General features: G+C 42.1%; 4 protein-coding genes, 4 non-coding genes and 1 pseudogene across 15 annotated transcripts; 8 read left to right on the top strand and 1 right to left on the bottom strand.

The window, feature by feature from the left end:
• The first annotated feature begins 122,324 nt into the window (after positions 1-122,324).
• On the top strand, positions 122,325-133,815 carry LOC118776083 (annotated as a pseudogene).
• A 5,057-nt stretch (positions 133,816-138,872) lies between these two features.
• On the top strand, positions 138,873-168,603 carry ulk1a (unc-51 like autophagy activating kinase 1a). Of its 4 annotated transcripts, none has more exons than XM_036526498.1 (28): positions 138,873-139,504; positions 140,046-140,138; positions 140,251-140,292; positions 145,869-145,901; positions 146,754-146,790; positions 149,975-150,148; positions 151,570-151,643; positions 151,886-151,987; positions 154,025-154,083; positions 155,599-155,681; positions 155,900-155,950; positions 156,363-156,451; positions 156,920-157,076; positions 157,484-157,544; positions 157,777-157,866; positions 159,541-159,663; positions 160,239-160,387; positions 161,516-161,590; positions 162,106-162,362; positions 162,880-163,073; positions 164,214-164,329; positions 164,708-164,833; positions 164,962-165,149; positions 165,373-165,551; positions 165,879-165,997; positions 166,294-166,451; positions 167,377-167,512; positions 167,905-168,603. In XM_036526498.1, the coding sequence occupies exons 1-28, from the start codon at positions 139,415-139,417 to the stop codon at positions 167,958-167,960; spliced, it is 3,111 nt and encodes a 1,036-aa protein (XP_036382391.1). In that variant the 5' UTR covers positions 138,873-139,414; the 3' UTR covers positions 167,961-168,603. The 4 variants fall into 4 exon arrangements, with proteins under 4 accessions (XP_036382391.1, XP_036382389.1, XP_036382390.1 ...); XM_036526496.1 differs by having other exon boundaries at positions 159,538-159,663; XM_036526497.1 differs by having other exon boundaries at positions 156,917-157,076.
• Positions 168,604-172,531: 3,928 nt separating this feature from the next.
• On the top strand, positions 172,532-175,446 carry LOC118776284 (tRNA pseudouridine synthase A-like). Of its 2 annotated transcripts, none has more exons than XM_036526500.1 (6): positions 172,532-172,557; positions 173,165-173,403; positions 173,599-173,736; positions 173,935-174,037; positions 174,158-174,858; positions 175,270-175,446. In XM_036526500.1, the coding sequence occupies exons 2-6, from the start codon at positions 173,203-173,205 to the stop codon at positions 175,300-175,302; spliced, it is 1,176 nt and encodes a 391-aa protein (XP_036382393.1). In that variant the 5' UTR covers positions 172,532-172,557; positions 173,165-173,202; the 3' UTR covers positions 175,303-175,446. The 2 variants fall into 2 exon arrangements, with proteins under 2 accessions (XP_036382393.1, XP_036382392.1); XM_036526499.1 differs by having other exon boundaries at positions 172,532-172,673.
• Positions 175,447-176,790: 1,344 nt separating this feature from the next.
• ep400 (E1A binding protein p400) lies at positions 176,791-210,077 on the top strand. Of its 4 annotated transcripts, XM_036526490.1 has the most exons (54): positions 176,791-176,955; positions 178,024-179,396; positions 179,792-179,905; positions 180,190-180,274; positions 180,585-180,704; positions 183,111-183,508; positions 183,775-184,074; positions 184,452-184,637; positions 185,059-185,199; positions 185,290-185,368; positions 185,910-185,968; positions 186,126-186,180; positions 186,309-186,398; positions 186,724-186,831; positions 186,978-187,171; positions 187,292-187,469; positions 187,567-187,703; positions 188,200-188,369; positions 188,569-188,743; positions 189,559-189,695; positions 190,341-190,527; positions 190,979-191,148; positions 191,296-191,471; positions 193,781-194,092; positions 195,582-195,740; positions 196,069-196,221; positions 196,694-196,791; positions 197,048-197,352; positions 197,739-197,941; positions 198,041-198,210; positions 198,744-198,940; positions 199,310-199,421; positions 199,884-200,153; positions 200,290-200,367; positions 200,654-200,788; positions 200,914-200,958; positions 201,064-201,217; positions 201,627-201,862; positions 202,673-202,846; positions 203,018-203,065; positions 203,165-203,301; positions 203,466-203,522; positions 203,640-203,718; positions 204,108-204,296; positions 204,856-204,901; positions 204,996-205,102; positions 205,564-205,765; positions 206,139-206,266; positions 207,110-207,391; positions 207,736-207,910; positions 208,008-208,156; positions 208,698-208,856; positions 209,028-209,105; positions 209,467-210,077. In XM_036526490.1, the coding sequence occupies exons 2-54, from the start codon at positions 178,056-178,058 to the stop codon at positions 209,776-209,778; spliced, it is 9,549 nt and encodes a 3,182-aa protein (XP_036382383.1). In that variant the 5' UTR covers positions 176,791-176,955; positions 178,024-178,055; the 3' UTR covers positions 209,779-210,077. The 4 variants fall into 4 exon arrangements, with proteins under 4 accessions (XP_036382383.1, XP_036382385.1, XP_036382386.1 ...); XM_036526492.1 differs by lacking the exon at positions 180,585-180,704; XM_036526493.1 differs by lacking the exon at positions 193,781-194,092.
• Positions 190,035-190,166, top strand: LOC118777302. Its single transcript, XR_005004948.1, has one exon. It is a non-coding gene; the product is annotated as a small nucleolar RNA SNORA49 (small nucleolar RNA).
• On the top strand, positions 198,252-198,382 carry LOC118777305. The gene has a single exon (XR_005004950.1). It is a non-coding gene; the product is annotated as a small nucleolar RNA SNORA49 (small nucleolar RNA).
• LOC118777304 lies at positions 199,542-199,673 on the top strand. Its single transcript, XR_005004949.1, has one exon. It is a non-coding gene; the product is annotated as a small nucleolar RNA SNORA49 (small nucleolar RNA).
• Positions 210,078-215,646: 5,569 nt separating the features above from the next.
• LOC118776861 (matrix metalloproteinase-17-like) lies at positions 215,647-248,732 on the bottom strand. Its single transcript, XM_036527466.1, has 10 exons — positions 248,700-248,732; positions 230,273-230,405; positions 229,909-230,044; positions 224,676-224,962; positions 221,710-221,886; positions 220,317-220,416; positions 219,579-219,661; positions 217,983-218,135; positions 216,551-216,808; positions 215,647-216,001 (listed from the first exon to the last, which is right to left on the bottom strand). Exons 1-10 carry the CDS (start codon positions 248,706-248,708, stop codon positions 215,679-215,681), a joined length of 1,659 nt encoding a protein of 552 aa, XP_036383359.1. The 5' UTR covers positions 248,709-248,732; the 3' UTR covers positions 215,647-215,678.
• trnah-gug lies at positions 234,883-234,954 on the top strand. The gene has a single exon. It is a non-coding gene; the product is annotated as a tRNA-His (tRNA).
• Positions 248,733-270,932: the final 22,200 nt, after the last annotated feature.

The following is a 270,932-nucleotide window of genomic DNA, read 5'->3' as shown; positions in this document are numbered from 1 at the left end:
TTATATTATATACTTGTAGATAGATTGAGGGATTTTTTCCATTTTGATATTAAGTGGCTCTAACCTTGCCTCTCTAGATGACTTGCCATTATTTCTAAGTGTTAGATCTATTCAAAATAAGTGTTGATTTGGGTCTGGCTTTTGGAGTGGTACTTGTTCTTTTTCCATATTGAACAGTACTGAGCACCTTTGACAATACGTAAATTCTTTGTAGAACAGTTATGTATGTGCTAAATTTTATTCATTAGCTTATAAAATCCAGTACTGAATATTGAATCGCCGTGTAATTAAGTCTTTTCAAAGGTAAGGAATTAGAATGTAGATGTATTTATGAACAGGGTCAAAAGAAAGTCTCAGCAAATAAATACATGAATTCATTAAATTGAATAAGTTAAGAAACATACATTCTTCCTACTGTGGCTCTGAATATAATGTATTTCATCTGGGTTGACACCCTGGGTTGATGTAATCTGAATGTTATGAAGTAGTCTTTAGGTTTTCCCTCAAGTACTGCTGTTCTACAATATCTGGAAGTCAGTATTCCCTGGAGGTTACTCATTGTTAGATTGGAAATAAAAGGAAAGCAAAATAATGTACAACCAGCTGAATTTCTTCAGACTTTTCAGAATTCAGAACTCAGAACTCTTCAGAACTCTTCAGAATTTCAGAATTTTATGCTCTTATTGCAACATATAATTTTTAATTTTAATTTTTAAAATATTTTTTTTTTCTTGTGTGTGTGTGTGTGTGTGTGTATTCCTGTGCATCACTATGTGTGCTCAATTTGTAAAAACCATGCTAACCATGCATTAAATGCTACTTTAATTATGCACTGTAATTATGTAAACCCTGAATCTGATGAGTTGTGATGTTTAGGTAGAATCTGGATTTGTAATCTCCATTTGAGATCTTGGTTTTTAATATGAGGAAAAAATGAACAAACTGTCCAAGGAGAGGCGATTATTACAGAACAATTAAAGGATGAAAGCATTAGAGGTGCATTCCCCCATAGATGCCAAAACAATTTTTTGAAATCTGATGCCTAGTGAGTGAAATTGTTGGTAGGTTTATCACTAGCTGTCCCTGAGCTCAACATCAAAGCAAATCTACTGCATGCTTGTGTCCACAGGGTTGTTACTGTCAGGTTTAAGATAAATTGATGCATGGAGCATCTTTTTGTCTGCAGGTGTCAAATAAAAAAGAAACACAAAACACTGCTAAGACTATCTGCCCTGTATAAACAAAATTAATATACAAGACACAAGAAGTTCTTCAGGGCCACACTTGCCATTCTTGTTCTAATCCATGGCTGCTAATCCCTCTAACATAATAGCCATTGCCAGGATCATGTTTCATTTCAGTTTCGCTCACAAGCACAATTACCATACTGATGTGCCCCCACCCCCCCTCTCTCTCACATGGTTAAAGGATAAACAGATCTCCTGCATATACAGAGAGCAATGATTTAGAGGGTGTGTCCAGGAGAGGATTCACATTCAAAGCTGTGTCAGGATGGCCCAGGAAGACAGGATCTATGACCAACACGGTGGGAAACAAAATCATCCTCTGTAATCCCCAACAGCCAATTTCGTTTTCCATATATTTCACAAACAACTATGCTAGCAACTCTTTGGCACCAAGTAAATTAAACACACCTACCTGTTTTGTTAGTGATGCAAATTGATGTGAATCTGCCCTGGTAGTTTTTATGGTTTGTGTAATGTGTTTGTGTTGTGATATTTTAGATGTGTTAAGATGCTACAATTATACGACATCTTTTCCTGAAGCATCCATTGAATATTGTAAGCAATTTCCTTTTCAAGTGAAATGCAAATTACAGTTATATATGCAGTATTATTCACAATAGTTGATTCTGCTACATTTTAGGCTATTCTTATTTATTTAAGCATTGAATGCTATCAGCAAGATGTAAGGCAAACAGTTACTGTGGTCTGCCTCCCCTATTAACTGGATAGAAATGAGTGAATGCATCACATTTTAAATTTTAATTGTAATACAGATCATGTTTCTGCAAGAAAAAGTTGAAACTATTATGTTGATTTGAAATGAGTGAAAGTTTAAGCAAATGATATTCAGTATCATGAAAACTTTGCTCATTCAGCTGTAGCACTATTGTACCAGAGAATTATCCCAGCAGGTTGTTGAGTTCTCTGATTTATTTAACTGCATGGCATGAAATTAATTTACAAAATTACAGTCAGTACATTTTTTTTTCATCTGTGAGATTTCTCAGAAAGTACAAAATGTAAGATAGGTGCATTTAATTTTTGGCAATACCTGGGTGCCTATTATCTTGGGTACTTTCAACTGATTCACAGTGTTTTGCTGTACAAAATGTTCAGTGACAATTCTGTTATTTATTTTATTGCTCTTCTTTAATTGATTTCAAATCAAGCTAAAAACCATAGACCAGCTGAAATGCTGAATGGTTACAGCGTTGATGCCTTCTTTAATGTGCAGTCAGAGTAAATAATTTGGCATAATTTGAAATCATCTTCAAATAACTGAACTGTTGTACAACATGTCTAAGCTCCTTCCAAAGACACTATAAGTGCCAACTTGGCACCTTTGTGTGCTCATGAGACAATGCAAATGGATGGGAATTCAACACTAAATGTTAAGAAGTATGAAGAATTCAGGCTTTATGTTACTGGGTTGAAGGAACTGTCTTTGTTTAAGACAGTCCTTATAGCATGAAGTAACCTTCTGTTGCAAACTTGCTAAAGCTGAGCTGGTCTTGGCCTGATTCACTTCTTGTGAGTGGTGTTACTGGGCCAGTAGGCAGGCATGCTCTTCCAACCCAGTTTTAGGGCACATGATGATTTGTTCCTGTACAAAAACATTGAAAGGTGACACTATTCATATACGTGCATCATAGCAGGAAGCCAGATTTACTAAGCACAGGTCATTTTTGTACATTCATAGGGGTCTATGGGGTGTGTCTCATTGATGCATTTCATCTACTGTCTGTACCTACATGTTTCAGACCTCAAAGAGAATGCAATATCACGTCCATAGAAATTAAAAGTGTTCAGAATTTTATTGCTACTTCTGCAGGAGGAGTGTCAGTCAGTGTCATAACATGGGACTGTGTGAAAGTGGGATACTCAGTGTTAAATCACACTAACGGTGGTCAGCAACGTCAAGAAAAAAGGGCAGGGCAGGGCAGGGCAGGGCAGGGCAGGGCAGGGCAGGGCAGGGCAGGGCAGGGCAGGGCAGGGTGGGGCGGGGACTAGCTCCCGCTACTGAGCAGACTTGCAGACAAGACTTATTTCTGTCTAAGGGCCTAACTCCTTCCTCCAGGCCTTGCAAAGAGAATGTTTTATAGATCCTTGTCTCAGAGGTTACCGCCGAATGGAGCATACCAACTTGCAGAGAGGTAAATTGCTGTGTCGACATCGCACATTTAAATTCGCCACAACATAACATTACATAACACGTCGCAATAAATAAATCCATACAGATGATACATGGACTGAGATCTCATCATCAATGTGTAAAGTACTGCGCCGCAAGGTGCGTTGGTTGCCTGACATAGCTTGTCATCTATAATTGGAGCACGCGCACGAGACTTTCCATTGCACCTTTCCTTGCAATGGCACCTTAGATTCGTTGTGGACACTTCTAGGTAAGTTACCTGCTTCCACGGTTACTGTGTAAATCCAGGTTCATAAAATGTGCAGAGTGAAAATCGTTACGAATTCCAGATCCACATTCTTATCGACGGATTGCACCAACCGACGCGATCTAAAGGGACGTACCCTTTCCCTTTACATGCGCCAAAGCCGGCATTTCACGGTTATAGGAAATGTTCACAGTGGTTCGGCAACCGTCACCTAGAATGTACAATAGTGCTGTTAATTGGAACGCAACAGAAACCCCTAGGACCTTTTATATTCTTTCTCCCACATTTTGTCAAAGTGAACAGTTCGGTTAATATAAGATGCTAAAATAAAAGCTGGTGCTAAAATGCGATGCCCGCGCTAAGCTGCTTCGTCTCGCACGTTGGCATTAAGACTGGAGTGCAAACATTGGTTGAATTCTGGAAGGAGGCCATCACCCAAAAAAGGTAAAAGAACACTAAGTTTTCACGTGTGTTATCACTGAAATGTATCATAAATTTTATGTAGTGAGTTATATTCGCATAAAAATGGTGTATAATGTTAAAGAGAACGTGGGCACATTGATAATTAGCTGAAGTGTTCTTGAACCTGTCCTTCACTCAGTAGTGACCTCTTGTCTTTCATGAAGTCCCACAGCACAATTGAGAGAGTGCTGGAGAACATAATGAGTACCTGTACTTTAAAAAAAAAAGACTGAAACTCCTAAAAGGTGTTAGGTGAAACTCTTAAAAGGCATAGGTGACCACACAGCCAGCTCTGAAAATCCACCATGCCACTTGGTCTTAAACAGACACTGAAAGCTGTCTCCTTCAATTCTACTTGTCAACAGCTGACCAAGACTCTACAGATAGGCTTTAACCACTGAGCCAGTCAGAGAGTAAGTGTGCAGCATGATGACCATTTAAGTGTCTGTGTGAAGTAAACACTGTACCAGAAAAGGTACAGGCAGCATTTGCAATCCAGAAGTGAAGGGGAGCAAATGGGAACTGTTCAAGATTTGCAGGGCTTACTCAAATAAAAACAGCAGAAAATGGTTAGGTCTAAATATTCAAATACAAACGACAGAAAATAGACAGGTTGGAAGGTTAAATTACACTGTTTAATGAAGGCCTTTCCCAGCTAATTACAGACAGACCTCTAACATCATTTTGCCTTCTTTGCTAACACTGCTATGTCAGTTGCTTACAGAGTGGGAAATATGGACAGTTTAACCTAAGCGTCTTTACCTGGGGTTGTGAAGATGAAAACAAAAACAAAAAAGTGTTTTTATTTTTTTCTCCTGACTCGTGGTTTCAGAAAAGCCCTGTCGATCCTCTGTACCCTGGCACATCTTGGACTCTAAATATTGGTAATTAGTCCCCCAAAATAGCCGGTTTTGGCTAGTCAGTGGCTGTTAGGTTGGTTGGTGTGTGCAGGGCTTAATCTGTACCCTCTGTGTTGAAGGACCCAGCCTGGCTCAGCTACCACACCCCCCCCACCTGACTCTGCAGCTTGCAAAAGATTGTTTAGCTCAGCTGGGTCCATTTCTCTTCCCTGCCGTGAAAATATTCTCTTTGCGAATTTTCAAAATCAATGGTTGCTATAGCCAAACAAGCAGCTTTTTTTTTTTTGTTACACAACGGTGGGGCTCACACAGGAGTGACAATTTTAGCACAGAAGTGCTTCCCATAGGACATTATTTTATGTAGAAGTGAGATGCTAATACATTAAAGCCTTTTTTTACTTTGTGATTTAACTTTTGATCACATATTCCCTTTAGTTGTTAAGGATAAATGTATCTGCTCAGAGGAGGTAATAGAAACCAAGTTTTCCTCTAAAAGTTAATCAATTTTTTAAAATAGCCCACCTTTTTCTTGCTCCATAATTAAAGATGTGTAAATATAAAACAGCATTGCATGTGCTTACAGCTGTCATTTTGGCTTTCCAGCTGTAGTTGAGTGCCATACATCAAACAACCTAAAATCCCCCCTGTCCAGTTCAAGTTGGCCCACAGAAGCAGGGCGTCTGTTTGAAAAATATCAGGGCAAAAACAGATTTCAACTGAACTGATCCTTTGTCTGGCTCTGATTGGATGTTAACAGCATTATGACATGAATTTATACCTGGCTTCAAATCTGCTTGTGGAGAGCTTGTCCTGTTGGGGCATTAACATGTTTTCCATAAAGCCGTATTTTCTCTCCAGCAGTTTGTGTGTCATTGTGCAGTTGTACTTATGAGAGCCATGGCTGATGAGTGTTTGAGGGCATCTTGAGTCTCCTCTCCCCGCTCTGTGTCAGACTGCATCTTATTGATGAGCCTCCGGATGAGAGCTGCATTCAATGGAGCATCACGCTAACACAGACAAGCCAGACAAAGATGCAATAAGGCAACAGTGTGTTCAAGACTAGGATGAGATAATGAGCGCTATCAACGTCTGTCAGAAAGCGAGCTCTTGCAGAGAGGGCAGTGGAGAAGGAACATTGATGCATATAACTGACATGCCACAACAGTACATGCTAACATGCTAACTGCAGCTTGGTTATTTTATTGTTACTGTGCTGATGGCTAGAGGAGAGAATCAATATTCTCTGAGCACCAGTGCCTCATCTCTCTCGTCCTGCAGGTCTCCTGTAAAATCCTGGCTATCCTGCTGGATTTCCTCTTCCTGGTGATGCTGGTCCAGGGGCTGTACCTGTACAGAATGGTCATCAAGGTGTACAGCTCCAAGGGCAGCAAGTACTTCTGCTACTGCAGGATTGGGTAGGGTAAGCTCTGCCCTTCACACAAGGTCTTGTGGACCTTACTTTTGCTGTTGCTCTGAAACTTCTGGAATCAATCTGCATGCAGCTGTTTATGAGCACCATTATAATTTGTATAAAGACTTGATTATTATGGTTCCTCCACATGGGAAAAAATCAATTTAGCATTCTTGGGTATTTTCCAATAATTTGGAGTAACCTGAGAATGGATTCTCATGGTACTGAACAACAAAGCATGGTACAGGTAGGCGGTTTACCACTAAAAAAAAGTTTTTCTTTTATGGATCACATTAGTGAACTAAAAATATGTTTCTGAAATGTTTTTAGGAATGGTTTCTTGTATACAGCTCTAATTCCTCAACACCACAAAGCTGATTTTCAAAGCAGAGGAGCCTCTATTTCTGAGCTATTCTGAAACCCCAAGGGCATTACGCCCTAATCCACTGTGAAATGTGCATTACGTATGTGGCTTGTGTAGCTCTCAGCTGGACCCATCTCCATGCACAAGGAGTCACGAGATCCAGTGAGTCCTAAAAAGCACCACAGGACTTTGTTGCGTTTCAGTATGGGGGGAAAAAGAAAAGGAAATGCTCTCTGGGCATTTTGTAATATGGGAGAGACTGCCGCAGGCCACTGAAACAGGCCAGTTTAAACGTATCATCTCCTTTATGCTCTCCACCCCCTGTCCCCTGTTTCAGACCTGACTCTGTTTAAGTGACGATGAAGCGCTTGCAAGGTCTTCGTTTTCCTCACAGGCTCATATTTTACTATTCTTTGCTCTTTCTTTTCTAGTCTTTCATTTTGCCGCTCTGTGGCTTGTTGTTTTGTCAACCTTAGAATGATGATAAATGAAATACCTGAGTACTTACTAGTAATTGCAGTTGCCTGTAAAAGTCTAGGAACTGTGATCTCCCAAAAAAAATGTAGATGAAATCAATCAACCCCGACACTCACACTTGAAAATTGTTTTATACAATGACCAACTTGAGTCAACAGACATAATTGCTGGGTTAAGGTGTGGCTTTCATTTCATTTCCATACAAAGTACCTGGGTATAACAATCACTTTCCCCCGTTTCATTAAAAAGCAGAGAGCCCGTCTAGCAGGGGACATGAATAGCTTCCGCCTGCACTTAAATGAGTATTCTCTCTTTTTCATTTCCATGTTGGTGACAAATGCTGTGAACACCCAGCCTCAATCACGGTCTGTCTATTGTACATCAGTGTTGTGCTGGGTTTATATACCCCTTTTCTTCACAATGATTTTTCATTTTCCTGTGGAATTAAATTGCATTTTTTATTTGTTTAGCAGACAACCCTTATCCAAAGAAACTTAGAAGCATTGCAGTTTTACCTCTTACATGTTGAGGCACCGACCAAGCAGAATGTCACAGGTGCAGCAGCATGTCCCAAAGAGGATGCAAACCCACAATCTGCCTCTGGTCTTGAGAATGAGACTGAAGTAGCTGTATCTAACTGCTGCTAAAATTCTGTTAAAAAGTCTAGAATTCTGCTGGAATTCATGTTGATGGCAGTATTACGCATTGTACTGTTTGTGATTATCTGTGTGCTGCGATATGCATGTTTACGGATTGAGTGAAGGCGACTCTGTTCTCTGCTAAGAATCTCCTTGAATCATGTGCTAAAATGGGTGGGAGAGTTTTAAACGACTGTGGATGATCATTTGAAGCTTTGTCGTAAAGTCTGAATACTATAAAGGTGCATCCACCATAAAAACAGTTGAAAATGTATCTCATGTTTTGCTTTATTTTAGCATTTCAAATGCTTGCACACAGTATTAATCCATGGGGCGTAAATAGCCTGTTTCTGTTTACAAGTATGTGAATAACGTATTTGAAAGAAAAGGTCAAAAGACAGTTCACCTCTTCTTCCCAGTCTCTCATTGACACAATTACACAAATATTAAAAGTTGCACTAAAGCACTAATGGTGTGTTCCTGGTTTAGCCCTCATATGTGAAAATAGGCTGTATCTTGCAGCATGATAATTTAGTAGATTTTGTTTAGGCTAACATAATACATTGTTCATTCTGGTTTTTTTTCCTTTCATTTCAGTAATCCAAATATAATCCAAATTATCATGGAGTTGCTGTTAGCTGCTGAAGTAGATTTTCTTGGGAGGTTTCTAAAGGCAGATGTGGATGTCGGGTTGAAGTAGCTGTTGAAGCTCTTTGTGAGAGAGGAAGAAGGTGTGAAGGAGTAGTACCTGTGTGTCAGAGTGAAGTCGCAGGTCAGAATCAATTTATTTCTTTATTTCACACACCTTTTCAGTAGTGCAGCCCACCACCGTAAGTTTTGGCCGCGGTGTGAATCGCATTGGTGTCCAGTGCTTCATGTAACCTTGTGCTGGAGAGTCCTGTGGCACCTGTGTTGTGAGGTCTGGGTAACACCGCTTTCTTCTCTTGGTCCCTGTGCTGGCCTGTTGTGTGTGAGCTATGGTGTCTCCCCTGCTTTTTAATCTGAGAGGAGCCATCCATCTGGAGGAACTCCAACCATAACATACGAATGTTATTGCCAGAGAACATGACTATTAGCTATCTGTATTCTTAACTTAAATTCAATCTCTACAATTTCTGACTTGTTTAGAATATCAGTGAGTAATTATCAACATCCTTGAAAGAGTGTTGCTAAAGACAAAACATCCATTGCTAGCACAGGAATGCAGACACTCCCAGAACCACCACCTCCCAATCAAAACTTCCTGGACATGAGGGCATGGATGGATAGAAACACCACAGGATCTGAAAATCTGGTCAGCATATATAACTTTGTAGCTTATAGGATACCATGAACTGAATCACATTGAATAGCACTGTAATTCAAAATGCTGCCTGCACCATGTCATACCGCTTTGTTAGGCAATCCAAACTCTGCTTCTTAACCACTGTGCCACAGTTCAGTTCCATATATTTCCCGTGTTTCATATTTTCAACACATTTCTTTGAGAACAAATGCATTAGTTCCATTTTGTACATCCTATGATAGCCCATGTTAATATGCTGTCCGGCTATAGGGTCTGTCATATCCTTGGCAGTCTGCTTTTCAACAGGCCTCTTATAGTTTTTGATAGGTTCTCTTGTTTGAAGGGAATGTAGATTTCTGAAAGCAGCAACTGCAACAGCAGCAACGGATTCCTGTTGCAGTGTTAGCACTGGAATGCACTATCACTGATTGTTCTTAACTTCTTCATACTCCTCCTCTCTTTAGCTTATAAATCAAGGCTCTGCGCTTTCTTAACAGCGGAATGTGAAATTGCTTTTCCACTGCCATATCTTCTGTGTTTTCAGCCTTGATACATCCTTTTGATGTAGTGTGAATGTTACCATAGAGACAGAATGTGGAGGGGGGGGGCATAAGTAAGAAAGATTCACACATTTTATATTATTGTCTTTGTGTCCTTGTAGTTTACCATATCCATCTTTCTTTTGCCACTCTTCACAATGGGCATTTGACTGTAATACTATTGCCGGCAATAAATTCTGTAGAATGTTTGCTGAATTTTATGGGCAAGTTTGTAAACCTTACCTAAATGTGAAGGAGATGTCTGATTGTCACAGTTTACCCAGAAGCCTGAGAGCAATGAGAAGCAGAGGGAGGCGCAATATACAGCCCTGCATGTGCCGGTGCTGACTGTGAGACCAGAGGAGGCCTGGACTGCCCAAGTGTGGCTAAAACTGACTGTTCGACTGTTCAGTCACCAGCCAGGGCTTCACTGCACTTTTGCTGATGTGCATTTAAGTTCCCTTCAGATGGAAATCGATAGCTGGCAGCCAGAGCAAACCTCTGGCCATCAGCCTGTTCTTCACTAATGCTACAGTTCCGTGTGTGCTGACTCTTCTGATGACGGATACCTACGGTATACCTACGGAGAACCTGGCCCCGTCCATGATAAACTAGGAATCCATGGCTATTTCTGATAAGATGTGCCATGAGCGTTGCCTCTTTCAGAGTTAAATTTGTTTCTGAATAATGGCATGTGGTTGTCAATATGGACATTTATTTGTTACTTGTGATATTACTCTTGTGGTATTCCAAATGCTATCTAACCAGTAAGCTGCTATTTTACAGATGTGTTTTATTGATTGTTTCTTACACAGCAGTGACCAAAATTAAAGACATTGCATATAAAAAAAAAGCACTTGTTTTGCTTCAGAACATCAAGCAGATTGTGGTTAGTCTGAATACGAGCTAAGCGTACGATTTCCTAATGAAAATGTACACTGGCATTCCGTGTGAAGAAAGCAAGCTGTATGCAGGGAGACTGAGAGGAACAAGAATGTCTGATTCGTGGGAATGCAGATGGAACCAATGTTCCTGGTGTCTGAAATGTTCAATTCAAATTCAAGTCTCAGCGGCAGATAAAGCATGGGCTACAGTACGTGCCTCTTGCCCTACAGGAGAAATGAATGCTTTTGGGTTACAGGTGAAGCAAATGAATGTGGTATCTGTTCAGGCAATGCGGGTCTGAGGGATCCAGCTGCCTGCAAAGCCTATGTGTATTTGTCAGAGGCCCCCTTCTCCCATTTTAAAATAAAACGCCAAGCTTTAGGCTTTTTAATCTGTTTTGCATCACTTATTCTGCCAGCTCTGAAGTATCTGCTTATTCATATCCCTGTCACAGCAGAGGTAAGTAAACAGTAACATGTAATCAAACGAAACAGGCCGCAGATGAAAGCCGTTGATTGTTTTTGGTGATTTATTTTTGGTTACAGATAACAGAATGTATATTCATCTCCAGAATTTAAAAGGGAATTTCAAAAGGCAATCCGCATTCAGCCCGCTTTTCTATGGAAATGGTGCCACAGCCAATAACGCTTTTTCTTCGTGTTATGTGCTTTATGTCGAGGATAGACAATGCTCCAAATCTGATGTTTTATTTTCCTTTTCTCATTAGCCGGGGCAGCTTATATTGCTGGGGACTGCACTGAATTCAAGGAATTCACCTTTGTATCCATTTGAGGAAGCAATTACCTCTGTCCAATGAAACATACAGATGTTGATTTAATGCAGTTTACACAGTGTCTCATAGATTATAAAGAAAGGAAGGTAAGGCTGATGCATGATGGGGAAAAAAGGATCAGCTGAGCATTATGGTTTGAGCTGGCTCAACACACTTTGTTGGGCTGATGCCATGATGTCATGGGCACAGTTAATCACGCAGATGATGTTAATTAAAGCTAGGCTTAGTTGGTGCATTCACTTCTATTGATTGTTGTCAATGTTTGGCAGCCATGGAACTCTTTTTTTTTTTTTTTCTTAATTCACTAGGTGTCATAATAACAGTAAAATTCTTCAGGCCAAATTTTCATGATGGAGATGTGCATTAATGCAGAGGCTTTTCAGTTTATAGTATACTCGGTATATGAAGAGAACAGTCACAGAAAAAAGAAGCAGATTTATCTTATTTTGCAAAACTCCCCTAGTCACATTTTTCACAGTCTCTTCAATGATAGTAAACTGGATTAAGCCTGATAGTTAAGCTGCATTTGACAAGCTGCAAAAAACTAAAAAAAAAAAAAAAAATCAACCTGGCTCAGTAACCATTTGCTCCACGATAACAAAACAGTCTGCAGTTAGAGTACATAACTGCACGTGAATATAAATGCACACAGGTATATATTATGATACCTATGTGTGTGCATCAAAAGAGGAATTAGGTGTTCTTTTGCCAGGGCCAGTAATGCTATAGTATGGGTTGTCAAGAAGGCCCCTGTGCAAGTTTAAATGTGGATATTAGGTGGTATGGAGGGCTTTGGTGTTTGACTGTGTGCGTGCGTGTGTGTGCGCGCGCGCATGCGTAATTGCATACACCATCATAAACATGCATATGGAGTTCATAGCTCTCCTGTCCTTTCTACATTGGAATTAATCAAGGGTAATGCTTGTCTGGCTCTCGATTAAGTCTCTCCTCAAACCCACTGAAAAGGAAATGACTGCCTTCTTCTGACATTTTGATTTTGATCATGCTGCAGTGCAGATTACAGGCTTGGGTTAGCCTGTTCTTTAGTACTGTGAAAATCAATGAAAGCAAAGGTGAACAGTGCTTGCTGAGGTAAAATATAGGAACACGCAGCGGGGCTTGCCTTCTGGAGTGTCCTTCTAGTCGCTGGCCAAATGAACACTCTGTTTTTTGTTATTATTTGTTTTAGTAACACTGCACAACAGTAATTTGGTCATAACTGTGTCCTTTTATTCTGTGTGTCTCCATGTGTCCATGACTTCATTTCATTCAAACAAAATTGTAATGCTCAGTCAATTTCCCATGCTGCACTTCCAGGAAAAAAATAAACACACAAATGGCACTTTGCCATTTCCCAAATTTCATAAATATCGCATCAACACCTTTCATAGCAGTTAATTTGTATGTCATTATATTCTTTACTTTACTGGCATCTCAGGTCCCAGTGAACACAAACAAATCTGACACGCTACAATGTGCTGGATTAATGCTTTGGCATACAAGGATAAGACAGCTGTTACATATAGGTAGGGAATATGGACAAGGGGCATGGGTTAAACAAGCACAAACACAGTGCAGAGATCAGCGGCCGTGGCTGAACCCGCTGATAAATTTACAGGGTGGGCACTACACCAGGCACTCTGCCAGGCCTCAGGTGGCAGTTATACAAGTACAGAAAGGGCCATTCCATCCGGCCCAAAATACCACTGTGCCCTGAATATTCACAAACATGTCCTACATTGTTATTGCCATGACTATGTTACCCTTTCTTGTTGGGAAAAGTACTAGTTTGAGCAATAATTGGAAAATCTGTCTTAAAATGTCTTCTTTCACTGGGACAGAGGGTCTGTGAATTTGTCTGGGGACTTTTTTGCTATCCTATGGAAATGTCCATGAGAGTTTTACTATAGCTACTTTCACTATACTACTATATATACTAGTTTTACTACATATTTAGTCAAGGTTGCATTTGACTTTGGGGAAACTTGTTAACATTTCTTAAATCAACATCTCAAAAGATTTTTAATTGTAGGGCTAAACTCAGCATGCTAGCCATTTGTAAAATATGTGTATATCAGAAACTCATTAAATGCATATTTTTTCTGCAGTGGTTATCCAATCTTTATATTTAGCTGAGTCTTCAAAAAAAGATTAAGACAACATGCAATATACTATGTGAAATAATGGTTTGTACACGTCTGTGGTCTAACTTTGTCTCTTAAAAAGATTATTTCTTTTCCATCCCATTGTCTTCCCGGCTCTGAACACCAGTTGTGTTATCTTGTGTTGTGTGATCATGCTTAAAATGAGTTGTGTTATGGACAGTAATGGGCTGTATAACTCTTCTCAAAAAATGAATGGATCGTATTAAGATGGGGAAATTCTTTTGAAGTTCTATTGGAACCTCTGAGAATAACAGTCATGTAGTTATTTGGATTAATTTTGATAAAAATGAACAAATGATTTGCAGCATCAAAGGGGACTGTTTAAAAACTAAATGAGCAAGAAGTACCTAATCTGCATGTTTGACACCCCTGTAATTATTCTATGATTAAATTAAAGGTTCAACAATTAAAGTTATTGTTATTAGAATTATTCTTACACTTTCTAAGTTAACTGTTTCAATTTCAGCCATTAAACACAAAGAATGAATAATTTGCATACACTCATAAGACTCAAAAGAATCTAATAAATAGCACGGTGTCAATTTCAAATATTAGTGAAAATGCAAACTGTCAAACTGTCAATGCTCATCAATTTTCCTCTCTCACTGGATTAATAACCTCAGTTGGAAACTTTGGCACCGGAGCGTGGTGATTCTTAGCATTGCGCATTGCAGCTTCTCTTTACTGTAAATATCTCACACCCAAATAACTACTTGTGTAAACAGCCAAAATTACACAGTCCTCCCTTTCGCTCCCTCCACTGTGATTTGACTAGATACAAGCAAGATTCACTGTCATTCTGTCTCCCCCTCTGCTCACGGGCAGTCAGGTCACAGGAGTTCATTACATTTATTGACTGTGTATGCTGACACCCTCATCCAAGGAACCTTATACTTTGTATATTATCTAATTCAAATGAGTGGCTTTTTACGACAGCAGTTTTAGTGCCTTGTTCAAGGGTTGTACAGAAGCACTCTGCCTGAGATATGAACCTGCAAGCACTCTGGTTGCAAGCCTAGTTTCCTAACCACTGCTACATTCTGCTGTCAGACACTAAATGAGCCATTGACCAAGGGCTGTGTGGCATCTCTATGCCCGACTGTCATGCAAGGTAGAAAAACACTGGAGTGATCTGTCTTCATTTTAATACTGCAACCAAAACACAAATTATTGGTTGATAAATTAATGGCCAGAGTTTACTTTCACTGTCAGTATCAAGTCCATAGCAAGACATGATATATAATCACACACATACATACAGTGCCAGTCAAAATACCCGTGATTAAGATAATTGGAAACATGCATTCGAAGACATTCAAAGATTCATTATGATCTGAACGCTAATGCTTAAATTCTTGAAATTTGTTTCTTAGACAAATATACATAGTGAAGTTGATGCCTATGCATGAATTTCTTCCAAAAAAAGTATTTCATTTTAAAAATATGTCTTGGCTATAGTGAAGAATCTAAAATATAAGAGATCTAATTTGTTCATAACACTTTTCCGTCACTGCATAGCTCCATTTGTGTTGTTTCATAGTTTTGATATCTTTACTATTCTAAAATGTGGAAAATGGTAAAAATAAAGTGTGTCCAAACTTTTGACTGGTGGTGTATATCACAAATGTTCCTTATAGCCTTAGTGCCTAATTTGTGGTGGTGTTTGGAGTGTGGTAAACAGAACTAATATTTGTGAAGCTGTAATATAAACATTTACTGTAAACATAACTGTCAAAAACACATCCCAAAATTATTTACAATACAACATATTTTTATATTGATTATATAAAGACTACCTGGTAAACGTTTTATACCAACATGAACATTCACAGTGAAAGTCAGTCATTTTGAAATGCAACTGTTTTTATCCTGTACAAAGCACCAGATATTCTGCTCAGTTTCATCTAATGAGCCTTATTAACTAAGCCTAATGATGTGATTTATTGGTCTCCCTATTTCATTATATAACATGGAAAATAATTTTTGAAAATAAATCTTAAAGGTCACAATTATAGTGATACACTCTAACTGTGGCTGCTGTGCAACGCAGGAGGGTTTTTTTGCAGGATTGATTTTTTTTTTTGGATTTAACAATTTTTAATGTTTCATGTTAATACATGTTTATGTTTAATGTTTCATCTCTAACATATTTGATGTTTAATATTTAAATGACCTGGGAGTCCTGAGAGGTGGTGTTTATGAGACCCCTGAGGAGTCTGCTGTATATCAGACACCCTGAATTAGTTAGGTCCAGGTTTGTTATGTTTTGGGTTTTATCGACTAATGAGAACGCCACAGTATCGATCTACAGAACTCCACTGCTTGTCGGTTGTTTTTTGGGAGGGGGGAGCAGGTCCCTTGTTCATGTTGTTTCTTACACATTCCTAAGCATGTTTATGTTGCTCATCTCATTGTCTGGTGAGATAGGCAGAGAGTACAGAGTTGTGGATAGTGGAGCAACCCCATGAATGTTTCAGTGGTCTAAAGAGTATGTGAATGCTGTACTGAGTACACTTTTGGAATGCCATACAGATTCCTTCCAGGTTTGGTAGATTTCAACTGCTTGATTTCTCAAAATTGGTAAATAAATAAATTTAATATTGCAATTGTGTTGCTACTATTGTTTTTCCCCTCCCCTGTCTTTGAACCTGAATCTGAGAAAAGATGATGTTGTGCTTGAGACTTTTTCAAGCCACACATACCAATACCTTGCTGACATGGTAACTGACTTTCCTGCTCATTAGTTTATGATGGACAGGTTGAGGGATTCTGGGATTTGGTCAGAATAGACCATGTTATATTTCAGCACTGCCTTCTGTAAACAATGGTGGAGACACAAAGGCCGCAGTTGGATGACAGCTGATTGCATTACGACAATTAGTGGTGCTAACTGGAGTTGAGTCGATCCGCAACCTGGTGAATTAGGCACTCGGGGAGAGAGAGGGCAGGCTTAAACAGCTGCGGCATCGTACCGCCTCCCGCTCACCCTCTCCTAATGTGTCACTTGTTATTCAGTCCGTGGTTAAGAGCCCATGCACAGGCCCCCTGAAAAGATTAAAATGAAGCGACTAATCTTGTCACAGGTCTGCAGTTGCAGAGGGGGCCCCAAAGTCAAGGAGGAGTAACTCGGACAAATGTGAGGTGACTACATGTCATGTGGTGTCACTGATGTGCTGTGAGGTTCTCTTACTTCCTCCCCACTCACCCACACACACTCTTTCCTGTGTCAAATAAGGTCACAGTAATTGTTTTTTAGCATAAATATTTCATCTCGAATTTCAACTTCTGGGGGAAGTGTCCTTTAATCCTCCTTGAATTTTCCCTTGTGTGTTTTATAGATTGGGTATCTGTGATGAGATGGTTGCTGGTATCTCTGCACAGACTTCACAAGGGTTGCAGAATATACATTACTTTGGAGCTTTGGTTGACACAAATAAAACGTGTACATGTAACCTCCATCGCTGCCTACTGGAAATGAGTACTAATAGATTTCAATAAATAAAACCAACCTTTCCATTTCTCTGTCTTTGCAAGGGATGAGTCATGCATACCTCAAGGGTAGGTTGTCTTCTCATCACCATCCACAGCTTAAGGTTAAGTTATATCTTCCGTTTAGCTTTCAGGCTACATGACTCTAGCCCAACACCCTGAACTGCACTTCCTGCCAAGATTATACCTATTGTACAACTTGTATCCACCATGAGCCATACTCATAGACTCAATGCAAGTACGCATTACAAAAAAATCTGAATCTGATACGGTAAAGTAAACTAGTCTGCTTAATTTGTATGCTGTTGGTGTCTCCCATCCCGGTTATGTTTGTGTATACTCTTGGCTTATTACCTGGTACTTGTGATCTTGACACCTATGTTTCCTGCTACTGCTGTGAAATATGTTGTAACATCTGTTCCTACAGAGCTGCTCTAAGCAATGTGCCTTTCACTTCCTCTTCCTGCGTTTAACAGTATGCATGGAATAGAATAATTACTATTTTTGGTGACCTACCTACTTACCTGAAAAAGTGCTAGGGGCTCTTCTGTAGAAAATTAAAAGTAGTTAATAGCCATATTATGACCATGGGGACCTAGGAATAAATTTTAATCACCATGACTAATGAAAACCAAAATGTGTTTGTATTGGAAAAAAGCACTTGAAGTTAATCATGAATCAAAGTTAAGGAAAAATGTTGTTGTCTCTGGGTCTAAATGAGGTATTTTGGTTATTGTACTGAAAAGAGTGGCAGGTGTGTTTAATTGGAAATTAAAATTGAGGACAAACATTGTTTGACTCTGGGCCTAAATGAATGCAGGGAAAACATGAGTCCTGACACCTGGTCCCGATGACCACTGAAAAAGTAGAGCACGGCTTTCTGAACCAAAATCATGTGTGTGCTCAAGTTTAAAAGGAAAAACTGCATCTTTCAGAGGTCTGGTAAAAGTTGCTCGGACTGAAGGAGCGTGCAAAGAATTGCATGCATCCGTCAGATTTAATCTTTAATGTGCATAGAGAATGGAAGTCCGACGAAAAGTGGGCCATGTGTCTGGCTGGTTTTAACATGTTTTTTTGTTCCTCCCTTGAAACATTTGAGCCCATCAGAGCTTCTTCAACAGCCTCTGTCTGGATTCTCACAAAGACTTTATGTCTCAGAGCTTGTTTGATCGTTGGAGCTTAAGGTTTTAAGCTTAAAGGCCAAGCAACAAATATGCATCCAAAAGAGGATGCAAAGAACAGAAATCTCATACTGCCAATGGCTGTTTTCTCTACTCTTTACAGCCAAGAGCAGATTAACGAAACATTTAAAATTGTAAAATTCAGGCCACTTGATTCCAACAACAATTAAATTTGACTTGGTCAGGAAAAAAATGGTCAGGAACATTTTACAGGAGCATTCCTATTTCTTTGATGATCAATGCACAGTCGTTCTGTTTGGTGAAATCTTGAAAATGTCATACATCTTGTAAAATAGCATTATTAGCATAGATGTAATCGCAGAGTATACATGTATCTCTTGCTATATAATTGTTTTCCATAAAGAGGAAAAATAGTGTAAATGAACTTGCATTGAGGGAGGGAGGGAGAGAAGGCAGGTAGGTAGGCAGGCAGGCAAATCCACCATCCATTATACAGGACCTGGCCAGCATGAGAAAGAACTAAGGTGTTTAAATAAGCTCTCTGACACATTGCGTATTTCCAGATAAATTGGACTAAACACACTGAAACATTAATCATTAACTCAAATATTTGCATGTGTTATCAGGGAGTTGTAAAAATAAACACTAACTTATCAAACTTATTAGTCAATCATTGTATCATTTCTTGTTTTGCAATATGCATTCAAAATAGCCGATTTGCATATCTGATTTACCAAGGTCATTAAGTTAAAATTAAATGAACAGTGACAGATGCAACCAGAAATGTTGCAGCTATATGCTTACTGTAAGGTAAGATTAACATCAACCTCTGAATGTGATGTAACCATCTTGATGTGAATATAGTGCAGTCCACATCTCCAACACATCTTTATGCAATCAGAGCTTAAATCAATTCAAGCACTTGTGCTCTGACCAGTTTGTTCATATAAAGTATATCTGACTTGTTACTTTTGTGCATTCAAAATGTGAGCTCGAGTTATAATGATTATCAGATGAGCAAGTGGACATGCTGTTAGTGTTCCTTTCGTCTCGTTTTGATGACAAGATGATAACCCTTCCAAAGACAAACTCTTCATTTCTTTCCTTCTTATCATTTTCCTCAGGTTCAAATGCTGTCCAACACCAAGCCGTAATTTCTTGTAAACGTGTGTAGAAACATGCATGAGAGATGATTCATTGTGGACGCGCTGAAAGAATTGCTGAAGAGCCCAGCAGACCAATGCAGGTTCCATACTGATGAGTTGCTGTAGCAGAATGCTCCAGATATGTATTTACAAGTGAAGTAGGGCTTGAGGGCAGTTCTTGATTGTGGTCAGGTTGTGATGTATGAACGCTGTAAGCATCTGTTCAAATGCAGCAAGTTTAGACTGTCACGTCTCCTTCTGCTGCCACCGTGCAATACAAAGATGAGCTGAAGAGTATTCGTCATGTTGCAGTTGTCTATTTTTCACTAAAAAGGGAGGAAATACCCATTTCTCATGAAGCAAATAAATTATTGAGAATGTGTTTGTCAGCGTTGTGTTAGAATTGATACTTAATTGACTGTTGACACATTTCAAAGAGTCAAACAGCAGCTATGTGGGGACAGATACTTCATACAGTAACTAGGCTATTTCCAGAAACTAGTTTTGTGCATTTGACTATACAGTTACTCTAAAAATTTAAGTTTTCTTAAGACAACACAGCCTGCATACAATACTTTGCTCGAAACAAAAAAACTTTGCTCAAGACTAATAAAAATCATATACCAACTGATACTGACACAAAAGGCTGTAATTCTGTGAGTGATTTGCTTATTATTTTATGTTGTGGTGTGCTGCAGTCTAACCCACGAAGATAGCGAGTCATCACTGACTGTCACATAACTAGACAGCTAGCTAGCTAAAAACGTCAACTCTGTAAGCCATTTTGTCATAACAAAGAAGTATTAGCAGCCTTAGTTGAGTGACATCAAGCATCACGGCAGTAACGTAAAAAAAGTTTTACACTAAAGAAGGAATTGGCTTCTTTTCTTTTTTTATCTTCTTTATCATTCATCAAAATTTCCTGCTCAGTGTGTTTGCAGATGCCACCTGGCAGTCATTTTGTACAATAAAAGCAGCTCACTGGGAAAATCCATTACCATGAAGCCTAATTTGAATGCCACTGCATGATGGTGCCGCAATCGCATGAAGTGCAGCAAAGTAAACTTCTGCATCTGCACATACGCAATACGAAGGTCCTGTATTTACCTTTGGAAAGGTGTGCCTCAGAAGTTTCTGATTTCCAGTGGTCTGCAAAGATTATCTGGAAAAAAAAGATGGTAGAACTTGTAGCCAGTCTCATCAAGTGATGCAACTTGGTTAAGAGGTTATGGTCAAACCTTCATTGCGCTGTGAACTTTTTCTGACCTCAAAGTTTCTATGACTTCTGGTGCACACACACACACACACACACACACATACATTTCCAGCAGCACCTTTGACATCACAACATTTCTCGGCCTCGATTTTCAAAATTTCCCACTCTCACCGGTGAAATGCAGCTCGCAAGCTCACTCGGTCGAGCTGATTCATTCTCTTTGACGAATACTCTACGTGGAGCTGTGGAAGCAGAGGGCAGCCTTCACAGCGTGATGCTTATGTGCTTATGTTAATCCATATTTCTAAATTTCACCTGGTTCATAGCTGCCTGAACCACAGTCACAGTAAAAGCAGGTTATAGCTGCATGAAATAGAGGCGTGGGCATTTCTGTTCTGATGAAAGAGCAGTTTTGACAGCCCTCGGAGGGTGGCATACTTGAACTATTGTAACTCAACTGCCTGCATTGGCAACAGCGCCGTTGGCAGTAAATGAACTGCATTGTTACCTTTTCATAAGGGAGGAAGGGCGATGCAGCACCAAAGTGAGTCATGATTTCAGTGTGTCAGGTGTTCTTTGCCTTGCAGAGTTCCTGAGGGCTCTATTTTTTTCTTTGTTTTTGGCATCATTTGATTTTTATTCCCTCATCCCACCAACATTTAACTGTAAACAAACTATTTCACTGTCAATTCTTCTCAGTTTTAGAGAAATAAAACTCTAAAGCAGTTTTGCCTAAAGCAGTCTTGATATATCGTGTAGACAGGGACCGGGCTAAATCGGAATAAAAGAAATACATCTTCCATCCACTATTGCATAATTCTTGGCAAAGTTGTAGGCCTATATTAAGTTGGCAATTTGCCTAAGAATTAACACTGTCATTAAATGATACAATTCTCTGTTGTAAAATAAGTACTGTATAATTGCCTCCTTCAGTGTTAAATCAATTTTTGTCCTGATGGACCATTACATGTTGTATTTTATCTTCAGCTGGGCCCAGACTTTAAATCTGACTGATCTTTTTAGTGAATACTGACCGAGATTTTACATTACTTGGCATAGATAGTCAACATCTTTCAAACCCATGCCAAACATACTTAATTATTACAATACTTTACATTGCACTTATATATATACTTATATAATCTTAGAGTATCAGCCAAACCATACTTGACCTACTAGACCTTATCCAACATATCCAGTCATGGCTGTCCTAAATGAACTGTACTTGTACTGTATGAATGTTATGTTACCAATTGTAATACTCTACAGCAGTTTAAATATACACTATTACTTCGTTTTAACCCTTTCGCGCGTACGGTCACACCGGTGTGATTAGCCATTTTGCGCATATGCTAAAACTGGTGCAATTAGAACACTAAATTGGAGAAATTCTAGCTAATTTTAGCTTTAGGAAACAGCAATTTAACTCTAAAAATATAGCAAATGCTAACTGAAATCTATAAGAAACTTAATAACACAAATGAAAACATAACATACCATATAAGGTAACATGCGCGCTACATACCATAACAAATAAGTTACATGCGAAAGGGTTGAAACGAAATTTGCCGTTCAGCACATCTGCGTTTGCCACGCCTTTCAGTAATTCAGCCAGGTAAATATCCGCGTTGGAATTACGGAAGTTGCAGTCAAACTTGATAATATGATTAATTTGCGTTAAAACATTAACATGTTAAAGTTTCGCGATTGATCGCGAACGAGCGTTAACACATTAATGTTGACAGCCCTAATATACACATATATTTATGTGTATGCCTACACACCACATAAGTCTTTCCTTACCAAACTAGTCTAGCTGTGCCATTCCATCTCCCATATACCAACTACCGCATCCCGTACAATATATTATATATCATCATGTTTCAAAGTAATGCTATTCTGTATGAACTTAGTGAAACATGCTAACATGAAAACAAAGTTTAACTACAAAATTTCAATTCTCATGCTGTGTTACCTTGTTATCAGTGGGGGATACATTTACTCATATGTTTTGCATTGGATAAGTGATCTCATTAGCACTGCATACTATGGAAAGCTATGAGACCAAAATGCTAAAAAAAGACATTTGGGGGGGAATATAACAATGGAACACAATCATAGGGACAGTTGGTTAAATGATCATAAGTGAGTGAACCAAGAAATCCGGGTGTAAATTGGTTAAAATAAATAACGAAATCATAAATCTTAGACAAACTGTTGAGTTTGTGCAAGCATGAAAACAGCCTGCAGCATCATTTAGCTTGAGCTGAAAGGAGTATAACTCTGCCCAGCAGAAGATAAAGATAAGTGGAAGTCTTTAAGAGTGAATAACAGAAGTAATGCATTCCCATTGACATTTTGTGGGCCTTTGTCGCACAAGTCGTTCCTCTAGAGGCACTTCTAAGAAAGCACTATAAAACAAAACGTACCGATAGTAAATATAGCCATAGCTCAAAATTCCCCTGAACAAAGCGGCATTAATCTGTAATTGCTCATGTTGATTGTAGCGGTTGCAAACAGCCTGCTTCTCGGTGGATTTTATTTCAGAACTGTGAGTGAGAATAGGACTCAATAGACCAATCTTACCTCTCAAATCTCCCTCTCTCTCTCTCTCTCTTTCTCATTGTTTCATTTGCATTATTATGCTTTAAAGTTTAAGTGGGTATTTGCAAAAGAAAGTGATGCCATGTGCTTTGAAGTGACACAGCTACGCCTGATCAGTAACATTTGCTGCTGTTTGTCATGGAGACTTTCAATAGCTATTATAACTTAGAATGCTGGAATGTAACTAGATAAACAGCACATTTGGCAGTACTTTTATTCAAATAAGTGTGGACTAACTCAAATATGATGAGTCTTTGAATTAAAAAAGAAAAAGGTCAATGAAACTATTTGTTGAAATTAATTATACACTTGAGCGTTACTGTTTCTGCCTTTTCCACAGTTCAGCTGTGGATTCAGAGAAGAAATGTGCTTACTTCTGCCTGTCCCAGTCTTGCCTCATTAGTCTACTGTAGTTCTACACTTGGGATTCATCCACACTCAGGTATACCAGGTGTACAGCCGGTGGAGGTCACTCTATTGTAGAGGTTTCTGAAATATGAGATATGAAATTGCAGTTCATTAAAATTGTGATATCAATTTGATATCAATTTTGCATTGTTCATAACAAAGTTTCATAGAAATTTGACAGGTTTGACAATATTCTTGTTCTTCAACCTGATGACTATGATTACATGCTTACATGAAGCACGGTAGGGTATATACTGTATGTAATGTATGACTCGGGCATGATACGTTCGGATTATTGTTTTTGATGAGAAAATTACTGCATGCGTTATTATTATAATACACCATGTCATGGTTAGGGGCACATTTACCTTGCATGGTGCATTCCATCACAGATCATGTTTCCTCATAAAAGGACAGTGATCAAGTTTTTTTGTTCTAAAGATAGATCGATGGATAGATGGACCATGTTGCCATAGCAACTCTAAGGTAACCAATGGAAATGCCTGCTTGAAGGAGCAGAAACTTACAAACCTATCCCTGGTACTAAAATGTTTTTTTAAGAATAAATTAGATTAGTCTTTTCTCTCAAAATGGCTTTGTAGCAAAAATAATAAAGATGCATAGGCTGTGTTTTTGTGTTCCAATTTTACTTTGTGAGTCTTTGCTAAAAAGAGAGATAATTGAGTTTTTACATGCATCAAATGGAAAATAAAGTGCGGTGCAGCAGGATCTGCTCATGATGCAAACATGGTGAAAGAAAGCAAAATGTATAAGCGAAACCACCAAACCTAAAGTTGGAAAAATAGTACATGAAATACCTTTGATTGACTTTGTTTCTGTGTGCTTTTTGAAATGGAAAGAAAAAAAAACAACCCCTAGCTTTCATCAACAGTACTTTGCTACAGCTTCAAAAAGATTGCATTATGCAAACTGGTCCAACATCAAGGCAACTGTAAATCAGATTAAGTTGTCTGCACTAAATCAGCTGACATTACCAGCAAACCGCTCAATAGGCTTGATTAAAATATACACCATCTAATGCGGTTGCATCCTTCTACCGAGTCTATGCAACAGTAAGCTCCTCTGCAGTATTTTAATATTGAAGCTAGCAACTCTGCCAACATAAAGAAGAAATAGTTGTCAAAACTGGCTGATTTAGTGCATACTTCTGCTGGACTCAAAGTTAAAGCTTACCTTTCCGCTGGAGTGGGGATATAAATTAGCACTACTCGAAAATCTCAGCGGTGGATGGGGAGAGACATGTTGGGAAAGGTTTGAGAAAATTAAAATGTGAAATGAACCATTGTTATTATACTATTTCAATTGCTTTCCAGTCACTGTGATGGTAACATGTTGTCAAAAGCAGGTTCTTTCTGTGTGGTGTACATTAAATGTATTTTTACTCTAAGATAATTTTAATATTTTTAAATATTTTAAACAGATGTTTTAGGCAGATATATAGGTGCGTCTTTTGATACTACTAATTACCCACACAGACTCATATGTACACAGTGATGCGGTCTTTGGTGAAAATATTAAAATATATCAGGCAGTATATCATACTGTCACTAGACCAGAACTGTTTCCAGAGAAGTAGAAGGAGTTTCTTTTCACTAAATGGGTCGCCATGGCCATCTTTGTGACGTGCATTAAATAAACATTTACTATGAATTAATAGACTGGTCTTCCAATATAGAAATGCTCTCAACATTGCTAATATGTCATTTGAAATTCATTTAAACAGAGATCATAGTTTCTATGTATTGTAATATACTGATTATGCAGTGATACAGCCATCCTAAGAATTTTCCTTGTTCATACAGTGCTTACTGTAGTATACTCCCAGGTGCCGTTGTGTTCATTGATCTACAGGGGTGTGGTTTGCATTGGATTAATTAATGTAGGAATTCTGTTAAGGATGTAGCTGTGCAGTATCCTCACTCAAGGAATCATATTTTTGCAATCATTGTTTACTTTATCAACATGAGAATATGGTTTCAACGGATGTGAAAAAAATATGTTTGTCTAAAGCTCTTCCTTAGAAATGTTCCAATAAGCCTCCTCTGTAGAGTTCAATAATATTTAGGCGGCAGTGTGGCATAGTGGTAGGGATCAGGGCCTGTAACCTGAAAGGTTGCTGGTTCAATTCCCTGCTGGGGCAGTGTTGCTGTACCCCTGAGCAATGTACTTAACCCATAATTGTCTTGTTAGATATCCAGATGTATACATGGATAACATGTCAGAACTGTAACCGATGTAAGTTGCTCTGCGTAAGTGTCTACTAAATGAAAATAATGTAAATAATGTAAATGCAATTGTAAGTTCCATAACATGTCACACAGTTGCCACAATGAGTCCGGTCAACTTGTGCTAAGTTTCTGTAAACAGCCCCATATAGATTTCATGGACTGACCTTGATCTCCACTCACACCACTGTAATACCCCTCCTTTTCAGCAACCAAAACAGACCAGGGTGGGTGTGTGGAAGCAGATTGTCAGGCCTCAGGGACTGCCAGCTTTGGCTTTGGCTGCACTGGTGACGGATTATGGCCTCTGCTGCAGTTGGTCCTTTTGAGGGCCCGGTGAATGACAAATCAAGCAGGGTTCAACATAGTCCACCTGCTCTTCAGATTATTCCAGATAATTTTGTGTGTGTGTGTGCCTGTGTGTGTGTTTGTGGAAGCAGGAGAATTCAATCAGTCCTTTGACAGGGTGGCAGCTGTTCATGTTATTAATGAAACCACCGTCCTGAGGAAGATTGAATGCGTATCCGCATGCAAATGAACTAACAGAAATGTCCGAAACACTGCTAGTGAAAAGATAATGTATTTTTCTGTCTTGGTATTTGTACAGAGTTTTGTATGAGGTGGAGACTGCAATAGTCTTGCTGAAATTGTCCTAATTTTTTGATATGAGTTGATTTTTTTTTAAAAGCACAATTTCTGGATGATCACTTGTTATAATTTCTATTTATGGATATGTGTATGCAGAAAGAAATTAATTGTATGGATGGTGGCCATTGAGTAAACGTTTTTAGCTTCAAATTGTGTAATTGACCATTAGTGTCTGAATGCAATATTCCCAACTGATTTGTTGCACAAGCACTACTTCATCTCATTTGTCAGAACTTTTATTGTGCATGCTGGTGAAGACATTTTGGTGATATCAAACATGGTGTAAATGAAGGCACACAAAGACAGGAACCTGTCCTGTTAAAACAACATCTTTTTGCCACTGGTATGCTAGAGGCTGGACTGCTGAAATGGAGTGTAGTTAAGGAGCTCACCACACTGCTGACTCCCACTCCCTACTCACAACTGGCTGTATAAAAAGTTGATGATGTGAATCCCAAGTTATACGTGCCAGAGCTTGTGTTGGTTGTTAGTAGGGACTCGCAGCACTTCTCCCCTCTTCCTCTCAGTCCCTCTAAGTCATAGCCTGCAGAAACAAAAGCAAAAATAGTAAACTTCCTGCCACCCCCTGGATTTTAGACTTGCCACACAAACTTCACTTTCCCAAGAGGGATGTGATGATGTATTAACCCTGATCGCTTATGGTAAGACAATTGCCTTATGCTATGTTTCTGTGACAGCTTTGACAAGTAAAAACCACTTCAGCTATTGTTATAAGCATGATCCTATGGGGGTGGGTAAGAAAGAATGTAACGAATGTATGAAACGAAAGAATGTAATATAGTTCTATAATAGAGAATGTAAAATTGTGGGGATGACAGAATCCCAGTTTGTATGTCCTTTTTTCATCTCAAACATTTTTAAAGTGGACCATTCTGGTAATATTTACCCAGCTATCTCCCACTGGCAGAAAAATAATAATCATATCAATGTCCAATGGATGATATTAGCTGACCTACAGGAGTGAGTTAGAGGTTGGTGGCCACAGATAATTGTCTAAAGCTCATTTGCCTTTGACATATGTCTGTATAAGTGCAAAAACAGAAGAGATGACATTTGATACATGCGCTGCTGGAGCAGACAATACAGACCTTTTCAGCAAAAAAGAGGAGTACTTCCTCTAGGAAGTACATGTGGCACATGCCTGTATATCGGTTCCAGGGTGCTGAACTGTCGAAAAATGCTTTGGTGGTTTGGAAATTAAAAATGCTGTATCCCTTCACAGCAATGATATGCCTTTGATGGAGAAAGTTGAAGATTTTTACAAAGGATCCTGGTTTACACACGACTGAGCCCGTGGAAGCATCAATATATTGTGACCAGTCAAAGTCAGCTCCTGAGGTGCCTGGAAGAAGACTTGAAACAGAATTACTGCTTGCTCAATTCTGCAGAAAATTATGGGTTTGTGTTTCAAGAGGCTGTCGAAGGATTTCACTAAGACAATTTTCAGGAAAAGTCTATTAAGACTGATAACTTAAGCACTTGTCCACAACGCATGAAAATCTCAAGGATGTAACTGCATGGACCGTGACAAAAGTCCTTCAATTGAAACATCTCTTCAATGCCAAAGCAGCATGCCAGTACAAAGATTGAAAACTGCAAAGAACTGAAAGCCATCCTTAACTTTCATCAGTAAGACTTTGGTGTCTGTGCAAAAATAAATAAATAAATAAAAATGGCAAAAACTCCTTGCTGTTACTTTGAAGGAAATATTTTTTAGCTGCATGAGGTGTTTTTGAAGACAACATTACTCTAACTCCTTATCACATCTATTCATGAGCAAAAGAACAGACAATGTGAATTCAATGCATCTGATAACCGCATACTCTGGTAAACCTTCAAGTCTTTTCATGTGGATGCTGATTAGCTCACAAGCATCAGCAGCTGTCAGATTATTTGGATAAGCAACCTACTGTCTCACCCTTTCAGCTGTTATATAGAATCCAAGGGAATTAGTACAAAATTCATATTAGAAATCTGTGGAGAGAAAAGCGAAGAGTTTGACTTCAGATGGCGATTTTCAGAAGAGTAGAATGAAAGCAACCCCATAACTGCATAATCTATGAAAAATTCGTTGTGGTGTTTTTTTTTTTATTGATGATCAAACCTTACTGACTGTTGTCATAATCACCACATTGTTTACCTATGTCTCTGCTGCTGATATCTCTGTTCATTTTCAAGGAACCGCTGCTGGTTTTGAGTGTTTAGCACAATAAATCATTGAGAAATGAGAAACGCCCACAGAGATGAGGGTCAACTGTTTATTACAGCATATGAGACAAGACGACAATGCATGAAAATACTAATGCAACGAGTATGTGGTGAAGCTCACTGCAGTAGCCCTGGAGCAAACTGCCATTAGCTATTATAACTCATGAAGAATGCACATTCATGGTTCCCCTCTGCCCTGATCTGTCTTCTGTCTAGGCTGTTCCTGTTTGCATTTGTTGTGTACTGCCATGGCTTGCCCACACCACTCGTGTACAATCTATATGGTAATGCTATTGTAGCTAATAAATGTCTACAGACCATCCAATAAATATGATCCCAGTGAGTTCATTTACCAACACCGGTGGAATTTTATCCATGGCTGACAATGCAGAAAGAGGGATATTTTATTAATGTGTATGCTCTCCCTTGGAGATTGGATATATTTGTAACACCATATAAGTTTAAGTTAAGCAAAGCAAAAGTCTTAAGACAATATATAAAATCATACTAAGTTACAGGCACTTCCCTTTTTTTGGACTTTGGCCCAGTTTGATTTTAGGAAAGGAAGCATTTTGAGGATGTGGCAGAAACGTTGTCTGAATTTATTAAGGACCTGAAACATGCGACATCCTCAAACAACTCTAATAAATATTTTAAAGGATGCTGTGAAAATGTGCTGTACCGGCTCTGTCATTTGGTGTCGGCTTTCGGGCGACAGAACAGCATGAGCAATAAAAGGCAATAAAGATTTATTATTTGCAAGCCCCTCAAAGGGTATTTGTGACAAGTGAAACCAAGCAGTGGATGTCTGCAGGAACAGGACATGTCCAAATAAAAAAAATGACAAGGAGACAAGTATTCATGGTGGTGGAAAGGAGATTAAAGATAGCTATGTGTCACTGAGACACTGGTCACGAAAGGATTGAAAAGTTTTACCTCAATACAAATACTGATACATTGTAAAAAAAGAAGTCTGAAGCATTCTTCTTGAAAACCACTTCTTGTACTAAAGTGCTTAAAAGTATGTATCTAAAGAAAATACTACGTGTAGAAAATACTACAATACAGTATCATCTAAAAAATTTGAGTGTCAAAGGTAACCGCCCTACTCTGACCCGTCAAAAGCTTTTACACCAAGTTCTGTACATTTAGCTATCTAGGTACAGTGTTACTGTACCATGTACTCCCTGTACAATGCAAAATGAAGACCTCCTAGGATACAGTTTGTTCTTATTAGGGGTTTCTTGCTTTGTGAATACACTGGTGAACAGTGAGTTCACTGAGGGGAGAGAGTAACAGGTTGAAAAGGTATCAGAGGGGAGTTTCATTTATGTAATTTAGTGTGACAAAAATGACATGAAGTGTTTTTGTTTTTTACTTAAAAAGTCCTGCATTATTAATTTCCAGCAGTATTTAATGGTTAACAAATCCAATAAACCTGATGTTCTTGCAAAAATATTTTGATACAACACTTATATGAAACAAATCTGCATATGCTCTTGTTGTGGTTCCAGGAATATTGTTCATTGTCTTAACAATTAAGCTAAGAAGTATGCAAAGAGAAGATACTGTAAAACATTGTTTGGCTGGTTCTTAATTGTTTATTAAATTTCAGTTCGATCGTCTTCTGAAAGTGTCACTGTAATTACGCAATGCAAATAAGCAACATAAACCGGTGCTGTTTTGTGACAGTGGTTAGAAAAACTCTGCAGACTGTCGAGGGGCAATGATGCAGTGGCCTGCAGGGTTAAGGTTACGTCAACATTCCACTTTTGCCTCTTTGTAACAGTTTACCAGCATGTTGTGGCGGTGGTTTGGCCCAAAGTTCCATTTTACACAGTTGTATTTTTGCCCTGTTTGTCCAAATAACTGCCATCATGTTGTGGGCTAGGATGATGTCATAACCTCACCGTTTGCCGTCGGTGTGGACTGAGTCACTGAGGGTGCGCAGAGTAATACAGTGAATACACAGCAGACCCCCTGTTGTCAGGGACCCAGCTGTGCAGCACAGTGAAAACAAGCCTACAGGAAAAAAAGTCAATGCATTGTCTGAGATGACTACAGGAAATGTGAGGGGAGACTGTAGGTGAGTCATGCTGTTTCTGAGCGCAGAGGTGGAACTGTGCATCACTTTTCAAGAAAATACGGCCAGCAGAAAGTAGTTTACTTCCTGCTAGAGCACAACAATTGCAGGCTCTATGCTCCTGTTACGAAGCTTGTGCACATACAGTGATCCTCTTTTCAGAAGAAGTTAGATCTAATCACATTAATAACTTAAAACTCAAGCCTTTGTTGTTTGTTAAAGGAAAGAACTCAGCTGTGAAATCATCTCTACCCATCTTTTAAACATTCTGGTGCTCTTTACAGCATGGACCACGGTATTTTTAATGGTTGCAACGTGTCGTGACTTTGGTTCCACGCTTCATTGGAGAAGTCTCTTAAAGCACTGCGTCCCCATCATTGCAGGACATTAGAGGTCATGCTTCTGCGTCGTCATCAAGGAAAAGTGCCGCCCACCAGTCAACAAGCACTACTCCCTATACTCTGGCTCCCAGAGGGCTTTTATAGAGTTGTATTCAAAACTGGTGCTGTAAGGGTTAAAGCATTGGTATATGCATATGTGTGGCTCTGCATACAAGCTGTTGGTGTAACACGAGGTTCCCTTTCATAATAGATTGTTTAAAATTGCAAACTGAACAAAATGCCACCAGGAGGAAGAACAGTGTTTTGGCATCTATCAACCTGCTGGTAATAGGCTTTACATGTAGGCTACAGCGGAGGAACCAGACGACAGGCCATTTAAAATCCCTTATTATAATATTGATGATGATGATCATCGGCATAAACCACATTAATTCCCCCTTACCGCGATGACCAGCGCTATTATTCTTCAAGGTGCGATCCCATTTCCATCCGTCTCGCATTGCTTACCATGAATGATTTCCAGGGAGACACAATTAATGCGGGACCTGCCTTGCTGATGAATAACTTAACCCAGAGGGGGGAAAAAAAGAGAAGACACTCTCTGCACCAGGAGAAAGAACTCGCCTTCTGAAAGAAAAAAAAGAAGAGGTGACCAGAACTGTTAGTTCGCTTCCTTATTCATGTGTATCTGTGGGACCAGCGTGTACGTGCAGGTGAGTGACAGAATTTCATCAGTCAAAAGCACTTCGCCTCAGGCACGGTTTCCCTCTGCCTAAAGAACAGTAGACATTTTGTGTGAATGATTCCAACCTGCTAAAGATGAATTGACATCTCTGAGACCTCTCTGGTTTGGAAACGTCAGAAAACCAGTGAAACAATGATGAAGTTGGAGGAGTGGTGGGTTGTTCGAAGTGAATAAAATCTAGAAAGTGGTTTTGAGGCTGATATAGAAGTGTTCCAGCATCTAAGTACTAAATGTCTTTAATGTGCTAAAATGATAACACGCCTTGATGAAAGGAAAGAGCACCTGTCAAAGCATGTAGAGCTTGTAATTTTATGTCCTTCATTTCATATTTTCATATTGAAAATCCTTCATTTTGGTGCTTCTCGAAAAATCAACACTCCCCACACAAAGAAAGTATATTCAGAATAGTTTTTAGAGAAAATATTTTTAGATCAATAAATATATTAAAAATATGTAAATTACTGTCATTTTGGCATATTGCATTATATTTGCATTGTGTTAATGTACTTTAAATTTTAATTTAAATTTAAATTTTCAATATATTCTTTGGCTTAACATATTTCTCTGTATATTACAATGTATTTAATCTTCATATGGGACACTTGTTTTCAGATTTCAATGAATTCCAATGATAGTTAAAATTTTAAGCAACATCCATTAATTAATGGTTTAGTTACGTTTTGCAGCATTTTTAATGACAAATGAACTGATCTCATTCCAGTGTGTTAGCAAACATTTTGGCTATTCCATGGAAAAGGCAGAACAACATAATGTGAACTAAAGTGCTTAAAATATGTTCATACTTACGTAAGCTATAAAATATATTAATAACTGTGTACCTCTACCACTCTTATAAGCAGTCCAAGCCGTTCCTTAAATTAAATGTTTTCTTCTGAGTAGCATAGGCAATAATCTCCCCAATGTTACACCCAAATCTCTCCATAAATATTTCAAGTACCCTTTTCACAGACAGACGGTCGGAGGGAGGTAATGATGGCAAAGGTGATGCAGAGTATCAGCGAGACTTGGCCATTTGTGTCTTAACATTCTTAACTGTTTCATTTAAAATGAAAATTTGCTCCTCCTTGTCACAGATCAATGGCTTAATGAGACTGGTGGAAATATGCCTCAGATGGCCTCTAGCTCTTTTGCACTCATTTAAAAAAGAGCTAGGGTTAGACATTTTTACAGTTCAATTGTTTTTTTTCCCCCCAACCCTTGACTGTGGCTATATTTCCATTTTCCATTGACACCACAGCATTTTTCTGGAGGGGAAAAAGTCTCCCATCATCAAAAAGTGATTGATTTTTTTTTTTGCTACAAACCAGATTAATCTTGAACTCAGCCGAAATGACAAAAGTCACCTCCAAACCAGCCAAGCCAGGAGAAAATTACATTTGGAATAATGTTCCTTTTGTGTTTCTTCATTTACATGCAGATTTGACAATTCACACAAAAACAAGAGACACAGAGTGCCACGCTTTTCATGTGTTCAGCAGGAGAAAACACTGGGACCACGGGGCGAATTTGTGCTCTCTCTCTACTAACCATGTGAAATTGAATTGTCACTGATTCTCAACTGTAAGTCACATTTGAACATAAATAGGTTGACATTTATCTCTGGTTTACAATATATTAAATATGTAATAGTCACCTTTTCAGCTCATTATTACAAATTCAATACAATTATTTCATTTGTAATGTTTGGTGCATATTTGCAAAAATATTTTCACGTGTAATAACATGTTATTACACATCAATTAGCATGTTACTCATTCTGTTGTGTAAAACAGTTCCCTTTTTGTAAATTTGTTGTTTTAAAAATCTGTATTGCATTCCTCATTTAGAAAATGTATTCAACAGGTCTACAGAGGTCCTGAACACAGAAACCTACCTATGAGGGTGGTGAACACAAGGGAAGCACTCCACAGTATAACTGATAGTAGGAGCCTCATTCAAGGGCATATACTGCACGCCTCACTGCATACCACAAATCCAGGCCAAGAGACTCCACCATCTGTGGGCATGTATCTAATGAGAGAGGCTGATTGGGAATTTGTTCCTTTCTGAATATTTCATGTTTTTCATTTGAATCGGCCAGATAGAATATTTGATTACCCACAATTATACCCATAGATGGAGGCTGGAGAATAAATGTGGAAGTATCTTTTCCCCAACCATTAATTTTCCACAATCAACAGTCTGTCTTTGAGTCTAAACATACTGAATATGGGCGAAAACACAGAAAACAAGGTCAGGTTTGTGCTAAACAGATGCATGTTGTCATATTTTTGTCTTTACTTACAGATTTATCTTTGTTCTAGAGCAGATAAAAATGTACAGCTTTAAGAGTGAAACAATGATTGTTCAGTTCCTGTAATCAAAAAAAGGCCAAGGGTACAGAAAAAAACATCCTGATTATTCTTATTATCCATATTATTCTTAGTCATTAGTGGGACTGCCATCTCCCAGAGGGCTGCAATGGGTTTTTTTTCATTCAGTTGGTAAGTTTATCATTTACCTAATTAGTTGAATCCATGTATAATAACTCATTCTAAAGCATGTGACATGCTCTGATTTCTTACACACTGTACAGGTCTGCTTCATGGATTCTGTTAGCCAGTAATTACCGTTTTTTGCCTGGTAAAATTCATAAAAACTGATAAATGAAAAACTTGCCAGTCAAAATGTCCGGTAATAATGTTCATACAAAACTTAGCTATAACGAAGGCTATCCCTAAACAGGACATTTGTGTTTTAAGTGCTTATTTACGAGTTCAGTGAGCTGTACCCCGACTGTGCTAAAATTACCTGTGTTCTGCCCGTGTCAAGCGTGCCAGCAGAGAGGGGCTTCTCTGCAGAATCGAATTAAGACGGCACTGCGAAGTCGTGTCAGAGTGACGCGGCTTATGTGCATCGCAAGCTACAAAGACACATCGGACACGTTTCATTTCAAGTCGGCAGCAGAGGCCGCAATGAAAAAAAGGAGAAAATAAAATGTTACCTGGTAGCCTATAGGCTAAATTTGATGCCATGTAGGCCTAGCCTTTTTTTAAACAGGCTACAGATGTTACAGGTTACAGATGTTTTGTAATAGCCTACATTTTAGCAGCTAATGTTGAGGTTTTGCTCAATCGTTACTGGCTGTTTTGCTTAATTGTTACTGTTCATTAGATAGTCAAACTGATTTTAGGTTGTTGTCATTCTTTCGTCAACCTAGGTGTACATTATATTTGCATTTATAACATAGACTGTTATTGAAACATGACGGGTAAGTTTCAGATTTGTCCGGTAAAATAAATTCTTTCCAGACATCGGACTGGCAAGAAAAAATCCTAGCAAAAACCCTGGTCTGCTTGTACATTTTTCAGTCTGTGTTATACAGCTTTGATCTTGGTGGCACAGTGGACAGGCTGAGACTGCCAGGTGCACATTTCCAGGGCACCCATCACATCATGGGTTGAACATCTGCCAAGTGTCTAAGCCATAATCACTTTATTAATCTTTCTAACATAATTTAATGTGATCAGATGATTAGATTGACCAGAACCAAACACTGTGATACTTGGTGGCAAATCATGAGGATGGATTTCATCCAATGTGTAGGAAGTCAGTGCTAGGAGGTCAGGTTGATATATGGAGCCATACTGGTACAACAAGAGCTTTCTAATTAAGATGGTATGGTTAATGAAGATGGGCATCAGCTGGGATGCAATATAAAAAAAAAATGAATGAAGAAGAGGGAAGGAGAGTTATTGAATTGATTCCCACCAAAAAAAAAAAAAACGTTCCGTAAAGGCGTTTAAAATCAGACCTACTGTACCATGAATGCACAAGTCTGACAGGCATTCATCAGTTCTGCGGAGCGTGAAATTGTGACGCTTGCTGAATGTGTCATAGCCAGGGCAAGGGACGAAAATGAATGAGTCCAATGAATAAAAAGATGCTTTAGGAGGGATGTCTTAGGAGCTTGTGTTTCATCAAGCTCCTTTTGATTAACAACTTTAAAAAAAACAACCGTTTCAAATGGAAACAAAAGGGAAATTCCTTTTTCAAATCTCCTGGCAAGAGACTTGGCTCAATTTGGCTGCTCACCGAGGGAATTGATTCCCGTTAATTTGGAAGATCAGAGGGAGGGCTGGAAACTGTCACAAGAGGTGTGGGGAGCTGACTGTCAGAGCATTCGTCTAAGTGTCAGAGAATGGCAAATCTTTTAAAGCCTTTTTTACTGGACTATTGATTTCTGCCTCTCTGTGTGCTTCTCTCCAAGGATTTGTAGTTTTAATCATCAACACTCCATATAATCCCCACCAGTTTCCATGTGACTGGCGTCATGAAACCTATAAACCTGGGAAGTCAAGCGATTGTGTGGTGAAAAGATATTTCTCTCCATCATCCTCATCAGTTGCTTGCCTGGCGTTGCATTTCCTTCCAAGGCCCTCCAGATCTATAGATCTAGAGCTTATATTGTACTCTATACTGTGTTCGGGTACCAGGGTAAATGGTGAATTATACAGTTCTGGTGGATGAGATGTTGTGTTGTGAGGATGGGGGATGCAGGAACAGAGTAAGCTATTGCAGTGCCTCAGCCGCTGTTTGCTTTCCTGAAGATTATGAGTGTTTCAGGACCCTGGACAGCGGTGCCAACTCACAGACAGAGCACAAACTGAACACCTAGGTGTTGCTCATCGGCTTTTTGAAGCTGAGCATGGAGTTTCATGCCCTAGTGCCTAGTGTCACTGTGTGGGTGATTTCCTGGACCAGCTGGTGGACTTTTGCTGCTGTTGTTATTCAGACTGTTTTGTGGTGTTCTTGTTGCCTCCACTCCAGACAGAGCAAAGAAAAAAAAACCCCAACAGCCATTAAAGAGGTCACTGGTAATACTTTTTTATTGCCATTGGTCATTGCCCTGCACAGTGGCTGTACACTGAGCACACTGTAGAAATGTCAGGGTGGCGTGGGGAGGGCTCTGTCCTTGATGCAGAGCAAAAGTTTTACATCCATTTCTTACTCATGCATCATCAAAGTATTTTATAATGTTTATATAAAAAATGTCATATTTGCTATGGACAATACACCAAACACTGATATCAGTTACAAGACTAAGCCACAAAACTGTGTGACAGATGATTTATTAGATGTAGGTGAAGGCCCATGTAATGAGGTGTTGACTTTACATTGAGATTAACAGGTTAATACAGGGAGCATATGAGTGCTTGCATTTAGTATTAGCCAGTTTATTCATGACTGCACATTGATAAAGATAACTTTTTGATAAAATGCTTATAACCTGCATTACAACATCCACTTACAGCAATATGTATTTTCATTCATTCTGTGTACCTTTGTACAGAACTATATTGTTAAGAGAAAGCATATATTTGAAGTATAAACAATTGTTTTGCATGCTGGAAAACAATGTTTTTAGCCATTTTTAATACTGAAAGTGGAAGAGAGTTTTATCAATCTTTAATGAAGTTTTGACTTGTGGAGAATGTCTTCAGCTCAGATTAAATTGTTACAAGAACCTGGCATGAATTGGGAACACTGGGAAGACTTCTCCCAAGTGTTAACCTTTAGCAAAAAGCCTCTTTAGATTTAGATGAAGACATCTCTACAACGTCAGTGGGGTTGAGAGAGGAGACGAGGAAGGAAAGGGAGGATGAGAAGATGAGAAGAATGAAAAGTAACACACAATGTAATAAAATCAAAATACTGCACATCTTCTTCAAGACTGTCAGAGCTGTCAAACTAAGAGTGAGATATCCTTCAGAGAGTCTAGCTTCGGTGAGTCTGCTTTGCATCTAGCTTCAGTTAGACTGTGGCTGCAGATGAATTAGGTCTTTCTTCTTTCCCTTGCATATCTGGTGGGGCTCCACTATTGTGAAAGAGGTTTAGAGGAGTGACATGACCAATATTCCATGTCCCACGGATGCACTGTGTTAGTACATACTCGCAGTCATGTTTCCAAAGCTTTCAGCTGTTACACTGGAAACATCACTACATCCCGCAACATCAAGCCACTGTCATTATATGAGACATCAGCCAAGAACTGAAAAAAGTACTAAAAGTGTGTGCTTTGAAAGACATCAAGGAAAGATATAAATGTTTTCATTATTATCTTTTTGCAACAGAGCCACTTGTCTTTGAGGCATGAGGGCCATTCACATTCAGGTTTTGGGTGTTCATTACAGCGCAGCACTGGCACCATTTGCTAGCCAGAGGTTGCCTTGATTGCTTGCTGTTGTCCCATCTTTAAGACTTAAAAATCCAGGGCAGCCCAGACTGTTAGGTCCTTAATGAAATCAAGGGTGGAAAGGTAATTATTGCAATTTGCTGTACTTACAGGGAAAGCGATTTTGTCAGAGGAGAGGGATATGAGGTTGTGAGGAGGTTGCAAAATGCATGGAACCGCCTCGTAATGCATTTTGATCTAGGATTTCAATTGAACCCCTTTAATGAATAAGACAAGGGTATGCCATCACAGCTCATCTCTTGGCACGCTAGAATCGTTTCAGTTGTCTTTCAAAAATGCCCTTACACATTTCCTTCCTTGATGTTCTGCACTGGAGATCAAACTGAAGATGCATGGCCATTCAATTATTTACACAGGTCTGTTGACGTCCATAAGAAGTTAGTCATGTTGCTCTGAGGTTGTGTTGTGATGAGTTTGAATCTGAATTACTGAATTACTGAATTACGACAGTGAATGTTTGACATGATTTGACATGAGCGAGGAATGTAAATGGGTTTGGAAAATGTACTCTTATGTCTTGTAATTCAGTGCACACATTTGATCTCATACACATCCTTCACCTTGATTCATCCCAAGCCTTGAATTGAATCTAATCAGCTGTGAATAATTATATGCCTGTTTATTCATGTTGGTTTCATTATCTTTATATTTGCTGCTAAGAATGTTTTAATTTCATTTTTATTATTTTTATTCCAGTACCTCAGTAAACTCTGTAAACAGATGTCTTCAGGTTCCTGATAGAATGAGTAAGCCACTTTTTGGGTGGGGAGAAAAAAATAATTCTGCAAATTTCTCTGCATATGATCTTAATGCAAGTAACTCTTACACTGAGCAGAGGGTTATTTTTATAATCTACGTGCTGCACTCGTATTAGGGTTTTTTTTTTGTGGATGAATAAACCCAATGCTACAACAAAAGTGTTAAATCAAAGGGATGACTTTCATTTGACATTTCAGTTGCCACAGTGATGTGCACAATGTGTCAAGCCCCACATAGTGTTAAAGCCATGATGCAGCATTGCTTCTCAGAGCTCTACATGCCTGTTTTATCCAGAATTCTGCCAAATACCTGTTTCAGGGATGCTATGCCACATAGCACACAGCATTCATTGGAGGCTGTTCCTTTGTGGCACACCCTCTGAGTTAGGGAAGGACCACAATGCCCACTGAGGTGAAGAGTTTTGGAAACCGTGTGAGGTTTATTCTTTTTTTGCATAATTCAGGACTCCCATCTGTGATTTTTCACATTACTACAACCTTCTACTCTTGTTGGTCTATTGAAATGATGAAAAAAAAAAAACATTTGGCTGATATATAGTCCTTTACACATTCAAAATCAATCTTTTCTTTTGCTTTTTTTTTTGGCAGAGCATTCTATGACACAGAAATTGGGCTCCTGTATAGCGCCTTGCATTGTTGGAATGTCTGAATCACCGCTCTCAGCTCTCCGCAGCTCCCTTTCAAGATCCTCGAGTCCCACCGATACGCTCGCTGGACGTCCTTGCTGAAATTGCAGAGAGATTATTGTTATGGCACAAAGAGATGCACAATGAAAGGCAGCGTGGTCACATGGACGAGAGGCGGTGGAGTCCAGCAGCCGTGGCTCCCACTGAAAGAGATTTCATGCAGACTGTTGAATCTCAACAGGATCCTCCTGTCTGTTTATCTTCCTCTCTTTTCCGTTGGTCTTTAAATCACAGCGTTCCGGAATGAAAGAGCTCACCCCATTCCGGAACGCTGGGTCCCGCTCAGACCGCTCTCTCTCAACTGGCCGGCATTTAATTAGCTTCTCACCGTTGGTGACTTTTTTTTTTTTCCCCCAGGCCACTCCTCCTTTTTCCTGGAATGAATAGATGCTAGTGCACAACTGGCCAGACCAGTAAATAGCGAATTCAGTCTTGCAGTGGAGGGGATTGTTTATTTTGCAGGGTGTGAGAGGGTTGTGCAGTAGTGTTTGGAGGTGAGACATCTCCCTCTGTCCCCAGCATTTAAGGCAGTATAATGAGAGCTACCTCATGCTGGAAAAGAACACTACACAATGCTTCTAATAAATGTAAGGGTCACTTCCCAGAAGTGGTTCAGTTTGCTTGGAGATCATCCAAACTGAACGGTGTAAACAGTTTGTTTGAGAAGTAATAAGACCTGCATTTATTTGCTCTGGACAAATGTTTAGTGGATCCAGCACAACAGTCCCCTGTGTCTGCTCCCCATCTGGGCTACCAAGATGGATATGTCTGCTTATTTTCAAATAAGGACCAAGCAGATTAAAGTGGGATCACTGGATTAAAGTAGTGCAATATGAAGTTGGAACTAGGGAATTAAGTAATGTTTTTTTCCGTAGAATAAACATTTACAGACAAAGGCATGAATTTATTTCAGCTTTTATTTATGTTGTTACTTACCAGATTTCACTTTGTGGCCAAAGAAGGAAGAGAGTTTTCTGTGGCAGTAAATCTTATCAGTGTATTACCAGTAGGAGAGATAGCAGCAGTGACAGATATATTGCTTATGGTTTTTCTGCATTTGTAAATGTATCAATATTTTAGATTACACTCAAGACAGGATAAATTCTCTGTTTTTTTAAAGCAGGTGGCTGTTTTGGTCAGAGTTTGACTGGTTGGATGAACAAAACTGATAATCAACTAAGGAGTGATATTTTTAGAGATCCATCAAAAAATTCAAATCTCTCCACAGCAATGATGGAGTCTTGATTGCTTTTCAGTTTAAAGTTTTTTTTTTTTTTTTTTGTAAGTCAATAAATCACATCATGAGACAGCAGATGCCATGTTGTATTTACACCATAAACAAGATGATAGGTCCTAATTAAATCTCACACCGTATATCTCATTGACAGGATGGCTGAGTTTGGATCATAGCCTCCTAACTCTTGTTTGTTCACTTGCATGATGGTATCGTCTTGGGGGTGACTGGGACACAAACGCGGACCACGGGATTTTCAGGTTCCAGGCATTTATAGAAATCAGCAGGCAGTTCGTATGACCAGGGACAGCAGCAAAAGCATGCATACAAGGGCAAACACTGGATCCTTTATTCTTAATGCAAAAAATTCCATTAACTCCAAATAGCAGTTTTCAGTGTTACAGTGTATGCGTTATGTGGAAGAGAGAACATGAGATAGAAGGTAACACCAGATAAAATGTAAATACTGTTAAACTGCTGTTAGATTTTGAAATCATTTTTCATATCTTTATTTTTAGCTGCATAACTATGTTGCAGCACCCTATTAGGGATGTTTCTTTCTGTCAGAAATCTCACCTCTTCTTGGCCCTTCCTTGCAGTGTTTCCAGAGAAATGATTAAACTGACAAAAGTGAAAAGTCAAAAAAAGTGTTTCTTTCTCCAGCGATTTTATCTTCAAAAATAAGCACAGGTAGCTGACTGGTCTGTCATGTAATACAATACAATAAAGCACATTTTCTTAAACTTTTTTTTTTCATTAAATATTTAATTTCAGTGTATTCAGTGTGGCCTCACAAATACAGTAATTACATTGATCTGCCTTTCACAGCACAAACTGGTGGTAAATGCTGATTCTATTGACATGTACTGAAAAAATATGCATATACACACAAAAATCCATACACTTGAAAACCACATACACATGAAGGCTTTATTTACATTGGCATTTGAGCAAGTATAGAAAACAAAAAGAAAAACAAAAATACTTGTGCCAGAAATCTCCCATGTTTTCTTTTGTTTTTTCAATATCATTTATTTTCATTTTGTCATCCTTTCTTCAGGTATGGAGTTTTATTTGAACACAAGCACATAATTACCATTTTTTCACGCTGGGTAATTATACGACCATGCACACTTCACAATAAATGATGTCATAGAATGCAATATTTGCAAGGGCTTTAACTCAGGCATGCCAAGAGAAGAAGGGAGAAAAATCTATTGATGCTACTCTGACCTTTGAGGAAGCAGATTTGCAAACCTTGCAAAGCATTTTAAATAAACTGCTCTCTTCTGAAGCTCTTGTAAACTCATCATTGCTTAGTTTTCTTACTTTGAAGGCTTGAAACGTTTGTATTTAAAATATCTTTAACCTCTTGAAAATGTTCTGCTGCTGAGCAGATATGGTTTCTTTCTAATCTTTTCCAGCATTTGGGACTGGCTTTGATGATATTAATAAATCCCCCTACCCCCCTTCTTTTTCTGATATGTATTTTATTGGAGTTTAGCTTACATTGCATTCATTTAGCAGATCCTTTTATCCAGTGACTTGCAGCACAACAGAACAGAAGTGTCTCCATTCAAGTTCAATGAGCAGCAGTGTCAGACCAGGCTAACAGCACTCCCGGACTAGTGATTTGAGCATAACACTATTCAAGCCCTACCACAAGATGACTTGTGCAACCTGACTAGACAAGGGAAGCCAGCTATACTACCATATGTCAGTCATTAGATCACAGAATCCAGAGCATCATCATACTACGTGTAAAATAAATGGCGAGTAATACAAGTAGCAGGTGTTAGGGGGTGGGGACTGAGGAACCGAGATGCAGTCTGACATGTAACATTTAATCACCTGCATACCGACATGTATACAATGGTGAAGGATGGACCAATTGACTGAGCTATTCTGAGCTAACAAGCCTGCAGATGTGATGGATCCCTTGACCATGGATGTCAGACATGAAGAAAGCATAAGTGCATAGCATATGAAAAGCTCATGCAAAGCTTGAGCTGAAAAGCATATGAAAGCTCAACATTGTTTAGATGAGTGGCAGAAAGAAAAGCAAGGGAAAAAAAAAACAGAAAAAGTTTGACAAGCAGTGTTTTAGTTGATTGTTTTCATTTGCCAACCTTGAACATTGTTTGGATACGTTTTCATTTTAATGTTTTTTTGGCTCATCATGGGTCAATCTGAATGTGATTTAAAATCAGCTTTTCCATTCTCTCTACAGGAAGCAATAAATTATTACAAAGTAAACCATGAAAGGTTATAACCATGAAATTTCTGCTTCCTTTCTGTCAAAATAATTTCAACAGTAGAAGTAGAAGTCTTAATTTGAGTCTTTACATCACAAGAAGTATTCTGATTGCCCCGGAGAACATAAAGCAATAAAAAACCCATTCATGAAAGATATTTGACGAAAGTGACTAACATGAAGAGGGCCTTCGTGTAGTTTTTTTTTGTAGTTTGCCCTACCATTCCATATAATATGGAAGAACTCCCTATCTGCAATGAATCACCACTGACCCAACAGATGACTCATGGTAAATTTGTGGTAATTTGATTACATGGTGAATAAGCACCCTGTAGTTTTTGGACATCAAAGGTCATGACATGGCCATTTCTGTCCAGCACATGACCTTGACTTTCACAAGTGAAAAGTTTAAATATCCACAAATTACAACAGGACGTGCATTTTCACTGAGAGTACATTCGGATACATTTCATTTTCTTACAGAACAGAATGACTCAGGATGAGCACAGAATACCAAGATTCTAAATAGGATTACACTCAACGTGTTCCGTGGGTTGAGCCTAATCATGAGTGATCAAAGTGTCTCCCCTTTCAGTGCAGCATTTGGATATGAACTGGCATCTCGCATTTTGACTTTGAAAATACATTCCCCATTTTTAAATACAGCTTGAAAAAAAAAAGAATCTGTGAACATATGCAACTGGGATTTCAGATCCTACTGTCTTTACTGCACTGTAATGATAAAAATGTGTTACAGGCCAATAAGACAGACAGTCAATAAGACAGACAGATGGACACACAGACATAGAGCAAAAGCAACACTCCTGGAGCAAAGGGAAAAGAATACATGAATAATCACTCTTCTATAGACTATTCTATTATTCCATACTCAAAAATGTCCTGAGGCATAGCTTGTCATCTTAGCGCATTGCTTGAATTGTACAGATTGACAGTTGACTTACATTTCTGAGAGATGTGTATAACATAGTTCTGCAGCACCAGAAGCAGCGAGCAGCTCAGGGACTTTGGGTTGCCATCACTTTACAAATCCAGTAGCTCTACAGAAACCATTTACAGTTAGAGGAGAAAGTTACAAAATGAAAATAACTCCTAAAGACAGACAACAGTGATACTGCAGAATTAAAACTCAGGCTCCACTATAGGCATGCAGCAGGAGAATATGCTTGTAAAAGCACTTACTTTGTTGTTTGTGGTAAATACTATTAATAATACTTTCGCTGACAAAGTCACATCATTGCAATGTTTCTATAATGTTTTGATGTTTTGCGTAGCTGCAGTGTCACAGTGACATTGATAGAACGTTATTTGATGGCTGGGACTCGTCTGTGGATGACTTGTGTTTGCCCTCTGTTTGATTTTTTTTTTTTCCTCGTGTCCCCATTTTTACTTCTTCTTCAGTCCTCTGTTCTCTGGCAAAGTGAATTGGACAATTAATCAAATCCTCTGGTAATTAAAAATATGCCCTCCCTTGTACTTTCCGATATTCGACTTAATTATAACTTTACTGTCCCAACAAACTGGGCTCTCCCCATGCATTTAAAATAGGCTGCTCATTGCAGATAACTTCATGTTTGTTTGTTTGGACTTGAGTCCAAACAAAGCACGAGAAGGGTCCTACCCTTCTCAAATTTTAATAAACTGCTCATGGAAAAGATGACACCCAGGAAATATTGAGATTTATGTCCTTAATGCACACCAGTTGAAATACTGGCTAGTAAATCTGTAACTTCATATTTTATCTTCTAAAAAAATGACCCATTTAAAACTGTATTATGTCAGTACTGTCAGCCTCCCCAGGTCAACATGACTACATGATCAGTTTTAATACACACTTCCTGTCATTGATGGTGGTCAGCCTGCTGGTTTTGCTTAATGAGGTTTCTGGTATGTAATGTATGTCAGAAAAAGTTTTTTTTTCCCTCTGTCTCCTGTTTCTTTTTCATATACCACCACTTGCAAAGAAAGCAAGAAACAACAGCTGAAAATGCCATAAATGTATTTATTTTTACCTCTTTTCAGTGGGGACTGTGATTAAATTGCGTTCTTGATTATTAATCCATCAATGATTCAAAGTGCATCTCTTCACTGCGGGGAGTATGTGAAAAAGAAAAATAGATGCGTTTTGTCTAAATAAAAGCGGCAGAGTGGGGTGGGGGGGTGGGGGGGTAATTTCAAGGGAGAGGAGAGGAGAGGCATAACGAGAGAAATCTGCAAAATCTGTCTACAATGAATAACAGCTGTGTGTGACATACTGAAAGACTGCTATCGTACTGAAAGATGAGCTAACTGTTCACACTAAAAGACAGATTGACTGTATATCTGTACAAGAGTCTTCCTTGCTGTATATCTGGAAAAAAAAAAACAACTGTACCTTTTGTGCAAACTTCATTCTGTAATTGCAAACCGTGGTGCCCCGATTCAGGTGTAAAGCCTTGCATTTTTGGCTGATTTGCCTGGTAGCTCAGTGTAAGGAACAGAGCGGCTGCCCTAACCTTATTCAGTGAAAGAGGAAAACAGGTGTAGTGTGCAGACGAAGGGGTTTAAATTGAAATACCCAACAAACTATCAATGTACACCAGTAATGCCTCAGCGACCTGTATGGTTTCTAAAACTGTCAGTAAGAAAGACAGCTTTTGCTTTTATGAGACTTGGCCCGGAGTGGCACTGCTCAGTTCTCAAGCTAATACATGCACCGTGGAGGCAATTGCTATTGCAGCATTGCCAAAGGCAAATCTACAGCAGAGGACAATTTAATTAAGGGAGTGTTTCACTCAGGCTGAAACTTTAAATGTACAGTAACTTTAGAGTGGACTATAAAGACAGTTGCACACAGAGAGTTGTAAAATTCAGAATACTCTCTGCTTTCCTACGCATGGCATTTCTGCTTTTACACAAAGTTATATGTCCCAAAAGCTTCTAATTACATAATTTGAATTCTGATTTACTTTAGAGTATTGCAAAATCAAGTTTTCAATTATGAAATATCCTCAATCTTGACGTAGGGCCATAGCTAATGATATGGTTTTCCTTGCTAACGCACAATCATAGTAGATACAATTACCCTGAATTACGATGATTATGATGCTCACGATGATTGCCTATAATTTTGATCTATATGATTATGGCTTTGAATGCAATTTGCAGAAAATGGAATTATACATGTGGAGTGTCATACATTTGATTAAAACTATTACATGAGGAGGTCTTGGGTGGAAAAAAAATGCAGCTGAATGATTCTCACTCACCAATTTCAGGCAGAGACGCAACTGCAGGACAGACATCAGAGCTCTGCAGAGGAGCTGCATGTTTATTTAAACCCTTGTATCCCGTGGGATATCCAGACTGGTTCACACCAGCTACATCAGCTGTATGAAGATAAAACTCAGCATTCTTCTGGAAACAAAAAGCTGGAAGTCTTTCAGAGTTTCCTACCCAAAACATTTTATGCAGGGTTTTCTTCAGCAGCAGGGCTATCGGAAAATGTGATCTCTGTATATCTACATAAAATGTCCTTTGCACAAAAGAGGCAGCATGGGACTTTTGCAACTGACCTATAATAAGTGGAAGACCTTAACATTTCTCTTATGAAACCGATCATACTTTCATCAGTGCTGCATGAGTGCCTTTCCAACATTTTAAGTGAACTTATGTGAAATGGGGATTGCTGGTCTCACTGGTTTTGAAGTAATTACTATGTTGTCTATGATGGCACAACATTGTGAAAATTTTGAAAGTGTAACCAAAAGACGTACACTTTGTGATCCCTTGTGGATAATGTTTTTCAGCCTATTGTCTAAATAGCAGAATCGTAGCACAGTGGAAAGGGGCAGGGCTTGTAACCAAAACATTTCCGCTTCGATTCCCTGTTTGGGCACTGCCACTGTACCCTTGGGCAAGGTGATTAACCTAGAATGGCCTCAGTAAATATCCAGCTGTGTAAATGGATAATGTAAAAATTGTAAGCTATGTCAGTCACTCTGAATAAGATATCAGCTAAATGACAATAGTGTAATTAACACTGTGCTGATTTGCATTAAAGCCATTCTTTTGGACGCTCTTTTTGTATCTATGTCACTAGTACAGAGTATCCCTCTCCAAAATATTGAGTCTAATTTGGATGGCACAGTTTTGCTGAATTTTTAAATTAAAATGACAGATTTGGACCAAGGCACACTGTGGGTACAATTTTCATGTGGAATCCAATTCAGTCACTGAAGATCAGAGCTTTTTAAGATGACTAAATCAACAACACTAGCTTCAGTCAAAGCCTGCTGTTTTTAAAGGCTTCTTCAATTTGTATGTGTTGTGCCACATTGTATAATCAGATATCATTTTCAAAGCTGAAATTAATTGCAAACATTTTTATGTGTTTTATTTTTCCATTTAAGAAACCCTTTACTGTGGAGAGGGCTTTTATTGTGGAGGTGAAGACTGATGATTCAGTTAAATTAGATTTCATCCATTTACTAAAATTAATATATTGAACCGGTTGTGGCAGTGCTTAAGAAGGATCTAGGGATCTAGGGGAACCAAGAACCATTTTTCTTCTCCAAACATAAATGTGAAATCTGTTTACTGATTTTAATAGGGCAACAACATTTAGTACGCCATCTTTACAAGATTCCACAGTACTAGCTGTCCGTGCTCCAATATCAAACTGTTTAAATGTACGCCATGAAAGGGGTGTGGAATCTCAGGACTTCACAGTGAAGGATGCTCTTCAGGTGTAGGGTCATGTTGCTGAGGTGTGCATTGCTTGGCTTACCGTTTTGTCCAGCCCTGCTTTATACCCCTGAAGTGAGGAATGGAACAACAGGAAAAGGTAACGGTATAGAAAATTGAGTGAGACATGGAATATGGAATTATGTACAGGAGATATCCTGCCATTCAGAAGGATATGTGCTTACCATATTTCTATACAAAAAAACAATGTAATCGTGTAATCAGTAAGCATTTGAAATGTACATTCATCTACATAGAAGCATGAAATATCCAAAGAAATGCCAGACGATGTGGGCTGTGATGCTCCGAGTTCTAGGAACCTAGGGCAACAATTCAGGACAGAAAGTGCAATGCGGTTCGAATATTTGAAAAGATGATTCACAAATCTGCAACTTGCAAAGCCTGAGAAGGGAGCTCGTCTCTCCCTCGCAAGTCAGAACGAGTATGAGACTGAAGGGGGAGAGACAGGACCTTAACAAGCTGTAACCACCAATCCCTCCATCATAGCCCCTGCCTTTTTCCTCTGGTTTCTCTTCCTACTCCTCTGACGCTAATTCAGTTCTAATTAATTAAAGTGCCTAAATCCTTCCAGCCTGAAAATAATTAAAATAAGGAAGGGGGAGATTTGTTGTATCAAAATCTGAGAATAGCATCTTTTCTCTTATGAAAAAAATTTGAGAAATATAATAAAACAAATATCCAGTGACATGACCTCATTTGTACTGAATGAAATCATTTCTGCAGAGAGAGGCTTTTTCTTTCATCATTACACCTTCAGCAGCAATGAAGTTGCACTGCAATAAACAGTCATTTATAAACAGTGAAGTTCAGCAAACTGAAGCCTCATCATCTTAATAAATTGCATATTAACATGTTTGTTTATCAATTATTGGACAATTTCCCCTGCAAATGTAGGTTCATTAATATGCCTTCCAGTGCTTCATCATTTCTTGTTTAAATTGAAGAGATAAGACCAGAGCCATTAAAAATGAAATGACACATTTTACCCTTAAACAAAGTCGGGGTCAACCTTCAAAGAGATGAAACTTAGAACCAAAGTTTCTTTAAAATAAGATGAGCAGCAGAAAAATGCAGCGTTGCTCCACCTGAAATGTATTTGCTAACAGCATATGGGGTGCATACATCAGATCCCTGCCATAACATATGGCTGGATTATATTAAAATGTTCCACAGAGCTGCTCTCAGTGGCTGTCTAAGGATTCATGCACCATTGTGTCTATCAGCATTGTGAAATATGTCTGTCAGAGAGGACCGTCCACCGTCCTCAAACTATCAGATGAATTATGACAGTGGCAAGAAATGTGGAGATTTTCTGCTGTTGTCCTGAGGATTGTCTAGACAATGCTGACCTGCCTGGTTCTGATTTTATCTCCATTGTAAAATCATACAACTAAACCAGGTGTTTTCAGACCCCTGAGGACCTCCTGCATATGCTGGGTTTTGTCACAGGCAAATCCCTTGATCAATTAACATTGTTCTTCCATAATTCTTTCCATAAACTTATTTGAATACAACACAGGTTTGGGTTGTTGCCATTTGCCTTGTCTTTGAAATCTTTATTTTCCACAAATGCAGTTAGTACTTCATTTAATCAATTACAAAATGTAACCTATGTCTTAAGGAATCAGTTGCCATAGAGCATATTACAGACTCGTCAAAAGTTCTCAAACTGAAATATGTTCTTCATAGCATGCTTAGCAATTTCTGATATAGTGTGGTCTTAAGAGGCTAAATCATCCTTTATTGCATCCTCCTACACTTTAAGTTAAGAATAATTAACAGCTTGTTACAATTAATTGGTTGCAATAGTTGGAACAAAAACCAGCATACACAGGGGGTCCCACGGACCGAGCTTGAGAATCCCTGATCTAAATTAAGAGAAATAAAATAAAAGAGGCCAGGTGGATTTAAACACTGAAACAGTAATAATATTTCAATTAATTGGCGCAATAAAGATGACTGAATCAAGAACTGTTTTTTTAGTGCTCTAAATTTTTGAGCAGACACTGTAAACATCAAGACAGAGCAAAATGCGATCCTTCTGGGACTGAAATAATCAACATACATAGAAAACGAACAACTTAATTTTGCTTTGATGTCTTCATGCCATTGTTCTTTGGGAAGCAATTAGGAGAATCACATATGAATATTTCAATACTGGAACAAGCTTTGTTATCACATTCCCGATACAATCAGATTTTCAAAGCCTTTCTACTGTCTTTTTTTTAAATAATCATGCCCAAATGGTGACAAACTACATATCCTGACAAAAACAAAAACTGCGTGAAAATAACTTCACAGGCAGAGGGAAAAAAAATGAAAAAATAAAACAATTTCAAGGGAAGGTGTTTTCTACTGTCTGTGTAAGTACTGCTTTGATATCAAATGATTCATAGGTCTGAATTACTTTCAAATCTATACCCAACCATCTTGGTCAGGGGGTACACATCCTCACAAACAACAAACGTTGGTTGTCTGCTGTTTTCCGGGAGAACAAGCATCATTTTTTGGTTTAGTGATCGCACTGCTGTTTGCTTTCTTGCCTGCTGTACCTGCATCTAAACTGAGGCAAAATTGACTATACTATATCATGTCACGAAGGGAGAGCATCAATCTGTGTAGTCTGTAGATTTAACGTCTGATATGACAAGACCGGCTGCGGTTTCATACGCACTTTGTTCTGATTTGCAATGCAACTTTATAGTCCATGTAGAACTTCACAGGCAGAGAAGATTGGGTTTATTTCATGGTTGACTGATTTGCACTGTGTTGTTGAGTTTGTGTTTGTTTGCTCAACTTGCTTTCTGTCTTCTACCCCCTCTCTCCAGAGGGTCCAGGCAAGCTAGAACTCTATCTGGACAAGGCTGCCTGGCCTGCCGGGACAGAATTTATCAACAAGCTGGGGAAATGGAGTCCAAAAAAGCTGAATAATTACAAAACATGGATGCTTCATTGAGTACAAAAAGAGGTTTGAAGCTGGAGTGTTGCATTAACCCTAAGTGACACATATGGATTGTTCTGTGGTGCTTGCAGTCAGTGATTATTTTTTTCCTGAATTAGTGGACTTCATTTTCAAGTACCTCAGATGTACGGGTTGGCACAATCTTGTTATATGTTATTAAAATGAGCTGTTCCCAGTAACAACCTCAACACAGAATAGAGCAAGTTCAGAGAGAGAGACATTGAGACCTTGTTGGAGATTTCAGCTGGATAGCTATTGAAGAGAGATTTGATAACATGGTAATGCCAAACGAAATGCCCTCCAACTAAATTCTTTCCAGAAGAATGATCTAACATATTTATCTATCTGGCTTTTCACGTAATGGATTCATAGCCATTTGAACTGCTTCACAAGCAAGATGCATTTATTTTTTTCTAGATAAATTATGGAAGAAAAAAAAAGATTATCAAGTGTATAGGCAAGTTCTCTGGCTTCTCCATTGCTTGCTGATGGCCAACCACACATACACACACACACACACGAAGATCTAAGTAATGGAATATAGCCAGAGGTATCAGTTGTTATAAATGAATCATCAATGATTGAGCCTTCTCTCAATAATATATGCCTTGAGTTTCTTTTTTGCATACAGATGTTGTCTTGGAATATGGCGTCTTTTCAAATGTATAATAATAAAACATATGATCCTAATCATGCACACTGAGACACAGTATAGTTTGGTCCTGCTCATCAAAAGCCAGTGAGTGAAAGTATGAACTGTCATGTGTCAAAGAAAGCTGCTGGCTGTGTTTTGGGTGAATTTTTTTCATTCATTAATCACAAAGAGAATAAAATAGTGTTTTGTGGGCACTGTGACGTACAGAGTGCATTTTAAACTGAATGTTGCACAAAAAAAATCATGAATAAAACATTTATTCCTTCTTGCTCTGTACATTGATATTGGTCCTTATTGAACCCTATCTTTCCTGTAAATGCCTGTCTCTCCTGTAAATTCAGTGCATAATCTCAAGGTTAAACATTTCCGACAGTCTCTGAAGTCTTTTCGCTGTTCCACTGACAGCGCGGTTCCGGTACCTCTAGCTGGTGTAAATGAGGTCAAACAAGCCAGGCAGGACAAAATAGGGATGAATTTATGGCCGCTGTCCTTTTATGATGGTCAGTAAACTATGTGGCCATTTCATTTTTGTTCCATTGGGTTTATTGAAGCTTTTGTCTTTCCCATCTGGCCATCATGCTGAGAGAAAGCAGTAGGAGCACACGTTCTGATTTGTGGATCTGCGCTACCAGTGGGACAGTCACTCACAGGAATTAATATCACTTTTTATTTCTCTTTCTCTGCAGTGCATGTGAGATTCTCCACAACCATCAGTCTGTGTCATTGTTGTAATACAATGTGATGAGCAAGGGGAAAAAATGTATCGTTGCTCTGACTGCAGATGCCTGCATTGCCTTCAGCAGCTGATTAATGTTCCAGTGTATTCAATGTGCATAGGGAAGGTTAAGGTGGCTTGTAGCACTCCTGAGGAGTTATCAGAAAAAGCATCAATTATTTACAGCTAGAAAAGTTGGATTTTAGAAAGGAAAAGCTCAATGTAGCAACAGCTTTTCTTCTGGAGCCATTAAATATTTAACTTTTGCAGTGACTTGTGACTTTCATCATTGCTGCCTTTGTGTCATCTGAAACAAGAGGTCAGTTCTTACTTTGAGGGGTTCAATGCACTTTACATTGATCAGACCATGGACAACTTAAAATGTAAAGTGCTATCATATAATTACCCAGTCCAATGTGTATAGATGTCATATCTCCTCATTCACGCCTTGAGTCTGACTGTACTTAGCAGAGCTGATCATGTGCAGCCATTCTCATAGTCACTTGCAGTAAGTACTTTTCATGCAAGTATATCACTTCTCCCAGTTAGCTCATTAATTTGGCTTTGGATTTTCTTATTTGAGTGTATTGTAGTTTCAACAATGTATGAAATTCCTTTGGACAGGAAAATTAGGCCATATATTACTCTCATCCATTTCCTCTGGCAAATGGTGTTAAATATTTTTCGCAGCACTTGAAATGAACCTGAAATTTTCATCAAACGGGCGTACAGTGTTTCCGCTGTTCATTGTGTTAAGCGGTGGTCCTCGTTGCGGGGGGTTACATAGGTTATTTCCATGTCGGTATAAATAGTACTGATCATATCAGCACATAAATTTTCCTCTTCTCTTGGCCTGGGAGACCTGCTCCTACATGTGACCTGGCAGGTTCCAAACAGGTTCAGAATCAGAGATAGTAAGTTATAAGTAAAAAGTATTACCTGTACATCCATGCAGCAGTTCTGTATCACAAGTCACATCTATCAGACGATTCAGTATGAACCACCTGACATGTATGCTCACTAAACGATGATCTGATATTTTGAGCAGGTTATGCATGATTTATCTTTGTAAGATTAAATATACATACATGTATGATTGGCAGGTACCCTTAAAGAGAGAATTATAGAGCGGCATTTAAAGAACATTATTCTTTTTACAATATAATGCGATATATATCGCATTATATTATACACATTATATTGTATGATGCAATATAATACAATATAATGTGAATATAACATGCTGTAGCATCATAAGGTTTATTAGTGATTTTCAAAGAGCTTTCAGCCATCTGTTATTTTTAAAGAAGCATTTTCATCACATAATTACAAGACACCCACAGACACCATTAATGTTTTAAACAATAATTACGTAAATAATATATAACATAAGTATGCATCAACAAAGTGTAAAATATTTGCAAGCAGTGCCATAATGTTAATGGTTACATTTGACGTCCTGCTAAGTTTGCTAACCACTTTGTTTTGTTAATGTTTTCTGCTAATAAGGAGGTTACCCACATGAATGGAATGATACAGATGAGCTGTGGGTGATCAGCACTTCTATTATTATTAAGAATCATAGTATTCACTCTGTAACAGTCTACAGGATTGCATTCATCGCCATATGAAAGGGAGAAGCTTATAGACAGAGTTCATAATGGAAAGAATGGTGAAAAATTTCAAGTCTGTATATTTGATCACATTTGATTTCAGCTGGTTTTTTGGTATCCAGCTGACAGACCATTTCCTCTGCTGTTGCGCAAGTTAAATTTTCACGACTGCAAAATACCAATGTCTGTATTTGGCAGATATATTCGGTTTCATTTCGAACCTAGCAAGTACATCACCATCATGCGAACAATCACAACAATGCACACCCTGTCATGTATTATTGCTTTAGTAGAGAATATGTACAATACAGAATGCCACAGGTGTCACATGTTTCTCAGCATGTGTTTGTATAGGTATGTTTACATAAAAAATATATTCCTTTGTCGATCTTTATTTTTGTCTGTGTGTGTGTGTGTGTGTGTGTGCACATGCATTCAGTGGGTATATGGTATATTTTCAGCGTCCTTGTGCATTCCATGATCAACCTCTTTATTTCAGAAATACAAAAGCACCAGGAGTCACAGGTAGTAATACATTGCCTCGTACATAAAAGTACAATTACACACACATTCATAATATTAATGCTGTAGTCTTTCCTTTTCACAGCTAGAAGAAAAATGCATTGATTGAAGTCCGGGGCTGATTGCTTTGATTGTCTGAGAACAAAAAAAAAATCTTGTCATTTAACCTCCATTTAAACTCCAAAAACGCACTGTACCCAAAAGTGTGAAATGTTATCAATCACAGATTGATATATCCCTGCTGGAGCTGGGGACAGACATTTGATTGTGAACAAAGGTGGAACACTGGGAGGTGTTCTCGTACAGAAGAGGCCATTAGTAACATCAGCTTGATACAGACTTTTCTGTTGTTCTTGGTTTTTGATTTGACCCACCCCACAGCCATCAATTGTTCAATTGCTGTTTTATCTGTAATTGTTAACAAGGTTAACAAGGTTTTCTCTGCTACGGACAATCATTAAAATGCAGGCGGTTTGCAGGGTGTTGGGGGAAGTCTGAAAGCGCTTAATCATGATGTAGCAGATGGTGCTGGCCCTTGAATGGAGGAAAATGATGTGAGATACATGCAAATGGGAAGCAGAGTTTTTGGTGTTTTGAACAGCTGTACCTAACTGTGTACACTCAGAAATTATGATCATGCATGAAAGAGATAAAATATTTATCCACCGAATCTGAAGTGGGGATTTCAGAAACAGTGGGATTTCAGCGTGAATTTTATGGAATGACTCTCCAGCATGAAGCCTCAAAGACCAGCCTCTGTTTCAAACACACTTACCACTTACCATTTTATGTAGGCACAGAAGAAAGAATTGAGTGTTACATTATTCCTACATGTGAATGAGAATCATTGTGTTCCTCTGTTGATAACATATGCTATTGGTAATTTTACAACTTAAGAGTACTGTTTGTGAATAAAAATGACAGTTTGATAGAGATGGGAAGAATACAATTTGAGCATTCAAACCCCTTATGAGGTTGCTGTGCTACCCCTGAGTGTCGTACAAAAACCTCATTTGATCAGTCAGGAAGGTGGGAAGGGATACAGCTGTAAACAGATTGGGAATATCAAACACCTACATGCACAAGTTAAACAGTGTTGACTGGGAAAACTAAAAGGCTTGAATGATAAGAATTTCATTTCAAGGGAGTTTGACTGGAGAGCACTGTATTGTTTAAAATCAGATCATTTGTAATCTCTAGCGGTTCAATGCTTTATTGATGATTTCTGCACAAACAAGAATGGATAATTTGCATCTGGTGTATGCAGAATTCAAGGTTTTATTGGAAAAGTTCATCTGATTTGTTGAAAGTGCCAACTAGTTTTAAAAGTAAGCAACTTGACCTTGTATTTTTCTAAAAAAAAAAAAAATTCATCAGTTAGAAATCAAGTAACACAATGCACAATCCATCTTGTAGAGTCAGTTTTCGTTTCACAATTAGTCTTAGATAATTTGTGCTTATCAGTTTGAAAAATATTGGCAAATCAATTGCAATATTTAATTTAATATAAAATATTTAATATAAAAATACAATAAATATAAAATATTTAATATATAAATATTATATATATATATATATATATATATATAAAATATTTAATATAAAAATACAATATCAAAATACAATATCAGCTGTCTCACAGTATAGTATATTTGTTTAAAAAAACCTCCTAATATCAGAGGAAAATGCTATGGGTTTGCCAAGGGATGAGTCCAGAGCGCAGTCAGAATCTGAACTTGTTGTTTTTAAGTTCCCTGATTGGGCCGTACTCCATTGCCTGTAGCAGTTTTCTCATACAAGACATAAAAGCTGCCTTTATTTGGCATATGATTTTTATTTGCGAAATCATCTCCTATGTCTCTTCTATGTCTCTGTTTCACGGGGCTGGAGCATGCTCTACTGTGGCCGCATGCTTGTCTCATACACTAAGTTAGGTCCTGTTCTGGGATTTTCAGCTCCTGTGCTGCTGTGTATCCCTCTTCTGATCATGCTTAGACTTCTAGTTGGCCAACATTTGGATTACAGAATTTACTACTGTTGTTCTGGGTGAAAAGGCTGTTTAAACACCAGGTCTGAAAACAGCTTTCATTTAAAGTTCTTTGTGAAGCACATGGGTAAATCACTAGTGCTAACAGACACCGGATTGAGTCAATGAAGAGATCAAAATTAAGTCAGACAAAACAAAAATATCTGTCCTCACATACCGTTGCTTAGAGAAACTCAGGTGGTGTAGTATAGTCTCTGTTGGCTCTCGCATCTGCCACCATTAGCCACAGATTGATCAGAGCACAACAACCTGGCACCGGGTGTGCTTCTGCTGGTCAATCTCCTCCCCTTTCTTCCCACCCAAAGCAGCTCTCTAATCAGAGTCCATAATTTCTGTTGATTACAGTAATAACAGCAATCCCATTCACCTGATGGTCTCAGTGTTAGCCTCTATGGAACATCATCTTGCAAAGCCATTAAAAGCTGTCAATGCCGATTGCAAACAAATCAAAGGAGTGTGACCCCTCCCAGCTTTTAACTTCAAAGCCATTAACTGGCTTGCCCCAGTATACTTACATGCAGGGATGTTGAAATGGGCTACATTTCTCTTCAGGTATTTCAGAGAAAACCTATTTAGGTATGAGGAAAGGTGATGTAAGAAGTACAAGCAGTTAGCACAGTGGTTAAGGAGCAGGACTGAACGACTGAAAGGTTGCTGGTTCGATTCCCTGCTGGGGCACTGCTGTTGTATCCTTCGGCAAGGTACTTAACCCACAATTACCTCAGTAAATATCCACCTGTGTAAATGGATAACATTGTAAAAAGAAGTGTAACTTACGTAAGGCGCTCTGGGTAATAGCGTCTGCTAAATAATAATAATGTGATGTAATACATGTGAATGCTGTGGTACTGAATATATCTGACCCATAAATTCAGACACTGTTAATTACAGGGCAGTTTGGAGTGTTCACGAAAGACATACATATGTATCAACCAAATATTTGAAGGACATTAGACATATTTTCTTGTCTGTCCATCAAATGTCCTGCTTTTCAAAATGCAGTACTGTACATTGTTCAGAATAATCAGGGGAATCACATCCTTCCCCATAAATCCATGTTCTCTCATTCATTATGTAAGCCTTGCTACATGTTGAATTAGTTTTCCAAAGGTCGGAATTGCTTCCTGGGAAGAAAAAAGAAAGGAGTGAAACTTTTAAACGAAATGCTACCAGTACCAGTCATGGAGTCACCATGTGATGGAGTCACCCTATGGTGGAGCGGAATGCACTGGATGAGCCAATCGGCACACTGAAGCGTACTGAATTTGACAGAGGATTAGTTCAGCGCTTGGGGGCGTTTACATTCAGTTATTCTGTAGGTGTTTGTTAAAGACAGCCTGGATGGCTTCCCACGCTGCTGTAATGTTTCCCTACACATGCTAATCATTTTCAGTTTTGTGGCTTATAGAAAACATGGGGGCACCTCAAAGCATTTGGGGCCGTCTGAGCAGTGACTCAGAGAAACTATTTTAGAACTGTGAACCAGTGCATATGGTGCACTGACAAGACTTGTTTAAAATGATTCCTCTGTTTGTGAACTGCGCGTAACTAATCACCATGCCATTACTTGCTTGCATAAACATTTGCATTCAGATTCATATCACTAGCATGGCAAACCTTTAAAGCTTGACTTTGAAACTTCATTCCAATTTTCTCAGGATTTTTCATGTCATACTTTGTGGCCTTTGAGGATCTGTCTTACAGTTTTATCATTTTGAACTCATCTTCCTTCACTGCTGTTTTTTGTGTCCTCTGTAGCAGCAATTAGCCTTTAATGGCTTCTTCGTCTATTCCTATGACACAGTTCCTTTATAAACATTGTGACCCCACTCTTTATTCTAGCTTTTGACATCTCACTTTGTATTACTTTGTTACTACCAAGGCCTTATCTTGTAAACTGTTAGAGACAGAAAAAAAAGAAAGCTGGAAATAAGAAAATCTACAAAGGTGACCAGAGAGGCAACAGAGAAGAGAGAGAAGAGAGAGTGTCAAGAGAAAAAAATCAAGACAATGTTCAAGCAAGGTTGTGTGAAAATATGCCAAGACACTAATGAGTCAAGAGAAAAAAATCAAGACAGTGTTCAAGCAAGGTTGTGTGAAAATATGCCAAGATACCAATTTATACCTTTCTAGCCTTAGCCAGCCAGTGACTTTGAATGTAATGGAATTTCAAAAGAAACTGTTTATCACTTAGCTACTGCCACACTACCTGCCACGTAATGAAAATGATTAAGTCATTATGGCAAATATTGTATTCTTCCCATCTTTGAACTTCAGAACATGGTCCCGTTTTAGAAACAGAGGAAGATCTCATGTACACAGGAACATTTCCCCAAGTAAACTCAATAACTCTGAGAATTTTTTTATGTTTTATTTTTATGCTGGAGAAATTCAGTTACGGTTTCCTGAAGGCTGCAAAAAGCTGGTATAAAATTGCCTCAAGTATCTAAAGAATACCTGATATCTTTCTCTTCCTTTAGTTTCCAAAAGGGACAAATCCAATGGGACAACTATACGCTGGTGCAGTTATGCTATCTCTCTGATCCGAGCTGTCTGATACACCAGCTGAGGAAACCTGCGTGTAATCACAATCAGATCTGTGCTGTGCGCAGCCAACAAGATGCAGAAGTCTGCCTCATACATCCCAGCAGTTTGTGTCAACATTATTTATTATTCCCACCCATATCTCTCTAAATGAGATGCAATTTCAGATGGCCCAATCTGATTTCTAGTTGTGCCATCTGTTTTGGGAGGGTTGTTTTGACTTTCAAATATAATTTTCCAGTGCCCGAACAGGGAGACAAGGTTTGCGAGACAAGGTATTGTAGAGATTACACAATACGGCACGAGAGAGGGTAGCTGGTAATGTTGGAGTAACATGCCATGCGCGTTTGTGGAAAATTGATTGTGATCAGGCCCATGCTGTGCATTTTATATAAACATACTTTTATAACTACATGCAACAACAGCAGCGCAATGGTATTATTGGCGCTTTTGTGGTATTCAGGTTTTACAGCTATAAACTGTATCTTTCAGCATCATTTGTCTCTCTATATATATTTATATAGAGAGTTAAAAGAGATATTTCATCACTCTTTTAACACAAAACAATACACAAATGACGAGTGCAACTTCATTTGGCAACTGATGCAAATTATTGGACAAGGCATTGTTATCACCTGGAGATTGATAGCTTTCTACTTTTCATTCCAGCTCTGATCTTAAACTGGAGTCATTGATTGGATAGAAACTTGACCTCAGCTTTTTTTTTCCAGGTTACTGTTGAATGGGCTCTGTAAAACATACAGGACCATAGTTACACTTTTCTAGGGACTGTCAGCTAAGTTTACCCAAATCCACTGTGTAAATATTCAGGTATGAAGAAAAGATATGAGGGCATGTTTGTATTTTTGTTGAGTATTTTAAAAATGGGCACAAAAATTGTTGACAGTTTTACACGCTAATGCTTCAGATGTCACCTTTACATTCAATACAGTAATCAATATGTTGAAAAAATAATGCCATTGTATTGGTTGCCTGACTGCACAGGCTGAGAATTCAGTGGCATGCGGTATATACCTAGAACATCTGCTTCTTTAATGAGAGCCATCAGGATACACAGCTGCTATGCCATGGATTTGGAATATGGAGGTTTTATGCCATGCATTCAGAATATGGAGAATTGTATAACCTTTTCCCATACAAAAAACAGATATATTGAAATGAATATATTAATCCATAAAATGATAATATGTAATTGCCATTTTGGTATATCACAATACATCTGCTTTGAATTAATATATTTTAAATGCATTTGCAATATATTTTTGGGCTGAACAACATATTTCAGTATAATAGATTTCAATTAATAATACATTACAATAAATTTTCTTCTGGTATGAGTTAAGAAAACACTAAAGTAAAAAGCCACAAGTTGATAATGCCTGCAGATGTTAATGGAGATTGATAATATCCATAAATTGGTAGAAAACTCTCATATAAATGCTCTAATCCTGATTTAGATGAGAACTTGGATAAAAGGAATCACTAGATCTATACAGTCTATGGAACTAAGGACAGCTGTTTGGCAGCTTGCTGGAAGTCTCAACTAAATTGTATCAATTGTTAGTTAAACACTGTTTAAGCATCAGACACTCAGAGCTAAATCTTGTCAGTGGCAAAATTCAACCTTATCTCAATTCTCACAAAGAAGGAAGTGTGATTTATGGGATTGTCATCACAGAATGCAACATTTTTTACAGGATGTTTGAATTCTCTTCTTATAGCCTTTTTTCTGTTTTGACAATTTTGATCACATTTTGACCACTTATGCCATTTGCTGCTGCATGATATTTGGATCAGGTTAGCAATGTGATACAACTCTGCCAATCGGAAGCAGGTTCCATTCCTTTTTTTTTTTTTTTTCAAAAATAAATTTCAATTTGTAAAACATTTTTGGATCTCAACTGGAAAAAGTACACTTTAAAATATATGTTTGTCTAAAAAGCATGTTGGTGATTGTATTGTACTACTTTTGTTACACTTGAGTTATTGCCGCCTTCAGTCTAAATCATATTCTGCTGCTGGGAATTCATACACTGTTTACTGAACATTTTGCCTTAGTGTCCCAACTTGTGACTATTTAAAAGCACAATTGATCTTCCACTCAAAACACCAACTTGATGACATAACGATTCAACGAATGCATGTCGCAATGTTGATGTAGCGTTGGGATCTTGGATCCCAAGCAAAAAGTGCTTCCACTAGCGCCTCTGTCCAGCTTATGCTCTGTTAAAACCAAGTGGAATTTGGGATAAATGATTCAGGAGGCTGGTGGCAGTTGGGAGGATATTTGAGCTGGCACATTGTGCAGGCAGTGTATCCCCTTTTGACTCCATCAGCAGAATGTCTAACATCCGCTGTGTTTTCTTATTTGCGCCTCTGTGCGCAGCCGCCATCTTGGTGGTAGACTGAGTAACTACTGTGAAGGAGAGTTGAAGGGCACGGAAAAACAGCTCCACGTGTATGTGGGAATATTACTGACTGTGGATGGGAAAGCAGTGTGAGATGAGAAATGAGTTTTGGTTCAACAAACTTTCTGCCAAGTTGTGATATTTTTAGAGTTTGATTTCACAGCTGTGGGACAGAAATTGATGGTGAGGTATGAGAAGGAGGGATTTAGCTATGAAATGGAGTGAAAAAAAGGTCAGAGAAAAAATGTACGTCATGCCTCGGTACTTTGATGGTAACTACTAAAAACATGGAGTACAATGAGAAAAAATCCTCAGACTAAGCAACTTAATACTGCTAAAGCTTCACTGTGTTCATTTATCATTACTGAGAGCTTTTACATTTTTTTTCAAATGCTTAATGAGCCTGTGTTTCATGTTAAAGAAAAAGAGTAAAATCTAATTTTACATGTTATATTAAATGTTATGTTTGAACATACTGTGAAACTATCAAGGGTGCTCTTATAGAGGGGGATTACTTCATGCACCATTGACGACGTCCCTTCCCAGCCCAGAATGGCAACAAATCGAGCAGATCTGGGTTCAAAAGCCCCTCAGTAAGAATGTTTTAAAGTGGTACAAAATCCTATAATAATTGTGAATTGCCTTCTTCTGCAGTTTTTTTTTCCCATCTCAGGGTCTCTCTATCGGCAGCAACAAAGAATATGGTTTTCTGCATTGCCTGTTGTCAGCACCCCATTGGCCAAAGAAGTCATGTGACCTTTTAACACATATCCATAATAGCAGGCCCTACTGACAGGGATCATCTTTAGTGGGAGTGGAAGAATCAAACACATTTAGGACAGTTACAAACACACAATTAAAGGACAAACAAATGGGAAATGCATGTCATCACATGTCAAGTGATTGAAGAAGGAGAAGCTGTGAAGAACCACAAGATTATTGACATTAATCAAGTCCGGTGTGAATAGTATTTACCGCCAAAGGTGTTTCTTTTTCCACTGAATTGATTAATAAGGACTAAGTGATGAATCTCCCAGTGCATTCAAGTCAACATCCAAGGCACTGGCGCTAAACAATCCTGTCACATGAGGATGTCCCAGAGATTGAGTGAGGTTAGGTGAAAGTCATTTGTGCCGGGAACACTTCAGCTGTGACAACGGCACCTCTCTCTCTCTCTCTCTCTCTCTCTCTCTCTCTCTCTCTCTCTCTCTCTCTCTCTCTCTCTCTCTCTCTCTCTCTCTCTCTCTCTCTGTCTCTGCAGGAGGTTCATGTGAGCCAGGGCAAGTGAGACGCTTAATAAAACATCAGGGCGATCGTGTAAGCTGTCAGATGCAATGTGGAGAGGCATGGCGAGGGGCATCGAGCTGTCAGTGTGCTAATCAGCCGCCATGAGCCATACTCACTCTGCTACTCCTCAGGGACGTTAAGAGACACGCTCCCCTCCTATACTTATCTACTTTATTTGACTATTATCTTGCCAGGAGTGCCAATAATGAACTCTTTCCCCGTTAACAGTGACAGTAGAGACTCAAGGAAGGATGGTTAGGAATGGTGGCAGGAATCCTGCTCTGCTCTTTTGATAGGGGTCACATGATCATAACTTATCATAGTGAGACAAGATCTTGGTATCACGCTGCATTCCAAAAACTCCCATTGCCTAGCAACACAACACCCTACAGCAAGTTGGTTTTCCAAGGAGGTCTCCCACCTAAGTACTAACCAGGCCTAGCGCTACTTAGCTTCAGTCATTTGGCATGAGACAACTATAGTGTGCTGCATCAGCTGTGTTCTACAGCTCTCTCCATTAAATGATGCATGCCATATATGGAATAGCAATTGGAACCATAGTACCAACAAACACTGACAAGCATGACAAAGGTCTTATTTCTTGCCTGTGATTAATGACAAATAAAAAATAACGATGTGTTTTTGACTATGTAAAGTCATAAGCTTACCTGTCGTAATTGTGACAAAGTTAGCACCAGATAATGCACAGGGTCCAATAATGAAAAGACTGGACATCTTATAAACTGCTGGTGAATTTTGGCAGACGTGGTGAAAAAAGGTCCTTGAAGGATATGATGCCTTCAAGTAGGGGCTCATTTATTTGGGAAGATGGACATTTTAAATAATGAGCATTCTGAGTAATGGAGGACATGTCAGGGGAAAGTCACTGACTGCAGCATAGCCTCTTCTGCATTGGCTAATCTGCCAATGAGCCTGATAAAACATATATCGTCTTTCTGACCTTTACGACAAATACCGACTGGTCTGAATCACTTAATCACCACTTTGCAATTTGATTAATTATAGATGAAATGTCAGCCTTAGATCAATCCAATGTTCTACACAAATTCCTTACTCCACCCCCAAGGGTGAATACAGAGAGGCTGGGTGATTAAAATTCAAATTAAATAAATAAAAATATAATGTCATTGGAAGACGTTCACTGTAATTAATGCTTGATGATAGTTAATACTAAAACAAATTATTGTAGAAAAGGAAAATGGGCAATCATTTCAAGATGAAATGATGAAATAACAGATTTTTAAACCAGAGCTCCATGAGCAGTCTCTGCCAGGTAAGATCCAGACTAGTTCAGTATATATATTGTGACCACTATCTGGAGCAGGCCAGAGTCAATGTGATTAGCAATAGAGAGATAACTGTCCTTGCACAACAGAAGAGACAGGCAAGGTGACAGAAGTCCGCTAATTACTCTGTTTGCAATCCCTTCACGGTATCTGTTTAGTTTGAAAAACATGTCCCTTCCAGTCCCTTCCGATGCAAAATATTACCCTCTGAAAACAAAAGGAGCAGAGTTCTGAGCAGAAGGTTCTGGAACACAAGGGCATCTACTTCACACTAGACCCCGGCTGTGGTGTTAAGTTATGAGCTTCTACAGCCAACTGAGGAAAGGTCGGAGCTGCTGTGTGAAAACAGTGCCCAGACATGCTTGTTTTACTCCATCAGAAACACATTTTATGCTGCCACAATGCTAGAACTTGACTGCACAGACACACTCCAGGTTCCTGGAATCATAGAGGGTTTGACACAGCATGGAAATCTCCATTCCCTGGCACACTTCAGCACGCTCCCCAACATCAGCTCCGTCTTTTGATGAATTCTTAAACACGAAAGCCCCCCAGAGCCAAATAAACAACCATTTTATACTCTTTATGCTGTCAAAAGGTGTTTATATATTCCGAGGAGAGAACATGATAGCTCCGCATCCATGCCTGCAACCACATTGAATCCCTATTAAGCGGAGAGTAGTTTATGACACTTGCAAAAAATGTCTGGGAGTCTGGAGGTATTTGACAAAATTCAGGACAAGGCTATCCATCAAACTCGCTGTGGTATTGACAAAGCTGCAGGTCCCTGGCCTTTATCTCTGCGCAGCCCTCAAAGTCATTCTTCATTACGGGCGACAGTGCAGACGTGCAAATGCTGGCAACGAGGGAAATTGTGTTTTCTGAAGTTTCAGGTAATAAATAAAAAAACTCATGCACACCAAGCATGAAACTTCCTTCTGCAGGAGACACGTTGGCATTGAAAAAGTGAGTGGGGGGGGTCATGTTAATGTCACTGTCCAGTGCCAAGCGTGGCTGTTCAAAGATTAATGATTATTTGCTTCAGCTTAAAAAACAGTTCCCCAACAGTTCTGTGTGCTTCACACAGAAGCACACAGTGTGGCGTGAAGTACAAGTGGAGATGAGAGTGAAAGGGAGTTATAACTGGTTCTTTAACAATGGATTTGGAGAATTTCATACTTTTTAAAGGAGAATGAATTGCCTGCACAATGCTTTACGAGGGTGCACAGCCAAAGGATGCTTTTTGTAGTGCCATCTTGTCTTGCCTTCTAATGTGTTCACCCGCCACCCCCACATCCAACCCCCACCCACCCTCCTTGAAGCACCACATCAAATTTTAATTCCATTTCTGACTGGTGGGCGGTGGTCGGTTTAAACATAGAGATGGAGGGTTGCCACCTCACAGAAAGTTCTGGTAGCTAAAACAGAAACTTTATAGGCCTCCGGCTCTTTGGATTTAGCAGGGAGGTGAAGTGGAAGGTGGAGGTAAGGGTGGAGATTCTTGCAGTGCTTCGCCTTGTTATATACACTGAGTCTGTGCATAATATGCTTTGTCATCTATGGCCCTCTGCTACTGATCAGAAACCTATTTAATTTGGCAAAGTAGTCCAAAAAGCACAAGAGAAGGCTCTCAAAGACTTCACAAAAGTGGCATGAATGAAGAATTGGGAAATGTCTCAAATCTTCAACAAGCAGACTACAAGGGGTTAATATGCATATTTCATTACAGCGCTAGAAGCATTCTCTCTACAAACCTGTGGGTTGTGGTGCAGTGTTGTTATTTATTAATAAAAGCGATAGGGTGGGTTACTCGGTGGAAGAACATTAAAGAAGTATGCTGCAATATACCTCCTAGGTCTTCTGACACATTCCCTGAGGAACTCATTTGAAAGTCTCCCTCTCTCTTCCATACAAGTCTGCTATGCATATGGGTATGGTCTTTTATGGCAAAGGCTTTACTTTCATGCAGTTGCCACACTTTCATCTCACAGTAGGCTTTAACATGCGTGTAACTGCATCAGAGGAAACATACCACATCTATCTGATTAAAACAACAGCCCCTGATTGCTTGTGCTTGGTGCTGTGTTGTGGAGTCATTCAGCTAAGTATGTTGTTGGCATTCCTTAAGTGTTGTGGTATTCAGCCGGAGGGATCAGGCCTAAGGAAGTGTAGGCCTGGCGCACTGATCTCACCAGCAGTTCTCATGGTGAGGTTTTGATGGCATCTTTCACATCTTTCAGTTGCAAAACTATTTCAGCATGTGCAATTTTTTAAGCATCTTGGATAAATGATTAATTCATTTTTCACATAAGGGGGTGTGGTAAGGGAAGCTGAATGCTAATGAGAAGGAGTGGAAGTGGCTTGCTTCTATATATTGACTTGGAAGTTGCCATTATACTGTGTTCATGATATACTGTAATTTATTAATAAGAGGCTGTTGTTATTAAGGGTTCAAGCCATTGTTCAAAGGCCATAGCTCTGGCAGATTTGCTAAAGGTTATGGGAGAGAGGTTTGTTCTTATGCTGGTTGTCTTCTTCTTTTTCTCCTTCTTCATCTTATCATTATTATTAATAACATTATTATCATTATTATTATCATCATTGTTATTTTTGATCAGTGTGACAACAGTTTATTTCATTATGATTTGTTCCCCTTCATGATTTAACCACCCCAAATTGAGATAACCACTAGGGACCAATAGAGGGCCTTTAAACCAACCTACTTTTGAAATTAAATTCCACACAGGCCATAATGTGCCAAGGGCTAGATTCCTATAGTGAGGATGTGTAATGAAAAGAGACAGAAAGGAATATTTTCTTGAAATCTTATTTCTGCAAGGGGGAAGACCAACATTGATGGGTTCGCTTTGAACTATGGGTAAGGAGTACCAGCAGTCGTGCACAACTGTAACTTGATGGCTTCATTTTACACGACTCGGAAAGGTCAGCAGTGAGAATTCATAGTCATCGTCTAGAAGTCAAATCTGAAAATGTCCTTGGGATGAGTTTGCAATACTGGAAGACAATGAAAGATAAAAGTGTCTAGGATTAAGGCATAATCCTGTGAATAACTGCCATCATTCTCTTAATAAACTGCTAAAGACCCTTGACACAGAGAGGACGCTGACATCATTTACCCTTTGGCACAGAGATCTGAAGTTTGTCCCTTGGCCCAAAGAGCCAAGTCTCTCAGTTGAACTCTCTGTTGCTTCTGTTCATTTGGGGTATCAGTTTTGTTCTACTAGTATCCCTTTTTTTCTTCCATGAAATGTTGTAGGTTCTATAATTTCATTGTGTGTGACTCTTTGTTTACATAGCCCATCTTGCGATTGCACCACAATGACATGTTTGGCCTCTGCTGTATATTGATTTGTAGTGCCATTCTGTGTAATCTAACCCAGAATTAATGTCCAACAATATGCTGCGTATCTCTCCATCAGCTCCCTCACTCTGAGCCTTAGGAAGGGGCCCTGGTTTTGAGACCATATGCAGCTTGATAGGATTTGCTGTACAGAGGTAAATTACTCTGCGGCGATCACTGTAAAAACCAAAAGGCTTCTGCAAAACTCCCATAGCCTGGGCCTTTTATGAAATTGCATTGACGTTTGATCTTTCTCGCCCCTCTCGCAGTTTCAGAAATTAGTGGTTTTTGCCATGTCTCATGCCCAGCCATATCATGTGCATCATATCACAGTGAAATCATTCCACACTGCACCATTGCCTTTTAGACACTCCAGTCCCAGAGAGAGATGCAATGCATGTTACAGCATAATTCATTCAAGACATTATACACTGCATGCACATGGAAAATGTTTGCGCCAGTAATATATACTAGAACTTGCACTGACCTGTGTTTTAGAAAGTATCTGCTATGAATGAGTACCCCTGACAGTCAAGTTTTCATGATATATTCATCTACTCTTGTTCTTTCTTTCTTTACCTTTTGTTTTTGATTGATTTGTTCATTGATTTGTTGATTTGTTCAATTTAAATCTAAGAGTTTGCCTCTGTGAGAGAGTACGCATGGACAGTTTTAATTTCAGTTAAGCAGCCAAATTAAACAAATATTTAGAATGACTGTCTTTGGAAATATTTGATTTTCATAGTAAATGTCAAGTTTTAAATCTGAATTTAGAAATGTTTTTATAGTATATCAATATGTTTCTGAGTAATACAGTATTATTCGGGGGAGAGGTCCTGTTTTCATATTTATATGTTTTTTTTTTTCTCATGAGAGAAATATTATGAATTGCAACAGTCTGTGCCAATTGCTTCTGGAAGCAATGAGTGTGACAAATCAGAGAAGTCCCTCATGAACTCATCCAGGATAATAATGGAACAGATGTTTTGACTTTGCAAACCGATCTCCCCCACTGCTAGCAACAGCATGCCTGTCTCATCTGTGAGAAATTCACCACACACTGCAAGTGGATTTCTCATTGAGGTTCTACTGGCACATTCCTTTGTTGGGCCTGATAACATCTGTGGACACAATTGCTGCTGTTGAGGCCGTATCTGGGATTTGAATCACAGTGGTGTCTTTGTCACTGTAATAAAGCAGTCCGACATGAAAATGTCTTGCTTGATCTGCTGGGTTCCCAATGCGGAAGCAGAGTGAACATTTCCATCTTGTTTCTTTGACAACCACTCTGCGGTTGTCTCTGCATTAGCCCTGACACTCTGATGAAGTGAAATCATCCCTCCACCCATTTCATTGCATACAGGTTAAGTATCTGGTTTTTGTAACTCTAAGGATGCAACTGGGGCTTTCTTTTTTTTTAAATTTTGAAATGCCCAATAATTTTACTCCCCATTTTAGATATAGATTGAGAATGTTCAGTTGTGTCATGAAGCCACCCATCGCTGCAACCCCCTACTTAACAATCTGGGGAGGGCACAAATAAGCATGTGTTCTCCTCCAAAACATGTTATTCCAAGTGCGCCACTTAGTACACCACAGTCCCCATGCCGAGCTTGTGCAGACATGAGTTAAAGCAAAACACATCATGCACAGCTTTATTCAGGCAAACCCCGGGCACTCTGACTGACCTTTGGGGGTCGCTAACGAGCAACAGGATGGACAAATGTCTGGCCAACCTGCCCATCCCTCTTTCCCAGCAGGAACAAAGCTAATATGTTCTGGAGCTATAGGCTTCCGGTTGTCATCGGCCTGAGACACGGCTGGAATCAAACCTGGCCTGTACGGCTCAGCCTGCATTTGAAATAAGTGCATTTTACCATCTGAGCCACGCAGGGCCTAAGTGGGGCTTTCTCAATAAAGGACTAGGTAGCTAATATAAAATGCTCCAGCAATCCTCTATCTGTATACAGTTTCCCCATCACATGAGAAACAAAATGAGTACGTAAAGTGCTGCAGAAAGTGTTAGTTATGTAATGGCAAATTTCAAAAGAATAAATACTGTAATATTCATAGGGGTAGGTCTTGAGTAGGAACATGTGTAATTGTGTAGTCACATGCATCTCCTCCACAGTTTCCATTATCTCAAACTGTATGACTTCAAGCACATTCATGGATCATTGGGTAAATGTATAAATTTATTTATTCAGACAAATGGTATAAGATATGCTGTATAGCAAGGATGAATCATCCTGATTCTGTACAGCACATCCGCTTGATGTGTCTTTCCTTCAAATCAAAATGTCTGTTCATTTTGCTCTGTCAGATGTGTTCCTTGTTTGCCTGGGTGCAATAGCCTTTGCTAATGCAAGTAGTATGATTTATTTGTTTAGGATACTTTGAAGAACTGCCTTTGTTGATGCCTTCAGAAAAATATATTATTATATATATTATATATTAAAATATATATAGCAGTGGCGGCATAGAAATTCTGGTGGGCCACCAATTAGCTTGTCAAGCCTATTAGTGACAACTGTGAGCCTCAACCTTGCTAGTTTGACACAGTGATGAAACACTGTTATCTGTGTGTGTTCAGTCTCAAGCATTATGTAACTGAGACTTTTGCCAACTGGAAGAGGTCATTTTTATTATTCAGCCAAGCTCCCAACAAAATTAAAAGAGATCGAGGCAATGCGTGTATCCAGGTCATTTTCTTAATAAGTACAGAAACGATATCTTAATAGTCTGTCTCAGCGGTGATGGTTTTCATCCTTGTGATGTCCACCGTGTCATTTTTTAGCACCGCATACCTGTCATCATTGGGAGGATTTGCCTTTCATTATTATCGAGTGAAAGTCCAGACAGAACATTTTTTGCCTGAGGTAGATACTTTGAAAACAGAGTGGGTGGTGTGCTGGCATGCACCCTATTCCTTTTTTGTGTGATAATGTATCCCACACAGTGTGTCAGCTGTCTCAACAGTGCGATCATTTTCATCTTTTCTAAGTAGGAGTACCTGTCCAGACTGAACCCGCGCAGGATTTGGGAAGTGATAGAGTGTAACTAGCTAGCTTCATTCGTCATTAGAGCCCCCGACAGAATGAAGTTTAAGTTAAAATTAATGACGTGAGGTATTGTGTAATTAATGCAAAGTTCTTATTGCTATTCGTTATAGATTTAGACTAGACCCAATATACTGTAACTAGGGAGTATTCTTCAACTTAATTTTGGAATTGAGTTCTCAAATGCTGATTAAAGAGTTCAGATAGTGTTCTCAGGGACAAATGTGTGAATAGTCTCATCAATAATGTCTCATCAATAATGCTCTACATTATATTCCTCATAAAAATGTACTGGCAAATATAAGTGAAGCTGTGGCAAAGTCGAATGTGTGTTGCTTCTGTTTGCTTCTGATGCTGAACGTGTCAGATGTGATGGATGCCTTATTCATGGGTAATTGATTAATGAGCCACAGTACATTTTAATGAGGCAATTTTCTTATTCAAATTGTAAAGGCATGTCACATTTAATTATTTTGACATGATAATTCTCTGGGCCAGATTCGCTCAAATTAAATACAACTGCTGGGTGCGAAATTCGTCTGACTGAGAGATGCAGGCACTGTCAGAAACAAATTAATTCTCAATTCACCAAAGGTTTTAATGGAAAGCAGGTAATTATACAGTTAACCAGCAGTATTACAGATGGTCACAGTTAACCGAGACAACAATCCTTATTTAGTAAAACTGTCACATGATAAAAAAGGGACAAAGAATTGAATACTATTCAGGTAACGATTTCAGTGTCACCTTGTAAGTGGTGCAAGGAAAAAACACCTCTGCTCATGAGGTGAGTGTGTGCCTTCGAGCACTAAGGTGGCCTAGTAAACAATGAATGTAATATAATGGAAAATGGCAATTTATTGACGTAAAGAATGCACTCAACAATCTGTCGAACCAAGAGAAGGTGTTTACCTGACAGCCAGTATTCCCTGCAGCCCATTCAGCTGAGCTGTGTCTCAAGATAAGGCTGTCATAAACTGATCCAGGATACTTGGCTGAAAGAATATTAATATAGTCAATTACAGCAACATAAAAACATTAAAATGCTCCTGTTTTACTCTTTCAGTATCTTTACTGTCTTGCAGAATTAATTGTCTCTTTTGCTGTTGTACCCCATCTTGAGAAATTCCAGACACCAAAGTCACCCCAGCATTTACTACATTGCTGTCAGGTAATGAGTCCTTTGGGTGGAGGCCCGGGTTTTTCTTTAATTTCCTTCAACTAAATGATTATACATCCAATTTATCTGTTCACAATGTCTCTTGTTTCCGTAATAGCGTGCTGTAGTTAAAGAGAGAATTTTGTCCCATTTACATTTTAAAAAGTCACTATGTCTTAATCCAACCGATGGCAGCTTTTCAAATTCTTAAAATGTTCATGTGTGATTCATACCCAATTAGCACAGGTTTTAATTACCATGACAGGATAAGTACTGAACCTGGTTTATAGACTCCTCTCTTCATTTCAGTGTGTGCACCCCAGAAACGGACACGCATGTCAAATATTTCAGATGCAGCAATGCTAAAGAGGCAAGGTGTCACTACCCCCGTAGAGTGCTGTTTGCAGGATGTTCTGTACCCTGTGTGGGCCCAGCTTTAAAGTGTCTATTCCTTGGTTCAGTTGACATCTCCAGATGCCTCCCACATCTCCACTTGTTTCTTTACAGAGAGGGTTTTTTTTTTCGTCTTCTTCAGTTCTCCTCTCAGGATGGCCTGTGTTGAGCAGCTGTGCATTTGCTGTATCGCAGTATTTCATACTTTTTAAATGCTTTTTCCCTTTTTATCACCTTTAATGTTTGAATTGCTAATTGCATATTAGGCTAATTGCTCACTATTTGCAGCCTCTGCAGTTGCGCAGGAGGCTAAATGCACTATTAATGCCAGTCTTGGATAAGCTCACATGCCAGCAATGCACTGTTTTGCACACTGCTAGTCTCACAGTGCACCAGGGGAGCTAACAGCAAATGGAGAGTAGGTGCATCTCTTTTGTCATCTGTGCAACTCATGGGTGCCAGACAAGTTCGTAGAGGGTGCTAATGAACAATGCATTGAAGGCACCCTGGCATAACAAGCCAAGTTGTGTTCCACTGCTGTATTTTTATTTATTTATTTTTTTTGACTAATGACACAACCTCAACTCCAACCTGCCATGTCTTGGGCTACAGGACTCAGCCTGTGCTCAGAAGAAAATTCCAACAGAAGCCAAGCTGTTCTGCTATCTCTCCTGTGTAATAATAATGTAATTTACTTGGTTTGATCTATGATGTTTCATGGGGGTATTTCTATTACGTAATAATTAGCTATACCTTTAGCAAGCCAAAACTTTAACTAGAATTAAAGAGTGTAAGCACAAGAAAGTACAGTTATGCATATTCACATAGTTGCTTAACCAGCATAATTAAAAAGTTTTGGTTATCATTGACATTAATCTTGGAGTAGGCATTAAGTCGAGAATAAATTTTTGAAAGATGGATAGGTAATGGTTATGATTATGAGCTGGGTTTGAAGTTTAGATGTCCTCAGATGATCGGATGCCTTGCAGTTACCATGCAAACTCTTTCCACATTAATATCTTTGTAATAAGATAATGACACCCAGGAGTTGCATACTGATTACAATGTCAAAATAAAAATTGCTAGCTTAATGTAAAGTGTTACCTACTCCGAGGCAACTGACAGCGTTACATGCACACCGTTATTTTCAAAATAAGTGCTTTTCCCCACAGGCTAGTGGCATACATTTATCTCTGACTGACAAGAGCAACAGAGATGTTTGCCATTATTATCTATTAGTGGAGGCTTGTACAACATTATAAACCCATTACAGGGCATATTGCTCATTAGGGTAGTTTCAGAGTAAATCAGCCCACTGCACAGTTTTAATGCAATAGAAATGATCAGTCAGTTTGGTAATTTTATTAAACAAAATAATGGAGAGAAACATCATTAAGAGCTGAATACTTATGAATTCATTTGTTCAAGTACTGTTAGTGGTCTATATGTATGCCCGTTAAGACTCAAGAACTCACCAAAGCTAATGAAGTTAAGCTTAACAGAAAGAGTATGTTGATTTTAATGCTTTCTTTTAAAGAAACTTTATGGCTGTTTTTTTTTTTACTCCTGCAAACAGAATAAGTTCAAAGACATGAACTCGCCCACCTTAAAAAATTGACTGAACTTCTGAGTAAATTTTTTGGGGAAATGTACTGCAGATGAAAACTGTTTGAAGCCTAGTTTTAATATCAGTGGGAGCAAATAACAGGCATGCATCCACATCTTCAAAGACCTCAGTTTTCTAGGACTGTGGCCTAAGAGATGGGGCTTGGATGTCTCACGCTTCACCAATGCCTTGTGATTGCTAGGAAGGTCTGGGGGGATGGTTTTGCAATGGATCCTCCAGGACTTGTTCTCCTCCTGATTAACTGATGCTTTTTTATGTGTACCCTTATGTTAGCATTTTCATTATTTTTCAGGGGTCTCTCAGCCATCTTTTGGCAGGGTCAGCGAACAATTTTCCAGTATTTTTTCCCAATTTGCATGGGTTTTTCTTTTTTTTTTCCTTCTCCCTCTGGAAAATCCACTGTGCTGCTGGTATAGTACTTTCTGACAATCCGAATTGTAAAAATGCACTATCACAAATAAACTTCACTGACTCTTTGTCTTCCTTGCAGAAGTCTATCTCCCACTTGCAGGGTAGAACATACTCACCTTTCCCTTTCATTCATATTGTAGTTTGATGCAGTTTTGAAGTTCAGTGTCCCTCTGCCATCCTACAGTGAGGATGGCAATAAAGACTAGGGGGGGGGGGGGGTGACACACAAATTATGGGGTTTGTTTTTCCCAAATTTAAGGGGTGCGTGGTCACCACTGGACAGGCAAGGGTTTTAAAGCGGGGGCATCTAATTGAAGTGTTGTAACGTTTCAATATTGTATCAGTTGGCACCTCCCCTATCCCCCTATTCTAGAAGCAGTGCTATATCTTTTTTTTTGTAGTAATAAGTTGCTGCTATCGTTAGGAAACCATAGGCGACTTTATTGTTTTCTGCAACCTGCACAACCCAACAGTTAGCCTGTCACAACAGGAAATGAATGTTCGCTGGTGGCAATCTGCTGTCCTTGACTCTTTCTTCCATGTCTGGGCCCAAGCAAAGCTCAGAGGCCGCACACACTACAATATATACAGCAAGCTGAGGTTCAGGCCTCTTATGAATAGCTGGGTTTCTTTCCAATGTTGATTGGATAATGCCTCAGTGAGTATTTTATCCATTAATGTCCTCCTCTTTGGACTCTCTATATTGCTGGAACGTATCCAGTGACATTTCAACTCAATCATACCCAGTGGCATTTGAACTCCATCTGCTGTAAACAAGCTGTTGGCTGGAAAGAGAGAAATGCCTTATTGTGACACATTGACAGAATCAGCTGTCACCTTGAGAGAAAATAACCTTTTTTTCCACCAAACAGGTGTGCTTTTTAGAGTATGTTTGATTGTAGTGTTCATGTTCTTTGTCACACTGAGATTCAAGGATGATTTCACCTGATGTCTCTGAATTGACCATAAATCAAAAGTGGTATTACCTTCACAGTATTTATGGGTATGTTGTGAGTTGCTGCATTTACAGTTGCGATAAGTCCTCAAAACTTCGGTCTGTTCTTCTCCAATCTCATTTAGAAGTATCTCTTCTTGAATCCCCTTTGTCTGAGTGGGTTTCATGAAAAGTGGAGTGCTAGTGGCCTGCTCAGCTCTTGAGCTGATTCACTTGATTCAGTTTTGTTCTTTCAAGGCAATCAGTTCATCCTCTTCATTGAGCTCGCTTCACCCACCAAACACAATGTGGCTCAGCAGCTTAGTGAATCAAAAAACCACAGCTAAATTAGCTTTTCAGCTCACTCAAACTTATGAAACTCAGTAAAAACACATGTATAATTAATACTACACTTAATAATAAATTCACTTTTACTTCTTCTATGAGCAGCTTCTACCCTGATAATGGTATTGTCCGGCAGGATTAATGACTTCTTTGAGAGCTTAACACTGAAATCAGGGAAATTCCTACAACTGAAACAGTTGAGTCAGGGTTTCTCTTCTAAGCCTGCCTAATCCTGCCCCAGCCTTGCAACAGGAAGCAGTTTTGTCTTGTGAAGATAGGAGCAACACAATAGCTTTTTAACACACAAAATACACACAAGAACAGAATGAAAGAAATCCCAGGTGATTTTTGCTGGACAGTTCTTCTTGGTTCTTTGGGGTTCTTTAGCGCAAGCAAGAAAGCGGCTTTATTCATTGCTTCAGTTCTAAGACTTTAAAAGAAAAGCCAAATGGTGTCCTTGTCATGTTTCTGTGGAACATTTGCCGTTGTAATGCACTGCATCTGTCTGAAGCATTCTGAATGACTTGGTGGGGAAAAAAAATCATCAGTCCATTGTCAGCTGGTGTGCATTTGAACATAATTCGACATGGGATTTTCAGTACTTGTGCATGAGAAAACTCTTAACTCTTATTTGCTTGCATTGTCTCTACATATCTGTTGTGATGGTGTGTAGGTAAGCAATATTGAAGATGGATCACAGAGGAACCGGAGCTGAGGTGTGCTCCCTGCTTCCCTCTTTCTCTCATAGGCAGAAGTCTTCCTCGCCCTTACAGAGTTTCAAGGGGTTTTTTCTTTCTTTGTTAGAGTTCCCCATTAATGATTTCAGATGTGCCCCTAGTACTTACTCCAGCTTTAGTAAGCCTGTAATCGCTGGTGGAAATGATTAAGTATGCTTTTTTTTTCTGATGCTGATCCAAGTCCATTGCATGTAAAGATCTACTGTTTTTTTTTTTTTATGTGAGCACTAAATTAGAGATTAGTCCCCTTTGTAATGAGCAAACAGGCAGTAAGCCACATTTCCAATGACAACATTGCTGTAAATAACAATGTGATACTACATACCCAGTACGCTGCATAAAAATGCCTCACCTTTGAACTTGAGTGGATGCAGCTGCATACAAAATTCTTCTTTCATGTTATCATAGCTAAGACAAAGAATGTTACGCTACTTTGCTTTATTTGGTTGGATCCTGGCAATGAGTTCCTTTAATACAATGCACTGAGATGTTCTTTTTCTTGATTCACTCTAATATGCCTTCTTAAACATCACTATTTCAAATATTGTTCTGGCATACCATATCTACACATCTCAAGCCAAATGATTAATTTACACATCAAACACTGGGTTTGTAACATGGCATGAAGCCAGAGAAGTCTGCTTTATTCATTTATTTATTTATTTTAAGATCTGGGTAGAATGTCAACGTATAAGTCTATAAAAATATGAGTGCATCTGAGCAGGGGTTGGGGCAGAAATCTCAAACCACTTATAATTGTTCAGTGTCATCCATTTTTCCACTGTGTAGCCTGAGGAGACAGCAGCCAGCACTGTGGTTACAAAAGCCAGGGTTTTGATACCCTCTGGTCTTCTCTGGCAGCCTCAGCATTTGGCTCTGGCCTTCCAAAAGATGGCTGTTGGTGCCTCAGTGGAGAACAGAAATACACGCCTGGCCGGGCTGATGAAGGAGAGACTTTTCGCCTCATGTACAGGTGAAGCCTCACCTATCAATCATTTATTACATCTCTGTTCAATTCAAATTAAAGTGATGGGGAAGGATTTGGCCACATTCTGCCAAACCTCCCTTTCAGTACTAGCCTATTACCTATAATTTATGCATTAATATATTCCTTTCATGACTTCTTTGCACTTTGAATGTTCATCTCAGGTGTTTGCACGCCCAGTAGTGGCTGGAGCGGCTGTCCACGCGGCTTTTAAAAGATCTGGAGCCAGTACAAGATCTAGTGATTTATTACTCATTTATGCTGAGCTACTCAAATAAGAAATCAGTTGGTGTCCACTCACCTACGCTGCTTGGCTCCCTGCATAGAGCTCCTTGCTGAGCAGTTGACAGATGGAGTTTATTACTCACTTTATTTCCACTTCCATTATTTGCACCTTGAGATTCATCCCTGTGAGATACCTTAGGGTTCTGGGCCCTCACAGCACCTCAGCATTTTACAGGTCAGTCTACGTAAGCAAAACTTTAATTCAAGATGTGTCTAGTTTTTATCTTTACTTCATTATTCATTAAATATATGCAGAAAAAGAATATGTTGTACTACACTCTAGTATGAAATGACAAAAAGCAACAATTTCTACAATCTAATTTTTTTAGCTTGTTTAAAATATATTGGGAAACTTCCGAAGCAATCAAACAGAAAATGTGAGTACTGTAGTCAGTAGTAGCAGAAATCCATAAATCTTCACACAGAAATATGGAAGGCCGTTAAATACACAGCTTGGATGGAAATCAAGTTATTCATGCTATTGTTAACTTGGAATATCATCTGGTGCCTACATGAGATGCACAGATGACTCGTAATATCATGTGAACTTATAAAAGGCATTGTTGTGTTATGATGTTGCAGTATATTGAATATCAAGATGATAAACTGATTTCATAATAATAATTAAAAATTATGGTGTCATAACAACCTTACCAAATTCCCATATCAGTGTATATGCATTCTGTTCTATATCTGTCTGGATCTCCACTGCTAGGCAATGAGAATTTCACTGGGGTGCTGCCAGCACACTGCACATGTAAAGGAACTCTAATGTAAGTGTGTGATCTCTCTGCCACCACTCAAACAAGAGGCTGCCTTTTAAAACACTCAAACTTCAACTTCAAATGCCAGTGGGGCAAATCGTTTACAACCTTTTCTCACAATTTCTCCACCATCTCCAATCCTCTTCAGGGTTCCCAGGTCTGATACAGCCTACCACAGTGCACGTGTCTACCTCCGTCACTGCAAGTATTTTGTCTTTTTTTGTTTGTGTTTTGAAATGATGGAGGTGACACACTGATTCTAATTACAGGATACGAAAGGGAATGTGTTGTGCCCAATTCCGTCAATGTCCCGTCTGAAAATTATGGTCATTGATGTGGCATAACCAATCAATTACATTACCTATGAAGGTTTTTGGGCACTCCAAGAAAATAAATAAATAAATAAATATAAAAGTAATTTCACTCAAAATTTTGCATGCTAAACACTAGGTCTGGCAGTATAATTCATAGGCATCCATTTGACTTAATACAAAATCCTGGATATTTTTAGTCAGTTTGGGAATAGTCCCTTAAAAGGTTTTGTGATGCACATCGGTGCTATTAAGTCTCCACTAAGTGCAGTCCAATTGCATTTTATCCATTTGGTTCAGCATTACTTGCTCTGCGTGTGAGATTTGAGCACTGCCCTTTCTGAGATGTCACTGCGTAAGGAGTTTTTGCAATTTTATTTATTTATTTTTTTTGCTCATGTCATTAATGCTTTTCTTAGTCCTGTGGTGAGAGCTTGCCACTGCGTATTACTTTTTAGTTCTAATCACGGCAAGCACATGCGTGAACTACCAGCGCGTATTACATGTTACAGTGTTAAAGAAAGCACAGTCTAAGCAAAAAATCACTTGTTATGCATAAATTACATGCGTAACATATATTACACATGTAAAGTCTAGATGCATGCCATCAGGTTGACCTAGAAAACACACCATTAAACAAATTTATTTTATCTCATCTGTTTTCATCATATGGTGCAATGACAAACGACTGTGTAGCACTACAAATGGCCGTCTTTGTCAAAACACGTGAGAAGTGTTGCATTTGGAATGGAAACTGACACTTCAATGCAGCAATAGCAGTAAAACGTAATGTCGATGTCAATTCAAACTATTTGACACCAAATACTGAAGCCAAAGGCACTGCCAGAGAGAGAGACGTGAAAGCTTTACCTCGTACCGCGGCTACACCCGGAACCAGCACCCAGCCTTGAGTATGGTCATCCATTATTCAATCTCACACACAATCAAGCAGGTAATTACAGGCAGCTGCCGCTAATCAAAGTGGAATATAAGGTGCAGTGAATGTGACAGAAATGAACATAATGGAATACAATTCACGCTGTTACATATGTAAAAACTTGTTTTTGCCAACTTGCATTCTCTACCAGATGACAGACGACACAGATATTTATTGTTGTGCAACTACACTGAATAAGGTTTTTGAAGAACTTTGAACTGCTTTTTACTATTTTGCAGCCTCAGTTCTGTCAGCCAAAGCTCATTTTAAATGCTGTGTAGTCACTGAACAGGACGAACAAATAGAATGTATTAACTTACAAGTACCTGGGATTCTTGATAGATGGACGTTTCACTTTAAACCTCCATATAGATGGATCTGTAAAAAAAAAATGTAGGCTTAAGTTGAGTTTAATTTTTAAAACAAGTCATTATTGTCTTTTGAGGTGAGAACTAGGCTTGTCTCTGCTACCTTCCTGTCTATTTTAGATAATGGAGATATTTTATCCATGCCTCTGGGATGTCATTATGTATGCCGGACACTGTGCACGATGGGGGGCTGAGGTTACAAACTCCAAACCTCTCATCCACCACTGTACCCTCTATATGAGAGCAGTCTGGCCTTCAATATCTCTGTGTAGACTAATTCTTTGGAACATATTGTTGGTATTTCTATTGAACATACAGAGACAGCTCCCATCTTTACTGTATAGCAGGTTGTCTAGCAGGTTAACAACAACTACCGCCAATGTTCACAAGCCTGTATACTTCTGACTTCATCCCAGACCAGTACAGAGCTGGGAAAATAGCATCCCAATTCTCTGCCCCTTCCACGTGGAAAGAGATTCAGAAAGATGTGAATTTACAGGAACTTGTCTCTGTCTGAATGGGAGAGAAAAGGGTTAAAATATGGCTGAAAATGAAATGGGAATCTGTAAATTTTATGACCCTGGGTGGCACCACACCTGTCATGAGCATCATGACTTGTAAATGTATAAATATATAAATGTGTAAACTGATGTTTTCTTTTAAAGTGTAATACCTTGTATTTTATGTTGTAAATGTGCCATTGTACAAATTTACATGTGCTGCTTTTTTGTCAGGTTTCTCTTGGAAAAATGTTTTTAATCTCATTGAGACTAGCCTGATAAAATAAGAGCAAAATAAAAAACATCATATTCTTTCCTCTAAATAGATTGGGTTTTTTATGGTTTCCTTGATTGCTATGCCATGTGCAGTAAATCTGTGTAATGTTTAACTCCCCATTCGTGTATGCTGGGGTGGTCACCACTGTATGCATCCTTGCAATTCAGGGTCCAGTGGTTAAATAAATGGATTTTAAGTCTTAAAAATTCTTCCTGGGAATCCAAAATGAGTGTCACAGTTTTAGTACTCAGAATGTGATTGAGAGAGTTAAAATTGTTCAGATGTGATCATGGCAGCAGGCATTATGGTTGGTTTAATGGTAAAACAGCAGTTATCCAATTATTCTAGAGAGATGTTATCCTAGAGATGTTGGAGGCAGTAGGATAGATTAGTGCTGCCTGAAAAAGAATAAGAAGGGGAGAAGAAAAACATACGGATTTGACATGATGGCTGCTGTGTGTGTTCCTTGTGCTTAAGGGAGGTAAAACTGTTTAAAAAGAATCCCACGTTCCCCCCAAGATTTGTTTTTATAACATACAGTCTAGCGTGCAACCAAAACGCCGATTATTACAATTGCAATCATCAAATAGTAGACTAATGCTGAGTGATGCACAGGTAGGAAGGAATGCTCTGCTGGACTGTGGCACAGAGAAAATAAAACAAAGAAAATATAGAGAAAAAAAGGTTAGAGCAGCAGTGTGATATTTCATGGCTTGGGAAATAGACTTGTGACTTGAAGGTTGCAGGTGAGAGTACAGGATGTCGCACCCTTGAGCAAGGTAGCTTAGCAGAGGGCTGGTGTAAATCGATAATTTCATACAGTAAGAAACCCTTACTGCCCGCACCTGTCCCATGGGCGCTGCAAGGCCCATGTATTTGACAGAAAGTCCCATAACAACTTCTTTAAATGGTAGGAATGTTCCAAGCCTCAGGTGAAGGGCACAGCTTAAATACAGCAACACAATGCAGCCTTTGAGGAGACACAGCAAATATGTCTTTTACAAGCTGTAAGTCTATATTTTGTCACTGTCTTTCCACAATTATTGTTTTTTTTTTTTTTTTTTTTACGAAAACATAGCAGGCCAAAATATATAAGGCCAAAATTCAGCTGAACTTTTGTCCTTTGACTCATTTCATTGCTCTCAAGACCACAGCAGCTTTCATGTTGGCTAAAAGTTCTGGCTTGCAATTGTTTTTAATGCAATATTTGTTTTTCACTTTTTGTTCAAGGGACAGTCCACCCAGCAGAACTTGTTTAAAATAATCGTTGGAAAGGTAGTACTAAATCAAGTCATTATCTCTATTAGTCTACGTGTATATATAGGCTTTCTACTTCTTGGTTATAAAGGAAAAAGTGCTTGACGCTTTTACATAACTACTTTAGGGGTTATGAAGTGTCAGATAGCCACTAGCTATCCACTCCCTTTCACTGTGTTCATGAGTTTGGGACACAAGCTACTTTTTACAGACCTATATGGAGCTGAGCTGGACTGAGATTTTATTGCTGTTGTCTTGTAGACAGGCGATAAGAGATTTATTGCATGATTGTTTCAGTCAGCAGATGGATGTTTTTCTTTATGGTCGGGTCAGGTTATTAAACCATTTAGAATCCTGTTCCAGCACTGTTCCATTATTGCTAAGGAATAATGCTTCTGGAAAGCAAAAGTATTTTCACCGAACAAATTACTTTTTGTATTTTAATAAATGCCATTTAAAGGATGCCTATGGCAGTACTGACATGTTTTAAAGTGATATATCATGCCTAATCATCTTGCTGAGATAAGAATGTCCCTAAGGACAGGTACCTCCGTTTTATATTAATAAATTCAAAAGCAAGCAAAGAACAATGCAGGTGCTTTAGATCTCAGTATGAAGTTTTATCATTCCACATGGAAGACAGTAAAGACAGTTAGTGCTTTTAGACGAGCATCTTACAGCATCATTTGTCAGGTAGCGTGACAGATATGCTGTTTTATATGACTGGTGTTTAGGGAATTGTAGTTGGGATATCTAACTCTTACATTATCTGCTCAGATAACAGCATCAGCTGCAAGACTGGCTCAAAGACTTGATTGATATAGTCACAAATTTTGTGTGCTGTGAACAATTTATGTTTTCTGTATATGTATTTATAGGAAAGTGTTACTATTTTTCACTTGTGTTCCTGTGTTGACAAACCTGTATTGCTCTGTGATTATTGTAAATTCAGTTTTTAAGAGGTTTGTATACCTTTATGTATTCCATACTGAAACTCATAACCCACCTGCACAATTTTCATAATTTTCTTGTCAATGACACATGTCTGATTATTTTACATAATAACTCAGATATCGCTAATGTTAAGTTTCCTAAGACTTTATGGTTCACAATGAAAGATAGAGGTCTGTTTATTTGAATGCTCAGTTTTTCTTACATACCACCGTCTTTTTATTTATTTCTGTGTTTGTCTTGCTGACAAAAGGTTCTCATTTCCTGCATATTTTCATTCAGTCATCTCTTGAGGTCTCAGGCAGTTTTTGTCATAAATAATATATATACGGGACAGCAGTGTAGCATAGTGGTTACGGAGCAGGACTCCTAACTGAAAGGTTGCCGGTTCAATTCCCACTGGGACACTGCTGCTGTGCCCTTGGGCAAGGTACTTAACCCACAGTTGCCTCAGTAAATATCCAGCTGTATAAATGGATAACATTGTAAAGAGTTGTAACCTATGTAAGTTGCTCTGGGTAAGAGTATCTGCTAAATAATGTAATGTAAATATACCAAAAAAAAAAGATCTGCTGTCAAGTCAATTTCAGTCCAGAATTCAAAATAACATTACCTGTGGGGCTAAATATGACTGTTATTTTAGAACGATTAATTTACAAGAATTTGTTTTTTTGTTTATTTGCTTTTGTTTGCCATTGATGGACACCCATCTGCAAACCCTATATCTACTTTTCACCACGCCAGTGCAAGATTATTCTGTGGCCAGAACCCATTAATGTTTCATGGCTGGTTATCACTCAGCATAAACTGCGGTGGAAACTGGGAACCGGGCTTGCAAGCCTGGTTCTGGCATGAGAGTGGAAAAGGGTATAAGTGGTGTAACCCACAGCTTGGTTTCAGAATATCAAACTCAAGAACAAGAGAGTCCTGGGGTTTTCAACCTGTTCACACAAAAGACAGATGATAAAACCAATCTGAAAAGGATGGGTTTCCTGAAGAGAGCTTGGAAAATTGCTACTGTTAGGATTTTATGGGATAATACAGATGTGACAGACTTTACAGACTCTTTCAAATGCAAATAAGAATTTGGGGCGTTTGATGTTAGGCATCTTGCCTCGCTCTTTTAGTCACATTGTCAGGTCTCTCTCATGTGTCCCCAGCCTGGTGACACCTATCCCTCCTTTTCCACAGGAGGCTGTGACCAATTAACTACTCAGCCAGATGGCCTCCTGCACACCCCTGTCAGAGCCCATTCTTATCATACACACCATTGAAGACTTTGAACAGTGAAGCTCTTAAAACCTGCCACTCCTTTGACCGCCTTACCACCTCAAAAGGAAGTGACACTTTCAGTACCTATGCACAAATTTGTCATCTATGCATATCATGTATACAGTTTGGTTTCTATGGCAACACTGCAGACAGGTTATTCAGTAGACCGATGAGAAAGTAAAAAGGCCCAATCTGTTTTGACTGTCATCATGTGTAACTACTCATAAATTATTTATACTTCTATCAGTTTTATTGCAAGCATATTTGTTTCCCTGTGCTGTGCCTTTGAAGTACGTTTTGACAATCCCAGTGGGAAAGGCAATGTACAAAATTAATTTGATTGATTGATAGATAGATTTTGAATGTTCTAGGCTGCTTTCACTTACACCTCAATGAATCTCTGGCAGTTTCAGCATTTGCTTTCAATGTATATATGCAAATTAGCACCATTTTCTTAATTAGCTGTGTTCATTTAATTAATTAAAAATAGGGCAAAGCTCCTTTCTCTGCTGTAGGTGGCATACTGGCCTGTAGCATGCATGCAATGTTACTGCACATGAACTCGGAGAGGAAGGAAATATCTAAGAGAGGTTTGGTTATGTTTTCAATAATGTTTTCTTTTTCTTTTGATCACTCACTACGCTTTAGCTGATGTGGAGATGGGGGGTTTTATTTAGTCAACTAAACAGGGGAGATTAGATAGCTGGTTAGTGGGGAACACTGCTATTCTTACCACACGATCTTCAATGACCACATATAATCAGGACCTCTGTATAACTCAATTTTTTAAGGTTTTTTTTTCATTTGCAGTAATGGACTTATTACAAGACCTATTCTGAGGATCATGCATGTAATTTTCTCCACTCTGATGAAGTAAGTCTTTGACTGACCTGCAAGGTGCTAGATAATGGCTCTGAGTCCCTTTGATTTGGGCTATAGGGGTAGTAGAGTGTATTTTGTCTCTTCATAGGTGACCCTGTGCAGTGCCACTTTGTAGAACAGAGGAGGGCTGAGAAGTGCATCTCAGTGAAGCTTAATGCAGAAAGATCAATCTGCTTCTGCCATAAAGACGGAAGTGTTTGGTCAAGGTAAGGATCAGAGATCGTAACCCAAAGGTTCTCAGTTCCAATCCCTGGTAGGCCACTGCTGTTGAATCCATGGGCAAAGTTCTTAACCCAAATTGTCTAGAAAGATATCAAGCTGTTTAAATGGACAGCAAAGGAAAATTTCTATGCAGTGCAAATTGCTCTGGATTAGAGAGTCTGCTAAGCCAATATAATGTAATGCATTTGAAACTTAGCCCTGGTAACACTCCCATCATAGAGCCCACTAGCCATTGTGTTGGTTTTAGTTTCATTCTGTAAAGAGATATTGCTGCCTGTGTCAATGCCAAGCAGGTTAGATTCAGCTATGCAGTATCATAATTCAGAAATGCAGCTGGCATCTTTCAGCAAAAGTAAATCCATCATTCATCTTGACATCCTTTTGGGAAAACAATAGCAGAATGTATAAGCTTTCTTCAACAGAATGATTCATTTTAACAGATCATATGCTGATTTGCTAAACACAGAAATTAAAAGTGAATAACTCTTATTCCTGGCATCACTTTCTTTTATGTATGACAAATTGTCTGTACCATGAGACCGACCTCAGTAGGGGAAGTATGGAATATTACATGTACATCCATATAGCCTATAGTATTAATAGAATATCGCAATAATATCACATTTATGTAATATAAAACATGAATAAAAGTTAGTATATTGGAGTGACTGGTTATGTGTATAAGGACAGATGACTTGTTCTCACTGGTTTTTCACATAGTAATATTGTGATGTACTGTCTAAAAAGTGCATTCTACTATTTTAAATGAGAAATAGCAACACTGTGGGTGACAGTTGGTTTCCTGTTTTGAACTGTAGCTTTCACAGTAACCTCTGACCTCTTGCCTGTTTATGTGATGAAAAAGTACATCCCTTCCATCAGCCAAACAGAACTTTCTATAAAGACAGTGGCAAAGTGTACATTAAAACTTTTTACCACTGGACTTTCATTATAGCTGTGCAAACTGCAAACCTGAGACCTGAAGACTCCAGCATCTCCTAATTTTAAATGATATGATTTTTTAAAATACTTTTTTGCCGATGGCTAGTTCATATATTATGTTGCAAAGTTGTATTTGGACCTATTAAGACCATGTTTGTGATAACCTTATACTTGTTTTTTTCCACTCTGGGACAAAGAATATTGCTTGCAAGGCATGATAAAACTGATTTTCAAGAGATAATTTAGAAATCTCAGTCTGTGTGGTGCTGAGCATTGAACCGTATTTTTACCTCTTTGTTCTCTTTAATTAGTAAATATGCAGTCTTAGTTATGGGAAGACATCTATATTGGTTTAATCTCAGCCATATCCACATGGAACTAGTTCAAGTTAGATCGATTTGGAGTAAACAGACGGAACTCTTCACATAAAACGTTTTTACAGAGAATGATCTGTAACTGAATGTGCAGAAAATAGAAAGCCAAAATTATTACAAGTCTCATTAATCTGTGGTCATCAAGTATGACTGGTACTTGTGTTTATATATTCACAGATATCGCCTTTTCCGCAGCCTCCTGAAAGGGACAAAGCTCCCCTTACTATTTGTCCTCATTTAAACCCCACACATAAAGACACTGAGTTTCCGAGAGTGCCATCCTTTTCAAAGCTCTGCTTGTTATCCCATCCCAGGCATTGTGAATAGTGGGTATCGTGAGAAGCCCAGGGTGTCTTTGGTCATTGATGGGGCTATGAGGACAGCAGTGTGGCAGTTTGTCTCTGGAAAGTCCCTGCTGTGGTGGCATTTCTCTGTACTGCTCTTTATTGTTCCAGCTGTCAACAGGATAAGGAAATGCTTATAGTAGCTGTATGCATGCGTGTGTGCATGTGTGTGTGTGTGTGTGTGTGTGTGTGATTGTGGGTGCAAGCGTGTGTCTATGTGTCCATGTGTACCAAGTGTGCATACAAACCCGTTTGGCATCAAGATCTGTCACAGACATCTCTCTCTGTAAACACTAAGCAATGTACAAATATCTTCCAAGAATGCCATAAATGATCATCTTTTTTTCTCTCTTTATCTCTCTCTGAGCATCAGCTCTTACAGTGACTCCCCACCTCTCAGCAGGCCACGTCCACTTGATGTGTACTCAGCTCGGTAATTGACTGGGCTCTTTGTCTCAGAACTGACAAGCTCTCTTTAAAAGAACTCCTCTCTGGGGAGTGGTTTGCAGCAGGTAATATTATGCTGCGCGTGTATAAAAGAACCAGACTTTATTCAGGAGGGCTAATGAACTTGATAGGAGGGAAAAGAGCTTTTCAGCTGGTGTACATCTTACCCCCTCTCTTGTCTCCCTGTCTATTCATCATTGCGCTGCGTGTGCTGACCTTGTAATGGATTTGGTAATGCTTGCAGAAATGGTTGAGACAGAGGCACTCAATGTAGACCCTTAGGTGGAAAAGCAATGACTGTGAGCCCCCCCTTTTACACAGAACTTTCCATCTGAGTTTTAAATTATGAAGCAGTCCTCTTATTGGGTTTAACAATGACTTGGCTGTTGAATTACGTTGCTTGTATGCCAGTTTGTTTATTGGACAGACCTCTCAGGGATCACTTGCTGACTGCTGTGTCTCAGCTCCTTTCCAGCAGGGGGCGATCACTCTGGCATGCAGGAAATGATCTGCATTTTATCTTCGTTAATAGGACAGACATCTTAAATGACTCATCATCAGGTGCCCATATCAAGTGAACTGACTCTTTCAGAGTGGTGTCTCAAAATGTATTGCTGAACAAAGAAAAGACTAAACACATTACTCTCATGCTGGATCTCACCCATTTTTTTAAATAAAAAAGGAATTTACAAGATATCTAAATGCTTGGCAGGTGTTGGGAAAGGAAGATGGAAGAGCACCCATGAAAGTCAAATAAGCTGTCCTAATCTGATTCAGCATTTGCTGCCTTGAACTCACATTACATATTTTTGTGCATTTTCAAAGGCCTGTTTCAGCTAATAGGTGTAACAGCTAGCAGGGATAGAATGAGCGGTCTGTAATGTAATAATGCAATGTGATTTCATCTGATAACCCTAGCTGATGAACCAAGCATGAATGCTAAACAAAGTTTTTCTTTTCATTTACCATTTTTGACATACTGTATAGCTCAATAGCTCTTTTTTGTTTAAGGAATGCAATTCAGAACAAGAGTAACTGACAACAGAATTAGAAGCCAGTCAGGAAAAAGGGCAGAAACAAGCCATAGTCTGTTATACTTGAGAATGAGCCTTATTAAAGAGGCTGATCTTGTAACTGTATCATTCCGCCGTTTTGTGGGGGATGTTTCATAGGAGAGACACAAGCAAGTTGAGGGGACTCTCCGAGGAGCCTCAATCACACTGTGAGATTTAAAGGTCACCTCATTTATGTGTCCATGGCTGTGAGTCAGCATCACTCTGGCTGTCTCACACTCATGTGGCTCACAGACTTTGCCAGCTGTCAGTCTGCTTGAAAACAGACTAATTCACTTGGATCACGTTTCTCATCGTGTTGTTGGACTCTGGTCTTGTGGTTATTCTGGAAAGCAAAATTTGAAAATAATGCAGTTAAGCTTGCCTTGGTAACAAAGAGCAAGGATGAAATCCTAGAAATCTCGTTCTGTGATTGTAATCAACCATTCTGAAATCTCTGATCAAACAGGAGCTCAACTGTGAGGGTTAGTGCAATAGCACAGAGAATGCACTATGACACTATGACAATGCACTGCATGAAACTCTGGTATGAATAGCTGCAAAAACGAATAGATGCGAATATGATTGTATTGTAGAGAGTTTGAGATTTTTTTTTTTAAATAAAGCAAATAATAGTGAAAATAGCTGCCTGTGTTGTGTAGTCCTCATTCCCAGTCACCCTTGCTTTCCTGTGCATCCAATAAGCTTTCAGTCACCAAGTCCCATATGTTCCCCAAGTTGTAATCTAGTCCTATGATGTTGATCATTGACTTAACAACCTCCCTGCTACAATTCATGAACACCCTAGTTGCTCCGGGATGTAAAATCACCAACTTCCCAATGATCCGGAGTCTCACTTAAGCAACTGAGCTTTGAATCTCTTGTGATCACTGCGGTTGCACCCTTGGACAAGATACCTAATCTCTATAAACAGACAGAATATAAAATGTAATGCAAATGGTCACAGATAAGGCTGTCTACACATTAAAGGCAATTGGCATTTCTCTGCTTTTTATTTTGTCTGCACACATAAACTGAATAGACCTGGTGGTAATAGGAACCATATCATTTCCACGTAATGCTTCTCATTCTGAGGTTTCATTGCGCTCGGTATAAGCCATGCTGGCCATAAAACCCTCAGAGTATGTATTTTCATAAAGTGTCTATTACTCTAGTGAATGAGCTGTGACCATTATCCTGGGAGAGGTATAGTTGGATGATGAGACACCAGTGGTGTCTATAGCTACTGAATCCACTCTGATCAATTTGAGAGCTTTTGTACTGTGGAGGGTGAGAGCTTGAGAGTTATCCGTGTGTGTCTCATCAAAATGAATAGATCACATTGTATTTGATGTAACACTTGAAATAAAAGCGAGGTCACAGAGCACTTCACACAATGCTCTTTACATAAAACATTTAATAGAATAATGTCAGTTATAGCGACTGACCTGACAGGAGTAGCAATGATGATTTAGCAACAAAACAGAAATCACCTAGAGCAATAGCGGTCGAGGCAATATGATAAAACAATACTTGTTCTAATATACAGAGGTGTCCTAATGCAACGCCTTACAGTTGAATATGACGATGGTGTCATGCAGGTGTTTTTTCTCTGAGGAGGATGAAAATAAGGTAAAAATAGGAAAAATTCCCCTCAGCCTTTGATGGCCAGGAAAAAAACTCTTTAAGGGAAGATCCACATTCTGTTGGGATTAATTGTAGAATCGAGCTTACCTGAAAAGAAGCTAAACTGCCACAGATGCTGATAATTCACCATATTGTCAGTCACAGCGTTCTTAAGCAGAGAAAAGGAGGCAGAGGATCAGAGTAGGGCCTCTGTGCTCCTTGGGGTTGGGTTGCCTTGTGTGGAATAAATGACACCTAGATGTGGATTTGAGATCACAACAGATTCTGGCAATAGAGGACATATGGAGGAAAGGCAAAAGAGAAGAAAAGGGTAGTTTGTGTTTGATTGTAAGGGGATGAAAGTATCTGCATCTAATTGGGCATAATGTTCCAGTTTTCTGGAGGACTCTACAAGAGTTCAAGGAGTGGAATTTAATCAATGCGAAATGCATGGGGTAGAGAAGAGACTTCTGGACCAATAAGAGATTAAAGGTTTTGGAGACAGGTAGTTACTGTTACTCAATTACCAATACAAGTAGTAATGCCAAAGTCTCAGGAAGATGTCTACTGGAGCAGGAATGAGTCCAGATATTTCAGTGATCTGTGAACAGGACAGATGAATTTGCTCTGAAACCATTGTACAAACTAAAGGACTTACTATAGAAGACCACAAACATCTTTTTTTTTAAATTCCTTCAGCTTACTTGTATCTGTCAATACAATACTGCCTTTCCTCATTCTAAGCCATCGTGAGTGTTTCTGCACCAATGCAAATCCTCCTCTTTGCTTTAGACAGACTGAAATTGACTTACAGCACCAGGCATGTGAGTGGGATTAGCTGGGCAGACAGGAGTCCCCAAACTGGGGATGGAGACAGCCTGAGAGGTGTGAGGTTGACTGGCCTTTCCGTTCCAAACACTCTGGAGTGTTTCAGGAGTTAGTCTGGCAGGCTAGAATAAAAAAGGAATCAGGCTCTTGGCTCAAGTAGCACCTAGGGGAGGTGGAGTGACTCCCTCAATTAGGGTAGCTCTGAGCTGGTATTTCTTCAGTTACACTGTCATTTCCTCAATTATGCAGTCAGTGAACTGGTGTTCTTTCAATCAGGCTGTTATGCCCTCAACTGAGAGACCTCTGAACAGGTATTACCTCAGTACGGCTTACCCTATGCTGGTACCCCCAATTAGACAGACTAAACTGGTATTCCCTCAATGTGCTGGAGTTCCCCCAATTATACCGACTCTGAGCTGTTATAATATCCCATGATTAGAACAACTCTGACCTGGGATTCCCTCAGTGGTTGAAAGGAGAGAAAATATTTCCCAGCGCATTCATTGCCTTTGTTGAGATGAAAGAAGTGGACAAAACATAAAAAAACCCTATCCTGTCACATCACAGTGCTGCATACATGCTGTGCCCATGCGTCCCACTGTCTCTCTCTCTCTGTTTCTATGTCCTGTCTATTAGTGACAAGTTGTCTCTCTCTTTCCCACTGTGTATGTTTTCCTTTTCATCTCTCTTTCTTTGAAGGCCTATTCAACTGCTCCATTTCTCCCTTTCTCAGTTTTCTGATTCCTGGCCACCTGATACACAATGTCGAGTTTAATGACTGAAGATCATGACAATATACATAGCTTGGAAACATCGCATAACTTGAAAATGAATGCAGAGCTTAGATCATGTACTTTGCACTCTTTCAGTCAATAATGTGTAGCTTACCAAGGGCATAAATCATACATTTGGAAAATTTAAATGTAAAAGTTTGAATTGTTAGATCTGAGCATGACACCTGCCCTCAGTATGCCTCTGCATCCGAATGATCTCATTTCCTAAGTTCACAAATTGAGATGTGGCAAGTACAAAAGTACATTTTCCTTTAATGCTATTGTAATTGTACAGTAGCAAATGACTTGAAAAACATTCCGTTGTTTTGCAATGTCTACATACTCACAGGAAGGGGTTTATACAGGAAGTTGCAGTGGTCTACAGCATGTCAGTTTTCTCAGCTTCCTGGAAAGAATAGTCTCATTCATTGTTACAGCTCTCTTCTTCATCAGAAAAAAAGAGTGGGTGTGTTGTATTTTAACACGTCAGGACCCATTTTTATCACTTAGATGTGGCAAAACCCCTTAAAGCTCATCTGGGACTTACTAAGAAGTGCTGGAATTTTAACTCTGACAGTTAAAATTTTGAGGTTCTATAACTCAGTTAGTGCCAGCCCACTTCAAGCACTGCATTCAGTCAACTAGGCCAGCATTAGCCCTCATTCAGGCTAACTGAACTGATAGACTAACTGAACTGATAGGACAACCATGAGCAGTCTTTCAGCAGGTATCACCTGATTTAGATTTTACCCTGAGCTGGGGTTCCCTGCTTTTAAGCTGTCTCTCAGCTGCTGTTGCCTCAGTTGGCCAACCCTCACCTGGCCCTTACCCAGCCCTGCTGTGCTGGTACTAACCATCTGCTGCTATCTCCCTGCAAACGGCTCCTCAATGCTGGGGTCCAGTACCTGCACAGCAGGACTTCAAATGGAGCCATCCATACAGGTTTTCAGCCCTGAAGTTTAAACTGCACTGTATTAGAGCTCTGAGGAGGGTTTTGATCGGTTATCCCTAGTTGAACTCCACAGGTAGCAACATCAGGCTTAGGTATATAAAAGCAATGAGTTACAGTGAGGGCTTAGATGTGTGGGCTGTTGAGGAGACATAATAACACACTGGAGACTTGTTCAAAGTGGTTCTTTGATGAGCGAAGTCCTGAATTTGATAAAAGGCACCGCTCATCTTGTGTACATGCTCTTAACAGCGTGTATATACATAATAGGTATTTTAAAGGAAAAAAAATATGTCTACCAGTTGTGCCTCTTGTAAAACTTTATGTGCTTTTATTTTTCAAAGGAAAGGCTACCATAGCGGTAAGACTAGTACAAAGTGTTCCAGTATAAAAAAAACAATATGAATCATCAATCCATTCATCAAACACTTATTGTCACAGAAAATTCGAAATGAAAAAGTGGTTTTAAAAAAAAAAAATTCAGTTGCCCTTCTAATGTCAAATACAGTAGATGAATGCACATTGACAGAACAACTGGTATATTAATAAATACAAAAAAAAAAAATCTAGATGATGTAAATATGCATTTTAGTCCTACATTTTTAGGTGATGGGTATAGAAACTTCAGGGAAGTTGACAGAGGGATCTTCTTTGATGGTAATTCTTTTTAGGCAGAAATCAAATACACTTCTTCTCATGTACCTGTCATGGCCACAGTTTTTGAGTTAACCTCTTAAATAATTTTCACAGATGGGGCTGTACTTTCGAGACAGATGAATGACTGTTTGACAGATTAATCTTTTGAGCTAACATCCGCAGATCCTTGGCAGGTTATTAATTTGCCATTAGGTGTTGAGGCTCATCAAATCAGCATCAGCGGAGAATTCCCAGGCTTCAGAGCTTTGAATTACACCCTGTCTGTGTTTGTAAAATATTGCTCACTTGGTGCTGAAAGCAAATTCTGTTTCGGGCTTTGTGTTGGACCATTACCATAATCAGAAATCAGCCAAAAAATGCCATGATGTAACATTAAAGAAGCTGACATCTTTGAAGTTTACGTTTCAAATAGAAACAAGTCTTCAGGAAACAGTTTAAACCCTAGTTCTTCAGTTCATTTTCCTAATCATACCTCGACATAAGAACCTATTCAGAAGTGTCTCCAAAAGGTGATACCTCTAGTAATTTTGAGAGTTTCAGTGTCTTGGCCTCTGATTCAGGGGAAGGGGTTAAACATGAGGAAAAACGACCCACTTTTTACACTTTCATCCTAAATGGACATTGCTGTCTTCTGAAGAAAATGGCTGTGTTCCACCAGTGGCTACTTAGCAACATTGTACCAGGGTCTGGTAGTATCCATCAACACACAGCACAGCACCATATAAGATTGATTTCACATATACATTTTTATTTTGCATAGGAGACAAATGTGAGACCAAAGCCATTTTTTAGGGTGACAAATCCTGTTGCCAAGGTTGCCTTGAGTTCAAGCTGAGCTGACTCCTGTAATCTGAGTCTAGGCAGGAAGTGGTCTCTGCCACAAACTGGACCATTGGCTGTTAGCAGTGATTTGTTTGTGCGTGTGAACCCAGATATTTTTGGTACACCACAGTATCATGTCTCCCATGTTCATGTGTTCCATACTTTTCCCATAACAAATTCTGTTAAACACCTGTGCAATACTGACAGTGTCAAATATGACAGCTCCACATTTAAGGTGGAGCTGCAAACCGTGTGTATCCTATTGTTGTAGTACAGTGGGCTATTCATTTAGAAGAGGAGGCAAAAACTTAGCAGATATTATTTATTTAATTTAAATTTCCTAATTCAGCTCAGATTTTAGCTTGTTTAGATTAATGTTCAGACAGCAAATATTTCTTTGTTTTAAATATAACTCTACAATAACCCCATAGTCTACATGCAGACAATTCAACATCCCACCTTAATTATCCCCTCAGCACATGGTTGGATCTCAGCAAGGGATTACAGCAGACAAAATGATTCCTTTCACAGTAAAAGGAGAAGCTGTTTTTGTTGCCAAAATTTTAAAAGGGCCAAAACTAGGTAAACCTAACATGGAGTGAGAGAGACATGGAATGCCTTTTAGATATTTGTGAGGATGAAAGAGCAAAAATGGCAGTTGGCAGCAATATGCAGACACACTGAGATTTTTGGACAGATGAGTGTGCAGCTGCAGGCGGGTGGATTCTTAAAAACAGCACAGAATAAAATGTAATGGAATGATGGTCACAGCGTATGAATGTGCCAAGGTGCACATTGGAAATCCGGGAGATCTGTCGATATAAAAAGGAATTCATTCTGCATATCATGTGGCCTCTATTCCTATTCGGGTGTGGTTGGATTTCCTGGCTTGAATGCAAACTGTACACATTCATCACATCTGGAAGCAACCTGTGCTACTGTATCAGAAAATGGATCATGAGATGAAGGCACTCAAGGAGAAGAGAGTGGCAGCTGTGAGTCTGGGCCAGCAAGACCAAAGCACATCCTCACCAGAGGAAGACAGACACCCAATCAGTCAAAACAGGAGTGTCTCCCCCCGGTGTCCTTCAGTGTTCAAAGCACACACCTAGCAAGACTGCTGTCTGATTTTTATTCTGTTTAATTTTTTTTTCTTGATTCCAAACAAGGTTATTGTATTTCAGTGCAAGAAAATCAGACAGCTATTGCACCTTCTTGAATTCCAGATATTTATGTGATGCAGGATCAGTTTTTTCTTTCTGCTGTGGTTTGTAAAAAAAAAAAAAACTTTATTGCTGAGAGTACTGTATGAGTTGCTATGAGTTATAGCCAGTGGGAATTTGCAAACACCTTTATAGTCCATATTGGGCAACAATGAAGTAAAGTTCTGAATAAGTATAGCATATACACTTACATGTAGGCATATACATCCAGAAGTATGCTCTGCTAGTTGGCTAAACCTTACATTTAATTCCTAACCAACTGAAAGCTTCTCTGAATGCATGAAAACACCTTAGCCAATTACAAGTATACATCCCCATAACATACATTAGTCTCCTGCCGCTGTAAACTTCAGCGCAAGGCTTTTCCCTTTTTGAATATAACAGGCGTCAGAGATTAAACTGTAGAACAATGCAACGGGTTGAGTTTCGTGGAAGGATTTTGGTGTTCCTCTGGAATGCAGGGAGGGATAACAAGATGATAACAAGCTGAACGAATTAAACCCCAAAAGTGGGGAAAAAATTGCCAGCATCCCTCAGGAGAATGGCTAGATAGCAGATATGCTGAGACTGAGGGCTTCCTCAGAACCTGCAGTTCTCCAGGACCTGCTGATTGGTGCTGATGGTGCTGATGGGATGGCCCGAGGGGAAACGGACCAGCTGACTCCAATATAAACACCTCAACGCAAGCGCCGTACCCACAACACCTTATCACTTAAGCCAAGGGATGGGCATCCATTCTGCAATGGTGAGCCAACCTACCCGATCCACTCTCCTTTCCGGTCCCCCCGTTGTACAGGAAACAGGTCATTGCACATTGAAATGATCAACAATCACCATAAACATTTATGGAGAACGGGCTCGCTCCTTGATTAAACCATTACCGAGGATTGACTCTCTCTGCCAATACAGCTGAGAGAATTTCCATTGCTGTGCTGTTGTGCGGGATGTGGTCCTGATCTTTGTTGTTACTGTGAAATGTGACGAAGGGGTGTCATAAAAAGGCAAAAACAATGACATGCAAACAGGGAGCAGCTCAGAGCAGTAGGAGTTGAATTGAATACAAGAAGACATGCTAAAACGCTCTTGACAGAGCCCCATGGTTTAGAGTGCCTGCATCAAGTGAAAACATCTTCTCAGACGTCCTCTTGCCCACATTGAGAGCCTCATTGTAACTGGAGGAGATGGATTGGCTGTTATCATGCCTGTTCTTACCTGCAGGGCCCGGTGCTCAATGCCAAGCAGAGACCTCTCAGATATCCCCAGACAAGGCCATGAGTGGTAGTGTTTCAAGGTACTCCTCCGTCCTCTCTTCAAAGTTTCATTTTTCCAAATGGCAGAAAAAGAATAACTATGCAGTTGTTTACCTCAGCTGTCTGCCGCTCTCTTTTAAATTGGATTTTTTTTTCATTATTTCAAATTGCATTGTGTCCAAATCAAAGGGGTAAATCATTTGCTAATTTTGTTCATGTCACTGCTTCAGAAGTGTATTCTCCTGGGCTAATTGCCAAGGCTAAATCACACCACATCTCTGGAAGTAAACACTGTTAACCGTGCTCCTGGGCTAAGCATAGAAAAGCTCTGCATTTGGGAGGCATTGAAATATTTTTATTGATCATTTGCCCTTTTAATACACAATAGAACCCCATAATCAAAATACAACAATTTAGCTGATTCCCCATTGCTCCATTCAAGAGGCACAATTCATCTTTGATTTTTATTAAAGGCTTTCTGCTCTATTTGTTTTTGATAAAAAAAAATATTGCCTCTTGTCTGACTTGTCTTTTATTGTGGCAACTAATCTTGAAATATAAGGCATATAATGACAAAAACATCACTGTGGATTAATGTGGTGAAATGAAAAATCATGTTTTCATGTTTAAGTCACACTGATGCACTATTTTACTTGTCCAAGTCCAAAATTGATTCATAAGGAAGGCCCATTTATAAAACAGCTTCTCAGATTGTATTCAGTTCTAAGGTTAGGTGCTTGTGAATAGTACATACATATGGACAGAGAGAGAGAGAGACAGTATACATTTTGTTTCATATAAAGTACATTTGAATTTGATTTCCAGCTGTTATATATAATATTATGTTTTTTTGTAGATTTTAAATGCCTACAATGAAAGATAAGTAGTCAACAGGCAATGTCAGCTTTACCCAGTAGGTTATGACACTTGCCCATATTGTGAATGAAAAAGATGGCTTATCTGACTGAAGGCCCTGTGACATCATTGTCAGAGTAAGGTCTATAATGGACTTCCACTACAGAACCACTTCTTGGACAAAGAGAGGCATTGGCCATTCTGCTTTGGCAGTTTAACAACCTTCACATGACTCAACGTTGATATGACTCAAACCCGACATTCAGACAAATAATGACCAGACTTTATTCAGACTGTTCCTTACATGACATTAAAATAGAATTATGGGAGCTGTAGATTTTTTGAATTGTGTTGCTGCATTCTTTACACCAACTTTTTAAATGTGTATACGTTGCCTTGAACCGATGTACTTCACTTGTGTTGAAGCTGACAGTATTAACCTTTCAATATTGATGGAGTTTCTGGTTCCACATCCCAGTAAAGTGTTTTCTCCATCTTCATCTCATTTCTCCCTCTCAGACAGTGACCTTCAAAGAACCAGACACAGATTGATCTCTCTTATCTCCCTATTGAGCAACATGAAGAATCCACAATAACAGCATTGACCGAATTACTGTTGATGTGGGAAGCTATGAGGGGAAAAATGAGTACCAATCCAGAGATATTGAGCACAGTTTTTATTTTCTGCATGTGTTAAAAAGTGTGTATTTGTTTCCTCATTTGTGGTGAATCATGATAGTACTGCAGCTAAATCTGTGAATAAGGTCCTAGAAGAGAGAGGCTTAATCTTGTCTGGATGGGCAGCTACAGTGCCAATAGGCCCTGTAGAGAAACAGCCTGGCCAGCAGCTTTTATTTTTTTTCCCTCATTGTGTGTTGCTTTGAATAATCCCTGTAAAACAGAACATATGGAATGGCTAAGTACGGTGTTCTCAAGCAGCACAATGGGTCCTTTATGACGTAGTCTTCAGTGGTATTAAGGACCGGTTCTGGCCCACTGGATCCATAAGGGAGTCCCAGGCAGGTGATTAATTTTGGAGTTTAGATGGAGGGGGGCAGGGTGGGGGGGGGGGGGTGTCAGGGGATTTCTACAGGGTATTATAATCCCTGAACAGGGATCACAAATAAACATGCATCAAACTGAAAACAAAACAGCAATTTCTGGCCTTGACATTACGCCCCCCCAGCTACCCCTGAAATAATTGGAGTGATCCAGCAATGTATTAAATTAGGATTTTATTTGCATTTAAATTTGCTGTGTAACATTTCCATTGATTTCCATCCAAATGGCTGTCCAGCATACTAAATTGCATTGCAGCACATTGGCAGACTTTCCATAAATTCATACAGGTGTTGTAGAAATGTGGAGGCAATACAGAGAAGTTGGTACTAAAAAGTCATCCATGGGGAGCTCACCAGATACTGAGGTGATTTACGACAACTTTTTCGTAAATGGCTTTTTTTTTTTTTGTTGTTGTTGTAAAAAACTGCTCCTGACGGTTTTGGCAGCTGCAGTCTGGAAACAATTGAGATAACAACCACTGGAAAAGGCAAGGAGGACAATAAGAGCACTAACTGACATTGTGCCTTCAGAAAGGTGCTGCCCAACTGTCACCTGGGAATATTTCTCAGGGAATTATTAACCTTGCTGGTGTGATTTACTGCCTCATACTGCCACTCCCTTCATATAAACAGAAGACTATCATGAAAACAATTGCGTTCACCTTTTCACTGCTAAAACTTACTGCTAATGTCAAACAGTGGTGAGCAACTTTACAACACTGAACTACTACGATTAGTATGCAGTGATTTTATCATCGCAGTTTGGAAATATTTATCCCCAACAACCATACGTAATTGAAATGCTGGCATTGTTTCACCAGTCAATATAAAGATTCATGTGAAGGAGGAAAAAAGGTACTCTACCTGAAATCATCAAGGTGCCTCAGAGCTGACAATATGCCCAGGACACAATTAGAACAACTATGAAATAGAAAAAGAATCGGCATTTTTTGTTAGTTGTCATTTTATAACACATGTCTCACACCATAATCGTAACACATTACTGTCTAAGACAATAAACATGAAATTACAATGTTCTGGCACAGGTGCCAGTTTCATTACTATTCGAAATCAGAGAAAACCTTGTGCTTTTGGAGATCTTTTAATTAGATTTAACACCATGAAGAACATTTTAACACCATGACCAACACCTGTTAGCTTTTTAGAGACATGTTACTGGCACCTTGGTGATGACCACTACCTATCCACTGACAGAGACAAACTAAGGCATGTGAGTGTCACGGCTACCTGGTAGATGTATAACCAGGGAGATAGCTGTGAGATGGAAGAACTAACCGAGATCTTGCATGTTTGTAATCCACAGAGTGTTAGTTCAGCGGTCTGGTTCAATATAGTGGCAAAGTCAAGCATCCATGGTGAGGTCAAATCTGGCAATGAAGGTTGGAGGGATAGAAGCATCTGCAGGAACACTGAACACCCCCCCCCCCAGTCTCCCCGACACACACATTCCCCTCCTCACCACCCAAACCCACACACACACACAAGATACAAGACACACAATACTTTACTGCCACATGACTAAGGCCAGTAACCATGGCAGTTATCATCACATCCACTGCAACGCATACATATTATCAAATACAAATACAATACAACACAGGTTACAATACATAAATACAATACAGGAGAGCTGGGAATATGTGATTCCAGTGTCCTGATTGTGTGAGGGAAGAAGTTGTATGGATGGTGACCTGAAGCACCTCCTCTCGTTTGCAAGCTTGAAAGTGGATGTATATACAATTAAATGAGGGAAGGTTATAGCCAGTTATTTCAGAAGCTTTAGATTGCTCTAGAAGCGATCCCTGTAGTTTATTGCCTGTGAAACTGTCTGTACTCCCTTACCAGATTGTGATGGATGAAAAGAGAATGCTTTCAATGATGGATGCTTAGAACTGAGCCAGGTGATGCTGTTTGAACTTATACTTCATTAGCTGTATGAGGAAATACAGTTTCCACTGTGCTTTGCTTTTGATATAGTCAGTGTTGATGTTCCATTGTAGGGGGTTGCTGATGTAAGTTCCCAGGAGTTTGAGAGAATTATTTAGATGGGGTTATTTAGATCCAGTGATATAGATGGGGGCTTTGGGGTTCTGCCTGTGTCTGAAATATGATGATCTACATGATTTTGTAGGTGTTGAGCAGGAGGTCATTGTCACTGCATCATACAAATGCTTGGTTGCTTGATTAGGTTTCATTTTTTGTCTGAGATGAGGCCAACTATGTCAAGTGGCTTTTGAACAGGGAGAAAAGCAGGGGAGATAGCACACAGCCTTAAAGAACACCAGCGCTGAGGTTCAGAGGGCGAAATGTCAGTTTGTTCACCTTGACTGTTTGTCTACGTCTACGTCTCAGGATCCAGTGGCACATGGCTGGTTTGATGTTCATATCCATTAGTTCACTGAATAGATTGAGAGGGTTGATGGTATTGAAGGCCTAGCTGAAATCAATGAATAAGATGCAGGTGTAGGTGTTAGGTGACTCCAGGTATAACAGTATGTGATGGAGTTCTAGGTTGATGGCATCTTCAGCATGCCGCTTGGCTCAGTAGGCGAACTTGAGACCGTCAGTGAGAAAGTGCAGGATATGAGGTAGGTGAGAATTAGGCACTCGAATGCTTTCATGGCCACAGATGTGACAGCAACTGGTCTGAAATCACTGGGGAAGGAGTCTTGGAGGAATGATAGTGGATTATTTGAAGTACGGTGTGACTTTACATTGGCATAGAGAGGTGTGGAAGGCGTTAGTGAACACCGGGGCCAGCTGCAAAGCATATGGTTGAGCACAGCAAGGCTAAGCTGATCAGACAAGAGGGAGGGAGGAGGAATAGGGAAGAAAGGAGATAGTGTTCTAGAATTTTCTAAACACACATAGAACCAATTAGCCTTATCCGGAAGATCAGGATTATCATCTAATGGGGGGTGGGGGGATGAAATACATGCCCCAAGCCTTTGTGCTCATTTTTCATATTATTATTCCATATTATTCTTATTGTTCTTCCAGAACATTCCAAACCATCCAATCAAAATGCCTTTGAGCCAATATTTAGGGTTATATTTATATTTCGAATGTTGTGGCCTCCTACCCTTTTCTGCCTCTTCAAAAATTTCCCAGATTACATTATTTTCATATGCATGAAACACATGCAGTGACTGTAATTGGTCATTTTTTTCAGGAGTGCAACTCCAAGCCAAGCCATCTGTGTATGATTTTCACCCTCTACCCCCACCTCACCCCCTTCAAGTAAGTCCAATCTTATCGTCTGGTGGTCACCTCCAAGGCTGGCCTCTTAGAAAATTTCCTCAGAGGTTGAATACATCCAACATGTGGTTACTCTACCTGCAGCAATGGGTAAACAAAGTTATGTACACCAAAGAATGGGTGATTTCTGCATTTGATAAGTCCTCCATCCATGACACAATTCATCGATTTACTCTGACAAAGCATACTCTGACTCACTCTATCTACGGACACGAGGATAGGAGGCTTTTAAAAAATGTGTTTTGGCTCTCAGGAATGACGGTTTGCCAAATGTGTCAGGGAAAATACACCATCAAGGCCTGGCAGAGAAACACTCTAACGGTGCCGAGGGGCCCATGGAGCATTTATCAGCGTGCTGTGCGGCTGAGAAGCTGCCGCCTCCATCCTCCGTGTGCAACAGAGAAGCCTCCGCTGTTCCAGCTTCCTCTCCTCACCCGTTCAGTGCGCTGACACAAATGGAGGTAATTGGAGAGGGTCTGGGGTTAATTTGACCCGTGTACAGTTCCAATTACCATCACACTCCTGGACTAGTGCTGTTAGCGAGTCTTTTAAAGTGAGGGGGAGGGGGGAAGCGATAAAGGAGGAGAGAACGAAGCAGCCGGTTGGCTCCTCTTCCTTGCCTCAGTTTGGGTGGCCTGCTCAGAGGCTCTGAGGTGGCTGACGTGGCAATATTTAAAACATGCTGTGCATTCTGTGCTGTAATTATGCATTTGAAGATGCTCTCTTGTAGCACATGACCACACGTGGCTTTATGACAATCCAGCCTTCATCCTGAGGTTGAGTACAGTCTACTTATAGGATCTGCACAGTAGAGAGGCTACTGGAAAGAGAGAGAGAGAGCGCATAGTAAAGAATTATAGAATACAATGATAATATTATATAATAATTATTATTTTTATATGCAGAGATGTAAATGAGATCAGGCCCAGAAAGCATTCTGAACTGAACAATGAGAGGCAGAGGCATGAGAGATGGTTCAAAAGTTCAAGACAGAGAGACGTAGAATGAAAATGGATTAGAGCAGTGGGTTCTTTCATAAGAACACGGAAGTGATATTGTTTGAAGCATTGTAGCACCTCACTCTCAGGATGCCTGAGATGAGCAAGCTTTTGTATGCTACAACAGGTGACAAGCTGCAACAGTAACATAGCCGTCTGTAGCATCACCTGGTCCTCAGGTAATGTCAGACACAGTTACTAAAATATACATGCAAAATAGATCAAATTCTAATCATGTCATTGTGTTCATGTCATTGTGTACTTAAAAGTAAAAGCCTTATATCCTTAAACTCTCTCTTGTACCTAATATGGCATACTTTATTTTATGTAATGACTCCTAGTATTGGGTGTGACACTAATAATTTGTCTAATATGATCTTTGCTCTATACCTAACTTTTCTATATGCCTTTTTGTAATTCACCCTGTGACATTTAGCAGACTGTCTGCTTAATGACTAAATGTAAATGTAATTGTGTATAATCATCTCGAGCTCAATCAGTCAATCAATCAATCCATCAAAGTAAAGTCGATAAAGCTGGCACACTTAACAAGGGAACTGTCATAGAATGTTTCAGAGAGTGGATTTCACAGAAAGTTATAGTGGATGTTACTTTAAATGAAGAGTAACAAGTAGCTTTGGCAACAAAATCAATTGGCTGGCCAGATTGCATTTGAAGCAATGAGACAAGCTCTGACTACACTTGGGTTCCCTTATTTCCTTTGTTTGTTTTGTAGTTTGAAACCCAAAATTGAGATGTATCTATTTTTCCTCTGTGTGTTTAACAGAGGAAGAGCTGGGTGGATTGATGGGAGAAATGTGAGTAAAATAAGAAAATTAGGTTAAGTTTTTTAGTGTGTATGTGTGTGTGCGTGCATGTGTGTGTCTGTGTCTGTGTGTGTGTGTTCATGTGATTGCCTCAGTAAAATATCCAGCTGTATAAATGGATAACAATGTAAAAAAAAAACTAACCAATGTAATTTGCTCTGGATAAGAGTGTCTGCTAAATGCCAATAATGTAATGTAATGTAATAATGAAATGTATACATGACCCTACTTATGTAGGGTATACTACATTTGTGCAGTATGCTACATGTACATGCTGCTGTCTCAGAGAATGTCAGCAGACTTTTCCAGAGGCATGACAAGAACAGGGCTGTCCTTAGATTTGATCTAATAAATGAGCATTTCTTTATCAAGTGTTATGCACGCTCCTCTGAGAAACACTCTCTCAACAAAAGATTAATCACGGGATCTCAGGAGAGAAAGCATCTATGCAATTTGTCAGGGTCATGTCCTGAAGCTGGTTATGTTGTAATGAAGGGCTTAAATTGCACAGTGTGTGGGTGAACAATGCAAACAAGAACCTTTTAAAATCATTTAAAAATATTTTTCACTTTACAATTACAGGAAAACAGCATTTTAGAAGACCCAGGTCTTGGCTGACAACCCCTTAAAATTACTGTATATATTGTGTGCTGTCTGTGCTGCCATTGCTCTGACTGTTAAGGACTGCTCTCTGCTACATAACCTCTAACTTCTAAACACCTGTTTTATCTTTCATCCAGTACTGAATTGCCCATTTAGCTTCAATTATACCATTGACACACTATTCTCTGACAGAGCCCCAAGATGCGGTGTGAAGCAATATAACTTCATTTTAGATCTATGTGAAATAACCATGAGTAATTCAATATTTCCAAAACTCCTACTGAGGAGAGATGTGGAGATTTGTGTGAAGGGAGGTGCCCTGACCTTGAATTAAAAAGAGACACAGGGAGCCATGGAGGACTGAATTACACAGCTTCGCTGCAGGTAAAGACTCGCTACAAAGTAGTTGAGAGAAAACAGAAAAAAACCTAATACAGGCAGGTTGATGATATTACATCTCACAATACAGTAAGGGAAAAACACTAGTGCTGTCAAGGGAGGCAGTTTTGGGTGGATGGAAGAGAGTGACTGCAGGTTGACCTTTGACCTGGACAGGTGACAGCTTATACCCCAGGGATATGGTGGATTGACTGAGATCCACTTCATACAACCCTCACTGTAATTGAAATTCAGTCTCATTTAGTCAGACCTAACTTCACTTACCCTATATTTGCCATGTCCTTCAGAGAAACCCATGCTGACATCCTTCAGTTATATTAAACTTGCCCTATCTCTTCTTTCCCTTTAATTAAATGAATATTTTATTCCACTCTTGACCCTTGGCGCATGAAAGTCCGGGAATTCCAGAGTGGGTCAGATTGCGTATGACCCAGCTACTTTGGTCTTGATTGGCAGATTCAATTAGCAATGGCAATTTCCTCCTTTCCTGCAGTCAAGGAAAGGACTCCTAAAAGACATGTCCAGTTACCTCCTTTGTTAAAAAAGGCCCTAAGCAAAATAGGGCAACCTTCACTGTTAATACATTGCAGATGGTAACAGTAACACATCTTAAAGAAACCCAGTATTTTTCCAGAAATATTTTTTAGCCTGTGAATGTATCATTAATGTAAGAATCACGTACATGGGTGGGATGAATTGTGATTGTAGTGTGTTGCTAATGGTGGCCTAGCAAGTTTTGTTTGCTGATTCAGAGATATTTGAATACATGCAACATTTCTCTGTGAACTGCCCTTTTGGATCATGCAAACATATTTTTCTTTAATGGTATGACTGTGTTCATTTAAATATATTGAAGTTCCATGCCATGCTGATACAGACTAATTTGAACAGTTTATTGGAATAGGCTTTAAATTACATAGAGCTGAACACATCTGTACCAGTACATTGCATGATAGCCATAAAGTAAGATGCTTGGTACTTATAAGCAATATGTTTTGTGTTGCTTTGGATGTCTAAAGTTCCAATTCATAGATTCATTGATTCAAAGTTCTAATTCAAAGATTCAATGGAGTTCTAATTCATTGATTCTATTATTATTAATTCTAAGAAGTTGAGTGCTTAGTATTAAAAACTATTCACGGAGCATGAAAGAACACACAGGCTGCTTTTTTGTTTTAATCAATCATTTAGAATGAGGTTTAGATTATAAGGCAATTACGGCCCTTCATTTCAGCATAGTAAGAAAGTCTGGATGATTAGAAAGAAATGCCAATCACAAATTCATTCACATTAACTAACACGGGAAGCATGTCTGTGTCTTTAACATCACCCTTCGTGAGACGCCCTTCGTGCACAGCATGAAAAGAGATTATACCATTTCAAATGGGTTTGCATAATGTTTTACTTTTAACTTTTATAGACATCTGCAGAGCAATTAAATGGATTACTTGGAATGGATCGTATATTACACCAAAACTTGAGTATGTCAGAGTTGTATCTAGAGAGAGCTCTCTACCCTCAAGACTGTCTCCGCGTTTTTCATAAGTGAGTTGATGCTTGGCTTGTGGTTTTCATCTCATTTGTTAATGTTATTAAAATTTGGAATATACTTGCAGTGAGGCCTTGTTGAATCCCCATTTTAACACTGGAACAAATCTGTTTTTATTCCCCTGTAAAAGGCATCTCTGTACATGTGCTCTGTAGCTCAGCCCTAATGGGTTCTTGTTACAAGCAGCTTGTACATATCGGTCTGAATGGCTTTGAGATTTTACTATCCAAGCTAAAATAGGACTTTACTGTCCCACCACACAATCCTGGCAAGAGCTCTCATTGTTAAAAAAAGTTAAAATGACATTTTATCCACATAAGAGTAACAAGGTTGTGGTTTGTTTTTCAAATGTGTAATAGTTCAGGGTGATCTGTCTTCAAAACAAGTGGGTTTTGATCTAACTTCAGTCAGTGCCCAAATAATAAAAAAAAGGTGTGAGAAGAAGTCAGGCCGACCTGACTTAGGAGTTGATACATAATTCTGAATTTTATTAAAACAGTTGTGAGATGGTACAGTAAGGTTGAATTTATTGAAGAAGATGCAGACTATCAGCAAAGGGGGTTTGAAATGAAGTATTGCAGAGGCAGGATGCATGAGGATCTGCCTCCAGAGCATAAGCCTTACACAGATTATACAGATCAGAGAATGTGTGCGTGTAATAGTCTATGAAAAAGAGGAGATAATAAACCTTACACGTGTCAACTGTACAGTATGCTGGAGTTTGAAAACCACAAATCTTGATCATACTACCATTCCACTGTGGAACTTTCTAGTGATAAACGGGTGGGAGATGGTGCTGGAAATGGTGTTTGTGAACCAGTAGGGGGCACTGCAACAGGTGAAGTCAATGTCCCAAAGCAGAGATGAGTGCTCATGACTAATAAATAAATGAAATCAATGGCGGCTCACAAACACAACTTGGAGAGGTTTTGACATTGTGACCCCTGTCTCATAGAAGTAAAGAAATGAATATCATCATTTATTGATATGTCATCCCCACTTCTATATCCCATGAGTCTAATCCAAACTCATTTCCCTGGCAGTTCCTCCATATCAGCTCAGGGGAGTGGTGCAATCTCTTGTGCTGTCAGACCAGCCCAGCCTGTTTGCTCATTGCCAAAATGAGTCTGTTTCCAACTCCAGCTCCTGCCCAGAGAAATGTTTCTCTTGTTCTATCTTGACAGGCTGTGATAAGGTGGCTGCAAGGAGAATAGAGTAGCACTTCTACACTTTTCTTCAAAACTGCATCTCCAGTTATCTGCCCTGTCATCAACTTCTGCTTTGCATGTTCCCCTCCTCTTTTGAAGTTCTACAGATTCCCAAACCTTTTCCAATTATCTTTCTTTGCAAGACAATGCGCTATGCATATAAACTCATCCTAATAAAGGTCAAACCAACAGAGACTTTAATCTATCACTTAATTACTGTGCCTACACCACAAAGACTTCAGCAACCACACAATAGGAACTTATAATGTTACAATGAACTTAGAATAAAACAAAGAATGTTTCTAGCAAGTGCGTTTGTCTCCTCAATGAGTTGTTGTAACCAGAACTTACATCTGATGTATACAACTGAGCAACCCTCTCCCAGTCAGACAGAAACAATCAGTGACAGATTGTACTTGAACACAGTCCAGGGGCAAACCGCAAGGCTCAAGCTTGCCCATGTTCTTCAGTACTCACTGCCAAAGGGGTGTATGTTCTCCCTCAGCATTACCTTAAAAGTCTGACAATCCAGGAGCATAATATGTAAGGGATGAGAAAGCAGAACAGTGCTGGAGATATAATAGTTTGTAGTGTTTATTTTTTTATTATTTAAAGGAGACACAGTTACTGAGAGAGGGGGTTGACCATGGCCCTCAAGTGGTGCCAGATGTGAATATTTGTGAAATGAATTTTTATCTGACTCCAAAAACTAATTTGTATTTGTATTCTGTCTCCTTTACCCTCCTGCTCATATCTGGAAACATTCAATCAGAGTGAAATAAATGAGCAATTCATTACAATTGCTATCTGTAAGTCCTATTTGAATGACTAAATTGTTTATTATTACCTATTTTAATGACTGTTGCTATCTGTAAGAAGTAGCTTGCCTCAGATAGTGTTTCTGTTCCGTTCCAGCACTGCTAAAACTGATCTAACAGTCATTAGCGTTTGTCAATAACACTTTTAGCCACTGGACTGTGACTTAATTTTGTGTTGCTATTTTCCATTAAAATGGATTCTGTAAAAAATGAAATGCAGTCAAAAGATAATGAACACCCCCAATGTTTTGAGTTAATTCCCACTGCCTCTAGATATATTTTGCCAAGTTATTTTTTTGTATTATTTGGAATTGCCAATTGTGCGGTGTTTAGCTCACTACTACACCTCCTGCACCCATGCATGAAGTGAACTGCTTACATTCCTGTGATACACACACTCCGACCATCAAAACGTTTTTCATACAACAAGCTATAGTGTTCCACAGGAAAGCTGGAGACCACTAGAAGACCTAATTAAAAAAAAAAAAATTTTAAAAAACACCCGTAGTAATCTGCAAGAGTTTTCTTTTGACCATGCCTCTAGCTTTGAAAGAAGGCAATTTCATCCTTCACATAATGTTGCTTTGAAAGCTGAGTTGTTGCCAAATCCTGTTCTGGTCCTATTGAGGTTGCAGCTTAGTTTTAATGAGGAGGTAGTAATTCAATGTGCAGAGTTCTCAGTTTCATTATATTTTTGCTGCATAAGGGCTAGTAACACATCAGTATTTATCACATAACAGCCACTGCCTTGAAGGGAAAACAAGAATATACTGTATGCCTCTGAGAACGTGTTGCAGAATTCTTTGAGAGACTTTATTAACCTTGAAGACTGTCAAGCAAACTTTCAAAATTTGTAATGGATCAGATGTGATTTTGCTAAATTGCCAATTGGACATGAAAAGCTTTGTTTTGTCAGTGCAGGAATTGCTGTACAGGGCGATAAAAAAGATTTTTAGTTGTATGTTACAATTAATTACAAAATGTACTACAAATGTAATAATCTCTTGTCTATATTTGAGATACATGCAAGTACTGTTGCCGGATGACATTGCCTGGGGTTACAGTCATAAAAGCTACATTTTTTTTTGAGTTGCAACATTGGACACCATGCCATTAGATTTTACAGAGGAGCAAAATTGTTTTATGGATTGTGAACCTTGCTTTAGTCTGCAGTAGTTCTGTCTCTCTTCGAACTTGCAACTACCTCTTGCAACTACTTTTACAAGTCTACTTCCCTAAGCAATTCTCCTTACTTCTTGTCCCAATTATCTACTTACACACTTTTTTCCCTAATTCCCTCCTCTGCCCATCCCTCCCTCCCTCCCTCTATTGATTTTTTCACTCTTATTAAAATGAGAACTCATTAAAACTTTGCTACTGTGGTCAAATTGAGCAGTTGTTCCTGAACAAAGCTGTTGCAGTATCGATAAGGATATCATTTTTTCAAATATCATCTCTTTTCCATAGCCTACTAATGAAAATTGACTAATTAGAATGAGATCAACGAGTTACAACAAAAGCAGAACAAATGACCCATGTGGCTTAGAGTGGCAAAGCAGTGATATTCGCTCTAATTACCCACAAGCCCCATGGACAACGTTGAGGAGATAAACGAGGGATTCTGAAATGCAAAGAGTGATGCTACTGGTCAGAATGTAAAGACTTCTTTGGCTCTCTTTAAAAAAACAAATCTTATGGTCCATGGCATCACAAGAGAAATATAAGCTAAAGGACAAGTTGACCAATCTATCACTTTGGTGCACCACAGTCCCCGCCACTAAGTCCAACTGCCACAGACAATTATGCTAAAATTTGGGTGTTTCAACATGACATACACCCTTACTTATGACCATTACCATAAAACCGCATCCTTTTTTTCCATGCTAATTGCTCAGAGTGGATTTATGAGATGCAGGAGCCAAGCATTAGACCCATTATTGTCTGAAAGAGGATTAGTGTTAATGGTGGCAGAAGGATTTAATTTCCAACTTTGTCATTGGGGTGGGTTGGAAAAAGCAGACAGCACAATGAAACCACAGTTAAAGAGCTGGATGCCCAGCCTGGTTCACATGTCTTTCAAGTGGAGCATGACCTGCTGAAAGAATGGGTGCATTCCAGGACAGGATGAGGTTCCACCCCTGTTTTCAGACTCTCCTTGGTGTCCAACACGGTGTACTGTGTAATTCTGAGGACTGAGGACTGTGTAGTGGACACTGCTGACTGGTGAAATGGTCCAAGGCAAATGTTGTTTCATTTCAGGCTGTCCGTTTAATGAGCTCCTAATACGCTCTGCAGCTCTGCTGATGCTATAAACACCGAAACCTGTCCTTTATCCAGGCTTCCAAGCTATCCTGAGAGGATCGTGCACCAGCGGTGCTCTTTTCAGAATGTTCTCTGGGTTTCTACAGGTCACTCGCAGTAAGCCACACATGGGTATCAGCTGTGGGGATCCACAGGAGTATAGATGGCTACAAGAAATTCTGTGCTTACCTAAGGGTCAACAGGGTCAATTCAGCATTTCCCAGTCCAGAGTACACCACACTGCTGCCTCAGAAGATGGAATTTAACATTTGTGAGGATTTTAACGGGACTACCCTCATGTCTGGGTCATGTACCTCCATTACCTATCATATCTGTACAAAATTATGTCACTTGCTTTAGATCATGAAATTAATTATTCATCTACCGATCAGTTGATATACTTGCAGTTGAGTTAGTCTCTCTTACCTGATATATTGTGAAGACTTAGAGTGAAACAAATGCTGGTACTTCATCTGAGAGTCTCCTGCTTTGTGTCCATATGCATATTTATAACAAAATTCAGCAGACTTGAAAACCTGTGGCCGCTTGAGGGAGGTTTCCCCTTATGCAGAGACCACATGGGTGTTATCTGGAAATGTCTGATGTATTTGATGTGCTGTAGACAGAGTCACTTTTTTGAAGCATTTCAGTAAAACCATTAAATAAGTCATCGATACATCAAATTCTCAGAAGGAAACATATGGAGCGGGGCTATAAATAGCAACAGAGCTGTGGGAAAGAAAGTGAGAAAGACTAGAAAAGAGGCGTATTCCAAATGCTGTTTGATGCTTATATTCTATCCGTTCAGACTGCACTGAAATGAACCAGAACAACAGCAATCGAGGAGAGAGCAGGATCCTTCTATAAATCCAGCCGGTTATTGGAACGCTTCGAATGAGTTACTCTCCGTTCTGCGGGGAGAAGTAAATCTAGATGTCTCCTCCACTGCAGCTACAGAAACTGAAGTCACCGTGCACCGTTGAACAGGCAACAGGCAGCCTGAAGCACACGGCAGGACTTTCTGAGTGCACGTTCATAGGAGGATGCGTCGAGTGTTGTTCTGTGTTATTTACCCAAACGGATTTAAATAGCGCAGATCAGAAGTAATGGATAAATGACCGGGAGTCAGTGGGTGTGCCATTGGCCCCGTAGTTCCATTAAGTTAAAGGTGACAGTGGAGTTTCAGGAGGAAAAACAACAAATAAAATGCATATACAATAGTACAGACTAGTTAAGGTTAAAATGTGAATATCAGTGAATTGTCATCCATTCATATGTACATCTATATATACATGTATATATACACACACACATATATATATATGTATACTTACTCATACTGTAGTCATACATATGTGGATAGAACTAAAAATACCACAGTTGAAGTTGTATGTAGCGTGTGCACGTGATCTTTGATAACTGGCTTTTATAAAGACAGATACAGGATATGACAAGGGTGAGCCGACAGTGGGTTCATGCAAATGTCACTTTATTCATCCTCAGAGAAATGCGGTCTTATGCTTTTGCCCCATCTATAGGGACCAAGCTGTAAATCCATGGCTTCATGGCCAACGGTTCCACATCATTTTCTACAATGCCTCTAAAAGGGATTCACACCTCCGAGACTATTTCTGGAAGAGAAATGTGACAGCAAGTTAAGAAAATTAAAATGTATGCTAATATTCTTTTCTGCTGCAAGCATCTGAGCTGTGTGTGAGTTTTTTTCTCTTAGGAAATTCACCCTATTTTTGTTTTTCTATTTTCTGCATTTCCTTCAATATATTGCTTTAGTCCCCTTCATTTAAACATCTGCACTGGACTCGACAGACACTATCTCCACCGCTATTTTCCACGGTTGTATTCCGCCTACAGCTGGCTAAAGCCAAGAGAAATTACTCACCATGTTACGTTTCTTGAGACGCACTGTACAGCATCCCGCCTGTATAAAATGTCAGCGCAGCGCTGTGCTCTGACATCCCCATTCTTGCCTCTACCATAGCTGGCCGAATTGTGTTCACCCAACTGAATTGCTTGCTTCATTCAAATTCGGTCTATTTATTCCGTGGGAGAATTCATTTGAGCTGATTGAGTGGACCAGCCATGTGGATTTATTGTGCTTTCCTTCCATGTTTGCCTGTCCCCTGTTGTGTGCCTCTTTTGGGAGATTTGATGGGCAGGGGCATGTAAGTGGTTTCTGTTCTCTTGAAACATCCATTTTCCATGATTCGGTTCCCCCCTGCCCATGCACCACGTTGACAAATTCTATTACTGCCTTGAATAAAACTTCAGATGAGAAACAGTGCTTAGTCTGTTGGTGGGTGGTGAATATGGAGGGCGGTCACAGTGAAAACCTAGAGATATCGGATATATACAGAGATCTGAGATGACCATCAAAAAGGGATTAAGCAGCACTTCATTTGCCTCTGAGCATGAAAAGTCTCCCCAGATCTGACTACTTGGAAGAAGCAGTGTCAGTTAGGCTGGAACCTTCTAGTTATTCTGGAATATAATCTCCCCAAAGAGAACCCAGATAAATGTGCTAAGGAAATCACCATTGCTTTCATTTAAAACATCACTCAGCAGATATATGTGTGAAATCGCAGCTGTAACATAAATTTATCAGCAGTTTTAACAGAACTTAAAAGGAATGGAAACTGGCCATTTGTCTCAGCTGGAAACAAAATTAACTAAGGCTTTTATCTTTATGTGGGAGGGTCCCCCTGTTGGGTTTCCTCTGCAATGTCATTTCAGATGAATGCAAGAGCCATGCAACAAACATATTGTTAAAATGTATGTTGCAGGTTTTCTTCCTCTTGATAAGTCTCCTGACTTGATCTAGAGGGTTTTTTTTCCCAGTAAAACATTCCAAGAACTGACTGCTGGGTAGACGTATGCAAACTCATTTGTTGACAAGATGCTCAAATTTGGCATTTAGCTTCTCCGCTCCCCCCTCCCTCCTCATTGGCAGACAGTCCATTTTGTGTTTGCTTCAAGCCGTTGCTGTTAAGATGCACATCTCCAGATGTAGTACCTTCCTTTTCCACTCAATGTCACCAGAGAGTCAATTCAAACACACAGGACACTGAGGCTGATTTGACAAAAAAAAAAATATATATATATATATATATATATGTGTATATATATATATACATATATAGAGAGAGAGAGAATATTAAATCAGAAAATGTTTACTGGGTATGATAGAATGTAAAATGTGTACTATATAGTAACTTGCCCTTCAGTGCAGTTTACTAGTTTACTGTACTATGTTATATTGTACTTATAATATACACATAATGTACTCATAATATTTGGAAGAGAAACCATTGCGATCACACACAGATCATCTGTGACCCCATTTCTGTGTTCTCAGTCTCCTACTCTGTGTGTTGTGAAAAGGGGAGTGCCTGTAAACAGGTTTTCTGCAGAGAAATTTAGTTCTCTGGAATGTTTTAAATGAGATGGGATTGATCTTTCTAGTCTCCAGTGTGTGCAAACCGATCTGCTTTTTAAAACGAGTTTGAACCGCGCAGTTTACCTTATTTCAGGTCATCCCACTCTGCCATAAATACTGATAATGTCTTGACACAAGACCCACAGGAATTTCAATTCCTGGCATCTCAGTTCTCGCAGATGCATTACTTTGTCATGTCCCTAAGAGAAAGATTGCTATTGTTCTAGGTAACTGGTCTTTCTCAGCGCTATCAAAAACACAGCACACATTGCCGATTGTTCCTCTGTTTTGCTCCACTGCAAATTGATAGCGAAAATAAACTATGCTATCAATATTTTCCCTTTGTTTTATTCATCTACACACTCCCAAGAGCAAGACCCTGGTGAAACTGATCAATGAGATTAAATCTCTTCTCATACAGTGATGCTGGTTTCAAAGGCAGAGTAGGCACAGTAAGAGAAGTTGTTTTCAGAGAGGACAACGAGTAAGTATCAAGGGATTACATAATGGTCCAAGTTTTTTGTTTTTGTAAAGGAAATAAGAACGTGCACTCAGAAGAAATAAATCCCATATCTAAACTTGCTGTTACTGTTCTAGACGTGCTGATAGCCTAAACCCCTCCACCCAGACTATTATTATTATTATTATTTTATGTACATTTTTATACTAGTTGTAAATTATACATCTATATATATATATATATATATATATATATATATATATATATATATATATATATATATATACACACATCAGTGGCAAGTGAAAGTGACAAGATCAGCTTACATCCAATAAGATACTAGCATAAAGATGGTACAGAAATATCTATGCACAAAAGCCAAGGCATTACATCCATCATCACTGACAGGACTTGGAAGATCTCAACGAAATCACAAGAAAAGATCTTAATCTTGGATTTTCAGCAGGCGTGAACATCACCCAAGCAGAGACAATGCTCTCTGTATTTGAGAAGTCATGTCTCTGCTGAAACAGTTTCACTTTTAGTTGCAAAAGACAAGACAAGCGAAGGAGAACAACTGAAAGCCACAAACCAGAGAGAAGCCGACATATGGTCTGTACTGAATGTCAGAAATATACAGTATGTCACTCCTCTACCCCATCAGAGGGAAAAAACACATCAGAAATCAGCTGCAGGGCAGTTCATTCATTGGATATTAGAAAAGGATGCAACATTTTATTTTTTCCCCACATAAACCTTTCTGGCTCTGACATTAGACATGTTAGACAGCAAATGGCGGCCCTCCATCTGCCATGAACTCTTATATTAGAAGCTGTAAATGATGGAGGGTATTGGTAAGACAGAGGTTTTTCAGAAGCAGAGCACATTAATGGGGAAAAAAATCATAGCCTTTGTACTCATCATCAGGACCTGCAGAGCAGCTGAACCCCCCTCTCCCCACCTCAAATCCTGAAAAAGCATGCCCACTTCAACCCCACGTTTGGATATACCGAATAATAATTGCCTCAGTCTTCTGTTAAAAAAATTGTATTCGCTGCCATACACCTGTGATACAATCACAGTCAAGCTACTTCAGTTCATTCACAAATACAGCTGGAGCCCTGCGGCCCATGCACATGCTGTCAGATCAATCCCTATTGAAGGCTCACCTTAACATTTTCCCTGTAATGGTGTTTGTGATGGAGTGGAGGCACTGCATTTCAGGTCTAATGGACTGATGATGCAGCAACCTTTGGGACAGCCTCCATACACTGTGCTCAATTCAGAGGGTTTTTTTTTTTTTTTTTTTTTTCTGGTCCTAGATTAGGTGACCTTATTGTGTTGGATTGGATTGGGAGGGAATGAATGAATTGATTGAAAAATTTGACCTGAATGAAAACACTGAAATAAAATAGCATTGACTAGTTTTGCATTGTGTCTGACATTTTAAAACTGGGCAGGTTTTATTATTTTTTTCAAACATTGTCTTTGTCCATGACCAATTTACTCCACGCCACCATGTACACCACGAAAAATGCTAATATACGGCCGAAGAAATGAATGAAAGCCCAAAGGAATTTGATTTGTTTATCTAAAAGGCTATGTATGCTTGTTTACTAATGGGAAGGCCGTGCTGGCATTTCAGGTTTTAAGTCAAATGGCTGAAATACTGTATGATGAACGCTAAAACAGAGGCAGCGCCAATAAAATCAAGAACTTAATTCCTCTAGACCTGAACTGGTGGATCTGGCGTCGGTATTTACATAATGTCTTTTCATTTCGTAATTATTTGAAAAATCTGAATCAATTACGTTTATCAAAAGCTGTCTTGTTTGTGCCTGCCGTGTCTTATTGCACATTCATTTAAAGTAATAAGTTAACATGGATACGATATATGACACTAGTACACAAGGTTCTGCGTATTGATTTCCTAGGTAGTTGGGGAAGAATCGTAAGTTGACCAGAATGTTGCGCTAACTGTTCGTAATGGCAGCACCGGCACGTTCACATTACAGCACGTAGTGATACCGGTCCCCACTCGTGCAATGACTACTTTTCCTCTACACGCTTTCTAAAGTCACAGTACCAAGGTTGAAGCTTTGTTACGAACAGTCGGGTAACTCGAAGAGGATCAAGGCTACTTCTACCGATGATTATAGCTGGAAATTTAACATTTACATTTACATTTATTTATTTAGCAGATAATAGCCTATGTGTGATGAGAAAAATGTGTCTGTGACTTTGAAAACAGGGATCAGATTCTAGTGGCATGTAATTTGTCTCTCCTTGCCCACCATAGACATGATCGACCTAATGTTGCACATTATGTCTGCTTGCTGTAGAAAAGTGACACGCTCTTGTGCAGCCTATCATTTTCGAACTGCCGGGATCTATATCCCCTGGACGCGGTGGCCAAAACCGGCTCATGACCGCATGCGTCGCGCGCGAGCAGTTTAGGGTTTTCCGTGAGCATGGTTGGAGTTACTCCCAAAAAAAAATATATATATATTTTTTTTTGTTTCTGGCTCTTTTGCTTCTATCGGAGGCTTTTGCTGTACTGTTCGACAGAGCAGATGAACACGGGGCTGGTGAGTGACCCAAATCCCTGCCCACCTTGCACTTGAAGTCTCCCATGCGTGTGATTATCAAGGACCAAAGATGCTCACATAGGTCGTATTTATTTATAATTAATAATTATAGTTATAATAGAATTTACAGCAAATTCAAATATCACATACGCATTTAAATAAACCGTCACTCAGTTGCCACGTCATTGTTTCCATCTCAGTCAATGGCTAACTGGAATCAAACACAGTGCAACAATGCTTTTACTAAAAGAATACATTAAAATTTCAGTTTGGTAATATTTTATAAATTCGTTTAAGGCGCATGATTTGGCAGTCCCACCACTAGAAAGGCAAAGATATTAAATTGCAACTCAGATTAACTTTTAACGCAGTTGCTTTGGTAAGTAGTCTATGATATGCAGTTGCGATTTGGGAATTATCTATTAGGAATTTTCCGGCGTAACTAACAGGTGAAGAACAATTGGAGAGGCTTCTTGCTGCAGTTAGAGAAAAAAGCTGAACAATTTAACGCTCCGACTTCAAAATAATTGCAAAGAAGCATCTTCTCATTTACCATGAGGACCGTTGCATCCGCCTTTTCTATTGTGAAACGGAGTACCCCAATCAGCTCTCTCCCAATAGGCTGTAGACTAGAAAGAGGTACTAGTCCGCGTGACATTTTCGCAGAAACAGAATTTGAAAATATTATCATTACGTTTACATATGATCACTACAATTATTTTATGAATTTATGATCTCCTTGTTCTTGGAATGTTAGTTGGGTACAGTTTGAACAGTGATTCGATAACACTAAGCACCGAACAACTGAATATGCCTTAGGTAATCATTCAGGTTATGTGGCATTGGGGAGGGGCATCGTGTAGAGATCTCTCTATGTGCCTCCCCCTGGTTTCTTTCTCCCAATGAGCTTGTGAGTGACACTGTGGAATATTAAAATCCTTAGCCCCTCCTTCTTACAGTAGTCCACTGCTTACAGTCCTCTTTGACCACAAATTAAAGTGCTGGATTGAAATTTGCCTGCTACAAATGAATATCACTGAAAGTGACTGTGATATGTGTCAACTCTGACTTGCTGTGGAGAACTGGACTTCTGCTGGAACAAGTTGAGTGGGAAAGAAATAGACAGATAGTGTGGAATGTTTTTTCATATCACCTGGTTTGTGTTTATTATAATAGTAGTGCTCATTTGCTCATATCCAGTATCATCTATCATTCAACAGAGGAAACGGGAAACTAATATATTGCATTCATACATTGATTATCCATCCTTGAATTCATTAGTTTTGTTTTACTGAGTGGAGGTTCATCATACTGTGAATAATTTTCTAGGCTCAGGAGAGCAATGTGAATGTCTAAGCAAAATAGAATAAGGAAAATGATGTCTATCTAAAGAATGAAAGCTATGCTCCCTCATGCTTGCCTTGTAATTTTTAATTGCCTTTTAACATTGGCACATACATCAATGGTTTCTGACTTTATAGATAATTATGGAAAATAAATGAAAGACAAAAAGAAAAAGTAATAACTTGTGTGGCTGGGTAAAAGACTATTTGAAAACTGCTCTCCCCCATCAGACAGGAAGTCAGATTTTGCACTTATTTGAGATAAATCAAACTCATGACTTACTGCAGATCATAGAAGTGATCTTCATGTATGAGGCCACAATGTTGTGCTTTTATACCTGAATTTTGAGTTGCACATATTTTTGGATGAATTTCCGAAAGGGTGTAGGGGCAGGGAGAGAGAGATCCAGAGATCTGGAGCTTCCAATGGTAATTAAAAAGCTCCATTAGTTCCATGCATGTATTGAGAAAGAAAGCTAAAACTAACCTATTTACTGTCTACCCAGATAGTTTATTTTATGCTGAGCTGTGGAATATGCCTCAGATTCATAATGAAGGTTGTTTGTTTGTGTCTATATGTGTCCATGTCTGCGTACATGTGCTGAACTTTGTTTTTTTTTGTTTTTTTTTTTTTATTCAAACCCAGGAACTGTTCTGAACAAACAGAACAAAAAAGGAGAAAAATCAAAACTGATTGGCGTAAACTGTGTCTTGGGCAATTAGACTATACCTTTAACAAGGAGAGGTTCCATTATCTTATGGTCTGTGGTAAAGGCAGTCTTAGTTTAAATTCCCACGTCCTGGTGGCCTCCAGAAGCCAAGCAACCCCTCCACATTGTGTGTTTTTGATCCATATTAGTGTGAGTTACAGGGTCCCCCTTCAGACTGCCTCATCTGTAGTACAGAATGTCATAAGAGCATTTGCCAAATGTGATGCGGAGCTCTGGAATTGTTGGCCTGTTCTATTCCGTAGCTCTGCAAGAGAACTGTTCCAAACTCCCAAAGAGAAATCAGTGTAATATGGTTGCGGGGGAAAAAGGCTACATTACAAGGACATTTAAGTGCTCTGACTGAGAACTCACAGCAGTTTTGGTGTCAGACGTTGTCTAATTTAATTTGAGTGCTGTTTACTCTAGCCTGAAGAGACAAACCATTAGTGCTGCCATTGTAAACTATCATAAGTGGATGAATGGTGGTTTTGATTTGATGTGGGATCAAGCCTCTGTTTAAATGTAAACAGTCATTTAACGGGGCTTACCCTTGATACTCTTATTGAGTGCGGATGAATACATTAATCAGTAAAGTCTTAAAGTGAAGGCAGTCACAGCACACAGTAATATAGATGCAGCTGTTCTCTTGAAGATTAAACCGAGACATCTTGTTTATTAAACAATATGCTTTTATGCACTTGGGGATAATTTGCAATCAACCTTATAAAAGCTGTGCACATTTTCATTTATTTATTTATTTTTTAGTAGATAGGAGGACTCTCCAAGTTGTTACTTAAGAGGAATTTTTGTAGCAAAAGGCACCAGTTCTTGATAAACTTTGGTCTGTTGCTCAGTTGGTAGTACTCTCTACATGAACCGAATTGTAAGATTTGTGTGTTACAGAAGAGGAAGAAGAATCCAAGTGGGTCTTACAGTCCAAAGGTCAATTTAGTAGATATGAACCTCTGTACAATCAAAGTGAGAAGGTTGTATGTCATGTGGTTACAGCAATTTTTTATCTGGCTTGGAGTCTGACAAAGGGTTTGCACTCAGCTACAGGCTGAGCTTGTTGACCCACCATTTGGACATCCTGAACAGGAAAAAGAAAGGGGGGGGCATGTGGTGGAGGAAGGATGCCACAAATAGCTGATATAGAAAGGAAGAGGTGAGTGTAATTTTTAGTCATGGATGGGATTGGGTTGTTTAGGTTTGGTTAAGTGCGTATGAATTGTCTGAAAATCTTCCTCCTGAATTTTCGCTTGGAACTTTAATATGTGACTCTTGACCAGGGTGACTGTAATGTCAGTATGAGAGGGGATTGGGTTGTGTTTCTCTCCCTATGGCGTGATGTTCTGTTCAGGGATAGTATTGCTGTATAACTAATACATTAACTGTATTATTGACACAGTTCCCTTATGTGCGTTTTCTCGATTCAAAGGAATCAATGAATGTTAGAAATTTGGACATTAAATGTTTAAAACTTTCTTTTCTTGGAACGTCTAATACTGATATGTGATACAACCCCGCAATGCCTCATAACGTTGTTTCGCTCACCCTGGCCACGTGTCATATATTGATGTTTGGGCTGTGGAAACAGCCCAGGTAGTGTAGAGGTATACAGCGCAAACACATCCCCCTGCACCCTTATCAGATGCTGTTAAAATAAAATAACCCAAAAAAACACTTTTTAGGAGCTCAGTAAGGTGCTTCAGGCCTGTACATGTGTTCAGTTCGTTCTGCAGTGAGGCGTGTCTGGGGAAAGGAGCGAGTGGCATGCTGACCCACGGGCGCCGCTCCTTATCTCCGAACTCGGCTCACACACTTACCCCCTGGGCTGAAATGTGGGAGTTTTGTGGAGCGTGCCGCTCAGATCCCCGCAGCATTCCGCTGTAAGAAATACATGAGAATGAATGTTGCATTACTGACCTTTTGATTGTGCTGGATAGGGCTGGTTGCTGGGCTAAGGGGTGAAAGTCTGGAATGAATCAGCTGGGGAGAGGTGGTGGTTCATACTGAGCAGCTCAGAGGACCTGTTTTTTTTTTTGCTATGGGCTGCCTTATGGGCTGTACTGGAGATATCGCTAGGATTGCAGAGGATACCAAGTTTCATGATTGTTTAAAGATGTTTACCGCTAGTAGTTTTCGAATAGTTTTTCCTTTTTTTCTTCTTTGCTTCCTATCCTTTGTTCCCTGGTCTTCCCTCCAGTTTGTCAACTGATTGTAGATTTCAAATCTTTCACTTATTTGTGTGTGTGTGTGTGTGTGTGTGTGTGTGTGTCTATGTGTTTTGTTTGTATTTCTGTATTTCTATCCCTGGGTTATCCTGTGTGTTTTTTGTGTATGCGTTTTTGTGTACCTTTAGGTGTTTCTGTGGGTTTCTCTGCCAGTGTCTGTGTGTGTAATTTTCGTTTATTTCGTATTATTTTGATTTTCCTGTGGGTGTCTCTGTGTTTCTCAGTTCGCTTCTCTGTTTGTATCTCTGTGTCCCCCCTGCGTCAGCCTCTGTGTATCTGTTTGCGTTTCTCAGCACACACCTGTGGCGGTTTCTGTGTATCTGTTCCTCAGTGTCCCTCTGTCTCCACCCTACTGTTAGATGCATATCTCTGCGGTCCACAGAGGTGTAAGGGAGTTGGGGAATGCAAGGTTATAGGGGCAGCTCTCTCACTGTGAGGCTCCAGGCAGGAGTTAATTGGCTTGCTGTGTCTGACAGGGGCTCACAGGGGTGCACCCCACCCCAGCCCGGTCAGTGAGGTTGGCTGCTGTGGAGCCTCTCCTAACCCTGCGTGGTGCCAGTGGTGCAGAGGCGCCCCCTGGAATGTTCAATTTTGATTGAAAATAGGAATGACAGATCTGAGGCTTGATCGTCGACACCTTGCTCTTATTTGTGTATGTGAGTGAGTGTGGTAATGTGGTTATATGTGGCTCGCTGTCCAGGACTTTCTCTGCCGTTCTCCCCCGATGGTGGAATGAACTTCCACACTTCATCCATTCTGCCAAGTCCCTCTCTGTCTTCAAGAAACAGCTGAAGACACAGCTCTTCTGCTCTCACCTGAGCACCTGAGACACTACCCCCCTAAAGGAACTTCTCATGTTTCAAACTGTCTCCTACTAAACTATAAAATAAAATTATATATATGTATACATAAAAATGTAATCTAATGGTTTAACGCACTTGTTAGCTTTGCCTGCTTGTTTGAACCTTGCCTGGCCAACCATTGAAACCTGGTCATGCAGTGCTTCTAATATTGATGACTCCATATGGTTTCTCTCTTGTGTTGTATTGTACCTCACTTGTAAGTTGCTTTGGATAAAAGCATCTGCCAAATGAATAAATGTAAATGTAATGTAAATGTACAAAGGTCACAGTTATCACTATTGAACGGCATACCTGTACTAATACAGTGATAGTCTGAATCACTCTGCCTAAACCAGAGGAGAGGAGGATATTGTCTTGACTATGGGGAAGGAGAGGTGCCTCTGTATTTGGGCAGGGAATCCTTACGCTTGGGTAAGAGTCAGATCTGTTTATAATGTGCTCTCTTGTTAAACATGTTAAAAGAGCAATTCTCCTGAAGGGATGTTGTTGATTAGTTTTGCCTTGATGTTGATATTCTGGGATGGATGTGTGCTGTCTGGAAAAGTGAGAGAGAAAAAGATGAGAGAGTTGTGAAAATGGCACCTCTGTACATTCTGTGTGCACAAGGTGAGTAAATGACTGAAAAGAATCTGTGGTCTCGCCAAAAAGTTACTTGTTGCAGCACACAGTCTCACCTGCAACATAACACAACAGTTGCTACATTTGTACTGTTTGGACGCAAAAGGAAACACACATATGTTTACATATACCTGTGCACACACAAGCACACGCACACACATACACACACACACACAGGCATGCACACATCCACACATGTATCCACACAGAAGCACTCAAGCAAGAAACTCTAACAGGGCTGTATCTGGAAAGTGTAAGGAGGCAGTGGAGGCTGGTAAAGAACAGGTCTGACAGTTAGACAGAGCAGGTGAGGTTAGATCCCAGCTCAGAGGAGCGCAAATTAAAGCAAAACCACTAACCACCTCTTACAGATGCATCCAGAATGCAGATGCTAAAAGATGTCAGAAGTGAACTTGTGTCTTTATGAGAGATTTGCATTACCTTTTTCAAAGCTTGTAAGGTGTTGTAAACTGTAGTGTAAAAATAGGTGTTCAAGGCATAATTTTGCCAATGATTTTATTGTTGTGGCAGAGCGGTCATTGCCATCTAACATCTGCAACAGCACACACAGCTGTCAACAGTACAAATGTGCAGAAAATTATGCTTTTGAATGTTTTCAGAGGTAGCTTGTATTTTGAGTTTAGAAAACGTGCATTCACCTTCTCAGTGTCTCTAAACATGCTATTGATACTTTACCTAATTTACTCACACCATAAACAAGACATATAAAAGCCTTTGAGGCAAATATTGACAAATGACTGACCCCTTAACAGAGTCATGCCCCCATTGTTACTGCTCCTCTGTAGTACAAGGTTGTAGGATTGTTAGGTAGTTAACGTAGCAAGCTGTCTACTGACAGAGGTTCAGACCCTGTATTGGATAACAATTGGCATCTGCCTTTTTCCAATAGCAGCCATGTTTTTGCATAAATTTTCAAAAAAAACCCAGCGGTGTCACTTGATCTCGCCTGTTGGTGTCACACGTCTGTATCCTGTTTCTGTTGTTTGTCTCTGTCATCAGCGCTGCTGTTAAAACACATTTCTGCCTGTCACAGTGTCGCACTTTTACACGTTTGCCTCATTTCCACAGAGGTTAACAGTGCATGTAAAACTGTGAAAGAGATAACTGAGGTGAAATGGATTGTGGGATATTAACCTGATTCTATCCCTCTTGTTCTGACTCGTGTTCAAGAACGTTATGCTAATGGGTTTCACACCCTTCGCAGCAGATAGTAGCCCTCTAAATCATGTTTACATTGTAATGTGAACTTAATATCACCGTAGTCACAGATTATAAGCAATACAGTGACAACAGTCTGAAAATACCAGGAGGTACAGATGATGTTGAAAATAGATTTTTTTCTCCACACAGCTGGTAGAGATGGTATATTTAATTTAGCACGCTTAAATGCTTCCTTTCCTCTAACACAGGATTGGTTGGGCAAGTTTTGGTACCTCCCATCCTCAGACCCTGTGACAGGACAGCTGCAGATCAAGGAGGCTCTGACCAAAGCCATCAAAGCCATGCAGAAGTGTGGAGGCCTGGAGGACACATCAGGAGTGCTAGGTGTGTGAGTGTGTGTGTGTCTCCAGATGAGAACACCCTGGTGCTGATGAAGACTCCATGCTGCTCCTTGCGAGACATCTCAGAGTCACAATCAGGCCAGTAGAATCATTAACTGCCCTCCCAGACCGGTTGAGGCAAAAACAACTGTCCTGGAGGTACACTCAAGTGCACAATAGGAAACGTGTCGCCTTAACAATGCCTGAACTAATGATTACCTGATGGATGTTCTTTTTCCATTCAGGATGCAAAAGAACAACTCCTGTCCTTGAGGGCCACAAACTGTGCTGGTTTTCAGTGTTTTTCAGATCCTAATTACTTAACAGAAACCTTTATTGGCCCAACATGTCAGTGTTCACCTGGTATGTCAGGAGGTAATTGTTGGTAATTGTTGAAAGGTAGCTTTCTGGATTTTACTATTCAAACACAGTGGTGACTTAACCCAAATGCAGGCTGTACACAGCCATTGAAACTTGTCCCCAGGTGTTTCTAGGCAATCTGTCTTACGTGTTTGGTAAAGTTTACTAGTAATATTTAATGCACTATATGAATGATCTGTGGCCTAATATAGCTGAAATGCAGCCGTATCAGAATGTCAGATCGCTGCCTGCCAAAGAAAAGCCAAGTGGTTTGCTCTGTGATGACCATGCTGGCGACCATATTGGACACAGTGTCTCAGCTGACTTATTCTTTTGGCACTGATACTGTGAAATATCCGCTGTAAAATATATAGCAAGTCAGATATCCCCCTCCCGGGCTTGAAACTGCCCCGAAGGAGAAAGTCTGTGACTGTGATGAAGGGCGATGTTGTTGGAGGTGCTGAGCCTAGCAGGAAGATAAGGTGGAGGGAGAGAGGTAGCTTGATCCCCCTCTGGTGTTGTTAAACTCTCCCTGCCTCACCAGCTGCATGTCAAACGCGTGATCCAAGTTGTTGCTGTCGATTTTTTTTTTTTTTTTTTACCCACCTTAGCCGTACAGTGAGACCCGTGCCAGAGCTTGTTAGCTGTCACACACTCAATTGGTTAAGAACAAGTCTGGGAATGGAACGTTTCCCTGATTCCAAGAAAAATAATTGTGTGACACCTACAAGGTGCTGATGTCAGGGAACAAATGGGATTCTTGTACTTGCAGCCTAGAATGAGCTGACTCCTCTGGTTTGCTGGGGAACAGCATTTGTAGACGCACAGCTCTCGGGGGTGGGTTGGGGGCGAGCGCATTTTTGATTGTGACATCAGAGGTGACAGAATACTTACACTTCAAGATTTTGGTATAGTTTCTGAGTAAATTAATCCCTCCAGGCATACATTTTTTTTTTTTTTAAAAAAAGGTCCAGAAAGTCAGTATGTTGTACTTTACTTTCTTCTTCCTGCTTTCAAAACAATATACCACAGCTGAATTTTGTTCTGTGCTGCATGATTTATATTGTGCAATTAATTGGGCAAAAAAGCACAAAATATGTGAAATATTCTGTATTTTAACAGATTTTCTCATATTGTCATTGCTAGTATATCTGTCTTTCTGTTAAAATAAATTCATTTTGCTTATAGATATTGTATGTCCTCTCTTTGATTTTTCATGCAGAGTTAGTATTTATGGTACAGCACAGTTTCATTCTGTCATAGTACCTCTATGTACACAGTTATGAAGGGATAGGTTAAAGATTTATTATTCCTTAACAATAAATAACAACAAAAAATATCATATTTGCCCCACAGGAGCTTAGAATAATTTATAGGTTTTCTCTAAAAAATGTCAACAATTATTTAAAAATTTACCCTGGGGAAAGAGTTCAGTTCCATCCTCTGAATTGTCTTAATAGGTACATGAATGCTTGGTATCTTCAACCAAACTCTTTCTTTGGGTTTTAATTGCCTCACAGCCTAAGGGCCTTTTGGTAGAAATCAGTGAAGGACATGTCTGTAGAACAATGACATGGAGATAAATTATTAAACATTAAAGTTTTATCTTTTTTCATAATACACCAAAGCACACAATCAGCCTTGATGTAAGTCCTGACTAAGTCAACAGGACATGTCTTCATGTTTAATATGAGCGAAAACTTTCACCTTGGCACAGCGTTAATATGCATGTGAATGAGCATCTGAGTCCTCACTTTCAGTTTGTTTGAACATCCAGAAGGTACTGCTAAATCTATTCGGTTTGTTCTATTAGTGAATGATAATTCAGTTCTAGGCAGGGGTCAGACTCATACTTTCTTGTGTAAAAATGATGATTGGGGAATTCCAAAAATTAGTTTCCTGGTGATCTCCCCACGTCTGAGAGCTGCAGCTGCTCTGGAGAGTTACTTTGCTTGCGAGCTGCGTTTTGCTTTTAATTGCTGTGAGCGGCGTTCTGCTCTCAGTTGCCGTCACTGGTGTCTGAACAACCTTGAGTCACAGAGAAGGCGAGGGAACTCTGTGGTCCAGCGTTGATTTAGGTTGCATTTTCCTGGGTATGAATGTCCTCCAACATAAATTTTACACCTACATGTTCATTTGAGAGAGGTGAGACACCCTTACAAGTTTCCTTTATCTGGTTATTTTTTTCATGGGATAATTTATTCCATGAATATGACAAGCCATTCCACTGTGGACTTAATCAAGGTTCCCACTCAAAAAGGATTAATATTTTCCATAACATTTATATGACAGATTTTCAATGATCATTTATATATAAATATTGCAACAGCCAGATTTCAATAGAGGTGGACAACTTGATGAGAACTACAGGGAAAAATGTAGAAAGAAATACTCAGATGCATAATATATCATATGCATATATAAATATAGTCAGTGAGAAAGGGAAGATGAACTTTGAAAGAATGAACTTTATTATTTTAGATTTGGGCAATTTTCCAAGACTTCTCAAGGACAGTGGCATATTGGACCACTGTACATGACTTTAATTGTACATGAGAACCCTGTGTTTTCATATTATGGACATTGATACCAATTAATTTTCATTGTTTCTTTTTTCATGTTTTTTGGATCCCACTTATAGGATGCGGTCAATCCCAAAAGAGTCACAGCTGCAGGGGTGGGACACAGTGCAAGCGCTGATGTGCTACGCACTGATGGTTTGGAGCAACATCGTGCCTCTTGTGTGAGCTTACAGGTGGTGAAGCAGACATCCTGGTTGACTTCACCAAGATCGACCACAATGACAGGTACCTCTTAAAAGACCTGGGGGCACTGTGTCTTCTACCCAGAGCACTTTACCACAGGGGACACGCACTTCAGTGGCATTTCACCAGAGGATGTTAGGCAGGATATCATCTTATGTGTCAAAAAATGTCATCACCTCTGCCACCTCATTACTGTATGCCATCCTGTCTGAACAATCTGTTTGTCATTTTATCTGTGTTTTGTACCTTTGTTGTTCTTAATGTGTCAATATGTCTCAGTCAGAAAGCTGGTGCTTCACCCGTAATAAGACCAGACAAAATTTACCTATGTGTGCAGAAACTCTATAATGTCTTTAAAGCTATAGATCAGCCTCGCAGTGAGAGTGCAACAAGCCTCCCGAACCTTATTTAATGAGGCATAAAGCATGGGCCACGCTGTATCTCTGCCTCAGATTTACAGGGTCATATGAAGAGATGGGGGGAGTCCTGGTGCCAGATATCTCTAGCAGGTGAGCCATGGTTTTGCACTTTGTGCTCTCTGATGAAGTCTAGTACATTCCAAACTGATGTGACATAGCAGTACTTTTGAAAAACAGCTGAACATTTCAAACCCGCTGTGATCAGACTGTGGCCGTGGTCACTTCTTCTGAAATGTGCTGTATGGCCAGGTTTTGTTTTACTGTGCCGTATAAATAGCTGTCTTGGTTCACATTTTTTTATATCACATTTTGATATTACTCCCAGGCTGTGGTTATATTGAGCAGGTATGCTCTGGTGAACATGCACAAATTCCTGTTGTTCTCAGAAGGACCCACAGGAACTGTTTCCTCTGAGGGTAAATCCACTATGTGAATGCGTCCAAATTTAAACTGGGTACAAAATGAGTGCACAACGATCTGGAGAGCATCATAACAGGAATTTTAGGTACCCCACTCCAAGTATGCAGCCCACCTCACCACCACAGTTGACCTCACCATGAGCTGTTTTACACAGCACTTGTCTCCTGATGCACTACAAAAGAGCCAATGACAATTAGAGTATTCACTTATTTTTCACTGATGACAGCCTTATAACGTTTAAATGCCAGGAGAGTTGCTATGAGGCACTGAGGAGTGGTGAGCTGAGGAACTCTGGTCTCCATTACCTGACCGGGCAGGCTTAAGCCAGTTAAGTCCTGTCGCTGCAGACTCCACTTTCAGAAAAACAACATACAGGTGGTAGTGCCCAGCCTGGGCACAGAGCTGGCACTGCTACCAAATTAGCCCCTCGGGAGTCCCAGTACACTCTCTTTTACACTCCATGGCCTTACAGGTCATTTATCAGATGTCAGAGTGATTCACACATACCCCAGCAAACACCTGACTTTTGTTTTTTCTCTAATTAAGTGTTTCTCTTAGCCTGCTAATGTAAACTTGCATTATTGATGACGTACTTGGTGCCTGTATGTGTACTCTGGCTGGCTGTTCTGTTAATGTGGTGCTAATTTATAAAGCATGTTTTGCTGCAGACTGCATGGACTAATTAACCGTACGGTTAAGAGTGTATCAGAGTTGCAGAAGAAATTGTCACCCATCATTCGGCTCTCACTGAGCTGCAGGTGACTGTTAGGCCGCTGCATTGCTTGTGCCTCAGTGGGGGCCATCTTAATCACAGAGTAACAGGTCTGACCGCCAGGCAGTTTCAGCTGAGAGACAGATTGAAACTCATGGTGGGGAGCAAAGTGAAAATGGACAGTCTTGCCTTTTAGAGTGGGATCAGTGTACATTTTTTGTGAGCTTTTTTTCACTTTGATAAAGGAAGTCTTGAGCGGAGCACAGGGAGCAAGCCCACAGAATTGGTAACATGAGCGATTTAGTACCTGGAGGACCAGAGATAAATCAGAGGGTTTGCCACTGCCCTGCCTTTGATAACAGGGGGAATTGAAGAAGAATCCTTTCCTCAAACTCAGAAAAACAAATCTGTAAGAAAACAAAAGGAACATCACACACATGCACACATACATTTTGTGGAGGCTATGTCTTATAAATTTACTGATCAGTCTTTTAATCCTGAATGGTAGAAGACTTTTGTTTTAGTGCTTCTTTTTGCTTGTTTACTTCCTGCTTTCCCTCAAATTTCACACACGCACTGATAATAGCCTCTGGATACATGTAAAATGTATTGCTTGTCATTGCTTTAAATCATAGGGCACACCCATTGCCATAAAAATATGCTTTCCACACGCCAAATAGATTTTGACAGCAGTCACTCATTCATCTCACATTTAGTACACTTTTCAACATGGTCTCATGGGCACATTTGTTGTCATACCTCCTGGTCCCTGGCTGTTTTCTGTTTTGCCAAAAATTCTCAAGTTTGCACTTACTGGTTATAGTCCACAGATCTTCAGAAAATACTTTTTGTTACCCAAGGTCCTAATCCCAGCCCAGTAAGACCACCTCTCACACATGTGCATAACTTGGTGTCAGGCATTGCTTCATAATTTGTACAGTCTGGGCTTTACCTCTTGATCCACACAGTGTGGTCATTTTCATCACTCTTCAAAGTACTCACCGTAGCATTTACCTTTCTGAACCACTGTTACCATAGTTTACAGTAACCAGGATTCCAGTGTGAATGTCTCATGGTTTACTTATAACTACAAGCTGGTTTTATTTTGTTTGCAGAAATTATTGTGTTGATGAAAGTGCAAGCAATAATGTAAACATGGTTTCTTCTTACTTTTATAAATGTCTATGTTTTGTTTTTCAAACATAAAGGCCTCTGACATTACCTCTTTTCCTCTTCCTGTCCTAGAAACTCATGGGATGGGTTTGTTTGCAGTGTGTCTTAAGTTACCCCTGTTCCTCTTCTTGTCCCAGAGTATCATGGGATGGATCTGTTTGTAGTGGCTGTACATGAGTTTGGTCACGCCATTGGCCTTGCACACACCTCTGCCATTGAGTCCATCATGCGGCCGTACTACCAGGGCCTGGTGGGAGATCCACATAAGTACAACCTCCCCTATGAGGACAAGGTCTGTGTCTGGCAGCTGTATGGTAAGTACAGCCACTCCCTCTGTCCTCATATATGAACTATACAGGCAGGATACATACAGAGGGGTGGATCAGTGGGGGTGTAATAGTGCAGATTGGGGCTCTAAATAGGTGCCAGAACTTCCCCTTTAGCCTTCTCCGGCTGAACAGCTGAAGCTTAGCCGGGCTGAGGTTGACTCACTGTGGTCATTAAAAACCCCTATGGCATTTATCTCAAATGTTCCCTGGTGTCCTGGCCAAATTCCCCATCTTGCTATCTATCCATTTAATCATCCCCCAGTTTAACTGGCTAAATAAGCCCATGCTTCACCACCTGACTCTAAATCTGGCTTTCTAATCACCTCATAATTTAACTGGCTAAATAAATCCCCGCCTCTCCAATCACTCCACTGGAGGCTACTCACTGGTGGTGGCAGAGGTGAGATACCTCTCACTGAAGCCATGACAAAGCAGTCTCATTCTTGTTATGTGATTTTAAAAAGAGAAACGCCGCTTTTTTTGTTGGAGTTCATCTTCCTTATCGGTGTGGATCTGCCAATGTTAGAAATTATCTTGGGTAGCAGCCCGGTATGCCGTCCAAGTGAGACAAATAGTACAAATACTGCTAAACTTTGACCCCCATGTAAAATTTTAAACAATGATCTTTCATTAGATCATTGTCAACAAAAAAGACAAGGACAGACAAGCTGTGAAAATAAACACAGCCCTTATCTTCCATTACAGTTTATGGCGCTGGCACAACTGTATTCACAGCACTTTTCAGAGTAATCCTTTTCAGTTTTTTTTTTATTTTATTTTTTGATGGTTGGGATTGAAGCCAGCAGACTGCAACTTTTTTTTATTCCTAGTCTTCAAGATGAAAATCAAGATCTAAGAGAAAATTTTCTAAAACAAAGCCCCATAAAATTGGTTAGGATAGCTCACAGCTTATCAGACAAGCCTGCCAGGCCTACGATTCCAGTGCTGTCAAATATGCAGTACGCTCTCGCTCACTGAAGCGCTCTTTGTACATGCCCTTAAACATGTAGTCTTGTTTTATTTCCTCAGCCTCATCTTTCACATGTTTTTCAACAGGCCCTAAAGAAGGCAGTGTTACAAGTGAAATCCTTTTTCTTTGACAGAAGGGCTCTTATCAGAAAACCTTTATCTACCGGGACTTGATCTGCTTATTTAAGTAATTCTAGAACCCTATACTTCACAGTAATCACCGTGTGTGGTTTTGAATCAGGATAAAAATGACTAACAAATGTCAGCTTCTGCAGATGGCCTAAGAACTACGAGGGATTTTATGGTTGCAGTGGTTTTGTATCTCGAGTGATTCTTGGGGTCAATGTCCTCTGAACAGGACTTAAGGCCACAAATTTTGCTGAGGTCCACCTTTGTATTTGGGAAAGGGGAGGAGAAGAAAGAGGACATTGATTTGGTGATTGTCACCCTGTGCAGCTATACAGGAAGTGATTCTAAGTTCATCTGCGGCACACGGACGTGGGCTACACTAAAGACAGCGTACTATGGAAGGGGGTCCCGCTGCAGCTGGATGACACCGTGAGGTGGTATTAGTACATTGTTAATTTTGTTTTGGGCAAAGCACCAGATGGGCAACTAACAAGCATTTATCCGCCAGCAGACTGAAAGCCTGTGCAATGCACAGATTAAAGATCCGAGCCTAAATCGCTCCGCGTTCAGAATTAACCCGGACTTCCCTCGGGGCGATTTGTACCAGTATCGTTTCGTTTCATTTGTTCGTGAGGACACACAGTTGCCGGCCGCGGCAGCACCGTGGGGTGGGCTTATTATTGAAAGTGAGGCTGAAGGGTTTTGGAGTAATCTGAGGCGAAGGTGAAACCACATTCTCCACCCTTGTTTATTCACGGAGTGTGGAGGCGCAGGCTTTCCAACAGAGCGTTAAATAAACAACATGCCCCCCGGCTGTGCGGGAATGGTCATTTTCGGGGCGAGATTCACTGTCAGCTAGGAATCTGGGCTGCTGTGGAGCTACCGTGCAGCGCATGCCGAGCAGAGGCTTTGGCCTGTAGGTCACAAGGGCTAACGATTCGTCCTGGAACCACTGACTGGGTCAGGTGCTCAGGTACCAGACCCAGCTCACAACTGATTGATGCACAAGAGAACACTGAGCAAAAACGATAGTCATGAAGGAAGAGCTGACACTTCCGGAGCCAAGCGGTTCCCAGCAACCCCCGGGTAATTGGAAAAGGATTCTTGTATCCATGACTACTTCAAAGACTCAGTCGGTGGAGATGATCCCAGAGCAATTATCACGGGCAGGTGGAGAGTGAGACAGGAAGATACCCACCAGGCATAGCTAAACGATCACCCCTAGTTTTTATTTTTTTAATTTCATCTTGCTGTTTCTATGTTCCTTTTTAGATTTAGAGCATGTACAATGTGGCGAGCTTTAACACCTCCACAGTCTTTTGATTCTGTTTAAATTAAAATAATTTTTATTTTTAAATTTATTTTTTATCTTGTTTAAACATGTATGTGGCATTCTTCATTTTATTATTATCCACATTATGTATGTGCTTAACCAGTTATATGGGACAGCAGTGGCTTATGTTTTATTCTACACATTTTAATTGTGGTGATTTCTGTGACACCATTGGAGCCATCTTGTTTTGTTATGGACAGAGGAATGATTTGATTTTTCACAACACAACCCGTTCCCATCAACATGACTACATAGACAACACTGGATCTAATATAACACTGGCTCCTTCGAGATTTTCAGACATAATGGGATATATTGAATTCTTTCTTCTCACTCACTCACTCACTCATTAACTCACTATAAAGTTAAATTGATGATCAATGTTTGTTTCTACTTCTTCAAGGGGAAGGAGTACTGGTGGGTGCTGGGGAGTGACATGGAGGTGGAGGCAGGCTACCCACGGCCCATTGGCAAGGACTGGCTGCTGTGCACCGATATGCAGTCTGACTCTCCGGCCCTGGAGGCCAACGGAACAGAGACGCGCTCGCACGGCCAGCGCCACGCCAGCCACGCGGAAAACAACTACGAGGTGTGCTCCTGCACCTCCGACTCGGCCACGCCCATCTCACCCCACTTGACCCTCTCCCCCCACTGCCCCCTGATCTCCTCTCTGGACACTCACAGTGACTCTCTATAGACCTATGATGACAGGACCAGAGACTCACAGACACACAGACAGACAAAAAGTAAAGCAGCCACCGTATTTAGCTTCTACTTCCCACCAGATTCCCTGCTTCCAGTCTTTCATAGAGGAATTGACACCACATTTACTCATACCTAAATGAATATCCTAGCATGTTACATTTTTTATACTTTGTGCTGATTTTTCAAAATATTAGTTATGTGTTTTTTAATTCATGTGAATTGAACGGTGAAAATGAATTGCATTTCTGTTGAAGAACGTTTTTTTTAAATGTTCATGACTGTGAGCAAGGGATTTTTCATAATTGCAATGATTTTATACATAAAATATAAATTATGTATTGCAGTAAACATCCCCCAACACGTCCTATTTTTAGTGAAAAAAGAGGCATCACGTGGATCCACATTATTTTCTCCCGGAATTTCATGATTTCTTATTCAAGCTCTCCTTCTCCTCTAAACTGGATTGATTAGTCTGGTCTGTGGAGTAATCTGTATATGCATATGTTAGTGTTGCAACTTATTAGGCGTCTGTGTTTTTCCCCAAGTTCAGCCCCAGTAACTTCACTAAGTAGGTTTCTTTATATGACAACAAACTTATTTTGGTCCAGTCTGTCAAAAGAAGTGTGTGTCTGCCACACATAGGTCATGCATCACGTTGATAATTAGAAGAAAGAATTACGAGCCAAGTCATTTCCAACAATTGAAACTTTTGTACTAAAGAAATAATGGTAAACAAGTTGTTCAGAGTGTAATGATTTTATATCACAAAGAAAATAGATAGAACTAAAATTGTATGGGAGGTTTGAATACGGTACTTCAGAGAATAGCAGATTAATCTTAATATGGGTTCAGTATTTCATGTTGTTTGCCCCAACTTTTGATGAAGGCAGATGGTATGTTTACTCAAGAATAACAATGGCAATCAAATGTTGCCAAAAGTCATGTCATGCCTGCTCAGTTATTCTGTCTTTTTGCTTTTGTTTCCCCCCATTTTATCATTTCTGAACATTAGCGTTCATCACAGCTAACATCCATGGCTGGCAAAATTTATTGCGTTAGGCAATTAGCTTTTTATGACAAACCATTACCGTTAGCATTCAAATAATGTATTTCACAGAGCAGTAATTACACAATACACTGAAAAACAAACATTCCATTAGTGCGCAGAGGAAAAACATCTGTGGGTTTGAAACAAATGGTTGCTGAGGTAACGAGCCGCTTCTTAACTGTTGACAGCATTTGGAGGGTGATGCATGTAAGAGATGGTGTGTGTGTGTGCGTTTGCGTGTGTTTGTGTGTGTGTGCATGTGCGTGTGTGTGTGTGTACACACTTGCATGTTTGTGCATTCATGTGTTCGTGTGTCTCTACACAGTATTGCATAGTGCATTAGTCACAAGCCAGTAAAATACTGTGATTTAACTGTGATTTCGATTCATAACTATTGGTACAATCTAAATTTCTTAGTTATTTTTATTTATACAGTGTTAAGGCATTTTAGCCAACAAGTCTCAGTTTTAAATAGGCCTGGAAAGAGGTCAGACACTGAAAATTGATTATAACTTCTTGTGTTCACCCCAGACACTTCACCACATCTGGGTAACATCTGGGTAACAGTGTGAAGGTGCATGCTACATCTGTCTAGGGCGTTATGATCCTGCCTAAAGAAGAAGAGAGACAGAAAGAGATTTTGTGTGTGTGTGTGTGTGTGTGTGCATGTGCGTGTGGTATGTGTGTGTGTTTGTATGTGTGTATATGTACACACTTGCATGTGTGTGCATGAATGTGTTTGTGTATTGCATACTACACAGTATTTCATGGATCATGCATTAGTCAAATTAGGGCCAGCAGTTGGACTGAAGACCTTTAATTGAGGCCCGTTCTGTGTTATATCAGAGAGAAATTGTTATTTCCAAAGTGGGTCCACTCCCACAGTGGTGCAGTGGAATCTAAGCTGAGGCTTTCTGGAAAACTGTGATTGAGGGACATGGTTTGGGTGGGTTTAGTTTTAACTGGGTTTAATGCAAAGCCAAACAGCCAGAGAGATATTATATGGAAAAGGCAATCATGAGTAGGGGCCTCAGCATGGCATGGACTCTTGGAAACTGCAGAACTGAAGAGTTCTGGAGGCCATGCTGGCCTATAGTATAGTTGAAGAGTGACAACATCACAGGTTCAAAAGGGTTTGAATCAAGGTTTGGAGGTACAGCCAGTCAGAGCTTTGATTGCCATGTTGCAAGTATGACTTTTATAAAACTTTTATAAAACTCTCCACTGTTGCGAGTGATGTTCATGATGCTTCCCCAAATACTGACAGAGTGCCTAGTAACAAGCTTTACTCAAAGGACAACCCATCACCGTGCCTCTTTTCCGTTGTCAGGAGAGAACACTGACAGGGGCTGTGAGAGAGGAGCCCTCACTGCTGGTTTGTTCTCTCAGCAATTTGACATCACTGACTGTTGAGGGTTAAGGGTCATGACTTCCCCATCCAAGGGAGATATTCTTTGATTCCAGGAGCAAAACAAACATTGTTGCAACAACAAGACCCTGTTACTGTCCACAAGCAAAGCTCAAGCAGTCCTGGTATGAGTCCTGTCTGATGTATTGCATCATGTGCGCAACCGCGTCCCATGACTCCTACTGCCTCTTAGAAGGGGAATGACAAGCTGGTCTATCATAATGTCACACAGGTCAAAACAGAGGATTCCAACCACTCAGAGCTGAATAGACCCCTCTCTCCTTGCTCCTTCCACCTCCAAGCCAGCTCCTTTCCCATCTGCCTCTTTCCAAGAAAACCATCTCCATCCTCCTCTTACAGTCTAAGTAGGGTTTTCCCCTAAAGACGTTGTGAAGTTCCCCTCTGGACATTCATTAGTGGCCTCTGCCCTTTGATGGCACACAGCCTGCCAGCCCACTGTTTTACAGGTGTCACAGCCTCTTACTGTATAGGACTACACAGAAAGCCAAACCTGAGGACTGCCTCCACATGCACGCCAAAACCAACTTCTAAACAGCTTTCACAAGAAGCACCGGTACCCTGTCACTCTGAGTGTGAGGAGTTCGGTCAACGCAAGTTTCACAGGGCAGTGCATCACTTACCTCACTTACCTCTCAATCGAAAGAGGTTCACCACACCCTCTTCCTCTGCAGCTCGTTCAGTTTTATCTGCGAAAACATTTGAATGAAATAAACAAATGAAGCTTAACCAGCTGGCGAGCTGCGAGCAGCTTGTTTCTGCTGCACTGAGACATCCGGCTGACCCAGATTCTCAAATAGCACTGACACACGGACTGCCTTTTCTGAAGGGTGGGAAAACAAATATGGAAATGAACTGAGCATGAAAAGACCTTTTAAAATCCTTCAACATTTTTCTCTTTGTTGCTTTATCTGGTGTATTTAAAAGCTTCAGGACGAGACATAAAATATATTTTTTGGCTTTCTTTTAGATGTTTTTCAATGGTTTGAGGGAGGTTTATGGCTGCAATGACCTCTTTCTCTGGATGAGGAAATAGATTGTTTCGGGTACTGAAAAGTGAGGGCTTAACTGAAGTTTCGGGTACTGAAAAGTGAGGGCTTAACTGAAGTTTTCCGTTGGACATATTTCAGTTTTGATGTGTGGAAACTCAGAAAAACTAATAGTGTTTCTTTATGACTCGCCTAAAACCATCCTGTGATGTTTAGAAAACCTGTAACAATTTCTGGGAAAACTTTTGGGTACATATATTACACATACACCCAGTTAGCTGTCCATGGGTAAAAATACATACTTGGCATATTTGAACAAACTACCTTTGTACTTTAGGACTGCTGTTATTATGAGGCTACTACAACAAATGGACCTCCTACTGTTTAGGTCAAAGGTCAAAGGTGAGAGTTTATAATGTTGAGATTGGAGGGTTGGAGGGATCAGGAGCTTTAGACCAAGCTCACCATTTTCAAGGTCCAGGAGGCCATGATTTATTTTACCCTGTTAAGCTGTCAATGTCACAGACTTACACAAAATTGTTTTCTCTTCAAACACATGATTTCTGCCTTGTTACACAAGGTCATTGTGTTCTTGGTCACTGTTCCTTTGTTTAGCTCTTTGATGCTGTGTGTGTCTTGAGGTAATTAAAAAGAACACAGAGCAGCAACAAGCCAAATGTCACAGTGCAATGCCACTGCTCTCCTGGCACACCCTGCAGGGCTAGAGGACAGTCAGTTATTAAAACAAAACCATGTGGAGGACATTTCAGGGTTTTTATTATGTAATCTGCCCTCTCAGCCAGAGAAGAGAGTAGGGCAGAAAAACGCTTGAGTTGCACATATGCTTAGTAAGCAATGCTGGGGTAAAAGTTACAGTGCACCCAATCTTTTAAAAAAAACCTTTTAATGTGACAGAAGGTGTATTACAAATGTCCTGGGTGGTTTGCATCCTAGCTAGGCCACAGTCCAGGAAGGTGGACATTCTGACTCAATCACAGACTTCCTATGAAGACAGTTAAACATATCACATTAAATATGAAATATAATAGTTGGAATGTATTAAATAGGTTTTCACTCAACACCCCTTTGATGAACCATTATTTGTTGTCATAATACCTGGCTGTAGTTTCCATAATAATTTATCACTGATTTACACTGGTGGAGGAATGTTGTCATACTCCTGGACAAAGTACTTCCCTCCATTCTTCCAGTAAATTCAAGCTTTGCAAATGATTTACTGAGTGTTTGAGGATATTGAGGACAATGAAAGAATGCAATGGCCTGGTTATGGGAGTCTGCCAAAGTGTTGATGCACAGATCCAACCAAATGTCACGTAAACAAAGTGTTTATTTATGATAACATAAAACGATGCTGATTTTTGAGCACACAGAGTAGTACAGTACTTTAGAGCCCAAAAGGCTGCTGGGATTGTGCGTTTGTGTCCACTTGTAACTAATTAATAACTACAATAGAGGGCGCCAGTGAGTGGCTCACACAAAATTATGCTTAGTATTTCCAGATACGTTGACCACCTAAATGACGTCTATAAACTCGTGTGGTTGGAAAGTATCTGCGCAGTGTAAACATATAAGGTTTAGGCACATTGTTCATATTTAATTACATTCAAAAGATTAAAACAATCATGCTGTGTTCGTTTTAATTTGAACTGTTCCCACAAAATCAATACTTTCAAACGATTTCATGTTCTCTTGAGATTACAGCACGGAAAATCCCAATTAATTGAAGTGTTAAGGTCTACCGGTCTTCAAGAAAGAGGTGAATAAGTTCAACAAGTGAGACAAAAGAGCTGACGTTGGTGGTTTGGGGTGGTGCTGTGTCCCGATCATCTATGGGTTGCTATTTTAGTTCAATCATTGATGTTCAATTACCTAGCTAAGTCAAGAATTTTGACAGTATGAATAGCTATCTCTCTTTAAAATTAGGTGTCTGTCGTCTAATATCAGGTTTCACTGGTGTATTATTGTTATTAATATTAACTTCATCCGTTGTGTAATTAAATACGCAATATTTATATACCCTGTCGTGACATGCAGACTTCCTTTGACATCAACTTAGAGGGGAGGGGAAAAAAAAAACTTGCGCATGCGCAAATGCTCTCGGCTACGAATAGCTTTGAGAGGTCTTTGTTTTAGACGTACAAGCAAGCCAGCTAGCAGGCTATACGGGATAGCTCTCGTAGCAACACTCTTTGTCAGCATCACGGGAAAGACAGAAAACCGAATTACAGGAATAGCGAGAGACGTTTAGAAACGAACACGAGTAACGTTAGTTTATTTTCCGCAAAAAAATATAACGCTGTTTTTTAGGACCGTGAGAGAGTTGACACTTCCTTCTGTATACAAACAAAACCGAGTCCGTTGTTCTTAAGGTAGACTTGAGAGTTATTTTGATACTTTGTAGTTAGCAGCTAGCTCTAGGCCACTTTTGTTAACGTGCATCATGATGATGTTTGAAATCATGCGAAGACAACGTTAAAAGGAAATTTTTTATTTCCTTCTCACGAGCTAACATGACAGAAGAGGGGTACTTTTTGAGCGAAAGGCAGCCCATGGAATGCGAAGGAACATGGCAACTTTTTTGCTGCCTGGAGTTTAACGGAGGCGAGTTGGGTCCAGCTAGAGAGAAGAGCCCAAGATCCTGATTTCATCCGATATATATTTTGTTGCATCAGTTGAATATTGTGGAGATGGAGACCGTGGGGAAATTCGAGTTCAGTCGGAAAGACTTAATAGGACACGGCGCGTTCGCGGTGGTGTTCAAAGGCAGACACAAGGAGGTAATACGACAACATCTGTAGCTAACTAACAAAGGTTATATCGCAATGTAATAATTCTCAAGATTGCAGGATTCATAAAGTCATGTCTTTTAACTTTCTTTTGCCATCGTACTGATCGGTTGTGTCCGAGTTAATGTGACATTAGCTAAACCTCGGCACTACTGTGCACATAGATGCAACCTGGCATACAATACGACCTTAAACAAGAAAGGCCTTTGCTGTTAGCTAGCTCGCCTGCTAGGTTGTGGTGGGGACAAAATAAACCTAGGCTGGTAGCTGGTAGCTACGTTCAAATTTTAATAGCTGTTAGCAGCAATATTTCAATGACTGTGCTAATTTAAAAACCTGTATAGGGTTGTATATATCGTTAGCTAGCTAGTTATATTGAGTAGGCATAGTCAGTTATGGGGCTGCAGGTGTTTGGGGGGGGGGGGGGGTTGCCCAGAACAAAGAGTTTTTTGGTACATGAAAATAAATAAATCAATTAATAAATAGTTAAGCCTCCCTAAGAAATGTGTTGTTTATTATTTTTTTTTTCCAGAAACATGATTGGGAAGTGGCTGTGAAATGCATAAACAAGAAAAACTTGGCAAAGTCACAGACACTTTTAGGAAAAGAAATTAAAATATTAAAGGTAAGAATAATTTTTCAATCCTGTCACGAGACTTTGCCATCATGGTTTGTTACTGTTTGAACATCTTGCTCCATAACATGCCTGACTATATTTTCACTCTTTCTTTTTTAAGGAGTTGAAACATGAGAATATCGTTGGGTTACTTGACTTCCAGGTATGTTTGCTATGTACTCAGACACAAGACCAGCAATGTTTGTGCACTTGACATTTCTTTGAGTTACTCTGAACAGCAGCATGCCTAATTCTTTCCACTATTCGTAAATCGCAATTTTCCTCGTTCTAGCTTGTTGACTCGTTATCGAAGTTATGATATTCCTTTGCTCTTTCGCTTACAAGTACAATTGTCCTTACACTGCAAAATCGCCAGCTGTTTGCCATGACCTATATCCTACCTCGTAATGTGTATTATGCTTCTGTTGGCGGCAGGGAACGGATTTAAAGGTGTAATATTAAAATCGGGTCGTGTGTGTGTGTGCGCGTTTCGCAAGCAGAGTTCTCAGGCCTCGCAACTCTACCTCTTGTTTTTGGGCATCAGTTTAGAAAGGTGCTGGCTGGATCCATTAATCTTTTTAATGTGTAAATGTGATGATCTAATTATTTGTGTCCACTCTCGGGCAATTCTGACGATGTGAAAACAGATCTGCGCAGCGCCTGTTCTGAAGTGACGCTTGCGAACCAGCAGCCATTCTGTCTTGTTTTCCTGTGGCCCGCTGCCATCACGTGTTTCCCTGTTGACATTCCATGTGCGCGCAATCTCATTGGCTCAGAACGGTGTTACTTCATTTGGAAACATATCGCACGGCTTTCCGTGCTTTCGCTGACATGCAATTGATTGATGGACCATACAGAACTCTTTCAGTAATTGCTGATTATTGTACAGTGGTTTGAGGTGTTTGATTTTTTTATAGGCCCCATTTTTAATCGAGAGAACGACGATGAAATGCTTACAATTAGAAACAGTCGAAGGGGTAAACAGTTGTTCGGTATGGTTAGGATCATCTTACCTGTTGTTTAATTCATGACTTCCCTAAGTGTATATAGCGCTTATTACTTATAAAATAGGGTTTTAGTACATGCATGGCCAGGACACAAGGTGTCATTAACATGTGAGTTGTGTTGGTTTTTCAGGTGGCGCTGGCATGGTGACTAGATTTCTTTTTTTGGTGGCAGTGTAGCATAGTGGTTAAGGAGCAGGCCTTGTAACCGAAAGGTTGCCGGTTCGATCCCCGCTGGGACACTGCTGCTGTACCCTTGGGCAAGGTACTTAACTCACAATTGCCTCAGTAAATATCCAGCTGTATAAATGGATGACATTGTAAAGAACTGTAACCTATGTAAGTCGCTTTGGATAAAAGCGTCTGCTAAATGAATAAATGTAAATGTAAATTTCTAACTTTTCTGTGTCATCATCAAAGAGCTCTCTGTGCATAACGTCTGAGAGCCTTGAGCTAATTACAGGGGTGGTGCGCATGGTGTCAACACCCTGTGTAAAGAGATGTCATTTTAGGGCTGCGGGGTTAGGATGTGGGTGAAGGCGGCAACACATCATTATTCATCTTTGCCACAGGGTGCCACACCGAAAGAGCCGTGCAGCGCACTGTGCTGTCCAGAACATGCTCAGCTAAAGTTTGCACACACGTCTGGTTATTGTGGGCAGACGTGTTTGTGCTGTCTGTCAGTGACATAGAGGGTGTTGGAAAACTCATAAATATGCTTATTAATAGAGCACTGACCTCCCCCTCCTACCAAATCTCTTTGCCCTGTCAGACATTGTTTCAGCGTGGCAGTGTATTTTGACGTCACACGCTGCAGTTCTGCGTACAGTGATGCAGACGGTCAAATGCCATGCTATAACAGGGTGACACGTAGGCTGAGAACCAAAATTTGATGTCATGCTAGAGTATTGAGCTGTTTCTTTTGTTGGTTGATTGTTATTCCCCTTTGACTCGCACAGCATTATAAGTTGAGGGGAGGGGGGAGGGGGAGGGTGATGAGGCAGGTGGAAAAAATGCTGCTTGTAGCTGTCCAAAATTGTGTTTGTCATGGCTTGCAGTCAGGATTTACAGAGAGTTACTTACGTGCGGTGTGCCACGCTCTGGCCTGGACTTATTAACGGAGCCACAGTAAGGCTGGAAATACGGTGCTACTTGGGCACGCAGTCAGTTTTCTCAAGTTTCTTGAGTGGCAGGAACCTCTCACCCCCTTTTTTTTTTTACTTACTCATTGGTCTACAGTCAATGTCATGGTTTTGATGGAACAGCAACCTGCAGTAACCCCACCGCTTCTCCTAGCCTCCACCCTCGCGGGGAAGTGCACCAGTCTGTCTCGTCTGCATCACCCGAAAGAAAAAAACAGTCACTCGTCACGTTTATGACGAGTCCTCAGGCGGTTGCTGGGAGCAGGTCGGGCCCATTCCGCACGTGAGCAGTAGACACACACAAAAGAAGCGGCAGAAGGAGCGGCTTTGTGTACCCAGCCTGCGAGCAGGTGACACAAAAGGCTGCTCTACTGCGCTACACTCCCTGATTTTCATAGCCGTTAAAAAGAGCAGCACACACTCCGTAACTCTAGGCTATGGGTTAAGACTGGAGTGAGGTTGTCGTGGAAACTTGATGAGAGGTATCCCCGGGGGTGTGTGTGTGTGTGTGTGTGTGTGTTTGGTGGGTGTGTTAGAAAGTTCAGGTGGAGTGTTTGTGTCAGGTGCCTGCTGAGGCCCCGACAGCTGCTTCGTGGTGGGTCACCGTGGTGTCGGCAGTCTCCCTCCTGTTAGCGGGAGGGCCTGTCACAGCAGGCAGTAATGAGCTGAGACAGTAGGCCCACCTGTCCCTGGAGCATTGCTGCTCCTCACACCCTGCTCCTGGGGGACGGGACGAGACCGGTGCTCATGACAGGGCATCAGGGAGTCGCACCAAGACCAAGGCTCACATGGTTATGCACTTTGCGAATGGCTAATGCGGGTGGTTCTGTTACTTAAAAGAAACACTAGGAGCTAATTACATATTGCCATGCTGAATGTAAAACAAGGTGTTGTTTTACCCCTTCTGACAAATTAGTACAAACAATACTGACTCTATGGTTAACACACAGAAGTGTGATATGTGAAAGGCCTGTTGGCTTACTGTATTTACAAAGTCACAAATGCCGAGAAGCCCTAGATGAAATTTTCTTCTCTTCCACTGGAAACTTTGAAGCCTATCTGGGTCTGTTGAAGTGTCCACCGGCGTTTCAAAACACGACATTGTCGCATAGCTAATGTTTGAGGTCTGGGCAGCGGGTGGAAAAAGAGATGTTTTATTTGGAAAATCTATTCTGTCAGGAGGATTTAGAATCTTGTCAGCTTGTTTTGTCTGTGTGTGTACACAAGGCCTTGAGAGGGACACCAAGGGTCAGCTGTGTTTTCATGGATTAGCGAGGAACTGCAAAGCTTGGAACCTCTTGGCACTTTGCCGAGGAGAGCTTGTCTGGGGCTACAATGGTTCATTTGCCACGATCAGTGCACTTGTGGTAGCAAATAAAAGTTATTGCTATCATTCTCTTTCCTGAACCCCTTCACCTCCATGTGAGCACAGGTCAGTTTCGTCTGTCTTATTGCCCATTGTCCAGTGGATTCAGCCAGTGTCCAAAACCAATTCTTTTGGATCAAATGGAGCAAAACATAAAACAATGGGATTTCCAGCACTAGCTTGTTTGGGAACATTTCACAATATTTTCTATCAGCTCTTTGTTTCTTACTCTTAAATGGAAAGATGCTTTTGGATCTCTTTAGAAAAACACACCAAAAAGCAGGAATTCCCAATTCCTAAGACTAGTTAGAAAGGGGACCCTTTCCTGTTGTTTTAATATTAAGGCATTTCCTGTGTTCACCCATAACATAGACTGTATTCTCTGGTATTAGGAGCTATTTTTGAACTGCACTGACAGATGAAAAACCCATTTTCATATCTGAGGCCATTCTCAGGTGAATCCACATATGAACATGACCAGTTGTTGTGTGGCATTGGCCCTCACGTTTTATACAGGCATGCCAAACGTGAGGTCTCTGGTAATTGCCAGCCCTCATCTGTAAGGTGAAACCATAGCCAGGCAGTGAACGGGTGTAAATGGGTCTGCCTGATGGCACAGCATAAAACAGGTGGCTGGTTGCTGCTTTGCCGCTATCTACACAATGGCAAAAGAAAATAGAAATGTTGCTTAGTCAGCAGCAGCTTGCCCTGGGAACGGCTAGGCCTCACCAGTTGATTGGCCGCTCCAGGAATGATGTGTCATCTGTTGCTGGGTGATAAGAGTGCACTTGAAGAAGGCTGCCCTTTTGTTATACTTTTTCTGGTTCACATACAAAAAAAAGAAAAGAGGGAGGATAGAGGATTGGGGGGGGGGGGGGGGGGGGGTAGACATTAAGCTGTCTTGGCAGGTATTTGGATTGTACAACATAAAAGTTGGTGGAAAGGGCTTTTCAGAAGTATACACAAAGTCGTCTAAATTTATGAATTTTAAATATGTGTGTTGTTATTTATTCATTTTTCCAAAGGCCAAAATGGCAGCAGGGAAGGTGTCTGTGCTTCTGAGCAGAGCTGGCGCGCTCTCATTAAAGTATTATGTCCGTTGGATTGCCCCTGCTCCTTTGCTGTTCCCTGTAACTCATTAACGGCTCCTGGGCTTACATCCAGACGCATTTAGTCAGAGGCACTCTCTTTATTAAAAGGAGGCCATGCTGTGCTCCCTTCACATCAAAGCTTTGTAGGTGTTACTTACACATTCGTATTACTGTTTGCTGTACACATTACCATTCCTTACAGAAAGAATTAGTTCCCAAGACAAAAATTTCCGATGTTTGTGTTCTTGTACAGGATTGCACTTTGTGTAATCTCAGTAGCCTCTTACTGTGAGGCAGGTTGTTCCGGGACCCGATATGGAACATCTCTTTGATTAGCAGCTTATTAAAAAAAAAACAAAAAAAAACAAACAAGTTAGGAGGCATGAACCTCCTCATCAACATGGGTAATTGTGGTGCGTGGCGAGGTGGGAAACCTCTTTTTTGTTTTTTTTTTCTTCTTTTCTTCTCTCTGTTTTTCTCTCTCTTTCTTTTTACTCCTTTGCTGTTATCAAGCACTTTGTTCAGACTATGGCTGCCAGCTGCAAATGAAGCCCTCTCAACCCCCTTCCCCCGTGACCCTTTGTGACCCCCGGTGGACGCTGGGTGGTGGGAAGCCGAGCCCCAGGGGTTTAATAGGGCATTAGTGTAAATTGGTTACATAACATCTGTACGGCCCCACGCCGGGGGCGGGGAGAGCGCTGGAGTCAGATTCCTGGCCTTTCGTTCAGCTCTCGTCTGTTTGGTACTCAGTGAACTGTAATTCAGTGGGATGCTGTTTCTGTGCGCTTGATAGCTAATTGGGCTCGCAGTGTTGCTCACTTCAGTGATCCCAGAACAGAACACACAGCCCCTGAACTCACAGTTCACACCCACGTTGTATTGCAGGAAGTGGGTGTTGACTTCCTTTTGTCCAACTCTTTGTTTACATTATATGATTTATGTTGTTTTTTTGTTTTTTTTTGGTGGCACCTTATTCAGGCACTGATGACTAGCTAAATGGCATCCAACAAAGATACAGTTGTGGCTGTTGTTTTTTGTCAAGATACGTGGCCTTTTGTTGCTTGAAAATTGAATGTAGTGCTTGGGGTGTATTCTGACCATACACCACAGTCATTTGTCTCTGTTTTCCTTTCCAGGAGATGGCGAGTTGCGTGTACCTTGTCATGGAGGTAAGCATTGTCCCAAAGACCTGCTGAATATGCTATACCCTCCTCACGTCTACTACTGCAAAGCACTGTTCCAAATAGCTCCCCTGCTGAAGGGGAGCCCTTTTGTTGGCCTCTTATGGGGCTGGATAACACTCATTAAATGTTAGCAGTGGGTTGTATGGGTCACATCATTTGGCATGGACAATGAGATTATTTTACTGTGTGATAGATCATATGCGCTGACCCCCCTTGGAAGGGTTGCATTATGTGATAATTAACTCTGCCATGGTGTTATACGGGGGACTGGAGCAGCAGCGTATTTACAACAGTTTGTCAATGTCTCTGTCACCTGAGATCACATCGAAGGGGCTGTGTAGTTGAGTGGAATTACATTACAGTTGCTTAGCAGACACTCTAGATAAGAGTGACTCGCATAGCTTACGATTTTTACATGTTATCCATTTGTACAGCTGAATGTTCACCACGGCAGATGAGGTTAACTAGCTCGCCTGATTGTACAACAACATTGCCTCACTGGGGGAATTGAAGGTGCAACCTTTTGATTCAAGCCCTGTTCCTTATGATTGTGCTACACTTGTGCCTGTGCCTCATTCAGGAATGCCTGCGCGGCTTTATCTCTGACTTTACCTTTTAATGTGGTATTTTCTTGAAAAGAAATGCAGGTGGGGGAAGCCTATCAGTGTAACCCCAAAGTGGTAAATCTTTGATCAGTCATCTGTTTCTAATTTTAAAGAATTTTTTTGTTGTCTGTCTGGCCTCGCCTTCCTTGTTTGTTGAATCCGTCATCAAATTTCACCTTTTGCCATGTAGAGACATTATTTCTTAATGCTGTTCCTTCCATTCTTTTCCCAGTACTGTAACGGGGGAGACCTGGCAGACTACCTTCATTGTAAGTACGCTGTTTCATGTACAGCAACTGTGGACAACTGCTTGTTTTCCTCAAAACATGTTTTCAAATAGTTCCAATTCAAATAAGCTTTATTGGCCTGATACACAAACAAATCACATTACATTACATTACATTACGTTGTTGGCATTTAGCAGATGCTCTTACCCAGAGCGACTTACATCAGTTACAGTGTTATCTATTTATACAGCTGGATATTTACTGAGACAATTTGTGGTTAAGTACCTTGCCCAAGGGTACAGCAGCAGTGCCCCATCGGGGAATGAAACCGGCAACCTTTTGGCCACGTCTTGTTCCTCAACCACTATGCTACACTGCATATTATAACTGCAAATTATAACATGAAATGTTGCAAAATAGTTACTCACTGGTAATTGAACAGAAGTAGAAGAGGTAGAAGAAAATGCCAGAGTCATTTGTATGTAAATATGACGTGTAAAAAAAATCAAAAAGTAAGGGCAGTTTTGAAGTGATTTTGACTGGTTGTTGGAAAGGAAGTTATATGGGATAAGCTTTTTTTGTGTAACACCAATCGGTGAGCATCCAATGTGATGTCCATGATCCACTTCCTCCCAGTCAGGGCCACTGCCTTGTTCCCCCACCTCCAGTCATTGCATAACCCTCTTGCCCATTTTCCCTACTTCTGCTCCTGGATGTTTATGTAGGTTTATGTAGCTGGACGTTAATCCAGCCATTAGCTTGAGGAAAAAACGCCTGGAAAGTGTGGCCCGCATAACAAAAGCGGTGGTATTCAGTGACTTAGAACCTCACAGGAATGTTCCGTGCCCTCGCCACAGACACACAGACATGGATGTATGTGCACCATTACTGGGCTTTTCCGCTGATGAGGCGGAAATAACTCATACCCTTCCACTTTCTCCATTGCGGGGAGGGGGGAGGGGAGTGGCCGTGAGGGCGAAAGGCTAAAGTTACCTGGTTTGAGTCAATGGATCTATTTAAAGATTAAAGGCATGGGCTCTGAGCTCTGACCTCATTGTCCTGCCATGCTAGCCTATGTTTTTTTTCTTTTTTTCCCTCGACCCACCTCACCATGCAGCGTGGCAGTACCTGCCCAGCTAGAGACCTGGCAGTGACACCACACATAGCAGCACCCTGACTTCATCCTTCTATTTTGCACTCATCCCAAAGGCCCTTCTGTCTGTCTGCCTGCAGTGCCTCCCCTCTTGTGGAAAAACACAGTTGCTAAAAATACATTTGAATAAGCTGAGGTACTTTTTTGACTGGTGTGGAAATGGGGGAGGGAGAGAGTAAGGCTCATTTGGGGTTTCAGCCTAACTGTGATCAAGTGAGAAAATGAAGTGTTTAGTGTAAAATGTAATTTTTCCCGGTTCTTAGACATCATCACATCTCCAGAGGTCACTGAAATCAGTTACAAATATTTTTTAATATGGGAAAAACATAACCAAGGGCTCCTGTATTATTGTATTTAGTGATCAGGAGGGCTTTATCACTGAGCTGCTTAACATTGGTGGTTTGCAGATCTAGTTTACTTACAGAGTCTGACACATACTTCAGGTTGTTAAATTGGGTGTGTTGACCATATGAAAGAGCCATTTCATATTCAGTCTTTGGAAGAGGGTGTTAAATTAGCATTAACCATAAAACACAGTACTCAGAAGCTGGTCCAAGCTTCTAGGTACCTCTCCCTTTGATGAGCCCTGGAGACTCTTCTAGAAAAGGTTTGTCAACAAGCCTTCTGAGAAGAAAGGGACGATTTCCGTGTAGATAAGCAGCGTGTGAGTTACAGAAAGTGGGGAGGGGCTGAAAGAGGAAGTTCAGGGTTCGGCTGGACTGCCGGGGAAGTTTGGCATTCCCGCCACTTCTGAGGATGTGGACGCGCTGTGGTCCTCTCAGGATCCCGGGCGTGTGCCAAGCAAGACCACGCCCGCTGCATTCAATGTCACCTGGGTGAGACGGAGGCCAACAGCTCTGAACCAGGTGTTGGGGTCAAGGGAGGTCACTGTCACTCCCGCTGTGTGTGTTGTCATATGGGAGAATTTATTTTTCCACTCTGCCCATGAAACAGCACCACATGGCCGGCGTGCCTCTATTTAAAGCACACTCGGCCTATCCCGGGCTTGGGGTTAGTGAGTTCTGAAAGTGTGAGTAATTTTTGGCTGTCACTCACACACATACAGACACACACATACACAGACACATGCTTGCTCACCCTCCTTCTCTCCCACCCTCTCTCTCTCTCTCTCTGGTTTATTTCCATCTCTGAGAACACTTTGGGAGTAAACATGGGTATGAGATTTCTCCTGACCGAGCGAAAGAAAGGCACTTTCAGGGCGGAGGTGTCAAATGGGGAATTGGGGGGTGGCAATACCCCTCTTTGGAGGTAGTGGGTCAGCTGTACAGTTGTAAAAATCTTAGAGGCGCAGTTTTTCCCCGCATTAGATTCATTCAAGTCCTGTGTGCACCCTATATTATATGATGAGGATAGAGGGAACGCCAGCCAGTGGCAAGCTTTGACTCTTATCCATAGTTTCATTTATTCTTAGAGGTAACAGAGAAATGTAGCTTGCTGTTTGGTGTGCTGTGATCAAAGGCAGCTGTTACTTTGTGAACAGGATGTTGTAGAATTATAGCCTAATTATAATCAAGCCCCTGTCACATCAGCCATTATGTGTTGAATGTTCAGAGTTCATATCCACTCTGTATTGTACATCTGTCTGTGCAGGTGGTCTGTGTGATACTGTCTGTGCAATGACATGTTAGAGTTTGCTATAAACACAAGATTATTTTACTGTTTTTTTTCCCTGGATGTGCAGATTGTTTTTTCCTAAAGCTAGAGGCCGTTAAAAAAGCATGAGTCAGTTCCTTTTTACTGTACTTAATGAAGTGTTTACAAACACATTACTGTCATTTTGGAATGTAATTATACTATATAGGGATACATTTTCTCCATAAGGATGAGTGATTTCTTGGCACAGTATGAACACCCTCTCCTTGTCAAGTCTTTGGTTGTCAAACAATTTTGTGGGGATGTTCTCTTTGTGGGGGGTTTTGAGACTCAATGTGTGTGGTCGTTCACACACTGAATGCATGAGCGAATTTCAGCTCATTTTTGAAATGCACCTGACAGTTTTGTGGGTACCCTTTGCTGATGCTCCCTCCCCCTGTCCCATTTCCCAAACTGCAGCAAAAGGCACCCTGAGCGAGGACACCATCCGGGTCTTCCTGCAGCAGATTGCCGGCGCCATGAGGGTCCTGCAAGCCAAGGGGATCATCCACCGCGACCTGAAACCCCAGAACATCCTGCTGTCCTACTCCGGGGGCCGCAAGTCCAACCCCAACAACACCCGCATCAAGATAGGTGCGTGCCTCTGTGCTCCTCATGGAGCTCTGACATTCTGTGAGGAGATTAATCAGGTCGATAGACAGCACTCAGATAAGAACGGTATATGACACCATTTCCAACTGTGTCCTCAGGGAGCATTTTTGCCAGCACTTATTGTGGTTAAGTGAACGCAGTAAAATTACAATAAAACATCAGTAATTAAAAATGTAAGGGTTGTATATTTGTGTGTGTGTGTAAATGACAGAAGTTAATGTTCATGCAGTGACTCGCAAGTACTCGTTCTATAGTGTAAATGGCAATTGGGCAGTGGAAGTGTATGCGAACAGGAGGCAAAACTACTGTAAGCACTTTGAGCCATGTGCCATTATTCACAAAAGCAGGCAAGGTGCATGGCCCTCTCTATCTCTCAGCTCTGATGACACCTCAGGGAACAGACTCCTCATATTTCACCAGGATGGCAGAGTCTGCTGGGCCTTGTGAAATTTGTAGTGGTAGGGGCTAAGGAATGGGGGGTGGGGGGTGCTCATCTTAAGCTGACAACACAAATAGAGGGACCAGCTTTGATGGGTAATCCTTCCCCTATTTTTTCTTGAAACACTTGGGGCGACTGAAAAGATATTTTGGATGTGGCATTGTTTTGCATAGATTAACATATTACCCCCGGGGAGACTGTATCCTCTGTCTGAGTGTTATTGCAGCAGAACTTGGCAATAGACTGATGGTGCTTGTTTGCAGCAATGACAGATGGTGAGCTACAGATAAGGGAAACAGGCAGAGCAACCATATTATACCCAGCTAAGTAATAAGGAATCAGCTGCTGGCGAGTGGTCGTTACTTCAAGTGGCATAATAATTATCTTATCGACTTGAGGGTAAGCTCCATACCTCACTCGTTTGAGGCCTGGCGGCTGTCGCTTTTTTGTAGAGCCTTTGCACATTCCTGTTTCGGTGTGGTAATATGTTGAACTGTAGAGGACAGGGCGGTGAAAGTGACACGCCATCTGTGGTTCAGCTGTGTCACATTGGCAGTGTGGAGGAGGCCCAGATCCCAACAGGAATTTATCACAGCTAAAACAACCTTCCCTTTTACCTTGTTCTCGAATGTGATCAACAGGCTGTCGCTCCAAACGCACCATCTTGCAAACAGTGCATCGTTTATTCCCTTACCAGATGCCCACATACAGCATAACACGGGGAGCTTGCATTTTACGTATAATACAATTACACTGAGGCAACAAAGCACCTTCCATCCTGGATCCTTCAGCAGGTCCCCCTGTGTTGAATTCAAACACAGTTTGATAAGACAAACAGAAAGTGTTGCATCAGAATCTGTGCGGGAAGAGATTTGAATTGGCTTGCAAAGCATTTCCCTGCCTCGTGCGTGGTGTTTCTGACATTCAGCCGTCTCTTTCTGTCTCTTTCTGTCTCTCCCCTCAGCCGACTTTGGGTTTGCGCGCTACCTCCAGAACAACATGATGGCTGCCACACTGTGTGGTTCTCCCATGTATATGGTAAGCGCTCTTCTCTTCACCCCACCCACCCTCCCCCACCCCACCTTTCCTTTGCTCCTCTTACTCGAGGGCTTGATTTAAAGAGGATCAGCTTGGCTGTTTGCCCCTCCGCCGCATATAATCCCATCTTGTTCTTTCCTAAATTGGGTTAAACCATCCAACAGAACTGGGTTTTTCCTTCAAAGCCTTAAAGTCCAGACCTGTTTCTATCGGTCTTATATCCCCGTTTCCCCTTCTGCCAGGCCCCTGAAGTGATTATGTCCCAGAACTACGATGCCAAAGCTGACCTGTGGAGTATAGGAACCATTGTGTACCAGTGTCTGACCGGGAAGGCCCCCTTTCAGGTGAGCCCCTGAAAAAGTATTGTCATGCACATGCAAACACACTCACACATATCCCACTCCCGCCCCCATATACAATTGTCTGTGAGTGTGTTTCTTTGTGAGGAACATCAAGAGCATACAGTTTATCTTGTTTGCCTCTAGTCTAAGTAATAGTAGCTCTTTCAGTGGTGCTGGTGTAGCTTGCGCACAAAGAATCCATATCGCCCACCCACAGTTAAATGGTTCAGCACAGTGGCTATGCCATTTCTCTGAAAAACTTAAACCTTTTTTATTGGATCTTCAATATAATTACCCTGTCCAAAAAAGGCTTTTTTGTTTGTGTGTTTGTGTGGACATTTCAAGCAAACATTGCTAACAGCACTTCATAAATTGTTTGCCAAATTTAACTTACTTTGACTTTTTCTCATGTTACTCAAAGCTTAGATATCAGCTTTAGATATAGACCAGTATGTTTGTGATAATGGTGGTAATTCCAGGTATGAATAAAGAGAAAAATCCCTGTTATCCTTCAGCTGTTCATTGTAAAATCTCCCTCTGGAGGTTCATCTAATCTGTGTTGACATTTGACTCATTTGAGCTGGGTTCCCGCCAGGTGAACCGCATTGATGGCAGGCTGGTGTTCTTGTTTTGACCTTACTGGAAAAAACTGTGTCTCAACTTCTCAGTATCACATAGTTTTCAATGCAGTGAAGGGCCCCTTCTTATCACCATGAATCTTACAGAGGTCTCTAAGGCAGTACACCTGCTGAGGTGGAACTAAACTGAGTTCGGCCGATCTGGGCACATGGCCGAGTTTCCCGTTCAAGGGTGCACGCTTTCTGTGTCTGTGGCACTAATGTCAGGCAGATCGAATGTCTTTTCTTTATTGTCACTCTCCTCCGCTGCCACCTCCTCTCTGTCAGGCTGTTATTGTTGTCAAACTGTCCACACCACCTGCTTCTGTGAAGCTGTTGCCCCAAATCATGGGATTTGGGTTCAGAATCGACCTTGCATAACAAATTAAGGGCATACTTTTAAAGATTTTCAGGTCCTTGCACAGAAAGTACAGCTTTACCCAGTTCATTGCCCATGTAAAGCAAGCGTGAAGTCAGCGTCTCCATTTAACAGCTGTGAAGTTTTGCAAAACATGAAAACCTAAGAGGAGGACGCCTGACTCTGTATTACAAAACCTCGCAGATAACAAACAGCATGTGATCTGTGCTCGCATGTTCCCCCCTGGCACCTGTTCTCCGAGCCTCTTGACGACGTGGTTTCGAACCCACACCATTAGGCCTGTCGCCTCTTCCTGGTCACAGATAAAGGAGCAGTGTGTCCATCTGTAATGAAGGACCTTGTTTACAAACGTCTGTACAGAGGAAATGACCAGCTCCAGTCTCCGTGAGATGGCCGTAAACAGCATTGCGCAACCGTTGCCGCAGTGAAGTATTGCCTGCTGTGGGCTGTCAACTCCTAGCACAAACTTCAGAAGCAGAAGAAAAACAAACTGTGTGTGTTTGTGATTAGAGGTGGATTTTTTGAAAACAGTACACATTTCTCAATCCAATCAGGCTGTGGAGTCTGTGCCAAAGAGGTCCAGACTTTGCCAGTGGCGGGTCATTGAGTCCAGAGAGCTCAGCAGATTTGAACTAACAAGACTAACTGGGTTTACTTTGCCAGTGTGCTGATGTGTCAGTCTGCTTTGGTTTAGAGAGGAACATTATCGGACAAACTAGCAAAACAACAGGACTGTTTTACAGTATCCACACAATTTTACAACCTGTGGGTTAACTTGCAAAAAAGCTGAGTGGTAATTATGTGTCATATTTTGGATGGTAATATGTCTACTTGAAAAATCAAACAAAAATTCCAGTGGAAGGTTTTCTCTTGCCTGTTCAAATCATTCACTCATCCAGAGAAATGGGTGCATTAGGGATCAGCTTGGGAGCGGGTTTATTGTACATTACTGTAGGTACAAGGCTTGTCAGAGCCCTGACCCCATCGAATCGTGCCTCTGCCCAGTATCGTCTGTTACAATGTTTGCCTTTGTCTGTTCCACAGGCTAGTAGCCCACAGGATCTCCGGCTGTTTTACGAGAAAAACAAGAACCTCAGCCCCAAGTAAGTGCCCCTGCTGTTTCCCACCATGAATCTCTTTGGGAAGGCTTTGTCAGCTTTTCATGTGACCAATCGCTTCTGATCTGATGATCTGCCTCCCGTGGTCACTCGCACGTCTGCCCTGACGCATGGCCTAATGTGGCCCTGCTTCTGCTCACCTTGAGGGAAATTAAACTGTCATGGACCTGGATCACACACACACACACGCACACACACACACACACACACACACACACACACACACACACACACACACACACCCTTCTGCATCTGCATGTGACTCCCACTGCCAAGATTCTAGAAGGCTCAGAGGTGGCCCAGGATTCTGCCCGCTCCTCCTCCCGCCCCCGACCCCCTGCTCCCTGCCTTCACTCTCTGCCAAGAATTTCAGCCATTTATTTCTGTATTTATCTCCACTGCTGAGCCAGAGGAGGCTGATTTAACTGCGTGATATCACCTATGACGCAGTGTTCTGCAACCTATTTTGGCACGCAACTGTACACCGTCCGCCTGCCGGAGCCCACTTGAAGCTAGCCCATATTGAGATTGTGATAATCTTAAAACAGTCACTCATCAGCGATCATGAATCAGGTGGGCAGCGCCGTTGGAGGGGGGGAGAGTTTGACCTTGTGTGTCTCATCAGAGTGGCCTGAAGCACCCTGTATTGACAGCACTGTAAGTGTTTACTCGACAGCCAAACGTTTCCTCGACGTATGGAAGGACTGTAGAACGAATGTAAAACGGCGTAAAGCTACACGGCAGAGGTTCCGTGAAGCAGCGTACCTGACCGGCTACAGCGGCCTAGCAGGCCTGCCTCTGATGTGCCCCCAGATAAAGCCAGGCATGTTTGTTTGTGTTAGGAGGGGCGCGCCGTGTGCTCATAGTTCTATTTATAACGGCTGTTCGGCGCAGGCTGGCTGTCAGGGCCCCACGGCGGTATTGCTTCCCGTTTGACCCACATAGCGCTGGGCCCGCGCGTTCAAACGACGGCTCACGGTGTCACGGCATCCCGGGGGCTTCTCAGATCCCCGCTTCGACACGCACATGTGTGCACACGCACAAGAACACACTGCTCCCTGAGTCATGACACAGCACCTGCCGCATGGGAGTCTCCCTCGGCCCAGTGCATTTCCATGCCAGATCAGCCACGGGGGGCTAAGGAAATGAGCAGGACCACTCCCCTTTGCTCTGTTTTATTTGAGTATTTGCCCTATACTTGTCCTCTTGGTGGAGGTACATTATGTACCACATACATCTGTGTGTGTCTGTGTACATGTGTGTACATGTGTGTGCATGTGTGTCTATATGAGTTTTGTTTGTGTAGTTTTTAAGCATACATCAGTCATTATTGAATACATGTATAAATATCGGCTCCAGGTTATGGCTGGGAGAGTGTTCCTTTATTCACTTCAAATGTACTTTCTGCCATGTTACAGTTGCATTTGTTATTCCTTTTTTTTTGTATTGCATATTGAACTTGCTCAGAGTTCTCAATAACCGAATGTTTGTTTTTCCCAGCATCCCGCGGGAGACGTCACACCACCTGAGACATCTGCTTCAGGGCTTGCTGCAGCGCAACCACAAAGACCGCATGGACTTCGGTCAGTGCGCTTAGACACAAGCGCTCATTAATTACTGCCTTGTGTATTGATTATGATGTACCGCACTGCATTAAATCAGGGCGGATTGCTTGCCTCTTGTTGTTTTCACTACCTTCCTTTGTGCTGCGTAACAGAAGGTACATTGTACATCAGCACTTACGCTATCTCCGACTGATCTCTGTAAACTCTGGCACTCTTTGTCCGTTATTTTTCTCCAGATGAGTTTTTCCGGCATCCCTTCCTGGAGGCGAGTTCGTCCATGAAGAAATGTGAGTGTTTATCCCAAAGCAGCTCCCCTTGCTCAGGTCCATCCCAAACTATTTTTACACTTCCGTTCTCAGCAGTCACCCGTGTACATATTATCCACTGACGCTGCTGGTTGTTTTGTGAAGTAGTACAGCTTTTTTTTTCCTTAGGGTACAACAACAGTGTCCCTGCTTGGATTTTAAACTTTAGACTTATGGTTCCACAACACCACACCCCACCACTGCCCCATCATCTCCCCCTCCAATTTCATACAAACAAAACAAATGGAGAACTTCCTCTTTAGAATAGAATTTATTGGTTGCAGTGCTTGTTTGTATAATGTTTGGCACATGAATAGAACTGGGCATTGTATAACAGTGATGCATTGTTCTGTGTGTGTGTGTGTGTGTGTGTGTCTGTGCGCATCTTCGACAGCTGCCCCTGTGCCCATGCCCTCCTACCCCAGCTCTGGATCTGCCAGCTCCTGCAGCAGCTCGTCCACATCTCACCTGGCCTCCCCACCAGTGAGTAATACCCGCCCCTCCCCCACCCAGCCCCCGGCACAGACACAGACCCCAGCCTTACTTTCATAGGTCAGAGAGGCTGCAAATATGCAAATTCCCTCCCGCACATGGTGTGTGTGTGTGCGTGTGCCCTTCTGTGTAAACCTAGCAGGGGCCGCGCAGTTCACTGTGTCCACCTGGAGTTATAGATTAACCATCGGTGGCCCTGCAGTGACGTGGAGCTGTTTATTTAAAGCAGCTGCCGTACAGCGCGTCTCTCTGGTTATTGTTTGAGCTGCAGTGATAAGGCCTAAGCCCCAGATTATGAACGTGTCATTAGGAAGGCCTGAGCTTTCCTGAGCCACCCTGGCTGTTTTTATCGCTAAAGGAAGCTAGAAATAAGGGCTGTGTGATGTGTCCGCTACCTTACCCCCCCCCCCCCCCCCCCCACCACCACCACCACCACCACCGCTCTCTTCTCCGCAGCAGTCAGTTGCAGAGATTCAGCAGCTCCGTACCAAGGCCCTGGCCTCCCCGACCCAGGATCCCCCTGGCTTCCTGCTGAAGGACTCGGGAGGCAACAGCAGCAGCAAGAACTCGTCCTGTGACGCGGACGATTTTGTCATGGTGCCGGCCCAGTTCCCCAGTAAGCCCGCAACCCCTCTCAGGCGCCGGATCTGTGGCAGTTTCACACATGTGTGTCACACACACACAAGTAATAAACACACTGCTGCAAAGGCTACCTGTGATTATTTGAGAGGCCCTGTTTCATTCATTGTGTGTAAGGGTTACGGTATTTTGTTTCCTGTCTGGCCCCTTGAGTGGGCCCCATTGCATATTACGTATAACCTCCGAGCTACCATGTGCAAGGCATTTGAATACTGTGAAATATATATATAGTAGCTGGAACTAAACACTAATATTGGTGTCAGTGTAACTATAGTTGCAGCAAAAGTGGAAACAACTAAAAGAAAATGCTTAAAAAAGCAGTTATCTTTTTGTTTGTTCTTTTGTCTCTGTGTGGAGATTTTACTTACTCAATATCCCTCTCAGGTGAGATCACCTGTGAAGTGCCCGGTGGCAAAGGTGTCCAGGACTGTTTGATGTACAGTGGGTGAGTAGATAGGGAACAGTGCTCTGAAGCACACTGGGCTGTATGCACTGATTCCGTTAGGTTTCAGAATGCAACACGGATCTAGATTCTGTGCAGTTATGGCTGTGTATATTCATGAAGGCAGGCAGGATGTAGTCCTTTGTTAGAAGAGTGATCGCTACACTGCCCTGGTGACATCTCGTCGTCTTTTTTGTTTTGTTTTGTTTTGTTTTTTTGCCTACGATGGGACCAGGAGCTCTCTGGTGGCCTCTGCTGGTCTGGGGAGTCAGGGCAAGACACCTTCCCCTGCGCCTTCCTTCAGTGGCTCACCCAGCCCTGTAGGGTAAGAGCAGGGGGCGGGGGGATCTCTTTGTAATAAAGAAGCGACAGTCATTATTTGGTGTAAAGCTGGGAGAGCAAAATACCAAACCAGAACAAAGTGTTCTTTGGATCCACATTTGAGATAAGAAACATATTTTTTAATAAAACAGTCTGTTTCTAATTAAGTAAGTATTTTAGCACATTCTAAATACAAAAGGTCACACATCCATTAGATTTCAGTGGCGTTAGTATCGTGTCTCATGCACCAAATTTTCCTGGCTGAATATATGGTTTTACAATATAGGCTTTCTCCATTAGCTCAAAGACATGTCTTGGGTTTTGGGATGAGTGACCTTTTTTCATCAGGGACATGGCTCTAATTAAATGCTTTCCAGCCTTTTATCTCTTGATGCTTTTCCACTGGGGTTCAGTGGTTTAATATTTTAGTGAGATATTATGAAGCTACACTTGGCAAGTGAAATGAGAATTAAATGTAAATCCCAGCAGACCTGTACTGGTGGAGATAAATACGGAATCAATAAGCAAAGATCTCCAGCCTGTCCCACTAACCCGTTAAAGAACTTGTGTGTTAAGCTCTGCAGCAGAGAAATCCAATCCAATCTGCGAAGAAATCTCATGGTGCGGAACTGTTATAAACCGTCAATGCATGACTTGCTCAGTGTGTGAGTTCCTCAGTGAAGATAAGTGTGCTCAGTGGGTCCTTTCGCATATCCACCTAGAAATCAAAGGGATCTCACTTCTTGGAATACTGTGGCATGTAGAAGGGTTGGGGGGGGGGGGGTAGCAGTGTGGTGTAGTGGTAAGGAGCAAAGGCTAGTGACAAAGAGGTTGCTGGCTTGATTACCTGCTGGGGCACTGTTGTTGTACCCTTGGGGAAGGTACTTAACCCACAATAGCCTCAGTAAATATCCAGGTCTATAAATGGATAAAATTGTAGCCTGTGGGCTCTGTATAAAAGCCTCTTCTAAATTGCAATAATGTAATTTAATGTAGGCTTATTCAATCATTATTGCTGGCAGAGGAAAATGGAGAAACCTACTCTGGCTTAGAAAATGGAATTCCATTCTGTTGCTGCGCTAGGCTATTTCAGTTGGAAGTAGTGGCACTCTAATTCTAGTATTGTGCAAGAAAACCAGCATCACCTCACGAGACATTAATTCTCTTAATTCCTGTGGGTGCGGTGCTTATGCTGTTAAGATTACATTTGTCTTAGTATGTGAGAAATACCAATGAAATGCCAATTTCAAAACGTGAACAAAAGACGTTTGAAGGCAAACACTGGAGCATAAGGACGCTGCATCAAACCTAAACAAATTGATGCGTGGTGTGAGTTCACACTCGGTTGTTACCTGGAACAAGCAAAGACAGCTGCGAATATTACATGTGAACATACCCTCATGGGCCAAGTTAGGTCAGCTCCTCCCTCTCCTGGCTGTTTGAACCCAGAGAGCAGGCTGTGGGAGTTGAATTTCAAGCAGGATCCTCTCAGTCCTGAGAAACGATGAAGTAATAAAGGGGCCTCTGTGAGAAGGGAAAGGATTAAACAGAAGACTCCCCTGAAGAGGAGTCAGTCTATTATCTCGACTCCATCAATACCTCCAGCTCTTTCCATATCCAGGAGAATCGCCAACACTTTCTCCCTCTCTCTCTCTTTGTCTCGTTCTGCCTGCAGTAGGGTTGCTGATTTCTCCGCCAGTAGCTACAGTCAGTCTGTACCCATCCCCGTCCCCACACAGATCCTCAACTATCAGCGCATGGAGCAGAATCTGCACTCCCCAAACCAGCATGGGTCACCCAGGTCAGTACACACACACACACACATACACACACACACAGATCCACAACTACCAGCGCATGGAACAGACTCGGCATTCCCCAAGCCAGCACGGGTCAGTACACACGCACACACATGCACATGTACCCACACATACACACACATACAGGCAAACAAACAAATGCACAAGCTGTACACACAGATTACATTAGATTACATTTTTTGGCAGACGCTCGTATCCAGAGCAGCTTCCAGTACAGTAGAGCATAAGTGTATCCATTCAAGTTGAACGAGCAACAGTGTCAGACCAGGATAACAACACTCCCAGATCAGTGAGTGCGAGCACAACATTATTCAAGCCCTAACTTGTTAAACCTGACTCGACACAGGGAAGCCAAGTGTACTACCATACATCAGTCACTAGATCACAGAATTAAAAACATATCGCAATACCACACGTAAAATAAACGGCACAGATAAATACTAAATCCATTTCAAGGTAGCATGGGTTGAGTGAAGCTTTGCCTGGTGAGGTCCGTTTTAAGGCACATTGATGTCCCCTGGACTGTGCTGACCCTGTGCTGCCTCTTTCACTCCAGGGCAGTGCTTCCAAAGCGTAGGTACAGCACTGGCTCCCAGGGCATCGGGAGGATCGGCGCCTCACCCCCCTTCCCCGACCAGGGTGCAGCCTTCTGTGGCCGCAGGCTGTCATTGGGTGGGTCCAGACCTTACCAGCCCTCCCCTCAAGGTATGCATTCAGATCTCACCCATGTATTCAACTTTACACTTCATACAATCGAAAAGATGTAGTAAAGAAAAAAGGAACAGAAAAAAAAAATTAAACATCCATGCAGTCAAGTGAAACTTGCCGTTACAAGAGCCCTCACCAACCCATTAAGATATGGCTGTAAAAAAGGAGGTGAGACCAACATCACTGCTGTGTTATCATGAGGCTGATAGTACTGTTAGAATTCCAGAGAGTTTCATAATGTGGGATTGGTGTGTTCTTTTCACTGATATGATATGGCCACCAAACTATTTTCTCACAGGGAACTGAGGGTAAGGGAACAAGATTTTGAATCCCTGTACTAATGCACAAAATGATCTGATTGCATGTTAAATGATGTGCGCACATTAACCTGTACGTGTCGCGATGTCAAGCTACTGCGTTGTTTATTTAGAACAAGTGTGCAAAAACAGGCTTGCGAGATGGACAGAGCATGGTGGCCATATTTAGCAGCATAATTGCATTGGCTGGCTACTGTAGATTATCCACGGTGAATGTCATGCTCCCTCTGTATTCAGCGCGGCTCTAGAACACATTTGTGTGAAATTGGGTCGGTGGCCATATTGGAAAGGGCGATCACTCTCGGAGAGTAGTACGCGCCTCACTGAAGCTTGCCTCTCGGGCAAACAAGGTTTCATGGCAGTTGAACATTATCACATGGCTCTGCCATGCAGGGAAAAAAGCCCGTGGCATGGAAGCCTAATTTATTGCTACAACTTTTTTTTTTTTTTCGGAGCTGCACTCTCTGCGATGAAGGCGTTGAGATCGGCTAAATTCAGCTACGTGCCTCATGGCAAATCTGCAGAACATTCTTTACTCTTGAAATCCTGAAGTAAAATCATTTTAAAGGGAGGGGGGCGGGGGAAGAAAAGTGTAGCCACATGCCGGGCCTTGAGGGCGGCGGTTGTAGTGATTGATCGTACCAGTGGGTGTGGGTGTCGGTGGGCTGGGGGGCCCATTTCATCCCAAGCGCGGTGTCCATTTGTTATGCTGACAGGTGGTGAAAGGGGCCAGCTCACTGGAACAGGGGTGGGGGGGGCAGGGGGTGTCAGGCATCTTTGTTCACACGGTCACTCGTTTCTTTTCCAGTTGGGACGATCCCAGAGATGCCTGGCCAGACCTGTCCGCTGGGCACAGAGACCGGCCGTGCGCTGCAGGGTGCAGGTGAGTTGGGGTTCCCCTGTCAGCCGTCCAGCCTGCTGGGGTTTCGGGGGAGGGGAGTTCCCGTTACTCGGACACACAGCTCTGCTCCCTCTTTGTCTGAGGCTCTATAGCAGCCCTGCCTGCGGGTAGACTCTGCACAGAGTGTTTATGTAGCTCAGTCTCCATTCAGATTGGCTTAGTACTGGCATTTCAGCCTCTGCTTTGTCTGAGTCAGCGATGGAGGGCTGTGTTTCTGTGATGAGATGCTTATATCTGCAGTGCTGGCTGTTTTTTTTTTTTTTTTCTTTTCCCATGAGCGATGCCAGCAGGATCTGTCCCTGCTTGGCTCACTTTGCTTTGCCACACAGTGACCCGTGCCCTTCTAGGAATGGGGCAAAATGTGGGTAATGCCTAAAAGTTTCCAACGTGTAGCGCCTTGCTCCTCAGAACAAGGTAACAGGTACCTCCCTATGCTGTACTGCAGTGAGCAGAGCTGTCATGTCTCCGGCTGAATCTGTCTCCTCTGTCTTCTTCAGGCCCAGAGCTGTCCCTTCCGCAGCAGCACGGCCTGTGCACTCGGCTCCACAGCGACCCCTGTCTGATGGAGGCCGCCCACGGCTACAGGCAGAAGATCCGTAAGCAGCATTCGGACCCCCCAGTACCGCGGCCCTGCAGCCAGCCCCAGCAGGTCCCTCCAGGGGGCGCGCCCGGCCGACCCCTGCACTCATCACCCAAACTGAGTGAGCTCATGCAGAGGAGCCCACTCCCCACCATCCTGGGGTCCCCCACCAAGGTGCGTCCCCTGTCCCCGCTCCAACACTTTCGTCTGACTAGAGGCCTCTGGCCCCTGTGCGCTGTCTTCTGTGCTTGGCTCTCTTTGTTTTTGTCCCCTGTGCTTTTTGCTTCTGTGATAGGTGAGATTGCAGTAGCATAGTGGTTAAGGAGCAGGACTGGTGACCGAAAGGTTGCCGGTTCAGTTCCCCACTGGGGCACTACTGTTGTACCCTTGGGCAAGGTACTTAATCCACAGTTGCCTCAGTAAATATCTAGCTGTACAAATAAATAACATTGTAAAAAACTGTAACTGATGTAAGTCACCCTGGATAAGAGCATCTGTTAAATGCCAATAATGTAATGTAAATACGGAATCACTTGAATGAGCTTTGTTTTATCTTGCATTTTTTCCACTATATTGTATTTCAGTCTGATTGAAAAAGTAAGGTGTCTTAATTAAATATGAAGAATATGCTTCAGCATGCTCACCATTGCAGCAGTCTGATTGTGCTGATATTTGCTTCCCTCCTGTAAAGGCCATGCCACCATTTGAGTTCCCCAAGCCGCCAAGCTCCCAGAACCTGGTCACCTTGCTGGCGCAGCAGGGTCTGATGTTGACGCCGACCCGAAACAGGACGGTTCCCGACCTCAAGGACCTGGCGCTGACCCCCGGCGCCCAGCCTGGCTCCTGTGGCAAAGCAGCAGAGAAGAGCAAAGGCTCTTTTAAAAGGTATGATTTCGGAAGAGGAGCCAGCAGTCCGTCCTGCAAAGCACAGTGCATTCCCCCTGGAACGCATGGAAACATCTCAGCAGCATACTGCAGTACATAGAATGTTCACATGTTTTTCTGTTAGCTTACAACAATACCGTCTGTTAGTTGTTGAACATCAGGCATGGAAGTGAGAGGAAAATCTTTTTGTCAAGTGTGTTATCTGTTAAGATGTTCAAAAGGTACAGCAGGCAACATCTTAACACTGCTTGTGATGTGTTGTGTTGTTTGGAAGGCCCGCCACAACTTTTCCCTCCGTCTCTATCCCCTACCCACTCTCGCGCACTGACGCAGTCGGTGTTCACGGTGTGTGAGTATCTGAGGAGAGAATACAGAGCCGGTCTGGGAAATAAAAAAAGGATGTAGACGGGAGTAAAGCCTCCTGCTGGCTTTGACGGTTGATCTCTTTCATAACGAGGGAGGAAGTGCTCTCTGGTGTCCTGGGAGGTGCAGGAGCCTACAGAGAGGCTGCAGAGGAGCCGGTGATGAGAGCAGCACTGCGGGCCTTGGGGAGATGGGGGTGGGGGGGGGGGGGCGCGAATGACTCACCGCCTCGCTGTTAAGAAACCTGTCGCCATTGCCATGGACCTCACACTGAGAGAGTGAGAAGGCCAGGGATGCGCGTGGGGGGCGGACCCCCAGCTGCCAGTGCAATCTCCCACGGCCCAGTGAAGCGCACCAGGGGCTGTGTGCTGCCAGTGAACCTCATGATGCAGCCGCTGACTTCAGGATCTCCACCTGGGGTCACTGACACTTGGCAAAACGCATTATATAAGTTCATTGTAATAACTCAGTCTAGACGTTAGGAGGATCACAGGAAGAGCTTAGGAGAGGCTTAGAGGCATGGTATCCGGCTGCAACGGGACCAGACTGATCATGAGAATCAATCTTAACCCCCGCCCTCACATCCTGTTAGACTGTGTTATGAGTGTACGTACCAGATCTTTCAGCAACATGGGACATAATCTTCCCAACCCAACGAACAGAGGCTTGTGGAAAAAAATAAAACACTCTTATCTTTAAAGGCCAGCATTCTGTCACAGCATTCTGTCAGTCAGGAGTGCGTCCGTGGATCTCTGCAGCTGTCGTCTGTCCTACCAGGTCCCTGAGCGCTGGACGCCTGTCGGACATGCTGCTGAAGGCCGCCTTCGGGCCCCAGCTACTGGATGGAGGGAGCAGTGAGAGTCTAAATTCGGAGAGACCCATGGACACCACAGGTATGGGTCAGGGCGTGGGAGTCTCCTACTTTCTTTGCCATTTCCTGGAATTTTTTCCTGGTGTTTTTTTTATTGTGTAGATATAGTCCCGTTTTAGAATGTGTAGCATGCTTTTACGGTAGATTAGATAATGGGTGTAATCTTTGCAGGTCAATGTGTATTTTAAACGTAGGCCTACTGTGTTTTTTTCAAGTAAAGTAAATGTTTTCCTTTTCAAGATTAGGTTGTCATGAGAACAGGGTCATGTAATAAAAACCATGAAACTGACGCAGATGTCAGTTTCAGTGGATTTAATCAGATTGGGAGCTTCTGGCTGCTGCCGTCTCCAACCCTCCTCCATTTATCTTGGCTGCTGAATAACACATGCTGTCCCCACAGCTCCCCCTGGTGGTGGAGGTGGAATGGTGGTGGGTTCAGGTAGCCCAGCCCCTGTAATCTTCACTGTCGGTTCCCCGCCCAGTGGAAGCACCCCACCGCAGACAACACGCACCCGAATGTTCTCAGGTAGGAAAACGGGTACCAGCAGAGTGCATTACAGTAGCATATACAAATTTTCCATTGTTTTTTAATAGAAATTTCATTACAAATGTTTGGTGTGTCTAACTCTTTTTGATCCCTGTTATCTCCTGCAGTGGGCTCCTCCAGCTCAATCAGCTCAGCCGGGTCCTGCAGCAGTCGCCAGGCCATGACGGGCATGTGCGCAGACGGCTGCGAGGGTCCTTCAAGCCCACGCTTTGGCTTCACTGACCCTGTGACAGCCAACCTGGAAGGGGTTGTCACCTTCGAAGCCCCTGAGCTGCCAGAGGAGACTCTGATGGAGGTGAGGAGGGATAAACCGGTCCCGCCTTGGCCAAATTAAATGCATAAAAGAACCATTCTTTCTGCTGGTGCAAGCTAGGTTGTCTTAGTTTCATTTATCCCTGGAAGTGGTCGCTGTAATCAGGCTGTAAGCCGGTGGTTACCGCAAGGCCACAGGGCGTGGTTCCAGCAGCCTTGTAGTAAGTGCGTAAATGACACCCCCCCCCCCCTGCTCCCGTTTGCAGCAGGAGCACACAGAGACGCTGCGTAGCCTCCGCTTCACGCTGGCCTTCGTCCACTGCGTCATGGAGATCGCCAGCTCCAAAGGCAGCGGGATGGAGACCAGCGAGGCCCCCGACGCCTCTTTCCTGCAGCAGCAGAGCCTGGTGGCTGATCAGATCAGCCTCCTGAGCAGAGAGTGGAGGTGAGTGGTGGGGGGGTTGGGGGGGTGGGGGCTTGAGAGGGTGCTGGTGGTCACCTGTCGTGTGTCAGCTTCTCTTCTCCGTGCTGAACAAAGCTGACATTTATGTCATCTCTGCCCCTTTTACTGTACACAAGATTTACTGTGCTGCCAGTGGTTTAGTGTTGCCAGTTTGCACTCACAGTAAATTAAAGATTTCAGCACATACCCTTGGCCGTCCTCTGCTTTGTGCTTGGAAGGCTTCTGAATGCTGCAATGTGCCATGCCACTTGTGGGTTCTGTGGGACTAACACGTGTGTGTGTGTGTGTGTGTGTGTGTGTGTGTTTCAGCTATGCAGAGCAGCTGGTGCTGTACATGAAGACCGCAGAGCTCCTGTCCTCTGCTCTGCACACTGCAATGGAAAGCATCAAGCAGGGCAAGCTCTTCCCCTCCTCCGCAGTCAAACAAGGTTAGCAGCCAGAGACAATCACACCACGCCATTATTGGAATGTGCTTAAAATTCTGTATGTGGATCGTGCCACTGGGCAGCAGGGTGGTGAATTTACACCGCAAGAAAGAACACTTCAACCACAGGCCACCAGGAGCATCTCTGTGGGCCTCTCCTGCCTCTTGACCGTGCAGTGATCTCTCGGTTGAATGTGCCGCGATCCCTCCCTTCTCTGACTGTGCCGTGACCTTTTGTGTTGAATATGCTGTGACCTCCCTCTGCTGACTACTGCGACCCCCCCCCCCTCCTGTCTGCAGTGGTGAAGAAGCTGAATGAGCTCTACAAAACCAGCGTCACGTCCTGCCGCTGCCTCAACGTCCGGCTGCAGAGATTCTTCCTCCACAAACAGCGCCTAATGGACCGCATCAACAGCATCACTGCTGAGAAGCTGGTCTACAGCCACACTGTGCAGATGGTAAGGGTCTGCGATTCTGCCTCTTTCTCTCTTTATTTCTCTCTCTCTGTCTCTCTGTCTCTGTCTCCGTTCTTAGGGCCTCATACCTGACTGTTCTAAATGCGGTACACACATGTCCGTATCCACACAAGTACAACAATATCTTACATTGCTGTTATTATCAATATTGGCAAAAAACAAATACAGTACCAGTCAAAATTTTTTTGACAGGGCGGCAGTGTAGCATAGTGGTTAAGGAGCAGGACTCGTAACCGAAAGGTTGCCGGTTCAATCCCCGCTGGGGCACTGCTGCTGTACCCTTGGGCAAGGTACTTAACCTACAATTGCCTCAGTAAATATCCAGCTGTATAAATGGATAACATTGTAGAGTACTGTAACCTATGTAAGTCGCTTTGGATAAAAAGCGTCTGCTAAATGAATAAAAAATGTAAATGTAAAAAAATGTAAAAAAAAAATTTTGGACACACCTTTCTTTATTTATGTTCCACATTTTGGAATAACAGTAAAGACGTCAGAACTATGAAATAACACAAATGGAATTATGCAGTGACCAAAAAAAGTGCTAAACAAATCAAAACTATCTGATAGTTTAGATTCTTCAAAGTAGGCAAAAATATTTTGATATTAAGTTTTTTTCATAAATTCATACATAGGCATCAACTTCACTATTTATATTTGTCTAAGAAACAAATTTCAAGCATTTAAGTGTTAAGTTTTCAGATCAAAATGTCTCTGAATGCATGTTTCCCATTATCTTAATCAGATGTGTCCAAACTTTTGACTGGAACTGTGTATCTGGAAATCTGCTGGACCAGCCCAGGTTTAGTGACTTCCTCCTGAGCGCGTCAGCGGTATCCCTACAGGGATCCAGACCTATTCCTACACCTTTCAGTAAAGTCCCCTTTCCACATCTCTGCATGTCCAGGTGCAGTCTGCTGCATTGGATGAAATGTTCCACCACGGAGAAGCCTCCATCCAGCGCTACCACAAGGCCTTGCTGCTGATGGAGGGCCTGTCCCTCATCATCACCGAGCAGTCAGACATCAGCAACATCAGCAAGTGTAAGTACGACCTTTTCAGTGCACGAGAGACCTGGCAAAGGTGGAACAGACCTCCCTTTGTTCCAGAAGCTCCCAGAATCCCAGAGCCTGCTAACCTTTCCCTACTGCGTAGTCTCAGCCCTATCTGGGTTTACCACATTGACCTCAAACACAGGAATTGACTGAAATACTCAAAGCAATAGGACAGTGACAGTCGCACCAACTAGATCCACCGTGATAATGACCATAATCTGTTTTTTTCATTTGGTAATGTTAATAAATAGTTTGTATTGTCATTACTGAGCCACACTTTTGGATTGTTGCTCCACCATTTACTACACCTAGCACCTTATTGCTGTCAGTGTCAGGTGTGAGACAGTTAAAAAGGTGTGTTTGTATGTGTCTCTCCACAGGTAAGCTATGCATTGAGCGCCGGCTCTCTGCTCTGCAGTCTGGGCTATGCGCTTGAGGGATGTGATCAGAGCCTCCTTTGAGCCAAGTAGTCAGCAGAATTTCCCACCACTTCCCACCACAACGGTTGGCACCCCGGAACCTCTGCTTCCCGCCTCTCCTCACTGTGACCCTGTATCCGCTTCCACCTTCACCTCTGACCTCCACACCACATGCCCCACCCCTCCCTTGCTGCGCCCCTTCAAGCCTTCAAGCCCAAATTTTCTTGGGGGGGGGGGGGGGTGCCTGAAGAACACCCAAGGCTTCCAGTTCCCTCGTATGACAACCAACCCCAGACATCTGCACTGTTAGAGTTGTGAATAAAGGTGCGTTGTTCCCGCTAAAGGGTACCAGCTGAGCATCTGCTCCCATGGTCATCCCTGCCACCGTCAGTCGATTCAGCCGAACATCTGTGAGCCAAGCAGCAAAGCTTATCATTGCAAATGTCTGAGATTTGGCTCTCTGGAAAGACCTGTTTCAAGTGAAATATGAAAGCAGTCCCCTGGACATGAGAACACAATGAAGCTCTGGAGAACCGGAGACAGAGCTGAGTTCTCCAGGAAGGCAGAGTTGTACTGTTCTTGCCAGAAGAACACCCCTGTGCTCAGGCGCAGGGGTCAAAGAAGAACTGCTCTAACAAGAGCGAAGAAGCGCTTGACTCAAAACAAACAAACAAAGCCCCTGTAAAAAAGGCAGGGAACCGCGTTGTCTGAAGAGAAGAACCCATCGTCGGGTAATATGATCCAAGGCTGCTGTTGTAGATGCCCACATTTCATTACCAGCAGGACATGATTCCACCTGATTGTATTTGTTTCCCAGATAGCAAGGCCAAGTGGTTATGTTGCCCTAATTCTTTCATTTCATTTGTCATACCTCTTTATGCATGTGAGGAAATGGCTCACACTCTTCAGTTAAAACGGGTTTTCCTCTTAAACTCGAGAAAATGAAGAAAATGCCATACCAAGCTGAAGATTCCAGCAGAATTTGGAAGCTGTTGACATAGTAGAACGTAACGAGTATGTTTTAAAAAATAAACCATTTGAAACCATTTGGAAGGTGGGCTCGGAATTGACTGGGGTCAAAAAAAGCCCAATTTTTGACCAAAGTATTGTGTAACAGCCATGACGCTGAAAACACGCAAACTGCTGAAAACTCAGACTGGATTTTGCCAGCATTTCCCATTTCCCCCATTCTATTGGTGGACCTTTCCACAAGCTGTTTGCTTTGCATCCCTACATCATGCTGTAGCAATCGCGAGAAGCATTTTTAGACCTATTTACCTGCAAAGGCATATGTAGCACTCTGGCACTCTAAGACAAATCAGTCACCAACAACAATTAACAAAAATCATGGTGTTCTTGTCACAAAAAAACTCACAAAAAATTAATATAATTCATATTGAATCGTTACAACAATGATCTGGTATGCTCTGTAATCACAGGCATTTCAGTGTTCCAAAATGTAGCAGAGCAGTCTGGCAATAGAGAATTGTGTCAAAGACCTACATGAATACCCAGCTGAAGATGTGAAGACAAAGAACACCAAGGAAGAGGCCTTTTAAAATGTTTGCTTTTCTAACTCCCAGTGCCGGAGGTTTGAACAGAGGAGCACTTTAAATATTTTTATATTTATCAAAATTGTGTATGCATAAGACGTCACTACCCCCATTTCCTTAATCCCTTTTCTCAGGCCCCTACCAAATGCTCTTTTCCCTTTACCTGCAGAACGTATGTATGATGCTTATTAAGGATCCCATGTTGTCCAAGACAATGTGGCTTTTAATGTCAGCTTTTTATTTCCCCGTGTTTGTTTTTGTTTGATTTTTTTTTTTAAATTGGAGCGAAAAATAATTGGGTTTCAATTGTGTTTGCTCTTTGTTTAGAAAGAAAGCAGTCATGTGCTGAAGTAGCACAGAACGGGTTGGGGTCAGAAACCCCATGAAAGGCATGTTTTGAACCAAAGTCAGGAATGTGGCTCCTGGACAATCCTATGTAGTCTTCAATCAGTTGAAATATTTTAATTCCATTTGTTAATTATGGGACGAGGTCATTGAGTAGTCCAGATGCCACAAGAGTTGACAGTTCACAGTCGTGGACATTGCAACTTTATGAATCCATAGGTGGACTTACTGGAAAGGGCTGTTGTAGTCTTGGACTACACCTCAGGACGTTTCCATAGGGACAGCACTTCCTATTGTTTTGTCATAGTAACCATTTTCAGTTCCCTTCTGCCGCGATGCTCTGTCCCGAGAGCTGTGTCCAGTTGACACTACCTGAAAGCCAAGCAGGCTGCTGTGTGAGGGGGAGTGTGCGATTCCTGGTTCTACAGAGACCTCAGAGATTGCAGGGTGCCCTTCACGCGAGGCTCATTTGGACTGACCAGCCTGGTGTGAAACGCACCCTGCCCCCCCTGCCCCCCATGCACACCAGAGACCGACATGGACAGCAGGGTCCCAGCCACACCCTTGTTGGCCTGTGTAGTACCAGGCCAGACTGGTACACAGCAGAGCCTGTCCTTTGTATTTATTATTGCACTACTACAAGTGAAAGAATCAGTACTGTATATGAAAGACTTAAAGAAACAAGTATACTTAGATGGAGCTCATCCTGTTTGATTTTCATTTTGTATGCTCTTATATTGGTATTAATTTGACTTTTTTTCTTCATTGTTAGGCTTTTTTTAATTAGGCAGAGTGCATTTTACTTGTCTTGGTTGTTTAGCTTGTTGTTTGTATTGATTGTTGTCTGTGTCTTTATGGAGGAATTCTATAAGCTATAATGAGAAAAATAACAAAAAAAGGCACCTTTGATAGTCAACAAAACAAAATGTGTTCACTGCAAATTTTTTTTTAATATATATAAATGTATTTGTACCTGTATTGAGTGTTTTCGTTTTGTTTTTGTTTCTCACTTAACAGTGAAGCCAAAATGGGATGTAAGTTTGTGAAGAATTGAGAATTCATGTATGCCGAGTGATTGAGTTTGCTTTTTCTTTTTTTTTAGCTACATAGTTGACATTAAACCGGTGAAATGCATGTGTGTATTTGTCAAATGTGGTGGTGGGATGTGCTGGATCTCAGCCTACACGAACCTACAGAAATACAATGTGCTCTCACATAAAGATGTATATCAGGCAGTATCAAAACTCAGTGTGTTGTGTAGCAAGAGGGAGGGCTGCTGCGGTTTAGGGAAAGTTTTGGAATTCAGGCTTGGATGCGCTTGCATTTAGGGGGTGTACAAATTTGCCAACAGACACTCCAGCTTTTTTGTTTGCACCAGTTAGAGGTTGCGCCCCCCTAACCATCTTCCTCTTCACTGCTGCTGTATATAAATGAATGTAATAATGGACACCCAGACATACATTTTCTGTAAATGGTTTACAGTTCACCAAAACCAATGTATATATTTTCATAATACTTGAAAAGTTTGCTACTGTGCGTATAAATAAATCTTTTGCCATTGTTGAGTGTATATTTTACCTTAACCTTTCTGTATCGCTTGTAAATAAGTTCTGTAAATGAGTATTTATTGCTTTAGAGATACACTATAAGGAATGCATTAGGATAATCACCCACTGCCCATAGAAAACTGACTTTCTGTTCACTGACTTTTATGTTCTGCAACCATGTTTTTATTGCTAGACTGTTGTAACATATTATGGGTAGATAATAAACTAAATAAAACTATAGACCTATTTTTTCTGTGTGATGTAACTTTTTGCTTTGAAAGTGCAAGAAAAATAAAGGGTTGGATTTTGAGTCTTGAGTGTCTTCTGTTTTTATGCATAGCATAGTATCAGATGAAAGGCAAAAACGGAGACTGTGTGTGTGTGAATGTTTTTTTTTTTAAGCATTGATCAATGAAAACTTAACACGTCCCTGTTTTTGATTTTTTTTTTTTTTTTCAAACAGTATTCATGCTACATTTCTGCGGATGTTAGTTCGGTCCGCTCTAATAACTTGCTTGAGCACTCACTGGAGAGTGAATGAAAGGTGTCAGTGAGGCTGCTGCTGTCCACTGGATCAGATCGGTTCTCGCAATCCATCACATCCTTGCTGTTCAAAATGATCATCTGTCCTTACAGATAGAAGCAGATTTTGATGTAGATCAACGGTGTCCATCAGAGATCCACTGGATCAAGCCACAATTATTTAATTTGCCCATTTTGCAGTCTGACCAGACCGAGTCATGAACACATCAATGATCACATCAGCGAGGTCGAGTTCAGAGCAGAAAATGCAGCCCAAATTCATCCTTATGCCATGCGAACGAGTTAGTTGGACTGTTTCTTTGCTTTTTGTGGAGGTCTGCTACTTGACAGCATTGTTCTTAATCAATTAGAATCTGTTAGATGAAAGATTATTGACAATTTACAAAAACGGCTTCACAAGTGCTCCCGACGTTTTCTCCCAAACACAAGCAAAGCACCATATTTTTCTTTCAAATGATGTCAAATTTAATTAAGGTGAAGTTCGTATTGTCTCTCAGTCTGCACAGCTCTCGCGATATTTCATTTCCGTCGCGTATCCTCTTATCCTCGCGATATTTGGAAACGCGAAGGTTAGAGTTCATTATGAAAAGTTTTCACGTGTAGTCAGAGCCAGCAAGCTGCGGCGGGTAAGCGAGTACGCTTACTGTGTACTGGTAGTAGGGAAGTATTTCGACTGAGTGCGCGGAAATTGATATCATATCGGAATAGTTCTGTTCTGTTTGGGCTCCCTTTCCTTACATAGGTGGGTAAATCGTAGCTGTAGCTAGCTTACTTTGAGTCGGACAGATTTCGGCATTCATCAATCGCGTCTTGCTCCTTCGCATCTGGAAAATAGTTACATTTACTAAATCGACAAATCAGAGCTTCGTTGTTGCTAATTTAGCTACGCCGAAACTATTGGACGTGAAAGTACGATGTGCGCGTAGTGCTTTATCATGTCCAGGACTATTCTGATAGAAGCACGATGTGCCCCACAGTGACAGTGAAATGCTGGCTAGAGGCTAGCTGGTTAGCTAGCTGCATATCCGCCAGATTGTATTTGTGATATTTTTAATGGGAATGTCACGTGTCAGGTTGCTGCTCTGTTTCTGATTTTTTTTTTATCATTGACTCGATGATGAGTAATGGTAAAATCAGATTACACATTAGGTGCAAGCTTTGCTAGCAAGGTTTGTGAATTTATGAACAGATGAGATATTCATGAGAATATTCATTTTGTGGACTGTCTGTCAGCGGTGTCGTTAGAGAAAGGACCACAGACGACCAGGAGGATGAGCGAAGAGCAGCATCCTAAGGAATGCCCGGCTGAAGAGAACGAGGTGCTCAAGCGGCAAGCAGACGGGAACGGAGAGGGCGATGGACACGTGAAGAGACTGAAAGCTAGTCCGTCTGAACAAGAAGAGAGGAAATATCCCAAGAGAAAAGTGGTCCTGCTCATGGCATACTCTGGAAAGGGCTACTATGGCATGCAGGTGAGTATATAATTTTTGGGGACGTGAAGTGCATACTGCCCGCGATTAAAGGACTCCTAGATCATAATTACATACAGTACTTAATTACAACAGTACCAATACGTGGTACTGTTGAATCTTTGTGGGTAATTGTGTTTTAATGTATTGCTTCTGTTGTATATGCATGTGTCTGTGTATGTGCCTGTGCTTTTCTAGAGAAATGTAGGATGCTCCCAGTTTAAAACCATCGAAGATGACTTAGTCACGGCCCTGGTGAAGTCAGGGTGCATTCCCGAAAATCATGGGGCTGACATGAAGAAAATGTCCTTTCAGAGATGTGCAAGGACTGACAAGGTACTGTAAAGCATTGAGATGTGACCATTCTAGGCAAACATGACTGGGTATTTTTATGCATAATTATTGCATTTTAAATGTAGATTGAGTTAAGTTTAGGATATGTGTTTGTAAGGTTCTGCAAGACCGCAAAGGATATGTTTTGGATTTTTTTTGCCTCTGTTGAGAAGTCTCGTCTCGTGTGACCTGTTGTGTCAGGGAGTTTCTGCAGCAGGTCAGGTTGTGTCTCTCAAGCTTTGGCTGATAGATGACATCTTGGACAAGATCAACAGTCATCTGCCGTCACAGATCAGGGTGCTGGGTGAGTCCAGACTGCCTGCTTCCAATGTCTGAATGTTGCAGAATTTCTTGCAGCCATACTTCCGAAGAACATCCCATTACATTCTTTGCCTGTAAAACATGCTGTTGTTCCTCATTATAGGACTTAAACGAGTAACCGGTGGTTTCAACTCCAAGAACAAATGTGATGCCAGGACATACTCCTACATGCTCCCCACCATTGCCTTTGCCCCAAAAGAGCTGGACCATGAGAACGGCAGCTTCCGTCTGGAGAAGGAAACCCTGGAGAGGGTTAACCGGCTGTTCCAGTGCTACAAGGGCACGCACAACTTCCACAACTTCACCTCCCAGAAGGGTCCTCGGGACCCCAGTGCCCGCCGATACATCATGGACATGGTCTGTGAGGAGCCCTTCGTTCGGCGAGGCATGGAGTTTGCCGTCATCAAGGTGAAGGGCCAGAGCTTCATGATGCATCAGATCCGCAAGATGATTGGCTTGGTGATCGCCGTGGTGAAGGGCTACACTGGCGAATCGATTCTAGAGAAGAGCTGGGGCGAGGAGAAAGTGGACATCCCCAAAGCCCCGGGGCTGGGCCTGGTGCTGGAAAAGGTGCACTTTGAGAAGTATAACAGGCGTTTCGGGGATGACGGGGTGCACGAGCCCTTGGACTGGACCCAGGAGGAGGCAAAGATCTCTGCTTTTAAGGAGGAGCACATCTACCCCACCATTGTGGAGACGGAGCGTGAGGAGAAGTCCATGCTGAGCTGGTTGAGAACTTTGCCCATTCATGACTTTGAAGCCACTGCTGCAGGGCCACAGGATAACAACAGATACTCTACACAGGTGAGCTGGGCTCTGTTCAGCATGGGGTATCAAACTCTTTAGAGGGCTGGTGTGTATATGTCTGTTAATAGCTTCACTAACTTACTCCTGATATACTCAAATATACTCAAATATTTTACTGTGATCTGTTTTGGGAGTGGTACCGACAAACATAAATTGGTTAATTAACCAATTGGATTAAATAAGCCAAGCCTGCATATGGGCCCTATGGGACTTACTTTTAGGAACAACCATTCTAGCAGATATATTTTGAAACTGAAGGGAATGATTGAGTTCTTAATATAGTGCACTGTTAGGGGTTGATTGGGGTTGAGCTATATCTTTTAATGTGTGTTGCGCTGTTCCGATCTGAACTAGATCTCTTGCTTATATCCATAATTTTAAATGCAACTTTTTTTCTCCCTGTTCAAGGATGATGACGAAGATGGCAATGGATCTGATTAAATGATTGGTGAAACTGGATGACCTCTCAAGATTGCATTGCTCGCTGTTTGCTGTTGAAGAAGCAGTTTATCTTCCAACATTTTTAAGATAATACTCAGGTTCTTTTCAAGCTGGATATTAACAATTATTTTATTATGTGGACAAGGGAGGACTCAACTTTAGTTTGATTTAAGGTTCTGGTGTTGAAATATGTTCTACATCATCTTCCATGGTTGAGGGAAGGTGGGCTGTTTGTGAGAGGTTCATGTTTCAGTATCAGATTTAGCTTGATGATCCTGATAACGAGATCTCAATAAGTAAAATCCTCTTTTGTATGTTCCATACAAAAAGGTACAAACAGTTTGCAGAACCAAAAGGTTTCATCATTGTACATATAAATGTATATATGTTTTTTTACAATAAAGCTTTTTTTATGCATCTGGCTTAAAGTATAGTGCAATTCCTCTATTCCAGTTGGATGCATGTTTTGGTTGGGGAGAAAGCTGTAATTTTTGTCCTCCATGTAATTTTGGACTGACCTTGAACTGGGGGAAATGGCTCTTTTATAAAAAAAAAAAAGGTGGTGACTGATGTAAGCTCTTGTCTTTTTAAGACAAAAAAATCCCAGTATGAACAAGTCAATAAACATGTCTGTTTCTTTGTGTTGTCAGTGTCGCTGTATGATCAAAAACAAAAAGCAAAAACACATACTCTCTTTGTCAAAGGTGTCTTTGTTTATTCATATGACTATAACAGATAAAATAATATAATAAATATTAATTGATTTCTAGGCAGGCACTTGTTTCCTTAGGCAAGGTTCTTAATGCAAATGGTAACAACATGTATTTAATTGTATAAATGGAGAATATAAAAATTGTAAGCTCTGAGAGCTGTTCTGGATGACAGTATCTGCAAAGAAAATGTATTGTTTTACATGTGTATGTGTGTGGTTAAAACAACACGTTTACTTGACACATCGATAAACATACACATTCCCAGTGTGTTCATATGTTGAAGTTCTAAGATACATTTGTATTCATTTACACTTGCAGCTTACACAGTTTGAGGGGAAAGTAAGCCATGGCCAATTTAGGCAGAGAAGCATATTCGCTGTGTTATATACATATTGTTTTCTTTCCATCTGAAGAAATATTCTCTTTACACATCCAATTGTTTAGGTATGAGGCGAATACAAAATTTCGCAATTAAATTTTTACCCTTGTTTAATTTTTATAGACATGCACAATTGCTGCATTTGAATTACTTGTGTATATTTTTTATAATGGGTCTTAATAAGCCTTAAATAAGTGTAATTAGTAAGCATAGTCCTATCAATTACTAACGGTGTAGAGAGGAACCGAACCCAAGTCCGCTCGCGCTTAACTTGCCTACGTTTCATTGGAATAGGTTCTGATTGGCTAATAATCACGTCACTCTTTTCGAACGGGCTCACGCACTGAAACAGAATGGGAACTACTTCCGGGTCCTGATAGAATCGAAAGAGGAAAAAATGGTGGTCGCCGCCATGTTTCTGAATGGACTTTCTCGCAAGCATTGTATATAAATATCAGGTTTTGCACCGGTATTACACTACCGAGACCTATAATAATTTGTTCCCAGGGGTCTAAGGGAACTTTGTTCGTGGATGCTGCGGCCGTGGGACTTGAATATTTTGTACGTAAGTGTGAATGAACGGGATGGTGTTTTGGTTTTGTGGGGTGCAATGGAGCACCGGAGCGGCGTGTCTTGTCTTAAGCGCTCTGGATATTTTTGAAACCATTATTGTTGGTAGCGTAAGAAATAACGTAGAAACAGACCTAGCCTGTTCCTGGTCATAATATTTACACAGACCCTTGTTTCACACCGGTCTTCGTGTAGAGCCACAGCATCAGTAATTATAACAAACACGGTCTGTTAAAAGCCTAGCTAGCTAGGCCTAACAACACTTGCTCCCTTTACGAACAGGGAGTAGCTAGCTAGCGATCGTAAGCGGGCTGTTCTTGTTTTCATTGTATGGACACAATAAAAGACGGTATCTAGCTTAGCAATGTAACGTTGTGTACTTATTACTACTCTACTCATTAGCGAATGTAGTGGGACATTAAATCTCTAGTTATATCATTAGCTAACTTAAATGATTTTGTTAGCTGACGTCTTTCATTCGTCGCGTTATTTGAACGGTAAGTTAGCTAGTTGTACTGGATGCTTCACTTTGTTCGCTAGTGAGAAGACTGACCAGATACTCGATTTTATGTGTTAGCTAGTAAGGTAATGTTAGAAATTTGGCATGAGTGATGCTTAAATGACAGCGATTGACGTGATGTAACGATTTCGACATAGCGCAGCGTTAGCGGACATTAGTGATGTTCGTTATAACTGAAAGATGATAGATTGTTGCTACTGTTGTGTTGGTAGATACTGCTCGTTTGTTTCTTTCTGGCGCAATTTTAGTTGGCATTTTTTATCAGCAATATAGCTAGCTAGCTAAAACAGCCAGTTTATATCAGCTTTAATGTTTTTTTCAAATATGTGGCTAGCGGGGAGTATTGACATCTTGGTCAGCTTGGCTTCAGCTGCACATAGGTTTTAGTGTCTGTATTTATCATGGGGCAGATTTAAGCACCTGATGATTAGTAAACTCGCACATTGTCATGTTTTTAAGTCTGTGTCTACATTCGACATAGTTTACAAGCCATGCCACGGTGATAATGAGTTTTTGATACCGTCTTGTCTGTCTTACAGGTGATTGTTTGACATAACAACTGGGGTTCACAATGCACCATGGGAGTGGACCCCAGAATGTGCAGCGACAGCTTCAGAGGTCCAAGTCCTTCACAGGATCTGAGGCGGAGGAGCAGCAGCAGCAGCAACAACAGCAGCAGCAGCCAGCAGCGGGTCAACAGCAGGCCGCCCCAGTCAACCTCCCCCAGTCCCCCGCGGCATCGTTCGCCCCCGCAGCCAGCCCCTCCGCACCGCAGTCCCCCAACTACCAGATAATCATGAGCCGCAGCCCCGTCACGGGCCAGAACATGAACATCACCCTGCAGAACGTGGGCCAGATGGTGACGGGCAACCAGCAGATCACCCTCACCCCCCTGCCCCTGCAGAACCCGGCCTCCCCGGGCTTCCAGCACTCGGCCCCCCAGTGGAGGTTCGAGCACGGCTCCTCCTCCTCCTACATCCAGGTCACCTCCCCGCTGCCGCAGCCCATGCAGCCCCAGAGCCCCACCCAGCACAGTCCCGTTCCACTTCAGGGGGTGCAGAGGGCAGGGGCTCCCGGGGCGGGGCTGGGCGTGTGCGGCCAGAGCCCCACCCGCTTTGTGGACGCCAGCATGCTGGTGAGGCAGATCAGCCTGACCAACCCCACCGGCAGCGGCCATTTCGTCTACCAGGATGGAACCGGACTGGCCCAACTGGCTCCCACCACGGCGGGACAGGTGCAGCTGGCCTCCCCCGGCACCCCGGGCTCCGTGCGGGAACGCAGGCTCTCCCAGCCTCACTCTCAAACCGGCGGGACCATCCACCACCTGGGACCCCAGAGCCCCGTGGCGAGCGGGACCACCTTACCCACCCTGGGCAGCCCGGGCCACATCACCACCTCTAACCTGCCCCCGCAGATCAGCAGCATCATCCAGGGACAGCTCGCGCGTCCCATGATTTTCGAGAAGACCACCCAGGGCATGGTGTCTGGTGTCGGGGCGGCTACCGCAGCCTCTTTCGGCATGCCCAGTGCCATGCCTCCCTCCAGTCCGTCCCGTACAAACCCGCCCCAGGGGCTCCCCAACCCCCCGCTGACCCCCACCGGCACGGCGGTGGGCTCCGTCAAGAAGCAGCAGCCCAAGAAACTGGAGGAAATTGCACCCTCCAACCCGGAAGTGGCCCAGCTCAGAAAGCAGTGCTTGGAGCACCACAACAAGAAGATGGAGAGCCTCAAGGAAGTGTTCAAGGAGTACCTGATAGAGCTCTTCTTCCTGCAACATCTGCAGGGCAACATGATGGACTACTTGGCCTTCAAGAAGAAGCCCTGTGTGCCCCTCTTCACCTACCTAAGGCAGAATGACTTGGACCTTGAGGAGGAAGAGGAAGAGGAGCAGTCAGAGGTTATAAATGATGAGGTAACAGAGGATACATTAATTTCACATGATAAACTGCAGATGTACATTGTCTTGTTCAGTCAAGGGGGGCAAAAGTCAGCAAGAGCAAGATATCAAGAATGCTGTCCATTATATAGTGGTTAGAGAATCGTACCTCGTTGTGGTTTCGGAGAAACCCATGGGACACTGCGGTACACTTGAACTCAGTCAAAAACCCAATGGCATGAATGGATTAGTCACCACTAGATGAAGTCTTTACTGAATGTATTAAAGTAATTACTGCCACTTAACATAATTTGTGGGAACACATTGTTCTGAAATTAACTTTAAAATGCTCTGTGACCAAAACAAAGAAAAACAAAATGGCTGTTTTCTGGTGTGTTCATGACGGCTTCATTGCCAATCCCCCCCCCCAGGTCAAAGTGGTGACTGGGAAAGATGGTCAAACGGGGACACCCGTTGCCATAGCGACGCAGCTCCCTCCCAATGTGTCGGCAGCTTTCTCGGCCCAGCAACAGCAACAATTTCAGGTGAGATCCAAGGCCAGTATGCTGTGTGACTGACTGCTGCCTCTCCAGTGAAAAACGCCTCACATCAAGACACTGGAGGAAGTGACCATCTCTGTCCACGTTCTCATGTTTGGGTTGCTTCTGGCAGACCCTCTTTCTCACACCTCGCGTGTGCTGTTTGTTCACTGACGTGGTCGCGTCCCTGTTTTGGAACCCCGTGCTATGGCCGACGGGTCTGGACAACTGAAACGTCTCACAGCTGTATTTCTTCCTTTATTAACCTTGTGCTTTTCTCCCCCTCGCAGGCGCATCAGGGAACCCCGTCCACCAACATCGCGAACACGGTGGACATAGAAGCATTTAAGAGACAACAGGCTTTGGCTCAAGCAGGTAGGGCGACGGCAGCGGGTTATGTGACGGCGTTATTTTTTTTTGTTTTGTTTTTTAATCTTATTTTACTTTTTTCTTCCCCGTTTTTTTCTTTTCTCTTTATCTTTTTCCGTTTTTACTTTTTTTTTTTTTCCTTTTCGTCCTTTAAATTGCTTCTGCTTTTAGATATCCGGCATCTTCTACTAGCGCTCTGTGTAGAAGTCCCACTCCGTGGAAGGGAAAGCTCTTGAGTGGTGTGCAGAAGAAAGGTCATTGCCTGTGTGCCGAGTGTGTTTTGCGTTATGAGGGTATTGTGTGTTTTAAATCCCAGATCAGGCTAAGAGGCCCCGGATTGACGTTGGTCGCCACGGGATGATTTTCCAGCATCCTGGTGTAGCTCCTTTAGGATCACCTGGGGTTCCTCTCCAACAGCTTATGCCGACAGCGCAAGGTAGGAGTGCTACTACGAGGCAGTTCTGTGTTCTGTTCGATGCTGCTGGAAGTCTTTCAACCCTCAATCGAATCAGACATTACAGAATGCCGGTATTTTTTTTTTCCAACCACGGCGGTACGGCGGACGTCCTGGACAGCATCGACGTCATGTCCGATGGCTGGCACTCTGAGGCAGCCGGAAGTCCAGTATTTAGGGTCAGAATTCATGAGCTCTTCCAGCGCTTGTTCTTTGAGAAAAGGGGAAACTGGAAAGAAGAATGCAAGTCAGAAGAAGAAGGATAAAGGAGTAGCTTCTGAAAGGAACAAAGCCATGGTTTATGATTTTTTTGTCATGTTTTTTTCCCCCATTTTTTCATTTTTTGTTTTTAAATCGACCATCCGCTCCATCTGTTCCTTCTTATTTTGACGTTTGTTCACGTTCTTCTTTGTTTGGACGGCCGCTCACGTGCCGTCGGCGTCTCGGCAGATCCAGAAGACGGACGAGGAGAGCGGGCAGGGGAAAAAAAAACAGCCTTGAAACAGTTCTTTGCACTGGGGCCTGTTTGCTCGCTCGGCGGCCAATTTTTCGCTCTTCCTTTCAGCCCCCATGTTCACCACACCCTCGCCCACCCCCGCCCCCCCTCTCTCCACACGTGTGCCCCTCCACCCTTCCTTTTGCCTTTCATCATTGCATTGTGTCGACCAGGATTCTCGATGCATCTCAGTCCTCGTTTCGTCCGTCCGTCCGTCATCCAGCAGGCTGTCTCTTGTCTTCTCGTTCCATTCGCTCATCTTCAGTTTGCTTTTTCTCCACCATCATCCGTGTCCTCATCGCATTCCGTTCTGGCTTGGTTTCTTTCCCTCAGCGGTGTTTAAGAGAGGGGTTTGGCCTGAGGTGCGGTCGCGCCGCGGCCGAGGTGACGCGTGCGCGTTTGGGGCCCACACTCTCGGTTTGGCTTAGGGACCAGCGGTTGCGTTAGGCGGTCAGGTGAGGACAGGACAGGTCAGGCGAGGGCACTAAATTCAAGAGTGGTCAGGGAGATGCTTCTGAGTCTGCGCAGCTCTGCGCAGGCCTGCTGTCTGCAAGAACCCGTGTCTGCTCTGCTGTTTCATCTGCTTTGCAAATGTGTTTTGTGCACCACAAAAAAAGGAGTTAAATGCAATTTTCCAGCAAGAATGACACTGCTCCATGCATGCTTGACCACATCGTGTTTCTGTGACTGTGCCAAGTTGTCTTTCTTTCCTTTTTTGTTTTTCTTTCTTTCTTTTTTCTTTTCTTTTTTTTTTTTATCCAAAACGTACTTTTATTTATTTTTTGTTTGTTTTTTAGTGCTGCTGATGTGTTTTAGTGCATGATTTGGTTGATATCTAACTGCATACCCTTAACATTTAAAAATGGATGTTTTCTTTTGGTTGTTTTTCATTAACTAAATGATTGTGCTATTATTTAATGGACATATAGATTATATTAGATATTCTCATTTGTCATTTCTTCTGTACTTTAGTCATTTCTTGTGCTAGGAAATTTCATGAGCTACTGCCCCAGCAGTCAGGCACTGTGTGTATTATTTATACGTACTTTCCACTATATAATTAAATAGTGGAAAATGGCGTTTGTTGTTGATTTGCACTGAACAACTATCATGACCCAGGACACTGTATATTTGCATTTCATTTGGAAAAGATGGCAGACAAACCTGATTACTTTGTACCCAAGGGGTTTGTGGCAGATGCCATCTTTGGTTGTTTTTCTTTTTTTTAACAATCGAACCATACATTGCAAGGGAAAGTAATACAGTTCGTATCATAAACCTATTTTATCATAGTTTCTTCAAACCTCTTATAAAGTTTTATCCCTCATTGTTATAGTTGTTTTGGTCACAAGGCTCTTAAGAGTAATTGTTTCCCTGTGAGACCCCGCATAATTAGAGCACAGTAGCTTTCTATTTGACAGCTTTCAGCTGGGAGAGCCCTATTCTTTCTCAGGAGGCTGATATAGACTAACAAAGGCCCCAGCATGGAAGCTTGAGGCTCTGTTCGAAAGCGCTGTCTCACTTTCTCTCTCTTATATGTTGTTCTCCTGCAGTGATTTCTTGAATCTGTGATTATGAAGCAAGGACACAGCTGAAGTGACGTGGGAAGGAGTATGTCAGTATTGCGGAGGAGTGTGTCGTTGGTTTTAACCCTCCCTCCCCTCCCCCCAATCGAAACAGGGCTTTGTTTTCAGTAGGAGGCGCGAAGGTGTGCTCGTAGAGAAGGATCTGTATCAACGACGCTTTGAGTGGGAGGAGCCAGACAACGTCACGCGGAGGCATTGTGCAATATGTTTTATTCTCTCTCTTGTCTCTCGTTTTTTCCCCCCCACCCGCCCCTGTCCGTCCGTCCGTCCGTCTGTGTCCGTTTTTCCTGGGTTCCTCCCCCCCAGGAGGGATGCCCCCTACCCCGCAGGCGGTCCAGATCGCTGGGCAGAAGCAGAGCCAACAGCAGTACGACCCGTCCAAAGGCCCGCCGGTGCAGAACGCCGCCAGCCTCCACACTCCTCCCCCCCAACTCCCCGGGCGCCTGCCGCCCACTGCCCTGCCCATCACGGGCCTGCCGCTCACTCTCTCCCAGCAGCAGCAGCTGGTGGAGACCCAGGCCCAGCCGGCCGCCCAGCTCCAGGCCCAGGTGAAGGTGCAGGCCGGGGGCCCTATTCTGGCCCCCGGGAACCCCCACACCCAGCTCCAGGCCCAGCTGCAGCAGCAGATGCAGTCAGGCCTCCACATCCAGATTCAGGCCCAGCAGCTGCAGCAGCCTCAGCCCGCCCTGCAGCCCGGACAGGCGGTGAGTCTGCGCAGAAGTATTCAGCATTTTCACATTTATATTGAAAGACACAGTGGAAATGCAGACAGCGTTGTGGCCAGTTGGCTAAAAGTAGTGTGATGTAGGAGCGCAGCTCACACAGGTGCTGCTGTTGTACCCTTGGCGTTTAAATTGAGGTGCCTCAGTGGACATCTAGCTGTATAAATGGATTACTAAGCTAAAAGCTATGTCTCTGTGGGTAAGACTGCTAAACGACGACAAAAAATTATTTTTTCCCTTCAAACTAGACGGTGGCTCTTGTGCGTCCCGGAACCGATTCCTCCCAGCCCTGCCAGAGACTGATGGCCAACTCCCTCCCGCCCTCCTCCATGTCCCCCGCCCCCATCGCCACGCCCACCTCGCACCCCTCCACCCATCCAGTTGGCCCAGGCCGCCCCGCCACCTCAAACATCACCCCAGCCGCCCAGTCCAAAATGGCTGGGGTCAACAGCAACTCCTTGCTCAAGCTGTCTGGCCTGGGCCAGACCGCGTCTGCGCAGCCTGCGCAGGAAAGCTCACAGGACAAGCAGGCGGAGCAGGCCAGGCTGGTGAGGACACAACTTTTACTCTTTAATTTTGCTATTTTCCACATTTTAGAACAACAGTATTCATACCTATGAAATGACACAAGTGGAATTATGCAGTCACCAAAAAAGTGTTAATACAAATCAGAACTCTTATTTTAGATTCTTCAAAGAAGCCAGAAAAACTTTTTTTCAAAAATGACATTGTTTTTGGAAATAAATTGATACATGGGCATCAACTTTACTATATTTGTTTAGGAAACAAATTTCAAGCATTAAAGCATGAGTCTTATATCAGGTGTGTCCAAACTTTTGACTGGTGCTGTATATTAAGGCCCGTTTTGCTCTGCTGCTATATGCGGCACTCCGATCGCTAATCACCGTCGCCCTTCCCTCCCCAGGAGAACCAGGTGCACCAGCGCATCGCGGAGCTACGGAAGGAGGGGCAGTGGACGGCCAGCAGGCTTCCCAAACTGCTGGAGGCTCCGCGACCCAAGTCCCAGTGGGACTACCTGCTGGAGGAGATGCAGTGGATGGCTGCTGACTTCGCCCAGGAGAGGAGGTGGAAGATGGCCGCTGCCAAGAAGGTGTGGTGCTGCAGCTGCCGCCGGGTATATTCAGATACGCTGATGTAGAGTCCCGAGTCAGTGATGGCAGACTTTATTTGGTGTCCAGAGCAGAGCTGGCAAAAGGATTGCGGTGTGCGCTAGTGGTAAGGGAAATGGCCTTATAAGATTTCAGGTTGAACTATGAGGCAGGACCCTGCTGTCATATCCTTCCACAAGGTGCTTAACCTGAATTCCTTAATATCCATCCATTGTATGAAAAAAGTTAGATAAACAAGAGCTTGAGTAGTACATCTGCTAAGAAATTGCTATTAAAATGCTCTTCAAGTAAGTGCATAGTTACTGCTGTATGGCCTGGAAGACGTTCAGCCATATGTGTGATCCAGTAGAATTTGGGGGTGAACGGAGGTGCTGAATTAACCTTATCTGCGTCCCTCCCCAGCTGGTGCGCACGTGCGCCCGTTACCATAACGAGCAGAGGCAGGTGGAGGAGAGAGCCAAGAAGGAGGAGGAGGTGCGGCTCCGCCACATCGCCAGCACCATCGCCCGCGAGGTGGAGTTCTTCTGGTCCAACATCGAGCAGGTACGCCTCCACCCCTGCAGAATGGGGCCGCAGTAGTTCCGTTATGCCTTTCCACCCTAATGAGTGAGTCTGCTGCTATTTTGTCCTCAGGTTGTGGAGATCAAGCTTCGGTTGGAGATCTACGAGAAAAGAAGGAAAGCACTCGGCCTTCAAAGAACAAAAAACAAAGGCAAGATTCGAGTTTTCTTTTTTTAATTGCCATTTGCTCTGTTGGGAAGCTTATTTCAGGCATATGTTTGATGCGTTTAGCCTGTGGGCTGCTTGGGGCTTTCTAGGTAATCCACGAAATGTTGTATTTTGCCTGTGGTAAATTTGTCTTTCACACCATCACTTGCTCCCTCAAACATGTGTAAAGCATAAAAGCACACACACCACCGAGGTTACTTATCAACCGTCACCACCATTTATTTGCCATTTACCAGCAGTGAAATCAAGTGGTTATCGATTGCTCTTTTGAATGTGTAATCCAGATGAAGGCAAGTGGGTATTCTAAAATAGAATTTGCTAGCATTTCTTTTAAACGGATTCTGAACGGATTCTAATTGTTGTTCTATGAATTCTTGCCCACTGACTTCAGTAGTCTGCAAGCTGAGACATTATTGCCACAGGGGTAAGCGAAGCTGCTTACCTGGACCTTATGTTGTGTTTGGAGTGCATTAGAATGACTGTGTTTGGAATGTGTTGAGATATTAATATCAAATGCATTGCAGGACAAAGCGTGAAACCTGCCCAGGGGCTGGGGGAGAAAGCTGAAGAAGATGGCCGTTCTGTAAGATCCTTTTCTTTCACCTCTTCATTTTCGTGAGAGTTGAAGGCTTCTGCATGCAGAGAGTCACACATCTGGCCTTTGTTTGGGGATGTATATTTGTATTTTTTTTTTTTCTTCAGATATATATTTGCATTACTTTATCCACTTTATTCAACAGGAGGTGACCTCTGCTCGAAAACGAAAAGCCAGCACTTCAGTGACTGAAGAGGAAGGTACTGAAGCTAAAGTTACACTGTCGTTACTTTGCTAATGGGAGAAAACATGCCTGCCCTTTAGAAAGGTGGTGGTGTTCCTTCTGTAACGGTTGTCACATTGTGAATAGCGGTGTTCCCTCTTGCAGTGGAGGATGAGGAGAGCACCATAGAAGAGCAGGAAGCCATGGAGGCGACGGCAGACCATCAGGCAGAGCTGGCCGAACTGACTAAAGAAGGTAATGCACACAAGAGTAATGGGTTGCGGGGAACTGTGTGGTCTTTTCAGTGAGTTTCTACAAATTTTTGTTGCCATGTTGACTCATCTATTTCTATCCAGTGCAGTTATGAGACTAATGGTTAAGTATATTTAAATAAAAAGGCAAATATTGACTGGCTGAAATATCGGTGGGAATGCGACCTCAAACACTGTCGCAAATCCAGATCGCAAACATGGCATTTGTGCATATGCGGTTTTGTTTGTTTGATCTTGGGCTTGGCCCGTATGCAGCCGTAATTTTAGCACTGTTGTGTTCTCACGCCTCTTTATTGCTTTGTCCCCAGCGGAGATGCCTTTGGACGCCCTGGTGAAGCAGTACGCTGGCGCTTATGCAGAGAACTTTGAGTGGCCCCAGCCAAGCTCCCAGAGCGAGGACGAGGACAGAGACGAAGGTGAGGAGTGACTGTGGAGCCGCCGTTTGCTGCGTTGCCAGTTGAGACGAGGGCAGCTGCTGTTGACATGCTTGATCTATGTTTCACGCTAGTCAGGGAAACGCGTGATTCTGGGGTTAAATGTTTGTTTTCCCGGTCGCTCACAGAGATGGAGGAGTCCCCCCTGGACAGCCCCCACGAGGCGGTGCTGATTGACTCCCTGCTGAACGTGGAGCAGCACCGTGGTGCTGAGAAGGTGACCTCCCTCGGTGCTGACGGCAAGCCCAAGAGGGATATCGTGGAGGTGGCGACGGCCACCGAGCTCATCCTACCCAAGGGTAGCGCCAGGACCACTGCCGCGGTGAGTCCGGAGGGTTTGTCTCCGCCCTTCTCCCGGAGAGGAGTGTGGCTGTAAGACGGCGTGGAGGCCGACCTGCAGCGTCTGAGTGACCTTGCGTCCGTCTCTCTCTCTGTCCCTCAGGTGCGCAGCCCTCCCCCCTTTCTGCTGCACGGCTCGCTGCGGGAGTACCAGCAGATCGGCGTGGACTGGCTGGCCAGCCTCCACAAGAAGCACCTGAACGGGATCCTGGCGGACGAGACCGGGCTGGGCAAGACCGTGCAGACCGTCGCCTTCCTGGCCCACCTGGCCTGTCAGGAAGGTTGGTAGTCTGCTGGAAGGGGGGGGACATATTTGGAGAGAGAGGTTTCTCAGAGTTGAAATTTAAGTGGGAGTTGAAACGTTACCTGTCCTTCCAGGAATATGGGGACCGCATCTCGTGGTGGTGCGGACGTGCAAAATGCTGAGCTGGGAGATGGAATTCAAGCGCTGGTGTCCTGGCTTGAAGATCCTGCTTTATCTGGGCAACAAGAGGGAGCGAAAAATCAAGAGATCAGTAAGCCTTTCTGCTAAAGAATATCATTGGCTGTAGTTGTTTTATTTATTATATGTATTTATTATTAATTTATTTTTTTGTCTCTGTCGTCTTGAGTTTTTTTTTTACTTGTTTTTTTCCATAACTCTTTTTTCATTACTTTTGCTTTAGAGGCACTGTATTTAGCCAAGTATTCATTTATTTGTCAGAAAAGAATGGTCTGTTACATCCCAGGCTTTCATTCAAATGAGACTGTTTCCATGGTTCAGTCATCTGTTGCAGTGATCTTAATCTACACTTGAATTTATGGTTTTGACACTAGTCAGCTTCCAGCTTTTCTACATGTGAAGCATTGATGATTTTGTTAGCTGAAGTCTATATTGGCTGTATTGGCCTCTATATTGGCCAGTAGAGGGAATCTGCAACGAAAGAAGTTTAATCAAGGAGCTGAGGGTCTGCAATCTCTGCTTGTGCTTGTTTTGCATCTCTAACTTGCCCTGTGCTGACACATCCTCAGTGGTGGTCGCAGCCCAACAGCTTCCACGTGTGCATAACCTCCTACAAGCTGCTGCTGAAGGACCAAAGGGAGTTTCTGAAGAAGAGGTGGAAGCACCTGGTGCTGGACGAGGTGCAGCTCATTAGGAACATGACGGAGAAGCACTGGGACACCATTTTTTCCATAAAGAGGTGCGTTAAATAGAAGCCTTTCGCAGTGTGGGCCTGGGGAAAGCTCACAGAATCTCACTTCATGTGAGGGTCCACATAAACAGACTGGGGGGGGGGAACACTATAATCCTTTATTCATGCAGTAAGGGAACATCACAGAAATGTTGTTAGGTTAAGGCCCAAAACGCCGATTTGATGAAATGTGGGGATGCTTTTTCAGTCAACAGAGGCTCCTGCTGATCAACACTCCGCTCCAGAACACCCTTAAAGAGCTGTGGACCATGATCCACTTCCTGCTCCCCGGCATCACACGCCCCTACCTGGACTTTCCCGTCAAGCCCGGCACGGACCAGAACCAGGACTACTGCCACAAGCTGGTTATCCGACTGCACAGGGTGGGTTCCCGGTTCCTGGTCCAAGGTGTTGTGCTTTCATTGATGTTTATAAACCTGCTCATCCTAAGACATTGGCGCAACGGTGTAGCTTAATGGTAAGGAGCAGGGCACATAACCGGATGGTTCCCCGCTGGGGCACTGCTGCTATACCCTTGGGCAAGGTACTTAACCCACAACTGCCTCAGTAAATGTCCAGCTGTATAAATGGATAAAATTGGAAGTTGAAAATAATGTAATGTACATCACTGTAGAGATTTAATGAATTCTGATTTGTTGAGTGTTTGATCCACTGTCGCACTGCCTAAAGAATCAGAAATTGTAGAAGCTCCTTTTCGTTGAGTCATGGCACGCAGGGTCCCCTTTCATGCAGTGAAACCCCACCCCAGTGTGGGATTTCTTGACCCATAACAACTGAACTGTCATTAAGATGTAACACATTTAGCTGTCTAGTTACCGAGGTGTTCTGTGATTTTCAATGTTTTTATTTTGAGTCGTATGAGACTGTATTACATAAATGTATGCAAATGTATCTGCCTAGAATTCATTTTTTGCTCTTAGTCCCCTCAGAATAGGCAAGTAATGTCTTGGCATCGTGTCAGTGAATTATGCAAGAGGCTGCTCTTGCACTCGCTAATTGATATGTGTATTCTGCACTTTCATCTTCTAAGCCCTGCAAGCCTCTCTGGATCAGGGTGCCTGCCACAAAAATAAAACCGCTGTAACGTGGGCTTGAAAGCACTGATCAGAGGCTGCCCTCAGTCCAGTGAAACTCAGCCTGGTGACACGACCTCCCCCCTGTCCCCCCACCCCTGCAGATGATCCAGCCCTTCATCCTGAGGCGCACCAAGAGAGACGTGGAGAAGCAGCTTCCCAAAAAGTACGAGCACATCCTGAAGTGCCGCCTGTCCAGCCGTCAGAAGAGCCTGTACGAGGACGTCATGACACAGCCGGGGTGAGTGTGAGCGAGCATCATGTATGAATAATTATCATTATTATATGATTAAGATGTGCTAATTGTGATAATGATAATTTGATAATCGGAAAATTATACCAAATTAGGATCCCCACCACTAAACATTTTGATAATCAGAATCCCGCGGAATTAGCGATTGTTGGGGTGAATTTTAACTCTGTTACTGTGCAGTGATGGATAGGCAGCTCCCCTCCCTTACATGCACCCACTCGCATTCTGAAAGATTCCCAGTATCAGATTGTCTGCTTAATTTCATGTGATTCATTCACGTTGCCTTGTCTACAGAAGCCATCCTCTAAATAACGTTCATGATGGGCCATTCCCCTCCCTTACTCCAGGGCCTGAGTACAGTTTGGGCTCCTGGCATTGACAGGGGATACAGCAAGAGCTCTCTCCTCTTTCACATTCAGCCACACTGCTGTCTGCGGGGCTCGGGAGAGGGCTGACAGCTCGCCACCCCCATTCTAACAGTCCCGAGCTTATTAACGCTGTGATCAGTGTCGTATTCCAGATGTGAAGCATTTTAAAAGGTCCTGGGTTTTTTCCCTCTTGCTCTTATGGGGGATGCTGTAGGCTGGAGCTGCTTGTTGTTGAAGTGCCTCTCCCCTTCGCCTCTCCCTCCAGAGCTCAGGAGGCCCTGAAGACGGGTCACTTTGTCAGCGTGCTGCAGGTCCTGATGCGGCTGCAGCGGATCTGCAACCACCCGGACCTGGTGCAGCCCAGAGAGACCCAGAGCACACACGTGTCCCGGGCCCTGCAGTACAACACCGCCTCTCTGGTCCTTGGCGCTCTGCAGCCAAACCTGTGGAAGGTGAGGGTGGTACCATCCAGAGGCAAAAAAAAATGTAATCTAATGGTTTAATGCGCTCGTTATCTCTACCAACCATTGAAACCTGGTCATGCAGCAATTCTAATATTGTTGACACTTTGGATAAAAGCGTCTGCCAACTGAGTAAATGTAAATGTAACCACACCAGATTTCTGAACGCCTGAGCTAGGCAAGCAGAATTATATTTGGTCCTAAAAATAAATTTCAGTCTTAAATATGGCCATTTATGAATGGTCTTGGTTTAATTAGACACAAATGTTGTTTGTGTTTGTACACAGAATTCTCAGGTCGCAAGGTCAAACGGCCTGTGACATTCAGAGTCCGATAATTCCCGTTTAATGAGTCCTAAAAATCTATAGAAGGTCAACAGGGAATTGGTTTGTATTTTAGTCCCTGGTTGTGTATTAACCTTTTCATTTGGTCTGTTCTCCAGACTGTGGACCTGTCCATATTTGACTTGGTCAGTAACGAGAACCAACTGACACGCTACGAGACGGAGGATGTGGTGCCCAAGCTGAGAGTCTCCCGACAGCTGATAGAGGAGATCTACAATGCTCCCGACCCACCATCCAGACCCAAACCCTGCAAGATCAAACCCATGAGGTGTGTAAAGCCCATGCCTCTGTCTGTGCCATTTATCTGTCATTCCTTAGCATTATAACTCTGGGGCTCTGGCTTGACCAAGGCTGCACATCATGAGTCGGATGGTGGAGTAAGCGCGTGGTTTGACCGTGTCACTTGATGTGGCAGGTTGTTCCAGCCAGTGCAGTATGGTACAAAGCCAGAGGGTCGAACGGTTCCAGTGACCAGCTCTGTGGCCCAGCGGACTCCGACCCCCACCACTGCTTCCACTACCACTGCCACCGTGTCCCAGCCCGCCCAGGCCCGGGGCAAGTCCCCTGTTACAACCACTGCCACCACGCAGGGTAAGAGATCACTGACTCCCTTCCTCTGCATTTTGTGTAATTTTTCTGTTAGTTTTCCCCCCCTCCTTTTGCTCACTGTGAGGTTTTTCTACACCAAGAGCCTTGCTAGTATGTTTTACTCCATGAGGAATACTGTTTCCCAATCCTGATGTTTTCTTGCAGAATTTCCATTGTCCTGCAACAGGGAAGAATCTGCTTTTTTTTCCCCCCAAAAAAAATTTGATTAATGTCTTTACAAAACATTCAAGTGCCCAAATGGCTTTAATTCCTACCTGGGTAGTTATGCTGTTAACATTTAGTTGAGTCAGCTGTATTTCTTACAATTGTGTGCATGCCTGGGCGCAGGAGGACTCCACTCAGCCTCAAGCAAGTGAAGCATAACCACAGCAAACTGATATGTAGTGGTAGGGTGACCTTACAACTTCAGACTGCAGCCTCATGCTTATCTTTGAATTTGTTCTGACAGTTGACAGCATTAAACAAAATTTAGCCTAGACAACGATCCTATTCCATATAAAGATTCCTTATAAAGGTGTGCTCAAGAGGTCAACCACTGTGGATTTTACAAGGCTGATACTGCTATTGATATTTTAGGTGCCTGGAAAGCTGATAAGCTGATATGCTTTTCACTTTTTTTGGTGGTCCTCATGTTTACTTCAAGTGCTGCTATTAACCGTACCTTTGCAGTGAATGCTTCTTTAGTTAGTTATTTGATAGCTGTTGGGATGGACGCATCCTTAAAAAATGGCAGAGATTTCTGTTTTTGTGCATTGGCTATACAAATTTGGAAAACGAGAATCACACCAAATAAGTGAACATCTTTTCACAGTAGTTTATCTGGATTAGATTGAATAAAAATTAACTTGGGCTAGACATGTTCAAATTTAAATGTCATAATCCAGAACATTTACAGTAATGTAGAGTTCCGCAGCTGGTTTAAGAAATTGCAAGTTAAATTGATATCATTAAGATGTCTGTCATGTTTAACATCTGGCTAATAACTCAGCGAACTTTGCACTCCCGGTGCAGTCAGTGGTGCCTGATTAAAGCGTATGTGTAGAATGCGTTTCAGTCAAAGACACAAGTCAGTCTTATGTTCATACATTAATAAAACTGACTTTGCGAAACATGCACCATCACAGAGAATTTCTTTGTGCTAATAAACCAAGCCAGTCAGAAAAAATTGTGGCATAATCTGAGACTCTCAGCTTAGCACTGGTAAGGTGGAAGCTAGCCACTAGACAGCCGTGTATAAGAATGATGCAGTGCATAGCAGATGTACATGGAAATAATGAAGACTGAGACTGTTGAAACATTTCAGTCGTTCTTAACAGTCGCTGGATATAATAATAAAACAGGACAACATGACTTGTTCCAGCCGTGTGCATGTCAAATTGCAGAGCCCAAGAATGGTAAACTAGCTAACTAGCTAGTTGACAGTCACATTGCTGTAAATTCTGTTGCTTGGTTTGTGTTAGAGTTGAAGAGATTATTCGCAACTCTGCGTCTCATTTGAGTTATTAATTTTATTAATAGATTAACAGAAAACTCTTGACGGAGGTCTTAAAATGAAACATTTGTCTGTTCAGAATGTACGAAATTGTATGAAACTTTTTACGAAACTGCAAGGTTGTGGAATGGAGTTAATTTTTCCCACTGTATTCGCATGCGTCACTCCAGCTGCCTTCACTGTGATGTCAACCATCCCAAACAAGTCTTTTGTGAACACAATCTCAAATTTTCTATTGACAGTTTATCATGACTCAAAGCTAAGCTTGATGTACTGTCTGATGCCATTTTGCTTCCCAGAAATTAAACCTTGTTTTGCCCTTTCACACTTATTTACTGTTTTCTTTAACAGTTTAGCTTTTTGTTGTTGATAAATTTGCATATGTGTTTTCTCTTTTTGTGTCTGAATTTTTCAAAGTTATGTTTTTCCTGCAAATGTACAGATGTTTATTTGGAGAAACTAGTGTTTAATACTTTTTCTTTTTTTAACTAGAACTGTTTTGCAGTGGCACTGTAAGGAGAGATTCTTTTCTTCCAGTTTTACCCATAATTGGATATGATGGAGCCTTAGTTGAATGTGAAATATGTCCTGGGCTGTGCCTAATTAAAACTCACACAGGGTGATATTCTACCTGCACCACTACACACCTTTTAACCAAATGTAACTAAACAAATTAAAACCCCACTCCAGTTAGGGTGTAGAGCACAAGAGGAGGATACCCTTACAATGACACGCCTAACAGCAAGCCATACCCCCTCCCTCCCCGATTCCCCCACCCCCCCCCCCTTGTCCTTCGCAGTGGCTGGGATGGCCTTACAGAAAGCCCAGACTACCTCTCCTTCCACCACCATCACCAGCACCTCGTCCTCTGCCCTGGCCGCCGTGGCCAGCACCGCCCCTGGACAGCATGCGGTGGGGGCCGCTCCCGCCGCGGCTGGCCAGGCGCTGGGCGGGCCTGCAGGGGGCGGCGTGCCCCAGCTAGCCCCGCCCACAGCCGTGCAGGTGCCTAGGCCCGCACAGGCCTCCCCCCAGGGCCCCGCCCATGCCATCCAGCAGAGCCTGCTGCCACAGAGGCTGGTACTTACCTCCCAGGCCCAGGCACGCTTGCCTAGTAAGTGGCCCCACTCCCTCGCCCCAACCCTTCCCTTCCACGCCTCCCACTTCTGGCACAAGAGCAACCGAAACTGGGAAACCCTGAAAGAGGCCTGTTTCTGGGACACTGCTGAGGTGTGTCTGGTCTGGTGTAGCAGGAAGCCTGTACTCGCTCAGAAGGAAGGTGCTGATTCAGCCATAGCTTAATTACTACGTACGTCAGTAGTGTTGCCTGGAGGGGCGGTTTTAGCATAACGGACTGGCCTTCTGCCAATAGGAAGGTCTGTTGTGACATTTCCTCTCCCTGGTTATATTAGGGGAGGGTTGAGAAGATATTCCTGGGGTGAAATAGTTTTTTCCTTCAACGGCAGGTTTACGATTGCCTCTGTCGTGCAAGAATCAGTGAAACTAAATCAAAAGTCCACAGGGCCCAGTACCAAAACCACTTCAGCAGCATCCCACCAGTGGTCTCTTTATTTTCCTCTTCTGTCTCCTGAAATCTGCATGTCCACATCAGTCTCCTGCTGTCTGGACTGTCCACCGATTCCAGGTTTACCGTTAACCTTAATTTCTGTTCTCTTTTTTATTATTATTATCATTATTATTATTATTATTCATTTACTCACGTTTCTTTTTCTTGGCCCATCTCTCCCGTAAGGATACTAATCCTCAAGCTTTTCTGAATCAGCCCCGCAGCCCGGCTGCAGGATCAAATCATAAAGCTTTGTAATATTTCTTTTTTTCTCTCTCTTTTTTTTCTCCCTTCCATTCGTTTGTCTTGTGTGTTTTTATTTTGTTTCGATAACGCTGTTTGAACCTAGAGGTGTGTGCACTGTCCAGCACGTGGATACATGCCACTCACTTCCTGTTCTCACTGCACTAGGAAAGCCTTCTCCAAAAACAGGAAAAGGAAACCTTTTCAAAAACCCAAGATGTGACACGCCCGCAGGTCCAATCAGTGCAATTCCTTTGGAGAACCCGAATAATCTACTTTCAGTGTGAATTTACAGTGTGTTATGAATTTGACATTCCCAAATCTGTCACCTGGCCAGCAAGTTAAGCGTGGCACAGGTGTCAAAAGGTGTACTGTTCTTGAAAAGGCAGTTAATTGCAAGTCACTGCGTTAACTGAAGATGTGTTTGTTGCAGGGATCTGTCTCACCTGACGAGTGACGTTTTTAAGTTTTGTTTTTTTTGTTTTGTTTGTTTTGTTTTAATTTCTTCTTTCAGGGGTGGGTAGAGGGTAGGTGCTGACATTGTTCTCCTGATGTGGAGGGCATCTTGCCCCCTGAATAACCCACCCTCTGATTCTGCATGTCTGGCTGCTTTCTCACCCCCACCCCCACTAACTAAAACTCAGGATGGTGTGCGTGTGCGTGTCCGTGAATTTGTGTATGTGCGAGTGTGCGTGTTGCTGAGTGCGTTGCGAGATTCCGCGCTCCCACCCAACTGCGTGCCGTTACGTGACTGGAGCCGTGTATGTGTGTGTGTGTTTCACCCTCGCTAAAGGTGGAGACGTGGTGAAGATCACCCAGCTGGGTCAGAACCGCATCTCCCAGCCCGAGACGCCCGTCACCCTCCAGTTCCAGGGCAACAAGTTCACCCTGTCGCCCAGCCAGCTGCGGCAGCTTACCACGGGGCAGCCCTTGCAGCTCCAAGGCACCCTCGGTAATGCACCACCATTTCCAGTATTCTCCTGTCCGCTCTGCTGCTTCTCCCTCCTCCCAGACTCTGAGTTCTCATAACACGCTGCTGTCTTATGCCTGTTCTCGTCAGGGCAATTTAATTTAATGTTTTTTTTTGTACTAAAGTTGCTGGAGTTGAATCAAGATAATCAGTATTATTTAAATTGTTTAATTGAGAATCATTTCTTTTTTTAAGTTGCTGAACCTGTTTTAACTTGTGCTTTGTGTTGAACTGAGTAGCCATCCCCTTTGCCATAGGTAGCTTTTTAACTCTGTCTCTCTGTCCTCTGGTGCCGTGTCAAACGGTGCAGGCAACATCCTGCAGATCGTGTCGGCCCCCGGCCAGCAGATCCTCAGACCCCAGGGCTCCATGGTGATGCAGCCAGTGCCTCAGTCTCTGCCCGTCCCAAATACCACAGCCACTCCTGGCACCCTGCCTGCAGCCACCTCTTCTGCCCCACAAGGTACGACACTCAAGGAGGTTTCTGGTCCACAGTGGCCCTGAACGGGACAATCGGCAAATCTTAAAATCGGTGTCCGAGGTTGAACGAAGGGAGTTTTTCAGCCAGTTGGCAACCAGTTGGAATATTGTACTGGTGAGCCGTCCTTTGAGCATTCCCCCTCCTACTCCATGTCCTTCAGTGTGTGTTTGCAGTTTGCTTGCTGTTCTGAGGCAGCTTCAGCCATGCTGGCAGTTATGATTTCAGGGGGCAGTGAATATACAAACCGACCAACCTGACAAACCCAAATAGTTGTCATTACTGATGGTACTGAGATGCAAGTCCTATATCTGATTGTGTATGAGAGTGGTATATTGAATCTTCACTTTCTTCACTATTGCCTTTTTTTTTAAGAGAGAAGGCATCTGTTCTGTTCATGACTGGCTACTACCAGGTTTTTCCTCCTCATCTTAAATATTTCCCCCTCCTTTTCTAGCTCCTGGGGTCGTAGCAAAAGCCACAGTCACAACTGCAGTCTCTGGGGACCAGGGGGCCAACGCCAAGTCCTCACCTGGAGCTCCCACTGCCCCTCAGGTAAGAGACTGTAGCTAGCCATTCCAGACTCCTCCAGCAATTCATTTTTAAATATATTAAATATTTTTAAATGTTTCCTGCCAATTACTCTTTACAGAAGCCTGAAAGTATGCAGTGAATGTGAATAGAAAGGCACCTTTTTTAGCAGCTTTTTTTTTTCATGATGTTACAGTGCATCATTCAGTTCTTTGCTTGAATGCAATGCTTAATCGGCAGTGAAATAGAGGTTCTCATCGTCCGTACTCTCTGAATGTAGGAGTCCTCTGAGGAGAGGAACCGTCTGGCCAAAGAACGGCTGAACCGCCTCTTCAACGCCAACGAGCGGCGCTGCGCCCGGGGTGTGCTGTATGGGGCCGACCTGCTGCAGGCCTGCTCCGTTTCCGAGGGCGACGGGCCGCCCCCTCCCCCCTCCTCCACCCAGGGCCCCGGCAGGTGGAGGTGGGTGGGCAGGGACAGCTGTCAGAGGGCGCAGCACACCTGCGTCTCCACGGTCTCCCACCTGCGCTCGGCCCTGATCTCCACCCAAGAGCAGCAAGAGGCCGGGGAGCAACTGGCCAAGAGGTGAGAGGATAGCCGTACAGCTGTGGTGTTTTCAGAGCGTTTTCGAAAAGCAGTGCAGCTGTGGAGTCAGCCAGATAGGTTTCATTCTGTCAGAAGAATGTAGCATGGTGGTAAGGAGCATGGGTTGTAACCAGAAGGTTGCTGGTTCGATTCCCAGTTAGGGCACTGTACTGTGCCCTTGGGCAAAGTACTTAACCCACAATTGCCTCAGTGAATATCCAGCTGTATAAACGGATACCTTATAAGAATTGTAACATGTAAATCACTCTAGATAAGACCATCTGCTAAATGACAATAATGTAAGGCAATGGATAGGAGAACTTGAGGAGCCGGTTTCCCCATGTGATATCACTTGTTGGTAAAGCTGCTGTCCCGTCCCTGCCTAGGTTCTCCTGTGTGGTTCCGGCCGCCCTCGCTCCTCCCCCTCAGCTGTACACGGCCAATCCCCCGCCTCGGTTCACCCTGGAACAGAAGTCTTTCCGCCGCCGGCTGGAGGAGGCCTCCGCCCCGCACGGGACAGAGATCCGCCGCGTCGCCTCCGGCCACGTCCTCCAGTTTCCTGACCTGCAGCTGCTGGAGATGGACTCAGGTCAGATGAGCTCGCCTTAAAAGCTGCCTACCAGAAAGCTGAGTGTGAGCCTCCTCCTTGGCGCTGTGTCTCACGTGATGCTGATGTTCCTCCCTCCAGGCAAGCTGGAGGCCCTGGCTGTGCTGCTGCACAAGCTCAGGTCGGAGAGCCGTCGCGTCCTCATCTTCACCCAGATGGTCAAGATGCTGGACATCCTGGAGATGTTCCTGGATCGTCACCGGCTGACTTACGTGCGAGTGGACGAGAACTTGCCCTTGGAGGAGCGACAGGTACCAGCATCGGGAGTCCATGGCCCTTAAAACGCTCTTCGCTCTCCCTGTCTAACACCAGTACCTTCCGAGGCAGTGTAGCGCTCTGGCTTTGTAAGGGGATAGAGTACCAGGCTCTCTTCCCTCCCCACTGGACAGTGTTCCACCTGGGGCCTAAAGAGAAGCCAACAGTGGGAGCCTCAGAAGTTCTGGAGCTGTGCTTCAGAACCCAGGAGTGCTACCTTTCCACTTTTCCTTCTGTCTGATACTAAAACACCCTGAAATCATGTTTCTGAACCTTGCACCAGCACGTAAAGACCTTTATTTCTAAACTTTTTCTTGCTTCTTTCTCCTTTGCTGCTCCTGCGCCTTGATGTCATCCTTCAAAGCGAACGTTGACAGTGGCGATCCATCGTGTTGTTGGTTTTTTTTTTTTTTTTTCGTGTGAAAGAATCGAAGGGAGAAACAAAAAGACACAGAAGTTCAGAGTAACGCTGACTTGGTCTCAGATGTGGATAGCAAAGCTCACACCCCTGTCTGCCTCTCTCCCCCAGGAGCAGATGAAGAGCTTCAACAGGAACAGGCAGGTGTTCTGCACCATCCTCACCAACCGCTGCGGCTCAGCGGTCGGCCATGTCTTTGACGCCGACACCATCGTCTTCTACGACACTGACCTCAACCCCAGCATGGACGCCCGCACCCAGGAGTGGTGTGACAAGATTGGACGCTCCAAGGACATCCACATCTACAGGTAACGTCCACAGACCTTCACTTTATTTATGCAGCAGGTCTTTGCCATTATTTAGCATGCCAAGGCATGTTTTTGCATGTTCTCATGTTCTCAAGTTGCAGCAGTACATCTTAATTAACCCTTGTAAGACCAGCCTTTGCAGCTATGCAATGCTGTGCAAAGCTGTTGCATACAGTAATTCAGCAGCATTCAGTGGCAATTAGCCAGACCACGTGGAGTTGGAATGACCAATCCAGGGGCAAAGTTGGAATTGGATTGGAACTATGGAATTTATGGCTCCTCTGCACATTACATGATGGAATGCCGTTGTTACATTTTCCAGCCGTTGTCTGGAATGTCAGAATAGTGATATTCCTTCCTTTGATCCAGGCTGGAGAGCGGCAATTCCATTGAAGAGAAGCTGCTGAAGAACGGAACCAAGGATCTGATCCGGGAGGTGGCGGCTCAGGGCACAGACTACACTCTCGCTTTCCTGACACAGGTGTGCTGGCGGGCACCTCCTCACATTCCAGAAGATTCCCAATATCAGAATGTCTGCTTAATGCATTCATGTAGCCTTGCCTTAAAAAGCTATCCTCTAAATAGCGGGCATGTACAGGTTGTTCCCCTCCCTTACTCCAGGGCCTGAGTACAGTTTGGGCTCCTGGCATTGACAGGGGATACAGCAAGAGCTCTCTCCTCTTTCACATTCAGCCACATTGCTGTCTGCGGGGCTCGGGAGAGGGCTGACACCGTATCTCCGCCATTCTAACAGTCCTGAACTCATTGACAGATGGATTCTAATTTATGAACCGATTAAGTCTTTTTGTCAGACGGTCATCCTTGATTAAGCTGACTGTCAGACCATTAAATGAGCACATAAGGGCCTGTACGGCATTTTGAGATTCTGCCACTTTGCTGGAAGCTGCTCTTCTCTGATATTGTGTTTTTTGTGCACTTCCAGAGGACAATCCAGGACCTGTTTGAGGTGGAGTCGGGGTCGGGCGAGAAGGTGGAAGAGTTTGTGGTTCTGCACCAAGAGCCCTCCCCCTCCGAGACCATTTCACCCCGCGTGGCCCGGCCCTACATCCAGGCCCTGAACAGCATTAACCACGACTCCCCGGAGGAAGAGGAGGGGCCGGAAGGGGAAGAGGAGGACCTTGGAGAGGAAATGGAGGCCAAAGGTCCAGAGGAGACGTCCCAGCTGGAGGAGCTGGCGGCCGTCATGGAGCAGGTTAGCAATGCAGCCACGCAGGTTTCGGGGGGCCTTTTCACATTGCTCCTGATTCAGCATAAATGCAGTGGGTGGTTCATTGTGGTACGTTAACACTGTATGATTTTTGGGTTGTTCACCCTTTCTTTCTACCCAGCTGACTCCAATTGAGAAGTACGCCTTGCAGTACTTGGAGTATCTTCATATAAGCGAAGATGAAGAAAAGACTGCTATGGTAAGATTCTCACAGCCCGATGTGAAGGAAGATATTGGGTTGTTTACCAGGTGTCTTTATCTGTAGGGAGTTATGGTGCAGAAAATAATACATTTTAAAAAGCACTAGAGGAAAAACTAAATGAGACATTAATGATACAAAGGGAAAAGGGTCCTGAACAACTCCTGTCTGATGGTTTGTTTGGGAAATCTGAATATTCCAGCTGTAGCAGTTCTTTAACATTATTAGAAGTTAGCTGTATTTGATCCGATGTTTGAGCGTGTCAGTGTTTGGGGTGAATTTGTAGGAGCGAGTAGATTCTGCAAAGAGATCCTGGGAGATTCAGCATCTTCAGAAGCTCAAGGTCGAGGAAGAAGAGCGAATGATTCTGGAGGCAGAGGAGGATCTTTTCACCTACACCAGAGAGGATGCCTACAACATGGTACTATGTCATTTCTTCATAGGGGTATTGCTAAGAAAAGGGTCATGAGCATTCTGGCAGTGCTTTTTAAAATTAAATTATGAATATCATCGTGATAACCCCGCTGTCCATTTTGCTTTTCTCAGGAGTATGTCTTCGATGGTGAAGATGGCCAAACTGAAATCATGCCGGTAAAATTAAGTTTACATTTCTTATGGACCATTTAATCCCCTCATTTCACAGCATGTGGTTCTGTGTGTGGCCTAACCTGCTCTTGTCCTTCTTCCTGAATGCAGCTGTGGACCCCGCCCACACCCCCACAGGACGACAACGACATCTACATCGACTCGGTCATCTGCCTGATGTACGACACGGTGCCCATGCCGGAGTCCAAGCTTCCTCCCGTCTACGTCCGCAAGGAGCACAAGAGGCTCAAAATGGACCCCTCTGGTGAGTCCACCTCTCCTGAACTGCACCATGCGTTTTTAGAAAGGGGGGGGGGGGTGCAGCATGGACAAGAGCAAGCCAATTCTGACAATTTAATTTCTTCTGGTTAAAGTGTCGCCCCATTAGCAGCAGTGCTCAGAATCTGTTCTCTGTATTTAGTCACACTGCCCTCTTGGAGGTCCCATGTGACTTTGGTTGGACTGGATAATGCAAATAGGGAGTTTAAATTTGCAAAAGAAACATTTGCAGCTTGATTAGTGTGATGGCATGGGTCTGCTCAAAAAGGATGTGAGGCATTTTGAGCAGACCCTTTGTTCAGCCTGTGGATGTGCAGATGTTATAAAGTCTCTCTGCGTGTGTGCGTGCGTGTGCGTGTCTGTGTGTGTGCGTGCGTGTGCGTGTGTGTGTACAGCCGCAGGCAGGAAGAAGAAGAAGGGCCACGGGGAGACGGTGATCCCGCCGCGCTCGCTCTTCGACAAGGCCAGCATGCTGAAGGTGCGGCGCGAGGGCAAGGACCAGAAGAAGAACTTCTCCCTCAAGCAGAACGCGCCCTTCGCCAAGCCCCTGCCCTCGCTGGTCAAGCCGGCCATGGAGGCCGGACAGGACAACCCGGAGTGGCTCATCAGCGAGGACTGGGCCCTCCTGCAGGTGAGGGTTCAACCAGGCTCCCGACCCTCGGTCTCTTATCTGAGAAGAACTTCAGATAAGGTTCTGGCTAACTTTGTGTCACAGTGTCACAAGTGCTATAACCAAAGAGAAAATAGAGCTATTAACACTGCTGCTTTATCCCTGCTTAACCCGCTACAGAAAAGGAGGAAGAGTGGTACATGTTATGAGGCACACTGCCTTTAAAGGTAGAACTTCAAAAATGGAAAAAAGCATGACACGCAGGTGACGGGGACAAAAAAATGATTTTAGTTACACTGTTCACCTTTGACTGTCAGATTTTACGTGGTAGCACTTGTGACACTCTGCAACACAAAGAGAAAATAGGGCTGTTAACTCTGCTGCCTTGGTCAAATTCCCAAGCTGGCTCTATCCTCACCTAATCACCTCCCCCTACAGTTGATTGGGGTTCCTGTACAATCCGTAGCATTTTTGACCCTACCTTGCTTCCCCGAGTCGTCTCTTTGAAAGAGAATTGAGTTCTGTGTTTCTGGTGACCTACCTGTTTAAACGAAGGTTAAGTAAGATGAATCACTGCTGTGGGGTGCAGGCTGTACACAGTAAGGTGTCATTCGGGCAGCAGTGTAGCATAGTGGTAAGAAGCAGGGCTCATAACCGAGAGGCTGGGGCACTGCTGCTGTACTTAATGCAGATTTGCCTCTGTGAATATCCGTTATCCATAAATGAATAACATGTTAAAATTGTAACCTATTTAAGTCCCTCTGGATAAGAGCGTCTGCTAAATGACAATAATGTAATGTAATGTATCCCCTTCCCCTCCTCTCCTCCCAGGCTGTGAAGCAGCTGCTGGAGCTTCCGCTGAACCTCACCATCGTGTCGCCCGCCCACACCCCCAACTGGGACCTGGTCAGCGACGTGGTCAACTCCTGCAGCCGCATCTACCGCTCGCCCAAACAGTGCCGCAGCCGATACGAGAACGTGATCATCCCGCGAGAGGAGGGCAAGGTGAGCGGGGCGGGGGGGGGGGGGGGGATACGGAGGCCTGTGTGGAGCGCTGACGCAAATGAATAGCTACATCCACCTATTTTTCTGTTCATCAAACAGTTGCAGTTTTCATTTGTGCGCGTGTGCCCGCGTGTGATATGCTTAATCTCTCATGCATCTCTCCTTTTGCAGTTGGTGTACGAGGCTAACCCGAAGAAGAAAACCAAGAGCATATACAAGGTATGGTGTTCTTCGGCTTTGGTCGCCCTCTTCTGTCCACACCTGCGAAACCGACGGAGTGGGCAGGTGTCCTGATTGATCGACGTCCTCTTTTCACAGTCCAAGAACAGCCGGCCGCTGCGCACCTGTCAGATCTACACCCAGGATGACAACGCCACCCACATCCAGCTTTACAACAGCCGCTTTGAGCTGATGAAGATCATTGCCAGCAAGAGGAGTCCGCCCATCAAGCCATTGTAAGCACAGGGGAGGAGCCTGTCCAGCCTAAAAGAGACAACACAACATCGTCTGTCCACTAGGGGCAGCAGGATGCCACCATGTAAAATCTGACAGTCAAAGGTGAACAGTGTAACTAAAACTAAAATTTTCTCTCTCTCTCTCCCCCCCCCCCCATTGCCAGGCTAGGCATGAATCCGTTTCAGAAGAACCCAAAACACGCCTCGGTTCTGGCGGAAAGGTAAGCTTCGTTCTCTCTGCGTCATGCCCCCCCCCCCCCCCCCCCCTTTTTTTTGAAGTTTTGCCTTTAAAAGCAGTTGGCCTGATAAAATGTACCACTCTTCCTCCTTTTCTGCAGTGGGATAAGCTATGACAAGCCACTCCCCCCCATTCAGGTGGCATCCCAGCGCGCTGAAAGGATTGCCAAGGAGAAAAAGGTGTGTGCTGACTCGCGCGTTTTTAAAGAGCCTGCTAGTGCAGTTCACTAGAAGCTGTCATATGTTTCAGAGGTGCCTTTTTTAGCCCAACTTTACTTGTCATTTTGCCTGCTCTGTCAGTTTTCCAAGCTCTGCCTGCTTCCACTGTGAATACCGGTAAACAGATCCGTGCCTCTTGGAAAAAATGAAAAAATTAATTCCGAGTGTCAGTGTGGAGGGAAAATACCACTACCCGACTTCCAACTCTGTCCTCATACTCTGTTGACTGAACTCATCTCCAAATGGCATCTGTAGTCCACTGTATTTTAATCCCTTTTAAACTTCCTCCTTGAGTCTCCTTGTCTGGAGCCACCCTGTCCCCGGCTCACCATGCCTGCTGTTCCTCCCAGGCCCTGGCGGAGCAGCAGAGAGCGCAGCAGCTGGCCCAGCAGACGCCCGGGACCCCGCAGGCCCAGCCAGCCGCCGCCCAGCAGCAGCCCCAGGCCCCGGCCACAGGCCAGGCCCAGGCTCAGGGCGTCTCCCAGGCCCAGGCCGTGGCAGGATCTGGAGCCGCCGCCGTCTCCAACACCGCCGTCCTGGTGAGATCCGCACCCTCAGATCCAACCCTCCCTCCTCCTCCCAGATGAGGAACCCTCATCGTCTTATATCTTCATTCCTCTGGATTTTTGTCCCAACTTTCACACCCAGCCATACCTTTTCACATAAACTCTACAACAGCAGGTAGTTTCCAGGGTCCTGAGGCTGTATAAAAATTACATTACTTCATTTACATTACATTACTTCATTTAGCAGATGCTCTTACCCAGAGCGACTTCCAAATAAATTCAATCACTGTTCTAAGAGTGGTTATCGCGAAGTATTACAAGAAGTCGGCAAGATACTAAGTTGAGTGCTAAGCTAGTGCAGAGTGCCTTCTTTATTGAAAACGGGGATCAATAGGATGGATAGGGAGGAAGATAGGCTAGAGATGCAACTTGAAAAGATGAGTTTTCTCTTGAAGGCGCCCAGGGAGTCTGTTGTCTGAATCTCCGCAAGGAAGCTCATTCCACCAGTGTGGAGCCAGTACTGAGAAGAATCTGTATAAATCTATATAAACGCACACCCACTTCATTGCCATCCATAACTTGTCTCCTTCAGGCAGGGGCCATAAAGACGGCAGCGGCAGGGACGAGCATACAGACAGGTAGGTCACATGGCGTAATCCGTAAATCAGTGTGGAACCATCCGGTATGAGAGTGGAGGGACCTTTGCGACACGCCTGCCTTCTCTTCACACAGCCACGGTGGGAGGGAACGTGATCGTGAACACGGTGGCCGGAGTTCCCCCCAGTCCCTTCCAGGCCAACAAACGCCTGGCTTCGCCCGTCATCCCCGGCAGCCTGGCGGTGAGCTCAGATACAGGCCCATGCAGATGAAAGTGCAGTTTTGTTTAACCTGTGAAAACCTAATTGAAGGTTCACGTTTTTTTGCTAAGCAGGAAACTATTTAATGTGGTAACCTGACTTAAGAATCCCTGTATTTGAGGATTGTTGTGTGGCAGAAAAAGTTGCCTATTTATTCAGATCCTCTGTGACCACTGTTTTTCTTGGGGTCGCCAACATGAAATATATTAAAAACAGTGGACAGCATGCACATGCATTACATTTCTATATAGACAGATCTGGGACAGCATGCATGCCTTGTTTTCTTGAACAGGAAAAAACTTATAGTAACACTTAAAATTGTGATTACACTTTATAGTTTTTGCTTCTGCCATGCAGTATTTTCTGTAAGATCGTGCCGTGTGATCAAAGCCACTGTGTGTTGATTCTCATGTCTGAGTTCTCCCTGCCATGCCTTTACCCAGACCGGAAGTGCCACCGGGGCCCAGGTGGTACACGCCCAACAGAGGGCTGTGCCCGCCGCCGCCGCCCCTGCCGAGGTGGTCGCCATAGCGACCGGCCAGAGCGTCCGGGCGGTCACCCCGGTGACCGCCTCCGCGGTGGTGTCCACGAGCCTGACCCCCGTTCAGACGCAGTCCCGCTCGCTGGTCACACAGGTCACGCCAGGTACGGTACCGATCAAACAGGCGTGCCTTTTAGTCATTATTGGAGAGTGCCTGAGAAATTCAGCATTCATTCCAACGCTCATTGACTTATACAACATGCCTACCGTCAAGGGTCACGTAAGACTGGTATTCACTGTCATCCTGCATCCTGGAGTGCGTGTCGTTGGTAACACGGAACGTATGAAGGCAGTACATCTTAAAAAAATACCGCTTCTTGGACGTGAGTCTTCAAAGCAAAGCCAGTAACTTAACAAGTGATTGAAAATTCAGCCGGAGTGGTAACCCTGTCTTGTGGTGCCTGGCTGTAATCGTGACTGTGATGCACGCACTGAGGGCCCCGCTGCATGTCTCTCTCTTGCCTCCCCTCTCTCCAGCCTCGGGTATGCAGCTGCCCCAGGGGAAGCAGATAACACCGGCCCACCTTCAGATGTTCCGCCAGCAGCAACTGCAGCAGCAGACAGCCTCTCCACAGATCAAAGCTGTGGGCAAGCCGCAGCAGCAGGTAGCCGAAAACCCCCCTGAGCCTGTAGCACACCTTCCGTTTTACCACCGTCGCAGTGCTTATAAAGTGTCTCTCCGCTCTGTGGCTGGGCTACCCGCTGATAAATGTCAGTAGGTATGCAAACCGGATGTGGAGAAAAGTGAGCGTAGTAATTTTCTTCTGTATGAGTAAATAAATCAATCTGATATCTGCGAGACGAGGGAAATCAAGTGTGTTTTTTTTTTACCTGCAGTGCGCAAAGGGGATTTATCTTTAGGGGTGAACTGAGCAAGAGTATTATACAAGATTTAGATTCATACAGTTAGCTCTCGGGTTGCTGACAGTGGTGGGGGATTGTGTTGTTTTGGCCACCTTCCCACACAGACTGAAGACCCACCTCTTCAGGCTGCATCTCGGTTCCACCTCAGTCCCCGCCCCCTAACACCTGCTACTTGTCGTACTTGCTGTTTATTTTACGTGTAGTGTCACAATGTGTTTTGGGTTCTGTGATCAAGCGACTGATGTATGGTAGTATATTTGGCTTCCATTGTCAAGTCAAGTTGCACATGTTAACTTGTGGTAGGGCCTGAGTAGTGTTATACTCACACTCACTGGTCTGAGAGTGCTGTTAGCCTGTTCTGACACTGTTGCTCAATCAACTTGAATGCATACACTTCTGTTCTTTTGCTCTGGAAGTCGCTCTGCAGAAGAGCATCGTGCAAAGTGAATGTAATGTAACTTTCTGAACATCGTCTAAATGGTCCTGCTGGATTCACTAACTGGCCAGTGGAGGAGCTTGCTGACAACAAGCTGGCTTTTGAGAAGAGCGTCTGCTAAATGAATGCAATGTTTGTTTTGATCCAGGAGCTGCTGAAGCTACACAAGCAGCAGCAGAAGCTGCACCTGACGCAGGTCCAGGCTCAGGCGCAGCAGCAGCAGCAGCAGCAGCAGGTGGCGGCCGCCGTGGCCGCGGCCCAGCAGCAGAGCCAGCAGAGCCAGCAGGGCGGCCAGCAGCAGCAGCAGGCCTCCCAGGTGCAGCCCGCCCAGGCGGCGCAGCCCAACCCCCAGCTGACCGCCGTCACCGCCCCCAGGGCCGGCGCCGTGCTGGCGGGCGCCGCCGTGGCTAACCTGCAGGTGGCGCGGCTGGTGAGTGCGAGCGGAGCGCCTCCGACTCGGGACGTTGCCGTAACTGAAGTTAGGAGAGAAAAAGAGATGCTTGCCTTCGAGCTGGTTAATGGTTAAGGTTGGGGATTGGTGAAGTCTAACTATCAGCAGTGTAGCGTAGTGGTAAGGAGCAGGGCTCATAACTGAAAGGTTGCCCGTTCGATTCCTCGCCAGGGCACTGCTGCTGTACCCTTGGGCAAGGTACTTAACTCACAGCTGCCTCAGTAGATATCCAGTTGTATACATGGTTAACAAAAAATTTTAATCTGTGTAAATTGCATCAGCTAAATGCTAATAGCGTAATGTATATCCCCCAATGTATTCAGACACGAGTACCTGCACAGGGCCAGATCCAGGCCCAGGCAGCTCCCACTGCCCAAGTGACCCTCACCAAACCCCCGGTGGTGTCTGTCCCGGCCGTGGTCTCCTCCTCGGGGGTCACCACCCTGCCCGTCACCGTCGCCGGCATCAGCGTGGCCATCGGACAGGCGCAGAAAGCAGGTGGGTGTCCCGTGACCGGCGCCCGGCTCCCCCCACCCGTTTCCTGACACCGCGACGGTTTCTGAAGTGTGACGTGTCCCCTCCCCTCCCTCCGCAGGCGGACAGGTGGTGACGCACCCCTTCCCGCAGATCCAGCACGTTCAGCAGCTGCTGATGAAGAAGCAGCAGCAGCAGGCGGCCGCTGCCGTAGCCGCGCAGCAGAAAGCTGTGCAGCCCCAGCAGGGACAGGCCACCGTGCAGCAGAAGGTGGGGCTACTCAGAAGCACTCTGAGAAATCACACCAATCGCAGCACAGCCACACCTAGAGATTTACCATAAAAGCCTTCCAGATGAGAATGCCAGAGACACCTGTGTTGCCTTTTTTTTTTTTTGTAGCTTTTGCATCCACACACCCCTTGCAGATGCAAAGATTTGAGTAAATTTGATCAGCACTCATAAATTAAGCATCATTTAATTTAATTGAACCTATTATCCACATTTCTCCAACATTGTCTGAAACTCAAGTGTTTAGGGTCATGTGATCGATTGCAACTTCCCTTCTTCCCTGGAACTGTTGCGTGGAATGTAGTTTACCTTTTTAAGCTTTCCCTCACAAATGACTTCACAGACATTGTCAGATTATAAGCAAATGCAGGCCATGTGTGTTACATGTTTGGATCAGGCAGGTTAGAACCAACAACTAAGAAACACGTAAATGCAAAAAAAAACCTAGTGAAGCGCATCGTCATTTGGTGTGGCTGGACGAGGAGTCAGACTGGTGCTGACCCGTGTTTTTTTTTTTCCCCAGCTGGCCACACAGCAGGTGACTGTACAGGCCCCTCAGCCAGCTCAACAGCAGCAGAAGGTCACCTATGCCACCACCACCCAGCTCCAGCCTGGCATCAAGACCCAGTTCTTCACCTCCATCGCCCCGCCGCAGAAGCCCGCGGGAGCCCAGCAGATCCAGGTACGCCGACCCCCGGGCACCACCGCCGCCGCCGCTAACCGCCACCATGACGCGCACTGCCACCGCGTGGCACTGCAGCATCTGCTGGAGCTAATGAGACAAAGCCAGATATCGGGAAGCTGAATGCGTTTTCTCTCCGACATTAAGTGTGATTCCGAAATTATTCTGTAGGTTGCGAAGCTTCCCCAGATAGTGCAACAGCAATCCACTGTGGCCAATATCCAGCAGATAGTGTCTGCACCCCAGCAGGTAAGACCACACCCAGCGAGGCTTTTCCAGAACCTTTGAGAAAAATCCCTAAGAATCTTCCGGACGTTGCCTTACGGTGCAGCAGGATAATCTCTCAAAATTCTGCATCACTTCACCTCTGGCTTTGTGTGCCTTGAAGGGAGCGGCCTTTTCTTTGGTCTTTTTTTTTTTTTGTTCCGGTTTTGCTGTGAGGATAAAATGGAAGCCATTTTGTTGAGGGACAAAAACTGATTGCATGCATAGCTCCTCTGAAAGAAACTCCCTTTTCATCCCTCTCCCCTGCCCTCCTCCTCCTCCTCCTCCTCCTCCCCCCTTGCCCTCCTCCCTCTCTGCCCCCCATGTCGGTCCCCCCCCCTCACAGATCCAGGCGCAGCCGCAGACGGTGTCCCTGTCCCAGACGGTGCCCTCCACCCAGCAGCAGGTGCAGGTGATCCCGGCGGGCACGGCCACAGCGCAGGTGGTGCAGCAGAAGCTCATCCAGCAGCAGGTGGTGACGGCTGCCACATCCCCGCAGATCCAGACCCCGCCCCCCCACAGCCCCGCCCAGCAGCAGACCGCCGCCCCCGCGTCCGCCGACTCCCCGGCGCAGCAGCCCAAGCCCCAGGCCCGGGCTGGCGGCGCCATGCGGGTCAAGACCCCCGCCAAGCCCAGCGGCGGCGGCGCTAGCAGCTAGGCCTCCGCCCGCCCAGCACACACGCAGGCCCAACGCCCAGAACACAGCGAGCAGCTCCCTTCTCCTCTGCGTGGTTCACAAGTTCCAACGCACACCTGCGTCGTAGATGAAGGGAAATGACCAGAATGTGTTTAAAAAAAGAAAAAAAAATTTTTTTTTGTTTGTTTTGTCATTGATGGGATGACTGAGCGTGAGAGAAGCTCTGTAAGGGGAACGGGCAGGAGCTGAACCGCTGCAAGACTGCACGTCCATATTCAAGCTTCAACATGGCCGCCGTTGTTTCCCCGTCCGACCTCGGAGCCAGCTCAGACGCTGAGTCGACTGTGCTGGTGGTGTCGGCTTGTAATGTCCAGTGTAAATGACGACATCAGGCTCTTGCCAGTAAGGTAATCTTGTTGAGAAAAAGGAAAGAGTAATATAAAAATGTATAAATCCATGGATATTCTCAGTTGCAGATTCCTCTGGGGATGGGGTATAGTGAAATTGGGAATTAGCAAGGGAGTCTTAAAAGTCAATGTGAAATTTTAGTGTGTCCATACACCTCCACCCTGTCCCTTATTGTGTGTTTAGCCTTCTTCCCTCGGAAGTACTGTTTATACTGTCTGCTTTTTCTTTGTCTGTACGTAAAGGTCCCTTTTCTTAACTCAATCATGAATAAGTCAGGAATCATAATTCAGAACCATCACAGTACAAAAATGCCATTAACTGCTGTCTTAGAACAACATAGTTAAAGGTAGTAGAGGTAGTCTGAAAAAGTCTCAGCTCGTGCAAAAAAAAAAAAAAAAAAATCTCAGCATGTGCAACTCGTTTGCAATTGGAAAACATTCTCCATTACGTGGAAAACAGAATTTTTGGATGTTTTCCAAGTCTTGTCTGGGTGTATCCAAACTCCGATTTTGTCCACTGCAGAGATCCAGTCATAATGGATCAGTACTCCAAGTAACATTTTTTGGAATGGAAGTACTCCAATATTAATAGAAGCTCTGGAGGTCTACTGTGAAAAGACATATGTTAACCTTGTGGAATTAACAACCTTCATCATTTTGAGATGGGCCTTGAAACCTGCCCCCCCAGTGATTACCACACATATATTCTGATGGAATTGTGGAAGATTACTTTTTTTAATCTTTTTTTACTTCAAAATTTCAGTTTGGAAATGATGCATTTCGTTATCAATTATGGTTACTGGTGTCTTTTGTACGTTACAAATACACTGTAAAAAAGGTAGTCAAGTCTAGTGTTCAGTTTCTCGTTGTGCATTTTATCGCTGTATCGAAAAACTTGTAAATAACCTATTGAAAAATACATTTGTACCTGTAAAGTAGTCGTGTTCATTTTTTCCAGCCCAATTGTAATAAAGTGTTTGTTTTTATACACAGTACAGTATCCTGTTTTCCTTGTGTGATGTGCTAGCACCTTTTCAGGATGTTGAAACCGATAAACCAAAGCTAGCTTGGGTGTGACGACTCAGAATAGGAAATCCCAAATGCTCTCCTACTGCCCTCCTGTTTTACTGAGTGTTGCCGTGCCAACAGAGTGCAGAGGTCACATGCAGTATGTTAAAGAAATGCCGAAAGCGGCACCCAGGTAATTTTATACAGTCGGTTTCATACTGTAAAGGGGTCCAGGATACTGAACAGTCAAATGTTTGTGTGTTGCAGGGATGACAGGTCTGTGTACCTTCCTTTCATAGTGCTTTGAATAAAACCAATAATAAAATAAACAATAATAAAAAAACCTTTCTTTAACCTGGTGAGTCAGCTGAGATCAAGATCTAGATCTAATTTACAATGACAACCTGACAAATAAAAAGTGAAATGTGTTGGTTGGTTATAAAAATGCTTGACCTTGGTAAGTTGGCAGTTTAGGAAAATACAAGATAACTGGCATAAATTCTCATAAAAGCTTTTGCAACTTACCACAAAAAACACCCTTGTACCTGTATCTTTTGAAGAAAAATCCATTTTCTGTTACTAATGATTAATTCAAGTCATGGTAAACCACAGCATGCGGGCTTGCTCAGATTGTTTATCAGTGATTTATCTTTGTGTCAGTGGAATCGTCTGGCGGATGTGTACAACTAGAAGATGCCATAACATTTGAATGGAAACTTGGCTAGTATCTCACCTGGAGCTGCAGGTCTCATTGAAATGGAAAACAGAAAATCTGCTCCAGAGATTTTAGTGACCTGCGACAGGGTTCCACTGAAAGAGTCAAATGAAGCTCTGAATCTGTGGCAGTACTTTTTGAGCTATAAGGACCGACTACCCCACTATTACTGTGGTGTCCAACACTGTTAGCAGAGGTCCTCTTCCCAGTTTGAAATATGTTTCCAGCGGAGGGAGGCCCACCTGTTCCTTGGTAATTAATTGGTCACTTGTTTGAAAGAGAGAGTGATTCACAACTGAATGGTACTCTGGTGTTTTAAAATAGTGTCATTAGAGTGTGACATACTCTAATGACACTACTCATTTCAACTATCAGTGACAACTGGTGGTTTTATTTGTCATTTTTAGTTTTTTTTTTTTCCATTAAGTTTTAATGTGAGCTGAAATGATACTTAAGAGTATTCACTATGTGCAAATAGGTACGCATAACATCCTTATTCAGAGAACATTTTAAAAACCAGGGGAGCTTTATTCAGCCTAGGTCTCTATCTGAATATTGGTCTGATCCTGCTATCAGGTAACAAGTAGCTACTATTTGGTTAAATACAAGAGTTGCTGAAGATGGACTTTGAGCCTCTTAAAAAAATGAGCAGTATGAAAAGCTTACATAAACACTTTAATGTGTTTGGTTCCTAAAAACACAAAAATCTTCAACCACCCCTTAAATTATTATTAACTGAGTAATTTGTTTTCAATGGGGCCTACGAATCTGCTGAACCACTAATTAAACTTAATTGAGCAGCTTTTTCCAAGGGCCAACTAAGAAATAATTGAACAACTTTACCTTTTTGTTCGTACACGCTCACACACACACACACACACACACACAATTTCCAGCAGCACATTTATCAACGTCAGATCAAATGAAGTCATGTCAAATGAGGATCAGTATTCAGTCACCAGCTCAATCAAACCCGTCAGCATACACAGCTGTTCACCGGGGTTGACAAATACTTACAAATACCTGCCTCATAACGTATCCCAGAAATCCCCTGTCCGGCGGTATCTTGTGCAGTCCTCCACTGCTGCCGTCTGTGTACAAGCTCTTACATGGATACCCATCTCTTTTGTCCCCATTTCCACCCACCGTTCATCAATTTCAATATTTTGACGTCAAACGCTTCGTAAAGCCATAACCCAATTAAGACTTAACAAAGCTTAATCTTCTCCCTCAAACTGCTGATGTTCCAGCAGGCCCCAGCAGGGATTAATTAAAAAGAGGTAAATAAAGGAGGTCAAACTGTCAGGGTTATCTGCATTCTGTCACTGACCAGATGAACAGATTCACTTGTGGATAAAAACCTTGCTGTTATCAGTGAACGTTGTGTGTTACATTATTTATTAGCTTCTCAGACAGGCTTATCAAGAATGACTTATAATTTTACACATTCCACCATCGATTTATGCAGCAGAGGGTTTATTAGAGCAAAGGACATCTTCACCTGAGCAAGGAGAGACCCATTCAACACAACCGATTGAATCTGATGCACACAGTACTGTTTATACATAGAAACACACCCACACCCACACACACACACCAACTCTAAAGTCCTCTAAACACAATTTACAGGGGACTTGTTACCGTGGGAACTGTCAGATGTCTTCTTCATGCATCCCAGGGGACCATTCAATTGCTCTCTACTTAAACACATCACATCGAGTGGCACTGACCATGAATTGCCATTAAAGACATATCCAATCATTTACCAAAGTTTGCAATTTTTCAGAAGAAAACACATCTCCCTGACATTCATCAACATGAAATATCACAGGCATATGTGCACCTGCTGTTCTTAGAAGTGTTATTATATAAAAAATACTGCTTTAGTACCACCACTATCCACACCAAATCACTGCACACGCTTAACATGCTTGCTCTGCCATTCATGTACAAAAATACAGTTAGAAAATTCCTGATTTTTTCAACCGAGGTACCTTACTGTGCTTCAAAACACCTCATATACATACACAGATCCTTCAGTGCCTTAGGTGTGATATCTTCATTCTCTTTAAAATATTTTTTTATCCCTTTTCTCCTACCTTTCCCAAGGACACTTGTAAAGACCCCAAATCCCTCTTTTTTCTCCAAATTACAATAAAGCTGTAATCAATCACCTCAGAGGTACAGACATTATATAAAACAATTTAAATGCGATTGGACTCCACAAATGGAATTTGTAACCATAACATTGTTCAATTTTCAGCCACATCTCCGCAAAATGTCAGTGGCTGTGGGTGACAGAGGCAGTGTAAAAGAAAACAATTCAAGTGTATTCCTTGTTACAGTCTAGGCCACCACCAGATTGCCTTCATTGAAAACAAATGTTTTGGTTGCACACATCTTGCTGAGGGCTTCAGTGGTGCTGATTAGATGAACTGGGAAAAAAAGAAACTGATTACAATGTATGTCTAAAAATAAAAAAAGAAACTGACAGGAAGAACTGAATGCTGTTCGTACCTTATCTTCCAAAAAGCTGCAAGATAAAATTAGTACTTATTTCACCCCATGAAAATCTTGAGAAATTTAAGTCCACTATAAAAATACCTCAATAAGAAATAATTTTTGCCATAAAAAATGTCACTTGAGTTTAGTGTAAATGATACTTTCCTCTGTTTCTGTGTAACAATTACCAGGTTTAGGTAATTGCAACCATAGTATTTACATTCAAAGTCCATGATTAATAATTTAAAAAAAAACTCCATAAAAATATAAAAATACATTGAACAAAAAGTTTTCTGCAATAAATTTGTCAGTTGATGGGTTTTCATGAGGGAAAGCCTGAGTACTCCATATAAAATATCATATCAACTTTCCTGCCTCAGAGTGTGAGTAAATGCAGATATATTTGCTCTGAAGTCATTATTCACACAGAAACAACGTTTAATATACTGCTTTGGCAAAAAAGCATGGTTTGACAATTCAAATATTCAATCATGGAAGCCAGTACTAAATCAATCTAAATGCAAATCTTTAGCTTTAAGTGCTACACAAAACTTGTCTGTGTAGTATATAAAAATTGACCAACTCACTTGAAAGGCCCTACAACAGCTGTCCATATATTTTTTTTTCTTTTTATGTAAAACCCGCTTTGTGTAAATAAGCAGTTTATAAGTTTTCAAACAAAGTTAGAACTCTACTGCAGACCAAAGCTGTTATAATGTGGAAACTTAAACGGAGACAATGTTTGAACTGTGGGTTTTGATTTGTATGGCCACCACATGAACTTTTTTCTTTGTTTGTTTCTGTCAGAAGTCTCGGCTTTAATGAACTTAAGGCTTGTGGGGTTTGTTATTGGGGAGATCACACTGCATGCAGAACGGTGTAAAATCTAAAGGAATAAGTTCATAACTTGGAACATTGTCTTTTTATGGGCTACTTCAGGTTGATTTATACTAATTTATTTCCCCTTCACTGCAGTCTTTGTGGTCAATATGTATTTACAACACATAACCCTGCTGTCTGGTTCCACTGTTACCGACCACTGAAACTGCAGACTGTGTACATTGTACTCTTCACATCATAATATTGAGACTTTAATTTCTGTGGCACTACTATGCTTCCTTCCGTAAAATATATGATCCTCACTCATTTTTATGCTATGTTTCAAAACCAATTTATAACCAATGCATAAACCAATTTTATATATATATATATAGATAGACTGTTCCCCTTTCAGTGAACTGGCTGCTTGGTGGGGTTTTTTGTGTGCCTGTGAGTCTCTGGTCCTGTCATCATAGCTCTGTAGAGAGAGTCACTGTGAGTGTCCAGAGGGGGGTCAGCAGCCAGAGGGGTGAGAGGGTCAGGTGGGGTGAGATGGGCGTGGCCGAGTCGGAGGTGCAGGAGCACACCTCGTAGTTGTTTTCCGCGTGGCTGGCGTGGCGCTGGCCGTGCGAGCGCATCTCTGTTCTGTTGGCCTCCAGGGCCGGAGAGTCAGACTGCATATCGGTGCACAGCAGCCAGTCCTTGCCGATGGGCCGTGGGTAGCCTGCCTCCACCTCCATATCACTCCCCAGCACCCGCCAGTACTCCTTCCCCTTGAAGAAGTAGGAGGAGCCTGGAGGGGACAGATCAAAAGAACCGGTGAGAGAGGGAGGCTTAGACCGAAAGAAAAAGTGTTCTTCAGTGTCATATTAGACACGGGAGACAATATTTTATGAAACAGCAGAGAAGATTTTACATTTTTGTATTAAAACAGTTTTCCCTATTTTTACAGGATGTAGTGAGTACAGAAGGGTGGAGTTAGTCTGGTCATTTGTCAGCAATACATCTTTTAGCCGAAAGCATTTCATAGACTTCAGTGTCAACAGATTGCTCCACGGACATAAATACTGTACGAATGCATGCACCGTTTACTGCCACCCATTTTTTTCAGTGAAAAATTACACTATATTTATTCAGTACTTCACTATTTTTCCAAGGCTGTCTCAACAGTCAGCACTTAAGAGCGGGGCAACAAATCATTTGACTCAGATGGAGAATGCCTTCTCAGAGATGCATACTCATGTGCACAGCCACGTACAGCCATTTGAGATGCATATGGACCACCCCTAAGAAATAATGCGATATGATGTAGAGCACACAGGGCAGGAAACAGGACCCTCACCGTCAGACCACCTCATGGCATCGTCCAGCTGCGGCGGGACCCCCTTCCACAGCACGCTGTCCTTGGGGTAGCCCAGGTCCATGCGCCGCAGGTGATCGTCGTAGCGCCAGTAGCGGCTCCCAATGAAGAAGTAGGTCTTCTCGTTATGCGGCCAGACGAAGGCGGCGTCCACGCCCTCCGCGGGCAGGCCGAAGTCGCTGATTGGCCGGGGGTAGCCCTCCTCCACGTTGTTGTCCTTGAACACCCAGTACTTAACACCTGAAGATTTAGCAGAGCGGTCAGTAAGTGACACACACACCATGCCACACAAAATTCAGACATGAACAGAATGTAAGGAATTTGCTACATTATGCCATGAAATATGGAAGACTTCTTCATATAGTCATCTAAAGTGTGGATGAAGAGGAAGAGGAATAAAAGAAGTGTGGATCAAGTGCAAACAGACATGCACTTCCTCTGAAACAACTTTTCCACTGCATGTGTTATACTCTTTCTAGCAAGTCCAAATTTAGCTGTTCTGGTACAGCACAACTGCTTTTCAACTGAATTCTTCTCCCAGAGGTGTAGCACATAACACACTGAATGATGGTACCTGCCCAGAAAAAGGCCTGGTCTTTGTCTAAATTATATGTCTGCGGCCTCCCAACCCCAATTATATTACATTTGCTTTGCAGATGCTCTTTTCCAGCAGCTTACATAGCTTACAATTGCTTCATATTCTCCATTTATATAACTGGAAATTTACTGAGTCAAGTGTTGTAAAGTGCCTTTCCCAAGAGTACAGCAGTACCAAAGAGTTGAACTGGCTAACCTCTATCTACCTCTTTGTGGTTGCTTGCAGTAATGGCACTGTGCCCCCTCTTCCCTTATATGTTTTCCTCAACAGTTTAGCACTGACACTGACGGAAGCAGTCTAGTCACACAACTTGCCAGTTCCACCCACAGCTCACTTGTATGCAACGCAACACCAGTAATGCTAGCAGACTAGCTAGCTGACTGGGCTCATCATGGCAAAAAAGATCATGTGAAACCACTAGACACCCTGACCTAAGCAAGCAAGCCTGGCCTGGACCATTCAGCTTGATAGAAGAAAAGGAGTATTATTCTTTCTGTCCTAAAGCCTACATTCACACAACTCAAGCGCTGCCTATTTTTCCTCTTTGCCAAGTGAACAAGAGGGAGGGGCTGTCAGCCGGAGGGAATTAAACCTGGACTCATTTCATCCAAAGCTGATGTTCTGATTCGGCTTGCACAGCTGCAGCAACACGGTCACTGATGTGACTCGGAGTGACCCGAGACCGGCCTGTTGCAGAGAGCAGAGCCAAAAGCACAGGCGCGGGTATGGGTGCGGGGCGGCAAGGCCTCGGATTAAACTGCCGTGCCCACAGCAACCAGGAGGCATTCGAATGCACACAGTCCACCCAGCTGGTACCTTTGAAGAAGACGATCTTGTGGTCCCCGGGCCTCTCGTACACGGCGTCCAGGCTGTCCAGGTTGGCAGGCAGGCCCCTCCAGAACCGCTGGATCTGAGCTGGGCGCAGAGACACCAGGTGCTTCTCCCGAGTCAGACGCCAGAAGTACTTCCCTGGGAGCGCGAGGGGGAAACAAGCACGGGGTCATTGGCTGTGACTGTGTGCTGCTGTTTGGTTTTTTTTCTCCTGTTTTTGGGTTGTTGTGATAGAAGTAAACAGGAAGAAGAAAGAGACTGTGTGGGTCAAACACACAGCAGGAAGACCCGGGGGTGTGAGGAGCTTGGGCGCCCAGCTGGCCTAACCGGCCAAGCAGACACAAACCCAATTAGGGGTTCCAGCTGAGGAGGCAAGGCCGCTGTCGGGATGCGGTCCTGGGGTGCGGCTCTGCTGTGCTGTCAGGAAAAAGGCTGGAGATTGGAAGGTTGGAGACATCAAGAATATATAATGGTTTCATGGACACTGAATCTCTTAAATTAGTACAGAATATGTAGAAACTATTGGTGACATCCAAAACAAGCATATTTAAATTATTTAGTTTCCATATACACAGGAAAAAAGGATTTTCCCATTGTCTGGTTGTACACACTACTACCAAAGTGCACAAATAGTTAATGTACTAAAATTCACCACAGAAAATGCAAGAAACTCTGGATAGACTTGCCAATCCCTGACTCAGAAAACCATGACAATTATGGATCACTTCACAACAGGAAATAAGTACAGAATTTTCAACTACATTTACAGTCTGGTGCCATACCATATTATGATCATTATGCATACACTTTACTTTGCATTTAACAACACAAATGTGGTGCTTCACAATTAAATGAAACAAACACAACGCTCAAGTAAATATACAAACAAACAACGATGTCATAACATTACCTTCAACGATATATGGAACTATATGGGACCAAAAATGCTTCATAAATGCAACGGTGTTTGGCATCATGTTACCATATTCGCAAGTGAAGACACAATCATTTGAATGAGCAACGTGCTTCCTACATTATAATTCACTTAAGGGACGGAGTGATCAGATTGTGGACACTGGAATGCATGAGGCCCGCTTTGTTGGAACACCTGGGTTTAATGTCATGTAGGCATCTTGTATAATTTCCATGACTGCAGATCTTCATAAGGAAAGAGGGGAAGAAAATGGAAAGAAATGACGACACAGAAGACCCCCCTTTCAGTTTATGATGACCTCCTCTGCCCCCCCCCCCCCCCCCCCCCCGCCACCCAGTTACGTAACGTCCACTGGGATTCTGTGTGCATTTGGGAGGGGGATTCCTGTTGAGACAACTGCTAATGCAGAGATGATGCAAAGGAGCATTGCAAAGCTCTTAGCACAAGCTTCATCTCTAGTTTCTTTTTCTTTCTTTCTTTTCTGTGTTAAACCCCAGCACATTCAGGACACTGACACTATTTGACACACAGCCAGTCTAGAAGTGCCATGGTATCTGCAGCGAGACATGGCAAGTAAAGGCCGAGCAGTACAAACTCACATGCTTGGTGTGTTTTAACAAGGAGCCGCTTTTACCCTGGAACCTTACCTTTGAAAAAGAAGGCTTCTCCGCGTATCTGGGCCACAGCATCAAAGTGTGTGCTACACCTGTCTGGGGCATCAGGAGCCGGTCTGAGACAACAGAGACAGACACACACTGACATCATCAGCAAAGAGTGTGTGCATCAAGCATTAGTCAAACAGAGAGAGTCTAGCATAGTGGTTAAGGCGCAGGAATCATAACTGAAAGGTTGCCGGTTCGATCCCTGCTGGTACACTGCTGCTGTACCCTTGGGCAAGGTACTTAACCCACAATTGCCTCAGTAAATATCCAGCTGTATAAATGGATAACATTGTAAAGAACTGTAACCTATGTAAGTCGCTTTGGATAAAAGCGTCTGCCAAATGAATAAATGTAAATGTGTGCGTGTGTGTGTGTGTCCTGTTGAATGTGTGATTTAATCAGACTAGCCACACATTAATAGAAATGATATCACCTCCAAGTGAGGTGACGTTTTTACATCCTACCAGTTTTTTCCTCATGTTAATGACTGACTTAGAAGTTTCACGTTGCTGGCATACTGATAATAAGAGTAGAACAATTATGCTGGCAGTGCTAGTCTGAGAACAAGTCACCTGTTATTAATGGAGCTGTCTAAAAAGATTACTTTGACGACCTTTGCCACACTTAATTCTATGTGTTCACTGATCATCTGTGAAGAGGGAATGGGTGCAAGAGCATCGCCTCTGCAGGTTGTGAAGAGTCGAAAGCTGGGTTCTTACTCACGGGACGGTTGACTTGTTTTCCGGGAAGTCGAGGAGGACGGGGGGATCTGCACTGCGAGGGGTCTCAGGAGGGTCAGTGTGGGACGTTGAATCTCGCACCCCTGGGAAACACAGGGAAACTACTATTAATACCATTACATTATTCTGTAGCATTTAACGCTAGGAATTTTGGATTCCTAGTATTCTCAGTCTTACAGGTGAAGAGAGGAAGGAACAATACAAAAAAGGTGTTTGAAAACATAGCAAAACCACATTCAGGAAAAAAAAAAAACTTAACAAACTAAAGGCTTTGTAGACGGCCAACACTTCCTGTTTTACATGTTGTGATGCAAGAGAGCGTACTCCACTACTGCAAAATGTGTTGTAAACATTTTTTTCAGTAACACAGTTTAATACCCTGAAAAGTATCCCAGGTTGTGCTTTTCAAAGTGTTACCAATCAGTAAGGGCATTTTTTTTTCTGCAGACGTGAACTATAATTCCATGGTATAATCCAGAATTTTAAATAAATGATAAAGCATTAGTTTCACTTAGAGTAAGGCTCCAGCAGAACCAACCAAACACATATTCAGCACTCTGCTGTAAACACACTGTGGCTCCGAGCCCTGATTCATTTTGAATGGTGGTGCCGAGCTCTGTAAACACCTTTAGTTTGACTGATAGAGCCCTGTTCCTCTGTACTGCCTCCCCAGGCTTGCCTCCTACCACCGTCCCCTTACACACCAATTCCAACCTGTACTGAGACACAGCATACACCGATAAGGAGGGCCAGAGACCCCGGGGCAGCCAATCAGACACATTCACTAATTGATTCTAAAACCAAGAGACACAGACAAACCTATTTGAATCCCATCTTTCCTAGACCTCTTGGAAAAAAAAAAATACACCATCATGGAAACAAGCATGCCTTGTCCCACATAGCACCCTGTGCAATTACAGACACTTCAGATAAGGATGCATGTGTTCTGACAAGCAGAGGAAGGTGAACTCCAACTGTATGCATGAATGAGATAAGGATGTGTCTCTGCACAGGACATCCTGATTTTGAGGGATGAGAGCCAGCTTTCAATCTTCATTAGAGCATTTCACACATAGGATCTAATCTGCGTCCCTCCCCCGGACTGAAATTACTACTTCCAGACCCCGCCCTCCTGATTCTCTGCTCTTCAGTTAGGAAACCTGTAACTCGTTTAGAACACAGAACCTCCTCTGATCTACTTATCTGGAACACAGCATCTCTGTCTATTGCACTATACATCACAGAATCTCCACTGTTCCTCTTATCTCTACTATCAGTGGTGCATCTACATTATTAAATTTCCACTGTTCCACCCCTCTGTATATACCCTGCCTGCATAGCTCACATATGAGGTGGGAGGGAGTGGCTGTACTTACCATAGAGCTGCCAGACACGGACCTTGTCCTCATAGGGGAGGTTGTACTTGAGTGGGTCTCCCACTGGGCCCTGGTAGTACGGCCGCATGACGGACTCAATGGCAGAGGTGTGTGCAAGGCCAATGGCGTGACCAAACTCATGCACAGCCACTGCAAACAGATCCATCCCATGATCCTCTGGGACAAGAAGAGGAACAGGGGTAACTTAAGACACACTATAAACAGATACGCCCCATAAGTCTCTGGGACAGGAATAAGAAGGGGTGATGTCCAACATATTTAGCTTAAAGCTCAGAGCAAGGAATTTATTTTCTGAGTGAAGAAACTGTGCTCAATTTTATCAACAGTTGCTTAGTTTCTTCAAAATACAAAGGAAAGAAATTACCTAGTTGAACATCTTTAGCCAATTCAAAATGTTAGCAGTTAAACTGCCATTTGAGAGGGCTAAGGAGAATATTCTTTTCACTTTTTTCTAAGCATCCGTCTGTAGGATCTGAACTGGGGGGAAGTCAATGAAGAAATCCAACAGATACTACTGAAACTGTTCTGTCTAACAACTCAGCAAGTTTACTCTCTATGTCCTGTGCTTGTTTTCTTGCATCAGATAGTCTTTGGACATGTCTATGGGTACCTGTCAGAAGATGTCCTCCTTTTATTAGTCTCACTGTTTTCAAAATGCACATAAATGCACCTAGCTGAAGACCCTGGGATTCAGCTCTGTTTTACTGCCAGCATTAAGGGGATGCCAAGCAGATAATGGAACCTAATGTTATCAGCATCAGTGTGAGGTCTTCATTCTTTGAAGATTAGGGCACTGGTAAGTGGCATAACACAACTCAATACAACAAAATGCATCTTTTCTGCTCTAGCACAAATCTGCAAGAGAAAGTTCACTTGGGTTTGTGCCTCAGAATTATTAACCTTTTCAGCGATCAGGCTTTTGTACATAGGAAGCTGTGAGCTAAGTAATTATTGGTAAATAATTCGGATTTTATTTTACACATGCTTATTAGCGCAGTTGTGCACTCTGAAAGCGGTGTTGGTACAGTACGATAAGTCTTGCCAGATGGAGGCTGTCCAATCACATTTCCCAGTCTGTCTCACAGAAACAGCTGGCAGAGGCGGTGTTGGCGGTGGGAGGAGTTCAGGACGCCGAGAGTGACAGAATGTCAAACAAAAACGGGACCACTTCTGAAACACAGCCGTACTTTCAAAGGTACAGGCCAGACGGACTGAAGCATCTGCAGAGATTACTCAGCCACCTGCTACAGGATTTGGGTGGATCAGAAATAAAGTCAAAGATGTCAACCTCCAGTTGTCTCCAATTTCTTTCTGCGCGAGTCCAGTCACTTTTTGAGAATTATTTCTGAACAAAATATGATTAGAAACAAAATATGCTTAGAAAAAGAGCCAAAGCTTGTGGCCCAAAAAGGCACCAGAAGGCCATGTGTATGTGGAGGCACCTGCTGCACACTTACTCACTTCCAGGGGGGAATATCTGTGAATAGTTTCTCAGCTCAGACTGGGTCTTTGTATACTTTGTAAGGGCTGAAGGTCAATCACAGGACTTGTTGAGGGAGAAAGGGGGTCTCCTGACACAGAAGCAAGATCAGAATCTATTGTAGACTCCCTGCAGATACCCTTCCCTCACCCCCCGTTTACAGCTGATGAGGGGAGATAACAGTGTGTGCGCTCAGAATACACACTGATCACGGGTCTAGCTCTCTGTTTAACACTCACTAATGAGGCTCTCTGGGAACTTCCTCTCTGTGTCCACGCTTTTTCAGACAGATACACGCACCAACAAACACATACAGAACACCCCCAACACATATGCACACGCACGACGCACGCACGCACACCAAACATTCCCAACCACAAAATGTACCTACTAATGAACTGGCTTTTCCAACCATGATAAGCAGGCTGTATTAGCAGGCCACAGTAAAACATTATTTCAGTTTACTGGCATCACCAAACTATTTGTGTTGCCAAAGCAGTGCACATAAATAATACAAGCCGCAAGCAAAAATTACAATGTACAACAGAGCAAACTCCCAATTTATATTTCTGATCATAATTACAAAAATAATAACAAAACAAAAAATGAACATATACATACATACACATGCTGGCATGTATGTACAAAACATACTAACAAAGTCACATAAGTCATTCTGACATTCTGACTAAATCAAGTGACCTGCAATACAGGAACACTATAAAATTCAATTTTTTGTCAAGAAAAAATTGACAAATCCCAGCACAACATCATTCTTGGGGAGACAGCTCCTTTATGGCCTGTAAAGAATTACAAAGAATTAGAGATATGTAATACAATAAAAAATATATATTTGTATTATTTCTGGTAGGATCTATCTTTACAAGAAGCTCAAACTTGAAATCTGCTTAAAGTTTTATATTTGGTATTGATTTAAGAATGTATTGACCTAGAAAACTGTGACCTGAACAACTGATTTTCATCAATGATTTTTGTTCCTAAAAAGGTGCAAAAATATATGTGGATGTAGTTGGAACTGCATTTGCATGTATCAGAATTCAATGTAATGACAGTAGCACCACTTCTTAGAATCCCCACCTTTAAATTACATGACCTTCCACATGACACGTGCAATAGAAAGTGGACACACAACGGAAGGCTAGGAAATTTATGTCTGCTAAGAATGATGAAATTGAAGGCACTGACACTTGGCTCTCTTAGTCTGCCCTCTGCCTACAGTTGATTAACTAATCAATCTATTGCATTCCCTTCCTGATTTGGTTCTCCAGGTCATCATTCAAACGAGAAATTATTTCTCAGTTGACCTTCCTGGTAGAATAAAAATAGAGATGATATAAATAAATAAATCAAACTTATATGTGGACACGTGAGTGGTGGATTAGTTAATGTAGGATAAAACAAAACATATATAGCCAGAACCATTGAACTGGGAGAACTCCCTCACCTGGTGACCGGAACGTCCAGGCCTCGTCGTCATCGAAGTGCGTGTCCCCTGCAGTAAAACGGTCCCCTGGGTAGAAGGCGTGCGCCACGGTGCCTCCGGGCCCGTCGAAGGGGTAGCCGTCGTTGTGGTCGGCCTTGGTGAAGTCGATCTGTATGTCTGCTTCACCCCCCGCCACCTCGTGAAAGTTGAGGGGCGCGATGTCGCTCCAGACCTTCAGGGCGTAGTACATCAGCGCACGCACCGTGTCCCGCCCCAGCAGGTGGGACTCCTTCGGGAACGTCCGAATCCTATAGGTGAGATTCCAAAACAGGACAGAAAAGAAACTACTGTATTAACAAAGTGTATAAATAAACGCACTAAAAAACATTTTCCATTTTATTGGCTTGATTATCAAACGTTGTCAACAAACAAAACATTCTGACCTTCGGCATGACAACAGTACATTTGCACAGTTACTTTAGGAGAAGAAAATAACAGCTTATCCCGACTGGCACGAAGATGCACACTGCATGTTAAAATGGGTCTCTCAACTGAATTTCTTGTCTGTATTAATACAATGTAAGAGAACATTGCTTTCTCTCTCTCCTTCTCTCTCTCCCCTTCCCCTCCCTCCCACTGTGACTCTGTGAAGGTTGTTCAAACAAATATCAGGACGACTGGGTGACTGAATGCCAGCAACAAACTAAATCCTCTACCACTTAAAGGGCAAATGAAGCCCTTCAATGCCACCTGGAGATCGATGGCAAATCGCTTTCGGAGACCTTCTGTCGAGTTTCACATTCAAGCTCAACTCTGGCCCTTGGCTGGGATTAAGTTCTCATCCACAGTTATGACCTTCTTGAATAGATTCACCAGCATCTCCTGGCCTTAGAAATGCTTGAAAAGCCTCACTTAAAGATCACGAGTTCTAGTAACCCTGACAGCTGCAGGGATAATAAGAATTATCTAAGGTCTCCTCTGCATTAAGCTTGAAGAATTATCATCAGAGTTCACGTCACTGCACACTCTTTGTTGTTCTCCTTTGGACATATCTATTCCAAACCCTACATTCAAATCATATCTATAAAGGGATATGCCTCCTGTGGTGCAGCAAGCCTGGAAGAAAACACAGGGAGAAATACTTGTAGTGAGAAACTGTTCGCTTTGTTTGGATGTCCGTTTTCCTGCCAGTCCTTTGATGCACAAATCCACCTCGCCACATCGTACTTGTCAACATTACTGTCACCTGTGTGTGTGTGTGTGTGTGTGTGTGTGTGTGTGTGTGTGTGTGTGTGTGTGTGTGTGTGTGTGTGTGTGTGTGTGTGTGTGTGTGTGTGTGTGTGTGCGTGTGCGTGTGCGTGTGCGTGTGCGTGTGCGTGTGCGTGTGCGTGTGCGTGTGCGTGTGCGTGTGCGTGTGCTGTCCAAATCCTCCAAAGTGGAAGATAAGCTGTAACGCACGAGGCACAGAGGAACCCTATCCCTCTGAGACAGGGTCTGATTGACAGTCCCTGTTGCTTTTTAAAAGGAGCTGATAGAAACTCTGCTTAGCTTCTCTCCACTGACACCCCCATGCAGCACTCTAAGCCTTCACATCATGTGAAATTCAGAAGGGGCTGCCATCTCAAAGGATTATGGGAGCGTAGGGGGGGTCACCCTCAGTTCTGCTACTCTGCCATCTGCATTCAGCCCAGCATGGGTGAACTGGGACAGAGCAGATAGCCCCTTCCATTCATATTTTCCCCGTCAGGATATTTTTTTGACGGACTGGCTTATTTTATGGATGACTAAATGGTCTCTCCTTCTTGCTGCATAGACAGGTCTTGCCAAACGGAAAAATAAAAGACAGTTGACGTTGTACGGATGTCAGATTAGCTTTACACTGCTTCTAAAGGCCTGATGAGTCCAACAGAGCGGACAAGAAGAAAATCAATGAATGCTCAACTGCAAACAAACTTGCTTTCTCTTCTTTCTCATTTTCTTACAGCAGCAAACCCCTCACAGCTGAATGGGAGGAATCAGTAAAGTGGAAAAAAAGGCTAATTCGTTCTACTCATGCTGAGTTCTGCCATGAGAACTCAGTAAAAACGAAGCACTGTGCAGCTGTAAAGCTATATTCATCTGTATAAGCTATAACCAAACAAATCACTTACACTCAAACCAATAACAAGGTCTGCATCTTGAGTGACCTCTCCTGTTGTTGTGTAACTCTTATGAGCAGGTCTTTGTTCACATAACCTCTGTATGTCTGTATTAATACAATTTAATGTATGTAGGCGGCAGTGTAGCATAGTGGTTAAGGAGCAAGACTCGTAACCGAAAGGTTGCCGGTTCAATCCCCGCTGGGATGCTGTTGCTGTACCCTTGGGCAAGGTACTTAACCCACAATTGCCTCAGTAAAATATCCAGCTGTATAAATGGATAGCATTGTAAAGAACTGTAACCTATGTAAGTCGCTTTGGATAAAAGCGTCTGCTAAATAAATAAATGTAAATGTAAAATGTATGGCAAACTACTCAAAATGAATGAGTCATGAGTCATGAGTCATGAGGTGAAACTGACCTGTGAGAAGCTAATCTAGAGGAGCCAGGGCAGCAGTGTGGTGTTGTGGTTAAGGAATTGAACAGAGCATTGCAGATTTAAGACATTCATCTTCTCCCTTTGAGCATGGTACTCAAGCTGCTGCACTGCCATATAAGTGGATGATGTGCTGAAACAGATGTACAATATAATCCCTATTTTAGTAGTCCTGGGACAGGGCTTCTGTTGACCAGAGGAGTACTTCCATAAACCTTTAAGACAGCCTTAACTGCATTATTATAAATCCATCTTCAATCATCAGCCTTCAAAGGAGAAACTCTTTTGATGGATTTTGAATATAGATGTGTCAATGTTGCATTTCCTAAAAGAAACAGGGCAAAAAGAGTTAGGTATAATATCCCATCAGCCACCTCTTCTGCTAGTGCTCACTGTAGCATGTCTGTTACAGGGAGGAGAGGTGTGCTTGAGGCCTGTGGTTTTGATGGTTTTAGTGTCTTAGGGTCTTGCGTGAATCACCAAAAAGGTACAAATAGTTCTCCAAATTGAATATGAGTTGCTTATCCGAAGATGAATTGCTTCAACCACCTTACGCATAACCTCAGATGAGACAACAGACATTTCTATTTAAGCAATTACATCTAAACTGGGGTGAACATTTTTGGGTAACGTAGAGTAATTAACTTATTGATTATATCTGCTTCCACCTGACGAATGGGGGCCAATACAGAGGGTTCACACTGGAGCAGCTGACGTACCGACCCCTCTTTATTTTCTCATTAATCATTCCAGTCCGGCTCCTTGCATACGCTCCAGCTCCGGGAGGCTCCAACACGAGTGTTCGGGTAAGCGGAAAAGCCCTGCTCATTTGAGAGACTTTGTTTTGTTCCTGGGTTTTACTCCTCTCATCTGCACCGGAGCACAGCTTCTTCTGCGAGCCCACGACAGGCTGCTTAGCCTCAGTAAATGTGAAACGGATCAGCGGAGATCTTGACCCCAGAGCAGCGGCTCACAGCCTTCCGCTGCACTGTGTCAGCAGGCTAAGGCAAAGCCACTTTGCTGCCGCTCTAAGCAAACAGTTTTGATTATTGTTGTGCTTTTTCTCAGACCCCATTTAAAAGGGATTTCCTGGGTAACTCACAGCCAGCTGGATCAGAACACAGAGAAAGAACTTGCATTAGCATGTGTTCTTTTTATATTATGCCCAATCCGGTCACACAATCCCTTAAAAGATTTTCTTGAATGTCATCCAGACGTGGACTGGAACCTTGAGGTGCGAACGATCATATTAAACAAAACAAAGTATCAAAAAGAAATGTCAACTGCTACACACTGATAACACAGCATGCTGGTGCACAACGAGTAATTACCTCCTAGGGGTCAGTGAGATGTTTTGTCTCAAAAAATAGGTCCAAGCTAATTAGGAGTGTGACAGCAAACAAACTGAGGCTCTTGTCTTACTTACAGCAAGGGTAAAAATATACAATAGTGAGACACATTTGGAACACCGAGGCAGAGGAGTGGGGCCAGAGGAAGGATATGACCCTACCCCACGGAGGACCAACTCTCTTCATGCAAAGAGGCTTCCATCATTGCCCCCTCCATCACATCCATAACACTCAGCTTCTGAAAACATCCTTTAACCTTGATCCTTTAACCTAGGCTAATACATCACCCAGTATTGCAGCTAATTTGCTGTGTGTGTGTGTTTGTGCATGCGTGTGAGTGTGCATGTGCTTGTTTTTGAGTTTCAGCCTCCTGGATGCAGGCCTATGGCCTTACTATTCCAATAGCCTATTAGCTATCATTAATCAGCTGTTTGCTTGTTTGGCTTACTAAACCAGCTAATGACTTCATATAGAATTTCTTTACAGACTATCTATTAAACATCTATGTGTTTCACCTTATTTGGTCAAAATTAATGAACACAGACATTTTTTCAATGATAATGCAGAGAAACTAAGGCAAATCAATTAATTCTTGATAGATTGTTAAAATTACTTATTGAACCATATATTTTATGACATTCAATGACATAGTTACTGCAAATTACAGCATCTGTGTATTCAATATTACCTTCAGCCTATTTTCAGCCGGATGTTGAAAATATATAAATGCAGACAGCTGGGATCTTAAATTAGACTAAGAGATATAAAGATTTATGCTTTAATTACTGATATTCAGCTCACTCAATATATGGTAGATATGTTTAGTTGTTGAAAAGCTATAAAGCTATTTCAAATGTCACAATGTGTCTTCTAAGAGGAACAGACGTTAAAGAATAAACCACAAAAATGTCTGTGACAGTGATTGATGATACATGATAGACTGTAGGTGACATTTATATTACTACCCTAAATAAAAGAAAAACTGTAGACAGATCCCAGTTTAGGGCCAGGTGGTTTGACAGTTACTTACCTTTCAATGACCTATTATTTTCATTCGGGACACCAATTGAGCATTAATATGAAAATGATGGAATTCAATGAAATGAAGAGCTGAGCAGGCATGAAAACATGGCCCTAGAAGACTGGAGCTGCTCATTCCTGTCCTCAGTACACAAGCATATTTCAGGCAATAACAGTTACAATCAGGATACCTCCAAGAGGACCATGCCGACTTTTGAGAGTGGAGCTATTCATGTGTCCTGGTCCTTCAGGTAATTACCGTTACTTACATTGTTGTGATGGCATTTATCCCATCATGTACTTAAACGTACCTCCAGGAGAGGTGTCTTTTGCTCCACTTGGTCTGGGAGGGCAGTGTACGCCTCCGCCGGCCTGAATGTGACTCTGACTCCGAGAAGTCTGGCAGGGAGCAGCGTGGAGTCTTCATCAGAACCAGGGTCTCATCGTCTAGAGATCAGCAAAAACACAAACAAAAAGACACAATCCCACCCTGTTCATACACTGCTATTTTCAGAACTGTTTTTTTTCCCCCCTAAGAGCAAATCTATTATATCTATTATATCTATTGCACTCATCAATGGTAAAAAGCATTGTAAAATGGAAAAAGGAGCAAGAGGAGCTAAAAAATATTCATCTGGAGACCCAAAAAAAACACACACACACACACACACAGACCTAGCACTCCTGTCTCCTCCAGGCCTCCATACTTCTGCATGGCTTTGATGGCTTTGGTCAGAGCCTCCTTGGTCTGCAGCTGTCCTGTCACAGGGTCCGTGGGTGGGAGGTACCCAAACTTGCCCAACCAATCCTGTATCGGAGGAGGTGAAACACTGATCAAATGTTAAATCAAATACATTCTTCCAGTACTCCTGAGTGGCCCTGCCAGTTGCAGCACTTGCTCTGAGTGCAGTCTGGGCCCAATGGCCTGGGTTCAAACCCAGCTGTGTCTTCAGCCAACAATGACCAGGAGTCTGCAGCAGAAGTACAACCTGGCTTTGCTCCACTAGGTTCCCACACCTTGCACTGATCTCCACACCTTGCAACTTGTTTGGGCACCTATGAATTGCTGGTGTCAGGGAGCTATGCCCATCCTGCTGTCAGGATTTCTTTCCTGGCACACCGTAAGACTTGAAGAATAGTCACTTGACTGGTCTGTGTGCGTATTGGAAATTTGCATTTGCCCCAGCACTGGGTGAGTGCATAGATTGTTGCTATAGGATGAGCCAACACTAAAAAAAGGACACAATGAAATAAGGTGTGGTGAAAAACAAACAGGAGCATCAAAGTTTTTTTTTTTTTTTTTTTAACCATGTGACTGCAGAGACCTAAATAAGGGGGCAGTTATTTTCTGTGAAAGAGAGCGTGAAATTTACTGACTTAATGTTCCTGAACATGAGTCAGGACTTCAGAGCCAGAATCATGTTAATACGGCACAATCCATTTCACCTCAGTCATCTCTCTCTCTCTCTCTCTCTCTCTCTCTCTCACACACACACACACTTTCAGATGTGCCGTAAACCTCACTGTTCTGTGGAGGTGAAATGATCCTGTGAAACCGTGATAATGGCACAGCACTGCCTGAGCAGCTGTACAGCATGTACAGTGTGTCAAAGGTACACGCGAGCGGAGCCGAACGAGGAGGAACAACGGTACCAGACCGAGTGACAGGTCCTGCTTTGTAACACTTTGTACAGTAACAAGGCTGCTCTGGGGAGAGAGAGAGCGGAGGGGGTGTGTGCATCTGTCAGGTTTGGAACGTTCACACCTGTCTTCTCCCGACGGCACATACACACACTGCCTCCCGCTTTCGCTTTTCCCCGCGTCAGTCAGGGCCCTGGCGTACTGAGGCAGGTAACACCACGCACACACACACACGCACACACACACACACACACACACACACGCACACACGCACACACGCACACACACACGCACACACGCACACACACGCACACACACGCACACACACGCACACACACGCACACACACGCACACACACGCACACACACACATGCACGTGTGTATACAAGGTCTGCATTAGGTCTGGGTGAGGCAACAGCCTATGAGAAGAATGAGGCATATATCAAGACATATCTGACTGGAGGATGGGACTTGCATTCCAGTCTAGGGGGCCTCAGCCTCGAGACACGGGCTACTGTGCAGTATCTGAAGCTCATCATTGTGTTCACACCACAGCAAGACCATGTGAAGATAGCAAAACAAGTCCATTTAGGATTAATACTTAGGGAACTTTATCTGATCTCCACATGATGACGACATGAGGTTGATTTCACAAGCAGCACACGCAGAATCCTGTGGCTTTAGGTGAGAGCTCCAGCTTCACTCTGAAGCCAGACCCCTCTCCTCATGAGCACCTCCAGACCTCCAGCACCACACATGATTAGGCGATGTGCTCCGTGTGATGACCCCACTGACTGGAGGGAGACGAGCCCCAATTAACTCCTGCCTGCAGCCCCACAGTCAGAGAGCAGCCTCCACAAGCATGCACACCTCAACTCCATACACCCCTGTGCATGGGAGAGAGATGCAGTCACACAAGTACAATAATCAGCAATATGGAAACAGTGTCAAAAGCTCTAATAAATAATTCAAGACATGCCAAATACATTTATGAAGATCTAAATAATTTAATAGTACAGTATTTACATAATTTTTTTATGGGTAAGAATTATGTTTTTTGCAATGTAATGGTAGGTATAAGGGGATTTTGTTACAATATACTATTATATTATATTATATTATATTATATTATATTATATTATATTATATTATATTATATTATATTATATACAGAGAACACATACCGTATATGTGTTCTTAGTAACACAAGCCCTCCAAAACATGCAAGGGTATGTGAGGGTGTACAGTACCAGGTAGAAAGAAAGTTGCACATTAGGGACAAAAAAAAAAGGGCAGAATGAGAGAGACTGGCACAGCAACTTGCAGAGTAATACACAGCCAGTTCAGTTCACACTTCCAGGGCAAACATATTTAAACCGTCAGCTAAACAAACAAGCAGCGGCCATTAGTATTCCAAGCAAGGCTTACCTTAATGCAAACCTTCCTTGGAGCCATCGATCATCTGACAAGCAGACATCTGCTTGAAACTGAGGGCGTATGCAGCAGCAGAAACGATCACAGAAACGTCCCATACGTGGCCTGGCCACTCCCCCAGTTTTCTCTTCATTAACACCTAGTAAACCTATTCAGTGTTTAATGAATGGATGAATCACAACGTCTCTCACTGGGCGAAAGTATCCTGTGACAGCACAATGATACAGGATTCTACACTATAATGTAGAATAAATATGTGGTTCAACATGACAGACCACGGTACAACGTGTTGAGTGTCTTAGTACTAACAGCTAACATGCCACTGCCCTGTAGGTAACACATTAACAACTTTAACAACCACATAACACTGTTGAAACCTGTGAAACACCACTTCACAGAACAGTGTACCACTTCACTTATTTGCTTAACACCTTCATTCAGTCCTCATCAGGCTGGCCGTTAACAGATTTTTTTTTTCTTACAAACTGTTTTCAGAAAGAATAATCTGATCAAAAGCTTTTTTAAAAAAATGCTGACTTCCAAGAGATATATACTTCAAAGTATTACAGCTGGAGTAAACACTGTGTTTTCTTGAAACTTGATGTTCCATTAGTGTTTGTTTTGACGTGAGGTAAAATATCAGACAGATAATCCCTTACAGGCATGTCAGTGATCTGAACCAGTCAAACAGAGGTCCCTGCAGACTGAGAGATATAAGACACCAGGAAGTGACAGTTAGACATTGGTTCTAAAGTGTGGGAAGAAAAATGTCAGGTGTCCACTTGGATATACAGAACAGTTTCCACATGATCAACTCCTGGCAGATTCAGTGAATCACACAACAGCACTGTGAGTGAGCTAAGCACAACAAGGACATCCCAGTGCAGAGGGTCTCAGGCAGGAGCCACTCTGCTCTGCATCCCACTCTACTGTTTGTATTTCCCAACTCTATGCTACCGTATCTCCAGCCACACTGAGCAGGACAGCAATACAGCACTAATGTTGATCCATTTCCATCTGCTGACTGCTGAAGGGAGTTTTGCAACAATCTCCATACATCCACATGCGATCTTCTTCATTCTAGCTCACAGGTAAAACTGAGATATACATGCATACAGGTCATGACTCAGGTGTCCCGTTGCTACTGACGAGAATGAACGGACAACAAACTGCGGTATAACCAATCCTACCCTGAGCGTATCAGAAACCTGATGGTAACATCTGAAATGCACTTAAGTGTTTGCAGATTCTTGCGTATTACTTTCACAGCAGATCAGACTGACAGATGTATGTTTGCCCTGCATGTGAAAAAAGGTCTCCAGCACTGAACCTTTTCTGGACAGGAGGCACTAATACGCACTTTACTGGCTGAAAGATTTCTAACCTTACGCCGTAAGGCATCAGAACTGCCTCATCTGTGTCTGGGAATCTGTGTGTGTGTGTGTGTGTGTGTGTGTGTGTGTGTGTGTGTGTGTGTGTGTCTGTGCACATATGTGTGTGTGAGAAAGAGAGGGTGAACAGAGAGAAAAGAGCCAGGAAAAAGACAGCAGAAGAGAGGACATGAGAGAGGATTAAAGAACAGCTTGACAGCCCGGCCCAGGCGATCTCCATGCTGGCAAAAGCGGAGACTATCTGTGTGGTGGTCTGTGACAGAAGGCCGTCAGCTGGGTTGTGTTTCTGAACTGCTGCCAGCAGAGTAAAAACACCAGCACAGGATGTGGATGTGAGCATGGGCCTTGGCTCTCGGGTCCAAGGCTGGCTTTCAGGCTGACAAAAAAATGGGCTTGGCAACATGGCAACACACAACATCCAAGACACCAGAAAAACATGGACCTTCTGTTTTCTTTGGAGTTATTACATCAGGAACATCAATAACCTACAGTAAAAAGGTGTTGTGCTAGACTCAAACAAATACAGTAATCTCTGAAGATTTTTAATTAAATGCCTTATAGATGAAGCTGCCTGAAACCAATCATTTCAGTTAGGACCTCTTTTAACTCAACAGTTACATGTATTATTCGCTTGTCAATATACCTTAGTATTGCAAACATGAAAGTATGTGACTCCAAGTCTCTATTGCAAACTGTTCCATGTAACTTTAAGTATGTCTACAGAGTGGTGTTTCATAATACATTCTTAAATCTAGAACAGAAATGCCACATTGTCAACTTTTACTTCTACAGCTAAGGAAAGCAGTTTGTAGGTGGCATGCCGTGATCGTATAGTGGTTAGTACTCTGTGTTGTGGCCGCAGCAACCCCGGTTCGAATCCGGGTCACGGCATATACGAACTGTGGCTTTTGTTGACGCTGTATGATTTTTCGCTTGTGCTGTATTGTACCTCTCTTGTCAGTTGCTTTGGGTCTGGGTCTTTGCGTCTGCCAAATGAGTAAATGTAAGTGTAAAAACACATGCTTTTGTTTCAGGAAGTCTGAAGAGAAAAAAAATCCCTTGAAATCAGATGCACAAGCCCCTAGAAAACGCAGGCACCAGAACACACACACAGAAGAGCTACAGCTGGAGGGGGGGTGACAGCATTCTTATTTTCATTCCTGTCACTTGACCCCAAATTTCCCCTCTATATCCTTTTAGGGTTCCCCAAAAAAAAAATTCCAGTGTTTCTCTGCTTGTCTGATCTACTGGGGTGTCCCTGCAAACATGTGTGCCCCCTCCCTTCCTTCAACGACCTCTTTACCTCAACAGCCTGGACTGAAGCACAGCTTGTTCACAGCCACATTTCCACAAAGGACTACTCCTTACTTCAGATACTGATATCACCCTTTAGAGCTACTCAAAACTAGATTCTTTTAGCGATTTCAGGAAAGCTTATGATACTGGAGCTGCGCGTTACAAGTGCCTTGATGAGCAATACCCTAAAACAAAATTAAAAATGAAAAATAAAAAAAAATAAAAAAAAAAAAAAACACTATTCTATACTACTCACAACCACTCCTGCAGAAAAACCAAACTTCATGTGGGTACGTGTGGATGGTTCCAAGCCATAACATGACTGCATGATGTGAGAAAGCAAAGTGAAAAATGGCTTGTTAATTCAAATCCCTGCTCTCCTGCGTGTGAAACCTCTAAACACCTTCAGAAATGCGAAGCTGGAAGATGAATTAATTAGCATTCTCTACAGGTCCAAAGCCGCAAAGCATCTGTGGGTGAAATAACATTTTATAATTTGTCTCTGAATTGCTATTTTCAGAAAGGCCTCTTAAACATCTATGAGTAATACATTGTGTTTGTTTGTGTGTGTGTGTGTGTGTGTGTGTGTGTGTGTGTGTGTGTGTGTGTGTGTGTGTATATAGAGAGAGAGAGAGAGAGAGAGAGAGAGAGAGAGAGAGATAAAAGTAAAAATGATTCTATGACTGAACCAATGTATGATGTTTCAAAGATGTGCAGAAGATGGGCTTGGGGTGTAGGATTCAATAAACCTGGAGATTCTGATTGTTGGTAGAATGGTCTGGTGCCCTGCATGAGAAGATAATCAAAACACTACAAAGGCTGTGCTACTACTGTAAAATACATAAGACTGTAAGAAAGTATGTATGAGATGATACATATGAAATGTAGACATGAGATGATTCATTCAATATGTTTCATGTAATAGGGTTCACTATAAGAATCATAACGAAGTGATATTCTGCCGAGAAATAATACTGATAAGAAAACAAAAATACAGCATGATTGAAAAAAGTTTTTTATTTTTCATTCCTTTGTTCAGATATCAAACCCCTAGTTGTGCCATGATGTACTATGGGCTAGAGTGCCATATAATTTCTTAATCCATAAAATTACAGATCCATAATTGGTTCATAATTGGTTCAACTGTAGTTGGCTACATACAGTAAGAAGAGATACCAAAATTAACAAGTTTTATTGAAGCCAATTAAAGTACTGCTGGGGACCAATGGACAAAATGAGGAAAGAAAGTAAAAATTCCACCAACATGACATTTTTGGAAAAACTGTATATTATGTTCTAACCAGTTTTAATCTAAGTAACATGGTCATTTTATTTCATGGTATGTTCTCTGGGCCATGGATCATTTTGTAATTTTCTGATTTGGCAAAATCTGAAATCACAATATGATGCCTCGATGGCTTCAAGACAGCATAATGACAAGGACATGTCATTCAGCCCTACTTAGCTTGTCACTTGCCTGTTATCTTGAGTGAATCACTTCCATGAGTTTGCTACTGAGGAATCCCTAAATCTCTCACTGAACAACAACTGGAAAATGAATCTGTGCGTTTATAACTCTCTGTTAGAAGACTGCCTTGTAACAGTGTGAAAAGAATTCAAGTCGTTTCCATCTGTTTTTGTTTATGCTCAAATAGTATCACTAAGGAGAATAGATTTGAATCATTGTGGATTATTGTAATGTTTTATTTTTCTCAGAACATGAAAAAAACATCAAAGCCCAGCAGGTGCAAACCAATTTGAAGCTATTTAGATAATGTCCAAGCATCATTTGAGATATTAAAATCTTTATATGCTCACAGAATATCTCAGCCTTGGGGAAGATCTGGAAGAGGCTCTGTTTTAGATGCAACATATGTTTTATTCTTTGTGGTCAAAGTAAAGATATTTGGCACCGTTTTATCTACAATAATGAGTGAGAAGTATATATAGTATGAGTGAGAAGTATATAAATAAAGAAAGTGAGAAGGCTACTAGTTTGATTGAAGTTATTTCTAATTGGTAGTTGTCGTTGTACTTTTACTGAACCCCCAGATGAGAATTCGTCATCGTACAACAATTGCAAAACCACTGATAAGAATCACGTTATTTAGCTATTAGCATTGACATATCAGATATGGCTTAAACAACCGGAAATGTTCCTTAATTGGTCCTTGTACACAGCTGCACCCTCAGCTCTCCACAAAAGCTAATGCAATATATAGGCCAGCTATAACTCTTAAGCAGATGTCCCATTAAAACAAAAAAAGTCAGACTGAATTTTTTGGCAAATCCCCTGCCTACTCTCCTATTACAGCTCATGGGAGAATACGTTTTGATTGACTCAAAAACGTCCCGAACTTTGATGGCTCGCCAGGAACTGGACCAAGCTGGTTCTGCTTGTGGAAAAGAAATAAACGGACACGGGGATTCAGCAGCATTCTTTCACTTTTCCTTTCCTTGCTTGTGCAGCTCACAAAACATTTTATTCTTCTCAGCGTCCTCTGAAAGGGTACCTGGGGCCAGTCCTGAAACTACAGCCACACTAACCCTGATCTCTGAACAGTGGCTGTGGCTGACAATGACTGGAAAGAACCATTGTGCTGTAGATTCTTATACTTCACTTGCAAATGTGTAAACATCAGTATAGGCCAATTCTGAGATGGCAGGAACTGAGGAAGGGCGAGGGAAATAGAAAGATATAAATAATAATAGGCTTTGGTGAACTGACTGAAGTTTTGTGACACTACATACCCCCATAATTTTGCTGAGGGATCAAATGACTGTCAGACGCTCATTGGTTATTCATGCAGAGTGGGTTCATGAAACATCCCAGAAAATTATCCTTATGGTATGATATTTAGAAGGGTGGAAGGATCTCCACATTGTACTTTAAAACCAGATATCTACAATAAACTCAGAAGTATCTGACTTATGAAAACAACTGGAAATATATAGCATGTATAGCATACTGCATAAACATATATTAGTATCGCTAATATTGGAAGTACATAATCTTAAAGGTGTTCCACCATCTTTTCTAACAGGTGGGGAATGAGAATTACCTTGACACCCTGAACAATCAGGTTCATAAAACAGAATCACAATGCTTATTTAGAATGATCGTGTGTCAGACACCATTGGAGAAAAAGGTAAGGCTACACAAGAATCAAAATGAAAAGAAAAGCTAAATTACCATTCATCCGTCTCAGCAACAGCTGAATCAGGGCTGGGCAGCAGGACGGATGGATAATGACAGCCCCTGCATTTCACTGTGCATTTTGTTTGGGCTACCACTCTGTCATGTCTCCCTGTATGGAACTGCAGCGTGTATCAAGAAGGACAGCTTTCGTTTATTCCCCATTTCTCACTGGGAGCGTCCCAGAGTACAGAGTCAATGGCACCTTGTGGAGGTGTTTCTGTGCTGCCATACTGCCTTGCTATTGCGGGGCTCCTCTGAGAGCAAAAAGCTGCCAAGTCCAGAGAACTGGCAGTCTAAACCTCCAGGAGAGAATCGCTCTTTTCTCCACAGTTTAGTTTGCACAGCTTAGATAGGATATTGGGAGATTAGACAAGTAATTTTCCTCTTTCATCCCTTCTTCTCAGGGTCACAAATTCTCCCCCATCTTTTCCTCTTCTTGAGAAAATCACCCGGCAAAATCTGCTCTGCTCAGGTTTAATCTGCCCGAGCTTTGTCACTTTGTCAATCATGATAACATACAATGATCTTGTGTTTCTTACCACATGTGCCTGGGGTCCTGTGAAGGAGGAGTCTGTTACCAGCATGTGTTCAGCATGAGAATGATTACTTCCAGCCCGCACTGGCCTTTACAAACAAATTTCCTGGTGCCGACACAACAAAATCTAACCAACTTGTCTTCCGGCCAGGAGCAATTTTCAAAGAGCAGAGAGCCTTCAGTACAGCTTCGCGAGCGATCTATATTGCGTTTGGCTTATTTCAATTCTTTTCAATTGAGTTGTCACTGGAGTATGTGACAGTAAAAATAAGCAATTAAAATGGTCACTAAAAAAACACACGGGAGAAGATGCATTCAGGGTTATTTTCATTCAGTGCGCTCCAAAGACATTAACAGTGGGGCTGCTGAGCTAAGCACTTTCACCACAATGAGATGAATCTCCACTCAGCACAGCTCAGCCATTTATTTCAAAGAATTAAAATAGAAATGTATTTATTGAGTGTAATGCAGAGATAACAAAGAATGGCAATAGTACTGGAGACAGCTGGGTACTGGTAAATGTAAAGCAAGCAAAACAATTAAAAAGTTCAACGTGCAAGTATTTCATTTACCTTTTTGTCGTGACATTATCATATAGAGACCGACTAATCTCATATTACAGTAGGGCTATTACAGCTGGAAAATTTGTTTTCAGTTCAAGCTTTTTCTGTTTATTTGTACAACAACTATATGATTTTGTATTTATAGGAAGATGGATACCATCGCACTTTAAGCAACATACAGAAGAAGTCAAAATCTTTCCTATCCTTTTCTGTTTGCCTGTAAGTCCACTGTTGCAGACTTCTGCTGCATGAGGGAGGAAGCAAACAGCAATCACAGCAGAACAAACAAGATGCATTTTTTTATAAATAATAGTGGTGATTATTTATTGTGCAACATCCAACTGAAAGCTTTTTAACATGGGATACCTAAGCACATTTCTGCTCCAAGCTACACGGAATTCACATCAAGAGGAGGTATTAGTGTAAGGTCACATGAGCCTATGGGTTTATGATAATTATGTACCCTTGTATATCAGTTATTAAGGTCATGTGACCCAGCATGGCAGGCAGGCATCAACAAGACTCTACCGGAACAGGGCATCAGTGTTGCATTATGGTTAGGAGCAGGGATCACAGCCAAAAGGTTGGTGGGTTGATTCTCCACTGGGGCACTGCTGCTGTACCCTTGGGCAAGGTAATTAACCTAGAATTGCCTCAATAATATCCAGCGGTATAATTGGGTAACATTGTTACGGCCAGACTCCTACCAAAGGTGACTACAGGCAGTCACAGGGCAGTTGGCAGGACAAATACTCCGCACATAATAATACAACAACCCGGCTACTCACTCTTCCGAGTTAGGTCCAGCCAGGCAGAAGACGCAGCGGCGAGTGCTTCGCAGTTGAACGGGTTGAACAGTATTTATACAGATCGGAGAACAGATAGTTGGAGAGATAGCAGTGCACTGGAGTTTTAGAAAGAGTGGTTTGAGAGAGGGAAGAAAGTAATGTGGAGTAAAGAAAAGTATGGAGATCTGGAGATCGGTGCGCAAAAGAATGAAATAAAACGGTGGGGACCGGCCAGTCTGCAATAGACCGTCGGACCGGCTCCACCGTCCTATCCAAAACAACCAAAACAAAACTAGAAAATAAACTCGACAAAAAATGCACCACCGTCTCACGAACTTTATACCTAAAGCTGCTCTTAAACACAAAGTGAGACAACAACTAAATTCACACAATATAGTACACTGGTACTCACTCAAATTCCCCGACTGTGCTTGCCGCCATAGACGTTTAAATTACCCGAGGTGCACAAGTTCGTGCCCCCGTGACCCTGACGTCATGTGACCCCTAACCCTTACTTCCGTGCACCCTTTTCCTGACGTCATGTGGCATACCCGTAACAACATGTAAAAACTGTAAACTATATAAGCTGCTCTGGATAAGCGTGTCTGCTAAATGATAATGTAATGTAATGTAATGCAATGGAATATAGTGAATCCACAGGCACTCTAATGCAACCCACTCACTTACAGCTGGCTACAGGCTAACCTGTGTCACTTGGGCTTAAACAGCCAAGGCCACCCCTGACAGAGGAGTGTCATCATCAACAAGAGCAGGGCCAAGGAAATGAAACGAATCATGCAGCAGCCAGCTGAACATAAATAGGAAAACAAAACTGAATCAGGCCAAGGATGAAGTTTCCAGACAAAGCTCTCTTCACGAGAGGTGATGTGGCAGAGGTGGAAAACTCCGGCTTCAGAAAGTAAAAGTCCTGCCACGTATTTGTTCCACCCATGCACTACACCACCTGAATTTAATTAGCACAACTCTTCGGCCAGGTAGAGGAGCTAATTAGTGAAATCACCTGGTTTAGTGAATGGCTAGAACAAATACATGGTAGGACTTTTACTCTCTGAAGCCGGGGTTTTCCACCTCTGTGATGTGGTGATCCTTATAGCTCTGTAACATGTGGATCATGTCAAAAAGCTGCAGTCGCATCCCACAGGTTTTTCTGTGAGCACAGGTGGATGGAATTGTTTGCGGATGCAACACTTAGCCCAGGAAGACCAGGATGGACTGTGGCTATACAAGCATAATTAGTACTGAAGCTCCAAGGGGCCTACACTACACCACCCTGAAATGACTACAAACCCACCCTTCAAACTCCACTACAGTGAATTGCACAGGCAGAATTCCATGTTGAATGACGATTGATAAGGCTGATCAATGTACCAGCCAAAACAGCAAAGGGATTGTGGGGTAGGTTATTAAATAAAGAGGCGGCAAGGATCCAATTTGGGGCTTCCCTCTGCTGTAACAGAAACTGAAATTTTTGGCTCCTCAAGCTTTAAAAGGGAAACACTCAAGACATGGCTTTATTGTTCAGCTAGTGAAAGAGTTCTGGTTGACACCCTTAATGAAACCGCAACAATTCAGTCTGGTTACATTGGCAAAACAGGACACCATGCTGAGCTGTAAGTCTTTATCACAAACAGATTATGGCCTCGTAAAAGCTCACTTAGATTCCAGGCCCCCTTCTCTGATCTGTTTAACTTTACACATCAAAGCTTATTCCTTGAGCACATTAAATGTACAGGCTTCTGGAACATGACACTTTCTAAAACAGATTTTAGAGATTTTTTTTTTTGCACAGGGAGCAAAATGGTATGTTATTTGAATATTATGCAGATGGCCAAAGCTCGTACATAAAAAGCCTGCTTCCCAGACTGGATTATTTAGACAGCCTTGCACCTGAGTAGTGCATTTTTTTGAACTTACCTACATCTCTTTATGAAGAAATGCAAATGATACCAAACAGCAAGAAAACTGGCTCTGAACAAACTGGGGGCTGGACTGTCTTGAGAAAGCTCGCTGCCTCTCCGGTCATATTTCAGCAAAGACGACGACCTGTTGCTCACACACCGTATTGTGTTATTGGCTGAAGGCTGCAGACCACGCTTCCTGACTCACCAATTATCCAATGTTGAAAAAACCTTGGAAGTTTATATCCCCTTTTCAGTAAACCCCGAACAAGTCTTAAGCAACACATCGGCAACAAATACATGTCACAGTTCCCTTCTACCGTCTCTCATTTGAATTTCTATCCATTTCAGCTATTTCCACATTATCCTCCACACAGCCCACGTTCTGCTAGTACTGTATATACAGTTTCTAACTACACACAATAAAATCATACATCTATTATGTATAAATGTCAAAGACAGTAACAGTTCAACAGCCATTCTTCCTTTCCTATCCCTCAATGCTTACTACGTGAGCTGACTGTTTGTGCAGTGGCGGCACGCGACCTCAAACAACGGTGCATGAGTAGACCCTGGGGGCAATGAGGGGCTGCCTTGAACACACAGCTTGCGGTTTGTTCGTCAGCGATTGTGGGGATACAGACCCACATAAGCCAGCCACCGCCAACTCATAACGTCAGTCTCTGTGCTGGTAACGTTACGTGAAACAAATGTGTGAATTACAAGAGCAATCCAGGTGACCCCGGACAAGGAGAAACCCCAGAGGAGACTGTGACTGCTTACAGTTAGTTCAAAAAACAAGTGAAGGGAACATGAGTAGGGGGAAATGGGAGTACAAATAAGGCTGTGTAGCGAAGGGCGAGAGCAGTCACCCCACCCGGCCTCGAACCCGGGTCTACGGGGTACCAAACATGTGACTTTGACCGCGACGCCAAAGAGCCAGGCTCTTTGGTATGGCAGTCAGAGCGCATACTCAACCGTAGTGACGGCACTCCGTCACAGGCTGGAACAACTGCAGTGTAATGGTGTTAAAGACAGCATAGATGGGAATTACATAATAATTACAGGATACAGGAGCAACAGCAATTGTAGGAGGGTTGGGCTCAGCAGATGAGGGGATTGAATATGCAAACGATGAATCGGGTCTTCACATCTACAATGAGCCTGAGTGAGACACTCACAATGCTGATTCTAACCCCACATTGTGGTGTGGTAGAACAAGTCAGTAATAAGTTGAGGGGCATTAACTTCAACAAAGCTTTCTGTAGATCAGCTGTTTTACATACAGTAATGCAATATTGATTTCTACTCTTAGTCCTCAGTGTACTGCTGTCTTGAGGCACTGTACCACTGCCATGACGGTGTTTATGCATCAAGTTTATCACAAGAAAATAACCATGCAAGTGCACTGTAGACCAGTTGTACTCTTGACCTTTGCAAACTATCATTTCAGACAGTGACACCCTTTGAAAGAGTTGCCTTAGAGAAGGTGAGGATACAACTTAATGCTAAACAGGACTCTTAGTTTAATCAAATAAAATAATTTACTGAGGAGGCTTTTATCTTTATTTTGTATCAGCTAGACGAACACTATTCTCTGTGTTCTGTCTTTTCATTTTTTCTCAGAACTTTTAATACAATCCAGCTCCACTTAAGGGCCAACAAACTGAAGAAACCACAGTTTCGAAGGCTGCGGATCCAGTTAACTTCTGATGGTGAGGTTTTCTATCAATGCAGATCTTCAAAGAAATATCCAGGGACACGCAGTACAGAGCCATTTACGGAAAAGGTCCAGGTGCTATGTGTCTGTAAGATGCAAAGGGAGGTAGCACACTTTCCTTTGTATCGTATTGTGAGAGGAGCTTAATGCAGTGAGAACCAAATTGGAAGAGTCTGGAGAAAAGAAAAGTGGATGCACACTAAGCGATTTAAAATCAAGCAGAAAAGGAGCTGGGTGCTGCATGCTAGTGGCATTAAAATTTGGAGCTAAAATAATGGTGACTGCAGGAATAGCTACACGTGAAATGTGAGAATTAATTGATGCATATTCAATATACCTTTACTGAATAAAAGATACTGATACTCTTCGGTGGTGAGGGGCAAGCAGGGCTTGAGCCCTCCTTCCTGCATGTCTGAGAAGCTGGCGTACCTGGGTGGGATGAAGGGAGCTGATTCTGTCAAGATGAGTCAGTGATCAAACTGCCCTAGTGAGAGAGAGTGGGAGTGAGTGAGAAAGCAACAGCGAGACAGAGATCAACCATGGAGAAACCTGAGGGACAAGTGCAGACCATCTCAAAATAGAAGGAATACAATTTTTTTCTGTCCATTTACTTAAATTTGCCTTTGTTTTTTCTTCTTTTTTGGCAGGCACGTGAGGTAGAAGCGCTCTGGTTTATTTGCTTTTTTCTGAACTGTCCTTCACCGTCGTCACACCAATATTAAATGCACACAGGAAAACTTTACCTCTGACCTCCCATTAATCACTCTCGAGCCAGACCAAATTATTCCTGGAGGGAACATGGTGAAAAGTATGTTTGATTCTACTTTTTTGTGAAGGGGAGAATTGCTGGGCAATAGTGTAAGAGATGTTCCTTTTGTTGCCTAAAGCTGCCTATTGCCAGCTTTGCTCAAGTCATTTTCCCTGACACACAGCCTGCCCAGCACCGAACCAACAGTCATTTCAAAAGTTTCTCTGTCCTTTGAAGCAGAGGGAGGAGGCACCCTTGATCTCAGAATGAGAAGTCTGTGCTAAAATAAAATCAGAGGACACATGGATTTGATTTGAGGTTTATTTTTTTTCCCTGAAAACGCTAAAAATCAAAAAGCTCCAGTCTTTGGCGCTGCTTCGCAATTAACCAGAGAAAATGAACAGATTAGACTTACTGAAAACACTGAGAATGACCATCCAACATATGTAACTAAAGTAATAACCTCTAAAAGCCTATGTTGTGCTTCCCACACTTATAGCCCTCTAAATTTTATCCTTCATTTCACTAGAGTCAAAACTAACAGCTGGATCTCAAATAACCGACAGACTGACCAGAGACAAAACTAACAGTCAGATCTCAAATAACTGGAAGATTGGCTATAGTCAAAACTAACAACTGGATCTTAAATTACAAATAGTCAGATGAGACGTAGTCATTTTCAAATCACAACAGACTCTTAGCGATCACCACTGTTGGGAAAATGAGTCAGGCAAGCATAGACTTTTCCTCTTGGGAACACGACTTCCTGAATCTTTCATCGCGCTCACTCTCACAACTTGAGAAGGACAGCAACTGCCCCTATAAAGCACAGAAGACGGACACAGGTGCGAAGGTTAGCATTTAGCATATGGCTCGCGCACATCCTCTGCGGGTCCTCGCGGGAGGACTGTAATATTTCCGAAGGCATGACACAACTTGGGTTATTCGCAAAGCATACTTCCTTTGTTTGTGACAATAGCATTGCTTTCCTTCGTGTTTGTGGAGGCACACAGCAGGCATTCTTCACCTGGATTGCTGGATTTGTAGGTAACACCTTGTATTATAGTGGACAACCATTCAGTCACCTGCCAGGATTACAACTGAGGTTGCTTTTCTTTCTTCCTTATTCAACCGTTTCTTTCCAGGCCACAGATGCAATTTGCTCTCAAGAGTGACAAAACAACCAGTTCAGTCCCTTGGGGTTAGTTTGAAAAGGAGACGTCAATATCTGTCTATACATTCAACCTGACTCAAATCCTCTCACAGAGGGTGAACAGTAAGTGGCTTTCAGTAAGAGACAGAGCTAATTACTGATAACACACTCCCTTCCATGGGAGGGGGGAATTCTCTGTCCTGCACAGAGATGGAGAGAAAAGGAGGATAATGGTGTGAAAGAGTCAAATAGAGGGAACTCTATCAGCCAGGTCTCGAAACCTATCACAAATCTGGCTCATTTTAATTCTTTCCCCGTTGCAGACCTGTCTCCTTGGCACACATAACGTGCTTCAAATAACTGCCGTGTCCAAATTCAGATCCCTCTACAGTCTCCCTGGACAATCGGTTACAGCCATAAAAACTCATTCTGGGCCAAGAAGAACAGGCAAAAAAAATATATATACAGTAAGATCATATGACTCACTAAAACTTTCCTTTTGCTTTCATCAGGTACTTGCTTCTTTAAAAATCTTGCCCTGACCTACTTCCTTTTAGCCGTTAACCAACACACGTCTTTCACCAACATTTAATTAGAACAAATGGCAACCAAGGGAATTCATCTGGCGAGATCTGTGAAAAATCCAAGAAAAGTATGCATTGATATATATTTCTCTTTCGTGAGTGAATAAGAATGAATGTGTCATTTATAAGAGTGGAATGTAAAAGCTAAACTGGGGAGCATGTTTGGTGATTTAGGTGCCCATTCCTCACAAGGACGTCAGACTAATAGTGCTCTCATTTCATACAATGAAATTAGATTTTCAGCTACAGGGTAGAGTTATAATGTCAAAATGGCTTCTTTTCAAACTAAAAAGTAGAAAGCCATTCAGAAAATCAAAGTGCATTTCACACTCCATGACATATTATGAGTTGAGTGCCAAAAAGTAAATGAACAACTTATTTTTTCCACTGCTCATTACGGGTAACTATATTTCAACAACACTGGGCATTTTTCAGTGTACGAGACTAGGCTACCATGAAAAGCCAAAAAGCAGTCAGACCATCGTTCAGGACAATGTACTCATTGTCCGTCCCTTGTATCTTTTCTCTCAGTACCCGCAGAGAGATGGAAAGCCTGGGTTTGCAAAGGTCTCCCTCTGTGAGATCCGCATCCTTCACAAACACCTCCATGGAAACAGAAGAAAGCCGTCCATTTCCAATGAAGGCTGTGCATGTCCGTGTATTCCCACAGCTTCACTGTTGGGAAGGATTAAAGTGGATGATCATAAAAGCCACTAACACATAATAGAGGCCCCAGGCCCTGCGTCATGCAAATTCTTGTCTCCTGAGCAGAATCCCATGCAGAGGAGAATCAGGGGTTGCGTGTTCCTTTTCCAATTAACCCATGGCACTTGACAGTGAAGCTTAACCTGCCTGATTTTACTACTGTAAGTCCGGCAGCTCACCTGAGCAAACCACAAGCACCAATCATTCAGTTTTCAGATGACACGCATACAATAGCAATATCAAGTCAATCATGTCAAAACATATACTGGTACAAACAGTACACAGAAATTAAGTGCCTCTCAAACTGATGTATGCTGCAAACAACCTCGCCCGACAGGTGAGGAAAATTCAAGGGTGGTAATTTCTCATAACACTGCTTAAGACGGAGAGGCCACTTAACATGATCTCAGTCTCATTAGGGAGAAATGTGAGGGCGGGTGTGAGCTGGAAACAGCTGTGTCTCCAGCTATGAGAGCACCGATTGCTATATTCCCCTCAAAGTCCAAATCTGTGAAACAGTAATGAGATGGGAGGACAGAGAAAAATAAATGGGAGGACAGGGACAAGAAAAAGAGAGAGAAAGACAGAGACAGAACAGGATAAACTGTGCGAGAGACACGGAATAAAAGATGGGGAAAGGGCTGAGGAAAGAGACAGGAAAAAACAGGAGATCGATAAATGGAAAAAGAGTGATACATAAGGCTGGAGAGAATGTTGGGGAGAAACAGAGAAGAGAGTGCAGGAGAGTGATAGGGACAGAAAGAATGATAGAGAGAGGGAGTCCTTAGTATTGGCACTTCTGGTTATGAGCATAATCACTTCTCTCACGCGACGGCGTTGCAGCTTTTTATTCTGCCAGCGATGCTGGTTTTGCAGGAAATGTTGCAATTCACAGAAGCAAGCACAGCAGTAAGTTATTTTTTTATTATTAAGAAACATTTGCAGTAAGTTATTCTATAATTTGGTTCCCCTGTCATCAAGGACAATTACTTCCCAGTTGTTTCCTTTGTATTCATGATGCAAAATGCCATCGATTTCAAGCGCCGAACAAAATGTCAAAAAATACAACCCTGTTGTCACTCAAGTAGCAGTAGCTAGCAAATGTCAGTTTGATCACCCAGGGTTATCAGTTTTTTAGCGCCGCCTTCCCACTTCACACGTGGAATGAAACCTGACAGTGTGATTGCCATGTGTCAAATCGAGTCGAACGAAACGTGTAAAAACAGGTTTCTTGTTCTTTGACGGATGCTTGGGGGGCAAACTCTGAAACATTAATAAATTTGGGCTGGCTGAAATTTCGAGGGTAGCTGATCAGACCAAGTTGCGTTACAACGCTTGAACAGTTTCAGCTTCAATTGGTAACAAGCTCTTATGCAGTTGCAGATGACTGAAAAACAGTGAAGGACATTGCCTTCTGAATACTTACCACCCCCATGTTGATCTGCTCTGGCGTGAGCGAGGGCGCAGCAAAGGTCTTCGATATAAACCAAAAAAATGGAACCAGAAACATTTCTGGAGAAATAATCCAATGCCGTCACGCTTTCCCTGCAATTAACAGCTCACCCACCGAAGTCGCATACCGCTGCTGCATGTGCTCGCTATCTGTTGTCTCCTGCCGGATCCAAGGAAGAAGAATACACGCTCAGTACTTCGCACAGGATGTATTCGCGACGGCATGATTTTCCAAGCTTCGAAAACTTCTGTCGGCAAGCACGCAATGCATACAGTGGCAATGATGAGAAATCAGCTTGTCAAGAAACACGATATTCTAACGTTGTGCCCATTTTGAGTTTTAATGGGTTTGACGAATGTTACGTTCTCCGTAGCTGTATGTTCTAAACATGTACCCGTGCTGTTGCTTCTGAGCTGCACGACGCACTGACCTGATCTTGCGACTGGAGCCCGCGAGCTGGATGGGAGAGCAACACTAAGGGGCCTCCTGACCCAGAGCGTTGCCATCCAAAATTTTAATTTTATGTGACATTTGAAATTTTATATGACACCATTTCCTTGTAGTTTTTTTTTTTTTTTTTTTTTTTTTTGCGACGTGTTTTCTCTGATTTAACGTAAACGTATTTTGTTATTACATAAATACAGTACTGGGGTTTGGTTGGGCAGCTTGCCATCTCACAATTAATTATAGTTGTGTCTTAACACAATAAAATGTGCATTGAAATTCATTCCTCGTTTGATTTCTCCTGTTGACATTCTGTTTGAGTTTACTCAGTAGATTTTTTCAGAATTGATGATGGTGTCATTATAATGGATTTTTAAAGACATAAGGCTTGATGTATGAGAATTTTGTCTTTACCAAATTTGACACACAGCAATTCAACTCCATTGTAACCGCCAAAAAATGGAATACAAAAGAGTCCTTCTACTTCCAATCTCTCTTTTTAAAAAATAACTTTTTGCACCTGTGCCTAACTGTGAATGGTTGTAAGATTGGAAATGAGAAAATAATAGTCTCAATAATTGTCAATATCATGCATGACAGAACATATTGTAGAAAGATTGTTCACATCTGATATCCTACTAAAAATGGAACTTTTTTTCAATTAAAGTAAGGTTAGGTTATTTGAAATGTTTGACCATATGGTAATCAGACATTTATCAAGTAATTTTCAGGTACCAGTTTTTAAACAACACTATGTGTTAATGTGTTAATGTGTGGGACGAGAACTGTGTTTTCAAGAGAAAGAAACAGCCATAAAACTACCCAAGTAAGTTTCTGTTTAACCCATTTTAAGTTCTTGTGGCTGGATTGATGGCACAGACAAGATTTTAAATTTGTTTTCCGTTTGTTTTCCACCAGTTCTCATTACACGAGACTGAGAGTTCTTGTCAGATGCTACCCTGGGGACTGCAGGTGTATTGACTACACTCTGCACTGCACCATTCTCAGTAACTGGAGAAGATAAAAAATGCTTATATTCCACATCCTCAATGCAAAGTCATACTTCCACTGACAGGGCGTGATGGACCAACTCACAGCCTTTGGACCTTTATAACGAAAAATAAGTCTTAAAAATAAGGGGGGGGGGGGGGGGGGGGGGGTGAAAAAAAAATCCTGGGGGTGGAAACAGAGTAATCGTGGTCACATTGTACAGGGCAGGAAATATAGGAGTGAAGTGCCATGGTGTAATAGCTGAAAACTTGTCCAAACCAACTGCTGGCAAAATATAATTTTTTTTAATTTCCTATATTTATGTATTTGTGTATTAATATGTATATTGTGCATTTATTTGAAACACTAGTGTCAGGATAGACATAATGTTGTTGTTAAGATAAGAAAGATGATTGTTTCCTTCTGTCACACAACAAACACCTGCATACATAGAAATATACAGTGATTATCTGATGTCCAGCAAAAGTGGCAATGGTAATAATGGGCCAGCCTAATGGAGTTATCATAATGAAGTGGTTGCTAAAATTGCCAAACTTCCAAATGTTAACTGTATTTTCATATATTTATCAGTTTACAAAAAACGTGTAAATGGCTTGTGATTACTCTCTCTGATTAGATGCATAGCAGCCACCATGAAGTACCAACCTGGTACTGACACATTGACCAGTGTCTGTATCTCAATAGTTACAAATGTTTAACTGCATTTCACCCAGAAATTGTGATCGGGTTTAGTTATAGGCTGAGATACAGCTATAAAAAATTTCAGACTCAAAGACAAAAAGGGATTTGTAATCATAGCTTTTTTTCTTCCCCACTGGAGGCCAGGCAGGTTTCATGAATATATCAAATAACAATAACAATGAACAATTTTGTCTTTCCTTTTGGGAGAGTGAGCATTAATGTCATGTCTGGGTTGCCCACTGAAAGATGATGAAACTATCAAGATACCATGTAAGAAAGCATGGTAAAACATCTATTTTTTTTTTTTTTCCCCCCGGAGTAGTTCCAAAGCATCATTTATAACCCGTGTGCAGCCACATGTAACTTAAGAGACTTTGAGGCTAACGTCCATCTGTGGAGATCAAAAGCCACAGAGACTGACCTGCTCTGAGTATGAGGGCAGCCCCTCGAAATGTCTCATGTAACATTGACTCTCAGTCAGTGTCACCCTGACTTGCCACATGGAGAGTGAGTAGGGGTGGTCACTACATGCTGGTGGTCAGCGCTGTTTCAGCAGCATGTCAGATCCTGCATGATGTCATAGAGGTATTAAGGGACTCCTGAGCACATATGGTATCACCCATAGGCAGATGTGTGTGCTGGCCCTGTGTGTGTGTGTCTGTGTAACACTCCACAAGCTATCCAATCTTACTCTAATACTCTACAAGATAAAGGAGAAATCTCAGCTCTATCTCAGCTATATATCTGTATGCATGTCTTCCTGTCTGTAAACCTCTGTCTTATGCATTTGAAAGAGTAATAACTTTGCTGAAGGATAAATCACTTTAGACTGAACAGGGACACTTTTCTGAGGGCAAATTATGACATATTTTGTCAGCGAAACATAAATCGACAGAGGCCAACTCCTTGCGCTGTAAAGACACTGTATCAATTTGATAAACAAATTTGTGTAAAAGCAATTAATATACACATATGGCAAGAAATACTGAGTGCATATTGGTGAAATGCACTCACACAAACACACAAACACAACACACCCCAGACATCTGTGTTTAACCAAAACTAAACTCTGACCCTCAAGACATCCAGTATGTGGATTATTGCCAGTCAATAGGTCACAATGTAGTCCTCTGAGACATCATATTTACATCACCCTCACCTTTCTTGGACCGGCTCTGTTCAAGATAAAACTTGGAATAATTAAAACAAGCAAACAGGAGTTCGGTATCCTGCTAAAACTGCATCATTCTGAATCACGAGTTGGGGTGTGGGGCTTTTACAGAGAACAGTTCTGATGTCATGTGTTTTATTTGTAGCTTTCCTTTAGCTCAATACTCTCCAGGGTAAGAAAAAATACCTGCTGTTCATCTTCACGATCACCACAATGCTTTTAATACTTGGAATGCAAAAGATTCAGAGCTACATGGCAGCATTGCTGAGTGAATCGGCATTATTTAGTTAAAAGGTTTGTTTAAAAAGTTGGTTAAAAGTCTGTTCTTTGAAAACAAAACTGCCTGTATCAAGACAGTCATGCTAAAGAAGTATCCATATGTATTCCCACGTAATAATTAAGTGATCTATATTGATTATGATATTTGAAATGCTAATATATTTGATGTCGCAAACACATTACATTTAATATTCATGGGAAAATGTTTTTGTGCAATTTGAAGCAGGTGTGTTGTTGGTTTGGCTTGATTGGGATAGTGTCTGTGTGATTGCATTTTAATCACATTATATATTTTATCTTTCCAATCTGACATTGGGATGTCAATATTGCCTGATGGGCATATCCTCCAGACAAGTAACTATTAAATTTCAGACAAATAAGACAAATTGGGCTGGGCTTTAATTGGTCTGTTTGATTATGTTTGGCTTGTTTTGTGTGTCCTGAGCAGTTGAATAAAAGATCAAGGACAAGTGCAGGTTTTGTGTCATGTAAAGGAAATCTACACTTTCTTCAGCTCTCAACAAGGAAACACAAGTTAGTCTACACTATTAATCTAGTAAGTCTTTTCATTTTAAATATAAATATCTTCTATATTTCAGTGCCTTTCAGTGCAAAAATAAACCTGCATAATTGGAATAAAAACCCTTTTTCCCTGCAACCAAGCATAGCATAAAGGCAGCCCTTCCAAAAGCCGCTGCATTACCAGTCCATTAAGAGTGGTAGTACAGCGTTCCTGCGCTCCATCACAAACACCATTAGAGGAGAGTGCTAATGTGGGCCTCTGATAGGGACGGGATCTGCGAGCCTTTGGAGCTGCACCTGTTCTTTGTGTATGAGCCACGGGGCGGCAGATGGATTTGTGAAGGCACTGAAGGAGCAGAAATGTGCCAGACAGTTTTTATTGAGTCCAGAGGAAACTTTGCCAGCCCCCATGCATCACCACCCCCCCCACCCCCCATATAAAAGTGTTTCTGATGTAATATCCTGAGAAAGGGAACAAAAGTACCCCTTTAGTGTAGAAGGGACATGTCCTTTACTTATGGAACTTCAGCTGCCCATGCATCTCTGTACACCCTGTTCTCTTGCTGTGTGTGGTGGATCATGCACACGCGCACGCCCACACACACACACACACACACACACACACACACACACATTTTTCAGTGGATAAGAACCATTTTATTATAGTAACATCTTATTTAATCAGAAAAAAAGTATTTATTTAGACCTGGTTGTTGAAAGCAGAGTTAAATGTTTTCAATCAAAGGTAACAGCAAATGGAGTGATTGATGCAAAAATACATAGCATTACTTTCCCACTGACTAACTGATCTTTCTGTAATGGATAAATTAGAATTTCTGGCTTCTGTGTGCTGCTCTTACTCAGTTTTAATGATTGTATTTTGCAAAGCTCTCGCTATTCCAAAACACAGCTTTTAAAAGCCAGTTTAACCAAATCAATGACAAAAATAGATTCCCATCACTGGCAGTAGTGTTACAGCTTTGAAACACAGTGCCTGTTACCTTAATTGCATTAATTCCAAATAGAAACGTTCTTAAAGCAGCTTCCCAGAAAATGAGATTGCATCATTCAATAAAATGAAGGAAATTAAACAGGTTATAAATGTGGCTGTGTTTCGTATTGGCTTCCCTCCCAGGGGTAGTAGGACAAATAATAGAAGACTATCTTATATATTTATATACATGCGCGTGCACGCGCGCGCACACACACACACACACACACACGCGCGCACACACACACACACGCATTGGCTGTGTGTAACATAATGGAAAGTTTTTTTCCTCTCTCTACCATAGGTCACGTCCTGCATGGGCACCATTACTAGCCTGCCATGTGTGTAATCACCAGGCGGACCAAACTTTTGGCTTAGGCCTCTTTCAATCGCCTAGAATCAATCTCAGAATATCCCATATCCACTGTGACTGCCCCCCATCCGTCTCCCTGAATCCCGAGCCCAAGTTCCTCTGAGTCTCATTTGAAGTTTTATTCAAGGCGGTAATTGAATTTATCGACATGCTGCAGGGGCCAGGAGAGCACATAGGTATGAAGAAAGGAAAGGATTTAAAAAAGAAAAAAAAACAACCCATTAAAAGACTCCCCCCAACCTCAAAAGGGGCACAAAACGGGCAGAACAACGAATATGGAAAGGAAGGACAAGGAATCGATGCGGTGGTGCCACTCAATCAAACCACTAAACCACAGCAAAGCTGAGGAACAGACATTGCATTTCAGATGGACCACTAGAGCGAAGACCCGTAAACTCAGAAGGGAGAGCCGTGATACCAGCACTTGGAGCAGGGTATGACACACCAGCAATCTGAGAGGGCATGAACCATCACTGTTGGGAAGCAAAAGCATTTTTTTTTTTTTTGTCCCTGATCTTCAGTGAACTGCACATACGTAAAGGAAGTTCAGAAATTTGAACTGTGACCTGAGATTTATCTTGGGTGGCTGGAAGAGGAACTGAACCCACAGTGTAATGGTCTTTGATTCCATCATCAAACAGGACACAGCGGGGTTCCCATATTCAGTATGTGGGGGTACAAAACACGGCCAAAAGAAAGAAAAATAAAACCGTGGCAATTTTTGAAGCCACACGCTGTAGACTTTTGCTCTGTTTTAGCTGTGCTTGTAATTCGGCTTCATATTTATCTGGTTTTCAGTTGTTTGGCAGTCACCATATTTCTAGTTAGATTATAGTTGCTGCTCTGCATTTTTATAATGGAAATAATGTCCAGGGGCAACCATGAATATGATTAGGGCAGATTTACTACAGGAACAACTCGGTTGTGTTGCATTGATGAGCCTGTCTGTTTGGCGCAGGGTGGGGGCTCGGGGGAGGGTGATAAACTGCACGCGCAACGAGTTACACTTTTTTAATCACGCCTCCGCCGGAGAAGACAAATGTAATTTAATGGCAGGAGCCTGCCGATGAGGCAGGTATGCGGGGTCATCAGCTGTGAAAGATAATGCAAAACAGTTAATTTTCTTGATTTACTGTCACTTCCAGACACTCTGGGTGGAAGCACCGGGCCTGGGATTGGATGCAGTTGTTGGCCATGGGACCACAATACACTTTGCTGTACCAGGAAAAAAAAAATGAGGCTATGTATTCTAAGTTAGGGGCTGAATTCATTATCAACTTCACTTGGTGTGAGATGCAGCACTGTAACATATCAGTTAGTCTGTTAATGCTTATGTAAGGCTCGTAAGCAAAAAATGGTTGCTGGATCGATTCCCTGCTGGGGCACTGCTGCTATACCCTTGGGCAAGGTACTTAAACCAGAAATACCTCAGTGAATATACAGCTGTATAAATGGATAACATGTAAAAATCGTAAGTCATTCTGGAGGAGAGCGTTAGCTAAAAGACAATAATGCAACATGATGTAATGAGGTAAATATGACATAGAGGTAAGAGACCTGGGCTGGTGATAAATTTGATACAGAATGTGTGAATTCTGTAATTCACCCTATATAGGTGCATTTACCAAGCAAATAAGGAGCGTATGAAGTGTTACTAGCAGTCAACAGAAGACAACAGCAACACTGTTTCAGGTGAAATCACCAGAATTGTGCTGCTATTCAAATGAAAACAGTAGTATTTCATTTTACATTCAAGTATAATGAAAACAGTAACACGTAAGGAGCCATGAAGACTTTCATGTGTTTTTTTATGTATTATTTCCTAAATTGCAATATATTTTGAGCTGCATTTACTGTGATGAAACTGGTAAAAGGTTCAGCTGATGCAGTTGCTTTTTTTGCATGAAGCAATTTATTGTCCTTCACAGAACTACAAGACTGTTAGTGTCTCTACTGGTTCTCTTCCCTCCCACTTCCATCCATTTATTTAAAATCCCAGTTGAAACCCGAGACACACCTCCCATGCACAAACTCTTAATGCAGGCTGGTGTTTCATGCCTCCTGTCTGACAGCACCTAATAAACCCAAGAATTCAGAATCGAGGAGGAAAAGAGATCTGGATTCATTCCTCCCAGCTGAAGAGAGTCGCCCTTTCAAACTTTGCCATTACCAGAGGGGGAGGGATCAAACAGCATATGAAACACTCATCAGTTCTCCTGCACTCTTCTTTTGATTTCAGTCCAGTTTCATTTGTGTTTCTTATGTACCCCTAGTCCTTTTTCCTGAATGTGGTTAATTATTCAGTCCTAATCATGGGCAAAAATACAAAGATGATTTGAAATGGTCCAATGCTTTCTGTTTTTGCAAAGAATTTTTTTTTTAAAGTTACAGCTCAGCTCGCTGTTTTAAAAATATCTGTTTTGAAGCTATAACACATTTGAAGTCAAACCCACAAATGTTTATTTTTATGTGAACAAGAGGCAATTTTAGCATTTTGCAACAATGAGGGCTCTTTCCAGGGTTGTGTGGTGGGACAGCAAAGTCCTTCTTTAGCTTGTAAAATAAACTCTCAAAGCCATTCAGACTGATATGTACAAGCTGCTCGGAACAACACCTCTCTGGAGCTCGGTTACAGGACATATTTCCAGAGTTCTGAGTTAAGACAAGGGAAATTTCAGTGATAATGTATGGAGCTATTGCCAAACCTTGGCAACTTCTCCAATATAAACAGGAAAAATGGTCTGCGCACTGTAACATAAACACAATTTAAGTTATAAGTTACGGTGTGCTGACCGTTTATTTCTGTTTATGACTATTTTGAGGACCTAGCACCCATATGTAATCACCTAGTTAAGTATCGGTCAAGTGCATTGTCTCTCTTTCAAATTCTGTAATGTTGAAATAATCTAAGCAAAAAGGACTGGTGAAAAAAGCCTTAACAAAAAGATCCATGGTGAGATATGACTGGAATGCATGTTTAGCACGACACTGAGACGTAGCTGACTCTGAGATAGTGTAAGATTAATCACACCCGGAGGGGAAAAAAAAAATCACTATTTAAAGAACGGTATCCAACATTGTTTTCTTAATGCTGCACATACCTCACCCTCATAATACAAACATTCTCTCATGTTGCGGGCAATTCCAAGAGCCCAGCTTTATTCAATCATTTTAGGATAGCTCAGAGGAATTTTATGATCAAAAAGCTTTCATCAGTGCCCCTTTGCTTAGACTTGGAGAAAGTCTAAAACCGAAAGTTTAAATGGTTTGGTACAGAAGTAAAAAAAAAAAAAAAAAAAAAAAGGAATTAGTTATGCCAGTGCATGTTCCACCTCAAGGCTGGACCAAGCACGTTTGGTGCCCTAGGCAGAAATCCCCCACCCCAAGCCACATACAGACATACGCGCACACACACACACACACACACACACACACATTTTTTACCCAAGGCGGGCAGGAGCCGCAACTGCCTGAATAGAAAATAAATACATCAAAACGATAACATGTGGCACCCCCAGAGATGGGTTGCTCCCTAGACAATGCCCTATACGGCTTATGCCTTAGGCCGGTTTTGTTCCACATATTAATAAATATGAACAGCACAGCAGATTCTGGAAAAATATGTACATTGTGAACAGGTTACAGCCATTGCCTGAAATACCCCCTGGTAAACAAAACTGGTTGATAAATACAATTTGTCCTGAAACTTCTCAGTCATGATGTCATTTTGACAAGGAGTACAGTGCTTCTGAATCTGCTGGTTCTCTTCTCTCTCCTCATTATCCACTAATGAGGTGATTCTCTTACCATTCGGCTTCATCATTGTTGCATGTGGACCTACACACTAGAATGAGAAGGAAATCTGGGGTCCATTCCAAATCAGAATCAGATGATTGGTGCTTGTGTGTGTGTGTATGTGTGTATGCGCGGGGTGGGGGGTGGGGAGGTGAGTGGCATTTGCAAAGTCACTCCAATCTAAGAAGGCCCTTTGCTGAGCTCCCATGACTTAAAGTTATTCTGCAACTTCCCTCCCTTTCACTCTTCTCCCCACTCTCTCTTTCTGTCTAGCCATCCCCTCTGACGGAGAGCAGTGTAGTGCCTGTGAGCATAACTGCCTTTCCCCACGAGTCCCTGAGTCAGACATGTAAAGCAGCGTGGGTTTTTAATGATTACAAGGAGAGAGGGAGGAGGTAGAAGGATTACTGTAGGGTGTGAACCACAGAGGCAGCAATGACACACACCCACTTCCTGCTGGAGGAGAAGACAGGACAGAGCTGCCACGCCCAGGTCTGCTGGGGTCACTGATGACTGACCATGGTGTGATTTCGACAAAAACGTGAACAGAACATGAAAAAAACAAAAACAGAGGATAATTTCACACTGTTATTGATAGATGACGACAGTTATGACAAATAGAGACTTTAAAACAGTTTCATTCAATGTAAACGGTATACTTAACCCTATTAAGAGAAGTAAAATTTTAACTAAAATGAATGAAGGAAGGGGTACAAATAGCTTTTTTACAAGAAGCCCATTTGAGCCAATCTGAACATGATAAAGAAAATGGGTTTTTCAAGAATATACTCCTCCTCGTGTAAATTGGGCCGTAAGAGAGGAGTAGCCATATTAATATCTAATAAAGTACCATTTGAAAAGCTCTCAGAAATTAAAGATAAAGAGGGAAGGTATGTATTGGTATCTGGGAAAATAGAGAATATATTAATAACATTGTTCAACATATATGTTCCACCAAGTAGTGAATTTGGGTTCTGTCAAAAAATGTTTGATTTGATTGCTGAAGCACAAGGGATTTTGATATGTGGGGGTGATTTAAATGTACGCCATAACCCCAAGCTCGATACAACTAAAAAGTCTGTTTATAGTGATAAGTCATTGCATAAAAAGATAAATATATTGATGGATGAAATGGGTATAGTGATGTTTGGAGAAACAGATACCCTAGTGGACAGGATTATACTCACTTATTCTAGGATTGACTACTTTTTAGTATTTAAAAGAGATATACATAGGGATTGCGATACTGGCAGGATTGACCTTTCGGACAATGCACACATTTCATTGTCTATAAGGCTTAGTAATAAATGTAGAAATACAATATGGAGGATAAACTCTAGTATACTGAATGACCCACAATTCAGGGAACAAATGACACAAGAAATAAGAACTTTTCTGGAGGTGAATGATAATGATGAAGTGGGGAAAGTAATAGTATGGGACATTTTAAAGGCAGTTATGAGAGGCAAAATTATTGCGTTGAGTTCCTTTAAGAAAAAAATTAAACAACAAAGATTATCAATTCTGAATGAAAAATTAAAAGAGCTTGAGAGGAAACAAAGAAAGACAAGACCCAAATATCATGCCGGAAGCAAAGACAGTGAGAGATGAAATAAATATTTTATACTCACAAGAAATTGAGGAAAAAGATCATTTTTACTAAACAAAAATACTATGAGGCTAAATCAGTAAAATTATTAGCAAGAACATTACAAAAACAACAGGCAGATAATACAATATGTAAAATAAAAGATCCAAATACTAATGGGGTAAAATATAAATGGGAAGAAATTCAGACTGCATTTAAAACATACTATAAAAATTTATATACACAACCACATGCAGAAGATGAACAACAGGTGAAAGGCTTTCTCAAGACATTGCATTTATCTTCTGTTACAGAGGAGCACAATAGTATACTAAAGGCAGAGATAACCTCTGAGGAACTGATGGCAGCAATTACAAGACTCGGGGCAAATAAATTGCCTGGCACCGACGGGTTTAACTCAGAATGGTACAAAACTTTTCGCAGTTACTTCTAACCCTTCTCTCTGCGTGTAACTCAGTATTAAGGGAAGGGAAAATTCCTCTATCTTGGAGAGAAGCCATAATTTCTGTTATTCCCGAAGAGGAAAAGAATAGTTTGGAATGCGGATCGTACAGACCTGTCTCGGTTCTTAGTGTAGATTATAAAGTGTACACAGCTATCCTGGATAAAAGAACTGAGAAGATTCTCCCTCAATTGATACATTACAACCAAACAGGCTTTATAAAAGACAGACAAACTCATGACAATATAAGGCACACTTTCCAGGTCATCACCCATATTCAGAACAACAACTTGAGGACTGTCTTGGTTAGCTTGGATGCAGAGAAGGCCTTTGATTCGGTCAGTGAATTATCTTTATAACGTTTTAAACAGATTTGGATTCCATCCATAGGTTATTAAGGGTATTCAAGCAATATATGAAAAACCAATTGCACGAATCAAAATTAATGGACAACTGTCAGACAACATTGCTTTAGAATGAGGGACAAGACAAGGGTGCCCCCTTTCTCCCCTTCTATTTGCCTTATATATAGACCCATTGGCCCAGTGGATACAACAAAATGAGATGATAAAAGGCATTAATATTCAAGGGGAGGAAAACAAGATTGCGTTATACACGGATGACGTGTTGTTATAAATAGAGGAACCCACTCACTCCTTTTTTTAGAATTAATGGGATTCTTAGATGGTTTGGCTCACTGTCAGGTTATAAACTGAACGTAAAGAAAACTCAAATTGTAACTTGTAATTGTGAACCCCCAAACTATTTAAAAAGAGAATACCGACTGAAATGGGATCAAAATGGTTAAAATACCCTGTTCTCATTGAAATGAATTTCAACAGCTTTGCTATGTGCTTGGTTGTGCTTGCGGGGCGGCAGTGTAGCATAGTGGTTAAGGAGCAGGACTCGTGACCGAAAGGTTGCCGGTTCGATCCCCGCTGGGCTGCTGCTGCTGTACCCTTGGGCAAGGTACTTAACCGACAATTGCCTCAGTAAATATCCAGCTGTATAAATGGATAACATTGTAAAGAACTGCAACCTATGTAAGTCGCTTTGGATAAAAGCGTCTGCCAAATGAATAAATGTAAATGTAATGTAAATGTTAATTTTTCACTTGAACCTAAACCAAGCTTTATACCTGAATGTGTTCCAACACAGCATTGCAACCATAGGATCTCTCTCACAAACATTGTCTGTGCCACATGACTCCTAGAGTAGACTGCAGTCAACCTGAGGCTCAGTACTGGAGGAGTCAAGGGTGTTCAAATGCTACAAAAAATCACAGTACTTTAGACATGTTTTTTACAAAGTTTGAGCGCAGTGTTGCCAATGGCAGCTCTGTGGCTAGAATTACTCTGTCTTTGCTAAAGCAGAGACTTTATCTTTGTGTTTACAATGAAGGCAATTGGCTACTACTTCAATACCCTGCTCTTTCCTCTGGCTTTTGTGCTCATGCTAAAAACAAAGGGCAGATTACAGAAAAGATGGTTGTTGGTATTGTATTTTTGGAAAGTTGTATTTAACCCCCCCCCCCCACAACCACGCCAATTACCTCCATTTGTGTCAGTGCAGTGAACGGTGCGGAGAGGAAGCTGGAACAGCAGAGCCTTCTCTGTTGCACACAGAGGATGGAGGCAGCAGAGTTCTCTTACCCGCACAGCTGATAAATACTCCCCAGACCCCCTGGCATGAGTAGATTATTTGCCAGAGCTCAATGAATGTATTTTCCCTGACACATTTGGCAAATAACAAATCATTCCTGTGAGCCAAACCAGATTTTAGGATTGTTAAAAGGTATACATTTTCACAGTGACTGAACAAATAAGGCACGACCTTTCCCAAAAACAACAGCACAAATTAGGAGTTGTGTCACTCTGGTGGAGCCCAGCGTTGATAATTGATGATAATTCAGGGGTTATTGTTCAAAGAACCTTTGCCTCAAAGCCCTTAGATGGAGTGGATGTTTTAATATCACAGTCATGACTAATCACCTCAATGGGACAGTACTAGGTTTAGTGCAAAGCATTTAGGAGCAATGCCCTCCAGCTAATCCATTCAAACATTTATATAAGGCTCGCTAAGATGGGGGTAATGAAGTATATTACACAGGACAGGCATTGGGATGGAAATCAATACAGCGGTTATGAGGTACATTTAATTGCTAAGCATGATTTAAAATGCATAAACATGGTGCTGTAATTCTTTCAGGGACCATTGAATGCATTGTCAAGTCTGCAAATGGCTTTTTTAATTGAATATCTGTGCACTCCAAAAGCCAGGCCTTGGCAAGTTACAGGATGTGAATCCTTTTTTTCACCACTTATGAGCAACTACAGTGCCCTCCGCACCAGAGTTAACAAAGTGCTTCTTCTACACTCCATGGGTGATTAAGAGAACCAGCATTAGAGTTCAACTGTCCTCAGTACGTGTTTACGCCATAAAGGATCCATTGTGTCATGTCGGAACAACAACGTTGGTCATCCAGTGCATGGCGTTGTTCTGGGTTTCTTCCTGGTAACACTCTTTAAGGAATAAAATGTTGTTGACTAGATCACTGCTTTGTTCTTATACAGGCCTTTTTGGTGTCGCAGCTGCCCATGTCGAGAAAAAAAATGAAAGCTTCTCTCATCCAGATCTGCATTCCCAGGACTTGGCAGGAGTAATAAGGCATGCCCCACCAATGTGTCAAAGCCATAACCACAAGCATGTGCTTTTCTTTTTTAATCTTGCCTTTTTGAACAGGACCATTTCTGTTTCAATTTTATTTTTTTTTTTTCATGTTAACTTCAAATTCATCTACAAGTTGTAAACATCGCAAGAGGGGAAAAAAAAAATCCCCTTTCTTCTCAGCTCAGTAAGCTCACAGCCAGGCAGTGTTCTGCTTTCACTCACAGACTTTTCACTTAATCGGCAGAGAGTCTAGATTTGTTAAACTCAAGCTGTTTAGAAGGTTAGAGACTGATTACAAGAGGTATGGGGGGAAAAAAGAGGGAAGGAAAAACAATTTCTAAGATCTGCAACCAATTACCTCATTGGGATTGAAAGGTCAAGGTCATCACCTTTGTGCTACAACATATCGTTATAATGCACCTGCATGAAAAGCCATTTCACGTGTCCAGAGGAGGTACACAGCAATATGGCATCTGTGAGGCATTCAATTTGCCCCATTTTGCAAACAAGACTGTGCTGTGTATAATTTATATGTAACTGTTGCTTCCATTTCTGCTCTGAGTCACATCAAGGTTGTTAAACTGCCAGCGCAGAGTGGCCAATGGCTCTGTTTGTCCAGGAAGCCATTCTGTAGTGGAAGCTCATTGATTGGCAGTGATGTCACATGGCCCACAGTAATTGAAGGCCATCCTCGTCACTAACAACGTGGACAGGTTTCATAACCTAATGGGAGCTAGCATTCACTGCATGACAGCTCTCTTGTAGATGAAAACGTGATTGCGGTAAGCATCCTCATTGTTATTTATATCTCCCGTTTGCTCTCCAGAGAGGCAGAGAGCTTTTGTGTGATTGACATGGAATACAACCCATTTTAATTGTCTTGAAAAAAATGTATTGATTTAAAAAGCTGAATAAAAAGATTAAATGTTTTGTAATGTCCCTCTATGTAGTTAAAACAAAATTCTCAAAAAAATAAATAAATAAATAAATCACATCGCAGTATGTTCGCTTAGTGGAAGCTCTTATCTATACAGACTTACATAGCCAACAATCTTTACATTATCCACTTCTACAGTTGGATATTGATTAGGGTTAAGTGCAACAACAGTACAATGGGAAAGGTGCACCTGGGGATTCGATAGGGAACATTTTGGTTATGATCCCTGCTCCTTACGCTGCATACACTGCTGTATTGTATGGTTTAAGCAATTTTGCACATATATATTTAGTGGTACTTATTCTTTAATGAATGTGATATATGCGCAAGTGTGAGTGCAAAAACAGACAAGTGTACATCCAAAAAACACTGCAGCTTACATCAGGTTTCAGTACTTAGGCTAGGTTATTCCTTTCATCCTGTCTGATCTCATTTTGCATTATTCACAATGCATCATTCTGCATGGTGGCAGTGTAGCATAGTGGTTAAGGAGCAGGACTCGTAACCAAAAGGTTGCCGGTTCAATCCCCGCTGGGACACTGCTGCTGTACCCTTGGGCAAGGTACTTAACCCACAGTTGCCTCAGTAAATATCCAGTATGTATAAATGGATAAGATTGTGAAAGAACTGTAACCTATGTAAGTCGTTTTGGATAAAAGCGTCTGCCAAATGAATAAATGTAAATGCATTATGCACAGTTGTGTACAGATGAAATGGTGCTGTGCTGTTGAGTACAAATGAAAATGTTATCAAATACAATATCAGACATGATCAAAATGTCATTTCAATTAGATTAAACCATAAATGCAAAACAAGATTAGCCACTGATTTAGTCCTACTTTACCTTTACCTATCTTTCAGTGTTGCTGAAAGTAATAATTTGTGATTCAAGTGCCCCCTCCCCCCCGAGGATGTGGTGGGATATTTGCAACACATCACACGTGGGCGTTACTGACCATCTCTACAGGAAGCAGGAGGACCTATAACAGCTGGAGTTGTGTGCCTCACCTAGCCTGACAGAAAGCATTCCCTGAGGGACTGTTTGCTGAATCATTAGCATATTTTAGTGTACTCTGTGTAGATACCAGGAGGAAAAAATACTGAATACCAATGTGAATTTTAGCAAGCTAGATAATTTAGATGTGCTCTTTGCATAATGTGTCCTCACGAATACATTTACTCTGAAGAGAGTAAAACTATTAACCTGTCCAGTCTGCCAGCCTTTTTTAAGTGAAGTAATCTTGAGAGAGCAAGGGGTTTACACCTTATGATATAGTAGGTGCAGGATTAACAATGATTAACAGAAAAAAATTAACAGAATGAACTATCAACAGGAAAAAACACACTGCATACTTGTAACAGTGTGATAATTTCAAACTCAATGTACAAAGTCACTCCTGAAAGCTCCATGCTTAACAGCAGAGCCCACTGTTGATTTATAGCCTGCAGAACTTTATATTATGAATTTATGGAATAAAATGGCACCTGTTTCCAGCAACCATGAAAAAAACCATGACACAGCTAAAATATCAAAGAGAGTAGATGTTTCAATCTTTAGGAGGGCACATTACGAAGCAAGAGCCTTTACGCGACATAAAAACAGTATTGCTTTTTTTTTTTTAATGTCCCCGTTTAAGCTTTTCAAGGCTGGCATACAGTTTGTTTTTGTTCAGGTCTTAGTTTCATCTTGGGTCACTGACAACGTTCTACACCATTGCGTAGGCAGCAGAGCGAATCTCTGCTCCTTATGCTAAACCACTCCCCCATGAGGCCCTCAGTCATAGTCTTACACCTGGGATATGAAACTTTTGAAGTACGTGGAGTTTCAGAGCATATTCATCTTGAGAGATAAGTCCCCCTAACTTCTTTACACATTCAAAAAGCATCCAATTGACATCCTTCTGTGTGACACATTATTACATTACATTACATAATTGTCATTTAGCAAACACTCTTATCCAGAGTGACTGAGTACCTTGCCCAAGGGTACAGCAGCAGTGCCCCAGCAGGAAATCGAACAAGCAAGCCTTCTGTTGCAAGCCCTGCTCCTTACCACTATGCTACACTGCTGCCAACCTTTGTTTTTCTGAAAGGACTTCAGCATTGTGGCTGACCATATCAGATCATACGCTTTCCGCTGTAATTTCTCTCCCTGCCATTGTCGAATTGACAGCGTTCGATCACCAGGACAACAGAACACCGGTACTCTGGCTCCCAAACAACTTAAATTGCAAAAGCCTCCCCTCAACTGAACCGCAAAGGTGTGTACAGCTCGTAATCTCGATTAATGGCCTCTGCCGGCACTTTCCAAATGGATGGATTTGTCAGAGGGCATTTATCTCCCTGCACTCTTCAGACCAAAAACATTGTTTTTCGCTCGCCGGTAATAATAAAGTTCAGGAGCCCGGCCCACGAGAGAGACAGAGCATGCTGACGACCCCCCCCCAGCGTCTCAGTGCTTTCGGCAGAGGGAGTCAATCCTCCGCAATGCTCTAATGAAAGGGCAAAGCGGTGCACCATAAATGTTTACGATCGCCGTTAATAACTCCGCCCCGCACGGCAGCGACCCCATCTCCTGTAAAACGGGAGACTGATGCGCTGCAGACCGGGCGGGTTGAGTCACCGTCGCAGGACAGCATGATGAGGTGCCGAGGGCGAGGCGTTTGGGCGTTTCACCCCCACCCCCACCCCCACCCCCTACCGCCATCCTCCCACTCCTCCTGGGTCATCCCAATAGCCCCTGTCAGCACCAGTCAGCAGGTCCTGGAGGACTGCAGGTTCTGAGGGAGCCCTGTCTTTTCACACAGGCTCAGCATATCTTCTATCTAACCATTCCCCCCGAGGGATGCTGGCAATATTTTCCCCACTTTTTGGGTTTAATTTGTTCCGCTCGTTATCGTTTTTGTGTTATCCCTGCCTTGCATTCCGGAGGAATGGCGAAATCCCTGAGCGGACCTGTTGCGCCGTTTTACAGTTTAATCTCTGGTGCCAGAAGCATGTAATCGCATCTCGCTCTCCGCGCTCTCTCCCTCAGACGGGGATAGCGGCAGATAGACGCAGTTTAAAAGCTTACCCGTTCATTATTTCCTCTTCCAGCGACCATTAATACTCTGTAAGCGCTTGCACAAGTCACCCCTGATAATTTTCCCGTGTCAGCAAGGCTTGGGAATTTCACACGTAGGTCTGAATGCGAAGACAGCCTGCACAGCCAATACAATTAAGTTGCAGTTAACCGAAGAGTGAGGAGGAACCATACTTGTAAATGTGCTTGTATAAACTGACATCAGAACCCTGTAGAACCGGTTAGAGGTAAATTAAATATTCACCACTACAAAGCTTGAACTAGGCCTATATGCCTCTTAGAGAAGTAGATGCTGGGTTTTGGATGTCCTTTTGACATTCACTGAGGTAATTTTACCTCAAAAGTACAGTGACATTTATCCACACATTTCAAAAGAGGCTGGCGAGTTATAATCTTGAAAGAAAGAAAGGTAAACATGCATGTAATTCAATGGACGTGTTTGGTATTTGCTCTTTAAAGTCAATTTGAGGTGATTTACACAGGCCTTGGGGAATGTCATTACTGCATGAAGGCACTGCACATGATACAGAGCTTTAATCCTAGTAGCAGGAAGATCTCGAGACTGGTCCGTTGACGACAAAAGAATATGATACCACAAATTATGGATTTAAAGCCATAAGGGGTTTAATTTATTATGTCATTGGGTTGTCAGCTTTAAATGTGTTTTTTCAGCTGTCAACCTAATCTATTGACATGATGAGTCCAATTTCCTTTACCAAACATGGTGCTTACTTGCAAGCCTAGCTTTTACAATAAATAAGGAACGCCTCACCGACTCATTTATGGCCAGTCACAACATATCAAGTGCTTCTCTTTATGGTTCTCCCTAAAGCTTTATTACAACAGCCAGTTATAAAGTCATTTGAGAATAACTAGTTGTAGCACTAACCACAGAACCCAACTAGCTGTGTGTAAATGCATTTCAGGGGACTGTACATTACATATTACATTTTATTACTTTATTTAGCAGATGCTTTTACCCAGAGCGACTTCCAAATAAGTGTATCAATATGCTAAGAGTAGTTATCGCAAAGTATTACAAGATGTCAGTAAGATACAAAGTTAAGTGCTAGGCTAGTGTAGAGTGCCTTTTTTAATGAAAATAGCAATCGATAGAATAGACAGACATAGATAGGAAGGAAGGCAGGCTAGACTGTAGCTACTTGGCTGGTTATGAGCCTAAGAGAGCACACTGGCTTTTTTTTTTTTTCTCTCCACAATGAAAAAGTGCCTCCAGCTCTGACTTCCGTGTGAACTCTGAAACTGTGAGTGAACCCAGAGGAATGAGGACAGGTCCAGAGCTCTGTGAGAGAGAGAGAGAGAGAGAGAGAGAGAGAGAGAGAGAGAGAGAGAGAGAGAGAGAGAGAGAGAGAGAGAGAGAGAGAGAGAGAGAGAGAGAGAGAGAGAGAGAGAGAGAGAGAGAGAGAGGAAATTAGTGGATACATGCAGTACCAGTCAAAACTTCGCACACACCTGGTTAAGATAATGGGGTATAAATAGCGAAGTTAAAGAATAGAATAAGAAGAAAGAATAAAAATAAAGCATAAAAGTTGTGTCTAAACTTTTGACTAGTACTGTATATAACCAAAAAACTTACAATGTGGACTTCAAGGTTTCAAAAGAACAAGTTGATTCTTTGCATATAGAAGAAAAAACAGCCCCCCGATCATACCAGTGAGGGTGGAGGGAGGTAATTACAAAGCATGAAACCATCTCTCCCTGCTCTGACTACATGTCTGTCATGTGGGATTAATTTTAACATGGTAACCTTCGTAAGAAAGTTCTATAGGAGAAATTCTGTATGAATGGCAACTAACAAAGAACATAAAGGCATTTCATTTGGAGGGATCCCTTATAGCACAAGCCTCACACAAATTCTCACACACACACACACACACACACACACTTAGATAGGCACACACTCTGTCCATTCTTCAGGGGAATGGGGAGGAGGGCACTCTTCAGACCAGGACTTCTTCAGCACTGTTTCTTTCGTCAGGGAGTTTTCCCACCATGCAACACTGGCTCTGTCAGGGTAAGGGGCAGCCTTTTGGGAGTGGGTATCAGACAGCTTTCACTGCATGGCAAGACCAATCTGAATTCATCTGCAGCAGCGCATTAAAACACCTTGTCCTAAAAACTGGTAAATCCTTCCCTGTCGAAAGACGGGACTCTGCTTTCAATAGATGGAGCATTAGGCGCTGCCAGCCCCATATTCCCTCCGCTGGTCCTACTTCCCTGGCTATTACAGACACTGCAAAAACACTCCTGCTGAAATTGCTGAAGCTAGGATACAATACCCGCGGGTGGTGTTAAGACAATTTTGTACAGCAATCTAAGTGGTTGAGGTAAAACGCTGGCTGTTCCACCCATTTGCAGGTGAATTGCTTTCCTGTATGTGCATGGACAGTAGCCTCTACTTGAACAGCACTTGTGCGATCAAATGCCTTAGATTGGGCAGGAACTTGAGCTCCTTGCTAGTTTCTGCTTTGTGTGTACCGGAGAGCTCTCTACAAAACCCCTAATGAGCTCCCTATGCTTGAGGGCAAATTAATAACCTGACACCAAAACTGCTGACATACCCTGGACAAATGAAGTTGTCAAACAGTCACCGGTCACAGAGTATACTCTCCTATGCGACAATAATCAAAAGACTGACTGAAGAACTATGCCCACGACAGAGATAAGAGAAAAAATTCATTTGATTTTTTTTTCCCTTTTTAGATTTATCACCATCAAGAATGCTCTCTTCATCACCTGAGCTGATGTTAATTCATGTGAGCTGCCTCCCAGATGCTTGCATAAGTAAACTGTATTTTATCATGTGAGGAAGATATACTGTGATGTCACACTGGACAAATTTTCTGCCAGAAGGATGGAGTGAGAGAGTGCTTAATAATGCCATGGTCTGAAGTAAATGAGGTTTTCCCCAAACTTTTCACACTTGGTGTGTTTGCAAACAATATTCATGCCTGCCATCAGATTTCAAAGGAAATTAGGGGGGGGCGTGTAAACTTTTACCGCATATTCTACATCAAAACAAACACAGGCACTGTTCAAATATGGTCAGTACAATATGGACAGTGTAATGGATGAAGTTAAGTATGATGTGCACCATTTGAACAGACAACCACCAGACTTTGTCCCTTTCCCCATAAGGAAAATTAACTGTATTGAAATATGTTGAGAAATATTGTCATATGTTCAACCCAAGAATATAAATTTGAAATATACTAATGGAAAGCCAAAATGTTTCTGAAATATACCTAAATGGCAATAATTTACATATTTTCAATACATACTGATTGAGCTCAAAATATATATTCTCAAAAATTTATTCTCAATATATTATTTTCCCCTATGGGTCCCTCAATCATGAGCCCTGGTTATATTTCAGCAGAATTCCACACATTTCAAAAACATAGGAATAACTGTCGTTCCCCACCCACAGTGATGTCTACATGTCCACTATTTATCTATTTGTGATTGTAACCACACCAAATGACAGCCCACTCTAAGTGAGGAATAAAAATCCTTCAATGTTTCATATTTGTAGAGAATATTCATTTTGACATTGTATAAGTTAATATGCTAATGCAATTTCCACACTAATAAAACACAGTAATAATAGGATTTAGACCGAAAAGGAATGGCACAAGGTGATAAAACTGAATCGACACCAGTCCACACATCTGAGCACCATCCATGTTATGTTGATAAGTCTGGTCCTAAATTGTATTGATCAGTGCATGCAATCACAATAAATCAGCTGTTAGACCAGGCAACTAACCTCTGTTAGGCCTAATATTAGTGAGTGCAGAGCACCGTGTGAACGTTGAGTCAGGTGATGTGGATGATGTGACCGCGCACGTGTTAAGGTGGCAGATATTGATCAAAGCACTGCAGCATGGTGAAGCTGCTGCAAGTTCCTGCAGACACAATGTGCTTTTTCAGTGATTTTTAATTTTTATTTTTTATTATTTTATTTTATTGTAATTCCAGGACGTGTTGTACATGACAGGGAACGAAATGAGGTAGGGAGTGCAGGACAAGTGCTCAGTAAAGTCCTGCCTCTGGATTTCACATGACCGGAGTCTTTCCCAAAGACACAAGGTGTGCAGGTCACTTTTCTGTTGATTGCCTCAGGGTAGGTTGATTTGGGGGGGGGGGGGGGCATGCCGCAGTGCAGAAGCATGCAA

The sequence above is a fragment of the Megalops cyprinoides genome, chromosome 4 (assembly GCF_013368585.1).
Source record: "Megalops cyprinoides isolate fMegCyp1 chromosome 4, fMegCyp1.pri, whole genome shotgun sequence".
NCBI lineage: Eukaryota > Metazoa > Chordata > Actinopteri > Elopiformes > Megalopidae > Megalops > Megalops cyprinoides.
The sequence above is the reverse complement of the archived record's forward strand: the minus strand, read 5'-3'. Positions and strand labels throughout refer to the sequence as shown.

Excerpts from the sequence above, each read along its gene's own strand:
- LOC118776284 (XM_036526500.1), top strand. The coding sequence starts at position 173,203 with ATGAGCGAAGAGCAGCATCCTAAGGAATGCCCGGCTGAAGAGAACGAG. Across the intron at positions 173,737-173,934 it reads GATGTGCAAGGACTGACAAG|GGAGTTTCTGCAGCAGGTCA; the intron begins GTACTGTAAAGC and ends CTGTTGTGTCAG. Across the intron at positions 174,859-175,269 it reads ACAACAGATACTCTACACAG|GATGATGACGAAGATGGCAA; the intron begins GTGAGCTGGGCT and ends TCCCTGTTCAAG.
- LOC118776861 (XM_036527466.1), bottom strand. Across the intron at positions 230,045-230,272 it reads GGAGGAGACAGGAGTGCTAG|ACGATGAGACCCTGGTTCTG; the intron begins GTCTGTGTGTGT and ends GCTGATCTCTAG. Across the intron at positions 216,002-216,550 it reads TGCCATGAGGTGGTCTGACG|GCTCCTCCTACTTCTTCAAG; the intron begins GTGAGGGTCCTG and ends TGTCCCCTCCAG.
- ep400 (XM_036526490.1), top strand. The coding sequence starts at position 178,056 with ATGCACCATGGGAGTGGACCCCAGAATGTGCAGCGACAGCTTCAGAGG. Across the intron at positions 198,941-199,309 it reads AAGGACATCCACATCTACAG|GCTGGAGAGCGGCAATTCCA; the intron begins GTAACGTCCACA and ends CCTTTGATCCAG. Across the intron at positions 201,218-201,626 it reads GCTCAAAATGGACCCCTCTG|CCGCAGGCAGGAAGAAGAAG; the intron begins GTGAGTCCACCT and ends GTGTGTGTACAG.
- ulk1a (XM_036526495.1), top strand. The coding sequence starts at position 139,415 with ATGGAGACCGTGGGGAAATTCGAGTTCAGTCGGAAAGACTTAATAGGA. Across the intron at positions 146,791-149,974 it reads CCTGGCAGACTACCTTCATT|CAAAAGGCACCCTGAGCGAG; the intron begins GTAAGTACGCTG and ends CCCAAACTGCAG. Across the intron at positions 157,867-159,537 it reads GGCTCACCCAGCCCTGTAGG|TAGGGTTGCTGATTTCTCCG; the intron begins GTAAGAGCAGGG and ends TTCTGCCTGCAG.